The following is a 288358-nucleotide window of genomic DNA, read 5'->3' on the forward strand; positions in this document are numbered from 1 at the left end:
GGTAATCCAAGAAGTCTGGCTTCCCACAGGTATAGTAAGAAAATAATATCAATGGTTATTTAATATTTAGTACATGTCAGGTTCTTAATGCATTTGTACATTACACAAATGATTTCATCTAACCCCAACCATATCCAGGGTATGTTTTTTTGTTGTTGCTATTGTTGTGTTGTTTATTTGTTTTTAATGTGGTAAGAACACTTAATATGGGATCCACTCTCTTAAACTAAGTGTACAATACAGTATTGTATCATCAGAACATACAGCAGATCTCTAGAACCTAATCATTTTGCACAAATAAAACTTTATATTGGGTGAACAGCAACTCCCCCTATACCCTTCCCCCAGTGCCTGGAAACCACCATTTTCCTTTCTGTTTCTTTACTTTTCTTTTTTTTTTTTTTTCTTAAACATTTATTCAGTTTTGAGAAACAGAGACAGACAGAGTGGGAGCGGGGGAGGGGCAGAGAGAGAGGGAGACACAGAATCTGAAGCTGGCTCCAGGCTCCAAGTTGTCAGCCCAGAGCCTGATGCGGGGCTCGAACCCATGAACCATGAGATCATGGCCTAAGCCGAAGTCGGAAGCCTAACTGACTGAGCCACCCAGGTGCCCCTCCTCTCTGTTTCTATAAGTTTGACTCTTTTATGTACCTCGTGTAAGTAAATCATGCAGTATTTGTCCTTCTGTGGCTGGCTTATTTCACTTGACATAATGTGTCCTGATTCATCCATGTTGTCATGTATAAAAGGATCACCTTCTTTCTAAGGCTAAATAATATTCCATTGTATGTATATATCACATTTTCTTTGTTAGTTTACCTATTGGTAAACATTTAGATTGTTTCCACATCTTGGCTGTTGTGTATAGTGCTGCAAGGAATATGGGAGTACAAATATCTCAGGATCTTGATTTTAATTCTTTTGGCTACATACCCAGAAGTGAGATTGCTAGATCATGTGGTATTTCTTTTTTTTTAATTTTTTGAGAAACCTCCACAATGTTTTCCATAGCAGCTGCTCCATTTTATATTTGTACCAATAGTGCACTAGAGTTCCAATTTCTCGATAACTTCACCAACACTTATCTTTTTTTCTTGATAACAGCCATCCCAACAAATATAAGTTGATACCTCACTATAATTTTTTAAATTTTTTTTAATGTTTATTTACTTTTGAGAGACAGAACGCGAGCAGGGGAAGGGCAGAGAGAGGAGACACAGAATCGGAAGCAGGCTCCAGACTCTGAGCTGTCAGCACAGAGCCTGACGATGTGGGGCTCCAGTTCATGAAATGTGAGATCATGACCTGAGCTCAAATCAGCGCTCAACCAACTGAGCCACCCCGGCACCCCAGATACCTCGTTATAATTTTGATTTGCATTAGTTGATCATCAGTGGTTAGTGATATTGAGCACCTTTTCATTTACCTATTGGCTGTTGGCACATCTGTGAAGAAATATCTACACAAGGCCTTTGCCCATTTTTTAAATTGGGTTATTTGTTTTTGTTATTGAGGTGAAGAAGTTCCTTATATATTTTGGATATTAGATATAATATGTGTGTATTGTATCTTTGGATATTAGATACTTGTTTTAGAGATGGAGAAAGGAAATCACAGAGACGTGGGCAGTTTGCCCAAGCTAACTGCTAACTGTAAATGTGGGCCAGGGTTCAAACCCAAGCAGTCTGATGCCAGAGCTCACACTCAGAGCCACTGTGCTGAAACTGACTCTCACAGAGTACTTTTCCAAAGTTTAATACTGGGCCTGTAAAAAAAACTTTATTAAATTAATCTAACATGAGTCTTGCCTAGGCAATAATATTATGCATAAGAATGATGCATAATTTTGAGTATATATATTCTTTTTTGTTTCCCTCTATTCTAGTTTAAAATTCTTCTCACTTCTGGGGCACCTGGGTGGCTCAGTCAGTTAAGCATCCGACTTCAGCTCAGGTCATGATTTCACAGTCTGTGAGTTTGAGCTCCACGTCAGGCTCTGTGCTGACAGCTCAGAGCCTGGAGCCTCTTTCAGATTCTGTGTCTCACTCTCTCTCTGCCCCTACCCTGCTCATGCTCTGTCTCTCTCTGTCCCAAAAATAAATAAAAACATTACAATAAATAAATGAATAAATAAACAAATAAATAAAATTCTTCTCACTTCTTATAAAATAACAAAAGTACTTATACACCATTTTTCAGGTCCTTGAAGCTTTCTAACTAAAATCTCTAGATTTCCTTTTTTTTCTTCTTCTTGTTTCTTCTTCTTGTTTTTCTTTTTAGTTGTTATCAATTTTATTTATTTGTTGTTACTATTATTGTTAGTTTGAAAAATTTATATGTAATCAACTTTTGCTAATCTTGGATTATCTGTATTGACCCAAGACCAACTCTTTGAATCTTTTAGCTTTTAAGATCAGAAAAAGGAAAGAGGACAGAAAGCTAGCATCCCACAAATACTGTTTCCCCCATGGCTGTAGTTTTGTCAATTTTTGTCAATTCCAGAAGTGATTCTGGAAGTGCCACTGGGGGGGGGGGGGGGGGGGGGGGACTGTTGTAGTCACTGTGGCTAGTGCTAGCCCTGGGAATACTAGTGAGAGAAAAGGAGAGGATCTTAGCTGGGAAGGGGTCAGGGCCTCATAGCACTAACACACTGCGATCCAAGATAATCCCATAGGTAGCTGGACGTTCTGACTTGGCGGGAAGAGGACATGCAGGCTAGTATTTCTCACAGAGACATTCCCACTAGCAACATTCCTGGTCTGACAAGTTTCTGCTCCAAAACCACTGAAGAATGGTAGGTTGACCACCTTTTAATTACCTTGTTGATTAGCTCTGGTTAATGGAATATTCTTCATTATTTTTGAGCCAAAATCTGTCAGCGGAGAGAAGAGAGGGGAGAAAAAGCTGCTTTTTCTGAAACCATCATGATAATAACAGTTCGTGTTCACTGAACCTTTAAAATACACCATAATCCAGAGTGTTGCCTGTGAATGTTCTCATATAGTTTTTATAGCATTTACACAACACGTGCATTTACTGTTCCATTTCACAAATGAGGAGCCTAGTAGCCAAGATTCTTTCAACTCTAATGATCTATGATTCCTAAATTCTAATTCCCTAAAATATGAATTCTCCCCTCAAGAAAAATAATTAAAAAAGAGAAAGAAAAGTTAGTGGATTTTAAAACTTTAAAGTTCTTTCTGGAACTCTGCAGCCATCCTAATTGAGAAACACTAAAATTCTGACTGGTGAAATCATAAGACAAATCTCCTGGCCAGTGATCTCCAGGCCCCTTCCCTATGTCCTTGAGCCCTTGAGAGAAATGATTGATAAGGGCTTCAGGCTCTTCTCATTTCTCTACACACTCTCCACCCCTAGCTGCTAACACCTTTCTAAGAAATAGGGCTTTTCTTCATGAGAAAAAATACAAACAGGCATCTTCATATTTTACAAACTCCAGTGCTCATTCAACTGAGATAAACATAAATATCTGGTCAGAAAATTCTCCAAGTACTCAAGTCTTCTGTGGGCCCCTTCCCCACATTGAACATTCTAATTCCAAAGTAGAATTGAATCTGATTTGAGTTCTGTCCCCAAGAGGAGCAGTTTTTATCATTGATTTAGATGAAGACACAAGAGGCAGTTTGTGAACCTACCAGGGGAATACCTAAGAATATAGAATCTGGGTTTCAAATCTGAGTTCTAGCCATGGGCTAACAAGATGAAATGATATAGAGAAAGAGGCAGGGTTCTGCTGTGTTTCTAAAAAACAAGCATGGGATTCAAAGCCACGTTGTAGAAATACTGAGGCATTTTATGCAATAGTTCAAAGAGAGTCAACAGTGTGATGTAATGGTAGGAAGTAACTACCTACCCCCTCCCACCACCCTTGCAAGGAAAAAATAAATAAATGATCATTTGTCCTTGGTTTAAATTTTATTTTATTTTATTTTTTTTAGTTTATTTATTTTGAGAGAGAGAACACATGCGGGCATGAGGAAGGACAGAGAGAGAATCCCAAGCAGTTTCCACACTGCCAGTGAGGAGCCCGACACGGGGCTCAAACTCACAAACAGAGAGATCATGACCTGAGCCAAAATCAAGAGTCAGATGCTCAACTGACCGAGCCACCCAGGCACCCCTAAATTTTAAATTTACAATATATAGTTAAGGTTGGTGATGTCTATCTGTACTCTCAGCTGCTCAGAGAACTGGTAAAATGTTGGGAACCCCAGTCTCTTGTAGTCACAGACATTCCAAAGAGGGTGTCCAGGAGATCAAGGTTATCTGAAAGCAGCTTAGTGGAAACAGAGTTGAAGACTCTGGAGGTATTTGAAAGAAGAGCCTGTGAAACAGGAGACAGAGCAGTCACTCAAAGAGTCCTCCCTGTGAAAGCAGAAATTAAACTTATTCCAGGGGGCTATAACAATAGGACCAGGGTCAGGAGTAGAAGTTAGTTAGAGTTCAAGTTCAGCACCATATAAAGGAGGAGCATTTTTGTTTTTGTTTTTGTTTTTGCCAGAAAGAGCTTGACTGAAGAACAAGCATGGCTGATAGGCAATCACAGGGAGGAGAGCCGTTGGGGGGAAGATGCTGGAGAAGGAATTCAAGTGAGCCAGAATGGCTGACTTGGTTGACATTTCAAGACTCTCACAAACCTAAGACTCCTAAGATTTACTCAGATATGGCACATTCCAGTGATGGACAGCTAAGAACTTCCAGTCCCTGGAATCCGACAGAGCAAGAAGCCAAATGCCTCTCATCCCACTTCTTATAAGGTCTGAAACGTCATTTCTTCAATCCTGGAAAGCTCATCTTAGCCTGAAAAGGACGAAGAAGAAGGTGCTCAAAGCCACATTTATAGGCTTCCAGATGAACTTAAACTATACTTGAGACAGTGCCCAGAGGCAGCCCCGGGGCCAGCACAGAGAAGGGGAGGCTGGAAGGAGCTTGGAACTTGTGTGTCCCTGACTAGTTTAGTTGTGTGTATGCAGTTATCCAAAACATGGACTGACTTTTAAAAATGGATATTGTTTAAATAAATAAAACTCTGCAAATAATATACTGTGAGAATTTACTTTTCTTCCCACCAGTCCTCTAGTTCCTAGCTAGGAGCTCTTGTCCCCCTGGGACGTGTAGATTAAATACCAATATATAGATTTCCTCCTTGTGCTCATTTTTACACAAGTGGTAGCAGTATTAGACTCTACACACTTTTTCTACTTTTCTCAATAACACGTTCAAATTTCAATGAATGAAAGAGTAGAAATATTTAAAACAAATGCTCACAGTTTCCTTTCTAAATCTGGCCCAGCCAGAGGCAATAGACAGCTGTGAGTTCGTCATTTTACTTCTTCAGCCCCTGACTTAATCATGGTGCTGTTATCCTTTCATTCAATAGATCTTAAAATTTGTATTTCCTACAGCCTTGTTTCCCCTCTAATTTAGTGCAACAATCTTTACCCTGGATAAAATAAGAAAGGAGATAACTGTGTTGATTATAAGCAGTTCTTAAGAGTATAACGCTATTGACCAACTCTACTGTTACAAGCGGGATCTCCAAATCATTAATAAGTGATTCAGGAGGTAAGTCTCTCCTCTATGAGAGACTAACTAACTGTTTTAGGAAACCAATTCGAAAACATTTCGCCCTCTTTCAGGGATATCTGATTCCTTAACAGTGTTTGAGAGTCTGTTGCATATCATCAACAGTCAAGAGCTTCTAAACATTAGCCACTGACTGAAACATTCCTTTTCTTTCTTTATTTCTTAAACCTGTCCTTTCTATTTTTGTAGGTGAGTTCTCAGAGGTATAGCCTAAAAGTGGTAAATGAGGCATTAACAAAGTTGCCCTATTTGATTCCAAAAGCTAACTCTCTTGGACAGTTCCCTGTCAAGTAAACCACTTTCCTGCTATGGGGAGATGGGGTCACGATGTGGATCACTACTTTGAAATGACAGAGGGGAGCCGTTAGGGGCTGAATTGTGTCCCCTCCACATAAATAGATAGCTTGGAGCCGTGGTACCTCAGAATGTGACTTTATCTGGATATAGGGTCTTTACAGAGGTGATCAAGTTAAAGTGAGGTCATTAGGTTAGGCCCGGATCCAATATGACAGGTGCCCTTCTCAAAAGGGAAATTTGGACACAGAGACAAGTACACTTAGAAGGAAGGCAATATGAAGAGACAAGGGGAGAAGATAGCCATCTGCAAGCCAAGGAGAGAAGCCTAGAACAGAGCCTTCCCTCCCAGCTGTTGGAGGAATCAACCCTGCCAACATCTTGATTTCAGAATTCTAGCCTCCAGGACTGGGAGACAACAAACTTCTGTTGTTTAAGCCAAAGTTTGTGCTACTTTGTTAGAGAACCATATGATGGTATTAACATCACATTGATTGGGCAAAATTATGGAGTAAAGCAATCCTTGTCAGCTCACCTACTCTGCCTTCTTGCTTCTAAGCATCTGTCCCAAATGAATACCTTTTAAAAACTGTGATATACCTTTCTAGAAGTGCTTCACAAGTAATTAAGAACAAAGACTCTCGGGGGTCCTGGTGGTTCAGTTAGTTGAGTGTCTGACTCTTGTTTTCAACTCAGGTCATGATCTCACAGTCATGTGATCAAGCAGGCTCTGCACTGGATGTAGAGCCTGCTTAAGATTCTCTCTCTCCCTCTCCTTCTGCCCCTCCCCTGCTTGTATGAGCTCTGGAAGGAAGGAAGGAAGGAAGGAAGGAAGGAAGGAAGGAAGGAAGGAAGGAAGGAAGGAAGAAAGAAAGAAAGAAAAAAGAAAGAACTCTTGGATTGAGCTGCTGGAGTCAAAAACCCAGTTCTGCCTTTACTACTGACTTTACTATTGATGAGTACTTAATTTCTCTAAACCCTAGTTTCCTCCTCTATAGACTGGGAATGACAAGAGTAGCTACCTAAGACAGTTATAAGAATTAAATTAGTGAATGCATGCCAAGCTTAGCTCAATAAATGTCAGCTATTGTTATTGTTTATTTTGTTGGAACCTTCTCAAATTATCTAAGGTTCATGGTAGAATTTAGCTGTAGGTCAGCCCCATCTTGGCCCATTATTTGAATGGATTGGCCAGAGACAAGGACAAGAGCAATATTCTGATTTTTGTTCTTCTCAATTCTATAAGTTAAGTGTGATAAGAAGGGATTAAATTCAGAGTGGAGCACTCAAAATGATGAAAGGAAGAACCAGCACCTGTGGAGGAGAAAACAGCCACACAAACAGTCACCATTTTCTCAGCACCCACTGCGTCCTACCTAAGGTACTATGACAAAGACAGAGGACTGGCCTGACAAGGCATCCAGTTACTAGACATGTGTTAGAATTGGAGAAGCAGAGTGGTAAGACCCTTCAGATCTCTGACTCATCTTCTAATTTCAAAAAAAAAAAAAAGGAACAAGAGTCTTGAAAGATAGGAAGACTGCAACAAGATTATCTGTCATTTTCACAACAGAGCAAGGCTCAGATAAGACCTGGGTTTCTTCTTTTGTGAGAAAGATAAGAGACTTCCATGATACAGAAGGAAGACTGACCCCAGAGAGTGACCTATACACATCTAAGACCCCTAACATCATCATTCCTGAAGAGCTGCAGAAATGGGCTGATGATAACAATAATACCACGTATTGAGCAACTACTATGCATGCATGGCACTATGTTAATTATTTTGCATGCATGAATACCTCACTTAACCTTCACACAACAACCTTGCAAGGTGGCTATGAAGAAGAGTAGAGGTCAGGTGGGATACTCGACTTACCCAGCATCTAGAGCTGGGGGGTATCAGTCAGGACAATCAGCTTCTACTCTGGACAGCCTCCTAGAGGCGGCCACCAGCACCAGATGCTGCTAAGGGTCCATCTTGCTCTATAAGTGTATATTTTTAGACTATCTAAGCCTCAGCAATGAGAAGTTTTATTTTTTACGAGTGAAGTAAACTCACTTGATCTTCCATATGGAGTTTCGAACTATGAAAATTATCATCAAATAAGCACCACAATCATCTTGCTGTAAGAACAGGTTCTTATACAAAATCTTTGGTGAATTTAGGTCTGATATTGTTTGTGCTACCATAAATTCACTGACATTATTGCCTTTCTCCCAGGTAATGACACTACAACATTTCCCCCCTGTACTTTCTTAGCACTGTGTAATGAAATGCAGTGGAAACCACAGGAAATATTGTGGTTAGGTTTTGAACTTGAGCCATCACACTCAACCTGAACACTGTGACAAGGGTACTATGAAATTAAAAAAAGTAGGGGGGGGTTCAAAATTGAGAGGTCCAGGTCCTTCCTTAGGTGACAAAGCAGCCTGGGGATGACAACAGAAACATCACTGGGGCACCTGACTTATGGCTTGTTGTTACAAATGTCTCCATTTAAAATCAAAACCAAGAACAAATTAGTGGGACACTCTACTTGGATGCCCCCTCAAGTCCCAGAAGCAGTGTGCTGACAAGAGGCTACATCTGATGATGCCTACAAGTATAAGTACTGGCATATTGCCTAGTAGTTAGCATTGTCCTTGGCTCTAAGTTAGGTGATGAGCATTTCCTTTGTGTCTTTTGTTTTCAGAGCCAAGTCAAGGGCTGGCAAAATGTCCTGTTGCAGGATTGCATAAGACCTCCCTCTACATCTCATCCCTAGATGGTTAAAGCGACAACTCTCTTACATTTCAGCAGGAAGTGAAGTAAGACCACCCGTTCCTTCTGTAAATTGCCAACGAAGCTTGCAAAAGATACATCACAAACCCAAAATAAGCACAAAAAGAAAGTGAATGAATGACAGTAGAAAGACATACCATGTACTGAACACTTTTTATGTGAATGTATGCATTATCTCATGTAATCTCAACAACCTTATAGTAGGTGCTATTATAACGAATCTTTTTACAGCTGAGAAAACCAGAGATTTGAGAGACATTGACTGTCATGCCCAAACACACACACACACACACACACACACACACACACACACACCTGACCTGACTGAGGTGGAACTCAGTCCTAGTTCATTAGATACTTATGGATGTCTCCATTCCTCCTGCCCCTTCCTCTCACACACAAGGCAAGTTTTTCAAAATGACTTATTCATGTGTTCTAATTTATTCCCCTTTGTTCTAGGGAAGACTTAAGACTATGGTAAGAGAAGTTAGTCTGTAAAATATTTTCACATTTACCTATGCTACCTAGGCTACCCATAATCCCTCTTTTCTTCCTCCATTGTAAAAATGGAAAGGAGGAGAGTCTTTTCTAATTAATCCAAATTCTCCTGATTAAAAAAAAAAAAAAAAAAGCTTCCCCAAATAAAGATAAGAGAAAGTTAGAAGCTAAGATTTGTGATTTTCCAGGAAAATATGTTGATATTACATTGCAGTGGATCGCTAGGGAAATATATTCATGACTTTTAATGAAGCCAGAAGCTGCATTTCAGAAGAGTCGTTCCCAGACACTGCACGGCAGCCCATTAGGGGATTACCTCATTCAGCCGGCAGGTGGCGCAGGTTTGAATGCTCAGCATTTTCTTACAATTGCCAAAAGCCAAATGGCCACATCTCACGTGGAAATGATTGCATGAGGTATTTTTTTTTTTTTGGCCGAGTTTAAGGGAGATTTACTTTATTTAATTATCAGTTAGAACAGCAAAAACAAAAACAAAAAAACCCACAAACCCCTATAATATTTTTATAAATGGAAATAGCATATTCATGAAGCCAGCCCGTGTAGCTGTGTGTCAAGCGAATTGGGCCTGGGAAGCGGTTTCAAATTGGGGAGGAGGGACAGGCAAGAGGCAAAGGGGGTCAGGTAGCAGGTGATTCACATATTTGTCTCATTCTCATCCTAACCTTGAAATACACTTGCTCTTGCCACCACCTAGAAGGTGCCACGATCAAAAAGATCAAGCGCTCGGTCCAAGGTCGCACTGTTGGTTAACGGTTAAGTTAGGAGATGAGCTCCAGTGTCTCTAATTCCCAAATCCAGGCTCTTTCCACTGCATGGACCTGTTCTTATGGTGATACTTGGTGAGGAAGCCCTAGCCTCGGTCGGCCCTTTCCCCGAGTGGTCTGGGGGCAAGACACTATGGCTTCCTGAAACTGGTCCCCTTCCTTCCTCTATTCCTCCCCTGCAACACGCCAGGCCCCAGGGAACAAATAGAAATTGCAGTTCCCCTTCCTCTCTCCCTCACCTGTGTTATGTTTTTGTCAGGATTAAAGCATGCAAACCCACTGGTGCCATTTGGACACTAGGGGGCACCTGGTGCTCATAAAACCCCTGGGATTCCAGGAAGGGTCCTGCAGTTTCTGTTTGCTCTTCCTGGAAAGGAACATAATCCGTCCCTCTACCCCTAAGAAGTATCACTTCTAATGGATAGAAATCTAGCATGTTCCGAAACAAACTAATTTCTCTGTTTAATAGCTTATCTTATTGAAGAATTCTTCCTCTCAGGCCATCTAAATCTGACATTCCTCTAGTTCTTTGCTATGAGAACATAGTAAAAGTACAAGTTTCCTGTGTCTGATGGAAAACCATCATGCTCCCTGCCCCACTATTGCTAGCATCTAGGATAACCCAGGTTAACACAGAGCACAAACAATGATAAGTGTAATTTAAAAGAAGAAAAAAAAGCAGGTGACGGGTACCTGGGTGGCTTAGTCAGTTGAGTCCAACTCTTGATTTCGGCTCAGGTCATGACCTCACAGTTCATGAGATGGAGCTCCGCATCAGGCTCTGCACTGACAGCAAGAAGCCTGCTTGGGATTCTCTCTCTCCCTCTCTTTCTGACCCTCCCCTGTTCCTCTCTCATGCTCTCTCTCTCAAAACAAACAAACAAACAAACAAACCAAGCAGGTGATCAAAAACACAGACGTAAAAAGAAAAATACCCCTATCTCCAAATCCTGTGCCTGCAGCTCACTGCACGTGAATACCTTCATGGACAAAGGCACACGGATGGGTGACATCAGCCACTTAGAGAAGCTGTCCTTCATTCCACCAGGGGAAGACCAGAGAGCAGCAGAAAGAAGGGGAACAGCGGGGTATTCTCATTTTGTGATGCCCTCTGCAAAGGCCCAGGTGCCCCCCTACATGCGGAGGCCCTTCCAAGCTGGGCCCTTGGCAACAGTCTCTGAAATAACAGAGTCCTGGCAACACAGGTTTGACATGAATATGCAAATTAGAATATTCAAGTTGCCCACTTCCTGCTTTTGGATCTTTTTAAAAATTCAGCCACTAACCATGACTAACAAAAAATAAAGGAGAAAGAAAAAGTTTGACCTTCACTTGGTTTCTCCCACTGACCTCCCTGCGCTAGAGCCAAAGCACTTTTCAGAGCAGAGAAAAAGATGGCTGGGGTCTCAACGAGGAGCAGGGACCACTGAGCGCTAAAGACATTTTCACCTCCCCTCTCTAACAAAAGCTCGGGAATGGATAAATAGGCTATACTTGGCTCCGTCAATCAACTGCAGTTGCTCTATTTTCATTGCTACTAAGATGTATAAAAAGCTAACGTTTGCTACAAAGCCCCCATCAGTGTATTCAGGGAAATCCTGGGGGGGCTCACTGAGTAATGTCTGTAAACTTGCCAGGCCGCTAATTGTGCGTATCACTTCCTTACAGTCTCTCCATCCTGTCACTCTGGTCCCAATAATCACTTTGGCTTCCATACTTCTTTCTTTGTTCGCCTGCTCCCTGGAGGTGGGCCTGGGGGGAGGCACCTCAAGGGCAGGCATGTCTTTATAACTAGAAGTGACAACGAGTTTGGGGAATTCAAGCTGGCTGAACATAATTATAAAAAGGAATTTTGCATCATTATCCATCGCTTTTCTGAGACAGGAACGTGAGTGGTCCCTCCCACTCTGAAGACTGTGGCAGCCCCACAGTGAGTGTTGACCCACCGACTGACCCACCCCGCCTGGGGCAGGGGGAGGGACAAATTTAAATAAAGCCTCACACCACTGTCAAACCAAACTTAATACAAATAGCTGAATGGTGAAGAAACAAAAAAACGTATTCGGTCTTTAGAAGATGAATTACACCCATGTTCAAAATTCCTGGCACCCATTGAGAGGGATCCATTTGTGGACATATCTTTGCTTGGGATCATCAGTGAGCAGGGAATTTTAGGCTTCTGCCTCAGGGACAGAGTCATGAGCTGTAGCCCAGGAGACAGGGCAGACTATGTTTTATCTGCCAGTGCAGAACCAGGAAGAGGTGGCCCCGAGGCCTTACTGACTCAAGGAACACGACTACGATATACTAACAGGGATTAAAAAAAAGAATGCTCCCAGGTCCCACCTCTGCAGGCTGGTAGATGATCACCACACCCACACGTCCACACCCAACAACGTTCTCTGGCCCTTAACTCTTGACTCCCCTCCAATTTTTGATAAATGTCCTTGCCTTCAGCATGAAACTGATATGCCCCCCCCCCCAACTCCTTCTGTGGAAATCTTCTCTAAGGCTTCAGCACCTTTTAACGTTTCTTGGATTTTATCTCCTTATTGATATGGAAATACGTATTAGGAAGCACAGCCTTAAGGGGCACCTGGGTGGCTCAGTCGGTTAAGCATGGACTTGAGCTCAGGTCACCATCTCATGGTGACATAAGTTCGAGCCCCGCATCGGGCTCTGTGCTGACCTCTCAGAGCCTGGAGCCTGCTTCAGACTCTGTGTCTCCCTCTCTCTCTCTGCCCTTCCCCTGCTCATGCTCTCTCTTTCTCAAAAATAAACATTTTGAAAATTAATTTTTTTTTCAACGTTTTATTTATTTTTGGGACAGAGAGAGACAGAGCATGAATGGGGGAGGGGCAGAGAGAGAGGGAGACACAGAATCGGAAACAGGCTCCAGGCTCTGAGCCATCAGCCCAGAGCCCGACGCGGGGCTCGAACTCACAGACCGCGAGATCGTGACCTGGCTGAAGTCGGACGCTTAACCGACTGCGCCACCCAGGCGCCCCAAACATTTTGAAAATTAAAAAAGAAAGAAAAAGAATCCCAGTTGTTAGGTGGGAAAGATGAGGTGCTGGAACCACAAATGCCCCACCCCCCACCCCAGGCATGCAATATCAGAGCAACACTGGAATATGAAGGTCTCTGTCAGCCCGGTGGGCAACCATGGTCTCCTAATTGAATGGATCTCCCCGTGTATTTCTCACCCTTAGCCTTTGTCCTTTTCCCTCCTGCTGCAGATCAGTTTAGGCACCCTGGGGCCTGAAAGCCTCTACTGAGCAGTGGAAACTGGCTCTTTTCTAGAAACTCTCCTGGATGGGGTGGGGGCAAGGGTGTGGGTGAGGTGGAAACCACTTGTTAAGGTCAGGTTTAGGAATTAGCTTTTAACTTCTCAGATGCAATTTCCCCCCTCCGTCTTCATTATGGAGTATAATTAGGACGTGCCATCATATTTTATAATCTGTGAAAGGAAGTGCAGTGTTCCAGAGAAACACATATCCAGATGGCACCAGAAAAGCTTGGTTGCAATGGATCAACCCCCAATGTCCTATTTCTTTTTCCCAATGCTTTGGCAACAATTCCTAGCATTCTTACTGTGGGCAGGGAGAGGAGAAGGAGGCAGTGGGAAGTGAGCTGGCTGCCCTTTGTGTAAAGTTTTGTCCAATCAGTTTGCTGTAGCTAACAAGGGGTGGCAGGGAACTAACTGGAAACAATTATAACTTATGTAACAGGTTAGGTCCATGAACATTTGCACCCATCTGGCCAGCTCCTCCTATTCCTCCTTTTACCTTCTCATTAGAGGGAAGATGGGAGAAGACGCCAAGCAGAAATCCACAGGGTGAATGCCTACATGTCAAACCTTGTGTATTCCAGAAGCCTCTATAAGAGTAACTCTGGTTCTGAGAGCAGCCGAGGTTATGTTCAGGCGTGGTGGGGTGGGACCCTGGGTGCTTCTGGCAGCCAAGAGGCTGTGGGCACCAACAGTCCTGCCAGCTACTCATGGGCTCCTCTCTCAACACCCCACATCCCTTTGGGTGACAGGCCAGTCCTTGACTGCCGAAGAACGATCTGGTCATCTTCCCCCTTCGCAACCCCGACATGGCCCCAGTCACTGCTCTCTCACCAGCATGATAAACCTTTGAAGAGGTACCTCGAGAAGCACTCCCCTGTCTGTATTTCTGTAACAGTTCTAGTGGGGCACATCTTTCCTTGGCTTTCTCTGCTCATTCAATAAGCTTCTTGCCCCAGGCCCCTTAGGAAACCTGGCTGGGAGAGGGTATGAACACATAGATGACCACTCTCAAGATGTTCCTTGCTGTGCAAACGCAGCCAGCCTCCATCCCAGCTGATGCATCTGCGTTTTCTCTTCAAGTTGGGTTCTAGTATGTTAAGCTGCAGAAGTGCCTTTGGCCTCCAGTTTGATCATTCCAATTTATTCAAGAATTATCTGTCTGGAGCTGATAGCCCCAGAGTCTGCCTTGGCTCTCCCTGGGGGCCTGCAAATTCTTTATTATGCAAACAAAACTCCCCAATGCCCGTCACCAAAATCAAGCTCTGATTTGTCAGGATTCCAGGACAGGGTATAGAATGGGTTTCATTCTGAGACCTACACCATTAATCATCTGTTTGGAATTGGGAATGAATTTCTCATGGAAACAATGTGTCAATGGGTGGTTCAGGTCTCTCTCCAAATAGCAAGAGCCCATGGAATCCAAACTGTGGCTCAGCTGTAGAGCTAACTGTACTAGGCTCAGTTCTGTGATTTGACAAGAGAATTCACACAATCAGGAGGGAGGAGTATACAGAAAAAAGAAAAGAAAAATGTCTTTCTGCTTTTCTGGGTACGGGACTGGTCCTGGGAAAGTTCCTCAAACAAACCAGGCACATTGTGTCTTTGGCTTCCTGCCACTTCCCCCCTTGGACCCCTTCTTCAGCACCTAACAGCCTCTCCTCAAGCATTCCGGGACTCCTGCTGTTTGAAATGCTTCAGCTTGGCACCCTACCCAGGCCTGTCCTAGTCCTCAGCAGGCTGAAGTCACCAGCATTAGACCTGCTGCCCCAGTCCCACAGTCCCGCTGCACAGATCTGCCATCTGGCTGAGTCATAAAAGGAAGCCAGCAAACTCAACTCATGATGAAGTGCGAGGGCCCAGCACCCAGGAGCACCCACAAAAAAGTCCTGGTAGATGAGTGGATCAGGAAGCAGCAGGGTGCAGGATGCATCCCTGGTAAAATAACGGTGGTTGTGATGCTCCATGCATTGGCCATGCTTCAGGCCCTGTGCTAAGTGGTTTGCCTACTTCATTTATCCAGCAAATATCTGAGCACCATAAACAATGGTGTGAGCATGAGGTTTAGGGTTGTAGCACAAATGAAGCAAATGTCTTTGTCCTCATGGAGCTTACATTTTTGTACATTCATAATCCCCAAAGAAGCCTGGAGATTAAATATGCACTGTAAGAATATGCTGGTTAAGTACTGAAACTAGGACTCCGAGTCAGGCTCTCTGTGATGCCCGTGCCCATGTCTTTACTGCTGGGCCCAGCCATCCGGGAGCCAGAGCTCCCCGACTCCTGGTCCCCCACCACAGATAGGGCCAAAACCCTGGGCGTAATGGCCCCAGACTGTTGCTTTTGTCAGCCTCTTCCTTTTCTTGCCTTCTGAACTCGAAGACTCTCAAGAACCCAGACATTTCCCCCAAGCTCAGGGGAGGAGACAGGAGAGGCAGGCCAGGAGCCATGGGTCATATGTGAACCGGGGGTTGATTTTATGACCGCAGTCTCCATGGATCTAATTACAGGTTTTCTCAAGCCTCCTTGAAACCTCAAGAATAGGTAACTGTCAAAGGAGACCATCATTGTATAGATCTTGAAATAAAACATTTGGCGTAATAGATTCATTCAAAAGCTGTTACTTGGAATCTAAAAGATTGGCTTATGTTATCACCGCCACCAACAACAAAAGAATTAGGAAATATAAACTATCTTTGCAATCCAGTGTGAGACACGCATACTCACTAGTCAGTGAGTTAAGGAAGCAAATAAAGACATCTAGAGGGGCCAAGGTTCCCATGAGGTCTGAAAGTAGGTGCATTAAGTCAAGGCCAGCACAATGTTGACCACCCGACCTTTCTAGAATTGAGTACCTGTTTGGTTCTTTAGTATGACTCAGTGTTCTTCAGAAACAAACAAAACAAAACCCTGGGATACACTTCCTCTGCTAACACTTGATCTTAGAAAAATACCCTTCATATCTGTAAGCTCAGAATACCTCTCTCGTGCAATATGCAACTTTTGGTGCCACCCAAGTCAGTTTTAGTCGCATATTCTCAGAAAACTGTCGGCTATCTTCCTCCATTTAGAACAGCTATCACACGTAGTTCTGGTCAGCAAAAGGATTCTTACCCAGAAACAAAGTTCCCACTCCCGTCCCTTCACTCCTACCCGTACCCCCTTTCCCACAAGGAGGCACAGTCCCTGCCCCCGTCTCCAGGGCAAGACCAAAGGACCAATTTCATGCCCACCTCCCAAAGGCTGTCTTTGTCAGATTAGCTGGAGAATAAAACTAACAGAGAAGAGGTAAGGGGGAAGCAAACAGGTGAGAAGAGAGGAGTGTTAGGAACCTTCTTCTAGTGCTTACTCTGGATGGCTGATTTGTCAGGAAATCTGGCAAGTGGAAGGCCAGGCCATCTTTGTTTTTATGTTGATTCATTCTTTGCTATATGCAACACAGTACTGGCTGGGCAAATTGTTCTGTTCTGTTCCATTCTGGTAATCAAGTATGCTAAGATAGGGTGGCAGCACCAGATGGAAGTTGAAGATTTGCCAGGTGATCCTTCAAGATCCTCTTTGAGGCCCGTGTACCATTCCCCCAGCTGCTGAGTTCTTGCCACCATGACCTTTGATGGCCTTGCCCTCAGCAAGAGTCACCTTATGCTGCCTCCCCCAAGGTTATGGGGGTATGATATAGAGTGAATTTTTGTGTCCCCCAAAAATTTACATGTGGAAATCTAGTCCCCCATGTAATGGTACTTAGAGGTATGGTCTTTGGGAGGTAATTTTGTCATAAGTATTGAGCCTTCATGAATGAAATTAATGTCCTTCTAAAAGAGGCCCCAGAGGGAGGAGCCAAGATGGCGGAACAGCATGGAAGTTTTCTGTGTGTTTCACGTCCATGAAATACAGCCAGACCAACACTAAACCATCCTACACACATAGAAAACTGATTGGAGGATTAAAACAACAATCTGCACAACCTGAACCACAAAATTCAGCAGGTACGCGGTGCAGAGAAGTGAATTTGGGGAGCGTGATGCTGCAAAAGGTAGGGAAACGCTTTTGCAGGTGGACAGAGGATGGAGACTGCGGGGAGAGCATACGGGAAAAGCAGCCCTCCCCAAAAGCAGCTGGAGAGAAAGTGGGAAATTGGAAACAGCCGCAGGGACTAAACTAAAAAGGGAGAAAGGAGAGAGTTTAAATTCCATTAAGCCTGTAAACAAGGGGAACACAAAGTCTGCAACTCCACAGCTCGATACCTGGCAGTGCTCTGGTGGGAAGGGCGAATCCCCAGGAACAGAGTGGGGTCCAGGAGGTTCTCGGGCCACATGGGGAAAAGCGGTTCCACTGCTGGAAGGACATTCAGTAGAGACTGTTGAAGCCACCTGGTCCCAGCAGACCCCAGAAAATGGCCACATTCGCTGGTGCTGGAACAGGGTCGTTGGGGGTGGAGCCTGGTGCCAGATGCATTGTGATTTTCCATAATCCCTGAAACGCTGCTTCTACACTGTCTCTCGGAGTTTTTCTGTGGCGGGCTGTCTCTGGGCATCGGCAGCAGCAGGATCCAGCAAGCGTTCCTGGTGCAGCGGGCATTCGGCCATTGCTCATCCGGCCATTGCTTGGTGAGACCCTCCCACAGAAGGCGGAACAGGTCAAAGCCGCAGTCTGTCTGAAGTAAGGGAATGGGGAAAACAGCCGCATCACAGAGAAAACTCAGGGGAGCGGCCTGGTCACGGAGAGTGGAAAAGCAGGGAGTGGATGAGAGCTGAAGACAGAGGACGGGTGCTCGATTGCTGATCCGGGAGCACAAACTGGGTAGGTTGGTGGCACCTTTTCACGCCTCCTGCCCAAGAGCATACGCACCTACAAGCACCGCAACAATCCACCCCAGTAGGCGAGCAGCGCCATGTAGTGGAGAGCGGAGCCGTTACACTGAGCCCCGCCAAACTGGGCCAATTTCGCTCTTCAAGAACAAAAGCCTCACTGCCGGCTTAATTTATGGACTATAAAGAGCTACATAGACTGACTTCTAGGGGAAAACGAAGCAATTCCAGCCCTACTTCAATCTGTTAGCAGGTTCATCTATTCAATTTTCTTTCTTTTTTTTCTCTTTTTTTTCTCTTTTTCCCTTTTACAATTCTTTTCTTTTTATGGAATACAGAAAGAGAAAAAATTCATTTTTATTTTCAATTTTTATTAAAAATATTTTTCTTTAATTTTTATAAGTATATTTTTTTACTTTTGTGTAAATTTTTTCAAATTCTACTTTACTTCCATCATTTTATTTTAGTCTACTTCAGTGTATTCACCTTTTCAAATTTTCAAACAATTTCCTTTTTTCTTTTTTCTTTTTTTCTCTTTTTCATTTCTTTTCTTTTTCTTGAATGCAGAAAGAGAAAAATTTCATTTTTACTTTCAATTTCTACTAAAAATATTTTTATGTAATTTTTATTACTGTATTTTTTGCTTTTATGTAAATTTTTTTCAAATTCTATTTTACTTCCATCGTTTTATTTTAGTCTACCACAGTGTAGTCACCTTTTCAAATTTTCAAATGATTTCTTTTTTCTCTTTTTTGTTTCTTTCCTTTTTTCTTAAATACAGAAAAGAAAAAATTCATATTTATTTTTAATTTTTATTAAAAATATTTTTCTTGGGGCACCTGGGTGGCTCAGTCAGTTAAGCGTCCGACTTCAGCTCAGGTCGTGATCTCACGGTCCGTGAGTTCGAGCTCTGCGTGGGGCTCTATGCTGACAGCTCAGAGCATGGAGCCTGTTTCAGATTCTGTGTCTCCCTCTCTCTGACCGCCCCCCCTTTCATGCTCTGTCTCTCTGTCTCAAAAATAAATAAACGTTAAAAAAATTTTTTTAAATAAATTTTTCTTTAATTTTTTCTACTATATTCTTTACTTTTGTATATATTTTTTCAAATTCTATTTTACCCCCATCATCTCATTTTAGTCTACTTCAGTGTATTCATTTTTTCAAATTCTCAAACAATTTCCTTTTTTTTTCCCTCCCCCCCTTTTTTTTTCTCTAATCTGTCAAACCACTTTCAACACCCAGACCAAAACACACTTAGGATCTAGCATCATCTATTCGATTTTTGTGTATGTGTATGTGTTTTTAATTTTAATATTTTTTAAATTTTAATTTCAATTTTTCTACCTCATTAATTCCTTCTCTCCCTTCAAAATGACAAAACGAAGGAATTCACCCCAAAAGAAAGAGTACAAAGAAACAACAGCCAGGGATTTAACCAACACAGATACAAGCAAGATGTCTGAACCAGAATTTAGAATCACGATAATAAGAATACTAGCTGGAGTAGAAAATAGATTGGAATCCTTTTCTGCAGAGATAAAAGAAGTAAAAAATAGCCAGAATGAAATTAAAAATGCTATAACTGAGCTGCAATCACGTATGGATGCAGCGGCGGCAAGGATGGATGAGGCAGAACAGAGAATCAGCAATATAGAAGACAAACTAATAGAGAATAAAAAAGCAGAAAAAAAGAGATTAAGGCAAAAGAACACGATTTTAGAATTAGAGAAATCAGTGACTCATTAAAAAGGAACATCAGAAACATAGGGGTCCCAGAAGAGGAAGAGAAATAGGGGTAGAAGGGTTATGTGAGCAAATCATAGCAGAAAACTTTCCTAACCTGGGGAAAGACACAGACATCAAAATCCAGGAAACACAGAGGACCCCCATTAGATTCAACAAAAACCGACCATCAACAAGGCATATCATAGTCAAATTCACAAAATACTCAGCCAAGGAGAGACTCATGGAAGCAGAAAAGGAAAAAAAGGCCCTAACATACAAGGGAAGAAAGACCAGGTTTGCAGCAGACCTATCCACAGAAACTTGGCAGGCCAGAAAGGAGTGGTGGGATATGTTCAGTGTGCTGAATCAGAAAAATATGCAGCCAAGAATTCTTTATCCAGCAAGGCTGTCATTCAAAATAGAAGGAGAGATAAAAAGGTTCCCAGACAAACAAAAATTAAAGGAGTGTGGTATATATATATATATATATACCAAAAGCAACAAAGATTAGAAAGGCCCAGAGAACACCACCAGAAACTCCAACTCTACAAGCATCATAATGGCAATAAATTCATATCTTTCAGTACTCACTCTAAACGTCAATGGACTCAATGCTCCAATCAAAAGACATAGGGTAACAGAATGGATAAGAAAACAAGATCCATCTATATGCTGTTTACAAGAGACCCACTTTAGATCTAAAGACACCTTAGATTGAAAATAAGGGGATGGAGAACCATCTATCATGCTAATGGTCAACAAAAGAAAGCCGGAGGAGCCATACTTATATCAAACAATCTAGACTTCAAAACAAAGACTCTATCAAGAGACACAGAAGGACATTATATCACAATCAAGGGGTCTATAGACCAAGAAGACCTAACAATTGTAAACATTTATGTGCCAAATGTGGCAACACCCAAATATATAAATCAATTAATCACAAACATAAAGAAACTCATAGATAGTAATACCATAATAGTAGGAGACTTCAACACCCCACTCACAGCAATGGACAGATCACCTAATCAAAAAATCAACAAGGAAACAATGGCTTTGAATGACACACTGGACCAGATGGACTTAACAGATATATCAGAACATTTCATCCTAAAGCAGCGGAATATACATTCTTCTCCAGTGCGCATGGAGTGTTCTCCAGAATAGACCACATACTGGGACACAAATCAGTACAAAAAGATCGAGATCATACTGTGCATATTTTCAGACCACAACATTACGAAACTCAAAATCAACCACAATAAAAAAATTGGAAAGGTAACAAATACTTGGAAACTGAAGAACATCCTACTAAAGAATAAATGGGCTAACCAAGAAGTTAAACAGGAAATTAAAAAGTTCATGAAAGCCAATGAAAATGATAATACCACAACCTAAAACCTCTGGGACGCAGCAACGGTGGTCATAAGAGGAAAGTATATAGCAATCCAGGCCTTCCTAAAGAAGAAAAAAAGATCTCAGATATACAACCTAAACTTATGCCTTAAAGAACTGGAAAAAGAACAGCAAATAAACCCAAAAGCAGCAGAAGACAGGAAATAATAAAGGTAAGAACAGAAATTAATGCTATTAAAACCAAAAAAACAGTAGAACAGATCAATGAAACCAAAAGCTAGTTCTTTGAAAGAATTACCAAAATTGATAAACCACTAGCCAGTTTGATCAAAAAGAAGAAGGAAAGGACCCAAATAAATAAAATCAAGGATGAAAGAGGAGAGATCACAATCAACACAGCAGAAATAAAAACAATAATAAGAGAATATTATGAGCAAGTACATGACAATAAAATGGGCAATCTGGAAGAAATGGACAAATTCTTAGAAGCATATACACTACCAAAACTGAAACAGGAAGAAATAGAAAATGTGAACAGACCCATAACCAGTAAAGAAATAGAATTAGTAATCAAAAATCTCCCAAAAAAATCAAGAGTCCAGGGGCAGATGGCTTTCCAGGGGAATTCTACCAAACATTTAAGGAAGAGTTAACACCTATTCTCTTGAAGCTGTTCCAAAATAATAGAAATGGAAGGAAAACTTCCCAACTGTTTCCATGAAGCCAGCATTACCTTGATTCCAAAACCAGACAGAGACCCCACTAAAAAGGAGAACTATACACCAACTTCCCTGATGAACATGGTGGCAAAAATCCTCAACAAGATATTAGCCAACAGAATCCAACAATACATTTAAAAAATTATTCACCATGACCAAGTGGGATTTATACCTGGGATGCAGGGCTGGTTCAATATCCTCAAAACAATCAGTGTGATTCATCACATCAATAAAAGAAAGGACAAGAACCATATGATCCTCTCAATAGATGCAGAGAAAGCATTTGACAAAATACAGCATCCTTTCTTGATAAAAACCCTCAAGAAAGTAGGGATAGAAGGAGCATACCTCAACATGAAAAAAGCCATATTTGAACGACCCAACGCTAATATCATCCTCAATGGGTAAAAACTCAGAGCTTTCCCCCTAAGGTCAGGAACAAGACAGGGATGTCCACTCTCACCACTGTTATTCAACATAGTATTGGAAGTCTTAGCCTCTGCAATCAGACGACACAAAGAAATAAAAGGCATCCAAATCGGCCAGGAGGAGATCAAACTTTCACTCTTCGCAGATGACATGATGCTCTATATGGAAAACCCAAAATATTCCACCAAAAAAACTGCTAGAATTGATTCATGAATTCAGCAAAATTGCAGGATATAAAATCAATGCACAGAAATCGGTTGCATTCCTATACACCAACAATGAAGCGACAGAAAGAAAAATCAAGGAATGGATCCCATTTACAGTTGCACCAAAAACCATAAAATACCTAGGAATAAATCTAACCAAAGAGGTGAAAAATCTATACACTGAAAACTACAGAAAGCTTATGAAAGAAATTGAAGAAGACACAAAAAAATGGAGAAAGATTCCATGCTCCTGGATAGGAAGAACAAATATTGTTAAAACGTCAATACTACCCAAAGCAATCTACATATTCAATGCAATCCCATCAAAGTAACACCAGCATTCTTCACAGAGCTAAGACAAATCATCCTAAAATTTGTATGGAACCAGAAAAGACCCCGAATAGCCAAAGCAATCTTGAAAAAGAAAACCAAAGCAGGAGGCATCACAATCCCAGACTTCAAGCTATACTGCAAAGCTGTAATCATCAAGACAGTATGGTTTTGGCACACGAACAGACACTCAGATCAATGGAATAGAATAGAGAACCCAGAAATGCACCCACAAACGTATGGCCAACTAATCTTTGACAAAGCAGGAAGAATATCCAATGGAATAAAGACAGTCTCTTCAGCAAATGGTGCTGGGAAAACTGGACAGCGACATGCAGAAGAATGAACCTGGACCACTTTCTTACATCATACACAAAAATAAACTCAAAATGGATGAAAGACCTGAATGTAAGACAGGAAGCCATCAAAATCCTCCAGGGGAAAGCAGGCAACAATCTCTTTGACTTTGGCTGCAGCAACTTCTTACTTGACATGTCTCTGGAGGAAAGGGAAACAAAAGCAAAAATGAACTACTGGGACCTCATCAAAAAAAAAAAAAAAGCTCTGCACAGTGAAAGAAACAATCAGCAAAACTAAAAGGCAACTGACAGAATGGGAGAAGATATTTTCAAATGACAAATCAGATAACGGGTTAGTATCCAAAATCTATAAAGAACTTATCAAACTCAACACCCAAAAAACAAATAATCCAGTGAAGAAATGGACAAAAGACATGAATAGACACTTCTCCAAGGAGGACATCCAGATGGCCAACCGACACATGAAAAAATGCTCAATATCACTCATCATTAGGGAAATACAAATCAAAACCACAATGAGATACCAACTTACACCTGTCAGAATGGCTAACCTTAACAACTCAGGCAACAACAGATGTTGGCGAGGATGTGGAGAAAGAGGATCTCTTTTGCACTGATGGTGGGAATGCAAGCTGGTGCAGCCACTCTGGAAACAGTATGGAGGTTCCTCAAAAAACTAAAAATAGAACTACCCTATGACCCAGTAATTGCACTACTAAGCATTTATCCACAGGATACAGATGTGCTGATTTGAAGGGACACATGCACCCCCATGTTTATAGCAGCACTATCAACAATAGCTAATATATGGAAAGAGCCCAAATGTCCATCGATGGATGAATGGACAAAGAAGTGTTATATATATACAATGGAGTATTACTCAGCAATCAAAAAGAATGAAATCTTGCCATTTGCAACTACGTGGATGGAACTGGAGGGTAATATTATAAGTGAAATTAGTCGGTCACAGAAAGACAAAAATCATATGACTTCACTCATTTGAGGACTTTAAGAGACAAAACAGATGAACATAAGGGAAGGGAAACAAAAATAATATAAAAATAGGGAGGGGGACAAAACAGAAGAGACTCATAAATATGGAGAACAAACTGAGGGTTACTGGAGGGGTTGTGGGAGGGGGGATGGGCTAAATGGGCAAGGGGAATTAAGGAATCTACTCCTGAAATCATTGTTTCACTATATGCTAACTAATTTGTATGTAAATTTTAAAAAATAAAATATAAATAAATAAATAAATAAATAAAAGAGGCCCCAGAGAACTTCCTTATCCCTTCTGCCACATGAGGACCCAGAGAGAAGACGACCATCTGTCTGTGAAACAGGAAGTGAGTTCTCACCAAACCCTGAGTCTCCAAGCACCTTGATCTTGGACTTCCGAGCCTCTGGACTGTGAGAAATAGATTTCTGTTGTTTAGAAACCACCCTATGGTATGGTATGGTATGGTCTCTGGTATTCTGATCTAGCAGCCTGAACAGATTAGCACAAGGAAATTGGTGGCCAATGCCGGGCTAGTACATGGATCAAAGGTTTGACCCTTGCCTCAGTTAGGGACAACTTAAAAGGACTATATCTAGCTCCAGAGCATCCTATAGGATTGACTGAAGCCTTCATGGAAAATGTATCAGAATTTATCTCTTTGTCCTATCTTGCCTTTGTCCCACCCATCCCTATATCTATATGCATAGCTTTCCAGAACATTCTCAAGATCTCATAATATCAACATTTAGTTTCATAAAGGGATGGATCCAAGCATCTTTCATAGATAAAGAATATTTTCTTCAACTCCTTCAACCTGTACATTAACTGAGTAGAAAGGGTATATATTTGCCATCAACTGGGATCTTTAGAGAAGTCCTGCTACCACAGAAGTCTCTCCACCATGAATGTAGTACACTGTGTTACCTGGCCTTGAGGGTTACCCTGCCTGGAGCAGGTGGTACCTGGTGAATAAGCAGGTGAGTTGCTGGCCCACATAGAAGTTTACATTTTGGAGGGAAAGACAAAACTAGTAAACAGACTTATATAAAAGATGGTGGCCAGGTCTAAGAAACAAAAATAATTGGTGATGTGACCCAGAAAAACAGGGTAGAAACTAGGTCAAGGGGACAGATGGGACTTTGCTGAAACTGATAACTCTGATTTGACTTAATTAGTTAAAAATAGAAAAAGTAACTTCAGTAAATATAATTCTTTTGATGAATGATACTTTTCAAAGCATGGGTCCCATGGAATTATTAAAAGGGGGCCTTCCTTTATGAAAGATTTTTGAACACTGATCTTCAATTCCCCACTTAAGAAATACAAAAGCAGGTAACTTGATCAGATTACTAATTTCTGGCCAACCTGGACCAAGACCTGAGTCTTCTCTCTAGAACAGAGATCTTTCCATTACATCATGTCTCAAATCACAGAGATGACCCAGAAACCAGTGCTGGCCATGGTTAGAGAGGTGCCCTGGATTGAAACCTCCTGGTTCAAAGCCCTGCTCTGCTACTTACTAGTTATGTAGTTTTGAGCAGGCTATTTTAATTCTGTGCCTGTTTCCTCCTTCATAAATTGAGGATGCTTATAATCATACCTCCCTCAGCTTGTTGTACTCTTTAAATGAGATACTATGTACAGAAACCTTAGTACAGAAGAGCATATACTAACTGCTTGGTGGACACCAGCTATGACCTGAGTTCATATCAAGCCTGGTCTCCAAAGACCAGAAACCCAGGGCAGTTTCATAAGTGGTTCTCGACAGCCTATTCTGTATGAGAGCACTGTTAAATTTTAGAGAGTGGGTGACCCAGGAAGGGTAGAGCTTCTCTCCCTACATCAGGTGAACTTATAGTAACAGCTTATTTCCTGTCAGGAATCTGGAAGGGTACAAGGTTAACTTCTCAGATATTGTTTAAACAACACCTGATGGGGGTGTCTAGGTGGTTCAGTCAGTTAAGCAGCCAACTCTTGATTTCAGCTCAGGTCATATTCTCACGATCATTGGATTGAGCCCTGCATCAGGCTCTGTGCTGAGCATGGAGTTTGCTTGTGATTCTATCTCTCTCTCCCTTTCTCTCTGCCTCTCCCCCACTCATGATCGATCTCTCTCTCTCTCTTTCTCTCTCTCTCTCTCTCTCTTTCAAAATAAATAAGTAAGCATTTAAAAAATACATTTAAGGGGCGCCTGGGTGGCGCAGTCGGTTAAGCGTCCGACTTCAGCCAGGTCACGATCTCGCGGTCTGTGAGTTCGAGCCCCGCGTCAGGCTCTGGGCTGATGGCTCAGAGCCTGGAGCCTGTTTCCGATTCTGTGTCTCCCTCTCTCTCTGCCCCTCCCCCGTTCATGCTCTGTCTGTCTCTGTCCCAAAAATAAATAAACGTTGAAAAAAAATTAAAAAAAAATAAAATAAATAAAAAATACATTTAATAAATAAAGAAACATCTGGCCATTCTATTCAATTACAAACCTTTATCAGGAGATTAGGAGAAAAAAGTCAAGATGTAAATTTAAACGGCAACTTATCAAGACCGGAGTGACCTCACATGCATTAACTTCTCTGAACCAGCCTGTGACGTAGGCAGGATAAATGTGCACCTGTGAGATCACTCATCTTTCACTGGGGGCTCAGGATTCGATGGATTTCTTTCTTGCCTTAGCCTGTAACTTTGTTCATTTATTTACTTAGCTAACATTTATTCAACACCTATTAAGTGTTGGGTTCAGTGTTAGGAGCTATGGATACAGCAGTGAAAGCTAGCTCTTGTCCCTGAGACATTCACACAGGGTAGGAGAGACATGCAAAAAAAAAAAAAACACAAAAAAACCCATCCATTGTAATAGATGATTCTGTAGTCTTCCTGAGGCAAGACCAGAATGGAGGCAAGCCGAGAAGGTCCGTGAGAGTGCAGGAGAAGGCCATGCATCCCTCTTGATTAAAGCGAGACCCACCAGGAAATTACAAATAGAGTTTAGTCTAGGGTTAGGTGTCTGAGCTGTTTGGCTCCGCTATCCGCGTTGAGGCAGAGCTCAGGAAAATCACTGCAGCTGCCTTTTTCTTGCATCTTTGTTCCCCGGGAACAGCCACCTTGCATGATAGGATGCAGGAGTCACACCACGAATCTTCAGCCCATCTTTCACAGAAGAAATCAAGGCGTATGTTCATTATCTATTTCAACACAAGTGACTCGAACAAAGAAAAGGTTAATGCTGGTTGGCACAGCTAGTCAGGGCTGGCTTGGCCCTTCATAGGGAGAGAAGCCAGCACCCAGCTTGGGGAGGAGCACCCCGAGAGCCAGTCCCGCACGAGGAATTCCCTGTGACTGCAGTCCTCTCCTCCAACGGCTCGTATTAAATCACATTAGTGCTAACTGACGGCAAGAGAGCAACACACAGAGGCCAGGGGTGATTTATCTGACTTATCTGAGTTAGGGTCCTGGATCCAACAGTAGTTATAATAGGTTGTGTAAGTCATTTAATCCTTTCTGACTTCAATTTCTTCATCTGTAAAATAGGGGTGACAATACTAATCTACGTCATTGGGTGGTTGGGAAGATTAAACGAGTTCACACTTGGAAAATGCTTAGAAGTCTTGGCACACAGAAAACATGCTATAAATACCTGCTGTTATAGCTGTTAGACAGTATAGGTCACAAGAATCCATAGAAATAAAATAGGGGAAGTAAAGGAAAATTTCTCCTGGGTCATGCCGTGCAACCTACAAAGCATCTTCCCATCTGTTATCTCCATTTTCTGATCTGTGAGAGGGTAAAAATAGTAGTTCCTGTATAAAGCTTCCAGGAGAATTAAATGAGCTACTTCACATAAAGTGCTCAGTAAATGTTAGCTGCTAGTATTTGATACTATGCCCTGGAACCTAGTAGATGCTCATTCACTATTTGTCGAATGAATCAGTTTATCCTCATGAGAGTCCTGTGGAGTTTATCATCTCCATTTTCTTTTTTCTTTTTCTTTTCTTTTGTTTTTTAGGTAAGAAACCAAAGTTTTGCAAAGCCCAATAGTAGTGTGGGCAAGTCCAGCCAGCTAGGTAGGAAAAGAGTCATGGCTCCATCTCTACTTTCCGAGATGCCAAAACTGACTCCTAAACCAGAGCTTGGTGGCCGTTTGCTTAAGTTATTAACATTGGTGTCTTTATACTCTAAACACCACAGCGCAACCCATTCTGAGTGGTAACCCACGTGGCCATCGTAGTGACTAGAGCATTCCCTCCTGGGCTGGACCTGCCTGAGCTACGTCTCCTGCCATCCTTTTGTGCCATCCTTTTGCTCTGACACAGAGCAGAAGGAAATATCACACCTCGGTGATTTCCAGACATTATAGACAGCCTTCTAAGACCATTTTGTAAAACAAAAATAAAAACAAAAAGGCTCCAGATAGCAGATGGATGATTACAAATTCAAGTTTAAAATTTTACGTTATGTCAGGGCACCTGGGTGGCTCAGTCGGTTAAGTGTCCGACTTTGGCTCAGGTCATGATCTCACAGTTCGTGGGTTCGAATCCCGCGTCGGGCTCTGTGCTGACAGCTTGGAGCCTGGAGCCTGCTTTGGATTCCGTGTCTCCCTCTCTGTGTGCCCTCCCCCACTCGCTCTCTGTCTCATTCTGTCTCTCAAAAATAAATAAATGTAATTAAAAAAATTAAAAAAATAATTTTGTTATGTGTATTTCACCATAATTAAAAAATAAATTCGAGTTTAACTTTCAAAGAATGGAAGCCCTGTGATTAATTTATTTTATTCCTAGGTTCATCTCTTCTTTAATCCAGAGACCATGCATGGGCCTGGAATCTCATCAGAAGTCAGCAGGATACCATTGGTCCTTCTGGTTAAGGACCCTTCATATGACTTAGGAAGCTCAGTATGGGCCTGGGGTCCCATGAAAGGCCCCTGAAGCCTTGGATGTATAAACAATGTTTGCGGGAGTTTCCTGCAGAAAGGGGCACTTCATGGCAGCTCTCAGCCCTAAAATTGACAGGCAGTCTTTCAAATACTTAAAAAAAAATTTTTTTTTTCTAAAATGCATCTATTTGATAGCTCACCTAGAGAGAGACAGCATTTGAGGATAAAAATTAAGATGCTGTCATTGAATCCGCCTTCTTTGAAATCTCTGTAACAAGCCTAGAACTTACTGGAGCAGCTGCAGTAGGTTTGAAATGAACAGAACTCCACATGAAGGCTCAAATACAGATAAATCATTGAACCATGGCACTTGAAAGCTAGAGGAGAACTTAGAGATAATTGTGTTCAACCCCTTCACTTTCCAGGTGAAGCTACTAATCACCTGGGAGGTGAAAAGACTAACCCAAGGCACGTGGCCAGTTAGAGCTTTGCTCAATGTGACTAAAAGTCCGTGTCAGCCGCATACATGAGGTCAAAGACAGATAAAGTGACACCCCCTTATGTCCCCCCCCTGCCTCCTGAGTTTTTATTGCAAATAAGCCTCCATTGCCCTCCACCAAATGTATTTGGTCACTTTAAGATTTGGAAAATGGCAACAAAGTACTGTGCCAACAACCTGAGGTTGCTCATCTTATAAAACTGAAGTGTCACTCTGAAATGCTTTATTCTTAGAACTTGCCCCAAAATAAAACCATAAAAACTCAACAAATGCACTCTTGTAACTATACAGTTGGACTCTTGGTCATAGACCGTGTCTTACCTGACTGGAGGTAAGTGGTGTTACTGTCAAGAAAGCTCAGGGCTTTTTAAAGTTTTCTATTCCCTGGCTCCTAAGAGAGGCCTCTTGAGGAAATTATAGCCACAATGGGGCTGAGGAAAACTAACAAACAGAACATAATGGAAGAAAAGTCCCTTGGAGCTAAGTCTGGAAACATGGGAAGGGATAAAAGAGTAAATTTCTGGGGCGCCTGGGTGGCTCGGTTAGTGATTGGCCAACTCTTGCTTTCGGCTCAGGTTGTGATCTCACGGTTCATGAGATACTGGGCTGTGTGCTGGACAGCACGGAGGCTGCTTGGGATTCTCTCTCCCATTCTCTGCCCCTCCCCCGCTGTAGCTCTAGAACCTCTCTCTCAAAATAAATAAATATAAAAAAAAAAAAAGTAACTTTCTACATCAGCTTGTTCTTCAATCCAGTGAAGTCCTGGGTGCTAGACACTGGGAATTTTGTGAAAGACCCTACCCCTGCCTTGTCGGGACAAGAAATGTGGCTCTGAACATTGTGACTTAAATATGCACTTTACCTTTCTGGGTCTTGGTTTTCCCATCTTTCATGCCCAGGGGTATTGATTTCCTTCTCATTACACTTATGTAACAATAAAATGAGACCCCAAATTTTATCATCTCCCCTCTGGCCTCATTACAGACAAGATGTGTCCATTCGTCCAGAGTCCCAAATAAAATCTTGACCATCCCCATAACATCCTTTATTAAAAAAAAAAAAAAAATCAAAGATCAGCCTCTTGTAATTAGATCAGTAGTTCTAATGCTGGCTGTATATTAAAATCACCCAAGGAGCTCTTAAAAATATATTTCCCGTTTTCAAAAAAAAACTCTTCCTTCCTCCTCCACTCAATTAATGACAGTAAGCATGGCTACAGTGGACTGAGGGCTTCCTCTGTGCCAGGAAGTGGGCCGAATACATTCTTTACACACATTTCACATCAGACTCCCATGGCCAACCTGTTTTATAGAAGGAGCCTCTGGGGCTTTGATGAACAGCAGGAGGATGGCCTAGCGCCTATGATGAAGGCATTTGTCCTGTGATGATGGCTATCATCAGGGGGCATCAGTTTTCAGAGGAACAGAAAGAGGTGCCCCTCCTCTCTGGCCCGCATAAGCAGAGACAGCACTCAATGACTGGCAATATTGTTATGTAAGTGGGACTCAATGCCCTCTAGTAGTTTCTAGAGACCTGTTCGTTTGGCTTCTTATCATTAATTGCAGAACATCACGGACACAAAGTGAACACGGAGGCTTGATTTTCAAACAAGATGCTCTGGATTCACTTCCAGGAAGGAGTGGCTCAGAATTGGTAAGACCAAAAGAACTGAGCAAAGCTGGTCACTTTAAAGAGCTGACACACCCAAGTGTTGTTGTTTTTGTTTTGGGGTTTTTTGGGGGGGGTTTTGTTGTTGTTGTCGTTGTTTTGTTTTTGGATCCATCCCTTGCAGTGGCTGGGGCGGGGCCCCTGGTGAGGTGAGCCAATCGGTGCAGATCTTCCTTTCCAGGGCATCAGAGACCCTTCATATATGGGCCCATCCAACCTTCTCTAAGCTACATATGCAGCTACATGTCTTCAGGATCTTCACCCAAGCAGTATCTGATGGAACAACACAGCACGGCTTGTGCCATCCCCTGCACCGTGTCCGTCCCCACTTCCCTGTCTTTGCCCATGCTATCTTTTCTGTCTCCCCTCCTCCTTGGACTTCTTTACTGACAAATTCATCTTTGGAGGTCAAATGTGAAGATCTGTGACAAGCGCTGTCCTCCTGTGCTCCCACACATTTTATTGGGATTAGTTTCCTGCACTAGACTGCATCCTCTGAGAGAAGTGGCCACGGCAGCGGGTTGAGACAGCTGGATTGAAATTCCAGCCCTGTCGCTTACTGGCTGTGCGACTTTAGTGTTTAACCAAAGGTGTTTAGCCACTCAGTGCCTCATCTGTACAATGGGGAGAATAGTATCTACCACATAGGACTGTTATGAAGATGAAAGGAGATAAAACACGTAAAGTATTGAGAACCGAACCTGGCGTGTAAACATTCTACTAGCTATTGTGATTTGCTGGTGCCTGTAACACGGGATTCTCTCGTGACAATTCATGATTGTGTGTTACTTAGAGAGGACAGCAAACAAACTGAAGGATGTGAGTTCCTAGCTCATTCAGGAAAATCTGAAACATACACCAGAATAGAGAGAATAGTATAATAACCCCCATGGACCCAAGGCCCAGCGGCAACATTTCTTGCCTTGTGGCCAACCTCTTTGTATCTCTATCCTGTTCCTCACTCTCTCCCCAGCACACACTGGCTTATTTCAAAGCAAATCACAGATGTGAAGAAAGCAACTTTAGCTTTATTCTCTTGAGGGAGCTTTCAGAAAGGAAACACATAGTCACATAGTATCCCCCTTAGGACATACGGCTTGTGACCATGATGAACACAGGGGGAAGGCGGAACAGAGGCTGAGAGATCAAGGGCAGCCAAGGACTCAAGCCTGCAGTCCAGGGCTCTTTCTAGGATGCCTGGGAAAACCTGTGTATCTCCAAGCAGCTTCCTTAGAACCCTCCCTCACCCCAGGGCCTACATAGTTCTCAACTGTCTTTGAGCCAGTCTGAAATATTCCACCTCAAAAATCAAACGTTGGTCTTTTTCCATTTCAGAGAAAAACCAACGTAATGGATGGACTTCTCAATGGAAAATTCTCCTGTCACATATGTTCCTGAAACCCGTGGTCTCTACATCCCTTTGTCTGCAACTGAGTGCTGGTAGAACACAGAGAGAGTGAGTGAGTGGGTGAATCAGTGAGTGAATAAATAGTAGAAAGCTTACTGGGAAACCCTGGAAAAAGGTGACCGGTATGATCTGACAGCTTTGGGTGGACACACCTGCTGTGGTCATGATTTTATATTGCACACAATACTCCATGTCTGCTACTAAAATTGCTCCTGTTTCACGTGCTAAAATGATGAGCAACCTCAACTTCAGTCCTGTAAATAGTGCCCTGTCTCCCCGGTGTTCCTGCACTGGCAGAGTTTCCAAACAGCTGCCCTGGCTGGAAGGAAGGAAGCAGGGGGAGAACCCGGCACTGGGGGGAGCCTACCAGGAGGGGCTACGGGAGGGACAAAGTCCCCTAGAGAGGACAGGAAGGCACCAGCAGGCTCTCTGAGTCCTTTCTGGGATACACCGGGAAATGAAGCTGAGCAGAAAACGAATTCTCATAAAAGAAATTCCTGAGGGGCGCCTGGGTGGCGCAGTCGGTTAGGCGTCCGACGTCAGCCAGGTCACAATCTCGCGGTCCATGAGTTCGAGCCCCGCGTCGGGCTCTGGGCTGATGGCTCGGAGCCTGGGAGCCTGTTTCCGATTCTGTGTCTCCCTCTCTCTCTGCCCCTCCCCCGTTCATGCTCTGTCTCTCTCTGTCCCAAAAATGAATAAACGTTGAAAAAAAAATTAAAAAAAAAAAAAAAAGAAATTCCTGAGAACAATTTCATAGTGAGCTTAATGCCCAAAACAAATACCAAAGTTGGAGATTACAAACATTTCCAAGTGCAGGTTCTCCTGGCTCCCTTTTACCCGTGCATTCACACTTCCTGCTGGCTGATGCAGCCACCCCCATGTTAATGCATCAGAATACACACCCCACAGAAGCTTGAATTCCAATTTGGAACAAAACTCTCTCCAGCTGCAACTGTCCTCACTGCTCTTCTGTCACGCTCAGCATGAGGAGCTCGGAGATCCCTCAGCAGTGGGTCCTTTCACTGAGCTCTGGAACACAATCAGATCCGAAAAGGGGGACTTGGCTCAGGGCCTACAGCGTAAGAAGAGGTGGAAATTGACTTTGAAAGGCAATTAAAGGGGCTGCCTCCCCAGAGTTCAGGTGGGAACCTAAGGAGCTACTCCCCTCTGAGATTACCCCAGCAGGCCTGTCAGGTCTGCATGTGCTGGGAATTCTTCCTCCCCTCCCTGAACTCTGGACACCCATAGCTCTCAGGTTGCCTGGCACTTACAGCCCTGAGCTCTGTGTACAGCGAAATACAACCGATTCATGAGCTGGTCTTAAGAAGCACGCCAAAGAAGTCTGATAAAATACACATTTATTAGAAATTTTTCAGCAGCATCATTTCCGTTTGCTTTTCTAATCAAAGTATATTTCAAAAAAATTACAATAAGCTCTCAAAATACAAGCCACAAATATTTTGAGAACTCGGTAACAAAATAATCAGTAGTACATGTTTCATTCATCCATCCATCCATCCATTCATTGTTTTAAAAATGTGCAATATTAGCACAGAGAGCCAGAAATGCTACTCAGTATGGAACTTGTATATTCCTGCCATGGGTCCTGTTGTGAAGATATGCCCACTATTCAAGAGAAACTCTAGGCTCTACAGTACATTCCGATACAAATGTATAATTTAGCCAAAAGGACCTAAAAAAAAGGCTCAATAAGAACAGTTTCCCTTTCTATTCATGTTCAACTTAGGAAATAAATAGTCATTATAATGATATTTTCAGACAGAAACAAAAACCCAGTTGAGGCTTTGCTTAACTGGTATTCGCTTTGCACCTTACTTGATGAAGACACAGATTTGGTTTGAGTCATTCAGCTGGTGAGCTCCAGTGTCTGGGGTAGGTGACCGCCTGAGATGCCAGGCAAGGACGGAAACTGCCCTATGGTCCATCAGGCAAAAGAGCTCGTTCAACTGGATACAAACTCTTTGCGGGACACTTGTACCTCCTGATGTGGAATTTTCTCACAGACATCACAAATAAAAACGTTGACTTGACAGCTAGTGAGGTAATACATGTGAAAGTGTTCTGGCTAGACAATACAAACATGCAGAAGGGTGAAATTGAATTGGTTTTCTTCTACCTTCTGCATTATTTGAGGCATCTATGGTCAGACCCAGATGTCTAGATAACACACAGTGCCCTGTATCCATATGCCTACTAATCAGCTAATCGAATAATCAGCTTATCTTGAACATTAAGTGCTGAGGTGTAAAAATGGACCCAAGAGTGGGGCCTGGGTTTCTTTGCTTGATAATCCTATAGGGAATAGGAGTGGTACCTCTTCTTTAGACATGGCAAAAGGCCCCAAGTCAATTCCTTTCTTTGTTGGGTCATTTACTGGAATGATCACCAACCAATTCAGCAGATACTTTTCTCAGCAAATTTAATGATGTGATAATCTTTCCAAAATTTACAAATGTACAGTATATTTATAGCATTACCTTCAGATAGCTTCAGTGCAAAGATATCCATATAGTACATTGTGATAATTATTTGTAAAAATATGAGACAGCATAAGTAAAAAAAAAAAAAAGACACACAAGACACGGTTTCCAAAGACACTTCCAACTACAGGCAAATGGGAAAAAATATATTTTTTTAATAAAGTACTGAATGTTAACTTTTTCTTCATCTGTTTGTAAAAAATATATGTGCAAAAGTGTGTTTCTAGTGATCCCTAAACAGATGGCATAGCTATACCTCAGAGTCTTCTCTAACAAGGTTTGCGGTGTCTGTAAAAGTGTCTTCCGTCGCAGTATAGGTTGGCACTGGGTCTCTCCTTGGAGAACTTTTAGCAGGGAGGGAAGGAGAGGGAGTGGGAGCCACAGCAGTGCTGTCCTTGTGTTCATTCTCCATCTAAGACCACAGGGAAAAACGAATCAGCCATTTATTCCCCCAGTGGGACTGGAAACAGTTTTGTGTGAAGAAAACAAATCTTTACCAGTTTGCTCAGAATAATCTGAGTGTATACCCACCTTAGCCAGACAAGTTATTGCTAAGAAAGAATGCTGAACGCCTGTGGGAACAAAAATTGTCAACAATTACCTCCGCATAGATTGGGTTTTCAAAGTTGGTAGTTGGTTTCAATTTTCGTTTGAAGATACTCCATTTTGTTGCCTAAATGAAAAGGGGGACACAGAAAACCTTCAGTAATGGAATTTTTTGCATGGATTTGTTCTTCCATGGAGGTTTTTTTTTTTTTTTTAATTTTACGTTTGTTTGTTTATTAGAAACAGAGCACAAGTGGGGTGGGGCAGAGAAAAAAGGGAGAAAATCTGTGCTAATAGCACAGAGCCCAATGCAGGGCTTGAACTCATGAAACTGAGATCATGACCTGAGCCCAAACCAAGAGTTGAATGCACAAGCGATTGAGCCACACAGGCGCCCAACCTCCATGTAGGTTTTAAAATGTCTTCTGAGTGAAGGAAAAAGCAAACTGGGACCTGGGACCCCATGACCTGACCCATGGGTACATTGTTCAGTTCCTCCTCAGACAGTCCCCAAACTGAAACTGAAAGTCTCTGGGCTCTTTTCATCTAATAAGTTCAAAGACTTCCTTGACTTGACATGTATAGTTGACAGAATCTGTGCCAACAGAATCTAGAAGCTTTGACAGAGACAGGCAAGAGATTTCTTCAGGGGCTGCTTAAAACTTAAGGGGAAAGCCAGATTGTAACTCTCATTTCCTAAAATGATGTCTTGATCCTTGGTCAACTCAAACCTATCCCTTCCCCTTCATCATTTCCTCCTGTAATCAAAATAGCAATGGTGACAACAAAAAATAGCATCTATTGAGAGCTTACTATGTATCAGGGGTTAGTCTAAAAGTTTTACAAGTTTTCCCAATTAATCTTCCTGGCAACTCTGAGGTAGGTGCTCTTATTTTATAGATGAGGAAGGAGTCACAGCAAGCCCATATAACTGAACTGTAGGTGGAAGAGTAGGCAATGATGATAGGACTCAGAGGACCATACACTGAAGAACCCAAAGAGAAATCACCACAGACTACGGCTGGTGGCCCAGGTCTCGCTGAAAAGCTACCCATGGTGCCAGTGCCAGAAACAGCTCTGGCTGTTTCGAGATGGAAGAAGACAAAGGAACAGAAAGCAAGGGCGCGGACAGCCTACTCCAGCAGGAAGCTAAGGTAGCCCATATGTTTTAGGGGCATCTCTTGCTCTGTGAAATTAGGCGGCCAACATGTGAGGATGTAGGGGGCACATGACTACAGGAGAAGACCATTCACTATAACCCACATGTAAGTGAACACCTACTCTGTACATGGCAGCCACCAAGAAAAAGATAAAGACATTTAGATCAAGAGCCTGGCCTCTGGAAGCTTACACTTATGGGATGGGCTCCTTGGAGTTAAGCAATTACTAACAAGAGAAACTGGTGATTTTCACTTTTATCTCCTTGGGAAATCCAGTGCATGTCAACATGACTTGGAAAACAATAGAACTGAGTCATAGGAATTCTTGCTCCTAGCTTTGAGTCTTTTGAGCAGATTTACTGATGAAAGATAAATTTGTGAGCCACTTTGGCACATTAATGTCAACCTAGAGAGAGCCTAACCAAGTGTTGCCTTACTGCTTTAAGCCACATTAGCTGCCATCTCAGTGCCCAGAAGACAACCGATAGAGAGAGATCCCTAGACATAGCACGTAGGACAGACCTTAGAGGGTCTCAGCCTCAACTGATTAAAAACAACAAAACAGAGGAAGAGCCAACACACTGCAAAGGTGAAGATGAGAAAGAAAGAGGCTATAACTGATGAAGATCCACTCTCGTCTGAAAAGTCTTTCAGTGTTCATTGTTTCTGATGATAGATGTGCAGGTCAGAGGCTGCAACATCTCCACCACATTCCCCTTCCTGCTCAGGCTGGGAGAGAGCTCTGTCCAGTGGAGAAGATCACTAGACTTGAAATGGACTGAAAGAAAAGTTGAGAATATAAAATAAATCTGGCACTGCCTTGGGGTTGAGTTAGATTTAGGGAACACTCAAGAGACACAACATTGCGACACTCAAGACTTGTGACATCCAAGTATTTCGGTGTCTGTAGAAAATTAATCTTCAAAATCCATTTTAAAATGTAGCTTAAAAAAAATTCAGTCCCAGGGGCGCCTGGGTGGCGCAGTCGGTTAAGCGTCGGACTTCAGCCAGGTCACGATCTCGCGGTCCGTGAGTTCGAGCCCCGCATCGGGCTCTGGGCTGATGGCTCAGAGCCTGGAGCCTGCTTCCGATTCTGTGTCTCCCTCTCTCTCTGCCCCTCCCCCGTTCATGCTCTGTCTCTCTCTGTCCCAAAAATAAATAAACGTTGAAAAAAAAATTAAAAAAAAAAATTCAGTCCCTTGAAAAAATATAAAACTGAAAATTCCTTTCTAAGACGTTTTTATGTGTCTGGTGTGTGTGTGTGTGTGTATGTGTGTTCGTGCATGTGTGTATCAGAAGAAGGAATTAGTAAATGAAATATGAAAAGGTAGAGACCTTTCTTATAAACTCTTCATTAGCATTAATTTAGTTCAACTTTTATTTTGATCCAAACAAGCAGAATAGAAACCAATTTCTGAGGTGCTGAAAATTCAGCATGACTTCCAAGTTAACTCTGCAGATACCAGTTATGCTTACAGATTATTTCAGAAACAAGGATTGTGTAAATAGTCAGATTTCTCACTACCCTTGGATTTGTTTCTTTATATTACTTTACAGGGGTCATAGAACCTTAAAACTAAGACATTCCAGATCCTATTGCTCCCAATTGGAAATGGAGGTGCTGAGGCAGAGTGGGGCTGATTTCTGGGATCACAAGGCATTGGGGGAGACACTACTGACGCTTAATGGACAGGGGCCAGAAATACTAAAATGTGTTGCAATGCATAGACAAACTTTTGTACCACAAAGAACTATGCCAATAGTGAGCCCAATGAGAAACATAAAGACTCTAAAACCAGAGGGAAAATATTTTGCCAAAATCAGACAGTTAGATCTTAAATAGTTTCATATGTGTCCATTAAAACTAGTGATGGGTTATATATTAACACAAAATTTCATATCAAATTTAATTGAATTTCTCTCTGTAGACCAATCTAAAAATTTCAAAGTGCCTGAAAGCATGATCTTTTTTTCTTTTAATCTCCAGTGTTAAACCCTGTACCTGGCACACCGAGGGCAATAATGTTGGTTGGATGGATAGATGGACAGATGAAGAGAGTATGAATTAGTGCCATCTCGTGGTGAATATAGGTAACAGCAGTAGAGCTAAGAACACAGTACATTATTCAGGGAACAAAGATGTAGACTGTAGAAAAACTGCATTACATGAAAAAGGAAAAGGTCTTCTATATGTGTGATTGACACAGTGAACTCTTTATTCTAAGTCATTCTGTAAAATCAAGTAACTCTAGTCTGAAGAGACTAGATCCTGAAATCTGTTGCCCCTCTTTTTTTTAATTTTTTTTTTTTAACATTTATTTATTATTGAGAGACAGAGAGAGACAGAGCATGAGCATGGGAGGGGCAGAGAGAGGATGAGACACAGAATATGAAGGAGGCTCCAGGCTCTGAGCTGTTAGCACAGAGCGCGGCGCAGGGCTCGGACTCACAAACCCAGCAAGATCATGACTTGAGCCAAAGTCAGACACTCAATGCCCCAGTTGCCCTTCTTTTTTCCATATGGTCTCCCACGTCACAAGGAATATCATTCCATCTCAATCCATGCTAGAAATGTGGTTTTAGTTAGTGGAACAATTTTTAATTTATTATTATTTAAAAATTACCTTTATTAACTGCCTATCTTGGGTCCATGAGCCTATCAGGGTCTCCCTAGTCTCCCCTAGCATTAGTAAACCCAGCAATTCCTAAGCCCTTTGCAAATCCCATACCATTTCAGTAGCCAGACACTATTACCTGAGTTGTATCAGCACTTGGGGAAGCCGGCTTTGTGTCTGGAGCTATTTCAGAAGGGTTTATGGGACTTCCATAGTTCTGGTTATCCACATTTCCAGATACAGTCACCTGCATGCATATTAAAGGATATTATCCAGTTTGAAAGAAGTTTGCTGTGAAGTCTTATCAGCTCTTTGGTTCACTTTACTGCCTTGCTTTCTCACAGACATGGTCAGGCACTATTTGTTTTTTTTTTTTTTAATTTTTTAATGTTTATTTATTTTTGACAGAGAGAGAGAGAGAGAGAGAGAGACAGAGGACAGAGCATGAGGGGGGGAGGGCAGAGAGAGAGAGGGAGACACAGAATCCAAAGCAGGCTCTAGGCTCTGAGCTGTCAGCACAGAGCCCAATGCGGGGCTCAAACTCACAGACTGTGAGATCATGACCTGAGCTGAAGTCAGACGTTCAACCGACTGACCCACCCAGGTGCCCCGCACTATTTGTCTTAATAGGAGAACAATCCCATGCCCTAGGACTAAACACCATTCCCATCTCCCCAAAATCAAAGCACCAACCACTATGTCATCTGTCTCATGCCTTAGTCCTGGGAGGCAAACACCCATCACAGTCATATTCTCACTTAGTAATGACAATTTTATTGTGTTCTCTGTGCTGCCTTATTTCCACTGTTGACCATATTTTCAGACAAACAACTCCAATTGCATACTGCCAGCCAAATCTTAGAGGAACAGCATGAATTATTCCCAAACTCAGTGGAGAACTGAGACTCTTATCTTTGGATATTTAGAATAAAATTACTATTCTGAGATGACTGCTTACAAGAGGTTGAATTTCTGAAACAAGAGACATAATGGAATTAATACCCCTCTAGACATTTTCTGCAACATTCATGTGATTCCAAGGTTCCCTCCTAAGCCCAAATTACCATGAATATATAGTTAACAAATTACAAGGTAAAAATTCACTCTTTTTCCCATATTTTTACAATCACTGTTTCGTTTCTTCTCAAACATGTGTTTGTAAACATGGCCTCATTTTATTTCGAGTGAAAATGCCAAATGAAATGCCACATCTATTGTATCATGTGATCATATTTTTGCTACCTGGATATCAAAAGACCAGGAAAAATGCTTAAGATGCAACTGTTTCTGATCTTAAGAATGCTATCCATAAAATAAACCTTTTTATATTTAAAAGGTACCATATCTTATGATTTCAAATGAAGGTTAGGTATTAACCACGAAACTGCATTTCCCTGATGCTGTAGTTGTTTCAACAAAGGAAGTAGGCTAAATGCTGACAGGCACTAGAAGTGGTGTGGGAGCTACTGTTCCAGGTCCAGGGAAAAGTTCTTTCCCTTCATCTATTCACCTATGTCACCTCCCTGCTCCTCTTAAAGATGAGTGAGTAACAGGGCTGCACCAAAGGAAATTTAGGTATCTGCCTATCAACGTTGGGGACTTTAGTTTTCAGAAAAGTATGTGAAAGGCAAGCATAAGGAGGTCACCTCAAATAACACACCGGTGATACCAATAAGAACCCAGAGAGTATACCCAATCCCCCAAATCTCCACATAATGACCTGACAATCATTCACTTGTTCGTTTCACAAATATTTACAGAGAGTCTGTGTGAGTCAGGCACTGCTTGCCAAGCCCCTGAGTGGACTCGTAATTCTTGCTCTGACCACTCAGCATGACAAGGCTCTTGGTCAGCACAGAATGGTTGCCAAGCCTCAGCGACTCTGCAACACGTTGGTGTCATACCCTTGGGTCAGTCCTATTATCGCATTTAGTGAACCTGAAGGGTGGGAACACTGCTTCCTTCCATTTGAGGGAAAGTAAGGAGAACCCTAGGAGGGCATTATTCAATAGCACAAGATTGAGTAGTAGCAGAACCTGAAAGAAAGGGCTGTGACTTCTTACCTGGGTTGGCTGGTGAACCACTTTGACATCACTGTCCCTGGATGCATACATTGGGTTTTCAAAGATTATGGGCTGCTTCCCCATCTCCATGGCAAAGTGTTCACTCTGATGGAGAAAAGAAGTATCTGGTTTACACAGGAAGGAAGGTGCCCTCCTCACACCTGGAGGTATACTAGTTGCTATGCCAAATTTATCCAAAAAGAACTTAAAGAAAAAGCCAGGAGACACAAGGCCTCCACACGGCAAACATCACATGAAGTAACAAATGCACTAATTCATCAGATCAAGGAAACAGAAACACTCTTTTACACCCACATTCTCTTTGGCTCGTTAATGCAAATATTCACTTGGGGATAGGTCTGCACAGCAGAGAAAAGCGTGGCTGGTGGAAAAAAGAGCAAAGAGGAGAAGAGGGAGAGGGGAAAGAAGAAAGAATAGGTAATATTGTACTTTTATGCGGAGGTTAAACATGAAAGATTTGGGAGAAAGGCAAAATATTGAAAGTTATTTTCCAGTCCTGGTTATAGATCCTGTACTAGTACACTCATAAAGTAGCCATTTGGTCCTCACAAGAGGTATTACTGTATCCATTTTATAGATGGGGACAACGAGGGTCAGAGCGATCAAGCTCCATGCCTATTATTACATTCTTAGAAGGCGTCAGAGCTGTGATTTGAACCAACCGCTGCATCCAAAATCACTATGTATCCCAACTATACACATTGGTGGGAAAATATAGAAGACTAGGAAACACGGATTTCCCTATTCCTTCCCTTAACATACAAAGAGTCATCAAATAAAAACAATACCATGCTCTCTCTCCCCTCTCCCCCAAAAAACATAAGACTCTTTAAGATTCTCATTAAACTTAACACTGTTTAGGATTCAAGTGTGGCTTAGAGCAGGGGTAAAGTGCAATTTTATTACTAATATGTTAGAGACCTTTCTGCAAAAACGTAATGTTTCCTAATTTTGTAAAGACTTTACGTTGAGAAGCATACCGTTTCATTTTTATTCTAGGTGAATTTTATTCTCTATAAAAAGCGTTTCTTTTATAAAACAGTAAACATACAGCCATTTTGCAGCCACACTCACCATCACCACTGATCTGTCAATGGCGGACTCAGGCCCAAAACCAGACACTCCAATATCCATGTTAACATCTGCTCCTGATCTGAAGGTCACCCCATTTCCATTTTCAGAGGATTTAACTAGACTGCTTAAGCTGAAATAAAGTAATTGAAACAGTGTACGATTTTTTAAGCCACCTGTTGCAATAGTACCCTCTCCTCCATATTGCTAAAGCTTACTTAAATGAAACGCTCAATTCTCACTCTGAATTCATACATCAAATATGGTAGGAAGTTGCCTTAGCTACACAGAAGTGTTAAAGCACATTGTTGAATGCTTGACATCTAAGAGAGGGCTAACTTGGCACTCGCAGGAATAAAGCCTGGTCCAACCCACAGACTGTGTTCCAGTCTAACCTGAATCCCCACCAGTGGGCATAACTATTTGGACTATAAAGTGTGATTTGCATTCAGGCTTCAAAAAAGCATTAGATTGTGATTTGAAATGATGGCTTTTAAGTTCAATACTTTTTGTTTCTACAGAATAGGTTAAGCTGCACGTTATGCTATTTTAACTTACAAAAACACCAAACCAAAACAAAACAAAAAACCCTGAATTATTCACATAGTCACATCACCCAAGCTTCTAAAATCAATATTCCACATGATGAAACTGACCTTGGTAGCTTGGGCAGAGAAGGCAAAAGGGAGCCAGTTCTCCTGTAGTGGAAAAATCCTAATGCTGCCAACGCTCCAATTATGATGATCAGGATGCCTGTCAACAGCACAGCCACTGCTGCCACCGAAGAGGGAAGAAAAAGTGACCATATCAGCATGGGGAAAGGGAAAGGAACCAATAGACTTAAGACTGGAAGCTGAGGGCAGAACCAATTCAAACACTGAGTTAAATAGAATATAAACAGCTTTCAACTTAGGAGATGTGAAGCATTTCCAGGTCACTCATATATATTTTTTTAATGTTTAGAGTGCGAGAGAGGTGGGGGACAGAGAGAGAGGGGAACAGAAAATCCCAAGTGGGCTCTGCGCTGACAGCAGGAAGCCCGACGTGGGGCTCGAACTCACAAACCGAGATCATGACCTGAGCCAAAGTCGGACACTCAAACAACTGAGCCACCCAGGCGCCCCCAGGTTGCTCATATTCTTAAAACTTACTTGTTCCTGGAGGGACGCCTTTTGAAAGTCCTATTTCACAATATTTTCCCATGTAGCCACTGGGACACCTGAAAGTGAAAGGAGAATTGCTCACAAGCTGTGGCATTCTTAGGCTTCCATAGCTATTGTACAAGCACATCTTCAGGTAGAGAGAGGTTTGACCGAGCAAATTACACATGGGACAGTCAGTGTATCTTGTACGACTTTGTTTATTCTGCCAAGATATGATGAGCAGCAAAAACAACTGACTTTGATCTGACTATGAAATTCACTTTCAATGCTGTGGCTATGACACCTGCAAGGTCATCAAATAAATGTATTGGTGTCTACTCTATGCAACGTTTCCATTGAGAATGAAAATGGAAACCAAGATTGTATTCTTTCCACTGATATGTTTCCATTAAACGGTTTTTAAAGACCTCCATTTATCTTGTGCCACGTTAGAGCTTTCTCAAGAATTCTTTTTTTTTCCCCCAAATCTTTAGCCCAGTCTCTGCTCATCACAAGTGCTTGGGCTGACTCAGCTCTGCTGACAGCTGGTCTCTCACACTCCAAGTGTAATTAACACCAGGTGAGTAGAGAAATTGGGGCTGTCACTTCTCTAATCCCTGTTACAGTTGGCTCACAATCCTGTGGCATCTCATGGGGGCTTGTTGGAAATGCAGAATCCCTGTGAATGAGATGATACTTATGCACAGTATGGTTTGAGAAGCACTGCCTTAGTTCTCTGCGGACTCTCCCAAGGGAGGGCAAGCTGGTCACGATGTGAAAATTAGTGAACTGGCAAGGCTCCTCTACTTGTTTTTCTGGCTACTTTGTCTTAAATTCCCCCAAGGCCTACAACTCGGACCTCAACATTCAGACTTACTTGCATTTGGGGAGGTCATTCTCATCAAAATAGCAATTTCCTCCGTACATACACCTGCATGGGGGGGGCATGTTGATAGGACTTTCGATGGCTGCAGAAAGGGAAAGCCATGCATGTGTTAGTCAGCCACACTCAGCAGAGCACCCAAACCATGCAAATGTGCTTCAGGCCCAGGGTCAGAGTGGGGAGTGGATGGGGGCAGGGCAGCTAATTAGTTTCCTCATCAAAACGTTACCTTCCACTTAGGAATAAGGTCTTGGAGAGTAATGTACATTTGGTGGAAAGAAAGAGACAATTTATAGCATTTTCCCCCCAGTGGAGAGATGCTACACTCCAGAACATATATTAACATTTAAAAGAAATTTGTGGTAAAGAAATCTCTTAGGACATTCGTGTTCTCATTTGAAGTTTTCAGAATTCTCCTCTGCAAGCCCAGTGAAACACAAGAGTTCAATCTGGGCACACCTCAACACTTCATCTGAAGGCTTCAAAGCATCAGGGACCCATCAATCAAGCAACAATGCAGATACACAGATGCCTGATAGACAGCTGGTTAGAGATGTCCTATTTTTTAAGTCCTCCAACTTGCCCTTGCTCTGGGTCCCTGCTCCAGGTCAGCCCCCACGTACTCCTTGGAGGTGCCTGATGGGGCTGTTAGCGTTTCCATGTCTTATACCTAGAAGATGCTCAGTAAGTATCTGTCACATGTGCACTTATTTAAGGAGCTCAGATATCCTCCTGGCTCAGTCCCTCTATTTGAATCTCTACTCAAAGTTCATTTTATCACAGAGGCCTTCCCAGAACTCTCTACCTAAAGGCCACCCAACTCCCACCTGACCCTCATCCCTCTTACCCTGCTTTCGTTTTCTCCTTTTGCTTTTACTATCTGACATTATACATTTGGGGAGGGGGGCAGTCTCTATTTAGAATCTCTATTAGAATATAAGCTCAACAAAGGCAAGGGATCTGTTTTGTTCACTTTCATTATCTCCAGCACTTAGTACTTAGCACATAGTAGGCTCTCAATAAATACTTATCAAATTAATTAATTAAAATGCCAAACTAAGACCCCATATGGAACAACTACCACCATTATCGTGCTTGCTTTGGTTAAAGTTCTTTTAAACAAGAACCTGACTATAATGCACTTGGCAAACAATGTAAATGAGGAAAGTAGTAGATGAAGTAACATCTTGGACAACACCGCCCATGAGTGCGAAATTGTGATAAATGTCAGAACCATCTGTCTACAGCATACAACAAATGTCAAAAGCTTGAAATTGTTTGGCTCAAAATATTACTAAATACTGTAATCTTGCCAATATTTCCCCCCCAGCCTCGGGATGAGAGTGGGGACAGGGGAAGAGAAGCGGGAGTAGCTGTTTTTTGGTTCCTGCATTCATTCTCTAAACCCGCCAACTTTTCCGGCTGGTTCAGGAGAGCCAAAAGTTGGTGCCTTGTTTAACCACTTGCTCCCCCTGGTGGCCACAGGTGGTTAAGCATAGCGTCATCAGCTAAAACTGAGGGAAGGGAACCATAAAATGGGCCACTAAAAAATAAAAACAAGGATGTGAGCCACAAAATGGGCTGCTAGCAAACTACAGGATGATTTTTTTAATGAGTATTATTAAGAATTGGATACTAGCCAGGGACACTAGTTATTCCCCAGGACTTATATATACTCCCTATTTTAAGAGTCTCTGAAGAAAGGTCCTGCTAGGCACAGATCTTCCACAGCATTTGGGATGAGAAATAAAGCACTGCTTCCTTATTCCAGCCTCCAGCCTCCAACAATGTAAGGTGTCTTTTTTTTTTTTTAATTTTTTTTTTTTAACGTTTATTTATTTCTGAGACAGAGAGAGACAGAGCATGAACAGGGGAGGGGCAGAGTGAGAGGGAGACACAGAATCTGAAACAGGCTCCAGGCTCTGAGCTGTCAGCACAGAGCCCGATGCGGGACTCAAACTCACGGACCGTGAGATCATGACCTGAAGTCGGACGCTTAACCGACCAAGCCACCCAGGCGCCCTGTAAGGTGTCTTTTTAAATGTACCTTTTTCACTTGTCAAAACTTTGAAATGAGCATGTGAGGAAAAGAGTGACCCTCCTCTCGCCCTCCCATCCGCACTGGATAAGGTCCCCCACCTCAGGAACCTGGTTTCCCACTTGAGGAACCCCAATTAAAGCCAGATGGATTCTGGGGCAACAGACATCCAGTATGGAGGTAAAGAAAGGAGGTAGAGACCTTATCGAAAACCCACTCTTCCAAATATCCTTACAAAACAACACAATGGTAGATATGGGGGCACTGGATTTGTACCCTACAGATCCTAGCAAATAATTCTCAGCAATCACTGGAACACCCACTCTGTTTGGCTCCCTAAGTCCCACTCAGCTCTGTTCATATCTCCCCATCTCTCATCCCTCCTTCGAGCCACCCCCGCTCTGTCCTGCAAAGGACCCAGCCACACAAGGATTTTTTCCAGGCTCCTGCAGGAAGAGAAGCACAAGTAGGGAAGCTACTGAAGAAGGCAGAAGAGCATTCCCAGGCCCCCATGGCTGTGCAGACAGCACCCCTACCTGCGTTACAATCAGTGGTGCTCCCTGCTATAAAAGTGGAGCCTTGGGGACAGGCACAGCTGTATCCTCCAGGTCTCAGGAGGCAGAGGTGACTGCAGACATTTTTGCAGCGGTTGGGCACTGGAAAGCACACGAGAACAGTGGTTAGGGTCTGAAGAAGGAATGAGTTCACCAACCAAAGATACACCCATCAACTGAGTTGTGGCCCTGCCAGGTGACATCAGAGCCCAGCACCTCTAGGTCACATGCCACCTGGCTATTCACCTCATTTACATGACCGTCCCCATGGCACCCCATCAGAGTGGCACAGCCACCCTCCTACTTCTCACCATCATACACTCACACTGTCTACTGGCCATCACTTATCTCCTCCCTGTCTCTGGCAGATTTGGAAGGTAGGTGTCCAGTCCACTGCATGACCACAAAAACTAATCAACGCAAAGCAATTTGAGATAGTTCAAAAGACCACAAAGACCCTATTATTATGTCAAGATTTGTCGTTACCTAAATTTGGATAGATCATAATGTGTCCAAATTATATATTACGTATGATTTCCACCCTACCCGCACAGGAGTACTTTCTTCAAGTACTTTCCTTACTTGAAAAACAAGGGAATTTAGACCCGTGATTATCAGAATCACCTGAGAGCTATGCACAACTACTGATGCCCAGTCACAGAAATTCAGATTTAAATTGGTCTAGGATGTTACAAGTGTTACTGTTAAAAGCTCCTCAAGTAATTCTAGAGTCGTCTGAATTCTACCATAGCATGTACTATGATTTCTCCAAGGTATAGATGATCTCTAAACTTCTTCTCAGACTAACATTCTGTGATCCTGATTCTCTGTCATCCAGTCTATAACTACAGACAAGGAAATGGCTATAAAATAATAAGCCATATTCCAAAGTCTCACTCAAAATCTGCCCCATTACCATTTCTTCAGCTCTCTAGAAAAGAGCTTTTCAAACTTGAATGTAATACAAACCACCTGGGGAATTTGATTCAAAAAGGCTGGGTGGGGCCTGAGAGACTTGCATGTCTCACCAGTGCTACTGGTCCACAGCCCATACTTGAGCAGGGCCTGGAGCAGGACTTCTCAAATGTCAGTTGGGAATTTGTTAGAAATGCAAATTTTAGGCCACCTCAGGCATATTAAATCAGAAATCTCTCAGGTAGGGCCCAGCAATCTGTGTTCAACAAGCCCTCTAGATGATTATGATATATGCTAAAATCTGAGAACTACTGGTCCAGAGTAAATGTTAATCTGGCACAGCTTGGTCTAGATTTCTGGCCTACACAGCAATCAGCATTCTCCAAAGGGGGCCCAGCCAACTCCACTGACTCCTAGGTAGCCTTTTCTACAAAGGCCAGAGAGGGGGCTCACCACATGTACCGTCCTCTCCCTTCTTGCCTTTAAAACTGCCCAGCACGAGAGCCCCAGGAGCATGGAGCATGGGCATGGAGCCCCATACGAGCTATTATACTGGTGGGGTTCCCTATATGTGAGATGAAAATAAAATCTAATTATAATTCTGGAGATTAACTAAAGTAACAAATGTCTGGGTTAACACTTGAAGAGAGAATCTGACTTATAGAGCTTAATAAAAGCCTATTTCCTTTCCTCACTTCAAAAATTTCCTTCCCTTTTATCTAGCTTGATTCAGTGGTGAAGGATGAATTAGAACACAGGTAACCTGGTGAAGCAGGACCCACAACTAAGAAAATGGGAGAGAGGGGAGGGGGTAGAAATGCATGACTGACAATTTTAAACTGAAGCTCACGTAGCTCAGGATAACTTGACTAGCCTGATGTTCACGAAACCCATTGTTACCCACCTGACACCTAGCAAGGGTTTGATGCCTACTGGATTCTGTGGCCTAGAAGTACATACTTGTAACTCCAAACAATGAGGGCCGAAAAAAAATTTTTTTCTTAAACAGGCTCCAAGCCCAGTGTGGAGGCCAACACAGGGCTTGAACTCATGACCCTGAGATCAAGACCTGAACTGAGATCAAGAGTTGGACATTTAACCAACTAAGCCACCCAGGCACCCCAGGACTGAAATATGTTTACTTCATATCTGTTGGTGGTGTATATAATTACATTTGACTGCCAATTTTATTTTTCTTTGGTCGAAATGGTTAAAACACACACACACACACACACACACACACACACACACACACACACACACACACACCTTTCATGCACCAAGAGATCAGACTATTATAATCCACTACCATTTTCCAACAATATAGCCATTAATTTGAAATAAGATTTCTAGATAATGAGGAACATCTTACTCCAAGGGATGTTACCTGACCGATCGTATCTATGTTGATGGAAGATTCGAACTTGAGTGAGCCATGGGTTCACCATCAGCATTTTCTCCTTCTCGTCTTGCCCAAATTTATCTTGCTTCCATACTTCTCCCTTATTCTTAGATATCCAGTAAAACTGGCCTTCAAAGATGTCCAGGTTATATGGGTTCATTGCTGCTTACCCACAGAGGAAAACCAAAACAAAGCAAGATAATTGAATAGAAAATTCCCTACCCCTCTTTTATGTCAGATGTCATTATGCTTGAGTTATTCCCTAATTCAATGCCTTGAAAATCCAGGAACATTCAGGCAGACTTTCTGAACATGTGACCACAAAAGTGTGCTACTTTGGGAGATCAAGATGACAGACATTAAACTAGATTAATGTCTACTGGTTCATGCCAATTATAGAGTACTTGCTCGCTTTCAAGTTGCTGATTTGATTTTCTCTTTGGACAATAATTTGGATGTCAGAGATCCTTTTTTTTTTGTTTGTTTGAACGTAAGATACCACTAATCAGGAAAAGCTGGTAGATACTGGATTGTTGCAGTTCTGCAGAAATCTGGATTAGAAAATAAAATGTTTCTCTCCTTCTAGATGTTTCCAGTTGTACATAATAAACAATTGAACACAATAAAAACAAATAGGTCTAGAAATGGTTAGACATGGATTTCCATTGGTACACATGACTGTCACCCCTATCAGGGCAACCTAATGGGAAACTTGGTTATTTCAATATCTGTTGCTAAGAGTGTCTTTTAAAAATTATGTTAAAAGGATAAAAACAAAACAAAACAAAACCTTAATTACTGCTAATGGATTCATTTGCATTTAAATCAGCAGCTGGAAGTTGAGGGGAGCAGTATCTAAGAAAATATATCAATCGGTTCCTAAGATTCAGATTCCTTCTGGAGAAAATGGGCAGAGACCCAAAATATATTTATTATTTAACATGGTAAATTGTAACTCATTTCTAACCTGCATTTGCAACGATTCTTCTATCAGTCCCATCATGTTTTATACTTTCAATATTGTTCTCCTTAAAGTCACTCCAGTAGATCCGGTCATTGTTCAGATAATCAATAGTGAGGCCTGTTGGCCAACCAAGGTCCTCCTGAACCAGGATGTTCCGATGCTGTCCATCCATCCAAGCAGACTCGATTTTAGGTTCTCTGCCCCAGTCAGTCCAGTACATAAGCCTGTAATGGAAAGTTTCCTCTAGTGAGGCTTCTACACTGAAACAGAGCATGAACTTCCAAAAAGGAAATCAACTGTTTTTCATTGAGATCTGGGTGCTAAGTGATGCTATTTTTATACTTTACTTTAGAAGAAAGGGAGAGAAAAGGAGGGGCCAGTGCATCTGTAGTCCTTCATGAAAACTTCCTCAATAGAGATTGCCCAGCCCTGTCCAAGTATATACATAATGTATAATGACAAAGCTGTTCATTCTTCATAAAGTATTTATTGAATGCCTATGTGTGAGCAGCACTGTCCTGTGTTCGACCTGTATCAGAGAACAAAACAAGAATTCCTATTTTAAAATGGAGACCAGGGATTGCACCACCTCAAATACCTGGAAAAGACCAGGCAGGCAAAAAAAAAATGACTGGAGCACAGCAGTCATGAACATCAAGTGATGGTGAGAGCAAAGCCCTGTCTACAAGTTCCAGGCAATACTGCATCAAGAAAGGCATACCTAACTGGTGTTATCAGTTGTTCTGGTTTTTCAAGCCAAACATACAGCGTAAAATTTGTGTGTGTGTGTGTGTGTGTGTGTGTGTGTGTTAGCAATTAAATTTAAAAAACCTTAAAGCTCTGTTTAGTTCAAGTAAAATATATCTGTGAGCCGTATTCAGCCTACCAGCTCCCACTTTGCAGCCTCTAGTCTAAACCAATCACCAGGTATAAACCAATCCTTAAATTCTATTGAGAAATGTGTGGATTTTGGACAACTGGGCTATGGAAAAAATTGTGGCCAGAGGCCTTCCCCTTACACAGTATCAGTCTGAAGCTTGGATGGTCCTAAAGATCTTTAGGGCATCTTAAATTAGTCACAGATGTCAATGCAAAAAGTTCAAAGTCAATTTCAGTACAATTAGGAAAAAATAATTAAAGATATAATTTCTTGAAAATCCAGTGGCAAATATCTAGAAAATGAAAGACTCCTTCAAGTACTGGGGTGCCTGGGTGGCTCAGTTAAGTGTCCAACTTGTTTAAGTTGGACACTTGGTTAAGTGTCCAACTCTTGATTTGGGCTCAGGCAGGTCATGATCTCACAGTGTATTGGGCTCTGCACTGATAGCGTGCAACCTGCTTGGGATTCTCCCCCTCTCTCTGTCCTCTGTCCCTCTCCCGCTGGCATTCTCTGTCTCTCTCATAATAAAATAAATAAACTTTAAAAAAAAAAAAAAAAAGGGCTCCTACAAGTACTTACCCTAGTTTGGGATTCACAACCACTGCAGCTGGTTGATCCAGTTGGGTGGAAATCAGCCACTTTGTGTACCTCCCATCAAGTTTAGCCACCTGGATCCGTTTACTCTTGGCATCTGACCAGTAAATATGCCTGAATTTAAAGGGACAAAGTTAAAAATCCAAAAAATCTAGACTGGTCATTTCTAGGGAAGAGGTTTGAAGATGAAAGCATTCAGTTTGGAAGCTGGGGCCAACAAGACAACCACTTAGATATTCATGATGAGAGCAGAATCTCCCTCCATCAGGAATGCCCCGATCTCTTCAGCCAAGGGAGCATCTTTGGAAAGTTACAAGTGGAAGAGTAAGGGATAGAGGGGACTCCTTCTTGATCAGCCAGGATCAGTGATGATGGTGGACATCACATCTGGCATTACTACGAGACATGTACTTTCCAGGTGGAAGTCACCAGGCATTGTCTAGTTGGCCCTTTAACTGCAACTGCCCTGTGAATCTGTTTCGATTCAACCAAGAGCCCCAGTGGAATTAATAGGAATCTGGCATCAGCTCCAATGAGCGGAAATAGCCTTTCCACAATAATGAACTCAGCAAGGCCACCCTGCCCTATTTTCACTATTAGAGCTGCAGGTCTCAGTCTCTTACAAGCAGAAAGACTTCCGTCAGCTTCTTCACTCGCTCTTTCATTAAGGCTGAGAAAGAAGCAAAACTTCACACATGAAGACAGATTTGCTACTGCCTGTTTGGTTTTCAGAAGGAAGTGCTACGGTCTATATAGTTTCAAGTTACTGACTCTCTGAGGCCTTGTTTCCTGACAAAAAATGCTGAAATGACTGTCCTGATAGCCTGTGGGCACAGCAGGGACCTAATTAACTTCTTCAGAGATGTTCAAGTCTTCCAGGAGCATTAGACAGGTTTGTTAAAAGGTGAAAATTAATTTATGCTGCAAATGACTCTCATTCTCCCAGAGGTCGGCAACAAGCCTGAGACTCCCCTCTCAAACATTTTTTTCATTATTCATTCATTTCCAAGGCCATGGGGGAATCTATGAATGCGTGAGCTCTGATTCCAACATAATCACTTTCCCATAAATGCCACTCCAAAGCAAGGCTCCTCCTCAAAAAAGGAGCTTATGAACTTTTCCACATCAGTTTGCATGTCATGAATCTGCCTGATGATAAACCTACTTAAGGCTATTATTTAGAGATCATACAAAAGCTCTGGTTCTAGTCCCTGGGGCTCCAGGAGACCTAAAAGAGCAGAACAAAGCTGACACTGCTATTAACTCAACCCAAAGACTACATAGGAAAGTCAAATTTCCAATCTGTTCAGACAATACAGTCTGCTCAAAACACAAGATGTGGGTTGTTCCTCCTCAAAATAATTACCAGAGAAAAATGTCTCATCTCAACTGCCTTGCTGGTAGAATTGTGAGACTGTTCCATTTCTTCTAAAATGAATAGTGCTGCCATACTGGAAGTTAATTTTGGAATCCAAAACTCTGTCGGCAAGAAAGCTCTCCTAGATATAATACAAAATCTTGACTTTGGTGCTTTCCCAAACTTTTTCATGGCATACATAGACTATAGGAAATGATACTGTCTATATGACACCTTGGGGTAAGCAGAGGTGGTTGCTGGGGCTAGAGCAAGCCCAGGCATCAGCCAGCTGCACCAGCGCTGAGTGCACCCATATCTGGGTCAGCTTAACTCACGTGGTGTGACAAGCAGGAGGGAGATCTAGCCAGGAAAATAGAATTGACAAGAGGGGAACATGGCTAAATTTACCTTCCAACCCAGTCCACTGCTAATCCGTCTGGCTGCATTATGTATTTCAGGTTCAGGTTAACCTTTGACACAAGATTATTAGTACCGGATTCAAAGTTGGGGATGTAGGCACGTTTAATAGCACCAAATTCAGATCCGTGGCCTAGCACAGTGTAATATATGACACCTGCAAGGCAAGACCAACAGGTGAGTTTCATGTTAAGAACATCAGGTAAGGGAGGAACTGGGGTCTAATCGGGTGGACTACTGTTCCTTCATTGACATCTCTACTTCCTTATTGTTCCTATAAGACTAGTAATTCAATTACATATATCTGATCAAACTCAACACATTATACTTGAGCTACTAGCTACAAATACTTCAACTGATAGCTTATTGATACTGACTTAGCTGTCTCTATTTCAAGATAACTTATTAAAATATATTTCAGTCAAGAGCCTATTTTCTCTCATTAGGATCAAGTTCTAGTTTCAAAAAAAAAAAAAAATTATAGATAAACCAGGGGCAGACTATTCAATAACTGGCAGTAAAGGAGCTATGTAGACGAGAAATCCTATTTAGCATATAGACTACAGGATAGTGGATGGCAGGCATTTAAAAATCAAAGGAAGACTATGGCTTCCTAGGTATTTTCCATGCTTAAAAATTTTATTGTATTGTGTAAGTGTGAAAACACTACCATAAGAAATCTTACATTGCATTGTTATTGATAGTATGCAAAGCATTTTCACATGTTATCTCATTTGATCTTCAAAAGAACTCTCAGAGGTAGTCAGGCAGACAAGAATACTGTTCTTATTTTACAGGTAAGAAATGGAGAACCAGAGAATTGTTACAATTATTTAAGGTGGTTTAGTAAAACCATATATAAAACACTACGGGCTCATGAGTGAGTACTTATGGAACTGTGCCCAGAAAGAACTATAGAAGATGTCAGAGGAGGTGACATTTGAGCTGAATAGAAATGTTGAGTTTGAGTAGAAATTTTGAAAGGTACAGTGATGGGGAAGAACAGTCCCTACCTGAGCAAAGACAAAGAGATATAAGGTGGTCCTGAAAGGATAATCCCCAGAGATGGGAGAAGGTTTGGTTAGAAGTTGACAAAGTTTGGCTGGGACCCACCGTCATGCTAAGGCGTCCAGAACACGCTGGACAGGAGGAGCCCCCTCTTCCACTCATGCAACAAAATTCACTCATTGAAAAATAAATTCCCCAAAGTTCAACACCTTATAATTCAATTAATATCAATGACAGATGCGAAAGTTCATACTCACTGAGACCTATGCCCTCAGGATCCCAGTCATAATCAATAGCCTGAATACGTTCCTCGCCTTCAAGATAATCTGAGAACTTCTCAGATGAGAGATTATACTTTCGAATTCGCACATTTTCAGGCAGTAGCAACAAAGGAGGATTACCTGTAAATAAGACAAGGGCCTCTTTATCTGTTTGAATTCTATCTGAATTCTTTTTTGTATAAAGTAGATATAAAATAGAAAGTATCCTCCCACCTTTAAAAAAAATGTTTTTATTTTATTTTTTTTTTTAATTTTTTTTCAACGTTTATTTATTTTTGGGACAGAGAGAGACAGAGCATGAACGGGGGAGGGGCAGAGAGAGAGGGAGACACAGAATCGGAAACAGGCTCCAGGCTCTGAGCCATCAGCCCAGAGCCTGACGCGGGGCTCGAACTCACGGACCGCGAGATCGTGACCTGGCTGAAGTCGGACGCTTAACCGACTGCGCCACCCAGGCGCCCCCCAAAAAAATAAGTTTTTATAGAAATCTGACTATCTCTGCTAATCAGTAGAGCTAACTACCCAACTGGGTTGCCAGATCTGTGACAGTGGACATTCTTGCCTCCATTTTCAGGTGGAAAGCTAATATTTCTGCTAGGGATGTTATCAGTTCTTTATTCCTATCCCCGGTGGGTGATGGTTTAGACCAGGGCAAGACTGAGACCCCTAGACTGTGTCCTCTTTTCCACTGATTTTTTTTTTCTTTATTCACTGGCAATAAAACACAAGACTGTAGACAATCTCACAGAAGAAATACAATATGTATAGCGTTACTAAAAGTTTACCAGGAAGTCCTCATTCCTTGCTCTTTACTGACAGAATTTATGATTGTTTTAGCAGGTAATCAGCTCCACGATTCAATTTATCTTCCAGCTAATGACAAAAACAGCTCATCCTTGTTCTTACCCAAAGCAGCTATTTCAATGGTTACTCATCTCGAAGTGCACTGTTTGAATTTTAAAATTTAATTTACTTGCAATAATATCAATCAAATCTCATTTAAGTAACTTTTGAAAGTTCACTTTATATATTTCTTCTGTCTTGACATTGTGCTTTATGTGACTACGAGAATTTATTTCAGTCATCTCCTTAGTTAAACGACTTGAACATTTTTTTAATTTGCTGCCTAATTACCAGACCAACTGCTCAAATGCCTTTACTCTAGTTTTCACTCAATGTCAGGAAGGTTTGGGGGGTAAAATATTTAAGTATGCTAATCAAATGTAGGCTTTAAAAGCCCAATTTGTATAAAGAAATTGAACAGCCATTTTACTCTTAAATCTTAAAAATGTGATTTCCTTTTCAAGTTCTTTAAACTCCAGTACAAACTTCAAATTCAAATCTGTAAGACTTGAGAAGACCTATACCCTTCGATGGGGATATGCTGATTTTGGTCAGAACTCTGGAAATTTGGACTATATAATACTTCTGCCACACAGTCTTTCTCTTTTGTCATTTCTATCTAGTACTTATTACTGCTTTCTATCAGGCCTCTCAGATACTGGCATTAACCTAAAATGTAGAACAAATGGTTGAAATTATAAATGAGCCAGACTCTTTCTGTCTATGATCAGCAGTCCATGAACAGTAAAAAAAGAAATTACCAACAGAATGTCCTTGACTTGCCCCAACTGAATGAGACTATTTTTCATGAATTACAGGGTTCCCACACCTTAGTCTTAGAGTGGGAGCTGGAGGGTTTCATTAATTTCCTTCCGTTGACCACCACCCTATAAGCAAGCTTTTCTTGTGTAAATATTCTGGAAGGTGACATCTTGTCCACTTTTTGAAGTTTTTATCAAGGTGGACAAGATGCTAAGCCCAGAATAATAAATAATACCTGACTCTCATTTTAATTCCTACGTATTTGTTGTGGGATTGCAGTTACTGTCTTAATCTGGCAGGAGAGGAGAGAGAAGAGAGTGGATGGGTGTTGGAAGAGAAGTAGCTGGTGAATTAAAAGTAAGACTGAGAGCCTAAAGCTTATTTTCTGGTATATTGTACTCATCAGCATTTATTTCTCTAAAAGTCGATTGATTAGTCCCAGCAGAACCCAGCATACCATCAGCTGCGCATCGTTTTCCATAGTGGTCACTCACAGACCTGAAGCCTTCGGCACAGGAGCACTCATAACTTCCTTTGGTATTTTGGCAGTGCTGGGGACAAACCCCAAATTGCTCACATTCGTTGATGTCTGTAGATACAATAAAAGCAAATATGCACCATCTGCTCCCAACCATTCCTTAGAGACCCTGCTTCTGTTTAAATCCATACTCATAAACAATGCGGACTGAGAAAGCTGCAGACAAAAATAAGCCATGACACCATCATTTGTGGAACACTTACTAAGAGTCAGATGTGGTTTCACATGCCTCTGCTGTTTTTCCCTCATTTAGTCCTCCAGAACGACTCTGCAATATGGACTATTCCTAAACCCAAAGTCCCAAAGCTAGGAAGCAATGAAGATGGGGTTCAACTGCAACAGTGCAGCTCTACAATAGCAGAATAAAATTTTCACTTTTGGAAAGCCGCTGTGTGTTGGCGTTGTTCAGTTCCAGTTCCCTTGCCCTCACTAGCTTCAGGAAAGGGACTCATTCATTTGATTTTTTTTTTTTTTTGATTGAGTTCTTAAGCTTCAGCTTCCAAAAGAACTGTCCCAATCATCTGAGTATGATACATCATGAGTTAGAAACAGAAAATTCAAGTAAGAAAAGACACTTAAAATCATACTCAGTCCTTACCATCTTGATAAGCTAGCTTCTAACCCCATACCTCAGAACTCACTTATGTTTGGCATAGGAAAGTGTGTAACAAATATGTTATTGGACTTTGATGAAGAAAATAAAATTTGTGTTGATTTAAAAAAAAAACTGGTCTCTCACACTGATACAATAAGCAGTCAGCATTACTGAAGTCTTACCAGTTCGGCAGACATTACTAAGGATGAGCTATCTACCTAGCCATCTGCTAGGGATTGGCAAGATAGCATGGAAAAAAAGTAATCAGCATTCCTGAGTGTTGTTTTTTCATGTCCCAAGAAATTAGTGAGCAAAATCTTAACATCATCATTGGTCATACATCATGAGTGTACAGTTTATACTCTCAGAACTGATCGTCACCCTCTAACAGTAAAATTATTGGTGCACTTAAGTATTTTAATGAGCAAGAACCAAGAGTTTGGCCCCATTAAGGGAATTCAACAGGGGTTTAATAAAAGGGAATGAGTGGAAAACCTAAAAAGTAGGAATTGTAGGAAATATACTCTACCATCACAGGAGTTCCTGTCCAAAATACTGGCTTTGAACCCAGGTCTACAGGAGCAGATAAAGCCTCCTTCACTTAACTGCGTACAATTTTGTTCGCATAGATTCTCCGCACATGATCTTTCTTTTCCTGTATCTGGAAAAACAATCTTAGTGTTACAAATGAAAGGTATAAACACTTATCTATAGCCTATTATAGGACATCTCAAGATAACCCCTTTCCATAAGTCTTTGTAAAGGATTGAGGACCCCTGTATTCAAATATCTGGTAACACCCTGAATGCCATTTATACAAATGTATATAATGTTAGATTCTTGAGGCAATTTTTCCATTTTACTCATCACTGCCTGGCTTACCCTCAGGGCATCCAATTCCGGAGTCCAGAACTATGAAGTCAGAGGCTCTTTACAACTGTAACCATCTGTTCTGCTATTATATATATTTAGATATGTAATATCTGATATATTATATATATTAGGATTAAGATATATGATATATGTAATATATATCCTATTATATGTGTAATAAAGGACACTGATACAGGTTAGAGCAAAATAACAAATAGGAGGAAAAACTGAGATATGTATACACATATATATCAAGTGTTGGCCAGTTATAAGTCATACCACTGCTATAAGAACCATAGAGTGGCCTGCATGGAAAGGAATTTTGCAACAACATATATGAACCCAGGACTTTAAAAATATTCAGACCCAATTATCCAGTTTTCCATGTTAATACATTTTCCTTCAAAAAGAAATAAAAATGTGCACTATGATTTATTTAAGGATTATAAATTATTGATAATAAAATTTTGAAAACTTGAACAATTATGGTACACTGCATTTTATCAAATATAAGTAAGCCACCACTGGTGCACTACTTTATGTAATACTAAAAAAGAAAAACTCTGGGACTTACACTATGGCATGTTATCAACTGAAGAATGATCCTTGTTTCAGAGATGTTAAAATGTGAAAATAAACATGCATCTTAGAATCAATGAGTTATGATTATCTACATGATGGATTGTTAGGCAATCATTCAAATTCATGATTTCAAATGATACTTTGACATGGGAAATATCTATAACAAAAATGGAGGGAAAGATTGTAACACTACATAAAGACTATGTATCTTTATTTTTTTTAATATTAATAATTTTTACACATACATGTGCAAAAAAAGACAACAGAAGTACACCAAACTTTAAGATTAGTTGTCTTTTAGTTATAGGATTCAAGTGATTTTTACTTTTGATTGTTAATATTTATTTTCTGGGTTTTATAGCTTTCATAATACAAAAAAAAATTCAACAATAATTCATTTTTATAGGGCTCATATGAATGACTCTTGTTATCCCTACTGTTCTGGGGTCCAGATACTCCAGGGAAGACTTTTAATAACTCATACTCCATCCTCACAGTTCATTGTTCCTCATTGCCCTGAATTCTTGTCTCTGCCAATATCTGTCAAAGCCATCTGGCTTTCATTTTTGTATTATTGTAACTTTGCATCTTTTATCCTGAGTCTCCATCTAACCCTCAAACCCAGGTCTTACAGGGAAGCTGACAAAGATGAACATACCTAGTGAGAGACAATGGGGGGACCAGGGGTGGGAAGGGCGGTGGTTATCTCCATAAAGGATTCAATCTTTGTCTCCCTCTCAAATGAAATTCTCTTGGTCACAGGCTTCTGAATATTTTAGCCAAAGAGACTGTGGTATCTCCTGGCTCAGTCCTTTTATTTTTTATTTTATTTTATTTTATTTTATTTTATTTTATTTTATTTTATTTTTAAATTTTTTTTTCAACGTTTATTTATTGTTGGGACAGAGAGAGACAGAGCATGAACGGGGGAGGCGCAGAGAGAGAGGGAGACACAGAATCGGAAGCAGGCTCCAGGCTCTGAGCCATCAGCCCAGAGCCTGACGCGGGGCTTGAACTCACGGACCGCGAGATCGTGACCTGGCTGAAGTCGGACGCTTAACCGACTGCACCACCCAGGCGCCCTGCTCAGTCCTTTTAAAGCAAAATAGATTTGTATCTATCTGCCTCTTACAGCAGGTAATGAGGGTTCCTTAGGGTACAATGACTATTTAAGCATATGAGGTTTGAAACGACTAAAAACATTGAGTTCAAAAAAGAAAAATAATCACAAAATAAAGTACCATGTTATTTAATGGAATGTTGCCATTGGAGTTCATACTTCAAAGCTATATATATGAACGCCTTATAATAAAGGTCTTGTCTAGCTCTCAAGAATTACACATTGCTAAATAAGTCTATTCAAATTTTTTATTTTTTCTAGAGTCATGTCATTGTTTTGTCTTTCTAAGAATTTGGCCATTTCACCTAAGTAGTCTAATTTGCTGACATCAAGTTCCTCATAGTATTCCCTTTTAAATTTCTCTTAAATTTCTATAAGGTTGGTAGTGATGCCACCACTACAATGTTAATAAGTGTGACCTGTTTTTATTAATTTGGACAGCCCTAAGCTACTCACATAACCTCTCTGGGTCTCATGTGTATAATTAGACTCTGTAATCTTCTGTGACTAAAGGTCCCATGAAGTAAACATTTCTAGACCAATTGCTCCCTTGAGTGAGTTATACTCTTATGAAGCAATAGTCCTTCAAACAAGAGCAGAAACCATATAACATTATAAGATTCTTCCTCAAATGTGAGGAACTTATAACTTCTTTCATCTGAAAACAATCACCATCTTAATCCACAAACAACAGATCTATCCAAAACCAAACATGACACTGTATTTATAATATAGGCACTCTATTTTCTATTTTATGAAGGAATAAGAACCAGTAAGCAGAGAAATAGCAAGTCAATCTACCTTTATGGGGCTAATTATTTTCTTTATACTTCAATGATGCTAGAAAAATACTAATGTCTTTCTCTCTTGATTTTAAAATATTTTTTAAAAAGCAAACATATGCCCTGAACACCTCAGGGATCCTGTTGAAAATTAAAAGGATTGCTTCTTGGCCTTTTGGCTAAGATCAAGTGTAAAATTAAAAAGAGAAGGAGAAAGAAGGGGAGAAAGGGAAAAGAAAAGAAAGGCGAGTAGATTAGTAGCACCTGAGAACTGATATTTTAAATAAGAGTTCTATGTCTTAAATTATTGACCCACAGAAGACTGAATTCGTTATCACATATCCACTTAATACCTAAAAAAAAAAATATGCTGCTTCCAAACCTAAATTAATGTTTATGCTACTTACTCCCTTTCAATAAAGGCTGCTTTTAATCAAATGTCTTTTGAATTAAAAGTACTGTGGTCTATTGTAAGCTTTTTACATGGCAACTAAAATTCTCCAAACTCCTGGAACAGTTCACATGTCAGTCGTGGCACCAAATCTAGACTCAAATCTAACACCTAGTTTTGCAAATCCTGTCATGTTCATACTTTTTAAAATATTTCATCAAGTCACATTGTTATGTCAAAAACTCCAAGCCCCACTAGGAAGTGGGTAAAATAAAAGACAAATCAACTCATTATGACCAGTTATTTACCCTCCTTCGTAACTCACACAGGAGAAAATTTGCCAGGAAATCCTTGGGATGCCTCAGGAAAGAACATTTAAAGCCCAAGAAGTTGAAATCTTGTGGAACTAACTAGGATGATTAAGTCATGGGCTCCTAGAGTTTGAAGAACTTTCTTTCCTATGAAGAAACTGAGGCCTGGAGAGGTCGGTTGATGATCAAAGGGGCATAGCTAGTGGCAGAGCAAACTAGAGGTCTTGTTGGGACTCACAGGACTATTCGAATCCTGCCTCTGCCACTCTGCATGACCTCAAGCAACGTCCTAAAGCTCTCTGAGATTATACAGACACACATAGTAATAGCAACCCAATGGGGTTGACTTGAGTGACAAATTAGATAATGTATGTGCAAGAATTTCATAAGAGCTCTAAAGGACTAAAAAAGTGTAAATTATTAACATGTCATCCCAACATTTCCATCACAATATTGAACTAGAACCACCCGTTGGTTGTGTTCTTCATTCTTTTCCTACACAAATCCTCCCTCAACTTTAACAATAAAAATAAATGTTCCTTCCAAGGCTCCCTGTGACATCCCCATCTTTATCAACTCCCCTTAGAAGCTTTTCCCCTAAGTGCCGAAGGATACTGCATCTAGCTTATGGTCAAAAAGTATGCAGACTCATAAACGAAAAACAGCTTTCAGGTGCTGAAAGGCACCTAGTTAATGGGAGAAGGATGTGCTCTGCAGTTAGGTAGATCAGAATTGAAATTCCTGCTCAACCTCTTAACGGTAAGAAGGCATGGCCAGTTTTTTTAAACCTGTAACCCAGTTTCCTCATTAAAAATAAAAAAAAAAAAATTGAGGGAGAGAATAATACCTAGCTCATAGGATTGTTACAAGGGTGAAATAAGATAATCCATGTACTGTTTAGCACAATGTCTGGTACAGAGTAAATGTCTGGTACCAACGTCTGGTAGAGTGAATGCTCAGTAACAGGTAGCTACGACTGCAGTTCAGAGCACAAATTAAATTAAAAAGAACTATGTGGTTATCATCTACTTTATGTTCTTGCATGCTTTCATTAGGTAAACCTGATTTACTCCAATGAACTCTAGAAATAAATATTTACTTACTGCAACCTGTTTCATCAAAATGGTCACCACAGTCATCGACATCATCGCATACAAGATGTTGTGAAATGCAATGTCCGTTGCTGCACTTAAATTCATCTTCTCTACAAGGTCTAGAGGTCGAAGCTACACCTGTAATTTAAGAACAGAAGTTAAAGTCAAAGTCAAAACTTTCTCTTCTGTGGAACAAGATGCTTCCCTCTGTGGCAAAGATGGTTATTGTTCACAAATAAGCCTGTGCTTCCCCTACATTTCCCAGTCCCCCCTGCAGTTATGTTGGGACCATGTAACTCGTTCTGGTCAATGGGCTATGAGTAGGAAGCGAGATATGTCACTGCTAGACTGAAACAAATAAAGCCCATGTGCCTCTCTGGTTTGACAACCTGGGAAGCCATGTGTTTCAGGTGGCCTAGTTACAAGATGGAGGAGGGTTGGGCAACCTACACAGGCCTTTACCTGGGTGAGAAGTAAGTCTTCATTAGGTTCACTGCTGAGAGTTTGAAATTTGTTGGGTGCAGCAGCTAGTATTAATTACCTTCAATCGTATATATATAAAGCGCTTCCATTATAAACACCTAAATTATTTGGCACTGGCTTCATAGTCAGGAGGCAAGCAATGAGGAAAGTGATATTGGAGGCAGGAAAGATGGAGACCCATATTATGCAATGGCAAAACATCTGGTAAAAGTGTGACTTGGGAAAAATCAGAAGGCAGACCAACTGCTCGATGAGCATGTCAATCTATGGAAAGAGGTTAGAAAACAGAATGTTAGTAGTGTGCATTCCTTGTCATTACCAGTTGGGCCAGATAGTATTAAGACAGAGAAAAGCTCAGGGAAGAACCAGATGATTTATAAGCAGAAATGAAATAAAATAAAGTCTAGAAACTTGATGCATGGGAAGAACTGACTGCATTTAGATCCCAAACAGTGAGATTCTGCTGTTTAGAAGTCACTGAGACAGAAAAGACCCAGGAAAACCTGATTTGGATGAAATGACAGCCCATCTGTTTTTCTGGATGGCCTGAAGATAACTGATGATCATTTGAGACAAAGGTACATGGGGAAAACAAAGCAAAAAAAGAAAGCAGATTCAAAAACTATGTCTCAAAAGTGAGGTTCTTCACTTTTAGAAGTGACTGGAATCAAACAGGTGAAAAGCCGGTCAATTTCCAGGAAATACATGACCAAGCAAGCCAAAATACTCTGACGGGGACTCTAAAACCCGTGGGCCCCCAAACCTACAAGCAGGGAGTGGCTGAAAGCTGTGCAACTCCTAAAAAGGGCTTATTCTCTTGTTCCCTCTTCAACGAAGAGGGGAAAAGACAAGGAAATACTCCCAAAGGGTGGAGACAATGAGGGACAATAGACCCAGCGCTCCTCTCAGAGCAGAGCCTTGGCCTCGTCAGTGAATCTCCTCCACTCCCCACTGTAGTGGCCTTCACAAAGTCTACATAGAGTAACCATATAGTTGAGAGTAAAAGGGCACTGTTAATAACTCCACCAGAGCAACAGACATAAATCAGGACTGCCCTGCGCCAACATGTGTCACCTAGTGTCACCTGCTGTTTCAGAATTGCTATAGAGTGGTGAAGGCAGTAGATCTCTAATTCTTTCTTGCCCAGTGGGAATCTTTATTTCTATTATGCTTCCCCCTGATCCACCACTATCTGTTGGGGGCAAGGGGGACACAAATAAAACTTATTTATGGACCAAGGGGAACCGAATCTGGAATTGACAGCAGGGCTACAGCCTACCCATCCAGGGCTCCTAGATTTCAGTTACTGAATGGGACTATGTCCAGGGCTCCTAGATTTCAGTTACTGAATGGGACTATGAGTCACATCCCTTGGAGTGAGGGTGAGGGAGTTCTATGCATGGGAAGAAATGTGTAAACGGATTGTTACTGACATAAGGGTAAACTGTGGTGGAAATCATTGGTATTCATTAAATATCCATGCACTTCCCTGGGTTTCCCAGTCCCCCTTGCAGTCATATTGGGGCCATGTGACCAGTTTCAACCAAATGACCGCAAGCACAAGCAACATCTATCACTTCCAGGCCCAGAAGATTAAGAACCTGTGTACCTCTTCCATTTCTCTCTTCTCCTGCCTCAGCAACCTCGAAGACTATGTGTTCCAGGTGGCATAATTATAGGACCGAGAACTGCCTGACCTTCATTGAACTTTAAATCAACCTCTCCAATCTTTAGCCATTGAAATTTGCAGTTTATCTGTTGTGATGGCAAGCCATGATTCCTTTAACTAACAATTTACTCCTTGGGAAGAGTAAGTTTACGGACCTTTTATCCACTTTCAGATTTGCCTATGTGCTATAATTGTCTTGATCCATTGAAAAAAATGGCATTAACCGTAAGGGAAATGGAAAGGGGAGGGGGGAGGGGGAAACTTGCCCCAAAATTTTTAAATGTTTTATTTCTGGGTTTTCATCCTTTTGTTCTCTACCTCAAATAAACATAGCAACAATGTTATAATCATAGGTTCGCCTCTGCCAAAAGGCAAAAAATAAAAACATAAAATGAGTACAATTGGAGCACTGCAATAGTGTCAGTGTCCTCCCCAACGTCCCCTCCAGGATGAGAGCTGGCAGGGAGAATTCCAAGGCCACATCAATACAAGGGATGGAAAACAGAAAAATTAGCCATTTATGTCAATTTTCCCAAATAGTATCCTTTAAGGAAAAAATATAATTGGAGTCTGGGGAAATCATTTTCCTCGCTGACTTTTTCCTAATTATCCAAAAAATTAATCAACTCTCCCATCCAATGAATAGATTTTAAAACATTCTCAAAATGGGGAAGCAGATATTTTTTTCAATATCTAAAACATTAAATGCAGCCAGTTTGAAACTTCGATCTTAAAATAATCCCTTATTTTTCTCTTCTGAGAAATGAATTTTCATTTTAAAGATGCATGTAAGACAAGATCTGTTAACACCGGGGCTGCCTTATTTAACATGATCTTTTCAGTTGGACATTGAGAAGTTCACATGCCTAGATTAGCAAGAAGTAACTCTAGGCTAAAAAGTAGCCAAACTTCATTTCTTTAAAACAAATAAACCATTAATTTGTGAAGTGCCAACCAGCAATTAGTGTTTGTTCTCATTTTAAGAGAAAAAAAAAGGGGGGGGGAAGCTTATTGAATATTTAAATGAAGACTGAATAATTAAGGGACTTGCTCAAATCAGACAGGAAAAAGCGGGCAGGGATGCATCTGAGTAACACGCAGGTTTATACGTATGTAAACAACTGTCAACAGAGATCCACTGTCATAGGTCCAACTCGAGCCTCTACATAATGAACTGAAATCCAAGAGGTACATTTTGCAAACTGCAGATAATTTGGGGCCCTTCGTCTTTCCTTCTTCTTTTTCACTTTTGCTTACACTGCTCCTCTTTCTCATCACTCCCATCTCCACAATCATCCACATGGTTGCACAGCTCGTGCTTATAAATGCAGCGATTGTTGTCACATCGGAACCGGTATGGTGAATCACAGGAAACATCCACTGAGAAAGGAAAGATGGCAAAACAAAAGTACACGTTAAGAGTAGAATGGGTCAGTATCTAAAATGCTCCCCGGCCAGCAACAGTCTGGCTTCATTCATCCATTCATTTGTTCATCCAATTAACCAACTGACAAATACATCTTGACTATCTAATACACGCATTGTATCTAGGAACCAGATACAATGCCAAACAAGAAAGACACAGTCCTGGGGTGCCTGGGTGGCTCAGTCAGTTAAGCGTCTCTGACTCTGATTTCAGCTCAGGTCATGATCTGGTAGTTTTTGAGTTTGAGCCCCTCATCGGGCTCTGCACTGGCAGTGTGAAACCTGCTTGGCATTCTCTCTTCCTCCTCTCTCTCTGTCCCTCCCTCAGTTGCTCATTCTCTCTCTCTCTCAGATGAATAAATAAAATTTTAAAAAGAAAGAAAGCCACAATGCTTGTCCTTGTGAGCCACAAACTAGACGTGCTATGATAGCATCTACTGGCGAGACCTAATCCAGTTCTGGGGGAGGAGGGATAAGAAGAGGCTTCACTTGGGAAGGCTCTGAGTCGGGAAAGAGCATGGCAGGTGTTTGGGCCTGAATCAAAATCTTTGTAGCTGGAGCATGGAATGAGGGGGACAATGACAGCCATGAAGCTGGAGAGGCTGGCAGGACCCTACACAAGCTCTTACCCTAATAGCAAGGAGGCCACTGTTTGTCCCTCTGACTGCAGTTGTCATTGACTCTCTAGAGCATGAAGTTTCCCACCATGACAGACTTTCCTTCCTGAATTCCCTCACCTCTCTTACATTAAAGTTGCTATTTCACATTTGAACCCTGTCTCATTTTGTTGAATTAGACTTCTTGCTGATGCTTGTGCACCTGTGAGGAACCCAAAGGTAGAACCCAGGTTCCTTACTTGTTTGGTACAGGGGCATGGTCCTCCATGCATGTACCTGGAATTGGGTAAACTCAACACACATATGTGTTCTTCTTCTACATGGAAGGCTTTGGCTGTTTTATTTTCCTTCTGCTTTTGCACCACACACAGGAGCAAAAGGAGAAACTTGTAATAAGGTTGGTTGGTGGGGGGCGGGGGGGGGGGGAGTCAGATCCAAGAGCTGATTCTTGGAAGTGTTGTTAATATTTATTTTTTCAAGTTCATTTATTTTTGAGAAGGAGAGAGAGAGAGAGAGAGAGAGAGAGAGAGAGAGAGAGAGAGCAGTGCAAGCAGGGGAGGGGAAGAGAGGGAATCCCAATCAGGCTCTGCAATGCCAGCACAGAGCCTGATTTGGGGGGGGGGGGGTTGATCCCACAAACCATGAGATCATGATCTGAGCCAAAATCAACAGTCAGATAGTCAACTGACTGAGCCACCCAGGGGCACTGGAATTATTGTTAATAGAACTGTTGCAGAAATACTTTGCTGTGAATGACAGGTGCAACACTATAAAACAGTGTTGGTTACTTTTTCATGTGGCTATGTCTCTGCCTCTCCAAGGTTTAATTTTACTAGCTGTGGGCACTTGATCTTACAGAGGGAGCAACTTCCTATGGACTTCTTCGAAAGTTACACATACTTAAGATATTTTTCAAGATCCATTAAGATCCATTAAGTTAAAGCAAAACAAAACATGCACAGTTCCTAACAAGAAAAGAGGTAGCAAGAAAAATGTTGAGATGCCACTGTGAAAATATAATGCATCCTAATCAAATTTCTCTGAAGGGAAGGAAATATTCTGACATGGCATTTTTGTCAAATCCTTGGGCTAAAAATGAATAGTGATGAATGTTTCAAACACAGATCTAAGGCAAAAGACCAAGTACAATCACAGTGATGCCACTCATGCATCTAGTATTCAAAAATTGTCCAACTGCTCTCTGGTATCACATGCTCCACATAAGAAACTCTGAGATTTTGCCAGATAACACCACTCCCATACCCGCCCTTTCTCTGCCTCTTACAGCACAGGTGAAGTTCTTCGTCAGAACCATCGCCACAGTCATTATCACCATCACATTTCCAAGATGACCTGATACAAACATGATTTTTACATTCGAACATAGTAGCCAAGCAATATGCACCATTGGGGAAGCGAGTGGCTGTGGGTGGGGAGGAGACAAATTCAAATTATTAGAAAAAGTACTAGTTTTGAAAAGTTAGCTTCTATTTCTCCTTTAGCCCTTTCCATTATAGCCTGCTCTTCCTTATTCATCAAGATGTTCTGTTGCCTGTCTGAAACCATGAGGGAATAATGAGGGAATACTTCTTAAGGACAGTTGTCCAATCCCAGTTTTCAAAGACGTGAGTCATTCTGTGGATAGCACTGGACTTCTTCTTTAGAGGCAAAGGCTACTCTTCAGCTGTGTCAGTACTGGCTTTACCCATCATCCATTTATACAGTTTCTTTGAAACCAGGTTTCAAGATGTGGCAACCACATCAATAATATCCATCACAGACAATCAACAACAATGAATATTCATTCAGTGATTCATAAAAACTAAAATGTGAATAATCACATTGGCTTTCGTTTTAAAGAACTGTTTTATGCCATCATGCACTTTAGAAAAATGTTAGTGCTATAAATTCAGAATGTTCTACTACCCAATCCAAGTTCTTTATATCCATCAATTCATTGCTCAAATATTCTTGTTTACCTGTGTTTTTTTTCCAATTAATGATTTGTATCATAGTTAATAATGTGTAACTATTTTTCTTAGCACAGATATTTACTATATTTTCTATTTAAAATATTGTTAATGAAATGCACTTGAATGACTTATGAACTACTTGGATACAGTGACTCAAATCCCAAGTGAACTGATAATTATCAATGAATGCATAGAAAATCCCTATGGCTTTCTCATCTAAGAAGTGGTGGCTGATGGAGAGGGAGGTTCTACTAGGCCATATGTGTTCATTTCAGATAAACAGCACCACAGGTGCCTAGAACTTACGACAGGTGGCTTCATCAGAGGCATCCAGACAATCAGCGGTTCCGTCACATTTTGATTGTTCAGGCACACAGTGTCCACTCTGACACTGAAAATATCCAGGTTGGCAGGTCTTCAACTCTGAAGAGAAAAGACTGTTATTCCAGAAGGCCTTGTCATTCTCAGTCAGGTCCATGGAATATAGTAAGTACTTCATCACATTACTATCCAAACTTTGTGACTGGCTCACAGCAAATGCACAACTTGTGGTTAGCAAATGAATAAACTCTCAAAAAATACACTTTCCCCACTCAACAACCTATCTCTCCTCTATTAAATAATCTCCAGCTTTCTCTCACAAATCTGAATCCCCAGACCCAACCCTTAATGAGTAAAGAGCTATAAAAAAATCACTTGGGGTTTATGATTCCTATTCTAATCCTCTGGCCTCTATACCAGGGAACTACAGTAATATATCCTTGAGGGCCACTTTCTGGGGAGCAGTAGGAAAAAATGAATGTATTTGTTGTTGTCATTTATAAGGACAATGCAGACTGAAGTCTGCTCCTAGGAAATGTTTAAGTTAAAATGAGATTTTTAAAAATCTCTTGCCATTTCCCCCTTGTATTAATCAAGACTGCTGTAAGTTAAGAATAAAAGCATAGAAAATACAGAACAGAAGGTACTGTGTTATGCTAAGGTTTACATATACACATATTACAAAAAAAAAAAAATTGTTTTACCCTGAAAAAACACATAAAGTCGCATTTGAAGTCCCTACTTCTGTCAACAATGCTGACCCTACTACCACAACCCCTGGTAAGCCTCTCAAAGCGCTCTGACAGTTACCACAGTCTCGTTCATCTGAGTTGTCTCCACAGTCGTTGGTATGGTCACAGACCCAACGAGAGGGGATGCAGCTTTGATCATCACAACGAAATTCACTTTCTGAGCACTCCCGGGGGACTGAAAAGGAAAGCCACACAGCCATCAGTGAGGACCAGGAATCACACACAGAAGACAGACTTGTGAGTTGGCCTGAATACCCTCAGTGTGCAAGGCACTCCTGTGTCCCAAGTCCTAGCAATTTGCTTGGGCTGGCCGACTGTCTGCCCTCCAAAATGAGACCTTCTAACTCAATTTTAAGAATATAAAGAATGGCCTTTATTAAGAGGTTTGTCCAAATATGATTTAATCTCAAGATAATTGTTGATTTCATGATAGTCTAGATAACCTCCAATAGAATTAAACATGAACTTTCTCAAATTTAAAATTCCAGTGGATCACACTTTCATGTAAGAAGTTTTTAGCCAATTGATATTTGCAGGTGCAATCAGCATTCTGATTCTCTCAATTGCCTATGGCAAACGGTGATCACTTCTTATTTCCAAAAGGTGACCAAAGTTACAATATATTCCATATTACAATTCACCTGGCTGGCTCAGTCAGCGGAGCATATAACTCTTGATCTCAGGGTTGTGAGTTCACACTCCAAACTGAGTGTGAGGCTAACTTAAAAAAAAAGAATGCATTCCGTATTAGTCGATCTGAAATTGACATGTATATCATGAATCACTAATAATACGTTCAGGGCAGAGTCTCATTAAAGTTGTTTTCAGAATACATCCAGTTATTCAAGACTGACTATCTAGTTTGATATGATCCAGACCTTTGGATTCCTTTCCCTGACCTCCCTATCCAATTCTTTGTAGTTAGCACCTTCATTGGGAGAGAGGAACTAAAACCTGACCAGTCATTTAACCATTAGCCTTCAAGCCTTTCCTCTGCTATTAAGGCCATTTTGGGGCAAGTGCTTAAGAAGCAAAGTCTTTGGGTTAGCACCTTTCCTTCCTTAACTTCTCTTTATTCTGATTTTTTTTCTTTCTATTCTATTTATCTTGTTATATTTGTCCTTGATTTATTATAAGTCACCTCAAGTTCTTTGTAGAAAAAGTTAGATATAAGTAAATTTAACAAGCAAAAAACATACTTGGGTAAACATCCTTCTCCCCAAAATTTCATTATAAGCATCTTAAAAGGAGATGTTTATGTCTTTATCCAAAGAAAAAGTAGAAATGTAGCAGTCAGCCGAAAGCAAGAGGTCAGGTCATTGTCATCCTACCCATCGAGGAAGAATGGCATAGACAACTGAGTTATGGACAAAAAGAACAAGCATCACAGCTCTAGTGGCACACAAAACCCTGAACACTCACCGCAGTTTTCCTCATCTGAGTTATCTCCACAGTCATTGTGCCCATCACATTTCCAGCGAAGAGGGATGCAGTGGTGGTTATTACAGCGGAATTCTCCCAAAGGTTTGCACGTCCTCTCCTCTACAAAGCACAGTCATTGCCAAGATTTCAGAAGCCAAAGGTCAAGAAATGCCAAGGTAGTGCTGGCTTTCTTGCGAGACAATCTGAGAATTATGCTACCATAGACTCAAAGCTCCCAGAGAGGAACGCCAGCAACATGCACTATCAATATCCCTCTTTCGGCTAACCTGAACCTATCCTACTTAAACTTGAAACTGCTACAAATTAGATTCATTCTCTTTCATAGAAACTGCTCAAAAAATGAACTGGTATCTGGCTTGTAAATTTGCAACAAAGGCCTGGAAAGGAAGATTAAGTGATGCCACGAGCTAATAGAACATTTCCATCTCATTGCCTTTAGTTGATTAAATTCAGTGTTATTAAATTCGGTGTTAAAATAACCTGTTATCTTCCTTACTCTCTTCCAACTAAGCCTGGCATATACACTCACAGACATTCGGGTTTCAAGTGAAAGTATATGGCTAACCTGGACAGATTCTATTAATTCATTGGGCCTTTTGCCCCTAAGTTCTGTCAATGTTGCTGGGGTGACTTCAGCTTTCTAATAGATGGTATGGACAGAGAGACATTCAGAATATGAAAATCTTCAGACAAGAAATACTCTGATGATGAATTATTTTTTTAGAGACAGATACCACATCTTTTCTGTACCATCCTTCCATCAATTTTAATCAATCTATATAATTAGACAATTTAAACTTGTCAAGTGTGAATAAGGATGCCACATTTAGGAGAAGTTATATAAGTTCCTGATATCTTAACATCTTGCCCAATTACAACATCCTTTGGGATGGGATTTCATTTAAGATGATATAAATTAAACTCCCCCCATTATCTGATAAAATGCTACAAAAATGTACCATGTTATCAGAAGGTGCTGTTCCAGAGCTAAACAGACGAACAATAATGACACGGGAAATGCACTCTCATCTCCTAGATGGCACCTGACACTTAGGTTTTCTTGCTTTCCCCCCACAACCCCTGCAGCCCCTCCTACCACAGCCTTGCTCATCACTGTTGTCCCTGCAGTCATCAAAACCATTGCACACAGCCCACTGTGGGACACAGCGGTAGTTCGTCCTACAGCTGAATTCTGTATGGTTGTCACAGCGATGGCTCACTGAAAAGAGAGGAAATAGCAAAGTCAGAACTGAAGTCTCAGTCCTGCATGAAAACAGCACCAAAAGATACCTCCCCATTGCCATATTAAGGAGTAACAATTATCATGTTACCAACTGGATTAATTCTGGCAACATGTGTCTGTTTTAGGTGTGATGTATTTACCAAGAACAGAAAGTGTCTTAAGTTTCCTCACTATCCCAGTATCACTCATTTGTGTTACAGGATAACTATGGGGGCTGGGGTGGGGGAGAACCAGGCTTGAAGCAAAAAGAAACCTGGGTGTCAGGTCTACCACGAAATACAAATGTGATCATCCACTTAATGTGAACCTCAGTTTCCTTATCTGTAAAATGGGAATTGGTAATACATTCCCTACCTCACAGTGTTGCCCTAAGGCTCAAATGAGAAAGCGCTAAACAAACAAAATATTCTGGGTAGTAAGATATTCGGGGTCTCGAGAGGAGGAATCAGACACTTTCAAAACTGGGTCTGGTTCCACCTGCAAGCCATACTTGGCCTTGCAGTGCCAGAGTTAGCAGGGAGAGCCAACGGGAAGTGTGCCATGGGGCCAAAGCAGGGGCCCCTTGGTTTCCTGATCCGGGTCATGCATGTTCCTCCCACTTACTGCATTCTGACACCGGCTCATCCGAGTAGTCTCCACAGTCATTGTCCACATCACACTTCCAGCCTTGAGGGATGCAGTGGTTATTGGCACACTTAAAATAGCCTGGCTGGCAGATCCTGCTGGCACAGTTGTAAACATCTTCATCTGAGTTATCCCCGCAGTCGTTCTCCGAGTCACACCGCCAGGCTTCTGGGATGCAACGTTTGTTGGCACACTGCCATTCGTTGGACTCGCAGCGGTGATGCTCTGCAAGCAGGGGCATTGCGTTGCAAGGTGTTAGGAAAAGAAGCTCCTAATTTACGCTGATGGATCTTGGAGAGCCTGATCACAATTTCTTTTCAGAGGACTCATGTCCTAATGCGCTTATTGTCAACCAGCACAATTACATAGTCAGTTACTCTTTTGACTATGACCGTCTCCCAAATTCATAAATATCTTTCTCTTGCATGCAGAATTAGGGGTTCAAGACTACTCTCTGATGGCATACTAAATTCACCCTCTCCTCTCCCTGTTCTCCTAATGGACAACGTGTTTCAAACTTCATGTTTGTTGTTATTAATGTGTTGTTTTTCATTTGGAGGGTTTCCTTCTTGGCTTTTAAAAATGAAAACACAAATAAATATTACACACGAGAGTCCTTGTTAAAAACGAGAGTGGGAAACCCTCATTTCGCCCTCAATGTTAGCGCCCCAGGAGGATTCTATGCAGAGCACATGGTAAAGAATCACAGGATGCAGATGACATATGACCTACCTCAACTGTTTGCCCTATAAAGACCTTACTTTATAAAAATATAGTATGGACGCGACATTTCTTCTAGGACTGTGGACTAGTTTTTGAGTTACGGCATGCAGAAAATCCCCACAGAATCACAATCGCACACAATCTGCTATAGAAATGGGCAAAGAGGGGCGCCTGGGTGGCTTGGTCGGTTAAGCGTCTGACTTCAGCTCAGGTCATGATCTCACAGTCCATGAGTTCGAGCCCCGCGTCGGGCTCTGTGCTGACAGCTCAGAGCCTGGAGGCTCTTTCAGATTCTGTGTCTCCCTCTCTCTCTGCCCCTCCCCTGTTCAGGCTCTGTCTCTCTGTCTCAAAAATAAATAAACGTTAAAAAAAATTTAAAAAAAAGAAATGGGCAAAGAAGGCATAAAGCAATTCAACACACCACAAAGAATCTGGTCTTCATCAGAGCCATCAGGGCAATCTTGGTGAGCGTTGCACAGGAAGTGCGAGCTGGTACAGTTGCCATCCTTGCACTGGAACTGGCCTAATGGGCAGTAGCGCTGTGGGCAAAGGACTGGTTCATCAGAGCCATCCGAGCAGTCTCTCTGTCCATCACATTTCCACCAGATAGGAATACACCTGACAGACAAAACGCAGCACTTCTCTTAGCAAAACACTTGGTAGGAGAGGCTATCCAGAGAGAAGATGTCAAACCTGAATCCCAGGTGATAATACGCAGGAGTATTTACTGTGGTGTATTTTCAGAGAAAATATAACTAACTAGATAAGATGGAACAGGTTGGTTAAGACTCAAATGCATGCTGGAAAAAATGCTTTGACCTAACGATTAAACTCCTGCCACAGAAGACAGTGGAGTGTGTGTTTGGGGTTGTGATTCTGGTAGCAGGAATTGGTTAGCAATATCTGCTGGGGTGACATAAAAGGCATACAGGTATTGGTTGGAAAGGTAGAGGGCACTTACATTTATTGACAGCCTAGGTCAAGATAGGCATATGCTAGATCCTTAATCTAAGATATTTTACTTAAGCAGACTAATCTGCCGTTGAATCTTACATGCCATGATCTGAATTAACACCTCCCCCTGACTCAGTCATCAGTGGCCTACAGCCATTGTCAGGGAAATAACCTGTGGGCATGTTTTGTAACAGACACCAATGATCAAAAATGGATTTAAATGTATAATCCTGGATCCTCTGGCATAGTTAACTAAGAAGCTAGGCCAGTATATGAGTGGGAAAGAAAGAAATTCTACAACTCTCGAGGACTATCTTTCAGTGTGCACATATACAGTCTTGGGCCTGATACCCAGAACAATTTATTAGAAATAAAAAACACAGCTTGCTTTCTCTCTAAAATATAAATACTTGCATATGTAGGTATGACCTTTTGGTTAATAAATAGCTTCTATTCATGGGAGATATTATCTGAACTTGGAGACAGAGAGTCTTGGTGCATTCTGAACCAACCACATTAATTACCCAAAATCTGAGTTTATTAGGAAATTCCCATCCTTTGGACCCTCGAAGTTCAATGGGTGTCCACAGGGATGGAGAGGCAGTGGGGTGAGGGAAGAGAGAGCCTTACTTTTCATTGTTAGCACACAGGAATTGGGTGCTAGAGCACTTGGGCAGGCAGAAGTTGAGGTCACCCATATGGATGGTTCGGAAGTCATCTGGACACTCACAGGTGAATCCATTTCCTCCTGCTGTGATGAGGCAGAGATGAGAACAGCCACCATTGTTGGCCCCACAGGGATTGTTCACTAGTGAAAGAAGGAAAATATATGTTCATTCATTTAAAATATCAAGCACAGGTGAGCTGACTGCTCACCTAATCAAACTAGTCACCTCTCATATGAAAAATCATTATCCCAGTTACATGCTTTTTCCAAAAATTCGTAAATAGGACAGATGGTAGAACCGTGTAAGCAATGCTATGCTTTGAGAAAACTGATCTATGTGCTACCAGAAGTAAGGCATACCCACTGGTGTTTAGGACTAGAAAATATGTGTTTCTCAAAGTCTTTGGAGATCAGGTGGGGAACTTAGCTTAAGTTCATGTGCCCAGAACCTAACAGTTTTAATTTCTAGCAGATGCTAGAAATTTTTCTTTCATTCTGAGAATATGGGCAATAGAAGTATGGCCAAGAATGAAGCAAACAGGTAAACTGTGCAGTAGCACCTTTACTAATTTTCTGGGTCATCACTTGGAGGTAAAGATTCATTTGAACTTATATTTTATTATTAAGTAAATTCTATCCCCAACATGGGGCTCACACACAAGACTCCAAGAGCAAGAGTCTGTGCTCTACCAACTAAGCCAGCCAGGCGCCCCTAATTTGAACTTCTGTTTAAATAATATCAAAAGTATTCACTTCCGGGGGGTGGGAGGACCTGAATATCCTTATTTTGCCAATTCTCATTTTTCCTTACTTATAAGTTTATCATGTTTTAACAAAACACCACAACAAAGCAGGGCCACAAAATCCATTCTATCCCCAAAGCATATTCCAGACCTTTGCTAGATTATCTTTAAATTATACAATGGTTTTAACTACATGATGAGGAATATTAGTTCAAAAGAAAACATTTTCCCTAACTTATGAGACACTGTGTTGCTCTTAACATTATTACCTTCCAGATGACAAGCATAACATATGTTTAACACATAAAATGTCATACACAGACACTTAATAAATGATGTTTTATAATTATTGTAATTTTCTTTTAAACATTTCCTTTAAATCAATCATTTAATAGATTGGTATTATGGAATGACTATTTATTATGGTTACATAGGAAATGCCTTTATTTTTCAAAGGTGCTTTCTTAAGTATTTAGGGGTGAAATGTCATGATATTTTTAACCCACTTTAAAATACTTCAGTCCTCTCACCAAATACTTCAGCTCAGTAACTACAGCAACATAACAATTGTTAATTCTTATTAAAAACAAAAGCCCAGAATAAACCAGATGTTAAGAAAAAAAAAGTTATATACCACTATCAACAATAGCCAAACTATGGAAAGAGACCAAATGTCCATCAACTGATAAATGGATAAAGAAGAAGCGGTATGTTAATACAATGGAATATTACTCGGCAATGAAAAGAATGAAATCTTGCCATTGCAACAAGGTGGATGGAACTGGAGAGTATTATGCTAAGCAAAATAAGTCAGAGAAACACAGACATCATATGATTTCACTCATGTGCAGAATTTGAGAAACACAACAGATGAACATAGGGAAAGGAAAAGAAAAATAAGATGAAAACAGAGAGGGAAACAAACCATAAGAGACTCTTAAAGACAGAGAAGAAACTGAGGGTTGGAGGGGAGGTGGGTGGGAGAATGGGCTAAATGGGTGATTGGCTTTAAGGAGGACACCCGTCGGGATGAGCACTGGGTGTTATATGTAAGTGATGAAACACTAGGTTCTACTTCTGAAGCCAAGACTATACTGTATGTTAACTAACTTGAATTTAAATTAAAAAAAAAAAAAGTTATAAGCAGCCTTTCCCATATGCTTTGCAGGAAACACTAACAAGTGATGTCATTCTCTTTATAAATTATGTTTATGCTTAAAGAAATAAGAATGGCATGCATAGAAACTAAAGCAACTGGGCCAGGCTTCTCAGTCACGTACTCACCAACTGGCTGCCTGTATGGATGATACACGTGGATGTCAAACGGTTTATGTGTTGTGTTCACCAGGACAGTCCTATCTGATCCGTCATATTTGTTTCCCTTTTCAACTGTCCTTGTATTCCAATCTGTCCAATAAATAATGTCTTCAAAAATGGTAATAGCAAAGGGGTGAGAGAGTGTCCCGTCATACACGGTATGTCGATGGCGGCCCTCCAAATCAGAATACCTAGGGTGGGAGGAAGAGTCACTTAATGAAGCTAACTCCTTTCTTCTAATAGCTTTAGGGATAGATGAACTGAAAAATCAATTAATAAAATTCTACCTTCTAGTGGTAACTGAAGCCCACTCAGATCCTCCCCAAAACTCTTAGACTCTAATTAAACAAAAACCAAACTTAAAACATATTTTAGCTGAACACAATATGTAAAAATTGAAAGAGCCATGCTTAAAAAATAGGAATAGCCACAGGAGTTCAACAATCCCTAAATCCTAACCATGGTTGCTTTGCTACAGATGCAGCTGGTTCAGCTCTTATAGGCTTATAACCTCTTACATTAATGTTCTCCATTCAACATCCTTTTGATATCCTGGGATGGACATAATTTTTGTTTCCTAAGTCACTGGAAGAAATCAGAGGATAGCAATATAAAGCTGGGATTTTGCCTTTTCACGAACATTTCTGAGGAGAAGCTGTTCTTAAGAGACAGCGAGGTTCTCAGTGTCACCTGCAAGGAATATACTAACTGAGTGAAAGTATAGGCCTGAAGGCTTCACTTTGCATACCCTGGCAGCACATTTATTATGAATCATTCCTTGGGCACTATTGATGAGTACTTTTCCAGACAAATAAAATTCCAGAGGAGGCTTTCTGATTTCAAGATATCACAGAGCATCTATGGCCAGATTTCCAAGTCCTTCCAGTTCTATTGCCTTGCTCATTGCTATGAGTCTATGTCAAAATACTGATATCAATTTTAGAGTAGACCCTAAAACTCAAATGGGAAGTGGAACGAGCTAGCAGCTAAGAAATTTGATGTTAGACATACAACATTAAAAATATCTCCAAAACATGATAACTTATGGTAACTTACAGGAAAACTTCAAGACCTTCTTGACCAATGTTATATGTCTCAATTTTAAAAACAAAAAGGTTAGGGGTGCCTGCGTGGCTCGGTCGGTTAAGCGTCTTATTTCAACTCAGGTCACGATCTCACGGTTCGTGAATATGAGCCCCACATCAGGTTCTGCACTGACAGCTCAGAGCCTAGAGCCTGCTTCAGATTCTGTGTCTCCCTCTCTCTCTGCCCCTCCCCAACTCATGCGCACGCGCGTGCACTCTCTCTCTCTCAAAAATAAACATTAAATTAAAAAAAAAAAAAAGGTTAAAAAAGGGATAAGAAAATTAAGACGAGTTGAGCACCAAGCTGTCTATAATAAGGGAGAGTTTACTACCTCCATTTCCTAGATGAAAAAGCAGTAAGAAATGAAAGCACCAGGACCTAATCGATCTGGCTTCAATCTTCACATTCTTTCTACTATACCATAACCACAGAGCTCAGTGAATTGCCTATAGGCAGTTTTGTTTAGAATGACTTCCAAGTGACTTCTAACACACAGGCGGTTAGAAGCTGCCTGGGAATAACACACTGGCAACAGAAGCCCTGGAATAAACAGTTGCCCAGTTTACTTTATCCTTTTTTCTGTACATACTCAATGTAACCCAGGTGGGCATCTGCCCAATAGAGTAGATCGTTGGTGTAGTCAATGGTGATGCCATTGGGCCACTCTATCTTGGTAGAAATAATCACAGACTTATTCACTCCATCCATGCCTACTCTCCCAATGTATGCTCGGTGAGCCCAGTCTGCCCAGTAGACATGCCTGTTGGAGAAAACACAAAGGGTCAGTCCTTGAAGCCGAAAGAAGTCAGTAGCCAAAAGACATAGCTTTTCTCCAAATAGAGACATAGAACTGACATGCTACAGAGTCTCTCAGAAAGGAAAGAGAACTAACAGAAAACAATCTTTAAAAAGGATGATGTATAGGAAATGCTCAAGAATGAACATGATTAACTGGGGATTTCAGTGGGTTTCACATGGACAGTTCAGTAGAGGTGGTGTTTTGGTTTTTTTTTTTAACCTCAATTTTCTCTGCATGCAGCCAAAACAGGTGACTTGAAAAGTGAAATGGTATGTCATAGCAAACAGAACAATTGATGAATATCATTTGAGTATGCCATGCTTCTACCCATTATAACTAAACCATTTACCAGTTAAGAAAAGCAGAAGACAAATCCCAGCAAGATATTGGCCTTGAGATAAGTATGTGAACAGCCTTTTTGGTTACAGAGGCAGAATAAGGGCATGAGAGAAGAGCCCAAGATGACAGGGAGACAATACCCATATTGAGGGTGGAGGGCAATTCCTCTGGGATTTTCAAAGCAGAAGGTATTGTTGACATCCACACAGTGCTCGGCCAACTTGCGGCGGTATCGACCATCAAGGTCAGAGACAGAGAGGCAATTCAGGTAGGCATCCACCCAGTAGAGTTTTCTGAAATGAAAGGCCAGGAGTTACCGATAAAGCCATTTTGCTTGTTAAACGGTTTAGCTACCAAGTTTCCTATCGGTACTATGGTGGAATCACAAAGACCGCTGCTAGAAGGCACTTTCCCCCAAGAAAACAGGGGCAAGGGGAAACAGGAAACTAACCTTCCTGTAATGAGGCAACAGAAGATTCAAGATTATGAACTACAATTCCCACCTTAAAGAGATTGTCACATAGGGAATTCTGGGGCCACACCTTGAATAAGGATTTTGGCTTTACTTTCATAATGCAGCATAGGGCATCCTTCTCAGGCAATGTAAAGGCTTAGAGGAGCAGGGTCACAGAAGGGAAAGCAATTAGTGTCATATGAGAGAGCCGAGGAAGCAGACTTGTCTAAGTGAATTATTGAGACCACGTGAAGGAACTCTGAATTATGACAACCTTAAGATACAGAGAAACCTTACCCCTCCCTGGCCCTGTCAGACTAGGCTGACAAAATGAGTTGCTTATTCTGGGCAATCTTACTTAATCAAACTTAAGAACCTTCAGACACTTATTAGAATCTTTTAGAAACTTCTACCTCAAGGATATTTCAGTTCTAAATATATTGCTATCCATTTATTTTCTATTCTTAATCTGTGGTCCTTAATCTACCATCAGCGTAGGTGAGGCTTTGAGGGATCTATGAACCTTCTAAAACCAATGCAAAGTTGTGCAAGTGTAAATGTTCTAAGTGCTTTTATCCAGCAAGAGGTTCACGACTTTCACCAGTCTTAAAGCAAAGGATTCAATGCCCTCTAGAATTTGAGGGTCATTTAAGATCTGATGGTCAGTTCCAACTGGAAGGAGAATGAGTGTCTCCTTGCAAGAGGGGACCCCTGTTCCAACCAACCTGGATGTTCAGACTATTTAACTATTAGCATGGCAGCATCCTTTTAAGGATGAGAATGAGGAAATGAGTATGCATAAATCTACAAGCATTGCCAGTTAATTCAGTTGGGTAAATCCTGATGAATGAGGTGTCCACAAGCTTGGATTCAATTCTCTACTAAGATAAAAACAGGGGCACCTGGGTGCCTTAGTCATTTAAGCGTCCGACTCTTGGTTTCAGCTCAAGTTATGACTCCTGAGTTCAAGCCCCACATTGGGCTCGGAGCTGACAGTGCGGACCCTGCTTGGGAATCTGTCTCCCTCTCTCCCTCTGCCCCTCCCCTGCTCACTCTGTTTTTCTGTCTCAAATAAATAGACAAACAAATATTTTTACAAAGCTGAAAACATTGCCTATAATATTTCTTAAAAGCCCTTTTAACTTTTAAAAAGCTCCTCCATGTTTTCTTACCTGGTAACCCAGTCTACGGCCAGACTTTCTGCAGCTGGTAGTTTGTGGTTTATGACTATCTCCCTGTTTGTCTTATTCAGAAACATTCTCTCAATGACTTTATTCTCTGCATCAATCCAATACAGTCTCTTTTCTACTCGGTCAAAATCCAATGCCACAGCATTGCCCAGTCCTTGCAAAATGAGGGAGTAAAAATGGCCATCTAGAGTTAGATTTCTCAAATAGTAACGGTTGCTAAAAATGAGATAGGGCTCGATGTTACTGTTCTGCCGACAGCTTTTTCCATCTGGTTCTCGGAGGTAGCCTGGGGCACACTTACAGATGTAAGAACCTATTACATTCTCACACTTCTGGCTACAGACAAAGGGCGTCTCCTTGCATTCATCAATATCATCACAACTCCGATTGTCAAACATAAGCTTGTAACCAGGACGGCAAGAACAATAGAAACTGGTGAGGGTGTCTGTGCAGTCTTGGTCACAGCCACTTAGTAAAGGGTCATTGCATTCGTTAACACCTGTAAGTAAAAGACAGGTATTAGAGAAGCTAAAACGTCCACCAAGGACCCACCATAATGGGTCAAGCTTCCCACTCGACGGCCCAATTCTTAATGAAACACGCTAAAGGAAGACAGACAATAAGGGCTTTCTAAAGGCCATAGATTATTCAAAAGTCACCATTTTTCAACTTCCTCCCCTACTTAATGCTTCACTGGTGGTGAACAACTAATATAACTAGTAAGATTAAGTTTGACTTCTAATCCTATACCTGCTACTCTCCTTGTAACTAATAATTTAAAAAGTAAAATGGCGGGAGAGAGGAGAAAGAAGAGCAAAAGGAAAGAGCCTGGCAGATGTTATGCTGGTAAAACAGCATCTCAGGGAGGGGGGGCGGGTAGGTAGAGGAATGCTATGATTTGTAGCATCTGCCATTTCCATGGTATGACTCTCTCACATGACCAATTCCAGGTTACCAGGGCGACATCACTGAACAGGGAGCTGGGAAGAGATGTAGACATTTGGCTCTCATAAGATAGGATGAGCCGGCCAGCAGCCTCCTAAGTGTACTTGTAGCTGGTCCTGTGACACATAGCCAAGCTCACCCAGAAACTACGCAGGGAAGATAACATGTTCCCATTAATTCTATGTTTTATAAATGCTCAACCGGTTTACCTGGGGAGGTTAGAGTGAGAGGGGGTTTAAAACTCTCCCCTTCGGTCACCTGAGGATGAAAATGAATAGGCAAAGGAATCGTAGCAGAGGGACAGCTCAGGCAACAAGTCATTTCAAGGGTTCAAAGAGAATCAACACTGTTTGCCCTGTTTAATAATGCTGTTTAACTACCAATGGTATGAATTTGTTCATCTTCCATTCTCTATAATAACTGCCCAACTGATGAATTAGCTGAACAATGTTTGTGTACTGACCTTATATACCAAGAAATCCTTGCGTTCTGATAGACAAGCAATAGTAATTTCCTAGTGATATACTATTTAGAGGACAGACTGGGAAGTCCCTGTGAGTCATAAAGGGTTGAGAATCCACATTCAGTCCCCCTGTTTTCCTTTTCCCAAAGCTTCTGCTATACTCACCACATCCTTTCTCATCACTGTTGTCTGAGCAGTCATCTAGGTGGTTGCAGACTTTTACCATATCGATGCAGTTCCCGTTGTTACACTTGAACTGATGAGGGGGGCACGTAGTCTCTGGAGTGTGGCACAAGTGCTCCTCCTCATCAGATCCATCTATACAGTCATTTTCCCCATCACAGACTTCCTGCTTATAAATGCACAGCCCATTCTGACAGGTAAACTCGCTCTCACTGCAAGTGGGGTACAAGCAGTCCCTCTCATCACTGTAGTCACCACAGTCATCGCGCCGGTCACACCTGTGTAATGAGACCCAGTACCACACTTTGAAAGGTTGACAAGTCTCAACTATCACCTACTTGGGACTTTGCTTTCTTCTTCTACCTGAACATCAGGTGAACCATTTCAGTAACAAGACCACCCATGTCCTTAGTTCCCTCTCCCCCAGAGAGGGAACCCCACCAATCTCCAGCTCAAGAAGAATCTAATATTTAGCATTCCATATAATTTCCCCAGGTGCTGGTTGCTACCATTAGACATGTGGATCTAGAGATATTAAAAATAATCATATTCATTTTTAAGCAGTTGACTAATTAAACACAACTGTTATAGTTTTGGTGTTCATAATATCTATTCATCAGATAATGATGACAACTTATGGGCACGGGAAATATCCTGCATAGCCATGTGATAGAAGTGGCCATACCCAAGTGAAAATATATTATAAATGATGAGATTATTATGTGTCCCCTAACATATCTTCCAATTGCAGTAATGTTTTCATTGTCCTGTTCCTTCCATCTTTATTTATGATACCCTGCTACCTGTCATGAGATGTGAGTGGTCATGGTGACGGGAAGGAGGAAAAACTAAAAGTTAAGTATGGGCTGAGGGCAAAGGAACAAGGCATTTCCTATTATAGTCCGTGGACCTAGCATTCCCAGGCATCACGAGGACAACATAGTTCCCTGAAATTCTGTGAGCCAGACTGGTCTCTCCTCTCTATATTACTTCAAAATCCCATGAAAGTTATGATTACTGATGAGGGTCTCGTTGACAGTAACAAAACATAAGTATAAAGGAATCATGAAATTCATAATAAAGGAATTCATAAGTATAAAGGAATCTTGAACAAGGATTGGTAAAGCTAATGTTTGACAGTTCATAAAAGGATTTACCATGGAGGGCATAGGAGCTAGAGGCACAGTATTAAAAGATGTTAAGGTACGAAAGCTGAATGTGGTCAATTTTACAACTGATCTATGGTCAGGTCGCTAATCAGCAATGCCACCCACAAACCTAGGGCACTGACAAAGTGATTCATAACAAAATGAGTGCATGTAACGGTAAAAAAAAAAAAAAAAAGCTGTGATCAGAGGAAGCTGGTTTAACACCATTTGGTGTCCTGGGACCTATTTAACTCATTTCCAAATGATCTGAAACACTGATGGTGTCTATCCTATAGTTTAGATCCAACTCTGAACTTAGAAAAGCAAATCACCAGGTTTTTGGACATCACAGCACATCAATATTCCAGAAAGCTGCTCACAACTCAGCCTCATCCAGGTTCTTCAGCAACATCATAATGAGCCAAGAAAAAAAAAAATCAATAGGAAAACTGATCTCCTATATCACCATACAAAATGGGGGAACACACACTCTGCCAAGCAAGCAAAAGGATGCACATTAAGAGGGCTCTTAGTAGCAACTACTGGCAAAAAGAAGAGAACCCAGGGTTATGTTAGACTCTATCGCTCTTGTGTCCAGATAAGAAGTATTTGTCGTTGTTTGTTGTTGTTGCTCTGCCATAGCTCTTGGCTAAGCAATTCAGAAAGCTGAGGCAAAAACAAAAACAAAAACAAAAAACAACCACTTGGGAGGGAGAGAGGGAGAGAGAGGGAGGAAGAATGGGAGGAAGTAAGGAACAAAGAAAGGAAAAGATGCAATCAATAAAAGTTTGGTAGGACAAGGAAGTCAGCTGAAAGATCACAGTAGTAATGTAATGAGACAGAACTCAGAAAGTTCAGAAAGGAAGTAGAGAAATCTAGAATCTGACATAAAAAATTACGATCTGATACAATTCTCTTCTGTAGCTCCTAAGGCTAGGTTTTCAGAATATATCTCAAACTGATGATACTAAATATTTACTGAATTCAGAAGAACAAATAGCAGAAGAGCATAAAAGAACTCTTGAGCAAATAAGGAGAAAATATATTATTCACTTTCATTTACGAAAATTTAAAATCCACAGAACACATCCATATCCATTAAATATAGACAAAGCATACTGAAACGCAATCTCACTACTAAAACAGACAGCTCTGTCTCCTGAATGTCTTCAGGGTATCAATACGACCAACTCTCAGCTGTGTCTACTTGGGCTTCATCACTACCATTTTTTCGTCATCATGCCAAGTCCCTGCTCCTTTTGCAGCATTCACAGAATGCAACTTGACCTTCTCTGGCTTCCTCAGGACTACCATCATGAACACACAGTTCCGTACCACACTGGATTCCAGAAGTACTTACGGGTACTGTTGAGGGCCTGCTTGCCCCAAAGCACATGGTTCCAGAAGCTCGGCTGCTCTAATCTTGCACCAGCATGGTGTATCTTTTCCATCTCCTTCCTTAGCAAACTGTAAGCTGACAGTTCCTGTTGCTATCAGTATGCATGTATGTCTTTTAACAGACCTTGGCACATGCAACATCTTTTCTTAGCTCCAGTTCTATGTGTCCAAATGCCTGATACACATTTTCACCTCAGGAAGTCCCACGACATCAGACTTGCTGTCTACATAGAGCCAACTCCCTCCTGGACCCCCTCCTTTTGTTAATGTTCTTACTATTCCCCTAGTCCATCAGGATTGAAATCTACACATGATTTTTCTGCTCTACTTCCCTGTATATCCAAAAATTGGCCATGTGGGGATAGTGAGAAGGCGGGGCACCAAAAAAGTATAAACCTTTGGAATGGCCCATTTGGAGAAAGTGACAAGAAATCAAGCAACAGAATATTACAGGAGAGGTTTCCGATGCTGGCAGGCTGGGCACTGAATCTATTTGACCTGTAGTGCTCTTAGGATTTTAAATTTTGTTTCCAGCACTTAAAATCAGACTATTCCATATGAAAATCCATATTTCCAATTTCCCTAAAAACAGATCAACACTCCCACACAATGTTGAACAGCATTTGTATCTCTTAGCTAGAAGGTGTGTTCTCAGTTTACCTCACCTTCCTCTCCCCTCTGTTTCAAGCCCACTTCATTAATCTCCCTGGCCCTCTATGCAAGGTCCACATTGTAACTTTCATGAGCCATAAACCCTTTTACCATCATGGGCCCCTTTCTCCATGAAAATATTAAAAATTGTACTTAATGATCACATTGGCACAAAGGCAAATATATTAATATTATATGTTAAAATACTTTATTTGATCTAAACTCTCATTTTTTCCCTTTGATTTTGAAAGAAATCCAAAAATTATTATAGGCCACTAAAATTTCTATGGACCCTAGGCATTGTGGTCACTATGCCTAATGGATAAGCTACCCCTGCCCCTTTGGACATTTGAGGTTACTGAGAAATTTGTTAATCCCCAATTCACCTGTATGAGTGTGGGACACACCGTCCATTACTACAGGTGAAATCATTTCCAGAGCAAGATCTCCTTGTGCAATTTTGATGCTCATCAGAGCCATCATTACAATCCGAATCACCATCACAGACCCAGGATTGGGGAATGCACTTCCTGGATGGAGGCACGTTATTTGCACAGAGAAACTCAGAACTTGAGCAGCTGTGACTGTCTGAAACCAAAGCACACAAGAATCAGAAACCACATGACAACTCATTCTAGCAGTTGAATTCATTCTGAGCCATTATTTCTCTTGCTTTATGTTATTTAATAGCCTGAGGGATGAAAGCAAATGAGGGTAAAAACACATTGACAAATAGACAAATCACTATCATAATAAAATTATAATAAAAAATACCTTCTAAATTCCATTTTAATTGCTTTGGACCTTGGATTTTTTTTTTTTTCAGAAGTAGGAAATAAATACCTCGCTTAGTTTTCCATATAATTGATCTAAAATCATGTATTTCCCTTGGAGCTTCAGAAAACTACTCCCATTTTGTTATCTTTACACCAAAAATGCCCTATACTTGATAACAATTTTTGGCTAACAAACTGTAATTACAAAAACACAACATGAGGGGCGCCTGGGTGATTCAGTTGAGCATTGAGCTCTTGAATTCATAGTTCATGAAATCGAGCCCCGCTTCGGGCTCAGCACTGACAGTGCAGAACCTGCTTGGTATTTGCTCTCTCCCTATCTCCCTCTCTCTGCCCCTCCCCCACACTCTGTCTCTCAAAATAAATACTTAAAAAAAAACACACACACAATGCGGGATAGGTATTTTTATGCCAATTCTTCAGATAAAAATTAAAGTTCAAAGTGGTTAACCAGATGGGTCCAAGTCACAGACCTTTCTAAAGACCTAGGGATTCAAACCTAGGTCTTTTTTTTTTTTTTTTTTCCTCAAAATTTAGGGCTTTTTCAACTACATTACAGCTACCACCTAAGTAGAATTAGGGTATATAGGAGGGAAATATGTCAACAAGAGTTTTCAGCAACAATGACAACTGTTAGGAAAAAGATGAGATGCTAAAATATAATCATTAATGCCTGCAGAATAAAAGAACTGGTATTTTATCCAATTTCATTGTGGATGAATGGGAGACAAAAGGAGGGGCTGTCTTGCTGAGTGGAGCTGGGAGGAAAGTACATGCCACAGTCTATGTTTGTGTAGCTGCCAACTCCCCATTTTAATGCACTGAGTACATGTGGAGCTAGAGACAACCACCAAAGTCAATGACATAAGATGTTACAATGAAATGAAATGCAAACATCAGCAAGCCATTGTTTTTATCGTTTTACCATGGAAAGATGCTCTTCTAAGACATCTTAGCTAAGAGTTCCATGCTCTGTTGGTAATGGAAAACGGTGCTCCATGGTCTGTTCCACAAACCACTCAAAAGGAATGACCCTCCCTCTACCCACTCCTCCAAATAACAAGGTAATACATGAAACTGGAGGCACAGTTAATTACTACACTGTTTAAAGCTGTTTAAAGATGGAGTTCTCTTATGAAATCCTGCCATTGGCAACCACGTGGATGGAACCAGAGGGCTAAGCAAAATTTCAGTCAGAGAGAGACAAATATTCTATGACTTCACTCATATGTGGAATTTAAGATACAAAACAGATGGACATAAGGGAAGGGAAGCAAAAATAATATAAAAGCAGGGAGGGGGACAAAATATAAAAGACTCTTAAATGTAGAAAACAAACTGAGGGCTGCTGGAGGGGTTGTGGGTGGAGGGATGGGCTAAATGGGCAAGGGGCATTAAGGAAAACCCTTGTTGGGATGAACACTGGATGTTACATGTAGAGGATGAATCACTGGAATCTACTCCTGAAATAATTATTGCACTGTATGCTAACTTACTTGGATGTAACTTAAAAAATAAAAAAAATTAAATTTAAAAAAATTTTTAAAAAAAGATTGAGTTCTCTTTATCTGCTTCAGAAATGTAGGACATTATTTCTGCTAGCTAAATGCAAGAGAAAGACAAAAAATATTAAAATAATTTTTATCAAATTGAAGCATTGAAGTGGATGCTATCAAACAATTTCAGAGTGGAAAAAGATGGTAACATTTTACCAGTACACAACCAAAGAGGAATCTGCTGACAATCATACTCTCCAAAGACACAAAAACTAATCTCCCAACCTTCCATGGAATGTGACTCTGCGAATGAATGGTTTCACTTACCGCAGTGGTGCCTTTCATCCTCGTCACTCATGTCCCCACAGTCATTATCACCGTCACAGATCCATTCTCTTCGTATGCACCTCCCACTGTCACACTTGAACTCATTACTTAAACATGTTGCTTCATGGTATTCTGAGAAAAGATATAAAACACTCTCAGGGGAAAAGTGGTCTGTAGTCCAAAAATCTTAACAGAAGCCTGCTATCCCACAGACTGTCTAAACACCTGAAACAGAGCATTACCCAGCTGTGTACAGCTATGCTGGGTCTTCCAAGGAGTGTTGTACCAGTGACCAATGTTCTGAGATTGAAGTACTTGACTGACAGTGCAAAGCTCTCATTATCTTTTGTTACCAGGATGAGACTCGATATTCCCTTTCAGGCATGATAGAGGAATAACAGTCTTTTCCCAAGAGGGTATAAATAACTATTTCATTCATTTCATTCTTAAATCTACTTTTCATTCAAAAACATTTTTTTGGCACAAACCATCCCCCAGAATGACTGATCCCTGTCTTCCGCTCTTTTTTGCTTTTCTCCATAGCACTTATCACCTTTCAACATGCTATACCATTCACTTACTTGTTTTGTTGCCTGTCCCCCCTCACTAGAATATAAGCCCCATGTGGACAGGGATCTTCGAATTCTTTGCTGACATAGCACTTCCAAGTGCTTAGAACCTAAGTGCTCAAGAAATATTTGTTGAATTAAACTGATAAGACACCCTTATGCTTTAAATTAGCCATCACTGATTCAAATTCTTCCATCATAACCCCACATGTACCTATCAACTATTTGTCACAGGTCCACACACCCAGGGGCCTCTCAAAATTAACCTAGGGCAAAGTACATTAAATTTTAACTATGAAAAAGGCAGCCCAATGATAAGAGTAAGGATAACAGGACCTTTCATAAGCTGCTAAGGAAGGAGTACACATGATTACAGCCTACAAAGAGACACGGTCCCTTTGGCACACACACACACACACACACACACACACAGCACACTTCTAGAAATCCAGCCTTTAAGAATCTTCCCACATATGCACCAAGAGGTTTCTAAAAGGATGTTCATTCCAGTATTATTTTTCATAGTGAAAAAATGGAAATATCCTCACCATCCATCAGTTAAGAAAAGGAAACAACACACGGGCCGTCCATCCTTGAGATGGCAGGGCAAAGGAATAAGTAGCTCTGTGTTTGCTAAAGTGCTGACAAGATGTTGTTAAGCTGAAATGGGCAACGCTACAGACAGATATGCATAGTGAGCTCTCCATTTGTGTTTTTGAAACTATATATTAGGATATACAGAAAAAGGTAAGGAGAATTCACACTCACCCTTAGCAGTGATTATCTCTGGGGAGTGAGATTAGAGAAGTCTAAGAAAATGAAAATTTTGTTTTGTATACATCTTACTATTTCTTTAAAATGATACTCCCGGGGTGCCTGGGTGGCTCGGTTAGTTAAGCAACTGACTCTTGATTTTGCCTCAGGTCATGATCAGACGGTTTTTGGGTTCGAGCCCCACGTCAGGCTCCTCACTAGCAGCATGGAGTCTGCTTGGGATTCTTTTTCTCTCTCCTCTCTCTGCCCCTCCCCCAAGTGTTCCACCACGCCCCTCCATCTGTCTCAAAATAGATAAACTTTTAAAAAATAAAAATAAAGTAAAACTCCTTCATATTGTGAGAATGTATTCCTATATAGATTCTGCGTTTATCTTTATTTCATTGTGACAGGCAGTTGGTACCAACTGCAGTTATGGACTTTGGTTCCCATGGAGAAGTCTGGAAACTATACTTACTCTTCATATATTTGAACCAATCATTCATATATCTAAACCAATCTCTAACACTATTCTACTCACCTAACAGTTATTTATTTCCTTTATAGATCCTCACAACTCTACATGCCCTTTGCTTTCTACAAAACTTTCAATGTTGGGAAAAAAGAACTTGGCAAAGAGCATCAAATACCACTCTCTAACTATTAGCCACAGTATTTGAACCTGAGAGAAAACGGGAATAGAAAACATTCTGGATTCAGCTGTAAAATTATGAAAATGGTACTAAGAAAATACCCCCCAAATAAAAAGCTTTGTATATAATGATTTTACTGCAGCTGTATTTATAGTAAGGGAAAAGATAAAAGCAATCGAAGTGCTTAAAATAGAGGCAGTTAACTCAAAGATAATATAACCACTCAATGGAATATCATACTGCCATTAAAAAGGAATGTGAAGACTGTGCAACCAGACAGCATATGTCTCTCTTAACCAGATAGCATATATTTTAGGCTTACAGGACATATGTTCTCTGTCACACCCACTTGACACTGCCATTGTAGCACAAAAGCAGCCATAGACGAAACGTGGCTGCATTCTAATAAAACATTATAAAGACAGGCAGCCGGCAATGGTCATAGTTTGTAGACTGATTTATTGCCAGATAAAAAAGCAATGACAGTTATATTAAAAAAATGTGCACGGATATAGATTAGAACTTTTAAGGTTAATAGCACCCCCCAAATAAATAGGCACAACTGTCTCCAGGAATACAACCAGAGGGTCTCTGAAACTTCTTGGGAAACTCAGATGACCCTGGGACCTTACCTTTCATAAGTCGGCACATAAACTGGAGGAGGACATGTGCCCATAATATGCCCCTTCCCCATATATATGATAATTCCAATCACTCTTGGATCCTCCCACAGCCTTATGGGCCAGAACTCAAACAAATTCAGAAATTCCAATTCACAGTCAATTAAAATCAATGGAGTTTAAAAGCCAGGCACAGTATTAGGGTATCACCAACATAATCTCATTTCATGATTATTAGGCAGCAACCTCCACACCCTGATCAGCTCCCCACACAGTACCCTACACAAATGGGTTTTTAATGAATGTCTGCTGAGTGGTTTCATCATCTTAACTGAGAGTAAGAGCAGAGTACAAACATTAGGCAGCCATGAGCCAACTCTGTGTGTGGAAGTAGCTGGAAGAGGTTCTCTAGCTGCATCATAAGGCTTGTCATGCTTGCTTATTATTCTCTTACCACAAGTGTCAGGTTCATCAGAGCCATCAGGACAATCTGCTTCCTCATCACAGTACCAGTGTCTGGGGATACAACGTCCAGACGTGCAGTGAAACTCCTCATTGTTGCATGTGTGAGTAGCTGGAGGATGAAAAGAAGGTAAAACCCAGGAGTAAAACACAAGCTTGTTCTCATCATTCTTAACCATCTGCCTATATCTCTGAACTAAGTAACAGGTGCCAGGAAGGGAAGACTGAGGCCTGGGAAAAGGGTTTTTTATAAACTTTCCACAGGAAGGGAGATGTAGGTGAGAAAGAGAAGACAGGCAATACTGCTTCAGTTTTCCAGAATTTTTCTTTCTAGATTCTAGAAACCCAAAAGTAAATTTTATTTGTTAAAATATCTGTTTGACACACGAAACCACAAATAATGTATAAGAAGACATAGTTCTATGTTTTCTCCTGTAACCTAAAATGAAATAAATTCTACTGAAATAATATTAAAAGCAAAAACAACATAAGACCCTATCTGAGCTCACTACACACACATCCTTTGGCTGTGTTGAGACCATGGTTCTAAAAAGTTAGCACATCTGTGTTCTTATTCATCCTTGTTATACGGGACCTTTGAGTAAATGACACTGCCTATGTTTGAATATTGATTCTTGTCTTGTGTAAACGTAGGTAACTCTAGTTCAGATGGATTTTCTAAATTGTTATGTGGGTACGAACTAGAATCAAGTCTTAGAAATCTTCTGGTCTACGAGGCTCCCTTGCTTTGATCCATAATATCTGATGATTTTCCAGGGGTAAAATTGATGAGGAAGCAGAGGTCCCTGAAAGGTCAGCCCTGTCTCCAATCTATGTGTCCCTGTCTGATGGCTAAATCCTGAATTCTGCTTCCTCCTGCTGCTATTATACTACAACTGACACTCGCTTTCAGACTGTACCCTGGCCTGGCGAGAATTATTAAATTCTTAAATTATGCATCTATTTATAGTAATAGTTATCAAGCTTAAGAAAGGCCTTTTAAATCAGTCTACAAACCCAGGAAAAATATTTGAACCAAATTGCTAAATATGGAATAAAGATTTCTGAAACTCAAGCATATTAAAAAGACAGAAAAGGTATTTCATTTACTAATGGTGATTATAATCATATTAGGAGTAAATATAAGGACTTGACATACAAATTCTGTCTGGGGTTCCTGAAGACAAAAGGCCCTCGTCTCTGGGACAAATAGCTCTGCAACTGTAAAAGGTCAGGTGTCAGAGCAGTTCTCTGGAAGAAATATGTAGGGCAACCAGCCAGAAAACAGAGAGTGGGACTGCCCCTCTCATCACATCCTAAAAGAACTGCCCACTGCATCTACCATTGAGGTCAATTTCCAGTGACAAAAAGCGCAAACACCCAGACCATATATCTATGTATTAGCGGAAGACATGCGTCACGGGAACCACAGAAAGAGAAACAAGTTTATCTTACCACAGAAAACAGAGCTTTCATCACTCATGTCTCCACAGTCATTGTCTTCGTCACACAAGTAAAAATGAGGAATGCAAATATTCGTAGTCTGACATTTTACATATCCAGGCAGGCAGGCACGTTCAGCTTAGAAAAGACAGCCAGGTAAATATTGGAACGTATCTACCACATATATATATATAGCATTAACAACATCCACACAAATAGAGCTATTGGACTCAAAATAGCTGGGAAGACCGAAAGGGGGGCATTTTTAAAGCTATCACGGAGGCAATAACCATGACAGTTGTTTCACCATAGATTCTAGAATAAAAAGCGGTATCTCTAGCTGGTAAGGGCAGGGGAGAAGGGAGCACGCTTACTTTGTAGCAAACCATCTATTTTAATTATTCATTTATGTAATTTTAATTATTTAATTAACTCATCAACAAGAGTCTCAACTCTTGGCTAAATAAACTGTGGCATATCCACACAATGAGGTAATATGTAGCTGTAAAAAGGAATGAAGAAGAGCTCTATATATTGACAAGTAATGATGGTATGATCTCCAGCATATATGTTAACAGTAAGAAAGCAAGATTCAAAACAGCAGGAAAAACAATATGTGTAAGAAAAACAATGTGAGTGTGTGTGTGTGTGTGTGTGTGTGTGTAATAAGAGAGAGAGACGCTTATAATAAAAAACAATAATCAGTCCCTCCTCGAGGCATCCAAGATGCTGAAAGGAAAGATGGCTAAGGGGAAGAAGGTGGTCCAGCCCCTGCTGTTGTGAAGAATAAGGCCAAGAAGGTGGTTAATCCCTCATTTCAGAAAAGTCCCAAGAATTTTGGCATCGGACAGGACATCCAGACCAAAAGGGACCTCAGTCAATTTGCCAAATGGCCTAGCTATATACGGCTGCAGCAGCAAAGGGCTATTCTCTATAAACATCAAAAAGTGCCTCCCATGATTAACCAGTTTACCCAGGCTTTGGACAGCTACTCAACTGCTTAAGCTGGTCCATGAATACAGACCAGAAACAAGGCAAGAGAAGAAGCAGAGATTATTGGACCAGGCTGAGAAGAAAGCTGCCAACAAAGGGGATGTGCCCACTAAGAGGCTGCCTGTCCTTGGAGCTGGGGTTAATACTGTCACCACCTTGGTGGATAATAAGAAGCCTCAGCCAGTAGGGATTACACATGATGTGGATGCCATTGAATTGGTTGTCTTCCTGCCTACCCTGTGTCATAAGATGGGTTCCCTACTGCATTATCACGGGGAAGGCCAGGCTGGGATGTCTGGTCCACACGACAACCTGCACCACTGTCAACATCACACAGGTTAATTCAGAAGACAAAGGACCTCTGGCTAAGCTGGTGGAAGACATCAGGACCAATTATAATGACAGATATGATGAGATCCACCATCACTGGGAAGGCAACATCCTGGGACCAAAGTCGATGGCTCAAGCTGGAAAAGGCAAAGGGGAAGGAACTGGCCATCAAACTGGCCTAAGTGGATGCTGTTGAATTTTCTGCATTATAAAAGTAATAGAAAGTTCTCTTTCAGCCAGTGTCAAATAATAATAATAATATTATTATTATTATTAATAAAATAATGTTAAATTGAGAATACTTCAGAGTGAGTGGGGTGGAGAGGACAAGGAGGAAAGACTACTGTGAATGTACCTCATCATACAATTTTGACCATGAACCATGTACATTAGTTTGTATAAATAAAAACTAAGAAATAAAAACAAGAAGGAAAGCAATTCCTAAAATTTGGAAACAATAACATAAGCAAACACTGCATCAAGTTAATAGCATAACAATTCAGAGGAAAAAAATTCAAAGGACTTTAAAAACCAGTATTTGGGCTACATATCCCTAGCAGGACATAATCTAAGAACAAGAGGGGTCTAAAATCTTAGATTATGATTAGATTTACTGGTAGTAGTATTATGTGTGTGGTTATTTTGAAATTATAGGCATTTTGAAATTATTGTAGAATAAAGCAATAAAGTAACTATGTTAATGTAATCAGAAACCAATTTTAAGCACAAGAGAGATAGGATTTATAAAATATAAGCTAAAAAATGTAATCTTAAATTAAAATATAATTTCTCCCTTAAAAATTGTATTTCCTAGCTCTAGTACACTGAAAAGCCCAGGAAGCAATGAAAGCCAAGGAAAGGGCAACTCAACACTGTGGTAATTTCTAAATCTACAAAAGGAATGAGGTCTCTTGGGATAAGTGGCTAATTCCAGGTCTGAGATAGGTTATGGAGTGAATGGGCCATGTTAAAATAACAGAGGAACCAACTTAGCAGAGCTCCCACGGTAAGTACTTGGTGAACTTACCGCAATTTTTCTCATCTGATGTGTCATTATCATGGCAGTTGTTTATGCCATTGCAGACAAACTGAAGAGGAATACACCTTCTATTATTGCAAGTAAACTCCGAAGTGGCATTACAGTCCCTGAACAGGCACCCTGCCTCGTCACTGTTGTCACCGCAGTCATTGTAGTGATCACAGCGGTAATGATATTGGACGCATCGCCCATTGTCGCAGGTGAAGGCTGTCGGAGGGCAGGTGTGAAACGCTAAGAGGAAGAAAAGACATTGACTTCTTGATTAAAGCATTCAACAAATTAGAGGGGTGCCTGGGTGGCTCAGTCAATTAAGCATCCGACTTCGGCTCAGGTCATGATCTCACGGTCCGTGAGTTCAAGCCCCGCATCGGGCTCTATGCTGACAGCTCAGAGCCTGGAGCCTGCCTCAGATTCTGTGTCTCCCTCTCTCTCTGACCCTCCCCCATTCATGCTCTGTCTCTCTCTGTCTCAAAAATAAATAAATGTTTAAAAAAAACAAATTAGGAATCCTAATTTCTAGAAAAATACACTCAAATAAAATGGGTACTTTGAGTTTACCTTCTAAAGCAAAATAGGCTGCAAAATGGACTGTGTGCAAAATGAGGTAAACTTTAAATTAGATTAATCAAAACATATTGTGTATGTTTTTAAAGTAAATTAGTTATCTTAAGCAAACGTTATTCTCTGTCGTCTCAATTTAAAAATTTACCTCAATCACAGAAAAGCATGCAAATACAATCTCTTTAGGGAAAATAAAACTCTCAGCCCCTACAGTCTATTGGGAAAAGGTAGCTAACTTCCAGTGTTTTACTCACCCCATTCAGATGGAAGCTGAATACTGAATGATTTCAATAAATCATTAATGACCCTTCTGCTATGAAAATTAATAAAATGATAACAATCACCTAGTAGAGTTCTTAGTTCCATGCTAAGTCATGCTTCACATGCACCAAACCCCATGCTGTGTTTTTTATATATTGTCGCTCTCCTCACAAAAATCCTCCAGTTTCCAGAGGAGGTGTGTGAAGCTCAGAAGGGCTGGGTAACTTCTCCATGGCTTCACAGACTGTAAATGGCAGAGCTAGGATTTTATTCCAGCACCTTTGCTCTCAACCACGGAGGAAGTGCTTCCTACTGAAACATCATACATTACTCCCTGGCGGATATACCAGCTTCTATGTGATGTAATAGTCTGCGTTCTCAGTTTTCAGTTCTAACAGGACACACTGGCACAAAATTGAAACCTACGCACACACAGAAGGATTCTGCACCAAATACACGGCATAAAGACAAGTTTGCTTCCTAACGAAAGCTCTGAGAGTCCAACTCACCACAGACGATTTCCAGCTCATCACTGCCATCACCACAGTCATTATCGTTGTCACACTTCCATTGCTCTGAGATGCAGTGCCCATTGAGGCAGGTGAACTTGGAGCTATCACACCGTGTCCCATTGTCCACAATGCAGTACTTTTTGTTGTTGGCCAGATACCAGCGGCCCTCATGAGGACACTGGCACTCGGCACCATTTGGACCTGAAAAAAAGTTGCCGAAAAAGCAAAGGATTTGCTTATTTTCCCCTCCAGAATAGCAATGGCAATATTTCTATATTAAATGCGCTACAAGACAAGCCATAGAAACTCTTCCCATTGACCTCTCAACTATATTCTGAGTCCTTTTTCCATGAAGAACAACCACCAATTCTAATAAATACAGCTAATTCACCTTAATCTTTAAACAATTAGCTCTTGCCTGCACTGACACAATAGAAACCATTCTCCCTTCTCAGCAAAATCTATAAAGCAGTAGTGCCAAAAGATGCATCTTTCTATGAACCTGTTGCTATCTATAAAACACACTATGAAACACATAATATCACACTATAAAATATCAAACTATAATAGTACCTCCTACGTGGAAGAAGTAAATCCTTTCATAAAGGAGGTAAGCTCAGTAATATAATTTCTTTTTTTTTTATAAAAGTTTGTTAAGTTTAGTTATTCATTTTGAGAGAGAGAGAGAGAGAGAGAGAGCACAAGTGGGGAAGGGAAAGAGAGAGAGGAACCCAAGCAGACTCTGCACTGTAAGCACAGAGCCCTATGTAGGCTTGGAACTCACGAACAGTGAGATCATGACCTGAGCCGAAGTAAGACAGGTGCCCCTCATTCATGGAATTTCTATTTAATTCATGAAGTTTGGCGGCCACAGACTCCATGTTTCTACTTCCATCAACCTTGAGTTAAAATTGCCTTTTTAAGAGGCCTCCATATCAAATAGAACCTATCAAAGTCTTCCTCTAAACATACAAACCCCTAAATCTATTTTATGAATTACCCTGAAATTAAGGAGAATTTTGATTTTCACGTCTTAGAGTTGAGTATCACTCAGCCTTCCCTACCAGTCATCAGCACTATTACACTACATGATTCGATCTTCATGGGCAATACCTTACCTGGTGCACAAATATGGCTGCAGCCTCCATTAAACTCACTGCAAGGATTGCTACACTGCTGTTGGTTCTTCACAATAACGCGAATACCATTAGGCCGGAAGGGAAAACTCATGGTCATTGCCATCTGACCTGACCCATCATATTTGTTAGCTCGGTAAATTTTTTTTGTGTTCCAGTCAGTCCAATAAATGTACTGGCCATAGACAGTCAAGCTAAAAGGATGAAAGGCTCTGTTGACAACGACCTCACGCTGTGTGCCCGTCAGAGTACTGCGCTCAATCTTCTGCCTAAAATAAAGCAAGAAACATGTTGCAATCCAGAAATAAGAAGTTCCTCAAATGGCAACCCAATGCTAACCATTCCTTTACACAAGCCCCCAACTTTCTTTTCAAGGGTAGCATAAAGCAGGAAAAAAAGTTTCATCCAATGATGGAAGGTCTTGGTTTGCTTATGAAACAATGGCCTGTATAAATCACTGATCTCCAAACATTAATATAGCCTATAAGTAAGCCTACACAGGGAACCAGGCTGAAATTAGGAACAGGAGAATATTATGAAATAATACATGCAAAGCACGGAATTCAATGTTTAGTATATATTTAGTACATATGCTTAGACATATTAGTCACTCAATGAAATGTGAATTACTTATTCCTTCCTACTCCCTTAATGACCATTTCAATTTGACATGTACCTAGTCCTTTGAGGTATTTACCTAAAATGATCCAAACTTAGACACTTAAACATCACTGCTTGCTTCAAATGAGAAGATAAAGAAAAGATGAGATTGTTAGGTGCTTAGTGTCACAAGACCAAAATCTTAAGAAAATAAGCAAAATAAGTTAAGATTTCTGACATGGAAACACCAGCAATAATAAATGAAATCATCTCATTTTTTTCAGCTGTACCATTAAGATGACTGGAATGTAATTTCAGGGCTACTTAAATAAGTTACATACAAAATTAGAATTGACCAAGGTTTATAAGAAAACATTGCAAAATTGGCTGAGAAAAACCTATCTGAGAAGATGACCAATAGTCAAAGACTAAAGGAAAATGTTTTTAACAAGATATGTAAGACTAAAGCCCAGAGGAAACTTAATATCAACGTACATTTAAAAGTCATTCATATTTTATAATAGTTACATGGGGCCTGGAGATTATAAATTGAGTGATTATATTTGTAATTATAATTGAAATTAACTTATCTAATAATGTGTCTTTAGATGCTTTCTAGTTCATAATTATTCAATCTCATGATAGACCAATTTTCACAGGTACATTTATCAAGCTGAGACATAGTTCATAAAACTGTGATTCTACATTTTGGCCATGTCTATTTGGCATATTATATTTTCATCATATTATGCAAATCCCTCCTTTAGAAGTACAAACAAGAACTCTTATCAACACCCACAAGAATAATGAAAGACACATACAGACTGGCATCTGCCCAGTAGAGAAGGTCATTCTCGTAGTCCAGAGTGAGCCCATTGGGCCAGACCAGGCTGCTGTTCACAATAGGTACCCGGAAATTTCCTCCCAGTGTGGCTCTCTCAATTTTGGCATTGGTACCCCAGTCAGTCCAGTACATGTACCTAGTCATCCAAAAGGAGTCATAATTAATTCACCACAAGGAAGCTCACAATAATTAAAAAGGTTGAAAGAATGGCGGTCTTCTTTACCTGAAAATTTGACATTAATACGGCAAATGAAACCCACTCCATTCTCACCCACACAACTTGCCTAAAAGGGATTTACTGAGTCAGAACATTGATTCCAGCATCAACAGGAGTTACCTCCTAGTCAAAATCATTCATGCTCTTTCACACTTGAATATACAGCTATAGAGTTTCAAGCCAATAAAATGTTGGCTGTCTAGGAACATAATATAATTTCAGGCCCCACTCCCTCCAGAAATAAACATACAGAAATATGATAAACGAGACCATAGCATACCCTCGACAAGGATCTAAAACAATTGCTCTTGGCTTTGAAACGTGGGCTATCACAGTGCGCTTAGACCCATCCTCGGCCATTGAGTTAATTGTCTCATTGGTGTAGTTACTGTAATATATTCTTCTATTGATCCAGTCAAAGGCAATGCCATCAGGATTCCCTTTACCTGGACATATACCAATAAACACACACAAAGGTATTAGAATCTCAAAAAGCATTTTAGAACCTCTAGGTTATCCACATGTGTTGATTACACTGTGTCAATTTCCAATATAAGCTGCTCCTGAAGTGCTCTTACCTGAAATAATAGCAGTGGAAGACCTGGTCCCTGAATTTAGATTGACATACGAAATCTGACCGTTTCCAGATCCTAAAGATTGTGTGAAGTAGATTCTGTTACTTATGTCATCATAGGCCAGGTCTACAGCAACTCTTTCCACACTTATTGGTTGGAAAGGTGGGCTATGATCCTCAGGGTCCAAGTGTAAGCTTCTCAAGGTATTTTCCAAGGCAAAGATGAGGAAATTTTCTCTTGGAATGGCACAGCTCTTGCCATCACCTTCTAGGGTTCCAAAGGCACAGCCACATTTAGGGGTGTCCAATCCAGGGAGAGCAAAGCAGAAATGGGTGCATCCACCATTATTTTCCAAGCAAGGGTTGTGGTTGACCTCAGCTGGTGACCGGGGCTGAACACTCTGGTCAAAAATGGTTACATCTCTTAGCCAATTGATATTGTCCCTTATCACTGTTGGTGATTCATTGCTGTTTGGTTCCTTGCTAGCTTGGAAGATTTTTTTTAAATTTCTGTCTACCCATATGATAGAATTTCCAAAAACAGTGATGGCATAAGGAGTTGGATAACGACTGCCATAACGAATCACTTCAGACATCTCTCCCTCCATACCAATCCTTGCAATTATATCTAAAGAATCATCAACCCAATAAACATAGCGATTGCTATGGTCTACTGCCAACCCCCGTGGTGTGACAATGCCTTCTGATACAAGCACAGTTCGATTAGTGCAATCAAGAAAAGAACGTTCAATCTTTGGGCTTTGCCCGTAGTCAGCCCAGAAGAGATATCTGTTCTTGGGGTCTACAACAATATCCCTGGGTCTATCCACTGTGGCTTTAAGGAGAATACGGCGGTAGGTGGTATTGATCCGCAGAACTTCTATCAGTGTTTCAGACACGAAAGCATTGGTGAAATAAAGATTTCCTGCAGGAAAATGAAAGAGCATGCTGGTAAGTGCAAAACCAAGAAGGAAAAAGAGGGTAGCTTTCAAATTCAGAACAAAATATATAAGGTTGAGGTTTGGATCAGTAAATGTTATCTTTTCCAAGATAGTAACTATTTATTAAAGAAATTGTTTCTTCAAATTTAAAGACACAGTGCCTACCTTCAGCTTCTAAAGCAGATTGGAATTTATAGCAAACGTGATAACCCACTTTCTACTGAAAAATATATTTTTCAGAACGTGCAACTGAATGTTTAACACCTAAATCTCCAAAGACTCTAATACATATTATCATGACATATCTTCTACTCCCAACATGAGGAAAGGAGTAAAGAGGGAAAGCCAGCAGTTTCTGACATTATCAATGTCATCAAGAGCTCTTTGTGCTTAGAATTAACGTGAGTTAATAGTATACTCTAACCAGTGTAGCAGTTTTCATCACATGGACCTTCTACAGCCATCAAAACAAAAACCCATTTGTCTTTTGACATTAAAAACAATGTAAATGCTAGAAAGAAACAATGCTGTGGGGGGGGGGGGGCGCCTGGGTGGCTCAATCAGTTGGGGGATCTGACTTCGGCTCAGGTCATGATCTCACGGTTCATGGTTCAAGCCCCACGTCGGGCTCTCTGTTGACAGCTCAGAGCCTGGAGCTTGCTTCAGACTCTGTCTCCCTCTCTCTCTGCCCCTCCCCTGCTCATGCTCTATCTCTCTCTGTCTCTGTTTCTGTCTCTCAAAAATAAAAATTGAAATATAAATTAAAGAAAAAAAACCCACAATGGTGTGAAGGCAGTATGAGTAGATAGTGATCCCATATTGATTCCATGTAGTCAAAAGCCTATTGTTGAACTGTCAATTCTGCTACCAAGGAACATCTGTTTTGTTCCTAGGTCTGAATCAAAATTGCTCGGGAGAAATCAGGCCAATATGCAATATGTTACTGATCTACTCTTTGTATATTTAAATCCTTCAATCCAGGCTTGGCAAATTTTTTCCAAAAAGGGCCAGATAGTAAATATTTAAGGCATTATAGAGCACATGGTTTCTTTCACAAGTACTCAGGTCTGCCACTGTAAACACAAAAAGCAGCCATAGACAATGCATTAGCAAATAGGCACAGTTGTGTCTCAGTAAAACTTTACTTACAAAAACAGGCATAATCAAAAGGTACAAATTTCCAGTTGTAAAAAAATAAGTACTAAGGATGTACAACATAATAACTATAGTCAACACTGCTGTATAGTATATATTAAAGTATTTAAGAGTAAATCCTAAGAGTTCTCATTACAAGAAGAAATTTTTTTTCTTCTTTCCTTTTTACTGTATCTATATGAGATGATGGATGTTAGCTGCACCTATTGTGAATTATTGTGCACAATATGTGAAAATCAAACTATCACTGCTGATACAGTGATGAATATCAATTATTTCTGAATAAAACTGTGGAACTAAAAACAGCCAGTGGGCTGCATTTGGCCCATCGGCCATAGACTGTTGACGCTATACTCTCAAAAGTAATATAGGAATTTGTAATCAGAAATGGGATTTAGGAACTCAATTAAACCCTTATCTAACCATACTATGATATTTACTATTTACAATAAACTCTTATTAGAGTACTTAGATTTTCATAATATATTTTAATATTTTTAAGTGCTGTCTACTTACCCAACTTGATTAACACACAATGATACCAATTTTTTATAGAATAGGATCATATTCTAAAAATTATAATACATTTAATACATTTGTTTCTCAGTATATCATTAAACAAAAATTAATTTAAAATTTAATTTAAAAGTAAGTACATGATGCCTGAAACTAATATTACACTGTGTGTTAACTAACTGGAATTTAAATAAAAACTTTAAAAAATAATAAAATAAAAAACAGCAGGTGATTTTGCTATATGCAAGAGTGGGAAAATGTCAAGTCACATGTGAGGAAAGTTACCAACCAATTCAATGTCAGCATATCAAAGGAGAAACAAGGGTTATGATCAGGCAGGGGTTGAAGAGAGCTTCAACAATGGCTAACGAGGGAATAAGTCAGTGATGAGAGGTCCTGTTACCACCTGGAGATCATATTTACATTCTTAGAGTTGTTTAGAATATTAATAAGTGTATGTTATGTATTTCATTATAAAAAATAAAATAAATTTCAATAAAATTAAAACAGAGAAAGTGCCTAATAATCAAAGGGTTTTAACACATTAATAAGAGGAAGCGATTAAGAATTTGTCAGTTAAAATTGCTGAGCTTTGGGGCGCATGGGTGGCTAAGTCAGTTAAGCATCCGACTTCAGCTCAGGTCATGATCTCGAGGTTTGTGGGTTCGAGCTCAGAGCCTGGAGCCTGCTTTGGATTCTGTGTCTCCCTCTCTCTCTGCCCCTCTCCCACTCGTGCTCCCTCTCTCTCTCAAAAATAAATAAACATTAAAAAAATTTCTTTAATAAAATTGTTCAGCTTTGAAATAAATGATTGTCATTTTATGGTTCACACAGTTTAATATCCTTATTTAATATCCTAAATTTTCATTTAGATATTTCTAATTTAGAAATTAGGTGCTAATCTAAGTGTGAAAAAAAAACAAATCAACATAATTTTTCTAATCATTTTGTCTACAGTTCTGATTATGTTGATAATAGAAGAAAATGTATTAGCTGTTATGAATTTGTCCACGGAAGTACCTTATAATTAACTTAATAAAAGTATAGCTTAGTCTAAAAGCATAATTCAATTTATCTTAAATAATACTAATAATTCTCTAGAAAAATATTTTTGTAGTGCATATGGTGTTAGATTAAACTTTCTGGCATAAAACAAGATGATAGAGATGCAAACACAAAAAGAGACTTCTCAATAAAATCACTATATGGCTTACCTACCTGCTACCCAATCCACTGCAATACCCCGAACTCCATTTTCTCCTATTCCTTGTGTAACAATGTTTGTAAAAGAAGACCCATCAGGTCTGATTCTACGGATTGCATTATAAGATGTCACAGAACTGCTAAAATCACACCAATAAATAAAGCCAGAGAATACATCAACATCCACATGCAGTGCATTTCGTCCTGAAACATTTAAGAAAAGATCATTAAACAGTACTCTGGATCAAACTAGAACTTCAAAATGCTTGCTCTCCCTCTCACACCATCATTTCCAACCCCCTTCTCTGACTGTGCCCCCCACTGCAAAATAAAACTGTTTCCCAGTTGCAATGAGCACACCTACCACCCAGATCGTGGTTTCTAAAAACCATCTCCCACGATAAGAAACACTGGCTTCCGGGAGAAACAGCTGATTATAAGTTTGGGAATGGAAGGTATAAGATAAGCCTAGAACACCTTCTTATACACAGAAGCAAGGAAGCACTCAAACACTAATGAGATCATAACATCATACAGGTAGCCATTTTAAGAGGTTTTTACCTGGCCACAATGAATTCAACAGAGCATCAAGAGTAATTGTGGTAAACATTTATAATACATTGAATTGAAAAAAAAATAAAGTAAAAACTTGAGTCCATGATTATATTGTACACCTGAAACTAGTAACACTAAATGTATGTGCAGGTGTACACACACACACAGAGAGTTCAAATGTGCTGAAATATTAACAATTTTTGTATCCAGGTGAAGGGTATAAGGATGTTCACTGTACCTTTCTTTCAACTTTCCTGTGTTTGAAAATTTTCAAAATAAAAGTTATGAAAAAAATTAATTGATTTTTATACTATCTTTAGAAGATGGTAACTTAGATCCATAACTTTTTAGATATGAGTAAACAGTGCTCGCTTCGGCAGCACATATACTAGATATGAGTAAACAAAGATGAGTCATAAGTACCTGTGAATGTAAGTATCAAGCAGGAGCACACTTGGCACCAGAAGCTCCCTGACTTCTTACACTATATACCCTGCCACCTCTTCCGACCATCCACCCCTCCATTCCCTTCACTCTTTTTCTTCCCTTTCTATCTTTTATTTCTATCATTATCCTGTGGCACACTCCTTATGATGCAAGTAAACATTTAGTTCCCCCTGTGGTAATACACACCTAGAAATCTCTTGGTTAATCTAGAAAGCAAGTGATTATTTTCTATGTTCACTGTATATAAGCATAAAGTACTGCAAAAATACAGTTACGAAGGAGATACTAATGCTGTCAACTTATTTCAACTCCTCAAACAGATATTAACAAATCAGATTATGGACTACTTCATTACTATTCTAAGTAGCATAATCTTGACCCTAAATCTCCATTAACTGTTCTTCTAAACACCAACTCTGATTACTTCTTGCAATCTCATGCTACATTCTATCTTTCTCTAGTTCTGTCATTCTCAGTGTGGTCCATGGACCAGTGACATCAGATGACCTGGGAACTTGTTAGGAATGTAGATTCTCTGGCCCTACCCCAACTTACCAAATGCGAAAGTCTGGAGATGGGGTCCAGACCTGGTTTTAACAAGCTCTCCAATTCTGATGCACACTAATGTCTGAGAACTATTCAAGGCAGAGCCAGTTTATTTCAAGAGAGAACCTCATTACATGCTGAATCCAAACGTGAAGAAATGCTTTATGGCACCAAGAATTCAACATGGCACAAGAGAGAGTGAAATCTTACTTATATTGGAGTTGGCATACCTTGGCCTGCCACTGGCACCATGGCTTCTGAATGATCCGACAATTGCAAGCTAAAGCCTCTGATTGTCGACAGCATTGAAACAACAAGGAAAGAACTATATGGAGAGCAGGTCCGATTATCAGGATTGAGTTTCAATCCACTGGCACAGGCACATGAGAACAATCCTCCTGGTATAGGCAGGCAAATCTGCTGACAGGCATTCACATTGTTGCTACAGCCATTGAAGGATGTGCCTAAATGAAATCAAAATTAGTTTGTAACTTTTGACCTCACATATTTGCCACTCCATCTCAAATACTTTATACTGGGTCATCAAATAATTAATAATAAATAATTAATCAATAACACAATACCTGGGTTAACAACATAAAAACAGCATTGAATCAACTACAGCTTATACAACTAACACATAAAGGTACCACAACCATTATTTAATAGAGATTGGAGGATCAATGGTTTTTCTTCCACAAATCATATAGGAATTAGAAGAATTAGAGAGGTCAGTATGAAAATTCTAATTTTCTTCACCCTTTCGACCTATGTACTGGCATTTAAAATTACATCCGTTTAATTATATGATCAACAATGTGATGGGCATTTGATTTAGAATATATTAAATAACAACATTTAAAGGTTTTTTCCCATGCAATAAAAACAAATGCCAAGTAGCAAACCTAGGTTATAGACAGCAAACAAACTGTTTAATAAACTTTAGTTGTAGACTAAAAGCTGTAAAATATGTCAAAACGTTAAAAAAATCACCTCTAGATCATAATGCTAATCTAAGGGGCAAATCAAAAATTACATTATCTATGAAAAAAATGTTGAAATCAGAAAGTATTCCTTTTAAGATTAAAAATTCTATCCTGTTAACATTTTCCTAGCAGGTATCCAACAAATGTTTACTGACCACCTTCAATGTGCCAGGAACTTGTCTAGTTACTGTATATAGAGCAAGAAACAGGATGGACAAAATGCCTGTCCTTAGGGAGGTTACATTCTTTTACATTTTTTTTTAATGTGTATTTATTTTTGAGAGAGGGAGACAGAATGTGAGGGGGCGAGGGGCAAAGAGAGAAGGAGACACAGAATTGGAAGCAGGCTCCAGGCTCTGAGCTGTCAGCACACAGCCGGATGCAGGGCTCAAACTTGTGAGATCATGACCTCAGCCCAAGTCAATGCCCACCGACTGAGCCACCCAGAAGCCCTGGGAGGTTATATTCTAATGAGAAACAGAGACAACAAACTGATAGATAATATGTCAGGGACTGCTATGAAGCAAAAGCAAAGTAAGGAGTGATGAAGAAGGAATGGGAATAAGCTTATTCTGAAATCAACCTGGCTTTCCAAATGCCAGATTAGTCTTCGACATTTAGCCAAGTTTATGAGAGGGTTATCATTTTTTAAATATTTGAGGTAATTGCAACCTACATGCATGTGTATGTATACAGGTCTCTGTGTGGGCACGTATTTTTATATGTAAGTGTGTAGATGTGTGGAATATGCATTATACATTTGTGAATATGTAGGTTTCAGTGACAAATACTTACCGTGTCTGTGATAAACTCGGAGACCCCTCAAATTTGGAATATTCTCTCTCAAGACTACTTTGTTGTCCCCAGTGGCCTTGTCAACTCTTTCAATGACCTCATAGTGTTCATCAGTGTAATAAAGGTAAGAATCATAGACAGCAATTCCCCAGGGGTGGGAAAGATGGTTTACCAGGATCATTCGATTTGTACCATCCACGTTTCCTCTTTCAATCTAAAAAGATAAGAATTGTTGTCATTGACTGATTCATGGTGAAATGAGAGAAAAAACTAACATTCTCGTAATAATAATACCTCACATTGATATAGCACTCTATCCTTTACAGAGATTTTTCCTATTTGTTTTCTCATGTGATATTCACAATTACATGGAGCAATAGATCAAGCAAATGTCATTATGCCTATTTCACTGATGATGAAGTTGGAGCTCAAGTAAGTCCAACAACTTTGTCAAACGGCACGGTGAAGGAAAGGGAAATAAACCTCTTTAGGCCCTGCATGTGATATTCCGGATAAGGATACACATTCAATATCTAACCATAGACCATTACCCAGGAGTTGACTGACCCTGCATTTCACATTTTCACCAAAAATTTCTGCAATGGGAACAGAAAATATGCTCCACTCAATGACAAGGTAACGAGACTTGAATGGGGCAAAGGGTAATGCTGTTATATTAGAAGAGCTAACTAGTCTTAGTGAAAATGACTCTGGAAAACTGGAAAAGAGCTCACAAAAATGAAGTTCCTAATGAGAAATGACAAGTTGTCTGCTTTTGGAAGAAAAATAAAATGTGGACATAACTGGTTTGATTTCATTCCAGAAACTTGTCTCAAGTGCCTCTTCTGTGCCAGGATTTGAGCTGAGTTCTGGCAAGAGAGACAAATGAGGTTTGGCTCACTGCCTTGCTTGACAGGGAACCCAGCAGTTACAAGAACAGGTTATGCCCTAGAAACTGACAGAAGTTTCAGAAAGCTGGAGCACAGGGAAGATAAGCTTAGAGGGGAGCTTTGAAGGGGTGACCAGGACCAGATTAGCTGACCATGCTCAGCTGAAGTGTTTGGAGCTACTCCTATAGACTGAGCAGTGATCAAACCTATTTTGTGGTTTTATGAAGGTAACAGGCCTCCATCACGAAAGCAAGGTTTATTAATGACAGCTGTCATCCACTCAAGGCTAGAGAGAAGAGGCTCAGTATGGTAGAAGTGGCAGAAAAGGGCAGAACATGAGAAAAGAGGCAGAGGACAATTTGTCAGGATTTTGTAATGGCTAAATAAGGACACAGTTATTCGAGTGAGGGGAAACATGAAGGTTCTGACCTGGGAGAAAAGATGGAGAGTCACACAAATAACAAGCTCACACAGGAGTGCAGAGCAGATGAAAAAGGGAGAAAGGTGGTGGGCACTGTCTGGAACAGGCTAAGTTGTTCCAGAAATCATGCCATGGGACAAGAGCTCCCTCATCATTGCACATAGGCATCAAAGTCTGTTAAGTGCTTTTAAAGCATCACTGCTTCTTTTTAATCCTCAACGTTTATCACCATGATAAATACATACTAGGAATGAAATTAGCACTTGTTGAACTGATAATGAACTGAAAACCAAACCTACTGCACAATATTATGGTAAACACCAACATCAAAACCAGATCTGAAGTCACTACTATTTAGAAGGCAAGGAAGAGACTTAGCACACATTCGATTCCATATCCATAGCAATATTTTAACTGATCAAGTTATTATTGAGCACCTTCTATGTGCCTTGTCCCAGCTCAATTGCATAAGCACAACAGTGATGATCAAATACTATGTCTGTGAATGAATGAAATTATATAGTTTCTGCTTCTTATTGCAGAATATAAAATTACCTCTATAGGGGAGTTTTCATATATGTGCCAACCATATCAAAACATTAGAAAATGACATGTAGCTAAGAGGGGATGCTGTGCACAGGAACTTGGTATGTACATTTTTTTCCCCTTCAGTCTCTACAATTGGAGAGCCTAGAGAACTTTCAAAGAAAAGCATTGAAATCACTAAAACATGAAAGAAATGGCTCTTACAAGTCAAGTAAGAAATGTGAAATGGAAATATTTGATCTTGAAAAAAAACAAAGGATGATGAAAATGGCAATGAACATTATTCTATAAAGAACTATGCACATACTAGAAAATATTGGACTAGAAAATATTCAACTACGGCAATATCTGCTCTAGGGAAAAAAGTTATTGGGAGAAAGGATAATACAACACTGGTCCACGTGGCCAAGTGAGATTGTTTAGGAAACACAGCCACACAAGGAACAATCATTATCAGCTATACATGCTCAGCAATAAAGACCAGTAGGGTGTGCATACCACTCCCGTGCTGGTGACAGCCCAGTAGAGTTTCTGCTCCTCAATATCAAGGGTGATAAACTCCAGGTGTTCAAGGTTCCCAGTGAAGAGAACTTTTGGAAATGTGCCATCCATGTTAGCACTTGCAATCTTGGCAGGAACACCACTGTCCGTTCCTTGGTCCGACCAGTACAGTTTCCTACAACCATGAAAGAACACCAGCATTTAATAAAACAATTTCATTGAATATTTAAAAGAATTGCCCTCGAGATGTGCTCAAGTCAATGGAGGAAGTCTAAATCATTAATATCTGGTGACATACAATGTGGAAGAGTACATAACCAGTGTTCTATCAATGTCTGTATTTTTCCTAGTTATTATTGGGGTAGGATGCTAGCACCCTGCATTGGGAATATTTTACCATGGTCAGACAATTTGGAAGCTTATGACTGACTAAGAAATTGCCTACATCAATGGTCAATCCCTTTCAAAGAATCACGCACTGTGCAGTGCCCTGGGAAGGACAAAGCTGATATAAAAATTGGCAAGTACCTCCCTGCTCACCTCTCAGGCCTATTATTTAATTCTTCTCTAAATCATCATCTAGCACAAGACCAGCTACTTTCTTTTCTGATTTCTGTGATGGAAAATGTAATATTACACACAAACCCTAATTGCCACACAGAATTGCCAAACCCATGATATATAAAATTTCATTAAAATATATAGGGTTGCTTTCTATTTCCACTGAGGACACACTGTCTAGATTTGAATCTCAGTTTCCACTCCTTTCTATCTCAGCTGCTGCCATAGCCTCATGAGACAATCCTCTTACACTCTTTCCCCACAAGTCTTCAAACCCCTTCATTCTGATCTTTATTTGCATACTTCTTGCATGCCCGTCCCAAGCACCTCATCTTCAAGTCTAAACTTCCCTACTTGTAAGTTCTCAAACTCTGACATTCTCTGCCTCAACCAAACTCCAATCTCTTCCCTTCCCCCATTTTATTTCTTCTAATGAGCCTGTTCTTCAACCTTAAAACTTGCCTGAGCTTCCAAGCCTTCCGTCGCTCTCTGCCTGGACCTCATGCATAACCATTTTAGCAACATCGTTATTTATTCTCATCATGTCCCATTGTGCCTACCTCACTAACAACTAGCCCTGCATTCGTGTCGTAATTTTCTTTCTTTTCTTAAATTCCAGGCTATCAAAAGTTTGCTGGACAAAGTCATAAACTCTTGTGAATTCTGAGTTCCTTAAAAATTGAAGCTACCTTATCTTATCTGAGAACTCTACTCCCTAGCTGAACACTTTCTCCTAATTGGTCTCCCTGCCCCTGGCCTCTTCCACTCTGATCCTGACCCATCCTTCAGAAATACAAATCTGATTTTATCATTTCCTTCCTCCAAATTCCCAACTGACTCAAAAGAAAGAAGTGAGATTCCTTAGCAAGATGACATTAAATCCTTCCTTTGGCTTCCATCTTGTCAACTGTCACTAATCTATAAGACTCTGGCTTCAGCCCTTTACACAATCATGCTAAATACTGTGATGCTTCTGCGCTTTCCTTGTTTGGCCTCAAGTACCACTCCCCAGTTCCCAACCCATTCTCCACCCATGGGAAGCCTTCTCCTCCAAGTTCTATTTCAAATGTTATCTAGCTCCTTAAAGCTTTCCACATTCACTCAAAGTCAGAATGCATTGTTAATTGCTATAATTCCATTTTTAAATGTCTAAAATTCTTTCCTGGAATTAATTTTAAGTCCAGTGTTGCTAATTTAAAGAACATAGAACAAAACACATATTTACATCTTTCATGTTAGATGTAACTCAGAGGTATTCCTCTTTCTCACTGAGATCTGTATTTTTCAAAATGTTGGCATATGAAATCAAAAAAGGTCCTAAGTCTGAAATCTTCCATTTCATCAGGTCACAACATTAACAAGAATGGTGCTGCATAGAGCAGATTGTGTCATTTATGAACACTCACCCATTAGCAGGATCAACAGTTATGCCAACTGGAATACCAACTCCAAGAACTGTCCCATCGTTGGTAATCAGTGTTTTTCTGTATCTGACATCTCCCCGGAGTTTCAAAACCTATATCATAAAGTCACTTATTAGAACTGAGTATCAAAACGGGAAACAAAGAAGGCTGAGATGAAGGAGAACTTACACACACAACAAATTGAGATGAATGGGAGGGTTTGTGTGAGATTCCAATAATCCCTAATTGCATTTCAGGGCTATGAGGAAATCCCCTCAATAGAAAATGAGTAAGAAAAGCAAAATCACCTCTCAAATTCCTATTTCAATTCACCTAATGTTTCAGGAGAGGACATTTATATGGATCAAAGAAGGATTCAAATGGGTGAACATACAAAATCACTGCCTACGAGAAGCTACAAAAACGTCTTCAGAAAAAGATACAGGAAAACTCTGGAAGACAAATGAAAACCCCACAGCTCTCCTGCATCCCAGTGATGTGGCCAAGGCACCTGGTGGTCCTTCACTGAAAACACAGCTGACCAGACAGTTCAAATTTACTCAGAGTTAAAGTGAATTCTGAGTTAAAACAGAAGAGTTCAAATCCCTGCCCATCTAGATCTGACTGGGACAAGTAAATTCACCTGTCTGAACTTAGTTTCTTTATGAATAAGGTGCAGATGATAATGGCACATTTCGCATAGAGCTGTGAGATAATACATGTATAGCATTTAACACAGAGCTCAGTACAAGTGTGTTTCCTATTTTGTTTATTGATCCATTTATTGAACACTTATTATGTAGCAGGCATTATACCAAACAGTATTGGACTGAATCCTCACGACCGTTCTGTGAGATAGATACCCATATTACAGATGATGAAAGAGGCCTATGGACATTTAGTGGCTTTCTCAAAGTTACCCATTTTTAATTATTATTGCTCTAATTGCTAATGTTAACAGAACTCTGAAACATCACAGAAAAATATGGATTACCAGACTAGAAGCAGTTTCTTATAGGAACAAGGCTATTCTAATATGTACTTAAGACAGTCTGAGAAGAGAAACAGCTAGTAAGAAATTAGAAAATGTATATTGATTATTTGCACAAAGGTTTTTCTATAAAGTTGCTTTTTAATGCAAATAGATTGTGTATCAGTGTTTATGTTGTTTTTGAGAGAGAGAGAGAGCGAGAGCACATGAGCAGGGGAGGGTCACGGGGAGAAAGAGAATCTTAAGCAGGCTCCACACCCAGGCTCAGTATCATGATCTGAGCTGAAATCAAGAGTCACTTAACTGACTGAGCCACCCACGGACCCCACAGTCTTTATGTTTTTATCTTTGCCCTCTCTCTGTCTCTCTCTATATTTTTTTCCTCCCTCCCTCTCTTCCTACCTCACACACACACACACACACACACACACACACACACACACACCCCTCCCTTTAATCCCTCACTCTCCTCTCTAAATTTTTCTCTTTCCTGTCTAGTGTCTTTTTTAAATTTGCCCCTTTCTGCCAAAATTTCACTTCTTTTCTTAAGGCTAAGGATCTCTTTGGTTCAAAGGAAAGTTCTTTTCCTTTTTGGGGGATGCATCAAGTTCTCTCTCACACAACCATTCTGTAGACTTCTTTTCAGCTACAAAATTACATTTAGTGAACAGGCACACAGCTACCCCTAGTGGAAAGCATTTATTCAGTACTTCTCTTATTTTCAAATTTGAATTAAATAGGAGTAACTCTTATCCTGGAAGGATATTATTCAAGTAAATGGTAAGTGAACAGTATTTCTGTGCCCTTAAGCAATCTAACATTCACCTGAGTCACCACTGACTGATATCACGAAAGGAGAAAAACAATTAAAAAAAACAACAACGCTAAAAGGACAATTTACCTTTAGATCATTATTCTCATGGGCCCTCTGTGGATATTCAAATATATTGATGATTTGAGGGAAAAAGGACTCTGTATTCACAGGATATCTTAGTTTCAAGACGTACTTTTAGTTACTGAGATATAACCCCATTTTGCAGATATGGAAGCAGAAACTCAGAGAAGTTAAGCAATTTGTGCAATATCAAATACCCTTTGAGCAGAGTAAATACAGTGCGTTTTCAAGTCTCAGTCTTTATCAAGTGCTTTTCTCTGCCTGGGGTGCTTTTTCCCTACTTCTTCATTTGGCAGCAATAAATATTGGCCCTCTTTCAAGAAAGACACAGCTCACAAGTCACTGATTCTCCTGCCATTCTCCCTCTCCACACTTTTACTTTGCCCCTAGCCACAGAACAGTTTGTAGTCACTGCTCATATCACACTTAGCACACTGGAACAAAGCTATTTGTTTATATGTCTAGCTCTCAGAGCACGAACTACTTAAAAGCAGGAAAAAATATGTTATTCATCTTTGAATATCCAGGACTAACAATGGGACGGATTCATTTACTAGTATTTGTTCAATGAGTGAGTCAGACTCAAAGCAGGTCTTTTGATTCCAAAGCAAATTATCTTTCCTCTGTGCCTCACTGCATTGGGGCACAATTACTAAGTTTAGGTTTATATGATTAGGGTGAACTTACCAAGATACACATTTGCACACACACACTCACTCACACAGTTATCCATCAGCGGGTGCCTTGTCATTGTACCTGATATTGATGGAGGAAACATGTCCCCTGCTTTTGGAAAACTATCAGTTTAAAAGGGAAGACCCCCGTTTACAAAACAAGAGACCAAAAGACAGAGTCTGAACATATTCATTGCCATTCAGAATGAAGACAGCTTTGTGTTAAGCAGACACTAGAGATGTGTTTGGAATTAAGGGTTTTAGGCAGTCAATTGTGCCAATGTTTTGATGGGAGAGTGATATTTTTAGTTGAGATTATGAAAAACTACCTTTTGTCACTGTCAAAGGGGGTTAAAGCAGACTGGATTGCTGGAGTTATCATTATAATAAGGCAAAGTCAGAACAGATCACTGCCTGGGAAGCAGGGCGGTGAAGCTGACTGCTTAAGCCAGTTTCTTAAATTATGTAAAATTCAGGAGCTTATCTAAATAACAAAGGGTTTGAACCAGATGAGCCTCCAAGGTTCCCCTCGTGTTAAGAGCTGATGATTCTACCTGGCTTGAGATAACTCAGAGGTTAGCATTTGTGCAACTTGCAAACTCCCCTCTAATTGTGTTGCTTGCCTTTGGGAATGTTGAGAGGACTAAAAGAGATCCTGTTTGTAGAAGACTTTGTAGACTGTAACCACTGTTCTGACCAATCTGCTCTAATTTCACCACTTGGCTGCTATGTGCCTTTCTCACCTTCAGCATTTCCCTTTCTGAATACCCCATAGAGAACCAGCTTACTTACTGGCTGGCGCCTCACCCTGAGCAGTGAACGGATCACTCTACACAGTCCTGCAGACTGCCCTTCTCAAAAAACCCTCCCTTTGCTTTAGAAATTTTCACTTTCAAAATTATTATGAATTAATAACCTTGTCCCAGAATGGAACAAACCAATACTAGTTGAATTACCTCTGATTTACTCCATGCGATTGCATACCTGTGCCCCATCTAGAATTTCTTCTGGGAATTAGAGTAAAAAGAACACTTATCACACCGAGGAAAAGTATCAAAGGAATTAGAATCAAGTTTCTACTTTCTGTTGCACTGTTAGAAAAACTGCATTGGAGCCATAGAAAGATTTCCATCTTAGAACAGAGGTAACCTATAAATTTGGTTTGGGACTGAAACAGCATTACAGACTTGATGAGGAAAGATAGGGAGGAAAATCTCTTGCCTACTATATTCCTTCCATACCTAATGCTGAATTCCTTTTTTAAACTATTTTTATATATTTTTATAAATTATCTAAAATCCTTTTATATGAACAAGTTAGTATTGATGCTTAGGAAGAAAACAAAATAGGGCAGTAGAAAGTTCCAATAATTTATTTCTAAAGTGGTTTTACTCCATCGCTTCTAATACTTTGATAGTTAATACCGATAGCTCCTCTCTTTTGCTTCTGCTTAAAAATAATTTCAAAATCAATGAAAGCATTTCCTGAGAATAGATTTTATATGCATCAAAAACCAGTGTTTGTGTAACTGGTATTATGGAATCATTACCTCAATTGACATTGTTCCAGGATTGGTGTAATATAAGTTTCTTGATATCCAATCTAAGGCCAGGCTCATGGAAGAACCCAACCTAGACAGAGAAACTAATACTGTCCTGTTGGTGCCATCTGTCTTCACTCTGTGAATTTCACCCTGGAAGGAAGGACAAGAAGAGGTGAGCTGGTTCAAAGGCCACAGCTTCCACATGGAAGCACAGCCACTGCTGGCTGCTATGTTTCTTGAACACTCCTCACACTTGGAGGAAAGGCAAAGGTTCAGCGCCATTGGGTGGGCTCGCTGCGTATAATACTATAACACCAGCAACACTTCAAAAATAATGATTTTTTCAGTGTGTCAGAGGACTCTGCAAGGCTTATCATTTGGGTTGCTTCTGATATTGGCTACAGAGATTTATTTCTTAACTACCACAGGCCATAGTCATAAAAATAACCCATCAAAGGTGAAAATCAGGTGGCCAGAAGCATATTTTACATAGAGGTGACAAGCCTCAAACAGAAAGATCTCCCTCTCTTCTTTATTTGTAATCTCTTTGCCCTTTCCCCCTCCTCACAGCTTTCTCCTCTAAAGGGTGAGCTCCAATAGAAAGGGAACTGAAGGAGGGCTCTTTTTATCCTGGAGGCAAAGATGCTGAGAAGATCCCAGCAGCCACATCAAATGCTCTCCTGGAATTCTTTCAGAGAACTACTGCTTTTTGTTTTGATTCATAATCATTTTAATATTCATCTAGTATCTTCTATTAGCTTAAAGCTCCTTAGGAGTAATCTTTGTTACTGATTCTTGGTGTGTATTCTACAGTTGGGAGTGGCTAGTTTGGCGCAGAGCAAAAGTAGACACTTAATAATTGCTTGCTGAATGAATAAATAACATCCAATAGGTTAAATGTGACTATTATCTGCTCTTTGCTCCAGGTCAGCCTCCTATTTACATCCTTCATTGATTCAAAAAAACTTAGCAGTAAATTAATTTATTTCTGGACCATTTCCCTTTTATCCACCCAGCAAAAGTTGGCTTATAAAAAGGCATTAGTGTAGGTAAGCTCTTTGAAACAAGTTATATACTTTGAATGTTATTCAAAACTTACTGGATTCTCAACCCAATAGATGAACTGCTCTGAGTCATCAAATTCAACATCATAACCGTTCATTATCCCTGCTATGGGAACCATAGCATCATTGCTCTTCACCTCAGGATTGAGGGAGATTCCAAAAATTATACTGTATCTCACAGTTATTAAGAAAGGTTGATCATCTGTGAAAATAGCAGATATCAGTCAAAATTATATCCTACTATTCCCAGACATTTAGAGTAATGGAAAGCAGTGGATTGTTACCATCTCATAGGATAAAACGCCATTGAAGCTTTGTAGCAAAAAATACCATACATGGTAGATATTTCATCAGACAATCCAGGGCCTTTGATTGGGTTTCAGTGGGTTGCTAGGTCACCAAACCTCCAACCATACATGCAACACTTCTGGACTTTCCCAACGTAGATCAGTATTTACCTTGCTCTTCATGAATTCATTACTTACATGGATAAAGCATCCATGTGTGTTGAGCATCACATTCTACACATAGAGAAACCTCACTAATACTGAATTTAAAAAGTGAAAGAAAACATACAGACTATTCAATTTATTAGTCTTAAGTGTGCTCAAAAAATAAAAACACTATCACGTGTGGCTTGGTGTTTATTAGAGATTTTAATTACTAAATAAAATCCAATTTATAACCTCCCCAATTGCTGTTGCCCAATGGCTGTCTTTCACACTAGATTCTAACTCCCAAAAGGTAGTGACTATGTCTGATTTACTATTATGTCCCCAGAACCTCACATGTAATCGTTGCCAAATAAATATTTGCTAACTAAATGAATGACCACATAAATGAATAAATGGATGGATGCATAAGTGGAAGTGTAAATAGTGTCTTCTAAAGTTCTCAAAAGTATCTGTATTTTGCAACTTTAAACATCCTCAAAATATCAAACTAGCAATTCACTTAACCTCCTTAATAGATAAAAGGTCCTTTTTCTTTTCTTTTTCATGCTTTTTTTTTTTCTAAGCAGGTTCCAAGGTTTATTTCAAGACAAAACCAACCACTGTGTAAACAGAATGCTTGCAGTAGAAACACCACACATCTTCAGCCCATAGGAAAGCACAAAGTCATACTAGAAGTTGTTTGGTGAGCCTCAAATATGGACTCTGGCCACTCAGGTTTGATAGACTGATGTCTTCTCTCAGATTGGAAACTTGCTGGCTAGGGACCAGAACTGATGACCAAGATTCCTCATCCCTTCCCAGTGCCAAAGACATGGATACACCCTGGCCATCTGTCTCTTCTTCTCTGGTCTAAAGGTCCTTTTTCAAAGATAATCTTTATCCTAGCTGTAGATGCTTTATCAAAAAAAAAAAAAAAATCCAAAATGATGAAAGTCAAGAGTGACGTATTTATAATTCTCTCAGAAAAGGAAAACTGGGGGCACCTGGGTGGCTCAGTCGGTTAGGCGTCTGGCTTTGGCTCAGGTCATGATCTCATGGTTTGTGAGTTCGAGCCCCGCATCGGGCTCTGTGCTGACAGCTCAGAGTCTGGAGCCTGCTTCAGATTCTGTGTCTCCCTCTCTCTCTGCCCCTCCCCCGCTCACGCTGTCTTTCTCTCTCTCTCTCTCTCTCTCTCTCTCTCTCTCAAAAATAAATAAACATTTAAAAAAAATTTTTTTAAATAAAAGGAAAACTGGAGTGTGAGTTTCATGTTATGAAGACATGTATATGACATATACCACATATTAAGCAAAATATAAAATGATTAATCATTGCATAATTTTCATCTGCTAAAAATGATGCTTTCATTATTTTGATAATCTGGAAAATTTTCCATCTTCAATGTGATTTTAAGTTTATTCTGAGAGAGAGACAGAGCAAGAGTGGGGGAGGGCAGAGAGAGAGGGAGAGAGAGGATCCCAAGCAGGCTCCTTGCTGTCAGCACTGAGGGCTCAGTCTCACGAACCGGGAGATCATGACCTGAGAAAAAACTCAGTCAGATGCCCAACCAACTGAGCCACCCAGGTGCCCCTGGCTCTTAACTTATTTTAACATCTCATTAGCTTTTCCTTTTTCCTGGCATTTCAGTTACTAAAAATTACTTAGCATTTATAAACCTGGAATAAATTTAAAGTAAATACTGCAACTATTAATGTTTATATTTTACAAAGTCCTACAATATATAGCATTTTGTCTTTCCATTAAACCTGTGAAGTTGTTTTCAGCTGAGGCCAATGAAACTTGCAGGGGCTAGTGAGAGTGTAGGTTCACAAGCCCATTCTCTCTTAACTGCTCCATGTTGCCTCTCTTCTGAACAAATGAAAGAGCCATAATAATCGCCCCTATTTATTGAGAATATGGGCCACATAGTATGCATCAGATATTATTTCACTTAATTTATCTCCCTGAAGCCTCCAAACCCTGTTTGTTAGAGTGTTACCCACACCACCCACCCCCAACTTTCAAATGAGCACAAAGAAATTAAACAATTGTCAGGTCTTCAGACTCCAAAACTTATGTTCTTAATCACAAAAAGTGCAGACTGGGTACTAGTTATTGAATATCAAATTACCACTCAATTCATTTAATTTAACACGCAGTAATAAAATGTGTAAGCTATATTGGGGGTTTATATGTACCTTGAAATTATATTGAGATATTTAATTATTTATTGATTATATGTTGTAAGTGTTCATTGGTTCAGTAAAAACAAGAAGTATTCCCCAATTTCACAGTAGAGATTATAAATTTTACTTACTCAAAACTGAATACTGCTCTTTTTAATGTGTAATTTTCATTTTGCTTAATTGGAGGAATTCTCAACCAAAGCACCTAAAGAACTGCATTTCTCATCCATCGAACATGGGCTTTCTTGATTCTTCCCAGAAGCACTCCTCTCAAGCCCTACCCAGCTCTACTCCTTTGGCCACTATTCCTTTGTCAGGCTAAGTCTCAGGCTCTTGATCTGATCGCTGCTGGCATATTTCAGAAAATATATATACCACTTACCACTAGTGAACATTTATGGGCAATGAACCAGAGGGTGGGAGTCATTTAGTGCTGCACTGGCAGAAAGTGTGAGAGCCAAGGCGAAGGATGATACCAGAGAGAGTGCATGAAAAGTGTTCTGTGGGAAAGATAAAACGAGTGATTTGATGACACAATACAGCCATAAGGGAATAAATAGGCGGAAAACACAGGAATGAAGAAGGAGCAAGAAAGAATATCGGAGGGCTTTGTCATTCACTGAACATTTACTGAGTGCTACTGCGTGCAACGAGCAAATATCAATGAATCAGGTGGAGGCTTAATCATCAAGGAACTTGATTCTACAGAACTAGGCAAAGTATATGGATTCTGGATCATAATGGCCATGAAGGAATATGCACAAAAGTACCTGGGGTGGGATGGGAAGGAGTTCAGAAGGAGGTGATATTTAAGCCATCCTACCACAGTATGTCTTTTGAAATTAAAAATCATTACTTCATTTTTATTCTTTATGTCATGATCCCATTAACATTAGTACTAGCAGGGCAAGAAGTAAAGAGGAAGCAGTTGGTAATGGGAAATTTATGTTGTAATTGAACAGCAATGTTTACTACTTCCTAGCTAGGTTCCCCTTAACTCAGACGTTGCACTAAATGATCAGCGCCTCAACCTTTCTAACAGTGTGTGCAAGGAGTGTTTTCTTCTTATGTTGCACATAATCACTGAGACAGTTGTCTTGTGTCTCGCTCACACTGAGTCGGAAACTCATTTTGGATTGGAGGTTGTTTATTGTAGAGGACGCTGGGCAATGTTTCGGTTTGCTTTTGTTGTTGTTGTTTATTTGGTTTTGGCATTGTGGAGAACATATTTTTGAAAGAATAAAAAGCTATTTTATGCAGAGAAAGTTCTTGGCTTAAAATTTTATGTCACCTCATTAGGAAAAAATAGAAATATCTCATAATTCCCTTACCCAACTGTAACCACTATTGGTGCTTATATGTGTTGTCTCCCAGATCTTTTTAATGCATATTTTTACATGGCCAGTGGTGAACAGCCTGCCTTTTCACTTAACCTCACCGTATGCACTTCCAGACATTTAGTAAACAATATTTTTAAAGCTATTTAGCCTGTAAATCAAGTCAAATGTTTTCATCTATAAATGTTAACAAGTCTTCTAAGCTTCTGATTGAAAAAAATGTGCCCCTCTTTTTCTTAGTTAACATATATTGGCATTCAGTTACCCAAGTGGTACTCAAAAATCAATTGAGCAATACTAAAAAAGTTCCACCTCAGTAAAGTCAGCCAATGGAAAACCCACTAGTGGAATTATTTGTGAAACAACAAAAGCTACTACTTAGATATCAATCACCATCAGATCGTTACATTGATTACACCAATCCCCAATGCACAGTTCAACAACCTTTGCATGGTGAAAGAATGCTTTGTATCCAAAATGTCTATAGCCTAGTTTAATCTCCTGCTGAAAGACTCTGAGGACACACTAAATTAAACAGTGTCAACAAGGATTAGGTGCATAATAAGTCTCTGAAGAAAAATGGCAAATGCCAATCCCTTTGTAAGCATTACCAATAATTAAAATCTGTCATCATGAAAGTATCATTGCAAAATATTATAACTTGATGGAATTCAATTTTCAGTAGGCCTACATTTGCAAAATCTGTAAACACCATTAATTTCCTGGATTCAGCAAAAATTTTCCACTTGAAAAATAACTTTCCCTCTAGATTAAGATTCTGTTTTCTTTTAGCTTAAGGATTTTTTATCATTAAATATTTAATTTTAACTTGTCTGCAACCATTTTTGTCAGGACCAAAACACATTCAAAAACTAAAGTCAAAGACCTTGAGTTTAGAATAACTCTCTAGATTTTTAAGCAAAGGTAAATGATTTTTAAAAATACTTTATTATTGGGGCAACTGTGTGGCTCAGTCAGTTCAATGTCCAACTCTTGATTTAGGCTCAGGTCATGATCTCGCAGTTTGTGGGTCCCAGCCCCTCATCAGGCTCTGCACTGACAGCACAAAGCCTGCTTGGGGTTCTCTCTCCCACTCTCCACCCACTCCCTGCTCACACTCTATCAAAAATAAGCAAACATTAAAAAGACTTTATTTTGTATCATGTACATACTCCAGCAGAAATCTCTTTTTTGGATTGATTGTATCTTTCCCTTTTGTTCTCACTCCCTAATAATACTAATAATAAGAAGAAGAATATCTCCATCAACCCAGTAAAGTATCTTGGATGAGACAAAGATTAAATTGCTCAAATAATCACTTAACAATCTTTCATACAAAGAAAACTTTCATTTTTAAAATACCAGATATTAAAGTTATTGCAGTTGGAGTCAGAAGGCCTATGCTAGAACACTCATCACTGACTATTAGTGACAACAATAAAAATGAGATAAGGAACCTGAGAGAAGGAAGCCATACACAAGTGTTAAGAATCCTTACTTCCTAAGTGCAGAATTTGGAGCTTCCCATTATCACTGCTTGTCTAGCTGTAACCAGGTAAAAGAAAACGTGAGCTTAAGGATTGTTGAGTCATATCCACACATAATATGAGCTTTATATACAGAAACTATTACAACTGAGGTGCTCAATTAAATCACCCCACATGGCATGCGTACTCCAAGGGAACACAGCACACGTCCCACATGGCATGCGTACTCCAAAGACTTGCTGAATCAAAGGGAACACAGCACACGTTCTGTTAGCAAGTGGCTTAGAGCTCACACTGCTCTGCTAAACTAAGGCAGCCTCCACACTTAAAGGGCATACGGTACCTCTCAAGCAAGTCACAGAATCGTAAGAAAGACTCCATCCTGAAGGACAAGCACAAGAATAAAGGTGCGGCGTCTGTGAGGAAAGCAAGCATAGATGGCTGCAGGAGGAAGAAGCACATGAATTTTCACCTGTAATGGAAAAAGAAGAGAAGAAAACATTGGCGAATGGAAAACCTCCCACATTAAAGTGCACAAAGTGAATTAATAAAGAAAATGTAGTAAAATGTAGTGCACACACACACACACACACACACACACACACACATATGCCATATCATTCAGCCGTAAAAAAGAAAATCTTGCCATTTGCAATCAGCATAAACTAAGTGAAATAAATCAAAGAGAGAAAGACAATATACTTGTCTATACTATAGTATACTATATGATATACAATATGATATAACTTATGCTATAAGTTATATAACTTATAAATACTATGTGCTATAACTTATACGTGACATCTAAGAAAAACCAAATTCATATGGAGAACAGATTGGCAGTTGCCAGATGCATGGAGTAGGTAGTGCACAAAATGGGTGAAAGTGGTCAAAAGGTATAAACTTCCAATTACAAGATAAATAAGTCCTGGGATGTTATGTGCAGCATTATGACTACCATTAACAGTATTGTATTATACATTTGAAAGTAGCTGACAGAGTAGATATTAAAAGTTCTCATCACACACACACACACACATTATAATTATGTATAATGGTGGATATTCACTAATCTTATTGTCATTATCATTTCATAATATATACATTTATCAAATCATTGTGTTGTGCACCTAAAAATATAATATTATATGTCAAATTTATCTCAATGTAAGTAAATAAATAAATTTTTAAGTATGCACATAGTCATGCTGTTATTGTCCCCCTGGAGGCCCCCAGCAGAGACTCAAATAGATTAAGTTACCTATGTTGGTTTGGTTTTTTCCTAAATTACTTTACCCTTCCCCGGCATCATGCTTTCAACACAAAACTCATAAGAGAAATAAGAGAGAGAAATGACTTGCCCAAGGTCACAGGTCAATCCTATCTATAACCAGCTTATGAACAAATAGCTACTGAGTAACCCAAAGCTGAGTAATAGACATACGATGCCAAATAACATGTGTCTCCTTGCCTAAGCTAAAAGATCTTTTTACATTAAATGAAATCAATGTGCATTTTCCCTTTGTCACCTTGAAATTTATCCACTATTGTCCAAATTTTGGTTAGATAGTAATCTTTTATCTTTCTATTGATTGTATCTTTGTGCATCTCTGCTTTTTTAAAATGAGGGAACCTATGTGCACCCCAGGCTCACAGGATGTCCTCTAGATCTTATACATTCTTATTATATATATTGCATTAGATTCATTAATCTATTCATTCACTCAAAAAACATTCACTGTGCTCTAAGCACTATTCTAAGCACTGAGAATACTATAAACACGGGAGCAGATATTCTAAAAAAGGGAGATAGAACTAAACTACCAATGCCAAATTTTTAAATCATCTAGCCACACACACATCTAGGATGTGTGGCGTATATCACATCTACATCTAGGATGACTTGGGATAGCTACACCTACAGGGCACTGGCGCCATAATAAACGAGTCCTAAGAATAAGCTCCTTTAGATCACAGAAGGGTAGCAATAAAAGGATCTAAGGGACTATCTGGTCTATGCAGTATTTGTCAGCCAAGGAAACAGGGATTTAGAAATTGTCACAGAGACAGTAGCCAATTGGGGAATAAAATGACACAGTTTAGGTCTGTTGTTGTTACATACAAGTTTTTAGTTTACCACGATAAATAAAAGTAATGAAAATGTTAGGACTGCGGTGGTTAGTAAAGAAGGGAGTATATTGCCCAAACAAATAGGTCTACAACATTGTACACTTAGCATTCTCAGAATAAGTGCTTTCCAAGCTATTCCCAGGCAAGTGTCTCTATATCACTTACTATTAGGTTGTTTCACAGGATGAACTGCAACAACCCCCAGGGGCTGCTGAATATTACGAATTATGACTGACTGGTTTCCACCATGCCACTTATTGGCTTGCAAAACCTGATAAGTAGAGCGGTCAGTCCAGTACACAGAGTCTTCAAAGATAGTTAGGGCATAGGGATGTCGCAGAATCTGTGAAGTGAAGAGAAAAGATGAGACCTTGGAAACCAATTTGTCAATAAATTTCATAAAAAAAAAATAAAAAATAAAAAAAAAATAAAAAAAAATTAAAAAAAAGAAAAGATGAGACTTTGCCAACAAGTACAAACCAAGGCAAAAAATGTAGAAAAGGATATCGTTTAGCATTTAATCATTTAAGACATAGGGAAGTCATTGTTCAGGAGACAGACAAAAAATACACTGCTTGACCTATAATTATCCCACTATAGCACTCAAGGTACTTTCACATTTTTGTCGCTTTCACGTTGAGAAAGCACTGTCACATTGTGTCGCTCAGTCTTCATTTTTTCTCTGGTCATTACACTGGGCATCCATTTTACAAATGAAAGCAACACTGAAGGGCAGAAAGTAAGGTGACTTATCTGTATCCCCTACTCCCAAGCCTTAGCCCCCTCCCCTGTTATCACCACTCGTTATCCAGTGCTATTTCTGCCACTACAGATTCACATAAATCTGACCGAGCCTACTTGCATGCTTCCTGAAGGGAGGGAGGCCCTGTCAGGGCCCCTTAAAGCCACAGAACTATCACCAATGGCAATTTTAAATAATGGCTCTTTGCTAAAATATATATTTCCTATATCTTCCCATTCAAATTGTGAAAATAAATTCACCATAATTTTCTGAATAAAAGTTGATTAATGTACAGAATTGTTGAATCAGTATGTTGTACACCCAAAACTAATATAGCATTGTATATCAATTATACTGAAATTAAAAAATACAAAATATACAACAGGCTATGATTTAACTGAGAAAGCTAAATATAAATTATTAATTTTTGCTTAACGCACTTTTTTAAAGTGTAGAAGCAACAGATTAGCCTCTACAGATCAACTTAATCACACAAATCGTTCCCACACATGGCACAATCTGACCATGAACTAGAATAAAAATATTTATTTTCTGTTAGCAAGGAAAGATGGATTGGCCCTCACTCCTGTTGATATTTCCTGGATTGACCTTGTAATGTCTAAGATACAAAAATTAATCTCTTAGTTCTCTTGTTAACTCTATTTGCTTTCTACTAAGCCGCTATTGTGGGTTCAGCGTGGTCTTCCTCAAAACCAACTTACCAAATCACTGGCTATCACCTGCCTCCGATGCTGTCCATTATAATCACAAAAGTCTATGTAGTCAAGATAGGAATCTATGAAATAGAGCAGTCTGTTGGGGTAGTCAATAGTTATGCCACTGGGCCAGAAAATCTTGTCCTGAACAATGACAGTGCGCAGACTGCCATCCATGCTAGCTCGTTCAATACGAGGGTGATGGCCCCAGTCAGACCAGAACATCAAATGGTCACTGTGGAAAGAAATCAGTTACCAGTCAGAAAGGATATATTTCAATAGGGAAAGTAACTGCCATTTTAAGTAATACAACATCATCTTTATGTTCTGCTTAAAGTAAATCATCTCTAATTCAGAACATCTATGTAGAGTTTATCATTTCCTCTGAGTGTCACAAAGTAAAACTGTAATCATAATACAATCATAAGCCATCTGGGTGTTTCTAAAATGTTCATAAAACATGCAGTACATAATGACAATGAAAGTCTCAATGCCTATTCATGTTTCTGTACAATCCACAAATAGTTGATCTAGAAAAATCCATCTGGCCTTGTTTATCTACCCTGTCATTTTTTAAGATAAGAGTCAATTTATTCATCATCAGAGATTCATCATAAATTTCACTGGTGTGTATTACTTTATAATATCTAGGAAATCTATATTGCATCAAACATAATTTGTCTAACTCACGATCTTACAGAGAAGAACTGAAGTTAGAGAATTTTAAGTAAATTCGAGGAAAGAAGCCATCAAAGGTTTCTAAGCACATGGGAGAATTTCTTCTTCCCGTTACAACCAGCGGGCAAAACTTTTCTTCCTTCCATGACATAAAACGGAGTTCTAATAAACATGAAATTGAAGCAGGAAAATCTTGCCTTTTTGGTTGTATAACCATGTTACAGCAAACTGGCCCGTCTATGGAATACCACTGAATGCATTCATTAGAGACCTAATTATATAATTCTATGACAATGAATTCAATAATTGTGTTACCAAGCTAATAAATCAATGTGTTCTTTAATTGAACAACCAATGGCTCTTATGTACTTTATGAAGAAGAGTATACAGATAAAGGAAGGGTACCAATAACTACTTGGATGGTTACCATATCTATAGAAATGTTTAAACAAGGTTTCATTTAAAATCTTAAGATACACGTATAGGCCATATCATGCTATTATTGTTTTTCCCTTATAACCATTTCAAGGCGATATCATTAAAAAAAAAAAAAATCTTACCTAATTCTGGGATCTAATGCTAGTCCCCTTGGATTTGATACATTTTGACTAATCAGCACAGTCCTGTGAGTCCCATCCAGTTTAGATACTTCAATTGTTTCCAGAGCATAGTCTGTCCAGTAAAGATTGCGACCTACCCAATCTACCACCATACTTTCAGTCATGGTGACACCACTGTTAAGTAGCTAAAGAAAAAAGGTGAATTAAGAGTGAATTCTACGGAGAATGAATAAATTGAAATTATGTAAATAATTATATGAATAGATTGCAGTTCTATGAAAATCTAGAATAAGGCAACTAAATTTGTCCTAAGATTGCTTGTAAGGATTAGAAAATGTTGTCTTCCATGTAGCTAACCACCAAATCAACAGTACGGCATTCCACGAAAAATATACTACATTTTGTAGAATTGAATACTCTGGGATAACTCTACCGTTGGGTGAGTGTGTACTTTCATTTGGTTTCAAAGCTTTTGCATTTAAACAAAAGCTCTATCCATTCGCTAAATTGGCAACACTATGAAACTTTATAACGTTCACATGCCAAAATAATATCTTTATTGATTAAATGCCAACAATTACAAAATAAAGTCCTAAGGGGCAGAGGAAACATAACCATCAAGGGTCGAGAAACTGAAACTGTGGGAGATGGATTGAAAAATATAACTAAATTAAAGCTAAAGAAAAGCAACCCCTTAACTACCCTGCATTTTCCTCTGCTCTCATCCACTAGGGAAAAAAAAAATTACAAAAGCTATGTCAGAGAGTTTCTGAAGTCTCTGCGTCATGTGACCTGGAATTTAGAATCATGGATCCACCTTCAGACGTCACATTCTTTTCTAAAACACGCATATACTGGGAGTTATGAATGCCCAGGCCCCTTGGGTGCAATGTGGCCCAAAAGGAAAAATGAGAGCTACCCAGGATGAGGTAGGACCTGTTCTCACTGATGAGTAAGAGTAATAATCCCAAGACAGGGGGACTAGTGAGGCCATAGATCAGTAGAAATGTACTTACTACTCTTCTATCTGTTCCGTTTAGAAATGCACTCCAGATTGTACCCTGACCTCCATCAGACCAAAAGACACGGCTACTGATTGAATCAAAATCAATAGCTACAATGTGAGAACCATTCCGGACAACTGAATAGATATTGTGAACCTGGGAGGTGATATTGTCAGCAACAATTTGGTTCCGACTTGCCACAAGTAGCAACAGACTTTCGGATGCTATCCAAGAAGAAAATGCAAAAATGTCAATGAATCAGGGAGAAACCACAATTAAATTAAAACATCTCTTAAATATTTGATGCAATACTTTTGATAACAGAAGGAAGATATAATTCCAAACTATCGTAATAGGGAAAGCAAATTCCTAAAAAAAATAATTTAATCACTTCATTCTTTATCTTGATAGCTCATTTTCATGAGTATTTAAAACCAGCTTTTTCCAAAATATCTTTTTTCCTTGAGTTATACCCCAGTGTTTGCCTAAATATCAATCTGGAGCAAACTACACTTGCATTGTTCCAGTTACTATTTGTTACTTTTGCAGTTACTTTTGAATTTTATCTTCTTTCCTAGAATGTGGGCTTCCTGATAATTCTTCCTGATAAGAATTGTGTCTTAAATATTTTTGTTTTGCCTCAGGCACTGAGCTGTGGCAGAGACTTTTAATTATCTCTCAATATCTCTTCACTTCCTTTTTAGTAATAAATCATACCAAGTTTTAGCATGGTGCACAGCCTTCCCCCGCCCCTGGACTGTCTACCATTCAGCCTCCTACTTGAAAAAGAAACTATTATGATAACCTTCTTTATTTGGTCATTTTTTTAGGTGAACCATCCAAATCAATATCCTAATAGCTAGTATAATCACTTTCACATAGTAGAAACTGAATTAATATTGGTTGAATTGAATCAACTAAGCATTATATATAAAATGCTTAAATATGATATAGAAATAATTTTTAATATAAAAGCCACTGATACTTTAAATAACATAAAAATCATCTACCTATTTATATTTTGCTCTCTATTTTCCAAAATACCCCAAGATCTTTATAATTCTTAACTTATTTAATCCGCACAATAAACTGTGGGTTAAGGAGTTACATAACCCATCCAGGATTCAACTCCAACACTATCAAATGCCTGCATGCAACATTTGATCTTAAACTCTGGAGTGTGCTGTTATTCTGGCTGGAGGTAGTTCACTTTCAAGTTCAGTTATTACCTGTAACTTTGCAAGTCCTTCCGTTAGTGTCTAACGTGTATTCTTGATCACACCAGCACCGGAAGGAACCTCTCATATTGTAACAATGCTGGCTACAAAAGCCTGGGACATCACATTCATAGATGTCTTCACAGGTCTTAGAGTCATTGGCAAGCAGGTAACCTGATGGGCACACGCATTGAGCTCCATAGGGCCCCTGAACACATTGGTGAGTGCAACCACCATTGGAATCTGAGCAGCTGTCCTGATCTAGAATAAAGAAAGAGAAATCACAAAGGAAAAAAGTCAGGAATCTTTGCTTTTTTTTTTGTCCCACCCTGTTGTAATATTTATCATACGGTCTCATGCCACCTTCATTGTAATACCTGGGTAAGAACTAAGAGCAGCTATTCACTTGGATGAGCTCCACAGGCTAGTCAGTGTCTGCTCTAATTTCCTTAAGGATTTACTCTCCTCCACAATCACTGTACTTAAACCACTTTTTTTCACTACCACTTCTATTATAATTCCATTTAGTGCAATGAGAGAAACTTAGGGAAATACTGTCGACATCAAAAAACACAACTGTCATTGAGAAAGCATGAAAAGAGACCTAAATTACTTCCTGCTTGCTTTCTGACATTCTTCTACCTATACAGAAATGAAAGATGAGACATTCAAAAGCAAGGCTGGAAGGTCTATGAAAGGGAATAAATGGAAAGGGAAAGGAAATAAGAACATTAGAGGGCACAGATCCACCAACATGCCATCACTCCTTCCTTTCAGGGCCACAGCAGGAATGCCTGAAGCCACCCAAAGTTGGTTCACATGGCTGGTATGCAAATGCCTCTACTTCCATGTGTACTCTAACTTATTTTTAAGAGACGTGACAGGAAACATGCTCCAGAGAGGGAAGTAAGTCAAAATTACTAGAATATTTTCAGCACAAACACAATCCATATAATATCATAAGAATCTAAAATATTTTGCAATCATACCTGGCTGGGGTTCATCTGAGAGTGAGCATTGATTAAAGAGGAAAGAAAGAAAGGACAGCAATTAGGATTACATGCCAGTCACAGGATTTTAATCACAGCAAACACAAATCCCCGGACTTCATTTGCTTTGTGGCAAGTTCTGATTGAAATTAGAAAATATTAAAGTTAGAAAAACTTAGGACCACAATCCAAAACAAAAATTAATTTGACAATCTAATGGCCTCATTTAGTCCCATTTTTCTAAAAAAGAAGTAAAAACACAGAACCAAGTGCAAAGGATTTAATGAGAAATATCATCCAGTGGTGATTTATTTGAAGTCCATGATGCTTATCCCTACACAGATTTGAATTCATAGAGGAACTGAAATCCCTTCCTTAAAGCTGCATGGGGACTCTGACAATGGTGATGCACAGAAGGCCACTGCTCAGAATGAATTTATGGCCATTAAACTGTGGTCAGGAAACTTACTGCAAAGTGGGGATTCATCTGTCCCATTGGGGCAGTCAGAGATGCCATCACACACTGCACTCAGATTCACACAGATGCTATGGCCAGGGCACTGCCATTGCCAACTGGGACAGTGAAAGGCCTGAGTAGGGCAGTCCTTCTCATCACTCATATCCCTGCAGTCATTGTCCCCATCACAGAGCCAATCTCTGTAGATGCAGTTTCCATTATCACACAGGAAGTGAGTTGAAGGGCAGGTCTTGGGGGCACAGCCGTGATGCTCATCAGATCCAAAGATGCAGTCTGGGTGCCCATCACACTCCCAGCTCTTCGGGATGCAGACACCATCTGCTTGGCACTGAAATTCATCTGGGTGGCACATCCCAGGAGGCCTAGTTGCTAAGATAAATGCATGGGAGAGATGAGCTTATGAAGGTAATTCATAATCCTTTTTATATAATTCCTAGATTAAGAAGAAATGATTTTGGATCAATGGTAGGTTTCTGATAATGACTATAACAAATTTAATATTAAAATCTAGAACGATATAGGGTTCTCAGACATTGCAGTGCACAAAAATTTTTCTACAAGTCCGATTTGTCCCTGAATCAAAAGAAAATCGTTTCATGTGTTTTTGACGTTCGTTCAATTACAGGTTAATAATAAAATTCATCTTCTTCTTTATTAAATAATCACCAGTTCACTTCAATAGAATTCAAATTGCCATTAATTTGTTACTTTGAATTGATCAGTTTAATATCAAGTATTTGGATGTTGTTAATTTTCCCTCAAATGAACTACATCCAATGAAACCAGCACACAATAAGTAAACAAAGGGTGACAGTAAGTCCTTAATTCTTTGCTAAGTTTCCACTATGCCAAGTTTCCTCCCAGGGACCTTGTAAGGCAACCACAAGTCAGTGGCAATTGGTAGTTTAACCACAAATCATCACAGAAGAATTCCATGTTTTCAACAGATAACAGGAACACCAGTGACTACGAATTTCTGGGTGTTGTATACATCTATAAAGTATTAAGCATTTTATTTAACTTTTATTTTTATACATAGGTTTAAAAACTTATTTTCTGAATGGGGAGGAAAATTGATAAACACCTGCTTTTCATGGTCGAAAACACCATTGTTCTAACAAGTGATCAACTTAAATCCATTTGACACAATTAGTGAGCAATAAAAAATCATGTCCACTATAGGTCTCTAGCCCATGGAGATTATAGATCTGTCAGATTTATATTTTATGAAGTTCTCCTTGAATCCTATGACTAGAAGGAATTTCTTTTCCGTGAACCCAATTGAATTTTATCTGTATCATTTCTAAGGCCTTCATTAATATGTACCTTGCTTCAATTATTTCTTATGTTATATAATTTCTTACCCTACTCTAACACATAACATCTTAGCAGATATTCAGCAAAAAATAGCTACAAAAGAATTCGAGTCAATATCAAATACCACTCCACACCCTATCTATACCATGATTTGACCGCTCTACTGAAATTTAAAAGAAACAATTAAGATATCATTATATATAGCAAGCCTCAAAAATTTGAAACCCATGAATTTGGGATGTCCTAGGAAATATTCATAGTGAGAACAAAAATATCTAAGAAACATGGAACCTACTTAAGAGACTGGAAAGTGCCCATTTGTAAAACCACTTGATTCACAAATTTAAGTTATTATTTGGAAATACCTAGTCAACTCTACTGTATATTCAATACTGTATGTTCAATACTCTTTGATAATGGTTTGTAATTTAAGCTGTCTTCTCTCCAGTGTATGCGAATTAGAAAAAACCTGTGGTAATATGAAATGATTCCTTGGCCTGAAACATGTAGGAATATGGTACTTACAACAGTCTACCTCATCAGAGTGGTCATTGCAGTCAAAAACACCATCACAACGATATATGTTGCTAATACATCGACCCTCACTGGCACATTTGAATTGGGAAGCAGTGCAATTAATTACTAAGAATGAAAAAAAAAAAAGCATTCGAAATTAGCTCAAGGAAAAAATGACTACACATTTTTAAATGTCATGAATACAAATAAAGCAATCCACTTACCACAACCATTTTCATCAGATCCATCAACACAGTCCTTGTCCCCATCACAGACAAAAGATAGGTCAATACATCGATGATCAGGACAACGAAACTGACTAGGTAGGCATGTCTCTGTAAATTCTAACGTCATTCAAAAACAAAACCAAGTAACAGTTTATTTCTTGTTCAGTGTGTACCGCACCGAAGCTGCAAAATGCTAACGAGATACACAGGTTATCTCATTTGTACATGTGTTCAAAATTCCTTCACATCAGCCATATAGCCAAAGTTAGCCCAGAAGAGTACTCAAAGCCAGGACAGTTTGAGGGAAGAGGAATAAGAAGATTATAGGTCAGAGTCAGATTCTGTGATTAAACCTTGAAAAATACATTACACTTACCAAAGTGAGCATCATGGGCTTGGACTGGACTATACCTCATGAATACAATTGGGTCTGTGACTTTCCACCAAAGCTAAGCAACGGAGCCCAACTGGGCACCATGGTCAGCCTGACCCAAATGCCGCAACAGTATATAGACAGATCATGACTGGATTTAGTCCAAAGTCTAAGCAGAACGTTTCTAGAAGCCAGGGTCCTACCTTGCTAAAGAGACATACCCTTAGAGTCAGATGTGCTGGCTGTCCCATCCACAATATGAAGCTATATTAAATATAGACGCACAGAATGTGAAAGCTAGAAGAGATCTGAAAACCCATCTGCTACAGAGGGAAGTGACTTGCCTAGTCATGTAACCAAGACTAGACCTTGGTCCAGGGAACTCCATCCACCTTCAACTACTATTGTAGACACAAAAACAAACAACAACCTAAATGAAATCAGAACTAGCAAGATGAAAAGCAGGCAGACAGCACCAATGAAATTTAAATTTTCTGTGCTTCTGTGCTTTATTCCCTTTTTGCCTGTATGAAACAAAAAGAAAAACCAATAGCCAAATGTCTTATACGATTTAGAATAAAACAAATTTGTGATATATAGATAGATATAGATATCTATATCTATCTATATATATATATCTATATATCACAAATTTGTTTTATATAGATATAGATATGTATACCTATCTATATATACATACATACATATAGTGGATATATAGTGGAGGAATTGTTTCCCACTCGTGTCTGGATGTTAGACAGACACAGTCCTTTTTCTGCATCCATAAAACTCAGTGATCAGAGGACTCTAAGCATCTTTACTCTTTACTCTGATAGCCTATTGATACAGGGATTGACAGATGGAACAATGATTACAATCCAACAAAAACTGTGTGAGCCTCAGAGGAAAATGTGCAAGGCCTATTAATTGTTCAAATCTATTCATTAGGCTGACCAACCAAGAGAAGTCTGCGCAAAACTTACCGCAATTCTTCTCATCAGATCCATCTGCACAATCATTATCTGTGTCACAGAGCCAGCTCTTTGGGATACACAGATTATTATCACAGGTGAATAAGGATGCAGGGCAGGAAGTGGGTGCCTGGGACGGACAGTTCTGCTCATCACTGCCATCCACACAGTCATTCTGCTTGTCACACTTCCAGTGTGCAGGGATGCACTCTCCGTGGCTACAGGTGAACGCTGAAGATGCACAGGAATTATCTACAACGGAAACAAACTGGTCACAAAGACATTTGCTTTTACAGCCCTATTAAGTGAGTTCTTACCTTGTAAAGGCCCAGTTCTTCAACGGGAGCAAATATACAAAATAAAGAGAGACGTGCACGTCATTCTTATCATCACCATTGGCTGACATTTATGTAGCAATTAATTGTCATAAGCCAGGCATTTTTCTAAGTGTTTTATACATACTTTTTCTCTCTTAATCTTCACAAGTATACTGTGTGGTATGTATAATTATCTGCATTTTACAGATGAGGAAACTGAGGCTTTGAGAGATTTAGGAATCTCCCTAAGATTCAATCTCTAGTTGGTGTGACCTGAGACCCATCCCGTACTTCTCAGCTACACTTCGTCTAATCTCAGTTTCACACTTAGTATAAAGAAACCTTGAAAAGGTGTCATTGGAAAAACGCAAATTGATAAAATATTCAGGTAAAAATTTGTACATTTAAAACAAGAAGAAAATTTTAGAAATTTCAGACAAGTGGGCACTTTTATTTTCAAATCTGACACTCTTCTTTCTCTCCAAAAAGACAGGTTATCATTATTATTGATCTCACCTTAGATTTCAATGATTCTTTTTTTTTTATTTTAATGGAATGCTTTTGTTTTCTACAATAGCATTCATTAGGCCCCCGACTTTATACACCAGATTACCATGGAAAGAAGAATGTAAACATTAAGACCATCAGTTCACCCCTATTTTACTCCAAAGTGGGGGAAAGGAAATATACCACTTGAAATTTTCAAACGCAATGATTACAAGTACCGATTATGAAATATATTCTTTCAGATACTAAAGGTTATAATCTATTTATTCTGACTTGACTTTTGGAGGAGCTTGTAATGACTGCATTGGTCCAAACATCCAATGTCAGATAAAAACAAAATGTTGCTGAAGATAGCCCAAATCAATGGTAGAAATCAACTGTAGCATGATCTATGAATGATATTTACTATCTAGCTTCCTAAAGCCTTGGGGGTACATATTAAAAAATCCAAACTTCTAGAAGATTTTTCCCCCACAGAGATAACCCAACCATAAAAAAGAAAAAAAAAAGAAAAAAAAAAAGGCCCGCCTCTCTGTTCTATTCGTCACTGAGCATCTCCTATGTATAAGCTACTTACTAAATTTGCCACATAGGTGCTCATCGCTGTTATCATGACAGTCATCTACTCCATCACAGCGGTAGTGACTGGGCACACATCTGCCGTTGCTACATGGAAAGGAAAGGGCACCACACTGCTCCAGGGGTGGTTCATGGGATGGGTCTTCCTGGCATGTCAAGTGATTAGAAGTCAAATTCATTCCATACGGACAACCACACACCCGCTGGAAATTTGGCACTGGGAAGCAGAAGTGGCTGCAGTCACCGTTTGGATGTGTGGGTCGGTTACAGTAGTTAGAACCTGCAAAAGCAATGAGGGAGACAGTGAGTTATGTACATTTCCACTGGGTTGATCACAGGGTTAGTGGTGAAGGAAAACAAATGGGAAAGAACAGTATTCACACCCAACACTAAAAAGTAGCTGCTTCTTAGAAATCAACATGCCAAATGGAACATTCAGTTTAAACACAGAAAACGTCCTAAAATGTGTTTTTCCTGACAATATCTTTAGGATTAACAAAGTTGAACAGAGATTGTTAAGTCTTACACTATTTAACTATCTGGGTAGCAGGAATATATAACAATCAGGAGCTATATTAAATCATACACACTAAAAAGTAAAGGAGCCACCATATTAAACAAAATACAACCATGTAAAAGAACTTGGCAACCTCACCAGTCTGAGTGTTGGCATCATATGATTTCACATGCATTATATTAGTGATGCCGCTTCGGATAACTCTCATGTCTCCACCATCCATTTTCCTCACTCGAACGATGGCACCCAGTCTCCAGTCGGTAAAAAACACATAGTCTAAGAAGAAATACCAGTGATTAGTATTATCATCACAGCTCACTTTAGAAAATGCAATAGACTTGTAACGCTTCTTGCAAATGTGAGAAGATTCTCCCACAAATATCTGTAATATATTTCTGTGATCATTTTCTGTGACTTATTACTCTCTAGAAATGGCTCCTTAGAAGGCTACATATTTTTTTTTAATTTTTTTTTCAACGTTTATTTATTTTTTGGGACAGAGAGACAGAGCATGAACGGGGGAGGGGCAGAGAGAGAGGGAGACACAGAATCGGAAACATGCTCCAGGCTCTGAGCCATCAGCCCAGAGCCCGACGCGGGGCTCGAACTCACGGACCGTGAGATCGTGACCTGGCTGAAGTCGGACGCTTAACCGACTGCGCCACCCAGGCGCCCCAGAAGGCTACATATTTAATGATACCAGAGTTCTGGTTCAGGCAGGCATGTATGGAGTATTGTGATGGTATTTAATAGCAATTAGGTTTGGACTTCCATAGGTAAAAATAAAAAATTGGATTATTCAATAGAGCATTAGATGTGTCTCATATGAACGAGTTCTTATCCCACCTAAAGCACTAAACTTCTCAGTGCTTATAGGCAAGTACTTAACTGGATGAGGGTTCTTTTTTTAGTAAAATTAAGGAAATAACTAAATCTCTAAGCTCCCTTCCAGATCAACCCTTCTATATATCCCATGTCTTAATTGAGGACACTAATTTTGTAGCTCTGGGGATCAATCAAATTATCCACAGAAGTGTGCCTACCTCTCCAACTGTAGTAATATTCCATGAAGTTCAAAATAGTTAGTCATGTTCCCTTTATGCTACCAGAGCAAGAAAGTAAACACACACATTTTGAATAGAATCAGTGGATTTTTCTTTTTAACAATACTTTAAAATTCCCAGCTAACCAAAAAATGCCAAAAATGCCACAAATTTTATCATTAGACCAATTTCCCTTATCTGTGGCCTAATCAATGACTAATCAGTCACTGGACTTACTAAACCTTATCTAGACTGACTGACAATCTCAATCCCACCACTCATGAAGGTATCTTACTATACTTAAATAGATAAGAAGTTCAATAAACCTTTCACTCCTGTGTGGTGCACAGATAGCCAAGCATATCTAGCCTTTCCATAAAAAGAAGGATAATTTCTATGGTGTTGTGCAATCAAAGAATTTTCCAGGGGCCCGTGCGTGGCTCAGTCAACTCTTGGTTTCAGCTCAGGTCATGATTTCCCAGTTTGTGGGTTTGAGTCCCACATCAGGCTCTGTACTGACATGCAGAGCCTGCTTGGGATTCTCTCTCTCTTCCCCCTCTCTCTCAAAATAAACTTAAAAAAAAAATAATTTTCTATAAGAAATTCACAATGAAGGGCAGTGTTGGGAGAAACCTACTACTATTATTATTATTATCATCATTATTATTACTATTATTATTATTATTTGGGGAACATGGTGTTGCTTTTGTGAGTATGCACTAAAATTTTTTTCATACTGATGAAACCAAAAGGTATTGAAAGTGCCTTTTTATTCAATCCCAAAACATTCCCTCAAGGAGCAGGAAAAATTTAACATTCTTACAATGTTCCTATGTGACATCAAATGGCTGTCTGACATCATTAGTGAAAAGGGAGTAAGTGGAAAGGCATAAATAGAAAGGGGTGAGTATGTAGAATTGACTCATCTCATCACAAAAACTTACTCTCTCAAGAGCATTTTTAAAATATTTTTAAATACCATGCACTCCTCCACAGATAAACAGCAGGATGGAACATGCAATATATTTACTACCTATTCATTCCACACTATATGCATGGGAGAAAGTCTTTGATTTACAGTCAGTATCTAGCCTGTTAAAGCACCTTGCTAATTATCCAGAGTAGGATGTTCCATCCAAGTACACAAGTAGCATATGGTCCAGGGCCGTTTGTGGATCACAAAACGGCACTAACTGGACTTATTACGGTTTGTCAAATAGAACCAGGTTAGATTTGAGTCTCTCTTCATCCTCTTGGCCTGGCAATTTTGTATAATGCGCAAGCTATACAATCATTTGCAGAAACCTTGTGTTCAAGACTAAATAAACCACCTGTTTCACAATGCCAAGCTACACTCAACTCAGTACCACCACTCCACTCAAGAGGGGAGCCAGGACAAGGAAAACTGAAACATTGTGATCATTGCTGCTGTGTTTCCCAGAATTTCACACCCCCAAGCAATCTTTACTAGCAGCATTAAATTATCGGAAAGGTTCATGAAAAAGCAACTACGTCTTGCTATTTTTCACAAGACATACACTAATTTCTATATAACAACAATGATATCAGTTACCCAATATGTGTCTAAAAAGTTTCAGAGTCATTCAGTGCCTATGCAGTTGATAAATATGTGTAGTAGCTTTCCCACATGAATTCTAAGAAGGTTTTTACAAAGAATAACAAAACACAAGACACCACAAACACTCCTAGTGTTTTATTCTTAAAAGTGATAGAATCAGTAGTTTATTTCTTTGGGGGATATTTATATCATAGAGTACTTGGGGAGTTTATAATACATGTAATCTACAAAATGCTATACCTATATAAATTGTCAATTATTATCTAAAAGCGTCTAAAACAAAAAATTCACAAAGTGAAAAAAACCAAATGTTTTGTCTACACATAATAGCACCATTCTCATTTTTTGTATTCTAAAGTAACCAACTTTTCTGGAGTTGTGAGATTGCCAAATGAGGATGAGTCTACTGTTAACAATTTGCAAAGTATAAAAAAAACACACACTTTTATTGCTTCAAAGCATACCTCCAAAGACAGTAAGTCCAAATGGATGTGTCATCTGCTGTATATGGCCCAGGTTTCTTCTGTCTAAGCCATCAAAGGTGCTGTGCTCAATTTTATCAAAAAAGGCATCTACCCAGTACAACCGTAAAGCACTAAAAATGATAAAATACTTAGTTATCTGTTATCCAGAAACTAGTAATGCACCCTTTCCACGGAGGACAATCATAAATGGTATGTTCAGTTGAAACATTTATTAAACAAAGTTTTAAAGATTAGATTATACTCATTAAAAATGTGATAGTTTTTGAAAATGGCATGATTTCATTCTTTTTCATCACCTTACTTATGCCCCCCACCAATGATACAATACGTTCTAACGAAGCAATTTTTAATTGTCTTAAAAATTTTTTAATGTTATCTTCCAGTTAGGTATTTTATTTTTCTCCTGGTTAAGTCCATAAGTTAACAAAATATTGGTAGTAATCTATGTTTAAAAGGCTACATATATTTCTTCCTTTTGTCTCTTCTATAGACTACTTTGGCATTCCTCTCTGTAAGCTTTTTTACCCCGTTATCTTTTCCTATGTTCCTAGATCATCAATTTCCTGAGAACTCTATCCTATACTTCAAAATTCTCCCAGAGTATATGTATGCAAATACACATTTGTTAATTAATTGACACTAAAGATTTCCTACCCACAAGATGCTCCCTATGAAAATTACACATCACCTGAACTTCATCAAATCCCCTATCCTACTTCTAATGTGATTTCCATCTTGCCTCCTCTGTATGGACCTCCCACAAGGTCCTATCATTCTGCTCCCTCTATCAATATCCTCAGAATGTTCATGAGTGCATTAGTTTTCATCCCAGCAGAAGCTGGCTAACTATGTGTTCTTTGTGTCCTTGTATCATACTATGTCCTTCTCCCAGTGCCAATGATGTAAAAATATCTGAGTGCAAGTAGTACCAGTTTCCTCATTCCATCATACTGCTTAATGTGGTCCACACTAAGAGGGAACTTAATAATTCACAATGATTCCTACTTACCCCCAGTCAATGGCCAACCCATTGGGCCATCCAAGAGTAGTGTTTACTATAGGCAAAAGGTTAGATCCATCACTCCATGCTCTCATAATTTTAGCAGGACGGAACCAATCAGTGAAGAATATATACCTAGAAAAGAGGTAATAAATCAAAAATGTTAACACTGGAACAAACTACATGACTCAGATTTTCCAGAGACATGTTACAATTTCATTTTCTGTATATGTTCTTGAGCTTATGCAGAAAAAATAAAATCTGTTTAATAGGCAAGTTTAGTGTACTATCGATCTCTTAATTAAAAATTCAGTTAGCAATATATAACTAAAGTCATAAATACAATGGCATTAAAATGGGCATCCAGAGCAGAGAACCAATGTGCTAGACTTGGGACATGAAACTATTGTCACCAAGTAGATTCTTTAAAAAGACATAATTCAGGTTACATTTTAAGATTTTATTTTTTTTTTATTTTTTTTTCAACATTTATTTATTTTTGGGATAGAGAGAGACAGAGCATGAACGGGGGAGGGGCAGAGAGAGAGGGAGACACAGAATCGGAAACAGGCTCCAGGCTCTGAGCCATCAGCCCAGAGCCCGACGCGGGGCTCGAACTCCCAGACCGCGAGATCGTGACCTGGCTGAAGTCCGACGCTTAACCGACTGCGCCACCCAGGCGCCCCTAAGATTTTATTTTTTAAGTAATCTCTAAACCCAACATGGAGCTTGAAACTACAACCCCTAGATCAAGAGTCACACGCTCCACTGACTGAGCCAGCCAGGCACCCCTGGGTTACTTTAAATACTCCCAAGTTGTTGAAATGAAATAATATACTATGAGCAAGAATACAGATTTTAATCTCTCTTTCCTCTCTGGATTAAACATCTAGGTCACACTAGATAGCTCTTTAGTCATCTTCCACAAGGAAAGCATTTCATCTCGGTTGAAGAATGCACCCAAACCAACTCTCACTCTCTATCCAAGGTAAACTTTTATTCTGAGGAGTGACAAAAAGAAAAATCTAGGGGTAAAAAAAACAAACAAACAAACAAAACTTTTCTCTCTCATATGACCCTTAAAATTAGTCTTTCCAAAACATAATTTTCTGAAATGTGACTTCATATTATTTAAATGAAGGAGTCAGTAGGAAAGGAATTTAACAGCTCTTCAAAACCAAATGGCTAAGATTTAGTTTAAGATAAGTTCATTAGGAAATCAACTCTTTACAGGGCAATAAAATGTATTATTAATAATATCACCAGTTTTTAAATGTTTCTTACATTATTTCACAGGAAGAAATTTAAATACAAAATAAACACTCTAGAGGCATCATACAGAGTTCTTTAGACACAAAGGCTTTGTAGTCAGATAGGTCTGAAATTTGAGTACTAACTGTTGTTTATCAGGTATTATATCTTCCTGGCTCACAAACCAGCTTTTGAATTAGACAAGATTATGTAAAGTGCTTACTCTGTGTCCTCCAGAAATCAGGTTTTAGTGATTTACCACTCACTTTTTTTCTTTTTAAACTCCACTCAAATACAGCTACCAAGCTCAGACTTGTTCCAAACAAACATATTCGCTATTAACCAGATTTAAATAAGAAAGGTAAGAACCTAAAAGGAATAGTATAAACTGTTCTGTCTTTTCTTGTCTGACACCACCAATCACGGAATGGTTAAACATGAAACTTAGTCTGTGGTCTGAAAGACTTTTTATTCTGAAAACTACTGAATGATTAAGCAAGTTTTGCCACGCTTTGTATCAATACATTAAAGCAGGGAAAGAATTTGATCCTTTCCTGATAATTCCACTGCACATTCAATCCTTTTCTACTGAATCTGTATCACATTGTTGGTCCTCTTCAATTGTGGAAAAAAAAACACACTTCAGTGAAGACTGGGAAAGCTGAAACTAAGGAGAAAGTGATTTCAAGGAGATGAAATGATTCCTTAAACTTATGCTACACGGATAAAATTTAAGGTGATTTCAATTTATGTAGTTCAATCTTGTATTTGCTGAGCTTGCCAAATAAATGTGGCATCACTTTTCAATAACTTTAAAAGACATACAGTTTCAAGCTTTTCAGGAAACATGAACACACTTACCCAGCAATAGGATGAACTACAATTGATCGTGGGTTATTTAAATTCTGGATTATTGCACGTCTCGATTTATCAGCTAACCTCATGACACTGATACTCCTGTAAGAAGCATCTGTCCAATAAAGATTCTTTGAAATCCAATCAAAAGTCAAACTTTCAACACTTTCCACCCTGTTGGCGGTGAGAATTTCTCTTCCTGTAAGTTGAAATATGAACAAGGTTTAAGCTAAATATATTTTATGCCATACATTTTCCAACTACTGCATATTTAAATTGTGTCAAAGTTATAACATATTTCAGTAACCCACGTGGAATTCTTAAAAAACAAAACAAAAACAAAAAAAAACACTGCTGAGCAACGAGCAAGCACAGAGATAAAACTAGAATCTATCCATTCCCCAAAGTTTGGATCTCAAAAAACAGATATGATTCTGATAAATTGAACCAGAAGTGGTATGCCCTACATTTACTCCCTTGTTCAACCTTCCAGAAAAAAATTTCTCATTGCAGAACATCTGAAAGAAGAGAAGATACCTGAGTTCACATATTCACAAGCACCACCCACAGAGAGCTCTGATAAGCCACCAGGTACCACTGGCAGGAGATCTCTGAGGTGTGACCGCCCAACCTTCTCAACAGCCTTTCAAACTGCAAAGTTGCCCTATTTTGAAAAGACCAGCAAAGATTCCAAATGGAAATCAGAGGTACAGGAGGAAAAAAAAAGGCCACTTTTCTCTTGGTGAAATTTTTATGTCTTTTCCCCTTTTTCTTATTTTCATTAAGGAAATCTGAATCACAGTCAATAACACTTTTTTTGAAGTAGGGAAAACCATCGTAGTGCTTTTTCCATTCATTTACTTAGCAAATTATAAAAGAAAGTCTTCTATGTGCCAGACACCATACTAGATACTTAGGAAACATAATATTGCTAATAGTATTTTTAATAATAGCTTATATTGAGCACTTACTACAAGCCAGGAACTGGCCCAAAGATTTTACATGGAATCATCCATCGTCACAACAGTTCAAGGAAGGCAGTATTATTAGCAACCTTATTTTGTAGCTGAGGAAACTGAGTCATAGAAAAGTGAAGCATCTTGAAAGAAGTGTGGACACTGCCTTTGAAGGATTTATAATGAAGTGGAGGCAATTAAACTAAGAGGTAGAAATCAAAAAGTAATGGGTATTTTGACAGATGTGCATGGAATGGTATGAAACACAGACTCCAAATGAAGCACAAGGCGAGGTGGAGGTGTGGACAGTTTTCCCAAAGGAAGGGGTGAATTAGGTGCTGTAGGAAAGGAAAGACTTGGAAGTGAGAAAGAGAGAGATTGAGAACTCCACGTGTTTTGGAGGTTAATCAGTTAATGACAGAGGTTAAGAGAAAGGGAGAAATTTAGGTAACCACCAGACCCTGGGAGGAATGGGGGTGGGGAGGGGTGATAAGAGGGAAAGGGACAGTGGTCATGCTCTACATGCTCTAAGGCAGGAAGTCTTACATGGAGTAAAGATGTCTACTTACATCTGTTGGTTTTGAGGTAGTTGTGGGATATATGGTGAGATACACAAAAGGCAGTTGGCATTATGGGTGTGAATCTCAGAGAGCTTGGAGGGAGATTTATGGAGGGATATTTATATCGCCTGAAAAAAGTCTTCCCTGATCTTTCCCTCATTTGCCAGGTTAGGAGGAAAATCATTCAGTAAATGCCTTACCATAAGTCTCCCCATTCTAATTTATAATGGCTACATAAATGGTAATCCAAGACGCTGAAGGCGCAAAATTATGCAGAAAATAGAGGAGAAGAGACCCACATGTTGAACATAGAGAACACGCCTATATAGGAAACAGGCAAAGAAGGAACGACCTCTGAAGAACACCAGAAAGATAAGGAAACGACATTGGAGGTGACCAAGATGAGAAGAGTGTGAAGTGACATAGTTGGCAGATTGAGATGGAGTGAGGAATAAGTGGAAAGTATAAATGTGGAAGTGAGAACAGGAACATGTAGGCCAATGTTCCAAGAAGTCCAACCATGAAATGAAAGAGAGAGAGAGCTGTAACTAGAGAGACACTTGGACTGGGATGTGGGTTGCACTTTTAGGATGGGAAAGATTTGATCATATTGGAGTCCCTTGAGAGCTTCACTCAGCTGATCTTGACTTTAACCTGATTTCTGACAACTCATTCTCTACATACGTACTCAATGACACTTATTCGTGGAAAACAGCAGTGTAAAACCTCTCTCACCAAAGCATACTATAGAGTGTTTTAAAAGGTAACTTGCTCATTATGTAGACTTGAAACTGACAAAAAGCGTGATGAGAATTCCAGTTTGACAAAGCAGAAGGAAGCTGATCTGTAGGAGACTGAGCCTACATGTGGCAAAAAACCTAACTCTGCTTTTTGGTGAAAGCTAACATTGACCGGAGTTCTCCAAGCTCAGTGGACCTAACTCTAGTCTTCAGATAGATGCAGTCTGGTTGAAAGTAGAAGACTGACCACACATGTTTTCTCCTCTTCCTTCCAAACTCTACTAACATGACAACAAAGGGACAGCAGATAAGAGATTTTGACACTTTGGAAGAGAAAGGGACTGCAGGTAATAACTCACTGGGGGGGGGGGGGTGGAGGAAGATCCAAACTAAGTCCAGCAGGGGGAAGACACACACACACACACACACACACACACACACACACACACACACAGACACTTCAACATATTCGGGGTCAGAGATACCGGGCTCTGCAACACACAAGGGTGAAGAACTAAAGTGCTTAGTTACAAGTTGGTATTAGAAGCAGTGAGACCACCAGGTCCTTCCCGGATCCTGAGCAATTCTGCCACTTCTGTCCATCTACCTCTTCTAACAGACCAGCAATCTTGTTCTCTGGAGGAAATGATGCAGAGACGCTGTGGGCTCAAAGACACCACAATGCACAACGGCACTGCATCTGCTGGGTGGAACAAAACTGAATACAGGCAGATTGTGTGACTAGTGAACTGAAGGGTCCTTGGCCCCCTGTCCTCTGTACTTCTCCTATAACACAGACGGCAAGCTATCTTCACCTCCTCTTAATCCCCATACCAAGGAGAATGGAGACATCTAATAAGGACAAAGGACTATCCCTAGAAAAAGATTTACTAATATTGATGTTGGAAGCTCCCCAACAGAAAGTCTGCCTCAATATCTGAAGTTATCCAGCTGATGAGGCCCATACAGACAGAAAGACCTTCTGGTAGCTTAAACAAAAATCACAGAAATTTGAAGAAAGCTTCCATCATGGGGGAAAAAATGTGTAGTTAACGGTGTTATATTTGTTTCACATGTACAATATAGTGATTCCACAATTTTGTATATTACTCAGTACTCATCTAGGTAAGTGTAATCTTAATCCCCTTCACCTATTTATGCCCCCCCCCACCTCCTCTCTGGTAACTATCAGTTTATTCTCTATAGTTAAGAGTCTATTCTTTACTTTGTCTTTTTCTTTTTTCCCTTGTTCATTTGTTTCTTAAATTCCACATATGAGCATACCATACAGTATTTCTCTTTCTCTAACTGCCTTATTTCACTTAACATTATACTCTCTATACTCATATACTCTATACTCATTATACTCTCATGTGTTGAAAATCACAAGATTTACTTTTTTACGACTGAATATCATTCCATTGTATATATACCGCATTTCTTTATCCATTCATCTATTAATGGACATGTGGGCAGTTTCCATAATTTGGCTATTGGAAAATAAGGCTGCAACAATTAGGGGTGCAGATATCTTTTCAAATTAGTGTTTTCATTTTCTTTAGGTAAATACCAGTAGTGGAATTACTGGGTCATCTGTTAGTTCTCTTTCAATTTCTTGAGGAATCTCCATACTGTTTTGCACAGTGGCTGCACCAATTTACCTTCCCTGCAATGGTGCATCAGGATTCCCTTTTCCTCCACATCCTTGCCAATTTCTTGTCTTTTTGATATTAGCCATTCTGACTGGTAGCAGGTGATGTCTCATCATACTTTTGATTTTCAATTCCCTTTCATGTGTCTGTGGACCATTTTGGACCATTTTGATGCCCTATTTAAGACAATGTCTATTTGGTTCTGCTGTCCATTTTTTAATTGGATTTGACTGCTGTTGTTGTCGTCATCATTACTGAGTTAGACTGAGTTCTTTATGTATTTTGGATATTAACCCCCTTCACCAATATATAGTTTGAAAATATCTTCCTCCCTTTCTGTAAGTGGTCTTTTCATTTTGTTGTTTAGTTTGCTGTGCAGAAGCTTGAGTTTGATGTAGTCCCATTCATTCATTTTTGTTGTTGTGTTTGTGCACAAAAACTTACTGCCAAAACCAATACTAATGAACTTCTTCCCTATGTTTTCTTCTGGGAGTTTTATGGTATCAGAAATCATTTTTTAAGTCTTTGATCTACTTTGGTTAATTTTGTGACTTGTGTGAAGTAAGGATCCAATTCCACTGTATTAAATGTGTTTCTCCAGTTTTCTCAACACCATTTGTTGAAGAGACTATCCTTTTCCCATTGGTTATTCTTGAAACCTGTCTCAAATATTAGTTGGCTATATATGCTAGAGTTCAGTTCTGCGCTCTCTATTTTGTCCTAATGTTCCATAATGTGTCTATTTTGTGTCCATATCATACTGTTGTTACTGCATTGGCTTTGTAGTACAGTTTGAAATCTGGAAGTGTGATACCTCCAGGCTTGTTCTGTGTCCTCAGGATTGGTTTGGTTATTCAGGGTCTTTTGTGGTTCCCTACAATTTTAGGATTGTTTCTTCTATTTCTATGAGGAATGCTTTTGGTCATTTGATAAGGATTGCACTGAATCTGTAGATGACTTTGGGTATTATGACCATTTAATAATATCAATTCTTCCAGTCCATGAACTTGGGATGTTTTTCCATTTGTATGTGTCTTCTTCAATGTCTTTCATCTAAGTTTTGTAGTTTTCATTTTACAGATCTTCTACTTCATTGGTTACATTGATTCCTAAGTATTCTATTGTTTTTGATGCTATTGTGCATGGAATGTTTTGTTTTTACGTCTTTTTTGGATGCTTCATCATTAGTGTAAAGGAAAGCAACTGATTTATGTATGTTGATTTTCTGCTCTGCCATTTTATTGAAATTATTAATTAAATTGCAACAGTTTTTGACTGATTCTTTGGGATTTTTTGTATATATAGGGTCAGCAGCAAATAACTGCCTTTTTGCTTCTTTCTTTCTAATTTGGATGGCTTTTACTTCTTTGTCTTACCTAATAGCTCTAGCGGGGACTTCCAGCACTATATTGAATAGGAGTGGTAACAGAGGGCATCCTTGCCTTGTTCTTAATCTTAGGGGGAATGCCTTCAATTTCTCTCCATTCAGTATAATGTTAGCTGAGTGTTTGTTGTACATGGCCTTTATTATAGTGAGATACGTTACTTCTATCTCACGCTGTTAAGAGTTTTTTATCATAAGTATGTTTTCTTTTGTCAAAATGCTTTTTCTGCATCTATTGATATGATTGTGTGATTTTTGTCTTTCATTTTGTTTATGTGATGTATTACATTTATTGATTTGTGAATATTGTACCATCCTTGCATACCTGGAATGAATCCCACTTGGTCATAATATATAACCCTTTTAATGCGTTCCTGAATTCCGTCTGCAATATGTTTTATTTTGTTGAGAAGCCTTGCATCAATATTTACCAGAAGTAATGGCCTACAGTTTTCTTTCTTATGGTATCCTTATCTGGTTGTGGTATTTGATAGAAATTCTCCAGTGGGTTATAAAATCCAAATATAAGATGATGTCATCATCCAATAAAGTACACAACAGTAAAGTGTGGCCTGATTATAATGTGTCTATCTGTGATGATTATGATATATTACAGAACCCAAATCATTGAAAATTTATAGTAATCGACACTCACATATTAATTCATGTTTTTGTTTGGGGGGGTTGTTTTTTTTTTTTTTTTACTATTATTTCAAGCCCAGCATCCGTCCCAGAGAGATCCTCTGGCTGCTTGAATATGAAGGAATAGCTTCTAATCAATTAAACCCATTACTGACTCTCCTTTTATGGAATGTCAGCTTCCGTTTATTAACATTTCTCATCATTAAAAATATACCCTTAAGAAAAAGTTTTTGTTTTAACTTAAGTCACAAAAAGTAATGGCTCTCTTTCCTTATTTAAAAATATTTAGCAAGCCAAGTAAGTTCTAGTTAGAAAATTATTATTATTATTATTGTTGGTTGTTGTTATTATTAAAAAATAGACAAAGCATGCAAAAAAATTTAATGTATTCTCACCTGTGCCATTGATATTTTGTTTAAAAATCATGTCTTTTGATGTATCTGAAAAAAAGATAGTGTTCTCTTGGGCATCAAAATCAACCCCAACAAAGAAAGAAGGATTTCCTGTCACTGGAACTATGACATCTTCTTGGGTAGACAGGTTGAACGGGATGCCACGAACAGCCACCTCAGATGAAAAGATCAGGAACTGCTTAACAACTGTAGGAAGAAGAAACACATCGCCATGAGCCACAGGCTGGTTCTTGAATTCCAGAGAAATTACTTATACATCCACAATGCACATTTTATAATTCAGAAATGTACTTTTGAAATACACATAAAAAATAAATCTGTGGAAAACATAGTTGGAAACAATGGGAAGAGAGGAAAAAAAGATAAGCAGCTATGACGGCAATATTAAACTATTACAATCTTTCTTCTTCTTGAGAAATTTATCCTTAAGATTATATAAAACATGGTCCATAGGCTGAATTTCTAAGGCAGTATTAACTGGCCTGCATAGTAATTCCATCAAAATCCTTGCTTTTGATTAACTTTGAATAGACATCTATACCAAGAATCCTACTGCAGTTTTTAAGGTATTAAGACCGGTGAAGGAAGAATTAACAGTAACCAGGTAAGTTATTTAGAAATAAACAAAGAAGGAAAAGATGGGAGGGGAGAGGAAAAATAGAGAAAATAGGGGAAAAGGAGTGATTTTAAAATCAAACAAGGAGATAGTAATAGTATGTCAGGAAATCAAAAGAGGTATACCCAAAAGGTATACCCAAAAAATTAAAATTGCAGGAGTTTAAGTGCAAAATTATTACACAATGTAGTGTCAATGTAACAGTCAGAAATACATGGCTTTTTAAATGAGGGTGATTTTTATCTGAGTCTGGGATTACCTACAAAGTCAACAAATTTGGGGTGCCTGGGTGATTCAGTTGGTTAAGCAGCCAACTTGGCTCAGGTTGTGATCTCGCAGTCTGTGAGTTCAAGCCCCACATTGGGCTCTGTACTGACATCTCAGAGCCTGGAGCCTGCTTTGGAGTCTGTGTCTCCCTCTCTCCCCCCTCTTAAAATAATAAACATTTTTTTTTTTAAAGTTAACAAATTTGTCCCCGGTAGAATTAGAGAATTTACATTCCAAGCCCAAAGCAGCACCATCTGGGGAGCAAGAATTTGTCAAGGCATTAAAAAGGAGAGTTTTCAAGGGTGAAGACAAGAGAAACAAAAGTTGTAAGAGTGTGCATTTCATCAGCTGAAGCTGAGGCAAGAGCCTAATCATGAGAAGATGTGTAGGCAACAAAAGAAGAAAAAGGGGCGCCTGGGTGGCTCAGTCGGTTAAGCATCCGACTTCGGCTCAGGTCATGATCTCACAGTTTGTGGGTTCAAGCCCTGCTTCAGGCTCTGTGCTGACAGCTCAGAGCCTGTTTTGGATTCTGTGTCTCCCTCCCACTTGCTGCCCCTCCCCCCTTCTGCTCTGTCTCTCTCTCTGTCTCTCTATCTCTCTCTCTCTCAAAATAAATGTACAAAAAAAAAAAAAAAAAAGTAAAAAAAAAAAAAAAGAAGAAAGAAAAAGAAGAAAGAACTAAATTGCATCCCAGAACATAGAGGCAGATATAATAAAATCTGAACTGAAAAAATGAAAAACTAGATGAGTAAATGAGCTGCCCCAACACTTAGTTTGCTGTGGAATGCAACAATAAGGCAAGGCTTTATTCCCAATAAAGTTAAGGCTACCAGCTAAAGTGGAAAAAGTAACACAATAGAGAAAAGAACTCAAAATTAAATGTTATGGAATTTTAAGAGAATAGTTTAGGGGCACCTGGGTGGCCAGTTGGTTGAGCGTCTGATTCTGGCTCAGGTCATGATCTCACGATCCGTGAGTTCAAGCCCCACATCGGGCTCTGTGCTGAGAGCTCAGAGCCTGGAGCCTGTTTCAGATTCTGTGTCTCCTCTCTCTCTCTCTGCCCCTACCCTGCTCATACCTCGGTCTGTCTGTCTCTCTCTCTCTCAAAATAAATAAACATTAAAAAGAGAGAGAGAGAATAGTTTTAAAAGGAGACAAAGATTTCAGGAAGGAGACAAAGGGGAAAGGAAGTCCAAGGAAACCCTCAATGTGCAATTAAAGGAAAGACCCATGGGACAGCTCTGTGTATGAAGGGAGTAGTGCCTACTGAGGAAGATGCTCTGTCAGCTACCAAAGGCTTATTCACCATTAAGAGTATGACAGCTGGTCCAGTCCTGTCCAAAAGCAGCATATACCCTTATGCTGCCTGCCAAAAAGAGAGCCCAAAAGTGATTTCTTACCAACACAGTGGCGGTTATCCACATCCAGGCTGAAACCGAATGTGCACCTGCAGCGGTAACCCAAACCATCATTATCTGTTCTGTGGCTGAGGACACAGACCTGTTCACAGCCCCCATTGTTATCTCCACATGGGTTGTTAACTAGAGGAAAAAATATACAGGGTTAAATCTCAGTTAGAAATGTATGATTGCCAAAGACATGTGAAACCACTTTGAGCCCTGTAGGTGAAACAGAATAATGGGTTTGAAACTCAGAAACACCACCGCTGGTTGTTGCTGTGTACATCCACATTTACCTGCTCTGACTCTCCCACCTACTCTCAAACTGCAACACACAGGGTTCCCACAGCTAGATAACTTTGGGAATTCTTCTCCCCAAGACAATTATGTCAGACCCTGTCTGCTAGCCTCAGTGGTTAGAAAGTAACTGCCTCCCCCAAAAAACTTTAGGGTTATTTTTACCATTCATAAGATATAATAAGTAACTATTATTCACTGGATGTTCGCTTTGTAAGTAAGCCAATTTACAATCAATGACTCTAAGAGCTAAATATTATTATCTCAGTTTTATTACTGCCCAAGATTATTCAGCAACTAAACTGGAAGTCAAAACCAGATCTGATTCCAAAACCTTACATGCCTGCAATACAAACCAGTTTATACTTCCAAAACCCATTCTCAAAGGAATGACTGAAAAAGCTCACTGTACACAAAGCTTTTGTCATGGCCAAAAATGTCACGTCTGCTTTGAAAATTACCTTCTTAACCTTTGACTTACTCTTTAAAATTATCTCTTTACCTTCTCAGGTGGATTGATTTAGGGAAACTACAAAGAAAAATAATTTGGATGATAAAATTGGGTAATATTTTTGGTCAAGGACAAATAGGAATTTAGTAGCTGATAAACTGATTATTGCAAATAAATATTTCGAAAATGTTTTCAGGGGCAGCATGCATTTTCAGCTAACGTATGTTTTCCCAGGATGAATACACTGAAGGATATTCACCTGAATGTATCAGTTCTAGTGGCTGGTTTTTTGTTTAAAGAAAATAAATAAACCTAATTATAGTCTTTCTCCACTGTAAAGTCAAACCCGCCACTTAACAAGGGAGTTTTAAAGTAAAATCTGCCTTTCCCTGAATTAATGTTCATTGATTGTAAACTTTCTATCAACACAGAAAAGAGCCATATACAGTCATAGTCATGCCAATTTAAAACAAGACTTACTATAAATAACAGACGTCTATACAATGTCTGAATCAAATAATTTTTTTTTGATGTGACCAGCCTATGACACCAAACACAGTCAGCCTATGACAGACCCAATGCAAACCAAAGAACAAGTGTCATACATATACAACAGAGAAGAGAGAAATTGGTTCTGACGTCACCTCAACTTGGGCATGTTATTTTCTTCTTCTGGGCTTCGATTTCCCTCAAATTTAATATTAAAGGATTGAATACAGATTTCTCCTAGTAGAATAAGAATACATATTTTGGTTTGCTTTGTTTGCTGTCTGTCCCCAGCATTTAGACAGGACTTGGGCACAATTGCTGGTGCCAAATAATATCTGTAAAAGACATCTCTAAGTTCCCTGTAGATTTGGCATTTTAACTCTGAAATACGTCAATTTCTACAGAAGGCCCCAGGATCTACAGAGCCAATTTCAGAGAGTTTAACTCTCTAGATAACCCTGCATATATTTGAAAATGCCACCTAAATCTCATGATATCGCTCATCACTAACTTCCATGGCTGTGAAAAAAAATCTTTCTACCAAGGCTAGTACTGAGCAGGATTTCCATTGTTCTGGGGCAAACATACCATAAGGCTGCCTGAGGGAATGATAAACAGTCACTCCAAAGGGCCTCAGGGAGGTCTGGAGGTACACTTGTGGACTGGTCTCCGTGAACTTGTTTGCCTTCATTACAGCCATCTGTGTCCAATCAGTAAAGTATACATAACCTTCAAACAAGCTTATTCCAAAGGGATGAGGAATGAGTGAGCCTCCGTGGACGACCGTCTTCCTGTTGCAAAAGATGTACATCACACAATTTTTTTTACCTTCATTTTTGTTAAATTTTGTTTTAAGTTTTATTTATTTTGAGACAGGCAGAGACAGAGTATGAGCAGGGAGGGGCAGAGAAAGGGGGAGACACAGAATCTGAAGCAGGCTCCAGGCTCTGAGCTGTCAGCACACAGCCCGACTTGGGGCTCAAACTCACAAAATGCAAGATCATGACCTGAGCCAAAGTTGGTGTTTAACCGACGGAGCCACCCAGGTGCCCCATACCTTCATTTTGATTAAAGGTGGAATTAGTTGAAGTAAATGCTTAAAAAGCTAAGTAATCTCTTGATCCAAATGTAGAATATATAGAAAATATTTTAAGTTGTAGGTATATCTCCACCTACATTTGATAGAAAGATTTTCATGTGTCTCTTGGGAAAGACCCTTGAAATAAAATTCTAGCACCAGTCCTAGTTTATTCTAGACTTTTTGAAAAATTACTGTTTTCTCACATGCTTCTTTAAGGTTATCACACAAAAAAGGGGAAGAGGGTTAAGATGTGAGATACCATTTTGAAATCCATAGGTGAAAGAGTAATAACAAGGGAATGGAAATGTAGTAGCAGATACCTTCAACTTACTTCACGCTGCAGCATTAACCATTTCTTAGCAATTAGGGAGCTGGATAGTAAGTAGAACAATTCCAGAACAACCATACAGACCTATTCCTGATGTCATTCTGGAAAAACCAAGAAATAGCACGACTACTGTCATGCCTCAGGATAAACCTGTTTGCTCACCACACTTGTAGTGGAGGCACATAGTGGCCAGAGCTGCTTTACGTAGAAGAAAATACAAGTAAAGGTGCCAAGCAAGGATAATGTCTGCCATAAGTTCTTCTACATCAGTGATAATTCACTCAGGCCACATAAAGAAAGTGAAGTAGAAGATGGTTCTGAGAAAAAAAACTTATTTTTTGCTCGTGGCAAAATAGAAAGACCTTCAAGAAAATCTTAAGAGCCCTGAAAGCAAAAATCATATAGAACTCTAAGAACTGAAGATGCTAAGGTTTCACACCAAAATGTAAAAAAAAAAAAAAAAACAAAACCAAAAAGCAAAAACAAAAACAAAGAAACCTAAGGGGGCAAGTAAGCACACACTTTAAAACACTCAATAATGACATGGCACATTAAGATTAGAGAATGGTTTTTCTTTTTCATTTAGCAAATTCCAGAACCCTGAAGCCACCTGCTGGCACAGCAAAAGGCAGTGACTTTATGATTTCAGCTGTACTCATGAGCTTTAATATAGCTCTTTGATGTTGCTTCACAGCCAGCAAAGCACTCAAATATTTCTGAAACTACATTGGTTTTTTTAGGTTTTATGTTTTACTTGAACCTTAGCATAAAAATAGTTAGGCTATCTAATATAATGTCAAAACACCTGTGAAAGAGAAAAAAAATTTAGGCAATTTCTCAATTGTTTTTGTATGACTTACTGGGTTGATTGATATTTACGTTAAAGTGATTCATATTCTCATTATGGGAACCAGTTTCAGTGATAGAAGTCACAGTCTTAATATCCAATCACTTCATTTCATCAAGTAGAGATTGTTTTAAGAATCTGAAATCTAGTGGTAAACTGTGATACCACCCTTAAAATATAAAGAAGAAAAAATATAATATTCCTTCCATTAAGAAAAAAATAAAATCAAATCATTTGGAAAATTAAATTGGGCAGTTTATTTGCTGAATCCACAGAGTAGTTTTTGCTAGTCAAATTTAAAGACTGTGGTTTAACCAATTTTTGAAAATATGAAAAAGAGAGAAACTAAACAGTTAACAATTTAACTAATACAGTTAACTGTAATCAGACTAAAAAGATGAAATAAAAACTTTGTCATATTTTGGAGAACAGAGGGTTACTACTGGAGAGGTTGTGTAAGGGGCATTAAGGAATCTATTCCTGAAATAATTGTTCCACTATATGCTAACTAATTTGGATGTAAATTTAAAAAAAAATAAAATCTAAAAATAATAAAATAACATTTAAAAATGCAAAAAAAGTATGCTATAGTTTATGCTCAAATATTCTTAAGTATCTTTGAAGTACATCAGGTGAAAAGCAAGTCAGAATTTCTCTTTGAAATTTGAAATACATAAGGGCAGAGTAAAATCCAATTAATTCCCACCAGATTATGCTAAATAAATAATAAAACGCACTTATTCACTGGGGAAAAGTTAGAAAGCTAAACGATAAAGTGTTCTTTGGAAACAAACCATAAGGGACCCAGAGAAATAAATGGACTCAGGAGTTAATGAAAATAATGTGTTCCATCTGAGAGTGGGGGAAAGGTTGGAGAGGAGAAATCAAAGAACAAATGCTCTACGCAATAATGAGTATTAACATGGAACACAAGAAAAGTTAACAACAATCCAAAACAAAACCTTGTCGCTTCATGCAAATGTCAACACAAAAGTTATTCAAGATATTGAACCCACAAAGTCCGTATTTTTTTGAGAGAGGGGAGCACAAGTGAGCAAGGGGCAGAGAGAGAGAGGGAGGGAGAGAAGCGGGGCTCACCCAAAGCAGAGCTCAAGCTCACCCCATGGGGGACTTGAACTCACCAACCATGAGATCATGACCTAAGCCAAAGTCAGATGCTGCACCAACTGAGCCACCCAGTAATTTAATTTTAATTAAAGTATTTTAATCCTGGTCCTGCTGTACCCCTCTCCATAAATTTATATATATACTATTTATAAATATTTATATTTATATGTATATACTTTTTTCCCAAACTTATGAAGCTATAAAAAATACTTCTTACCTTTGAATTCCATCATAAGTTACAGTCTCAATGTAATCAAACCGGCAGTCTACCCAGTAAACACGCTTTGATACTATATCCAGGGTTATCCCAGCAGGCCATCCCAGTTTTGTTTTTACCAGGTCTTTCCGGTTGGTGCCATCCATGAAAGCCCTTTCCACCTTAGGTTCCCCAGAAAGGCTCTCCCAATCTGAGAAAAATAATAACTACAAAAGAAAAACAAAAGATGACAGTTATTTTACAAGTTTCTCTGGAAAATATGTTTTTAGGTTGTTTGGATCAATGGAAATTTTCTCCAGCTGATTAGAGAATCATGGGAGTATAAAACAACAAAAGAAAAAAATCAGAGACTATGAGGGACAATTAGGAGAGTCAACAACTCCAAATAGCAACTATTAAAATGCACTAATAGGGCAGCCTAAAAATTCATGTCATGAAGTACAAATGAATATCATCATTCAGCAACCTTTCAGTAGCCCAAAGTTCAGACAAGCCTTCTATTTTTTTTTTTTAATGTTTATTTTTGAGAAAAAGGGAGAGACAGAGTGTGAGCAGGCTCCAGGCTCCAAGCTCCAAGCTGTCAGCACAGAGCGCGACGCAGGGCTCGAACTCACGAACTTCAAGATCATGACCTGAGCCGAAATCACACACTTAACCGACTGAGCCACCCAGGCACCCCCAAGTGTGCTAAGATCCAACTTTGAGAATTTGGGAGAAAGCTAAGTCTCCTATAACTGTTTTCAAATGTGGACACAAGGAAAATTCGAATTTACACCTGCAGACAAGTAAGCATTACCAATCTTGATGGCATGTCGCACATCAAACAACTTGTAATTAGGTATTACCATTGTCATCTCAATCCCAGTTTGTAACAATTGCCAAAAGAATAGCTCTGATCTTCTTTCCTCTCTTTAAAAAACTACAGCTAATTCATGTTACAATGATCATCTTGATCATGGTGAATCAAAAGCAACATCTAGTTGTAACAACATTATTAGATTGAGTCAGAACAGAGTCTATTCTCTCAGCAGGCAAATGTGGCGAACACTAAAAATAAAATTCATATCCCTAAAAAATCATATATTCTTAGTACACCAGTAGAGGTACTCCTTTAAAGCTTCTATGAGTGGAGACATAAAATAAGCATGGGTTTTGGAGCCTACAAGAAATCAGAATTAACCTTTAATTAATCCAATGGATGTTTTATGTATAAGAGGAGAGATAAAGCTCCAAAAATACTAAAATCAGTATGTTTCCACATCTCTTACCCAACAGTTGGGTCCACAGCAATTCCTCTAGGATGCCCCAAGTTTTCAGTTATGAGGGTGATCCGGTGGCTTCCGTCTATATTTACCATATCTATGCGGTTGACCTTGGTCTCTACTAAATAAAGTTTATTATTAATCCAGTCTACGGCCAGATTCTCTGGATCATCAAGAGAAACAACTTCTTGGATATTTAAGCCATTAATGTCAACTGAAAAAACCTAAAAGAAAGAAAAAACAAAATTACATGTCTTAAGCTGTGGGCACTGTTTTTCCTATATTCATTCAGTATATTTATCATCTATGCTGTACCAATCAGTCAGCTGGACTTAAAAAAAATTCACTGAGACTTGCTAAAATATTTATATAATGGGTTCCTAGGGAGAAAAAGATTATTTCAAAGTATATGTAAGGCAAATATAAAAGTTGGATTTTTTTAAATCCTCCATTTCTAATTCTTGGTAACTATCAAAAGTTTCATTAAAGAATGTGGCTTTTTTTGTGGAGGAGGTGGTGATGGTTTGTTTTAATTTTTAGCTGTAAGCAAATCAGTATTGTTAATAATCCAAATTCTCATTTTTTAGAATTTTTATGAAAAGTCATCACATAATTGAATTAAAATTTTACTAATAGTACAGAAAATGTGACAGGAAGAAATAAAATTCCATAACCTTTAGAAGCCTCTAAAGTTGTTTTAAAATCTCTATTGCATCACTCATTGTTGAAATTAAATCTGTCACACTTTCCAAATAAGACAGCATAATGAAATTTTGGCTGTTAAACAAAATGTTGTCACTATTTGTTACCGAATCTTCCATTACAGTTCCATTTAGAAGATGCAGGTAAAATCTGATTTTTATCATCCAAAGCAGCAGAGTAGTTTTTACATTTTAAATGATCAAGTTTCAAAAATTACTACCAAATATCTGTCCAGTTTTGAAAGAATGTCTACTATTTCTTTTAATTAGGCTTTTGGACTCCATTTCGAATAAAATTAAAAGTTGCTCAAGGCTAATCCATATAATAGACTGCTTTGTTTAATAGGTCACATGTAATAGTATAGCATGGAAAAGGTGCTGATTAACATAAAATATCTCAAGGGCCTTTTTGTTAGAAAACAAAGAACTTTCCCCTTCACTCCCCCAAAAATGAAAGCTATCAACACTTTGTGCTTGGGGTTCTATCAACTCCCAAGCTACACTCCTGAAATTTCTATTTACCTTATCTTGCACAGTGTCAGTCCAAAAGACTCTGTGTAGGTGATAGTGAAAATCCACACCCACAGCCACTCCATGATTTTGAGACTCTACCAGCATGGAAAAGTTCCTTCCATGAATATCACCAATTAGCAAATCCCGACCATTGGAGAAAATAACGGAGGGCGGCTCAGCTAAATGTGAAGAAGGAAGGTATTATCACACCTTTAAGTGAACAAACATATGCATATCACTCTCTCAGAAGAACTTACAACTGATAGGCTTCCTGCCTTTCCAAATACTTCTTCTATGTCATCTTATTTGATGTTAAAATACACTTCTGAGGCAGGCATATGGGTGTCATTCTACCCCAGTTTACAGATAAGCAAATGGAGGCAAAAGATGTTTGATGAAGTGTTCAAAATCAAAGTAAGTTAGGAACAGAGTCTACCAAGAATTCAAGTGTCCTGACTGCTAGTCCTATGTGCTTTCAAGGACACTGAGGGGAATACATCAGGTATTTTCAAGAATCCTCTGTGATATGGGCACCTTACCCCATGTGCAACTTCAGATTATGTAAAGCACAGAACATATTTTAAGGATTACTGGGAAATCACTGTTAAAAATATGGCAATGATGATCCAAATCTGCTTTACCTACAAACTCACAGGCTTGCAAAAATGACATATGAGTATCAAGATTTTCCTCACAGTCTTGTCTGCAATGGCTAAAGGATCAAAAACGCAAAGGATAAAAAATGATATAAAAGTCCATTAGTAGGGAAATAGCTAATAAATAATATACATCAAAAAAATGGTCTATTATGCTAACATAAAAAAGTGAAGAAAAGTTCTCTGTGTTGATACATATCAATGCACAACCGTGTGTATAGAAAAATAGAATTAAATACTTATACTTGTACAGTCTTATTTATGTATTTAACAATCACTAGAATTGAAATAACAATGATATCCATGGGATAAGGGAAGGGGAAACTGGGCAGAGAGAAACAGAGATGGAGAAAGAATTTTTATAGATTACAGTTTTTGAACATATGAATTTATTATCCATTTAAAAATAACTACATTTAATTGTTAAAAATTCAGCCTTGTACCAAAAAGCTTTACACAGCAAGTCAGATTTTGTACAGGAAAATAACTTGGAAGGGCAATTGATCAATTATGTGAGCAGATAATGTCAGGCCAAAGGAACTTCAAAATAATATGTGAAAAAAAACACAAGTCAAGATCTTCTATCCCAGAAATGCATGATTCAATGACAAAATGTCATGATAAAGGGAGAGGGGGATACCTTTTCTTTTTTTTTAACAGATTTTCCCCATAAATTTTCTATACTACAGTACTCTTAGATTGATTCCACCAACATCCAGAATGAGGCATTCCCCAAAATTCCAACCCAAGTTTCATAGGTCCATTTGGAACCACCTCTAAATGTTTCATAAACAATACCAAAATTATTTCTATAGATACTAGTCACCCACATTTGCGGTAGGTAAATTAAAATTTAAATGTACAAGTAACATACCACAACTAAATGTTGTGGATGACACAAAGCTCAGACTCAAAGTGGACAAGCAACCAATTAAAAAACTATATGAATAATGGTCATAATTAATCCACAAATTGGTCCCCTAAGAAACAAGTATAAAATTTACGTGGACCCGTTCTTCTGGCAGCAGTGCCCACTCCTAATTTGTGATGAAAAAACCCTGCTATCCACATAAATGCTGATATTTCTTTTGTCATCTGCTATGGAAGGAGGATATTTCCTGTTTCCGGTTCCAAGATATGGCAAGCGTACTTAATTTACTCACAGGAAGTATTAGCTTTGCAATGGTTGCTGATGCTCCAAGACATACCCTTCTGCGCAGTGGCACTGGTGATGGCCAGTCGGTCTTCACACATCTGGTCACAATTCCCCATATCTGGCAATCATCAAAATCTGCCACATGGGAAATAAATATTTATAACCATGTTTACCAGCATTTTTGAGCACACTCTGACAAAAGTCTTGGACGGGCCATATAGGAATGTGGTGATGCCCATATCTAAATAAGTCCCCTCTGGAGGTAGCCCAGATTCTAGGCATACAATAAAAAATAGGAATTCAGAACAGGCATCTTCATATTATGGAAATCTAAGATGATTTAAACAGTTTTTTTTTAATCTGCACAAAGGATAATTTTACAGAGGATGCACAGCACTGCTAGATTCATAGCCTTGTGATATTGCATTTCATTTTTTAATGTTGATTTACAAAATATCTGAATTTCTTCCCTTCAAAACTGTGTTTTCCCATATAGCAGCCACTAGCCCACCGTGGCTTCCTAAATTTATATTTCGATTAATTAAAATGAAAATTGGGTCGCCTGGATGGCTCAACTGGTTAAGCATGTGACTTTGATTTTGGCTCAGGTCATGATCTCATGGCTTGCACCTTGCCAGCACAGAGCCTGCTTGGGATTCTCTCTCTGCCCCTCCCTCTCTGCTCTCTCTCTTTCTCTCTCAAAATGAATAACATTTTAAAATAAATAAATAAAATGAAATAAAATTAATAATTATTTTCTTAGTCTTACTTGCCACATTTCAAGTGATCAACAGCTACATATGATCAAGGGTACCTTATGTGAAAGTAGATATAGCACATTTCCACCATTGCAGAAAGTTCTATTGGACAGTGCTACATCAGAATAAAATAAGACCTGCCCTATATCTATCCCATCAAGAAGTTACAAAACTGTAACTGCAATAAAGTATTTGGAAAGATTCATTTGCCCAGCTGCCTTTCCTCTGACATCAAAAATTATAACAGGGCGCCTGGGCAGTCAGTTAAGCGTCCGACTTCAGCCAAGTCACAATCTCGCGGTCCGTGAGTTCAAGCCCCGCGTCAGGCTCTGGGCTGATGGCTCGGAGCCTGCAGCCTGTTTCGGATTCTGTGTCTCCCTCTCTCTCTGCCCCTCCCCCGTTCATGCTCTGTCTCTCTCTGTCCCAAAAAAAAAAAAAAAAAAAAAAAAAAAAAAAAAAAAAAAACAAAGTTGGAAAAAAAATTATAACAAAAATTAAATTTAAATCATTTTTAAGACATTTTTAAAATATCTTCTCTTCTACTTATTCATTAACTTCTTATTCATTCATTCATTTAATAAGTGTTCATTGGAAGTCCATTACATGACTGAGTAGGGTTTACTGTCACCATTGTCCTAGTTCTACTTTCTAAAACTGACATATAAACAATACAGTATGGGGGGGGGGGGAGAAGCAGATGGAACAACATAAAATATAACGAGTCTTTCTCAAAGATTGTACAGCTTAAGGGCTACAGAAATTGTAGCCTATCCTTAGTAGATTGTTGCCAAATATTTCATTTGACCCTCCAAGTTCACATCCACTCTTCAGTCTCTTTCACCCTGCTCTCTTCACCTGGAGAAAGACTATCACATCCTATACCAACAGGTTCTCAGTAAATTATAATTTCTGAAAGCATTGTACCCTAGGGTCTAGAATTCTCCACATTTCTAGGACCCGATTACATTTGCAACAAATGTCACAGTTGTGAATTAGGTTCTACTATACTTGCTGCGTGGCCCTCTATCTCACAACTCCCCAACTACAAAGCTCAAGAAAGCGCTGGGATCAAGCCGAAGTTTCCAGTTTTCCCTCAAGATCAACTACAACAACATGGGCCTACATGGCCCTTTCCAAGGACTGTGACTAACCAAAGGAAAACATTAATCCAATTTGGACATGACAAGGTAAAAGGCATGTATGTATAAATAAAGGCCTTTCATGACTTATCTCTTGTGTGCCCTCACCTCAGCCCTGAGAAAGCACCACCTGAGGCTTCACCTCAGTAGAAATGAAAGTACAGGATATTCGCCCTCAAATTCCCAGAATGTCATGACCTCATTTTGAATGCAAGACCGATGAGAATATGTCTTAAGGGGCCTGCAGTCACCCCGGGAACAGGAGTTCTGATGTCAAACAGAAGAAAACCAAAGGTGAAGAAGTCATAACTAAGAATTCTCGGGTGCAAATGCCCTTCCTATCACCTGGGCTACGAGTACTTTAAAGGTTGAATGAGTGTATAAAATCACTGTCACTTTTAATGAATGAATAAGATTACAGTCTACATTATGGAGAAAAATGAAGGATAATTACTACACGTCATCAGCCAAAGTGAAAATAAGAAAATTAAGTAGACTTGAGGCTTTTCATGAGAATAGAAAAGTAGTGCAAACTGTCCTAAAAACCCTAACACACTGCTTTATAATGCCACCTCCCACGCCATTACCTTTACCTATTTTTCTTTCCTTTTATTCTTTGTCACCTCATACCAACAGATACTGCTTTGAAAATAATTCAAAAACCCCTTTTTAGCTTAGACCCCCTTGGACACCCTCTGATCCATCAGGTTGTCCTGAAATCCCACCATGCTGAATGACCTCCCTGCCCTAACTCCATACCATGATGTCATTCCGTCAACAAACAGCATGTCCTGTCAATCAGAAACAATAACCCTGGTAAACTGCTTCAGCACGCCCTCGGAGGCTCCACAGCCAGGTCAAGACTACCAGGGGCAGATGAATGGGTAGAAGTCCACAAGGATTACTTGTCAGGATTATTCAATTTTATCCTTGATTACCACTGAGGCATTCACTGGGGAGCCATTTCTAAGATGATAAGATATTGCACAGGTTTCCAACACCTGAAGCCTCTGTAATGAGCCAGCCATGCAGGGTCACAGTCATACAGAGAGTGTTTATTGAGTTGAAATGCTTGAAAGAGCAAAACCAAAAGACTTTTCCTAAAGCCCTGCTGAAACAAGTGTAACTGGTTTCGTAATGTCACGTATCAAAACTATGTGTTCTCTTTACAAAGAGAGCAAAACACAGTCTGTGAAATAAATGTTAACCCAGCTTCAAAGAACACATCTTTGAAAAACAGAGATCAAGAAAAGGTCTCTACAGGTGGCACGGGACCTAACAATCACAAAGGCCCCCAACTGCAGACTTTTGAGTTTATCTCCAAATGAAGTCATCTGTACTAAAGTCCCAGGCACACACTGCAGGGATTAAAAAAAAGATGTTCATCATGTAAGTTGAAACTAGTGCCGTAGTATTAGATCAACGACTTCCAGTGTGCTAGGAACTAGGTGAGTTTTAGAAACCCTGAAATTATCTTATGCCACAGCAGAACATTAGCATTTTCTGTATTACATTCACTAATAGGTTAAATGTATTTTTAAAAAACTCATTATGACAGTTTTCATTTATTTCAGACTCCAAAACAAAGTGGCCCAGACCTCTGACAAGTAGCCCTAGACACTTGAAAATAGAACCCAAAGCTCATCATAGACTTAGATACTGGGGGGAAAAGTGTTGGAAATGTGCTATCTAGACTCTAGGATGCAAAAAAAACAATGTCTGTGCTCGCTTCGGCAGCACATATACAAAAAAAACAATGTCTAAGAACGGTTGTAGGGCGTCACAAAACTAAGCCAAGGATTCTGAAAGAGCAATCACTTTTACTGAATAGACTTCACGGCCTATCAAGTTCCAAATGCAACGCAGCTCAGCAGCCGCCTCAGTCCCCTCTTCGGGGAGTGAGAGAAAAAAAAGAGAGAAGCTGATGGAATACTGAGAATGTGGCTTCTGGTATTTCTATTGGAATTCCTTTCTCTACTAAGAGAAAGGAGAAATGCCTAGAGAACTAAAAAGACTAGAAATCGAATTGGCAGGTGGGTGGCAATAAGTGGCGGGTGGGGCGGGGGTAGGGGGGTAGACCCTGACATTTGCCAAAGACAAAAGGAGCAGCCTCGCACCCACAGATGAACAGCACTCTGAGGAAAAGGGGACGCTGCCTTCACAATGAAGCCAGCAGCACAAGCAGGGGCTCAGAAAACCACCTAACAGTTGAGAACACTCAAGTGACCGGTATTTTTTAATTACTTGACTGCATCCCCAATCTGATGATGGTGGTGGTGATGATGATGATTGTAATAATAAAACACAAAAAGTGTCCTGATTTCATTTAATGCCCGTTGCAGATCATCATCTTTTTTATAGAATATTTTCAATGATTAGAAATTTAGGGGCTTCCTTGGGGCGCCTGGGTGGTGCAGTCGGTTAAGCATCCGACTTCAGCCAGGTCACGATCTCGCGGTCCGTGAGTTCGAGCCCCGCGTCAGGCTCTGGGCTGATGCTCAGAGCCTGGAGCCTGTTTCCGATTCTGTGTCTCCCTCTCTCTCTGCCCCTCCCCCGTTTATGCTCTGTCTCTCTCTGTCCCAAAAATAAATAAACGTTGAAAAAAAAAATTTAAAAAAAAAAGAAATTTAGGGGCTTCCTTAAATAATTTTGAGTTGTCTCTGAGTCTTCAGAATCTCTTGAAGTGATTTGTGTAAGCACGTCTATCTTATACGCATGTCTTGTCTTGTGACTGTCTTATATTCAACCAAGTAACTATACTGTTACTTCAGGGGAACAATCAATCATGGGCAAACTTTGGGGCATGGTCCCAACATTAAGAACCTAAAATTGCCTCCTTTGAACACCACAAGGACCACCTTAATTGGATTGCTTAGCGGATATAAAAATCTTATTTTCTTTGGCATATGACATATAAGTGAGTCCATTATGGTTCTCAATAACACTGAAGAATAGACTTTCTCAAAAGTTTCAAGTTAAATTGTAAACCGAGTTAATTTGTGGCATTAATTTTTTCTGGCTGTGAACAGTTATTAAGATCAACCATATTTGATATAGTATAACCAAATTGGAAGCCATGAGCTGAGACTAAAGACTGAATACACTTCATTACTTTACCCAAATTCAGTATTTTTGGCCAAATTATTTAATATTTTGGAAATTATTTCAGGAGAAGCACTTTGTAAAGTATGTCTTACATATGCCATGTCTGTTTTTATTCAGAAAACCCTGAAGAACCCCCCTATTTGGAAGGAATATCAAAAGAACAACAAATATCCTAGGAAAAATCTGAATTATCTATCTTTTGGAGATCCATAGATGACTGCCAAACTTATTTTAATGAATCATTACAGTTACCTTCCAGATGCCCTTTTGCCAACAACAGTAAAAACAAAGTTAAAAAAAAAAAAAAAAACCTGGGGGCATCTGGGTGGTTCAGTCAGTTAAGCATCTGACTTTGGCTCAGGTCATGATCTCACTGTTCATGGGGTCAAGCCCCACATCGAGCTCTGTACTAAAAGCTCAGAGCCTGGAGCCTGCTTCAGATTCTGCGTCTCCCTCTCTCCCTGTCCCCTGCTTGCACCCTGTCTCTCTCTCTCTCCAAAAATAAACAATAAACATTAAAAATAAATAAATAAAAAACCCCTATGGACACTTTCTGCTAATACGTTGTTGTTTGTGTATCAAAAATCAGAAAGAAGGAAAGAAATCAGAGCATTAAAAATCACTGTTTAAATCCTACAAAAACTAAATTGATGTTACTTGGCCATAGTAATTTTCCTATCATCAGACCCCATCCTAATCTCAGAAGGATGCAAAGCTGGCTCACATCACACTCAAAAATTTCCTAAGTGGGAAAAATCACTGCTACAATTCAGATAAGAGAGATGTGAGAAGTATCTGGTGCACCAGCATCTACTTCAATGCCAGCCAAATGAAGCAAAATGACCGTGTCTACTCTTGAACCAAGTTTCAGAATCTTCAAATACAGGTGAAATCAATAGGATTAACAACAAGCATGGCATGGGTACTGACTGGTCACCGTGGCCAGTGGAGCAGAGAGCTGATGATCTGTGTTACGTGACCACTCTTTAGTTGCTGGGTCCTGAAGAGGTATGAGCATCCTGGAGAAGAGGCCAGGGGTGAGAAGAAGCCATGTGGTAATACATCCACATGCATGTAATACCATATTAACAACCAGTGTGGCCACACCAACCCTGCTTCCAAATACTAAAAAACACGAAAAGATTTCTTCCTTCATTATGTTGTGGAACAAGTATCCATGTAGCTAGTCAACCCACTCAAAAGAACCACTCTTTTGCCTTGTGCATTTCACAAGTTTCTCAGACTTAAAACTTCCTATTGTCCAGGTTTTCTATGGGGACTGTGTTGGTCTTTGTTATAAAGATAGTCACTCCTATCCACAAGCATAAACACCTTGATGTCAGAGATCACATAACACATCAGTGTCGCAGCGTTGCACTTGTGATGAAACACAAGGCACTCCCACCTGTCACTTACCAACACAGGTGCGGGAGTTATTTTGGTCAACGATAAAACCTAGGGGACAATGACATATCCCTCCATTTGGTGACGGGTGGCATCGGTACTCACAGCTCAATATAAAACACAAAGTCACATCTAAACAGAGAAAAACACTTTGTTAAATAAATAGTGAACTCTGGACAAGACTGATTTACCTATAAAGTAAAAGCTTCCTTTATCAACCTAAAAGTTAATTAAGCATGTAGTAGAGACACAGAAATTATTACCATTCAAGCCTTCCTGCAATTTTATGCAATAAAAGCTCAATCCTATTTTTAAAAAATAAATCCTTTATTTTTTTAAGAGCTAAGATAGTGTATACAAAGGATTTTGTACACTAAAAATAAATCCTTTTAAAGTTATAACTACATGCAAGTCAAGTCATCTTAAAGGCGGTTTATGGAAAAATCAACTCATAAGCCTATCTTTTTGTTTACATAGTAGAAAAAGTCAAGAATTCCCAAGTGACTGGATTGGCAACATGAAACATGTTAACCATGGCTACTTCTAAACAACTACTAGATAATTTATAGACTACAGGTCATAAATTGTATTCCCATATAGGACACTCAATTGTCCATACAGTTGATGGATTGACGGTGGGGGGATATTCTACAACCATTTAGAAAAAAAAGAAAAAACTGGGGTGCCTGGGTGGCTCAATCAGTTAAGAGTCTGACTCAGGTTAAGCATTTTGGCTAAGGTCATGATCTCATGGTTCATGGGTTTGAGCCCCGCATCAGGCTCTGAGCTGTCAGCCTGCTTCGAATTTTGTGTGTATCCTCTCCCTCTCTCTCTTTCTCTCTGTCTCTCCCTCCTCCACTCACTCAGTAGATAGATAGATAGATAGATAGATAGATAGATAGATAGATACATAGATACATAGATACATAGATAGATAGGAAAAAAGAAAAACTAAAGTAAGGTATATATCCCAGAAACCAGAAGGTTCTTTTTTTTTTTTCCAATATAGCCAGATAAGACTTCTCCATAAGTATAAGCCAGAGAATAAAATCTCCAGAACACCTTAGAATCATCAAATTGCCATTAAAACCATTCTGCTTGGGTGAAAGAAAAAACACCACAAATATTTTGAAGCTCCTCCCATTAAGAGATGGAGTTTGTTTCATCAATCCATTGAATCTAAGCTTGGCCAGATGACCTGCTTTGGCCAATAACAAATTTAGCAAACATGACCTAAAAAGAGGTTTAAAAGAGCTCATTTGCTAGGGTTTGCCTTTTCTATCACCATGTGGAAAAAGACTAGACTGGGTTTTCATTTTAACATCTTTGATGTGTCAATGAGCCGGTCTAGGCCACAAAACTTCCTAGCCAACCCAAAGGACCACGAGAAATAAATATTACTTGGTTTAATCCAGTAAGTTTTAGGATAGTTATGCAAACACCAATACTCTCTGTATTTGGCAATCTATTATAGAAAAACAGAAACCTCTTTATCTGAGGGGTGCCTGGGTGGCTCAGTGGGTTAAGCTTCCTACTTTGGCTCAGGTCATGATCTCGTGGTTCGTGAGTTCAAGCCCCACATCGGACTCTCTGCTGTTAGCACAGACCCTACTTTGGATCCTCTGTCATCCTCTCCCTCCCCGACTCATGTGTGCTCTCTCTCAAAAACAGTCTTTATCTGAAAACTACCCAGATAAATTTCCATACTCACCACAAATCGTCCTTTGGTAATATTGGTTTCATCTTCTCCTCCTGGACAATCTAAAGTCCCATCACAAACCTTTAAAACTGGGATGCATTTTCCAGACTCTGGACAAGCCCATTCGTCTGGGTAACATTCACGAATACGATGAGTACTGCTTTCTGCAAGGGGTGGAATAAAAGAGACACAGGCCACATGGAGAGGGAGCCAACTCTTTTTATCAATATAGAGAATATAGACCAGGTGGACAAGAGAAGTCCACAAGTATTCTTAGTAAACTAGTATTTCTAACTGTACTACTGGGCGTTTACTGAGATGAGAAGTGGCAAATGGAATTATTCAAGTTCTGTTCTAAGGTGGGCAGCCAGATTATAAGAGTAAGAAGACACATGGACCTGAATTATCAACAAACTAGATTAATAACCCCTAGAAGAAAATGCAGTTAATTTAAAATCCTGAATTATAGAACTAGGGTTATCAAGGTAATAGCAAGTTTCCTGAGTTTTTATTTTGTTTTTGTCTGTCCTTTTTTTGGTTGTTCTTTTTCATTAGTGAAATGTCATCAATGTAAGAAAAACTACAACTAAACTGCAGGAAGACTGCTGCCTGGAACACTGAAACCAATGGATCTTCCCCAAGCATCACTCTTAACTATATCAGGGGCTGGAACAGTACAGGACTTGCTTTATGCTGTGGGCGTTAGTAACTTCTGAACTGTTGGAGGTACTGCTGGTGAAGGCGGTGAATATCATTGTCAATTTCCTTCTCAAAGAATCTTGAAACAATTCCCTGGGTAGCAGAGTCTCCTGCAACTACCAATCCCTAACTCTTTCTCTCACACGTTGCCTATCTTCTACCACTGGATGTCAGTGACTTATGTGGTTGAAAATCCGAATTTGAAAACAGAAAAAAGTCAGCATATATTAAAGAAGAGGGACAGACTGTCCCACCTATTCTGCTTTAATGATGACAGGGAAGAAATCATAATTTATTCTATAATTGGGGCCAGGGTCTTTTTAAGAAAAGCCAGGGGAGTCACCTCCTTCTTCCCCACCCACTAAATTACTTAAAATGCAGGCAATCCTGAGACTTGCTTATCACAGATAATTTCTAACAAGGAGAGTAGGAATACAAGTTCTGGAAAACACTTTAAGAAAATGCTTTCCAATAAGAATCTCTTCTCCTTACCACATCCATTTTCATCTCCATTATCTCTGCAGTCATCCTCTCCATCACAAACCATATTTTGACTAATGCAGTAGCCATTGGGGCAAGTGAACTGGTTGCCTCTGCAGGTCTCGTAGGCTGGAAGAAAACAGCAGTTGCACTCCAAAGACACAAATCACTTGGGAAAAATCAAGAAGTTCAACTCACTGCCTAAACTGAAACGAAACTGACTATGTCAATTTAGTCTCTAAAGTATCTCAAAACAAAACAAAACAAAACAAAACAAAACAAAACAAAACAAAAACAACCAGGAAAGAACAGGGGGAAGAGTGGAAAAAAGAAGGGGAGAAAACATAACAGCATCTTTGGGTCAAGGATGTGAACTCAGATGCCAGTCTGTCTCTCAAAATTACAAGGCAGTATGCTATAGGTTGACACAGAACAAAGAATGCAGATTGATAAAAGTGCTACAGACAGGTCAACGTCCAGCATGCCCTTACTTTATCACAAGCACCGAAATTGCTATCTAAGACCAAATGATTCTGAGTCACCCATTCTGTGTTGTCACATTCCCTTTAATACAGTCACTGAAATAAGCCCAGGGGCCAGAAAGGAAGTCAGGCATGGCTCATAAAAAGTTAGGGTGATGGGGCGCCTGGTGGCTCAGTTGGTTAACCGTCCGACTTCGGCTCAGGTCATGATCTCACAGTTTGTGGGTTCGAGCCCCACGTCTGGCTCTGTGCTGAACAGCTTGGAGCCTAGAGCCTGCTTCGGATTCTGTGTCTCCTTCTCTCCCTGCCCCTCCTCCACTCATGCTCTCTGTGTCTCAAAAATGAATAAACATCAAAAAAAAATGTTTAAAGTTAGGATGATACTGAAAATAATTTAGCAAGGCATAGGTGCCAATCAATCAAAATGAGTGTGGTTACAAAAATCACAACATTCTAGTACATAAATGACCACAAAAAGGTGCCACCTCATTTTGTGAAATCAGTAAAACTCTCTCACAGAGACTTCAAACTACATATTCCAATAAAATGAGTCCAGAGTGAGAGTGCCTGGGTGGTTCAGTCAGTTAGTGTCCAACTTCGGCTCAGGTCATGATCTCACAATCCATGAGTTCGAGTCCTGCATCAGGCTCTGTGCTGACAGCTCAAATCTTGGAGCCTGCTTCAGATTCTGTGTCTCCTTCTCTCTCTTCCCCTTCCCTGCTCGCACTCTCTCTCTCTCTCTCTCTCTCTCCTCTCTCTCTCTCTCTCTCTCTCTCTCTCAAAAATAAATAAATGTTAAAAAAATTACATAAAAAAAATTAGTCCACAGTTGGCAACCATGAGAGGTGATGTGCCTCATAGGCAATTAAAAGGAAAATAAAAAGTAGGGACAGAGTTAAAAAGTGGAGGCAACAAAAGCCACCTGCACCACACTGAAACTTTCCTGTCCCTTCAATATCAATGTGGTAAGAATTTCAAAGTAAAGAGGAGAGCTAGGACCACTGCTATAAGGGAACTTCCTCTCCCTTCGAAGTGTTCAACTATCAAGGTTATCAGACCCATTACTGAGGTATGGGTAATTTGAGAGCCTAGTGATACAATACACCTTGTACCCTTGTAGCCTAAGGGGGAAAAATGCACACTGTCCATCAGCAATCCTTCAACTCTACACAGATCCTTAGAAGATAAAAGAGTCCAGGTCTAACTACACTGCTGAAACTCATGCCATGAGGCCTAAGTGATCTTCTGGCTCCATCTGCCATCAGACATAGTGACCCTTTTGTTTGAAAAGAGTGGTACATTCGTCAGAAAATAACTACAGCAACACTCCTAGCAACCTGACCCAGCATAAGGAAATCACCGTACCACAAGAACGTTCATCACCGCCGTCTTCGCAATCAGGGTAATGGTCACAGACATAGATACGAGGGATGCACACCCCAATGTCACACTGGAACTCGTGTTGTGAACATTCCTGAGCTGTGACACAAAGTTAACGAGGGCAAGAAGAAAGAGAAGTTCAATTCCACTGTAGCCATTTAATTTCACAGGAAGATTCTGTCTCAAGTTTAAAAAGAGATTTTTATTATGCAGCAGCATGCTGGTAAATGTTTAACAACCAATTCTCCAGGAACAAAAAGGTCCTGACTCGTAGTGTTTGCCAATTTCCATGGTGCAAATACTCCCACTTCCAAATACTGACTTCAGGCTACCAACATGAATTCACCGAACACAAATTCGGGAAGAGACTGTGGAATTGGCCAGCATAAATGACTGTGCACACCATTGCACATCTTGCATACATTACTCACTGCAATTGCTTTCATCAGAAGAGTCTCGGCAGTCAATTCTCCCATCACATTTCTGACTGCTGTTATAGCAGGCTCCACTGGCACAGGTAAGCTGTTCGCATGTTGGGTATTCTAAAAAAAGGAAAATAACACACAAATCTTAAATTAAGACATTCCTTCTGCATACACTTCTTCAGTGACTACTACATGTTAGATACTAAATGCTGAGCATATACTGGAAAACAAAAGAGACCTGGTTCCTTTTACAAATTACAAACTGGGCTGTGTGCTAATTTGGGAAGTGCAGGGTTCTATGAGAATGCATAGCAGGGGGAGTCCAGAGCCCAGGGAAGTCTCCCCTGAAGAAGTGACCTATGAGCTCAGAGCTAAAGAATGAGAAGGAATTTAACTTATTCCAAAATGGAACCTTCTTTTACATAATACAGATAACATCCCAGATAGCTAGTGTACTACCAAACAGGCTTTGAGAAGTGAAGGGCTGTTTCTTTTGCCAGAGGGTTGTTTCCTTTCTGAAAACAGGCTTCTAAGTTAGGAGGGATGGGACCACTCAGTAGCCATTTACTCTTACTCAAGCTGCTTATCGTCTCTGTTACCACTTCTTTATCCATACATTTACATAATTTAGTTCACAGGGTAGAGGGACCTCAAAACACAATGTCTACAATCACATTCTGAAAAGCATAATGTGTTCTACAAGCACAAGTAACTGTTACCACATTATACACATATGCTATTAACCAGATGCTTAACTCTGGTTTTCTAGCTCAAGATGGAAAAATCAGGATGTCCCTTGCAGGAATAACATGCTGATAGTCCCTCTCCTGTGTGTCCCCATACTTGAAACACATACCTCTCATGATTCCGAATGAAGGCTTCATTCTAGTGGTTGTTTATCTGTTTCCCCCACAACATAATGACACCCTCTTAAGTTCTAGGATCCTGTCTTACCCATCTAAATTTTTTTTTAATGTTTTTATTTATTTTGAGACAGAGAGAGACAAAGCATGAGCAGGGGAGGGGCAGAGAGAGAGGGAGACACAGAATCTGAAGCAGGTTCTGAGCTGTCAGCACAGAGCCTGATACGGGGCTCGAACTGACAGACTAAGATCATGACCTGAGCCGAAATCAGATGCTTAACCGACCGAGCCACCCAGGTGCCCCTTGTCTTACCCATTTGAGAATCCCCAACACTTAGTGCAGGAACTGGATCATTACTCAAGGTGTTCAAGATATGTTAGATATTGCTACTGACTTATCACAGATGAACTTTTTAGGTAAAAAGCTTTCAAAACCATTTTGAACTTCTGCCTTTTATGGTCTTCAATATCCTCCTTCTCAAACTGATATTTTTCTTGGTCTTTTTTTTTTTTTTCCATTAAAGATTGTTCTCATAATGATTCTCATATTATCTTCAAATTTCTCTTTAAGCAAAAGGTATGCCTTAGATAAGGGCTCAAAGACTAGACAATAGAGTCCCACTTTGTGGCTCAATTTTCATTTAAGAACCTGCTTTGAGGTTTCATAGATGTGGACAGATAATTCCTTAAACAGTCCCAAAGTCTCCTTCAAGCAGGAGCAGTGCACAAAATCCTGTGCTGAAATTTTATTAAGCTTATCCTGAGTTAACAACGTGCACTTTAATGAAAGATGAACTCTCAAATGATACTTTTCCATTTTTGTACAGTGAAAGAACCCCAAATATTCTCATCTCCAAAACTTTAAAACTGGACTACTAAGTGTCTTAATACTTAGGTGTACTTAAATAGCCAAAGTTCCATTTAGTTAATCATATAATAAAATGGAAGGCATTTTAAAATAGCTGATTAAAATTTTTAATTTCTTCTGAATTTTAATTTATTTTTTAGTAGTCTAAGAATCAGCTTAGGGTTACTGCTGTCTTTTCATCATTGAGAAGGTATGCGTTACAAATGTGCCTTCAAAGGGTCATACAGCTCTGTTTATTAATTCTCACTTCAAGAGATGCAAGAGGCCAGTTGAGTCTGGCCAGCAATTCCCCTCCCTGTGTGCCAGACAGCTCCTAGAGTATGCTGTGTAGCCTTTTAAGCAGGAGAAAGATCTTAGAAAACCCTGTCTTTGTAATAGATAAGATATCTGTTTGGAGGAAAATTTATTTGGGGTTGGAGGGTGACTACCTCACTTAAGGTGATTATGGCAGATATGAAGGATCTGGGACAAATATACTGAGAGGATCACTTGTTCTCGCCGTCCTGCCTTTTGAGAGCCAGTGCCATAAAACCGGAAAGGGAAGAACTACAACAGTATCCACTGACAAGACTAAAAGTTTTCTGACACGCCTCATTCCCCCCAACAAACAACAAGGCCAGCTTGAGGGCGTCAGGGAGAGTATTGTGATGGTCAGAGGTCAGCAGTTAAACACCAGGAATGAGGAACAGCTTTCTTGTCTCCATCCACAATGATAATGAATCTCTTCTCAATAAGCCAAGAACCTGCCTCAACTCCTACAAGCCTTCTGGTCTATTCTGTGCATAGTTAACTGCGGTATATGCCCATAGGGAAGACTGCATGGAACTACCTGACTCAGCTAAATACTGAAAATATTTGGAGACCCACACAGAGGGAATGGTTCCAAACTATTCACCCCGAACAAAATAAGAAATGAACAGATTCTACTTCCCTTAAAGATTTCTATTACCAACCCCAGGAAATAGGAAGTCACAATACTTTGGGACTGGCAGATACCTAAAATCTTATTTTTTGGTTTATTTCCTAACCAGGTCAAGAGTCTAACCTCATAAACTTTTTCCCATGGAGCAAACCCATCATGTATCTTAAATGTCCTGCAAGATTTTAAGTAGAGAGAAAATTTAAGAGAAGAGATAATGCACAAGAAACCAGAGAAACCCAACCTTCTAAGTTTTGTCTTAATGGAAAGATTGACAACGATCAAGTAGCCCAAGACCTCTAAAGCTTATCTGACACAAAAATTCACAAAAAGAACACACTTGCTCACACCACCTCTTCCCTCTCCCTTCCTTACTTTCTCCACATGCCAAATGTATGTGTTTGTTCCCCTACAAATGGGAGCTTCCCCCAAATATCCATACAAGATTGGTGTGGTGCTTGAAGATTTTTAAAATTTTTCTATGCTAATGATTTTATTTGAGCAAGAAAGTACCATGTTTAGATAATCAAATAATTAAAGGGTCTGAAGTGGCTTGAAGACCTCATGGAACTCCCAGAATGGAAATCATTCACAGCAGAGCAAGATATAAATATTAACACTACTCTTTATTATCTTGACAAGAGGGCTGTGAGTACATTCTAGTCTCAGAATTTGGCAAAATGGTCAAAAAGCACATAGAAAAGAAGACAAACTTATTACAAAGAAAGGGGAGACATCTTAAAGGTAGATTATGAAACTTAAGGTAAGATTTAAAGGAAAATAAGAAATTACTGATAAAAGTCTTGCCCAAGATACCTGAGACCTTTCAAGGTCTTAGCCTCATCCTTGTAAGTTAGTTACTCTGGCTAATCCAGTCAAAGTAATGATTTGCCAGAAAAAGTTTGCTAGTTTGGCCACCAGCACTTAGTTGCAAGTACTACCCACAGTTAAATAAGCAATGACAATAAAAGCCATCAATAACATAGACTGAAAAGTAGGTGCCAGAAAGTACTCAGTATGTATGAACTCATTTCATCCTTATCACAACCCTATGAGGTACACACTATTACTCCCATTTATAGATTTCTATTCTATTGATGCTATATATGTACCTTTCTGAGGTTAAGTAATTTAAAAAAGGTCATACAACCAGTAAACTGGAGAGCCAGATTTCAAATTCAGGCAATGTGGCTCCACAATGCACATCCCTAGCATCACAATAGATGTAGCTACTGCTTAGAAGCTTCAGAGCAAGCAGTAGGAAGAAGCAAAAAATTACAGAAACAAAATGAAATTGAATGAAAGAAATAGAAACTCCTAGAAAGATAGTTTTAATAGGAAAATAAATAACTCTAGAGAAAAAGCAAAGTTTTGTTTCTTCCATTCAGTTTCCTATCCCACATTGGGAGTCTGGAGTGGTGAGGCCAACTCTAGATTTCAGCAAGTAATGGCATATTCTATTAAGGACTTCAATCTGGTATGATCCAGGAATTCCAGGAAACTCTATGCTAGGAAACAAAGCTTTCCAGGAGTACCAGAACAAACAAGAGAGTCGGCACCAAAAAAATAGACCACAATATAGCAGGGAACTCACTCTACCCCCTCCCCAGTTAAATTCAAATCCCCAAAGTGACTGCCATCATGAACTAGCACCAAGGAAATAAAGCAACATACAACAAAACAAGAGGAAATTATTTCCTGCCACTCTTCAAAAGCAATTAACAATGGCTTTCAATAAAAAGCATATACATAATAAGTTTTATAAAATGGAAATAGCAATTCAGCACCCTAGAAAGAGAAAGCAGGGATGCCTGGATGGCTTAGCCCATTAAGCGTCCGACTTCGGCTCAGGTCAGGATCTCGCATTTGTGAGTTCGAGCCCTGCGTTGGGCTCCGTGCAAGCAGCTCAGGGCCTGGAGCCTGTTTCAGATTCTGTGACTCCCTCACTCTCTGCCCCTCCCCTGCTCTCTCTCTCAAAATAAATCAATAAACATTAAAAAGAAAGAGAGAGAGAGAGAAAGCAAACACAGTAATCCCAAGGGCTAGTACCATGGGACTAAAATCAAGTTTAATCCAAGTAGCTGTCAGGAAGCAGAAGCCAAAAAGAGAAAACACATTATCTATTCCTATCTGTTCCTTACAGTGATCCTCTGTGACTCATCTGGGCAGAACAAACACACAAATTTTAAATGAAGAGACAGGAAGAGTACCCACACCACTAGAATTATGAGAGTGGCCACTTGCAAACCATAGCTAGAAATGGCGTGGCTCAGTCTTCCTATCGAGAAACTGTTCCAGATAATTGAAGATTCATCAGCAAATGACTGCTGCATGAACGTCATTATGCTGAAAGCTAGTTATTCTACAGAGTGCTATGTTCCTTTTCATTAGAATTTCATTCTATCCAACATACATTTATTGAAATCCACCTCCCTGGATACTTTGCTAAGAACTGGATAAAGAGATAAACAAAATTACAAGTGAGGTAGAAATTCCCACAATGTTGGGAGGCACCTGGGTGGTTCAGTTGGTTAAGTGTCCAACTCTTGATTTTGGCTCAGGTCATGATCTCACAAACTGGGAGGTCAAGCCCCGCTTCAGGGTCCTCACTGACAGTGAGGAGACTGCTTAAGATTCTCTCTCTCTCCCCCTCTCTCTGTCCCTCCCCTGCTCACACACCCTCTCTCTCTCTCTCTCTTTCTCTCTCTCTCAAAACAAATAAATAAACTTAAAAAAAAAGAAATTCCCACAATGTTTTAAAAAAATATTTTATTCAATCAGGGCACCTGCGTGGCTCAGTTAAGCGTCCAACTTATGGCTCAGGTCATGATCTCTCAACCCATGAGTTTGAGCCCCGCAGTTCAGAGGCTGGAACCTGCTTCAGATTCTGCGTCTCCTTCTCTCTCAGCCCCTCCCCCACTCATACTCTGTCTCCCTCTCTCTTTCTCTCTCTCTCTCTCTCAAAAATAAATGAGTGACAGTGAGGAGCAGCTCTCTGATAAGGTGACAGTTGAACAGGAGCCATTAGGCTTAGTAAAACAAGGTCACTGGTGGCATTGACAAGAATGCTTTCAGGAGATTGGTGGAAACTGCTGTTTTCAGGGAGTTCAAGAAAGAAAGAGGAGAGGAAGTGGAGGCACTCTATGTAACTTTGTTATAAAAGGGAGCAAAGAAATTGGACAACAGCTGAGAGGGGTCTTGGGAGCTTTTATTTATTTATTTTTTAACTTTTTTTTATTTTTGAGACAGAGAGAGACAGAGCATGAATGGGGGAGGACCAGAGAGAGGGAGACACAGAATCTGAAACAGGCTCCAGGCTCTGAGCTGTCAGCACAGAGCCCGACGCGGGGCTCAAACTCACGGACCACAAGATCATGACCTGAGCTGAAGTCAGCTGCTTAACTGACTGAGCCACCCAGGCAGCCCTTGGGAGCTTTTAATAAATATTTATAATGTGCTTGTATGATGATTTATTTTCTTTTAAGTTTATTTATTTTGAGAGAGAGCATGTGTGCAAGCAGGAGAGAGGCAGAGAGAGGGAGAGAAAGAGAATCCCAAGCAGGCTCTGTGCTGACAGCGTGGGGTGGACCCCATGAACCCCGAGATCATGACTTGAGCCGAAAACAAGAGTCTGACACTTAACTGATTGAGCCACCCAGGTGCCCCTGATGGAGATTTAAATAAGAAATTTTTATTTCCCCAAGGTTTCAGGGCTCTGAATTCTATCTCGACTGTAAGAACACCAAAACAGGTATGTCTGTGATGTGATAGGTAAGGGTGTCAGTCTCTCTGCTTCTGCTTTCTCACCTGGAGTAGTAGAAAGAGAACAGTAAGAGCAAGGCTGAAGGGGCAGCTTAACCGTGGAACTGAGTTTGAAGAAAAGCATGTTCTTTACGAGCCATCATAGTCTACAGAATGACTTGAATCATCCTCTTTATTCCTGTTTCCCATTTGGAGTTTCAGCAATTAGATATATAAAGGAAAATGTTTGAATTCTAAAGAACAGAAAGTCAATAGAAATAAAACTTCACGGACAAAGCGGCCCCAGTTGCAGGCAGACCAAATACTGCTGATTACCAGCAAGAAAGCCTTCATTGTAATAGGGATTTTACCCTTTCTTTGGCATTCCTAAGTATCAAAAGAGAAGTACTGCAAACCAGTGATAATTAGCAATAGTTTACTCACACCAACATCACTCTAATATGGCACTCGATAAAAACAAAATAATCTGTTCTCTTAACTGGGAAAAACTGTACTAGTTTTGAGCAACTTAAAGTCACTGTAATATATTAACTGAATGACCCATAATTGCTGCATTGTTCTGATGTTTATCTTAGACTCTGCATGAGTGGTTTTTCCTTGATGCTAATCCCATTAGAAGTAAAATGGACTGCAGTTTTGAATCTCCTGTTCCTTGGGGGGAAAAATTAATTGACAGCTATTTAATAGTAGGTGCCATTTTATAGATAGCCAGACTGAAGAATAAATAACTTGGAGAAGAAAATGAACTTTTACCTGTTTCACAGCTTTTTATAGTAGACATAACCAGAAATCGTTCTCACATAATAGAATAATCAAAAAATACCTTATGCATATTGGAACACAGCAGACAAAAAGACCAAACAATATGAAAAGCTTTCATACAACACAAATTTGTCTCAAGGATAATCTTTTTAGTGGAATCTTACTATGTTTGCCTTCCTCATCATCAGGCCCATTCTCTTCCCTCCCCTCTCCCTGCCTCCCTGAGAGAACTCTTATACACTTTTCTTTGTTCTGTACAAGGAATGTCTGGAATAGACACAAGGTGCTCTACGTTGGAGCGCAGTGTCTTGATCTTAGAAAGCTTGAAAGGGTAAAGACTATAACCTAGGGGTCTGATCCGACAGTCAGGACTATGAACTACAGGGTCGAGCTTCCTGATCCTTTGAAATATTGGGGAAAAGAATTAGATCCTTCCTTGGAGCTTTTCCAACATCATTACTATATTTAAATGATTTCTAGGGGCATAACGTATTTAGACCCCTTCGTGTAGACAATCTTACTTCTGAGAAATAGAAAAATGAAAGTCACACTCATAGGCTGATCCTGCATTTGTCCACAGGTAATGATTCCCATGTACCATGACTGCAGAAACAATAGAATAAAGTGTCATGTCTCATGAAAATGATTTCTGGGCAAGCCTTGTTTAATCCTTCATCATATTGTAATGTTCCAATTTAAAACAACTAATAAACAGCTGTTACATATCTGAAGTGAAGTAACTATGACTAAATGGATGTTAGCAACAATCAATGGCTGATAGTTAGACATTATATGCCTCCTAGTGGAAATATGCACCTGTATTTTCAAAGTATTGTGCCCCTACACACACAGACACAGGCACACACACAGACACACTCACACACACACACACACACACACATGTGCGCGCGCAGAAGTCTTTGTATCTGTTCAAGCCTCTAGACTAATGTTATTCCCAACTAGACTAGTGGAGGGAGATTTTGCTCCCACAGAACATTTAGCATTGTCTGGAGACATTTTTGGTTGTGACAAATGGGAGGTACTGCTGGCTTCTAGTAGGCAGAGGTCAGGGATACTGTTAGACATTCTACAATGCATAATGTTCCGTGCAAAAAGGATCTACCTGGCCCTTGATGTCATTTGTACAAAGGTTGAGGAACCTTGCTGTAAATATAGCTGCCAAAAACTACAGGACAGAAGAGCACGTTAAAGGACGTGCTCTGGGGATGCAATAAGCAAGATCCAGACTGTGGGAAACTCGGGACAAGTAATTTGGTTTTTTCAACAAATATATTGCAAGAGGTAAACAACAGAAATGGAAGGTAAACCTACAAATCAAAAGACAGCAACTAATTCCAATGCATAGATTTTATTTGGACTTTGCTTTAAATGGCACCACAAAAAATAATAAAAAACCAATTGGGGAATTTTAAGAACTGATTATTTTAATGGTTGTTAACTCATAGGTGTGGGTTGTGATATTGTTATGCTATGTTTCAGTCCTTATATTTTAGAGTTAAATATTAAATTATTTAAAGATAAGATTATGGGCGCCTGGGTGGCTCAATCATTAAGCATCTGACTTCAGCTCAGGTCATGATCTCGCTGTTCATGGGTTCAAGTCCCACAGTGGGTGAGTTGAAGCCCCACTTTGGGAAAAACAGGATCCCCACTTCCGGTGAACCCGCTTCTCTCTCTCTCTCTCTCTCTCTCTCTCTCTCTCTCTGCCCCTCCTGGGATTCTCTCTCTCTCTCTGCCACTCACTCACTTGCACCCTCTCTCTCTCTCTCAAAAAGAAAATATGAGCATCTGAGTGGCTCAGTTGGTTAAGCGTCTGAATTCAGCTCAGGTCATGATCTCGCAGTCCATGAGTTCTAGTCCCATATTGGGCTCTGTGCTGACAGCTCAGAGCCTATTTCGGATTCTGTGTCTCCCTCTCTCTCTGTACCCTCCCCCCACCTCAAGTAGATAGATAGATAGATAGATAGATAGATAGATAGATAGATAAATGAAATAAAGATAAGATTATACGATGTGTGAAAACTGCTTCAAAATAAGAATAAAGACATATAGGTAAGACAAAATTAGCTATGAGTTGGTAATTGATATAACTGGGTGATGAGTACAAAGGAGTTCATTATCAATTCATTCTGCTTTTGATTATATTTAAAACCTGCATGGGCATACAGTTTAGACCTAGGTTAAAAGCCTGAGGAGATGGTCAGGTCATCACATCTACCTTGTGTCATTAAGGTAAAAATTGCATAAAATAGTGATTGGAGCCCAGCATATGGCAGCTCTCTTCCCTACTTCCTGCAAGGGTTCCAAACAAAGGGAAAACAAAATGAGGCCAATTTGTCTCCCTATATTAGCACTTTCTAAAGACTTTGATCCAGGCCATTATTCTCTTTCTTGTACAAATCTGGCTGTGGCCAGGAGATCAAAGCACAAAGAAGCATGAAGGTTCTTTTCTTAACTTCCTGATTTGTTAGATTTTTTTTTATACTTCTCCATAAATAACACGTAGTAATAAATAAATAAGGCAAAGAGAAATAGGAAAGAATGCTTCATTACAAACCCCTTTTGCATGTGTCAGATTCATCTTAGAGCCATGAACCCTGAAGGATTCATGACTTGTATGATTCCAGGAGCAATTAACTATCATATAAATCTGGCTCTCTTAAGAAATCCTTATTGCACCTATTACTTGCACTTAAAAAAATAAACAAAAACTTGATTAAAAATTCCTGCTCAGATATTTTATAAAGCTCACTCACTTCCTTTCCATAACCCCTTTCTATAACAGCAGCCTGCATACTTGTACCCAGCCAGCTTTATTCCGGAAGGTCTATTGGCAAAGTTGTGAGGCAGTTGTACTGATGACTTTAGACTTGGCTGCAGGGTGTTCACATGGAATAAATCCAAACAGTCTGTTTCAGTTGCCTTTTATTTTCCCTAGAGTAGCATTTCCTTCAGTTCCATTGCATTTCCAATAAAGCACTCATTTTTATCCACTTGTAAATTAGGGATAAAGACACAGACTGTTGGCTGGTGGCACAGCCTCTGGTTCTCTCTTAAACTTGCACAAGGTAGAACTTTCTCCTTCTGTAAATAAAGTCTTTCATGAAGAGCAATCACCAGACTTGGAACCAGAAGATGGATTTAGCCCTAGCTCTGCCACATATTTTCAACCTTGAACAAGCCAGTCTACTCTTTGCAATTTTAGTTTCTTTATTTGTGAGAGAATAATAACACCTGCTCATTGAGGAACCGAATTAAGAATAACAACCAACATTTATATAACACTTACAGTTTACAAAATACTATAAAATATATGATTCATCACTATTATTTAGTCAAAAACATTTTCTTCACTTGCCACAATGAAGGACCTATTGTTTGCTTTACAAAGTACTGAGAGTATTTGACTCATGGACTTGTTATTTGGTGACATCCAGACATACAATATCTTTAAAATTGCCGGTAATTGTGTAAAATTTCCAAAATGAAAAGAGATCCAAATTAGAGACAACATAATCTCTTTCCAAGAGAACATTTAAGTTGGAAATTATACCACAACACAACTATAACAGCAATCCTGCTAGGAAATGGAGATACAAAAACAAATCACAGTATTTTTCTCAAAGAAAAATAAGACCCAAGGAAAGAAAGCATCCAACTCTTGATTTCGGCTCAGGTCATGATCTCGCGGTCCGAGAGTTCAAGTCAAGCCAGCGTGACTGCTTGGGATTCTATCTCTCTGCCTCTCTCTCTCTTCCCCTCTGCCATTCATGCTCTCTCTCTCAAAATAAAAATAATAATAAATAAACATTAAAATGCACCATGTGATGATGGTATGGATGCAACATGAATCTGGACCTATTTGGAGACAGATCTTTCCCTTTCATAATATTTCTTCCATGAAAAGTACAGTTTGAACAGTACGGTGAAATAGGAATGATTTGCTCATAAGCAGTTTATGTTAGCTCCCTCCCAAGGCACTGCACCATATTGGGGAATGTACCAAAAAAAAGAACCAGAAGATGGTTCTCTCCTCATGAAGCATGAAATATACCAATTGGACCAAAGAAAGAAGTTTAGGAACAGTCCAGAAAATTAAAATTAAATCAAAATGATCAAACAATAGAGGTGTCCCATGAGAGTAGACTAAAACTTAAATCTCCGTTGGAGACATAACTAAGTTTACGATCAAGGCACTCAAAATCTATCCACTGAGTATTGGAATACTGAAATATTAAAACAATTCCCTAAACTCCGAAATATAAATTTAAGAGCAAAAGAAAGAAACTAACTGTACTTAGCTCACAGTAAACTTACAAGACGCAGCCTATCAAAAGAAATTCAGGAAAAAATGTCTAAAACCTCAAGGACATTCTGATTCATAAATGATACCATAGATGATAAACGCATAAATAATAGACTTATAAGAACTTTTAAACAAAACTGAATATGTCTGAGACTAAAGATAGAGTTAGACAGACCACAGAACTTACATAGTAGAATAATTCCAATATTCTCATATTCTAACAATTCCACATAAACCTCAAGAGAGGCAGATTACTGATTTGTAAGAAGTACATGATGCACTATGATTATACACTCTCTTATTTTGGTTATGGTAATGTCTGAACATTACACATAGAATAGTGTGATTTCTATGCCTTATCTTGTGATCAGTTACAAACTAATATGTCATCATTGGAGAAAGCCATTTTCAGAATGTAACACTTTTCCAAAGGTAACCCGGAAAATACTGAGTCCATAAGAGCAGAAAACTAATGAGACATTTGGTTTAACATCATAATTCAATAAAACCCAACATTGACCAAACTGGATTTTGTATTCAATGTATTCAATAACTTTTCAGGATTCTATGTTAATGTTAAAAGTCTCTTCCAAAAATACAGAAACTTGACATGCTAAGGCAGGACACACTTAGAATGTCTTGCTAAAAATAGTCTCCTATCAGAATATCACCTCTAATCCACAAAAGAATCTGCCAAGAAATTTCAATAACAAGAGGCATATTGTAGGCATTTCTGTCTATCAACAAATCTAACAAATTGATTAAAATGCCAAAGGGACAAAGGTGAAAGCAAACACAGTGCAAAGACTGAAAGGGACTCACGGCAATCTTTCTCATCGGTTCCATCTGGGCAGTCTCTGACATGGTCGCACCTGTATTCTTTTGGGATACATTCACCATTGGAGCATGTAATCTGATGGATTGAGCATGTTCTCCCAGCTGTGGAGGGGAAAAGATACTACTTTATAATTACTGCCAAATACAGACCAATCCGTTGCCATTTACCAAAGATGAGTGAGGAAAATTTAAAAGCAAAGGCAAGAGAGTATACCGAACATAAAGTTTATAGGCTTAGAAAGCAGGGTACCCACCTACCCCAATGTAGACAGTGTGAGCTGTCTACAATGCAAAAGCAAAGGTATTAGTATCACGATACTATATCTAAATGCTCACAGAATCACATCAACACTCAAGCATGTGAGTGTAGACAATTATAGGATCAACATGTGTTGAGAATACAATATACATTGACAACCAAAATGGTAAAACAAAAGTTTTGCAGATATAAGTAGTAGCCGAGTATCGGTTGAGGTACCTGTCATCGTAATACTTGTTTAAACAAGAAGGAAATATGCCAAAGGGTTATAACAGTGGTTATTTCTGAGTAATAAAACTGTAGGTGATTTTTTTTCTATGGGTGAGTTTTTCCCCATTATATCAGCTTTCTACATCGAAAGTGTCAATTGTATATATAAACAATTTAAACTAGCTTGTTTTTAGCCTATGTTGATTAGGGTAGGTAAAATCAGGACATCAGTAGCTTATCAAATTTGCCTCTGGATAAAACAGATAAAAATCAAAGGAGTTGATGCTGCAAGCACCATGTGAATGCTATTTGGGAAGCCTGAGGCAGGAATTATCATGGGATTTTTCAACTGTCCACATAAAAAGAGAAGCATTTGGGGGAAATGTGACCCACTGAAAAAAATTATAGTCCTCAAATTGAAGAAAAAAAGTTTCCCCTGCATTTTTATAGTTTCCTATACTTCCATATGGTAAAGATGCTTAGGTTTGGCAAAATTTGTTTTTCTGATGAAATTACGTATCTGTTAAGGGGTGTGCCATCATCTAAACTTTCTAAAAAAACCTTTCAAAAAGACAAGTGGATAATCAATCACAGTTTTAGAGCTGACACTTGAGATTCAAACATATACAGGTTATTATATGATAAGACATTCCGTGTTTAATTGACTATATCTTGTCATCCTGTTCTTTCTAAGAAAATTCTTTCATTATGTATGTGTTATGTAATTCTTGAATAGCAAACAAGATTTTTCCAGGCAGCCTATTTCTGACACTTCAACAGTATGATTTCATATTTTCTCCTGGTACCTTGTATTAATAAAGTTAGAATAGATCAACTTTTCTAGAAGTCACTTAAACGTCTGAATTCAGCCAAAGCAGACACAATTTTATCTGAATAAGTCTAAAAAGATTAATATTTCCTCATTAAATTCCCATATAATTTACTTAAGTATGTATTGACAATTTCCACATAAAATTAAAGAACTTTTTTAAATTTATTTTTTAAGTTTATTTATTTATTTTGAGAGAGAGAGAGAGAGAGAAGGAGAAGCAGAAAGAGAGGTAGAGGGAGCATCCCACGCAGGCTCCACACTGTCGGTGCGGGGCTCAAACTCCCAAACCATGAGATCATGACCTGAGCCGAAATCAAGAGTTGGAGGCTCAACTGACTGAGACACTTAAGCACCCCTAAAGAACTTTTTTTATTCACAAAACGGCAAGTCATGAGTAGCAGTACTAACAAAATATGTAGAAAAACTAAATCAAGTGCCAATATTATTTTAAGTATCTTGGCTTTCTTCTTAAACTGACGCCCAAAGCAAGTGTATATTTTGTGCTTAACCTTTCAAAGGGGTTTATGAGGGGGTAATTAAAAGCTCATTCAAGGGGCGCCTGGGTGGCTCAGTCGGTTAAGGGGCTGACTTCGGCTCAGGTCACGATTTCACGGTCCGTGAGTTCGAGCCCCGCGTCGGGCTCTGGGCTGATGGCTCAGAGCCTGGAGCCTGCTTCCGATTCTGTGTCTCCCTCTCTCTCTGCCCCTCCCCTGTTCATGCTCTGTCTCTCTCTGTCTCAAAAATAAATAAAAAACATTTAAAAAACTTAAAAAAAAAAAGCTCATTCAAAAGCTCTGCACTGCAAAGGAAACAATCAACAAAACTAAAAGACAACCATGGTGGAATGGGAAAAAGATATTTGCAAATGACATATCAGACAAAGGGCTAGTATCCAAAATCTATAAAGAAGTCACCAAACTCCACACCCAAAAAACAAATAATCCGGTGAAGAAATGGGCAGAAGACATGAATAGATACTTCTCTAAAGAAGACATCCAGATGGCCAACAGGCACATGAAAAGATGCTCAACGTTGCTCCTTATCAGAGAAATACAAATCAAAACCACACTCAGATATCACCTCACACTAGTCAGAGTGGCCAAAATGAACAAATCAGGAGACTATAGATGCTGGAAAGGATGTGGAGAAACGGGAACCCTCTTGCACTGTTGGTGAGAATGCAAACTGGTGCAGCCGCTCTGGAAAACAGTGTGGAGGTTCCTCAAAAAATTAAAAATAGATCTACCCTATGACCTAGCAACAGCACTGCTAGGAATTTACCCAAGGGATACGGGAGTGCTGATGCATAGGAGTACTTGTACCCCAATGTCTATAGCAGCACTCTCAACAATAGCCAAATTATGGAAAGAGCCTAAATGTCCATCAATTGATGAATGGATAAAGAAATTATGGTTTATATACACAATGGAATACTACTTGGCAATGAAAAGAATGAAATATGGCCTTTTGTAGCAACGTGGATGGAACTGGAGAGTGTTATGCTAAGTGAAATAAGTCATACAGAGAAAGACAGATACCATATGTTTCCACTCTTATGTGGATCTTGAGAAACTTGACAGAAGACCATGGGGGAGGGGAAGGAAAAAAAAAAAGTTAGAGAGGGAGAGAGCCAAACCATAGGAGACTCTTAAAAACTGAGAACAAACTGAGGGTTGATGGGGGGTGGGAGGGATGGGAAAGTGGGTGATGGGCATTGAGGAGGGCACCTTTTGGGATGAGCACTGAGTGTTGTATGGAAACCAATTTGGCAATAAATTTCATATTTAAATAAATAAATAAATGCTCGTTCAAACACAGAAAAACGACAAATTAAAATCATACGGTTCCATGAACCAGTCTGATGCTAGAATTTACTTATTCATTACATAAACCTCTACTGGGGGCCTATTATATACCACAAAGTACACCAATAATGGGAATATAATGATGAATGAGGGACACTCCCTACTCTCAAGGAGCTCATGGCTTTCTAGGGGACACTTTAAGAATTTATTAGAGGGGTGCCTGGATGGCTGTGTTGGTTAAGCGTCCAGCTCTTGGTTTCAGCTCAGGTCATGATCTCAAACTTTGTGAGCTCAAGCCCTGCGTCAGGATCTGTGTTGACAACTCAGAGCCTGTTTGAGATTCTCTCTCTCTCCCTCTCTCTATGCCTCTCCCCCACTCGTGTGCTTGCTCTAGCTCTCTCTCTCAAAATAAATAAACACTTTTTTAAAAAAATTAAAAACAATGATGAAAGTGAATTATAGGCATACAAGGAATTATAGAAGGATCAGGGAGGTGTGCCTAATTCACTCTGAGATGAGAGTGTGAACAGGGACAGCTTCCTTTAGGAGGTAACACCTTACCTGGGTCTTAAGGAGAAGCAGTGAGGTTAGCTAGGTCATAAGGAAAGGACTGTCTAGCAACAAGCATTCAGGCAGCATGCACAGTTGTGAAAGAGGGACACAGCACCATATGCCCAAGGGAACTAGAAGCACTGCTGTGACCCCACATGGAAATTTCTGGGCATGAATAGCAAGTGATAGACATGGAAAAATAAGTGCTGGTAGTGTCTTAGAAGCCACTGTAAACCATGAAACCATGTTAAGGAGCTGGAGCTTTCTTCTTGGGGTGGATAGAGAGATACCCAAGGGTTTTAGTTAAATCTTTGTAGTATCAGTGTCAGGGAGAACCTGAGGAGGCACAGGACTAGAGGCAGGGAGGCCAATCCAGAGGCTGCTGCAGTCACCCAGATAGATGCTGGAAATGATGCTATAAATGGGAAAGAGATGAACTTCAGAGGTATTAGGCCAGAGCTGGCTGACTAAGTGTGGGCAGAAGAATCAAGAATAATTCCAAATTTCAAGAATCAAGAATAATTCCAAATTTCCAGCTTGGGTGCCTAAGGGATTGTGCTATCCTTTCCATGCTAATTGATTACATTTTTAATGTCACTAACAGCCATCTTTATTTTTCCTCTAACACTTTCATTATGAAATATGTTTCAGGGGCGCCTGGGTGGCTCAGTCGGTTAAGCGGCCGACTTCGGCTCAGGTCACGATCTCGCGGTCCATGAGTTCGAGCCCCGCGTCGGGCTCTGGGCTGACGGCTCAGAGCCTGGAGCCTGTTTCCGATTCTGTGTCTCCCTCTCTCTGACCCTCCCCTGTTCATGCTCTGTCTCTCCTTGTCTCAAAAATAAATAAAACGTTAAAAAAATTAAAAAAAAAAAAGAAATATGTTTCATAGGGGCGCCTAGGTGGCTCAGTCGGTTAAGAGTCCTACTTCAGCTCAGGTCACAATCTCACCACTGTGAGTTTGAGCCCCACATCGGGCTCTGTGCTGACAGCTCAGAGCCTGGAGCCTGCTTCAGATTCTGTGTCTCCCTCTCTCTCTACACCTCCCCCACTCGCACTCTCTGTCTCTCTCTCTCTCTGTCTCTCTGTCTCTCTCTCTCAAAAATAAACATTAAAAATTTAGAAAAAATGAAATGTGTTTCATAAAATGCTACATTAACGAGGAAAAAGACTCACTCTGCCTATTTCTAGTAGTTAAGACTGATGTTGTATTTTCTGCTAGTACTTTATAGTGAGTTAATTTTATTTCTATAAAAAGATAGGGGTTCCTCAATGAGCTACCACCTCACACCTGTCAGAATGGCTAACATTAACAGTTCAGCAAACATGTTGGTGAGGATGTAGAGAAAGAGGATCTGTTTTGCACTGCTGGTGGGAATGCAAACTGGTGCAGCCACTCTGGAAAACGGTATGGAAGTTCCTCAAAATTTAAAAATAGAACTACCCTATGACCCAGCAATTGCCCTACTAGGTATTTATCCAAGGGATACATGTATGCTGTTTTGAAAGGACACATGCACCCCAATGTTTATAGCAGCACTATCAACAATAGCCAAAGTATGGAAAGAGCCCAAATGTCCATCGATGGATGAATGGATAAAGAAGATGTGGTATATATATATACAATGGAGTATTACTCAGCAATCAAAAAGAATGAAACCTTGCCATTTGCAACTATGTGGATGGAACTAGGGGGTATTATGCTAAGCAAAATTAGTCAGTCAGAGAAAGACAAATATCATGACTTCACTCATGTGAGGACTTTAAGACACAGAACAGAAGAACACAAAGGAAGGGAAGCAAAAATAACATAAAACAGGGAGAGGGACAAAACATAAGAGACTCAAATATGGAGAACAGAGGCTTACTGAAGTGCTTGTGGGAGGGGGGATGGGCTAAATGGGTAAGGGGCATTAAGGAATCTACTCCTGAAATCATTGTTGCACTATATACTAACTTGGATGTAAATTAAAAAAATAAATTAAATTAAAAAAAAAGAAGATAGCGGTGCCTGGATGGCTCAGTCAGTGGCACACAACTTCAGCTCAGGTCATGATCTCACAGCTCATGGGTTCAAGCCCCGTGTCGGGTTCTGTTCTGACAGCTCAGAGCCTAGAGGCTGCTTCAGGTTCTGTGTCTCCCTCTCTCTCTGCCCCTCCCCTGCTCATGCTCTCTCTCTCTCTCTCAAAAACAAAGAGACATTAAAAAAATTTTTTTTAAGATAATTCACGTAGATCAACAAAAAACAAAAACAGTTCATGGGAGAAGATTATTAATCCCACTTGGGACACCTTGAATTTGAGGCATCCTGGGGATCTCCAACAGGCAGTTGAACATGCAAGACTGATGTGCAGGCAAGAAATCTGGGTCATAAGCATAAATTTGGGTGTCACCAGGCCATCCAGATTCATCTCAATCATAAGGTTGGTTGAAATTATCCTGGAAAAGCATTGAGTAAGTGCAGGGCTCTAAGCAACAGCCATACTTACGGCTGGGTAGAAAAGGAGTACAAAATAGAATGATCAAAGCAGTTCAGAAAAGAACCAGGACAATGAGGCGTCATGGCAGCCAAGATAGTAGTGTCCAGAAGGAGGGCGTGATCGCCAAAGTTGTGCAATAGGGAAGTCCATCCGACATTGAGGAGTTCCCTGGTGACCTTAGTGAATATAGTGGTGGCATATCCTGTCTGCAGCTAAGGATGCCCAATAAAGAATTTTATGACATTAAAAATGCAAGAATTATATTGTGAAATCCACACTCATTTAAAATAGCATGTAACATTGCTTATAAATTACTGCTATGGGAACACCTGGGTGGCTCAGTTAGTTAACCGTCTTGATTTCAGCTCAGGTCATGATCTCACAGTTTGGTGCATGGGATTGAGACCCACATGGGGCTCTGCACTAACAGCTAAGATCCTGCTTGGGATTCTCTCTCTCTCCCTCTCTCTCTCTCTCTCTCTCTCTCTCTCTCCCTCTCTCTCTCTCTCTCTCTCTGCCCCTCCCTCCCACTCATACTCTCTCTCAAAAAATAAACATTTTTGAAAATTAAATAAATAAATTGCTGCTATAACATTTTCTCCAGTCTCTTTTCCCAAGTGGTTGTCCTTAGGAGCTTGCATACCCTCTGTAAATATTATTATTGGCAAGGGGTCATCCATTACATTGTATCACAATCTACAGCTCAGCTTTCTTCCTACTTTGTGTGGGGAGCAAGAGAAAATGGAACAAAAATGGTCTATCTAGTCAAAAGAGAAATAACTCATCACTCATTAATTCATTCAGTACCCGCTTATCAAGAACATACTATCTGCTAGTAGGGATGCGAGCTGCATAAAGCATATTCACTGCTCTCCAGAGATTCACAATCTAGCCCCATCCTGTTCTCACTGAGCACTCACTATCTGCAGTCATCTCTTCTTTCCCCTAGGACCTTTGAGGGATTGGCCAGAAAATAGTATTGGCCCAGACAGATTTCCTACAAACAAGGATTTCTTCCTGTGCCCTACTATGCCTGGCACTTTTAATTCCTCCCTTCACTACTTCTGAACTATCATCCCCCATCTCCCTTTTTCAGATCTGTTCTTCCCCTTTTGCTGTTCCTGAAACATGTTCACATCCTGAAACATAACTGGACCTCATCTGGACATCCCATGCTCCCATTTGGCCTTGATTAGCTCCTGTCCATGCCTTCCTCAAGATCGTCACTTGTCACCACCACCACCCTCCACAGCCCTACACAGTTTGCTGGTTTCTTCTTCATCACTTTGTCCAAATATCACCATCTCTTTGTTGCTGGAAGTCCCCATGACCAACACTTACAAGCCCTAACAGGCTGTTTAATTATACAGTCTTCATTTTAGGAGTAAACTGAAGTCAAACTCAAGGGTATTTTGAGAATTCCTATTCTCTTCCTCAAAAGACCCTTGGCCCGACTGAAAAGAGTTCACAGTCAATGCTGGACTCAAAAGTACTAGGCTAAATTCCAAGCTCTTATAAATGAATCCAGGACCAACGAAAGGCCATGGAATCTCCATTACTAGTCATATAATGACTAAACAAGTTCTCACATGAAGTAGCCATCAAAAACATCTGTTTCTTCTTTGATCTTTGTGGACAATGACTGTAAAAATGCCAACAGGATCTTGGCTGACATCTTAAAATCAAAAACAAAGTGATGATAGATGCCCATGATTTGTGGGATGTATTTAATGAAACAGAATGTGGGGGAGGCTTAAAGGTGAATGCCACACAGTGATCAGAGCTAGACTCTTCCACAGGACAATTGGGGTCAAGAGCCTGAAGCAGTTCCTTACAGTCAGATATCTGCTCTCCAATTTCCATCTCAGTCTAACCTGGACTTCTAAAAGATCTTTGGTTTTTCACTTTGGGGGCTTTGGGTGGGGTTGTCTTATAAACACACACACACACACACACATGGATGGATATTATGTTCTCCCTTCTAGAAGCTGAAATTATAAGGATGTGAATTCCAGGCCTTCTACAGCTTTCATACAATCACAAAAAGCCAACAGGCTAAAGATGGGAGTGCAGAAAAGTGGGAGAAAATTGGCTGATAATTTACTGAGTTGGGAATTCATCAACCCTGGAACAACAATACACTTAGGCTTCTTATAGTGTGAGATGATAAATTCCCCCCTTTGCTTAACTTTTCTGAGACGTGTGTTTCATTCTTTGCAGCCAAAAACATCCTCATTGATACAGGAATAATTTGAAATTATACAAATATCCTTAATAGAGAAAGCAAAGGAATGCTACACATGGCATATTTCTCATATGCTGCCATCTAATATTTACCCAAGATTACTCTCTCGCTCAAATTATTTTCAAGCCCACTTCAAACTCTTTTACAGTTTGATCCCAACGAAATTAGAATGGGAGCGTTTCTTCCAGTTTACTGTCCTGAACTCCCTCAGTGTCCAGGAATGCAGCAGCTGCCAAGGTCTTCCTCAGGGCTACCATTTCCCTCCTTCCTGCAGTTCATCCAACGCAAGCTATACCAGCAGTCACTGAAGCAACAAGCAACAATGCTTCCAACAGACCTCGCTACACTGCCACTTAATCAAAAAGAAGGCAGTTTAACACCGAGGCAGAAGGGGTGGAAGGTTATTATGCAGTGTGCACTGCAGGACCCAAAGGACCCATCCAACTGCAAACCACACAAATGAAGACTGCCCGCCCCCCACAGATACCAATAAATGTTCTGTTTCTTTACTGAGTGTGACATATTCTTAATACTGAGAACCTATCCTATTTCCAAATCGCTGGGGTATATTTATAATTCTTCAGCACGTTCACACTTTCAATATCTTCTCACCCTGGGTGAGATTGCCCGCATAGGTGCCCCCTGTGATTTGAGTTCCAATTCAGCATTTATAAAGAATCATCCCGGGGCGCCTGGGTGGCGCAGTCGGTTAAGCGTCCGACTTCAGCCAGGTCACGATCTCGTGCTCCGTGGGTTCGAGCCCCGCGTCAGGCTCTGGGCTGATGGCTCAGAGCCTGGAGCCTGCTTCCGATTCTGTGTCTCCCTCTCTCTCTGCCCCTCCCCCCTTCATGCTCTGTCTCTCTCTGTCCCAAAAATAAATAAACGTTGAAAAAAAAAATTTTTTGAAAAAAAAAGAATCATCCCATTATTATTTTTAAATTTTAGGTGTCCAGGGGGCCAAAACAAAATTCCTCTACAATCACTTACGGCAATGCTGATGTTCATCGGAGCCATCCTCACAGTCCTCATCATTGTCACACTCCCAGAAGTTAGGGATGCATAGACCTTCACCCTGACACAGGAATTGGTTCGAATTGCAAGAAGGGGGAGCTAAAACAAACCAGGAAAGGACTCAACTCATTGTGTGAAACATCCACCCTATTACACCAACAAGCAATGCTTATTTCAAAACAATCTGTGTCAACTCCTGCTCAACACATTGATGGCAAATAGTAAACAATCCTATAAAACAGCCTATGGACTCTAATCAGCATTCAATGCCAAATAATTGCGGCAAAGGCATCACAACAAACTGATGATGCAAAGAATAAATACAAGAATAAAACAAACAACCAAAACACAAAGGCATGACAAAAAAATATCAAATTAAGAATGTAACTTAAATACAAACTAACCATGAGTTATTGCTAAACTATTTGAAATGCTTTGTAATAACTAATAGTAAAGCATCATGATGAGCTGAAAAAACATGCTATTTGGAAAAGAAGACCCAGAATTGAATAATTATTATTTCTATAATTTTCTTGACTTAAGATCTTTGGCAGGTTCTCTGAGCCTCAATGTGTGCACCATAAAATGGGGACTATATCTCATAGTTTGCTATAAAAAAATAAGTTAAATAATTTATGTGCAAGTGAAGTATAATGTTAGCTGCTGTCACTATTGTTGTTGGTACTGTTGTTATTATCGTTGTTATGGAACATTGCTATTACATTAACAATCTCTAAAGAGTTGTTGGTACAACTGTATTTATTCCTCTATCCCAGAATACACAGTTCTTGCTTTTCTGTTCCTGGTGTTTAATCTAAAAATGAACTCAGTAATCCCACAGGAGGCAAACAGATAGCACATGATCATGTCTCTGCAGATAGAACTACTCCCTTGCTCAAAATATGATTCACAAACTAGCACCATGAGCATCACATGGGAGCTGGTAGAAATGCAGAATCTCAGGTCCACTCCAAACATATGGATGTGAAACCAGCACATCAACAAGCTCCCCGATGCTCCATTTGTGCACAGAAGTTTGAGAAGCACTGAATAGGACCTATTCCCCACCCTCCTCTGATTGTCAAATGCATCACGATCCAAACAATACACCAAAGTTTGTTCTGTTGTGCCACAGGATGGCCAACAATTGCAAACAAAATTAATTTTTCCCTGATTTCTTGGTTTTGGATGATAACCCTTGTCTGTTCACAAATCAGAATGAATGAAACTGCAGTGGTGTGATTGATCACCTACGGCAAGCTGGGAAAGCAAAAGATGTTAAGGGCTGGGATTTGTGCAGGAAGGAGGCTTTTAATGAATGATTCAACTTCACTATGCCTGTTTCCTAATTTGAAACCTATCTCAGAATATTGACAGAATTAAATGAAGAAATATATGTGAATATACGTGAAAGTGATTGTGTTATTAAATTTGGAGTTACAATATATCATGTTTTAACTATCATTTTTTTAAACATTTAAGACCACACTAACCTCTTCTGTGATCTCTTTGTGTAATTTGCATAAGCTACGCAAGACTCCTCCTTGAATTACAAATCACAGTTGGTGGACAAAATTTCCAGAGTGAATAATCTGAAATACTTTATTATAGGCTTTAGGAAACTACTCACAAATTTGTTTCCATATCAAGGTCATGGGATAAGGGTAAGATAGAAATGGATGTGAATTGAAGCCCTTCCTCCAAGAACTAAAAGAATCATTAATGCCATCAGTTCTCTATTCAACAACAGACATCTCAAAAGACTTGAGCCCAGTCGTGAATCTATCACTAAAGGTACAACTGTATCTTTGGTACAGCTGAATTCACCAGGAAGCACTTATATTACTCGAACAGAGTTTGGCCCGGCCCCTCCTCACTTACGGCAGCCAACTTCATCCGTGTCATCCAAGCAGTCTCTGGTCCCATCACACCTCCAGGTTGCAGGGATACAATGCCCATCTTCACAGCGAAAATGCTCACTGTCACATTCTTATAATGCCACATGCAAAAAAAAAAAAAAAAAAAAAAAAGTAAAAAACTTACCCACATAGATATTTCAAAGAAATACAAATGTTTTATAAAAATAAAAGTTTTTTCAATGAATTAGTAATCAAAGGAATGTAAATTATTTATAAAATGAAGAAAACATTCTTATAATGGTTATTTTATTATCTGTTTCAGGGTCTGCAGGAAGATGGCCATTTTTGTGCACAGCTCACTACAGTATACCTTGACGTAACCAATCTGGAAAGCAATTTGACAACATATATCTTGCTTTTTAAAAGTGATTTTTCTTAGTTCTTTTATTTTTAGGTATTTTCCCCCCTAAGGAACTAATCGGAGAATTAGACAAAGATTTATGTATGCAGATTTTAATCACAACATTACTTATAATAAATTGCAAGCTTCCTAGATATTCAATAATTTCAAAAAAAGGATAAAATTCTTATCTTTATATTAACATATGAAGAACTCATTAAAATAGTTATGTAGAACTTCTAAATGATTTGGATAAAAACTTATATCATAACAAAGACAAGGATGTATAATTTTACCTTTAACAGAGTGTAGAGAAAGACCAGAATGTTATTGGTGCTTATCTCTGAATGATAACATCATGAGTAACTTCTTATTTGCTTGACTGTGCCTTTTTTCAGTTCTTCGCCCTTATTTTTTAAGTGCCTTTTTATTACTAAATCATATATAGCAATTTATGGTCCTACATTCTTAGATTCAGACCAATATTTTGGCTTTTTTGTTGAACGCATTTGTAGGATGCCAGATCTGTAGCTCATCTCTGCTTGTTTTAAGCCAAAAAAACAAACAAAAGAAAAATCTCTGTACCCCACCAGAGGGCACAAATTTGCCCCCCAAAGTTACTACATTCCCAAGTGGCAGTGATATCCCCTAGTGATACTAGAAAGAGAATATAACTTAAACAAGTTTATTTCATACAACCAATATAACCAGCAATTATCCTAGGTCTCCCCAGGGGACTAATTAGGCAGTTGGAAATCCTTTGAGTCCCCAAATATGTGACCAGTGACTTCCCCAGGTATCATGTGCCAAGTAGGAAATTTTTTTAAAGAAAGCAGCCAACATCAGCCCAACTTGGAGAAGATACAAAATTATTCTTTCACAAGCCCAACGTGGTAGGAGTAATTTGGGGGGTTAAAAGAATACAATTATTCTCCCCAGGTATTTCAGTGATCATGCTAAATTACCTATTTCAGTTATTGGTTAATTAAGCAAAAATTAGGTAAATATACAGATCAATTATCTACTCCTAAGAGAAATAAACAATGTGCTATCCTGACTTGTGTAAATGCTGGCATATCAACAGCATGACATAAACATAGTTAAGTGATCTATTCCTAGGGGATATAGGCTACTTTGTTCATGGAATGTTCAAATCTGATTGTCTGGTAGTGACATCCTGATTTATAATGTATGCTGCAAATGGTCAGAAACTTCCCTTGGCTAAATGGTGGTACCGAGTGGTACAGGAATACGTACACCCAAATACCTTCTATAGACTAATGCACGATGGTGGTTGGTGGTGCAGGTCTGGGGTTGGTGGTGCAGGTCTCTTATCAACTACCTTTAAAACACAACAACCTCCCTTGCAAAAATGCCCCTAAGGAATGTACAAATTCACTCTGGAATCCCAGAACTTCTCATTGGATTTTGTTCTACAAAGCAATATTTCCATGGGAGATTAGGGGCTTTGGAGGTTTAGCTATTAACACAACATATATTAAATCACTTTATCAATTAGGTCTATTGTTAGGAATCCAACATAATACATTTGTAGGTTCAGTACATTTGTCTCCCTTAGTATCTAATAATTTCTGGTTGAAAAATGGTAACAATCTAAAGGTCAGTCTACTTACAAAGAGTTTCATATTGCTATGAAAAAATGAGAAGCATAAACTTAGAAACTGAGCTTACAGAAGAAAATTCTCAAAAAACAATTTATTGCCTGTTTTAAAATATATATAATCCTTAAGCAACTTTTATTACAAGTCAGATTTTAAGGTTATTTTTCATTTTTCTTAAAATATGAAGTTATACACATCATAAAAAGAAATAGATACCCAAAAGTCACTTTTTAAAGCACTTCAAAGCCAAGTGCATAAAACACATGCAAACCAAAACTGGTAGGAGGAATTTTGCAATTAATCCTTTCTAGTTAGAGTTTTTTCATAATTGATCTCCCAGATACTCAGTTATCTAAAGAAATATAGCAAACTCCATTTACTCACTTTATCAACAGATCCATGATAATTCATCCATCAAGTTCACCTTTTCAGTATTACCTTCTATGCCTGTTGTAACTCCCAAATGACTATTGTTTGGAAATACCTCTCCAGGAAAAACAAACCCATACTATATCATTGCTGGGTGGCCTCCCAGCAATCAAACAAAGTGCTCCACTGGTGTCAAAAGCCTGTCATTCACTCTATTATAAAGAGAATATGTGCTGTTTAGAAGCAAACTACTAGTGGAAAGGTCTGGGTCAGGTCTGATAACAATGGCAGGTGCCCCCGATTTCAATTCATCTGTAAGCACTTTATTTCAGATTTCGGTTTGTTTTACATAAGTCAACCCGCCACAGGTATCTACACCTTATTGTTTAATAATTTGAAGTCCAATAAGCCTGGAGAGGGATTTCATACACTGGAGCCAAACAGTTTATGAAGAAAAGAAAATCTAAATAGAGCAAAAGGAAAAAAAAATGTTTTCAACAAACGGTCTCTAAACATTCATATCCAGTCAATCCAGTTTTAACCAAGAGGTACTTTTGCAATAACGAGGAAAACATCGTAACCCACACTGAAATAAAATCTTTTGTTAGGAACCAGGCAGCCATTGACAAAAAACCACTGGGACCAAGAAAACACACTATTTCCCCAGCACAAGCCCTGGCCTTTTCCAAGAATCAAAATAAATGAAAAGAAAATACTTGCATGGTGCTTAAATGGCATGCACCACTCTAAGCACTTTGCCAACTCAAGTCATTAATTTCCATAAAAACCCTATGAGATAGACGTCATTTTTATGAACACTTCACAAATAAGAACTTGAGGCACAGAGCAGTTCAGTCACTTGCCCGAGATCAAATAGCAAACATGTGCAATGCAAGAATTCGGACCTGACAGTTATAGTTCAGGTCCAAAGGCATCTGTGCCGCATTGACCACTGCTCTGTGTTCCCTTACACCAAAGAAAGAAAAGAGAAAAAGCAAAAAAGAAAAGAAACAGAAATGATTCCACCAAGCTCGAGAATGAATGTAAAAATGTGACTTTTTTTCCAAAGTTGCTGTCAACATTAACTGAGTTCGTGAACTGGGCTTGTGTGGAATCCCGACCACATCATATGTGGTATGATTCAGTTGGAGAAGAGTGGTATACCTGGCAACAAACATTGCATATAAAATCATTGGGCCTAGGGAAATTGGCCAATCAAAAGCAACAGTTTCAATCTCTTCAAGAAAAATTATATTAGACATGAGAATAACTTGTTTTCCAACCTTATAAAGCCCCAAGCTGGAGAAAAACAAGAATAATCCTTTCTTATAAATAGCCATATCCCAAGCTTCCTGGTCTAAGTGTTGGACCAAGAATGTGTTAGAGAAACAGATAATGCCTAGAGGGAGGAGGAAGTCACTTGTTTTCCCAGTGCAGGAAATAGTACTGAATTAAGAACACCACTTCTGTACTCTTTCTAACCTCTAACACAGTGCTAGGCCCACATGGAATAATCAACACGTATCCATCAGGTAATGAAATTCCTCTTCATAAGATTCAGCCTCTTGGTATCATATATGTAAAACCATTAGACATATAAAACCATAAAGGCAAGCAGTAACACTCTAAGAGTTTGTTTGCTATCTTAAATCCAAAGAAAGGAAAATGAGATCTGGAAAAATTTGAAATTACTTGAAAGAAGAATGTCCAGAAGTTTAAAAAAGAAAAAGGAAAAAATTGAGTCATATTGAAAGGTTTGATTCTCCTACCATTTCCTGTAAAAGTTTCTTTTTTCCTCTCATAAATTCTTTTCTCAAAAGAGAAAGGCAAGTTGTAGTCAATGGAACATTGTCCAAAGTGAACAGAGTAAGGTAATTTCTACAGCAAATCCTATTTTCCTGTTAGATCCTCTTAAACATGTGCTGGTTCTTCCAGATTCTTGGTCTACCTGAGGAAGAGGAGGTGCATGTACTCTTTTTAAAGATATGATGGGGCACCTGGGTGGCTCAGTTGATTTAGCATCTAACTTCAGCTCAGGTCATGATCTCATGGCGTGAGTTCGAGCCCCACATCGGGGTCTGTGCTGACAGCTCAGAGTCTGCAGCCTGCTTCAAATTCTGTGTTTCCCTCTCTCTCTGCCCCTCCCCCACCCATGCTCACTCATTCTCTCTGTCTCTCTCAAAATAAACATTAAAAAAATTAAAAAATAATAAGATACGTCATGTAAAAGTACATGACATGTTAATAGTGTTACCTTCGCTGTGCTCAAACAAATGTAAGAGGCAATTCCTTAATTCATCCATAATTCTTTCTTCACTTTTTCTGTACTTTATTTTATTCCCTTGACATACATTCAGTGTTTGTAAGTTGGGTGATGGTTCGCTACAATTCTCACACCCTATCCCCACCAACAAAGCCAGTCGCCTTCAAAGATTTAGAGTCACTTGCTTATTTCCAAAACTTGACCACTGCAGCCATGACAGGCAAGGGTAACAAACTGTGGGGAAGACCTGCTCTGCCTAACATCAACTGGTGGAATTGTCAAGGACTCGATTGATGGAACTGAAACCAGACATGCCCAGCAAACCAACCTACTACTCTTTTTCTGTGCAACATTCTGGTTTTCATAACAGATTGTCAAATAGGTGGCCAGAATTCTTGTGGGCTTTTTTTTTAATGTAGTTTACAAACCACTAAGTTGACTGTTTTTTCCAAAATAGTGTTTCAGAGCCCTGATACCTGATTCATTTCAAGAAGACATTCATTTCAAGACATTTCAAGAAGTCAAGGACTTTGAGGCAGAACTCACAAAGCCACTCAATGAGTGATCATGTATACACATCATGTAAGTGTAGTTTAAAAAAAAAAGAGACCCAAAAGAATATGTCAGATTCACTAAAGCCACCAAAAAAAAAAAAAAATTCATACCTACTACATGCAAAACATTGTTCTAGAGCTTGTGGAAGAAACAAAGAAAGTTAAGATATGGTTGGTTTTTTTTTTAATAGAGTTAATAAATTCTGGGGGGACAAAAGTAACATATAATATAAATTAGCCATGTGTTAAGTATTTTCCATAGATTATCCCACTTATCTATCACAACTCTGTGAGATTGTATTAAAAGCCCCATTTCATAGATGAGGAGATTGAGGCTTGACAAAATCTCACAACTAGTAGGTAGTGAGGTGGGGATTCAGACCTAGTAGACTGATTCCAAAGCTGTGCCGTATGACTGTAGAGGATTTGGTTCCAAATAAGCAACATAGACAATAAAAATCAACTGGTCTCAAGGAGAAAAAAATTAATGCCACATGCTGGAGTGATTAGAGAAGGCTTCATGAAGGAGAATAAGACTTCACTGGGCCTTTGTGGATGAGCAGTATTTGGGTAAGTGAAGAGGAAGGACCAGTCCTTTGTGTAGCGACCAAACAACTTGCGAGAAGCCTATCATGGGTAAAGGCCTAATGCGCAGGCCTCCACGGCATAAGGAACTACTTGTAAGTGGAGGACACCAAGGCTGGGAAGATGGACAATAAAGGGCCGAAAATGTCGAGCAAGAGAGTGACGTGATCAAACGGGTCAACTTTAAGAAAGCTTAGAGATCACTAGTGCCAGTAACTGTTTAAAACTAACAGTGGTTCTGGGTAGATGTAAGCCTGGAGAAGGATACAGACTTTGACCATGAGAAGGGCTTGGGGCTCTATTTCTTTCCCCAGAAACCGACCCAGAGCATAAATGAGCTCAGAGAGCAAGCTGGTCAGTGGTTCACTGAGAGGCTGCTAGCAGAGATGAGTCTCATCTTGAAGCCCCTCAGTTGCCCCAGGCCTGGTCCACTTGCATGCTAAATGATCAGCAAGTTCTACAGGTACACCAAAAGTATCCTACTGTCCTTTCCCCACCATCCTCTCACAGCTGAATGTATCTGAGCATCCAGCCTACGGAATTCAGTCATCCCTCAAGAAAGTCAGCTGATCACTAGGAATTTATCCGAAGGATGCAAAAATGCTGATTCGAAGGGGCAGATGCACCCCGATGTTTATAATGGCATTATCAACAATAGCCAAAGTATGGAAAGAGTCCAAAAGTCCATCAACTGATGAATGGATAAAGATGTGTGTGCGCGCTCTCTCTCTCTCTCTCTCTCTCTCTCTCTCTCTATATATATATATATATATATATATACAATGGAATATTACTCTGCAGTAAAAAAGTGAAATCTTGCCATTTCCAACAATGTGGGTGGAATTGGAGGGTATTAGGCTAAGTGAAATAAGTCAGTCAGAGAAAGACAGATATCACATGATTTCACTTGTATGTGGAACTTGAGAAACTTAACAGATGATCATAGGAGAAGGGAAGGAAAAATAAGATAAAAACAGAGAGGGAGGCAAACCAGAAATGAACCCTTAAATACAGAAAACAAACGGAGGGTTGTAAATGGATGATGGGCAATAAGGAGGGCACTTTTTGGGATGAGCACTGGGTGTCATACATAAGAGATGAATCACTGGATTCTACTCCTGAAGCCAAGACTACACTGTATGTTAACTAACTTAAGAATTAAAAAAAAAAAAAAAAAGATAGTTGATCTCAGTCATTGCTTAAATATTCGCTTAGTGATTTTTTAAGTGCCTTTCCAATAACCAAAAGCCAGCAGAATAACGTGAGGCCCTATCAGAGCAGCCTCTCAATCTGGAAATTGTTTCCACCTGTACTTACTGAGCTATTTCCCATTTTCATTTAAACACAAGCTACCTGCCTTCCTCCCCTTCCCCCTAGTCTCTCACATCCCACTTATTTTTCATTGAGCACCTCCTACCCCAACAACCAGACTTTCAGGCAGTACTCCTGAGCATTATGAATAAAACCACACTTCTCAGGGGTTCTCAAGAGAACACAGTTGGCATTTAAGGTGGGACAATTATTTAATTGCCCCAGGCAAAGCAGAATGTATAGCACCTCTGGCCCCCATATGTGGAATGCCAATAGTGCCCTTCCCCGGGGTCACCGTGACAACAATAACACCCCATACATGTCCAAACATCACTCGAGAGTGGCGGTACCACCCCCAGTTGAGAACAACTTAGAACCTCTAAGCAGCTTGGACATTCAGAGCTCAAAACATCTTAATCCACATGAAAGAGATCATCTACCAAAACCCCTATAATAAATTCTTCCCTTCTGAAGATAATAAAATTTCTTAAACAGCAATCCCACTCCCTCCCACCCAGCAATAAGAGGGCCTGGGATTGGGCAATATGCTGCAGCTCCTAGTACCAGCAGCTTGAAATCAACTCCCCTGGGAGTGTGATAAAGAATCTAAGTTCCAGGGAGGCCTACTTCACCCTGGAATGTTCCACAGTGCATCCACAGGCTTACCCATTCAAGGGTGGGGGAGTCACACAGAGGAAAAAAAAAAAGGGCTGAAAATCTGAAATCCTCAGGCAGTTCTTCATTAATGTAAAAGGATCATTGTTATGAAAAACAAAATCACAGACACATCTGCTTTATGGGGCAAACTTTTTCCACCTGTATAATTATCGTAACAAAAAATTTCTTCAAATGTCCTTACCCGATCTCTGCTACACTTAAAAATTTTGAAATAAAATATAAATTGGCAATCACATGAGTGCTTAAAACATTCAAAGGACTCTCCAAGATTTTACCCAGAACACTCCACAATGAAAACTTCCTGGCAGCCACTACCAAAACACTGACACTATATTTGTATTAGTCTTTTCTGTACTTCCAAGTAATTCATGTAGTATTTTCTGTATCAGCTCAGTCACTGTGTTTCCTGTGGATGGACTCCTCCTCCACATGGAAGAAATCTAAGTCCAAGACCTTCAACCCCACTCCCTCTAAGGGACTACCTGGTTTTCTACCTCTCTAATGGCCAAAGAGCTATACTTACAGGATGCCATAAAGAACACTATCCAAACAGAAGAAAATTTGAAACAGTCGCCTGCTCAGGTAAGTAAGGAACCATTGAATCACGCTATACATAAGAAAAGTCTAAAATACCCTTCAGCACATAATAATTTAACAGGCCTTGTACAAAAACTATAAATCACCCTGATTTAAGTGCTGACTTCCAACCCCAATTGCCCCAAGTATTCTTATATGGCTTAGTGACTAGCAAATATGAATTACTGGAAAATGGTTGAATGGAATCAAACACTAAAAAAGAAACTAGGCACTTGTGAGAAATAAGGGACTACAGACATCTCCAGGCAGGCAGCTTTCCTGCCTATGGCTTATAAATGGTGCAAAAGACCCACTCTCAACCCAAAGTTTACAGACAGCAACAAACTAAGGTTTTCTTGATGCATTAGCCCCAAGTGTTGAACCATAAATCAAATTGAAACAGATATGTTAAAGTTGCAAATATCACTGCTAATTTGGTCACCTTAACAAGCAGATTAGATCACCAGGTTATCAAATGGACAATGGCTTGATACTGGAAATTACAATAGCAGCAGAAGGAGAAATTGATTCCCAACTGGTGGATTTGGTGATTCTCTACAGCCACAGACTAAATCAGTTGTAAATGCTAAATAGACCTTCTTGGCTGAATCTTACAAACACCTCACTGTACTCTTTCTCCTCTATTCCATGTTACTTCATTCTTAACTATTACAATAGTTACACCAACAAGCTCTGACGGCATGAAAAGAGCAAGAAGAGGCAAAAATAGAAGGAAGAGGAAAAGGAAGAGGGAGGAAAGGAGAAGTGTTATGGTCAATAATCAGTGTCCAGACACTGAATTTAATAAGAGCTAGCATCTTGAACCCTAACCTCAATTTGGTTAACTCATTCTTATTTAGTTTTGTCCCAAATCCAGACTGGACCAGGACGTAATTGCTAAGTGGGTTTATTGGTCACAAATTTCATGCTAGGAACTAAACAACCCTCTGATTCTAATGTGTACATTTTCAAAAAGTAGAGATCAGATATACTACATATAAAATACATACATAAATACACATATATACATATATTATACATATATATATAATTTACTCTGAAGCAAACAATGTTTCCATGTCAATAAGCAAGTGTGATGACAACTCTGATCAGGAATTTTGACACTTATTGTGGGGCTCATTACATTGTTATTGACACAAACACTGACTTTTATCATAGTTCATTTGTTAGGAGACTAATGGGGGTACACACATGTATGACTCAACCTTAATGATTTAGCTATGGGCATGTAGGGTTTCTGCCAACAAAGAACTTTCTTAAACTCTTAAATATTATGCAGCAAGAATGTGAAAATAATTCCACCAGTAAGTTTAAAAACCTGTTCTTGGGAATAAGTACTGATAATTAATCATCTGATAAACTGACATCATTATTTTTAATAAAAATGTATGGTGTCATTATCTTTCTTAAAAAATTAACCAATTTTTGTTGTTTTACACATTTTTTTTGTATTTTTTCCCTTCTAGTGACAAGTTATAGTTCAGAAAGAATTTTATACACAGAAGCTCAAAATTCTCCCACCGTGACCTGATATATGAAAAGTAAAGAACAGAGGAAGTAGATGAGATCGAGTGACCAAAGGAAGAGCAAATGGTAAGGTGGCAGGATTCAATTACGATTCTACCACGAACAAAGCATAATTCTAAACTGCGAGCTCCTAAGGGCGGGACTAAATACTTCTGTAATCCTAGTGCCTAGTACAGTACCTGCTAGTACCCAGATGACATTCAATAAATAAACAATATATAATTCATTAGAATATATGGATGAGGGGCACCTGGGTGGCTCAGTTGGTTAAGCATCTGATTTTGGGCTCAGGTCATGATTTCATGGTTCGTAGGTTGGAGCCCCACATCGGGCTCTGTGCTGACAGTGCAGAGCCTGCTTGGGATTCTCTCTCTCATCCTCTCTCCCTGCCCCTCCCCCACTCTCACTCTCATTCTCTCAAAATAAATAATAAATAAACTTAAAAAGAAAAGTCTAAAAAAATTTGTGTGTGTGTGTGTGTGTGTGTGTGTATGGCCAAGATGATTTCCAAAAGATGATAAAGGCTTGAAATCTTGGTGATTTCTGAACTTTGATAATGGATGCCACTGTTTAGAGGCACTGTTTCTTCTGATCTAATTAACATTTCAACAATCATCTTCCATACTGACCTGGCATGAGACACCAGACAGACTGGAAGAAGTCAACCTCAAATCCTTGGGAGCCTATTTATATGTTCAGATTATTCTCTGCTTATTCACTAAAGGATGGGATCCCGTGTTTATATCCATCACTACTCTAGAGTGGAAAAAGTACTCTGCACCCCCCCCCAAAAGGCTATAAGAACATCTGATTCCACAAATCAAAAGCTATAATTTTTTATTATAAGCAATTTGCTAACATAATCATGATTTTGGTTTCCTTATACAGAGTCAAAGGTAGGGCTGCCTTTGTTAACTTGGGAATTTATAAAATAGGATCTGTTATATTTGCAAAGACTTTCACGTTTGAATGAATTTCTTGTCTTCTCTGCTGTACTGATCTTAACAGATTGAGCAAAAATAACTTTAGGACATGCCTCGCCAGCTGGTTATCTGTTATAGTAAGAGTCCCTTGGCCCGGGTTTGTTATGCCTGTGCTGAAGAGCATTTATAGGTCTCCAAATCACTTCCAGTCTCTATAAATGTCATCACTTTGTGTTATAATGTGATTACCATGACTCGAAACAACTCAATAGCTTATTGACACAGAATCAACAATACTATATTGTCTCCAACTGATACTTGTGTGTGATAAAATGGGGTGTGGGTTTCTGATTACATATGGTGAATTTTTAGTGTCCTAATATTAAGAACAGCTTAAATAAAATTATAAGTTTATCTGTGGTGATTGTCAGAAGCAGGAAAAACAATGTGGAGTGCATTTCCTAAGATTTTACCTAATCTGTACTATAAACACAATAAATAATGATAGTAAAAAACCTGTCATTATAAATTTAAACTTTTAACCATGCATTAAAATAAAACCTTAGAATTTCAATGCTGGAAAAAAGTAATGATTCCAGTAATAAACTATACTAGAAAGTACACACAATAAAACCTTTGTTGACACAAATAATTAAAACCATCTCTTACTGGAATATTGTGTATATTGCACTTTTTAAAAAGGCAACCAAAAAATAAACTGACATGAAGGATTTGGTCAAAAACAAGAATTTTTAGTTGGCTGTCTCAATTCTGGAAATTGGATATCTATGGTTACAGTTGTAAATTAGATATTGAATGAATGTGCTGATACTCAGAATGAGTCCTTAGGTATTGCAATAATTGAAGAAATTTTTAATTAAATTTAGTAACAAATTCAGATTTTACAAAAAAGAGCTAAAACAAGATACTAATAGAGAAAATACTAGATTATGAGCCAAGAGACATAACACATGGGTTTCAACCCTTGCAATAGCACTGACTGTCCCTACATCATTCTAAGTTCCATGAGGGTAGGAACTATTTGCCTTACTAACAATTGACTCTCCACTCAATAAATATTTGTTGCTTAACTGACTTAGCTTGGGGGACCTGGATTTAAACTCTAATACATGGGGCACCAGCGTGGCTCAACTGATTAAGCATCCAACTCTTGGTTTCAGCTCAGGTCATGATCTCTCCGGTTTGTGTGTTCGAGCCCCTCATTGGGCTTTGTGATGACAGTTGCAGAGCCTGCTTAGGATTCTCTCTCTCCCTCTTTCTGCCCCTCCCCTGCTCACTCTCTCAAAATAAACGTTTTTTAAAAAAAAATTTAATGAACTCTGATACGCAGTTTCCTTAACCTGCAAATTTTCTGACCTACAACATCAGGTTCAAGTGAGGACTGAAGAGAACTGTAAAACACCAGCACAATGCTAGAAATACAGTCCTTCCAGGAAGGCTTGTTCCCTCCTGGGTACTCCCACCTGTCATCCAATTCTAACATTGTAACAGTCTAGGTAATAAAATACTCCAGGATCAATACCTCCACCAGATAAGAGCTGTTTGTTCTAATTGAGAGAAAACCTCCCAACCCTGCACCACCTTGCTTCCAGGAAGCTCACTCAGCACTGAGAGCAAGGTGGTTGCTTTGCCTCCAGCCCAAGAACAAAGTATCCAATAGCCAAGTCTGGAGTCAAGGGCAAGACTGAAAATCAAGATTTATTCTAGGAAACAAAGGTCAAGCTAGACCCAAAACCAAGGCTGCCACCAGTTTCCCTTTTCTTCATGCATCTTTCTGTTTTCCCACAATGACCATTTTTTATTATTTCATCTATTTTAAAAACCACTCTCTTTAGGCGATCCTCTGGAGTTTATATGTGGAATACTGTTAAGTGTATAATTTCAACACACACACACACACACACACACACACACACACACACACTTGATGATACATATAAAGGCTTTCCCAGAATGAGCCTTGAGTCATTATTATACTATACAACGAACTCCCAAGTTTTCCTATTGACCTCAGTGTATGCCTCTATATGGACATAAAGAAATGAAGGTCATAAATAAATTCAGGATTTTAAAAGTTATTTATTTTTTGAGAGAGAGGGTAAGAGGGAGGGGCAGAGAGAAGGGGAGAGAGAATCCCAAGCAGGCCCCATGCTGTCAGAGCAGAACCCAATGCGGGGTTCAAACCCACAAACTGTGAGACCATGATTTGAGCAGAAATCAAGAGTCGGACACTCAACCAACTGAGCCACCCAGGCATCCCAAGAAATTCAGGATTTTAATCAAGTGAAACTAAGCTAAAAATCGTTCCATTTAGAAAGTTCAGAAATGCTCCAGGTCCTAGGTTCAAAAGAATGGTATTTCAAATTCTTCCTACAAGTATTAAGATATTCATTATCCTAGTTCTCTAAACTTTCTCCTATATTATAGAAAAATGCTACAAAATGCAAGCATTTTTTGACTAAAATCGTGTGTGATCATGCCTTTACAATATATTCAAAGGAAAACTCGAGATGACAAAGTTGTTCGCTTCTAGCTGAATGAGAAAGGCTTTATGAAACTCGGACATCCAATCCCTCCAAAAAGAAGAGTAAAATATCCCAGCGACATGACCCCAGACTTAGGCTTCCCTGAGGCCTTACCGCCTTCCTAAGTATTCTCCACCCTCACAGAGCAGAGGCTCCAAATTCCAACAAACATGGACTGAAGCTCCGGCAGACCGTTCATCTGAGTGTTCTTAAGAAGGGAGAACAACAACTGGCAGGACACCTTTGTGAAGAGAACAAGGCCACAGTTTGGCTCTCCTTAAGCAAACCAGTATAACCACCCCCAAGTCCTGCCAGAAACTTAAGTGAAGCCAGTTCTTCCCCGAGCAGGGCTATGCTCACCGTTTACTAAGAGCACTCAACACTTCACTAAGTTTGGTGGGTAAAGTTACGAAGAAGGGAAAAGCAACTTAAACTTAAAAGGCTCTTCTGATAGTCCAGGAATGAGGCAATTAGGGCCTTATCTAGTTAAATGGTCCCACCTCCGCTTCATTTCCCCACACCCCTGTCTGAAAATCCTTTTCTTCTCTGTCCCTTGGATCCCCATAATGTGGCTACAGCTTTCATGGCTCTCACCCCTGACCCCCAAAATCTGTTCCCAGTGACTTATTAACAGCAAAGTTTAAGTGGTTTTTAAAGCCCTTCCTTGGGTATTTGCATTTACAGCAGAAAATAGGGAGTCCTTCTGCAAAGGAATGAATTTTCTGATGGTGGCATTTAGGTATTCTCTAATGCACAAATACCTTCTTCACCAGCTTGGCGGGGCAGATTTTAGGGGGATAGAGTATCTTATCAGGACTCCACATAGGTGGTGGTACCTGTACAAGGCCATCTTTGCTGGTGCCAAAACCTCATCAGCAGTGAGACAGCACTTTTCCATAAAAGCACAGCCCAATTAAAACACACTCAAAGGGCTTCCCGGGAGAATTTGGTGTCATCTCTGCATCAGTGAACGTGTCTTAGATTACTCTGGGCTGAAGAGAAAGGCACTAAAGAAATATTGCAAAAGCAATGACTCCAAAGGCCTAGAGAGACCCAAATAACAAATAAAGATGATTTACTGAAATACTATTGTTTGGGTTCTTTTGTAAACTGAAACCCCTTACTTTATTTGTAACTCAAAGAACTCCTTCCACTAGAAGTGCAAGATTTACCAATTCCACCCAATATGGAATCTACACGTACATACGCCTGTATACACATACAGGTACACACAAGGAGGCCCACCCAGTGTTAGAAAGCTTGCTGATCAAGGAATGCTGATCAAAGCTTGCTGATCAAAGAGCAACTTTAGGAATGCATAGCAAATGTAATAGTCTGTATTTCCCTTCTTCCAATCAGCCCAGTATGTCTAAAAGCCAACAGCTTTTCTGTTGAAGATTAAAACACAAAGTCTGAATAACCAGCCAGCAATATGCTTGATATACTACGCTAAAAAAGGAGGGAGGAAGGGAAGACTGACTGTTCAAAAGCCAAGTAATTTTCCAGAAGCCAGCCCCTGGAGTCCTACAGGCTAGATAGATTCAGACCCCAGCTCTTGCTCTAATTAACACTATGGCGGGTATGTTATTTAATTTCTACGCCTCAGTTTCCTCATCTTTTTAGATGGGATAATAAGAGCTCTTACTTATGAGGTTAATATGAAGATAGAAAAAGGAGTATAAGCCTGGCACATTACTAAGTGTTCAACAAATGTTAGTTATTATTAATATTTTAGACAAGTGTTTTCTGGTCCTTTATATATTGTCTCCCTTTGAATTTTAGTTTGTTTCATACACATTTGCTCATACTCTAGCATTTCCATATTCATAATTGCAACATAGTTTGAAAATCTTTTTAAATTAACTTAATTATGATAGCTTCTTTCCCCAAAAAAAGTTGATTTAATACTGAAATTTGAATAATACCTTATTACTAAATTATCAGTTTCATCTTAAATTATATTCTCTCTCAGGGCACCTGGGTAGCACAGTTGGTTAAGCATCGAACTTCGGCTCAGGTCATGATCTTGCAGAGCCTGCGTCGGGCTCTGTGCTGATAGCTCAGAACCTGGAGCCTGCTTCAGATTCTGTGTCTCCCTCTCTGTCTGCCCCTCCCCCACTTGCACTCTGTCTCTCTCTCTCTCTCTCTCTCTCTCAAAATAAACATTAAAAGAAAAAAATTTTTAATTATATTCTCTCTTTAACTGTTTCTTATATCTGAAGTTTAGAAGAGAAAAATATATCTGCATTCAAAATAAAACTGAACTAGAAGAGTAGAACTTAATTCACAAAGATAGGCAAGTTTTCAGGCATGTGTCTACTCTATGCACTTTCAAAAATACATTACTACTTAGTGAAATAAACTCTCTGAAAGCTTATTTTTTTGTTGATAATAGCTGTTTTTAAGACATTTAAACAATTACATTTTAGGGGTATTTAAATTGTTTAGTACATAGATATCTCAGTCCAAAGTTGAGAGTGACAGTATTTATTGAATTACTGAGTTAAAAAATATGAAGTTACTAAACCTTCATATTAAGTGTTTACAACCTAAGAATTCTCACTACACCCTAAGTGTGGAAATTGTTTCTTACTCCACGACATTTTGAAGAAAGCCAAGCATGAAGGAAACCGAGGCCACATCTGGCAAGAGGAAAATTCCTGTGCTTTGCAAAATGTGAACTGCTGACTGTATCAACACTAAAACAACCATTAAGAAAAGATTCGGGGCACCTGGGTGGCTCAGTCGGTTGGGCATCCAACTTCAGCTCAGGTCATGATCTCGCAGTTGGTGGGTTCGAGACCCACATCGAGCTCTGTGTTGACAGCTCAGAGCCTGAAGCCTGCTTCAGATTCTGTGCCTCCCTCTCTCTCTGACCCTCCCCTGCTTGTGCTCTTTCTCTCTCTCTCTCTCAAAAATGAATAAACATTAAAAAAACTTTAAAAAAAAAAGAAAGAAAGAAAGGGGGATTCTAGGAGGAGCAGCTGAGTGGCTTAGTTGGTTTAAGCTTCCAACTCTTGATTTCGGCTCAGGTCACGATTTTGCAGTTTGTGAGCCTGAGCCCTAAGTCAGGCTCTGTGCTGACAGCACAGAGCTTCCTTGGGATTCTCTCTCTCTCCCTCTCTCTCTCTCTCTCTCTCCCTCCCTACCTCCCCTGCTTGAGCTCTCTCTCTTTTTCTCTCTCTCTCTCTCTAAAAAATATTTTTTAAGGGGGGGGGGTTGATTTTGATGTAAAGAAGCCAGGGAACAAGCAGTATTTCTAACCTTAAAATCAGAGACTCACAGACATATATACAGTAATATAGTTCTACTACATAAGGTCAAAGGTTAAAAGAGACCTTAAAGTAGAATTCCAACATTCCATTGGTGCATGCTATGCACCAACAATTTCCTTCCTATCCCTCAGAACCATTTAAAATAGGCTTATCCTTCTTCCACATTATGGTCCTTCAAATATCTGGGAAAGCCAGCCATTTGTTCCCTCTTATCTCCCCAAGAAGCTCTAGTTTTTCCAGCCTTTTTCCCATAACATAGCCTCCAGTTCTCTCACCATCCTTGTTTCTCTCCTCCAAATTCATTTCAAATGGTCTTTGTCTCTCCCAAAATGTGATCCTCAACACTGAACAAATGCCCAGTGTTACCTGGCCATCTATGGCCAAGACCAAAGTAGCCTACCCCAATATTCATTCCCCCTTCCTATTCAGAAAGAGAATCTCAATTTTATTCAGGTGAACAGGTCTTCAACTGAAAGGCTACATTTCCCAGACTTCAGCTAAGTGTGGTCATGGGATTAAGTCATAATCAAGGAGATGAAATGCAAGCAGAAGTGTTGTACAGGACTTCTGGGAAGTCTTTTTAAAGACAGAAGGCACACTCTTCCTTTTCCTCCTCCATTTCCACTACCTGGCATGGAGCAGTGATGGCTGTGGCTACAGCAGCTATTTCGGACAATGAGGTGACCTTAGGGATGGATGCCACCACCAGAGTATGGTGGAGCAGGAAGACAGGAGTCACAGGAGTACCAAGCCAGGCTTCTACTGCTGGCTATAAAAACAAATGTTTATCCTGGTCAAGCCAAACAAAATCCTCTCTGCAACAACAGTCCTATCACCTCTCCTGGTGATGGAGTTGCTTTACTACACTCATGTGGTTCTTTTAAATATCTACCAAAACAAATATTTCTCAAGCTCCTGCTTCCACATGGCTTTGTTCCAGACACAGGATACCAGGGGAGGCAGGCATAACTCAGCATTAGTGGTCCTATTCTAGAGGAGATAAAATACATACATAAATAATTATAATTCATGGTATGATGATAAGTGCTGTAAGAGAGGTTTAGATAACATTGAGTGGAAATCGAGAAAGGCCCTGTGGAGAAAGGAGCGCATAAGCCCCAATACGCAGATCTGAGGGATGGGTATTTCTGGCAGAGGAAACAAACTGGAACTGGCAGAGGCCAGAAAGTGTAAGGCATGTCCAAGAAAGAGACACATTTTTCATCCTGTATCACTGACACATGCCTTCAAATTACAAAGACCTTGAGTGCTTGAGGCGGATTCCCTTTTACATGAAGTAAAAACCAAATTTTCAAGATCATGGCACCCTCTAAAACCACTTAGTGCCTCCATAGAGTCAATTCAATTCACAAGACATCTATAGACCACCAACTGTTTTGCCATCAAGTAAGAGTTTCTCCTAATCAATAAATGTGATCATTTTCCATATTTTAAAAATACTTGGAGGTGATACTTTGCTAATATTCTACTAAACTGGATGAAATGTTTCCAAGAGATGTATTTTGAGATATTTAATAAAGTGTAAGCACACCATGCAAATGTATTTCTCATTGTCCTCTTGTAATTGATCTATTGTATTAAACTGAGTATGTATTCAATAAAAGTTAAAGAATTGGGCGCTTGGATGGTTCAGTCGGTATTAGAGTTAATTAAGCATGCAAGACCCAGAGCCAGTCCTCCTACTGTCTCAGTGTGCTCATTTATAAAATGGGGATAGAACCTCCCCAAACTGACACAAGGATTGAACACTATGACTATGGTGACTATATCACAGGCATATAATAAGTTTCAGTAAAATGTCAGTTCTTATTAGTAGTATTATTCCTTCCTTCACTCCCTGTCAACCAAGATGGACCCTCAACAGAAATACTATTGGCATTTGGGACTAGACAGCTCCTTGTAGTATAGAACTGTCCTGTTCTATATTGCAGCTAGTGTAGCATCCCTCCTCTCAACACCTAGCAGTGACTCTCAGGCATTATGACAACGCCCCCCCCCCCCAAAAAAAGCCTACACATTTCTAGATGCCTCTTAAGTGAGCTGTACCAACTAGGAGTCAGTGAGCTAAACCACAGAAGACATCACACACCATGCCTAGATGGTCAATGAGGTAGAAGTGTTTAAAACAAAGGATTCAAGAAAATACTATCAAGTAGTTATAAATGTATATAACACGGATGTACACTGAAAAGATATGTCTAATACTCCCATAAATAAGTATATCAACTTATAAAACAAATAACATGAATTATCCCCAAAAAGCCACAAATAAAAGCTTTCTCTCTATCCCATGGTGACTCTCTACATTTCTTATCACCTGCAGATCCACAGGTTTGGTTCCACCCTCATCATCTGTGGCTCCTCTAACTTAACTGGTTGATCTGCTTTCCCTCATTGCAGCAAGCATTATCTTTACAAAACAAAAGTCTGATTGTTGCACTTCCCTCCTTACATTTCTTCAAAGGCACCAAACTTCTTGACAAAGTCCTCCACAGTGTCACCAGACTCCACTCTTCCAACTCCATCTCCTGCTGGCACACCCTCCTGAAGACTCAGTTCAAACAGCCATCTTTATGGTCTTCTTGGCTCTTGGCCCCCTCAGGTCTTACTTGACTTCAATCCTTTCCTGTGTTCCCAAACCTCTGCTATAGCACCTCTCACAAGTGTTTATTTACGCATCTTATCCCTCCGTGTCTCCACTTCTAGGCACAATAGGATCTCAGTAAATGTTTGTGGAATAAATACATTAATGATAATATTCACTGATTATTAACCAAAACTAGATTCGCTGATAGCTTTCTCACCCCCTTGCACTGACCTTGAACACCCCTCACTGACCTTGCTGTAGTCTCATGCAACAAAAAGACACTACCACAAAAGAAAAAACACATCATTGTGATTCTTACACATTCTGCCTAAAACCTCTCACAAAGCCAAGCATTCATCTTCAAATATACTCTTCCCCCTAGAAATCCTTCCTCTTGACCAGGGGACACACCCAACTCTACTTAGCCCCAAGGTTCTTCACTGGGCTAAGTAGAGAGTATCATTGTTATTCTCAGTTACAAAGACCTCATCAGTAAACTCTGCATGGGATCAAGTTTCTAGGAAACATATACAGAACACATGAGATGGAAAAAATACTGGATCCATTCAGAAGTTTGAAACCTTCTGTAACATTACATTTTGGGATCTGTGCTTTCAAGACCTGAAAAGTGAAGAACCAAAAATTCTTGGAGTAGAAAGGCAGATTATAAGGCCTGTCTTCTAATATTTCTTCTTTGTCTGATAGTTTCACCTCCTTAAAAAAAAAAAAAAAAAGGCGGGGGGGGGGGGGCGCCTGGGTGGCGCAGTCGGTTAAGCGTCCGACTTCAGCCAGGTCACGATCTCGCGGTCTGTGAGTTCGAGCCCCGCGTCAGGCTCTGGGCTGATGGCTCAGAGCCTGGAGCCTGTTTCCGATTCTGTGTCTCCCTCTCTCTCTGCCCTTCCCCCGTTCATGCTCTGTCTCTCTCTGTCCCAAAAAAAATAAATAAAAACGTTGAAAAAAAAAAAAGATATATTTTTCCCCAACAAGTTCTATGGATAGAGAATTTGACAAGTGGTTCCTTTATTTCAAAAGACCACAGCATGGTGGCTGTTCTGCTGCACTGACCTAACCAAGAGCTGGTCAACTATGAATGATTTAACACCAGGTTCCCTGTAGGGCCAAATGTTTACTGAATGCTCACCAAGTGCCAAGAACTTACATGTTCACAGTGTCCTTTAAATATTCCCAGGAGCCTGCAGGGTAGAAATTACTAACACCCATTGTATAGGTCAAGGAAACTGAAGCTCAGAGAGATCTAGTGGCCCAGGGGCACATATCTGGAAAGTAAGCAAGCTAAGTCTCCAAACTCCAACACCAGGCAGTGTCCCAGCACCAGAAAGGATTTGGCCACAGGTTAACCATGTCCAGGGTAGACCCTTGAGATTGAGGATCCTTGGGCAGGTGGAGAAGGGGCAGCGGGAAGAGCCCAAAGTTTTACTTAGCAGCCAGAGATTTAAATTTATATCACTGGCTTCAGTGCATTCCCACAATTTAGGCTACTTTCTGTACATTCAAGGAAACTTTAAGAATTTTCTCTTTATAAAATGTGGTTTATTTTAGCATAGAATTTTTGCAAATACATACTAATTCCTCAAAAGTTATTCAAGATGCCAAATATTCCTTCTTGAAGCAATCCTAAACAACCTTAAAACATCTGGTATACAGGGCAAATCCCTGGAATATTTCATGTCTTCTAGGAAATGCAATGGCGTATTTGAGGGTATGGGAGATCATTTTTTTTTTAATTTTTTTTTTTCTTTTCCAACGTTTTATTTATTCTTGGGACAGAGAGAGACAGAGCATGAATGGGGGAGGGGCAGAGAAAGAGGGAGACACAGAATCGGAAACAGGCTCCAGGCTCTGAGCCATCAGCCCAGAGCCTGACGCGGGGCTCGAACTCACAGACCGCGAGATCGTGACCTGGCTGAAGTCGGACGCTTAACCGACTGCGCCACCCAGGCGCCCCTGGGAGATCATTTTTTAATGTTCCACCTCATATGTTTCATTGGAGATGAAGACATAATAAAATCTTATAGGCGGGGAAGTGAATTTTCAATTATAGAGATTCTTTTTTGAATGTTTATTTACTCATTTTGAGAGAGAGAGAGAGAGTGCATCAGTAGGGGAGGGACAGAGAGAGAGGGAGAGAGACAGTCCCAAGTAGTCTCTGTATTGTCAGCGCAGCGCCCTACTTGGGGCTGGATCCCACATGGGAGATCATGACCTGAACTGAAACCAAGTCAGGTGCTTAACTGAGCCACCCAGGCACCCTTCAATTAAAAAATTCTAAAAACAACATTTTTTTGTATATTTATATGATACTTTTAAAACGCAGTTAAGCTTTACAGACTAATACAATCAATAAATCCAATTATTTTTATAAGTTCCCTTTAAATAGAGCACCTAAGATATCCATCAAAGGTTATTTCTTTTTTTAATTTTTTTTTCAACGTTTATTTATTTTTGGGACAGAGAGAGACAGAGCATGAACGGGGGAGGGGCAGAGAGAGAGAGAGACACAGAATCGGAAACAGGCTCCAGGCTCTGAGCAGTCAGCACAGAGCCCGACGCGGGGCTCGAACTTACAGACCGCGAGATCGTGACCTGGCTGAAGTCGGACGCTTAACCGACTGCGCCACCCAGGCGCCCCAAAGGTTATTTCTAGCTAAAAGCCAAATTCTGTTTCATTTTATTATAGCCATCATTCAGTTTTAACTTAGAAAAAGGAAGGAAAATAAAATTTTTTAAAACTTAATAGTAAGGGCTTATCCTGCAGTCAGTTTATTTGCTACTCACATTCTCCCTTAATATTATTATGTACACACTTACTCATTAAGTTTCATTTCCCTAAGTGATTCTTTCAACATCTGCTAAGATAGAGCAAAGGTGTCCTTCAGCCTGACTTTTCTTTAAAGTCATATATTAAAACTTAACCTGGTGTGTTCTTTCAAACTATAGCTACCTTGAGAGTTCTCATTTGTAACAGTAAGGTTGGCAGGGAGGAAATGAGATGAGAAGGAGAAAATCTCTAATTTGTCATCAATAAAATAAATCAGGAAATACCCTTTAATCTCAAGAGGACAATTTACTGATTTAGTCATTTATTTACAAAATTGATGGAAATTGTTAACAAGGAGTTAATTGATTTAAGTCACCTGATTACTACAGTTAATTAACCACACTGACTTAATCTTCTTTGAAAACATCAACTAATCATTTCCCAGGTGTCAAGGGGTAAATCGTTAAATAAAAAATAAACCTCTGTCCCCCTCTTCAAGGGAGATTTCTTGAGCATGTTTTCTTTGCAGATTCCAATCTAGCAACAAGCCAAGTTTGGGGTGTGTGTGTGTGTGTGTGTGTGTGCGCGCGCATGTGTGCGTGTGTGTGTTTTTCCCTATACAGCTATACTGAAAGAGCTGCCATCTTTCCAGAGTTTTTCCTCTTTTATAATAAGGGAGGAGCAGCCTTGCAACCCTACCATCCATGTCCTTTTGAATTACTTTAAAAAATGAGCTAGGAACACTTTTCAAGTAAAAATGAGCAAATGAAAGGCAATGGAGACTTTCACATGAGAAAGTGAGTTTTCAAAAAAATAACTTGAGAACTTATTTGGAGGGTGTGACTACAAAGAAATCGTGTGAGGGAATGGGGGTGAGGGGCACATTATTACTGAGCTGTTCTAATCTTTTAATTTTTTTTGGTTTAATTAAGTTGTCTTTTTTTGTTTGTTTTTTGAGAGGGAGAGCGAGCAGGGGAGGGGCAAAGAGAGAGGGAGAATGAGAATCCCAAGCAGACTCCACACCATCAGCACAGAGCCCGATTCGGGGCTCAAACCCATGAACCAGAGTTCATGACCCAAGCAGAAACCAAAAGCCATCCAGGCACCCCTGAGCTGTTCTAATCTTGACTGTGGTAGTGGTTACACAAATATATACACATATTAAAACTGATCAAGCTGTACACTAAAGTCTATTTTAGTCTGTGTTAATTTTTTAAATAAAACAAAGCACTTCATAATGCCAATATTCATAAAAACTATGAAACCTTATTCCCTTTTTTAAAGATAGAAAAATTAAGACAAATCACCTGCCCCCCCACCTCAATGAAAGGGGGTGGGGAGGCATAAGAAAACCAATCAGAAGGAATATAACCCATGTCTCTCATGGCTAGCCAGTTCTCAATTAGTAGACCCACTGCTTCTCTGAAAAAAAATAAAATAAAGCCAATTGTCTTTGATCTACCAAAGCACCCACAGTACAAGAGGGCTCTGGAGGGAACCAAAGTCCCAGGTCACTGTGACAAATCACGCTTACACTTGCTAAAGGGAAAGAGCGCAAGGGTCTTGATAAAACCTGATTCCCCTCCCGCCCTTTTCTCATTCCTTCCATCACAGCAAAGTGTTTGAAAAATAAATCTGGATTACGGTGGGATTTTGTTGCACATATTCACAATCGGCAACAACTATTAAAGACCTCTAGGATTTCCCTTACAGAGAAGTGAAAGCCTTCAATACAAGATGTATCCCTCTGAGCTCAAGTCCCACGTTTTCTCTTGTCTTCACTGCTGGGTTTAATTATTTACAGTGAGAATCATCTAACTTTCACTGCCTTCTAGTTAGTATGTTCAATTTTTAAACCATGCATTTTGTTTTTCACCAGAATCTCGGCTTTCAATGATTACTTTGCAAATTCTTTCAACACCTCACTGCACCAAATATTAGGGAAGAGGTAAATTTTTGTGGCAGAAGTGAACTGGAAAAAAAATTCAGAGTTTTGGTACACAAAAATTAACCATTTATTGGGGGCGCTTGGGTGGCTCAGTTTATTAAGCATCAGACTTCATGTGAGGTCATGATCTCATGGCTCAGTCTGTGAGTTCAAGCCCTGTGTGGGGCTCTCTGCTGTCAGCACAGAGCCCCACTCTGAATCCTCTGCCTCCCTCTCTCTCTGACCCTCTCCCACTTGCAGTTTCTTTCTCTCTCTCTCTCAAAAATAAAAAAAAATTTTAAAAAACATTTAAAAAATCAACCATTTAACAATTGACTTAAGAAATATGTGCATTTTACTTTATTCATTTGCAAATTCTTTTATGTACTACATGCTAAAAACAAAACCAGAAGTACCTATCAATAGTCATCATTATGGTCTAGAAAAATCATAACTGCAACGTACATTAAATCCACAAGCCTCCTCTCCCTCTTACTTGGCACTGGTGAATCCCTAAGGAATGACTGATAGAGCCTTACAACTTTGTTGCTTTTAAGGTCAACCTCTCCTGTGGTTTTAACAATCCTACTTCAAATACAGCCAACTTGAGGAAGCAGAGCCATAGTAGAAGGTAAGAAGTTCTATCTTTGAAGTCCACTTGACAGATTCACAGTAGAAATTCCCCGTAAAATCATCCTAAGACCTTTTTCTCCTAGAAATGCTGATTTAGGGGCGCCTCGGTGGCGCAGTCGGTTAAGCGTCCGACTTCAGCCAGGTCACGATCTCGCGGTCCGTGAGTTCGAGCCCCGCGTCGGGCTCTGGGCGGATGGCTCGGAGCCTGGAGCCTGTTTCCGATTCTGTGTCTCCCTCTCTCTGCCCCTCCCCCGTTCATGCTCTGTCTCTCTCTGTCCCAAAAATAAATAAACGTTGAAAAAAAATTAAAAAAAAAAAAAAAGAAATGCTGATTTAGGCAACCCAGTTGAGATGAAGTTGACTCCCTTTCAAGACTACCTGTCACCTCTGGCAGCTTCCTCCCTACTTTCATCCCCCATCAAACCATACCAGTTTTGGATCTCATTCTCAGTGAACCTTGCTCTAGCAAACTTTTACCTGCATGGCTATCTCACCAAACTCCTCTGCTCTAGAGGGGTAAACATTTCTACCCTTTTAAACAGAGTTTCAGGAGGAAACAATGTCTTACTCCTAAGAACTGGTTCTAACGGTGACAAAGCAGACATCTTTGGCCAAGATGAGAGACGTCTGGGGGCCAAGAGACCTTTTAGCACCTCCAGCCCATAGGCAAATGCCTTCCACATCTCTACAAGAGCAGTCTCCTCAAGGGGCACCTGGGTGGCTCAGCCAGTTGAGTGTCCAACTTCAGCTCAGGTCATGATCTCACGGTTCATGAGTTCAAGCCCCATGTCAGGTTTTGTGCTGACAGTTCAGAGCCCGGAGGCTGCCTCAGATTTTGTGTCTTCCTCTCTCTGTGCCCCTCCCCAGCTCATGCTTTCTCTCCCTCTCAAAATAAACAAACATTAAAAAAAAATTTTTTTTAATGTGTCTGATGGGGCACCTGGGTGGCTCAGTCAGTTGAGCGTCCGACTCTGGCTCAGGTCATGATCTCGCAGTTCATGAGTTCAAGTCCCATGCCGAGCCCCGTGTCGGGCTCTGTGCTCACAGCTCAGAACCTGGAACCTGCTTCAGATTCTGTGTCTCTCTCTCTCTCTGCCCCTTCCCCGCTCATGCTCTGTCTCTCTCTGTCTCTCAAAAATGAATAAACGTTAAAAAAAATTTTTTTTAAAAAGTGTCTGACTTTGGCTCAGGTCATGATCTTGCAGTTCACAAGTTTGAGCCCCACATCAGGCTCTGTGCTGACAGCTCAGAGGCTCCCTGACAGCTCAGAGCCTGGAGCCTGATGTGGATTCTGTGTCTCTCTGTCTCTGCCCATCCCCTGCTCATTCTCTTTCTCTCTCTCTCTCTCTCTCTCAAAAATAAATAAAACATTAAAAAAATTTTTAATAAAAAAAAAGAGCAGCCTCCTCAGATATAGAGACTCCACTCTCACTTGTTCATTACTATCTTCTAGGATATTGAATAAGAGAGCTTATTAAGAATTTTTCCATCAATATTAAACAACAACAACCTTTTTAAAATCTGTCATCCCTAAGAGGAAGTTAGAGTAGAACTCTCCACTTGGGTGTCATCTTTTGAATGAAAAGACATGTAATTAAAGAGAAGAGAATAGTGCCAGATAAGGATGGTAGTACAGGAGGAAGCCAGCAAGCAAGAATCAATGGATACCCAAGGAGTATAGAGGAAAAAGTAGGTTAAAATAGAAGTGTACTCTTCTGGGGGCGCCTGGGTGGCGCAGTCGGTTAAGCGTCCGACTTCAGCCAGGTCACGATCTCGCGGTCCGTGAGTTCGAGCCCCGCGTCGGGCTCTGGGCTGATGGCTCAGAGCCTGGGGCCTGTTTCCGATTCTGTGTCTCCCTCTCTCTCTGCCCCTCCCCATTCATGCTCTGTCTCTCTCTGTCCCAAAAATAAGTAAACGTTGAAAGAAGTGTACTCTTCTGAATAGTAAGGTATTTTGACAGGCGTATGTCACAGGAATCTCTCTATCCTTTGATATAACTAGTTACATCACGCCGGGAGCATAAGGTCTTGATCAACATGTATTACATGAATGATTGCCAAAGTCACACAAAAATATCTGACATTTGGGTTGCAAAGCTAACAATCTCTGAAATGAGGTCACCGTAACATAACATGAACCATTAAATAAGGCTTTGTTTGACTGTGTAGACAGGCACTATCTTCTACCTGCTCCTACTTATCCACAGTGACAATATGTAAGAATAAGGGCTTTGGGTTCCAATCTTGGTTTCATCACTTAGTAATTGGATGGCTTTGGGCACCTGTCTTTGCCTTGGTCTTTTATCCATAAATTCAGATTGTTAATGAAGTGGGTAAATTAATACCTGTAAAACACTTAGGATAGTGTCAGACATGTAGCAAGCACTCCAAAAAATTTATCCATAATTATTTTAGCTCATTCTTGCAACTTCACTACCCATTCATGCATGTAACTGAGCCATTCCTCTGCCTTTAACCTATTTGGTCATGGTTGTACATAGAGTCCTCAAAAGAATGGGACCTGGAATGAGAAAGGTTGTGCCCACAGGACAAGCAGTCATGGGCATTTTTCAGCAGTCTGGTCCTTCTTTGGTTGAGCCCATTTTTCCTTCATTCATCAGGAACAAGACTGATGAATGTCACGGCTTGACATGTGATGTTCTTTCCACCATAGTCCATGCCGCCTCCCTGAGTTGGGAAACCACTCCCCTCTTCAAAGAGGCCCTTTTGTGTGATCAAGGCTGTTTTTCACCGTGCTGTGGCCTCAGACAGCTTTCTTCTGTGTTGTTTAAACGGAGAATGGCAGTCCACTAACATAATGTCAAAACTTTGCCTTATCTTTTTGTAAAAGCTACTGTATCAAATCTGTCCTAAAAATAGCAGGATGACACATTCTGTATATACAGGGGATTCTCACAGGGTAACCAAGTGTCTAAGTTAACGTTAGAAAGGTTAAAGAGACTGATGCAGGATCAGCTACTCTCAAATGCATTGGGAATCATCAGTGTTGGGGGTCAGCAAGGCGAGGAAAGGGAAGAGTCAAATGGAGAGAAACAGCATTGCTAAGCCACTTGTTTTAATAGAGATAGCAATTTTTTATTCCCTCCATGGGGTTTTTTGATGGAGCCTGGGGGAATTAAAGGCTGGCAATACCAGGGACATGGTGATGAGCTGAATGCCCCTTCTTAGCTTTAGAGTCCATGGGGCATTTATCCATTTGTTCAATTTATATTTATTTATTTAGCCCTATTCTAGATACTAGGTATAAAGCAATAAACAAGGGAGACAAAAATTCCTACCCTCATGAAATTGACATCTTAAAGAAAGGAAGACAAAAGTAAATAAATAAATAAGTTATATACATTGTGTCAGATGGTTATAAGTGCAATGAAGAGAGTTAATCAAGAAAAATCTGAAGACCACACTGATAAGGTGACCTATGAGCAAAGACCTATAGGAAGCAAGGAGTGTGAGTCATGCACAATTTGAGGGAAGAGCACTCAGAGAGAAAGCAAATTTAAAAGCCTTAAGGTACACACTATGTTGGGGGGATGGGGGGAGGAAGCAAGGATTATCACCATGCCTAGAGCATTGTGAGAGGGGGAGAGGAGAAAGGGTTTTCTACATTCACTCAGCTCCTTTGGGGTCCACTTCAGTTATAGAAAGGCACCTTGCCCAAGGTCATGCCCTTATGAGGGCAGGCCACATCTAGTAACTAAAAAGGTCATTGCAGCCTGCCATAGAACACTCTCACAGTCAAGTCTTGCTCCAGAGCTCCCCACTAGGTTGGCTGAGGCCTTCTCAGAGTGTTTAACTTCTGCCATTCCTGCTTCCTCGTTTCTCTTCAAGGGCAATGATCTTAATAAACATCTTTTACCCCAAACTCCATCTTAGTGTCTGTTTCTAGACAACTCAACTTGTGTGTGACAGAAGCCATTGGAGCTTTTGAGCAGTAGTAACATGATCTGACTGATATTCTAAACAGGTGTCAAGAGTAGACAGAAGAGGGACAAAAGGGAAGCAGAATGATCAGTAAGGAAACTATTGCAATAATCTCGGTAAGAGCTGACTATGATGTGGATCAGTGTGGTAGCAATTAACATGGTAAAAAGTGATTGGATTCTAGATACATTTTGAAGATTAAAACAATGGGATTTTCTGATGGATTGAATGTAAGATATAAAAGAAAAAGGAATCTGAGCAAGGATGGTCCAGCCATTTACTAAGATGGAAAAGCCTATGTGGAAAGCAGGTTTAGGGCATTAGAGAAGATCAGAGTTATGGTATTGGTCTAGATTTGGATCAGATTCACAAATTTGGAAGTTGTCAACATACAGATGGTAAAGCCATGAGACAGGATGAGTTTCCAAAGACGTAGCATAGACAGAGATGAAAAGTAGTCAGTCAGGTAGATGGGTGGGAATAAATAGCAAGGAAGAAGGAAACCAGGAGAATTTGGTTTCTTGGAAGCCAGATGAGGTGTTTCATGGAGGAAGGCAGGATACACAGTGTCAGATGCCTCTGATAGTTAAATAAAACAAGAGCTGAGAGTGGATTATGGATTTAATAGCATGGAGGTCATTAGTGACCTTGGCAAAAGAAATATCTACCAAGGGTGGGAGCAAAAACTTGAAAGGCATGGATTTGAGAAAAATTGGAGGAGAAAAATTACAGTGGGTATAGACAAATCTGGGAAGGAATTTTTGCCATAAAGGGGAACAGAGAAAATAGGAACAGAAATGTGGGGAAAGAGAGTAGACAATTAATTAGTGAGAGGTTAAGACAGAATTCAATGTAGAACATGAATGAACTGTTTGAACTTAAGAGCATGGAAAGTTCATCCAGTGTAACCAGAGGGAAGACAGAATATACAGACAGGATGTATGCAGGTGATGATGGCTGAGTTATTGGGAGCTTGTTGAGTTCTCTTCTGATTGCTTCTTTTCACATTTATAAGAAGCAATGTCATCTGAGCAGGTGGTGTCAGAAGTCTGAGGAAAAAGGAGATATAAGGAAGTAGGAAAGTGAATGGCCTCACCAGACAGCAGGTCTGAGGTTGAGATTCGTTTCACAATTTATAATGAGATCAGTCAACCTAGTTTTGTGTTTTCTCTTGCCACATATAGCTACAGCAATGCAGATGTGGAGCATTAGATTTAACCAGGACTGAGCTTTGGCAGAGCACAAGAGAGCAAGACAACGGGACAGGGGGGCCCGACTGCTGGCGGTATAGGCAAGGAAGTAATGTTAATGAAGAGTCATAACAATATAAGATGAGGAAGTAAATAAACAAGGGATTTGAGGGACAGTGTACAGGTGGTAGGATCACGGACTCTAAGTCCCAGTGGGGTCTACAAAGAATTGAGCCTAGGCTATAAAAGAAATGAGCTACAAGGTTTTCCAATACTCCCATTCCAACCATGGAATAGATGGCTGCTTTAGATGCCAGTGGGCTCTGTCGGGATGCTCTGACATAAATTGGAGGAGAGAGATTACAGTGGTTATAGAGAAATCTGCCTAAATTGGGTAAGAAAGGATTAGAGGATCCATCCAAAAGTTGCTCAGCTTAAAGAATCAAAGGTTCTGAGAGGGGGAGGAAGGACTTCAATTGTGTCCAGAGACAGAGCAAAGAATACAATTAAGACACAAACAGTAGCTCTAGGGAGGGAGGGTCATGTTAGGCAAGATAGGAGATGGCCAGAAATGGGGGCAGCACTAGATATAAAAGAGTAGTTTTCCTTCTTACTGTAGCTACCTTGTAACATCCCCATTCAAAAGAAAGTATGGATTTAACAGAGTGTATTTAACTGCCTGCTAGAAGGAATTTGCAGTGGCATGTTAGTATACCTTTAGTTACAAAACTAAAAATGAGAGATTACCTAGATCAGCTGTTTCCCAAATTGTCTGACCCTCAGAATCAACTGGAAACTCTTTAAAAACAGATGCCCATACTCCTGATTTAGTAAGATTGGGTTTTTCCCCTAAGAATCTATACACTTTTAAAGCTCCCCAGGTGACTTTGATGATAATGCCAAGTTAGGGGAACTGGCTGACTTCTATCTAGGGTTCCTAAAAATTATAGCATTCTATAAGTTGTGGTGAAATAGTGCTTTTGAGAACATAAGCAAACTCTCAATGTTGAATTCACCCTAGATATGATCAAGAAACATGCAGCCCCATTTGCTCTGGCAGCTATAATATAACAATAGGGGAAGCTGGACTGAAAACAAAGCTGAAACCTAGAAGAGAGTAGAGTCAAGGAAAAACACAAAGAAAGAGAACTGGAGCCCTGACTGCACCTCACCTGAACCCCACTCGGCCTCAGAATTTTCTACACAAGCCATAAATACCCTTTATTGTTTAAGCCGGTTTGAGGTGGGTTTCAGTTCTCTTGTTTCTCGCAACAAAAAGTATCCTCCACACCCTTCCTTCCCCATATCAAAATTAAGCCAGTGTGGAAGCACATGCTAGCATTTTCTCCTCTCCTTTAGTGAGATTTATAATGTGCATAGGATTGATATATTTCATATTTTAAAAAACCCTTCCATTCTTCAGTTCAACTTTGAGGATTTCCCTAATGAAATAAATTATTTTGCTTTTTCAGCCTTTACACAAAAAAGCTTCTCCTTGCTAATGAAATAGAAACCAAAAATTGGGCCCAAAGAGACAAGCAAATCTCTGACACTATAGGACAGGATGTTTTTATATAAGAATCCAAGAAAGTCTAGCATAAACGAAACTGTGGCTATTGTCTTCTTCCCCTTGTTCACATTTAACACCTATAGGAACGTCAAAAGTAGATAGGTTTTCATTTAATGTCATCAGTAGATTAGTGAGTAAAGGCTTCTGTTCAAAGTTACTAAGAAAGAATCTTCATGTGTTATTGACTGATAGTACATAAACTTAAAGGAGACCTCTGGTATTGCTTACAAACTTGGATCTCAAGATCTGGACAATAAACAAGCCATTGTATCCATGGTAACAGTGGCTTAACTTTTCAATGCACAGAATGGTAATTACATTTCCTCCTTTCATTCATTTCTCCATGTTCCCAATAACCTTGGGGGTCAGGCATGACCTGAGGGCTAATGACTAAAAGCATAGAGCTTTCATCATGAACTTCACATTGTGTAACCCGTCACCTTTCTTACAGAGACTTCTTATTTCCTTGCATTGGGTTTTGGCACTGTACTAAGTCAGAAGTACCCTTATATAAAGTTAACCATCTTAATTTTGGAATGATAATGTTTCTAGTTTCTCAGCACATGCTTTAGAAATAAGACTTAAAGACCAGCAAAATAACCATTGGCATAGGGCGCATATATATTTGACATTCCGAATCAATCCAGGGAGGTGTGAAAGACACCTGCTCTACCATTATTGAAGAAGTTCTTAGGTTAAATGCTAAGGACTCTTGGATTTGCCCCAGTATGTATTGTCTCCATAGAAGCTTTTTTTTTTCTAATTAGATGTTTTATTTATTTATTTATTGGGGGGGGGGAGGGGAGGGAGGGACAGAGAGAAAAGGGAGAGAGAGAATCCCAAGCAGGATCAGCACAGAGCCCAACACAAACCATAAGATCATGACCTGAGCCGAAAACAAGAGTCTGACGCTCAACCGAATAAGCCACCCAGGCACCCCTCCACAGAAGCATTTTAATGTCTCCAAACCTCCTCTCTTCTTTCTTTCCACCCCATTCTCATAGGCCAAGGCCTACTGCCTGGAAAAGCAGCAAAGTCTTAGAATATAAGCAAGAAAGCAGAGTTAGCTGGGAAGGAGAAAGGACGTAGAATTCACTGAAAAATGAAATCATATAATGGACTCAAGAGCTCCTGTACTCTGCTCGCCCTCAGCTCACTTTTCAGAACTTTCCTATCCATCACAAAGATCTGCTCCATATAAGAAGCCTGTAGGCTACAAGTAAATCTTCTAGAAGTCCTTCTTTCTCCTGTTCTCCTAAACTTAAAATTGCAACATGATCACATGAACATAAAACTTCATCCCTTTTGCTTTAATACTTCCAGTACGTTTCCCCCCTTCAATTCATTGAGTTTTTCCAGCACTGACTGCTTCTGAGAAGTTTCTTCAGCCTTTTAAGTCTGTCTTCATGGATAAAACAAAAATAGCATCAGCTGGTTTTCCCTGATAAAGTGTCCTAGACAGATTTGGTTTTTGCAGCCCAGCCTCTGTTCACCTGGGAGCCCTATCCAAATTTCCCTCTATGGTCGACCTTAGTCCATGACTGCAGGAACCAAGCATATGACCCAAAGCCTAAGCCATGGGCACATTTCATGCCAGGTACAATGACTGGTTCTGCAATGAGTCTGTGACCTAAGCAGAGCCCAAGAGGCAACTTACACTTTTAAGACAAGACAAAACTCTTGCTTTTTCCCAGAAAGAACGTGGCTCCAAGAGCCACTGACAGCCATCCTAAGACACTAAAGAACATGATTGAGAACAGTCTTCTCAGAGTCAGAAGATAGAGAAACCAGATCAGCTTGACATAGGCTGAGCCTCCACTTTATATTGGGTTGAGCAAAATATAAAATTTTATATTAGGTTGAGTCTTTCTTAGAAAAACAGCAATCCCGGGGCGCCTGGGTGGCGCAGTCGGTTAAGCGTCCGACTTCAGCCAGGTCACGATCTCGCGGTCCGCGAGTTCGAGCTCCGCGTCGGGCTCTGGGCTGATGGCTCAGAGCCTGGAGCCTGTTTCCAATTCTATGTCTCCCTCTCTCTCTGCCCCCCTGTTCATGCTCTGTCTCTCTCTGTCACAAAAATATATAAACGTTGAAAAAAAAATTTTAGAAAAATAGCAATCCCATATGGTTCAACCTAATAGTTATATCTTTACAATTATGTATTGAAATAAATTTCCTTTTTTGGCTCCAGGAAGTTTAATTTAGATTTCTGTCATTTACAAATATGAACCTAGACTAACATTTAAAGTTGTAGCCACTAAGGGTGCCTGGGTGGCTCAGTTGGTTTGTGGAGCCCTGCATAGGGCTCTGTGCTGACACTGAGGAGCCTGCTTGGGATTCTCTCTCCCTCTCTCTCTGCCCTCCCCTGCTCACCTTCCTCTCCCTCTCCCTCCCTCTCGCAAAAATAAACTTTAAAAAAAATGACCTAACAATTACCTTCAACTAAGAATAAATACCTATTCTGTACTATGAAATCCATAAACCTTAGTAACACGTTTCGATGGCCCAAGATTTTGAAAAATGGATCCAGAGATATGGTCTTTGAAAGGTGGGGCACTAACATGGCATAAGTTCTGAACCAAGCTGGACATGACACATGGTTGTATTAACCTATCCTCTTAGACTTGAGATTCCTCTTAGACCCGGGATATGTGACCCACCCTATATCTAAAAATGATCAATTAGGGGCGCCTGGGTGGCTCAGTCAGTTGGACATCTGACTTTGGCTCAGGTCATGACCTCATGGTTCTTGGGTTCAAGCCCCAAGTTGGGCTCTGTGCTGACAGCTCGGAGCCTGGAGCCTGGAGCCTGCTTCGGATTCTGTGTGTCTCTCTCTCTGTCCCTCCCCTGCTCACACTCTGTCTCTCCCTCTGTCTCAAAAATAAATAAATATTTAAAAAAATTAAAAATGATCAATTAGGAAGACACAAAGAGGAGAGCTGGTTCTATCCTGGGCCACAGGCCCTTAGGCTAAGGGCTTAACCCCCTCCCTTTCCCTCCTGTCAGTCCCCCTTTCTTCCCTCAGGTTTAGTTACTTATCTATAAAATAATGCAAGTAGACCAGCTGATAGCTAAGGTTTCCCCCATCTATAAAAGTCTAACTTTCTATTAGAACAGGACAGGCACAAGACTGAAGGGAGTTTGAGCAGAAGCCCTATACTATAAAAACTGGCTGGGAAGAACTTCAAGCAGACAAAAAGAAGCCAACTGCTGTGAAATTAAAGCAGCAGCAGTATCAGAGATGTGACAGAACCAAAATATTGCCTGTTTGTTACTGGGCCCATAATCCTTTTAAATACATAAACTTCACCTGAAAGTGTAATTGTCATAAAGCTGATACTAACTATAACAGGCATAACCCGGCTTCTATTGAATGAAAGAATATAACTTGAAGACCAATACCATTTTCTCAAAAAAACTTTCAGTCATGTACTGGGATCTGGGAATTCCTCAAAGAAATGTTACTTGAAAATGCCTAAGGCTTCCTTATGTGCACTTGGAAATTAGAAATACGAATAGAAAACAAAAAAAATGTTACTTTTAGTGTTGGTCAATATAATAATAGCTGTAGTTACGATCTTTGTCTATATGCCTTACATATTCAGCACTTTTATCTCTTTATGTTAATGAATGTCATGGAGTAGATTCTCTTATCATATCAATTTTGCAGATAAGCAATCTGAGCCATGAAAGTTTAGTGACTTCCCCAATGTCACACAGCTAGAAAGTGGTAAAGCCATTGCTAGAACCCAGACAGCCTGACTCCAGAGTTCAGGCTCTCCCAATATTTCTTAACAGCATTCTACAAAATATGAAGAAAATACAAATAATTTTAGCTACAGATGTGTTATAATTTTTTTTAAAGACTAACCATAAAATACTCAGAGGTCTTTTCCAATTTCTAATGATGCAAACTTTGCAGGAAGATCTTACCTAAAGTGTGTGCTCAAATAAGGATCTTTACAATGTCATACTTTACTTCACCTGATAAGTCAATAGGACAGGAATCTAGAAATCTCCTTAACCTTACAGGAAGGTTACCTAGAGGTCAGGTGATAGAAACCTGAAAAGAATTTCTGAAAAAATATCCAGAGTTATGGTGCGTAAGTGGCAAAGACTTGTAAAATACCACTCAGATTCTTTAGTAACCTCATACATGGGTAGTGACTTAGGGAGCATGACATTTTTAGTACAAAATAAAAGAGACAGGGAAATAGAGGAGAGAGCCACACACTATAGCAGTTAAATTATAGCCTCTGGACTCAGAATCTCTTGGACTGGCCTCACAGCTCTGCCATTTTCTAGCAGTATGACCTTGAGCAAGTTAACTTCAATGACCCATGCCTCCATTTCCCATCAGTAAAACAGATATAGAAAGAGTACTTACATCAAAGGGGTATTATAAAGATTAAATGTCAACATTATAGTATTTAGTATTATAAAAATTAAATGTCAATTAGTGTAAAGCACTTAGAACAGGGTCTGCCACATGTATAAGTGTACGATATGCTATTATTACTGTACATATTATTGTATATTATCAGAGAAGATGGATGGATTTAAACCACCAAAAAGAGTAAGTACAGGGGCGCCTGGGTGGCTTGGTTAAACGTCCAACTTCTGCTCAGGTCATGATCTCATAGTTCCTGAGTTCGGCGCGTTTGGGCTCTGTGCAGGCTCTGTGCTAACAGTTCAGAGCCTGGAGCCTGCTTTGGATTCTGTGTCTCCAACTCTCTCTCTCTCTCTCTCTCTCTCTCTCTCTCTCTGCCCTCTTCCATTCGCTCTCGCTCTCTCTCTCTCTCTCTCTCAAAAATAAACATTAAAAATTAAAAAAAAAAAGAGTTAAGTACACCTTCTTGGTGACTAAACCATCAATCCAGGGGAAAACACCTGTTTGGGTCGTATGGGAACAATCCAGATGTATCCCAGATGAATCCGGACAAGATTTCCTTTTGCCAGGCACTGACAGGAACATACAGTAAATCCTATGGCTATATTTAGGACATACGATGTATATCACCCTAAGAGCTGCGGCAAACCCTCCACGATAATAATAAATCCTCTTTCCGTGTTACCAACCCTGAGAAAAAGGTGTGCAAAGCAAGAATTATTAACAGTCTCTCCCCCCTCCCCTCCCTCTCCAAAGATTTTTACAAACCAGTGAGGTTTGTTGGCGTTTCCAAACTTCTCAGGAAGTCTGAAATGGGTACTGCTAGGAGTTGCTGTATAATTATTTAGTTGATTCCCTCTAAGGAGCTTACGCTAAGAATTGAGGAAAGAAAGCAGATTAACCATTTGAATACATGCCACGGCCCATCCACAAGCTTTTCCCTCTCTCTGCCATAAATGGGGACTTCTACAGTCCCCACCCGTCAACCCCAATATGTGATCCAGGGAAATCAATTTATTGCTTTGGCTAATCCTACAACAATAGGGGTTTCATTTTCATTGTAGGGCAATTAAGTTGTCCGACGGGAAGGAAGGAGCAGGAGGGGAGAGAAGTGGGGGGAGAACTCTCCCATCCCCACAGACAGATTAGTCCCTGTGGAGGCAGCAGCGTCCGTTCTGTCTGTCTGGTGGTCGGTCACACGCAGCTCTGGGCTGCTACCTAGCAACGCAAAGCCTGGAGAGAGCTCGCGGGTTCCCCGGCCTCCTCCTCGCCCTTCCCATTCATCCCTGGTCTCTCTCTTTCTCTCTTTCTCTTTCTCTCTCTCTTTCTCTCTCTCCCCCACCCACCCCCCACTCCGTTCGCTGCTCTGTCTTCAAAGTTTGCTCCTCTCCCTTCTCCCTTTTTCTCCCTACTTGTCTTCCCTGTTTTTCACCCTTACTGTTTTTATTCTCTCCACTGCTTCCTCCCTTTCTTTCTCTGCCTCTGTTTCTATAAAAACGTAAATTCTGACAACTTGAGAGAATTTTAAAGCGCTTCATACCAGAAACTTTTGCTTTCGAGCCCTCAAAACTCTGGCCGCGCAGACGGGGCCCCATTCATCAACACAAAAGCCCCCACCTCCCCGTTGAAAAGGAAAACCCTTCAAGAAAATGCTCCAGTATATCAGCCGCTCTCTCCGCCAATCCCGCCTCTTTGCCTTATCTCGGCTCGTAAATGATCTGCATCGAGATGCAGTCTCTTGAGGGTCACAGCGGGACCAAGTTTCGCCGAGGAAAAGAAGGGGGGGGTGCTCTAGCCCTCGAAGGGATCTCCCCGGCTGCGCGCTGCAGGTGGAAAGCTGCGCACTGAGCAGCTCCGAGGACCGCTCAGCACCCCCAGGGAATAAATAAGTGGGGGGAACAGACTGCGCACAGGCTGAGCGAACCTCATTCTCCGGGTTCCAACTGCAGAGTGCTTTCCAGAGGATTGGGAGAAAGTCCCGTGGGAACAAAGACGGGTTCCCCGTGGGGTGCGCTGTCACCGAAACCGGCGGAGCCGCTTTCTCAAGTTTGTGGCTGCTCGGTTGCCGGGCGGGCGAAGGAGGGGTGCTCGCGCTCGCCCCTCGCTGAGCAACCTGAGCGCCCCGGCGGGAGCCGCTCCAACGCCGCCGCCCGGCCCTGGCCCCCTCCCTGCCGCGGTCCCCTCTGTGCGCTCACGGACTCGACCCCTGCCACTGCCGGGTAAGTCCGGAGCTCGGCGCGGAATTCCGGCCAGCGGGCGCTTACCTTGGCCACTGGCCGGCGCCAGGCAGGCGGCAAAAGCCAGCAGCAGCGTGCACGCCACCGCCGCCCCCGCCCCGCGCTCATCCCCGCGACCGTCCGGGGCCCCGGCCTCGCTGTTCCTTCCCCGGGAGGTGGGCGCGCGTAGCCCGCAGCACCGGCGGCACCTCTGCTCGCGAGCGCTCCTGTAGGCCTGCACCCCGGCGGAGTCCTAGTGGCAGAAAGCCGGCCCCAGCGCCCGAGGCATCCCGTTTTCTACCCGCGCAAGTCCCCACCCTCCAGACAGTGCATAAAGCCCTTGAGACCCGACCGCCCCGGAACTAGCATGCGGGAATCCAGCGGGGCAGGCCCCTGCCGCCAGGCCCGCCCCCTGCACTTCGCAGCGTAGGGAGGAGTAGGGACTCGAACACACGTGCGCTCTCACATGCACACCCCACGCGCGCGCGCGCACACTCACACACGACTTCATAGGGTCGCGCGCACACCGTAGCCCACACTCCTCACTGTCACACAAACTGACAGTCTCACGCGCTCACTCGCGCGCCGGCACACACATTCCTAAGTCGCACACGCGTGCGGTACTCCACAGTCACACAAACACCGACACGTGCACGCACACTTCACAGGCATTCACACGTTTACTCACTCCTGGAAGTCTCACACCTGTGCGAACACCCCCCTGACACACACACACACACACACACACACACCCACACACACGGGCACGTTCTGCCCTAGCCTCTGCGCGGGTTTGCCTGCGCAACAGAAGTCGGCTACGCAGTCCGCGCGGAAACCTACCACCGACAGTCTTAAAAAAGGAAGAAAAAGAAGAGAAAACGGAAGGAATAAGCCCGCTGGGAGCGATTTGTGACCATTCTCTAGTCTGAAATCTCTAGGCTTCTCGGACACCCCGGTTTCACCCACAGAGTTGAGATGCTGAGATGGGTGCTGTTTTGTTTTTGTTTTTTTTTTTCCAAGAGAAAGGGGGCAGATCAATGTTGGGGGGAGAGTTGGATCCTTGTTCAGCTTTTCTTAAGCAGCACATACACAGGTGTCACCGCCAGATCGCGTTTCTTACAAATCTGTTCCATTTGAAGCAACATTGGAAAAGAATGAATGTCCTCTGGATTGACTGGTGCGCCTTTATATGAGGGAGAGGCGTAAGGGGTTCAGGGAGCCCTGAAGCCCCCTCCTGCAAGGCAGCGTTAGACAGGCTGCCGGGGACTCCGGCCCCCAAGAGCCCTGCGGAGGGACCTTACAGCCACCCTCAGAGCATCTTCCTCAGGCGGTTCGTGACTCTAGAGCCGGCAGAAAAAAAGGAGGGGTGGCGCGACTTATTTCCTGGACCTGGGATCCCTGTCTTATGAGAAGGGGCCGTTCTCGGGCGGGGGGTCGCCCCAGAATCTCCTGTCCCGGGCTCTGGATTAATTCCGCAGCAGGGCCCCGGGAGCCAGGTCCCGGTCCAAGGAGTCAGGAGCCCTTTTCCCCCAGCCAGAAGGGCCAGAACAGTGGAGGCGGCAGCCCTGTGCGCACTTAGTCCCGGACAGGGTCCCGCCGCCTCGCCCTTCCCAGGAGCGAGAACCTGCCAGTTATTGTCACCCCTTCTCGCCGGGGCACCGACCGACCGTCTGGGGCCCTGCTGACCCCCGACAGTTCGGACCCCTACCTTCCGTGGGCTTTGGTGATTGGTGACGCTTTGCGGGGAGGACCAAGGGGAACTATTTTAGAAACACAAAAAGAAACAGACACAGGGAAAACCTAGACTTAAAAAAAGAGGAGGGCTGTGAGAAGGGACAGCAGTCACTTCGTGGCTTCTTTCCGAGATTTCTGGATTTGGAAAATGCAGCGCTCTCTGCTCTGACCCAAGTCACTGGAACGTGGTTGGCCTCCCTGCACGGCACTGGCGCTGTCCGGCGGCAGCGCCGAGGAGGAGGCAGCATTGGGGACCGGAGGGGCAGAGGGGTCTGGGAAGTAAAGAGGCTGAGGCCGGTGGGAGGAGGGAAGCGGCGAGGGGGCGAGAAGCTGCACTTCAGTCTCGGCTGGTGATTTATGCCGGTTCCGGGCGGCCGAGGCGATGGTACGAGACCGCGCCGGGGTCAGGCGGCTCTGACGCCCGCCCAGGCCGCGCTGCATAGTCAATGAGCGTCCCCGCACCGCGGAGTACAAAGAGCTGCGGCGGCCGCTGGGGAGGCGTGCGCGGGAGGGGCTGGGTGGCTCCCAGTGCGGGTGTGGGCGCGTGGGGGTGTGGGAGGGTGAGCGCGGGCGCGGGCGCGAGTGTGGGTGTGTGTGTGTGTGTGTGTGTGTGTGTGTGTCCTTTCACTGTAGCAGCCAGGGCTCCAAACATTCCTTCTGCACTGAAGGGTTTTCCTCATTGTTGTTGTCTTTGTGCTCCTGTGTTGCCAACTTACTGGAATTCCTGACGTGGTTGCACAGCGGGGCTCAGGCTGACGGTACGAGCCAGCTGCGTTTGTGTACGGGGCCGACCCCGCCGTTAATCCCAGAATAACGCAGTGAAGGGGGGGAGAATGGAGGAGAGCGGGAGGGAGGGGAGCAGATAAAGGGTGGGATGGGGAATGAGTGACCACTAACGGAGCACGGTCCATCACTCCCAACGCTGTGGGTGTAAATTCACACATCCACAGTTTTTCCACTAGAAGATCTCATTTTCTCAGTGCAACTCCAAACTGGTGCCGCTTGAAAACAAGCATCTTTTGCAGCCTGTTTATCTCCGGTATCTATACCTGAGAAAATCTAGATTTGGAGGACTAATCTGAGGACCAGCATCCGGGAAAGCCCGAGTTAGCACAGTGGTGATTTAAGCCGACATTGTTTCTATATGATGTAAAGAGCAATTTCTTTTGTTTTCCACATTTCTCTCTATGTATATGCATGTAAGACTTTACAGTTAGCCGGAGACAGAGAGGAACAGTGCAGAAAAGTGATATTCTAGTAAATTTATGTTAATTGACTTCCTTGAAACATTTTCGACTTGTACATATTATTTTACTTATGCATCTCAATAACAAATCATTAAAACTATTTTCAGAGAATTTGTTCCTATCTTAAACAACTTCTGTTTCCTGCAGTGGGCATAAAGTTGTAAAATCTCCTTGAGTAAAATTCAACTTCAATTTGCTATAATCCAACCCAGACTTGCTTCTTAAATGCTATTGAGCCAACTGCCCACTGGAACAGCTCCAGTCTAATGTCCTTGATACCTTAAACTCAACATGGTGGAGCCTGGACCGTAAACCTTCATTGTTCCTTATCTCAGAAGGGGCACCACCATCCAGCCCAGAGGCCAAGGCCTAAATTGTCATTCTTGACCCCTCCCTATTCCCCACCCCTATATGCAATCAATCATGAAGTGCTGTTAAGTTAAATTCTTCAATCTACTTTCTTTACTCCCCAACCCACCCACTTCTCTCAACTTCATGGCCAGTAGCCACCTAGACTCTCTCACCTGAATGATGGCAAGAGCCTTGTATACAAGTTCCTTGTTGTCAGTTTTGCCCCCCCCCCACCATCTATCCATCTATTTTCCATTCTGCAATCAGATGATCCAAAGTGATATTGCAATTAGGCTAGTGCTTTCAAACAAAGATCATTACTAATTAGAGGGTAAGAAATCAATTCAGAGTTCAGACAAGAATTATTTTCAAATTAAATAAACAGAATAGAAACTAAAATAACTTTCATGTGGAAAGCATACATATTGTTTCACAAAATGGTTCATTCATATGTATATATAGGTATATATGGTCACCTTATTATAGATCACAATCAAAAAATTTGAGGTATCTCTCACAAATTACACATAGTAGGAGAAGTGGAGAAACCTGGCAGATATCTTAGTAGGTTTTATTATTATTTAGGTATAGTATGGTCAATAGATCAGGAGATGACTGCCATTGGAAAGGTAGTGTATTATACGCGTCCAGCTGCCAAGAGAGGGAAGACGTGTCACACCACTGGGGGGCCACACAGGGAAGTACCAAGGTGAGCATTCCCAGAGGGATAGGAGGGAAAATGTGGGCAAGCAGCTTTTCTGTGGTTTCTGAAGGAAGGAATACGCAGATAGGGTAACACGCTCAGGGTTGGCCAGTTTGTATTTGAAAAAACACTCCTTTGGAGAACTCTCAGAGGAGGGAGGCACTGAGGGAGGCAGGAGGTCAAGGCAAGGTGACTAGGGCATACCATCAGGTTGTCCATTGCAAGGTGTGTCCACCATATGCCTGCAGGGCAGATGTTAAAGCATCTTAAAGATTACAGAAGCTAGAAACTTGGTAAATATAGCAGATGCCTCATGGTATCCTGACAAAAATGCATAATATAGCCATGAGAAAGCAGCAGACAAACCCAAACTGAGGGACATTCTATAAAATACCAACGTGTATTCTTCAAAATGGCAAGGTCATGAAAGACAAAGACTAAGGAACCTTTTAGAGATATGGTAATTAAATGCAACACACAGGCTTGGGTTGGACTTGGACTAGGGAAAAATATAGGAAAAACTGAGACATTTCAATGTCGACTATCTATTGGATAATAGCATCTTGTAATGTTGAATTGTCTGACATTGCTTAGGAAGAGAAGGTCCTTGTTCTTAGGAAATACATCCTAGAGGATTTAGGGGTACAGAAACATGACTTTGCAACTTATTCTCCAATAATTCAGAAAGCAAAATTTGTGTGTATGCGTGTGTGTTAGGAAGAGAGAGAGAGCAAATGGGCAAAGAGTATGTGAGGGTTTCTTTGCACTATTCTTGCAACTTTTCTGTGAGTTTGAAATTATATTGAAATCAAATTATTTTTTCAAGTTTGAGAAACTTGGAAATCATAAATCCACATGAACAGTTCCCCTCCTATGTCCCAGTGTTCACTCCTATTATTGCCTGTGTCCATTCTTTCCCTCCCAACACCTTTCTTCATCTGGTTAACTCCGATTAAACTTTCCAATCTCATCTAAAATACCTCTTCTTCCAGGAATACCTCCCAAGCCCCCATAGTGACTTAGGAGTCCCTTCTAATGTGTCCTCACAGCTCTATTTCCCTCAGTCCAGCTGTCATCACACTGTATTCCCGTAACTTCCTCAAAGTTTCTCCCTCTGAAACCAGGATAATATTTTGCAGTCATGCAGACTACATAGATCACTTGGTTTAACACTTCGGTAGTTTTCACAGTATTGTGAAATAAAAATCAAAATTTTTAGCATAATCTACAAGTCTTTGCAGGATCTGGCCCCTGGCAATCTCTTGAATCTCATATGACAGTCTAGACACACTGGTCTCCTCTTGGTTTCTCAAATATACTATCTGCTTTCCCAGCACTGATGGTGAGATTCAGAGACATAGGGGGAGAGATAGGCAGAGGTTCTTGGAGCTGCCTAAACTCCCTGACTCCACTCCAGGTCTAGCTCCTAACCTACTATATCCTTAAAATAATCCTTCTTTTGCTGGAGCAACTTGAGTGGATCTCTGCCACATGCAAACAGAGCAAGACTGAAACCATCAAAAAGTACCAAAAAGACATCTTAAGGTATCTCACCTACCAGGCAGCCCCAGTATGCTTCTGATGTAATAACAACTGCAATCCAAAAAGGAAGAACACTGCATTTATGACTCTCCCACCGCCTACCTTTTTAAATAACTTGTAACCAGGTTCTGAGCCATAAGTCAGCTGCCGGTTTCACGGTAGGTAGCCAGGGCCAAGAAAGCCACAGCAACACCTAAAGGGACAACCAGTGCAGCAGCCACATTTTCCAAACCAAAATAGAGACACCAGATATAGTACCACAGGAGAATCTTCCTGATTTGCAAATATAGTCATATGAAAAGTCTTGGCAGAATTTTAAAGAAACAACAGGGAATCTAGTAAGTCTCATGGATTGAAAAAAAAAAGTTGAATAAAATTAGGACTCTGCTAAAAATGTTCGGACTTAATGACCCAATCACAGGAAGCCCTGGGAGTCAGGTGAGCCTAAGGCATGCACAGATGTTCTGATCAAGCCAGAACTCACCAGAGGTCAGGAAGCACCAGACCCCTCTGCCCCTCCAGTCCCAATCCCACCTTCTCCTCCGCTTCACAGTGCAGGGAGGCCAACCACATTCCAGTGATTTGGTCAGAGCAGAGAGCTCTGCATTTCCAAATCCAGAAATCTCAAAAAGGAAAGCCACGAAGTGACTGCTACCTTTTCTCACAGCCCTCCTCTTTTTAATTCTAGGTTTATTCCTCTCTGTGTCTGTTTCTGCCTCTCTTTTGTGTTTCTAAAATAATCCCCCTTCCTCCTCCCCTCAGAGTGTCACCAATCACCAAGCCCACGGAAGGTACGCAAGGTAGAAGGTACAGTCTGGACTATTGGGGGTCAGCAGAGTCCCAGACGGTCAGTTGGTGCTCCAGCGAGAAGGGGTGGCAATAACTGGCAGGTTCTAGCCCCTGGGAAGGGCAAGGAGGCAGGACCCTGTCCGGGACTGAGTGCGCTATATCAATGTCACTGCTGTGATATCTGGCACTTAGATCTCCCAGAACCCTCCTAAGGAGAATTTAGATCGAGTCTCAGAAATTATTCCCCTGGATCAACAGGAGAACTCTTTCTCTTTCAGCTCCCATCCCCTATTGGTTAAGAGTGATCATGGGGGGCATTACCTTCCCTGTCACCTGGGGTATGCATGTGTGTTCACCCTAGACACTAGAGCCTGCAGCAATGGAGAAGCTCCTGGGCACAAAATGAAAGAAATGCCACAGACACCTGAAGCATAATGATTGCAGTCAAGGTGAGGTGAAACCCGTGTAAGGAGTCAAGTGACTAGGCAGTTGTCATACCTTAATGTTCTGTGGTACTTTTACTGTGTCCCCTGGTGAAATCATTCTTTCTAAGGATCAGGATCTCTGATCCAGCAGAACCTAAACTGCATTCTTGTCATTTAACAAATTCTTACCGTGATGATGAGAGGCACCAGCATATACCTGCCACATGCTAGATCATAGAAGACAATATCCCAATCCCACAGCTTTGTCCTTGAGCAAATTACAAAGCTTTGTCCTTGTAATTTAGATACAAATTGAACAAGTCATTCTATTGTACTATTAGGGAAGCTCCTTCTGGGTTATGAGGTATACATACCTTCTTCAACTTACTATGGGGTTACGTCCTCCTGATAAACCTATCAGAAGTTGAAAGTATCGTAAGTCAAAAATGTATTTAATACACCTAACCTACCGAACATCATAGCCTAGCCTAGCCTAGCCTAGCCTACCTTAAACGTGCTCAGAACGCTTATATTAGCTTACAGTTGGGCAAAATCATATAACACAAAGTCCATTTTACAATAAAGTATCAAAAAACTCCTGTAATTCATTGAGCAGAGTACTGAAAGTGAAAAACAGAATGGTTGTGTGGGTACAGAAGGGTTGTAAGTGTTATCAGTTGTGTACCCTCATCACCGCCTGGCTGAAGGGATGAAGGGAGCTGAAGCTGCCACTGCCCAGCATCACAACACAGCACTATACCACACACTGCCACCTCAGGGGAAAAAATCAAAATGCAAAACTTGAAATACTGTTTTTGTTGAATACATATCTATTTTCTACCATTGTAAAATCAAAAAATCGTAAGTCAAATCATAAATCGAGGACAAGCTGTATAATAAAACTAAAGCATTCTAAGGTCAAATACCCAGTATTAAACCTCCTTCACTTGTAAATGAGTTGCTTGTTCTGAGGCATCACTATTCAAGATCCCATGTTAGTAAATCAGGCATTTTTATGGTGCTGGCAGAGGCACTGTGAAAAGGAAAGAAAAAACCACCTTCAAAGTACCAGTATATTCTGGAAAGAATAAATCACCTCTTCCTCCATATATAAAGGGTCCAATGTAATCAATGTGCCACCAAGGGACTGATTTTTCTATTTTTTCTTATGTCAATGTTGGCAATTTTGCTTTTCTAGGAATTTTTCCATTTCATTCACATTTTCAAATATATTGGCATAAATTTGTTCATTATTTCCTCTTATCTTTTTGGAATCTGCGTGATTTGCAGTACTGCCCTTCTTTTCATTACTATATTGATTGATTATTTCCTCCTTTTTTTTTCTTTTCTAGTATTACCAATTTTGTTGGTCTTTTCGAAGAACCAACTTTGGATTTGTTTTTACATCAATTATTTTTATTTTTGTTTTGCATTTCATTAATATCTTTGCTTTTATTATTTCCATCTTTCTACTAACTTTAGGTTTTATATACTGTCAAAGTCATTTATTACATTTTTTATTTCCATCATTATATTTTCAGTTCCAGAATTTCCATTCAAATCCTTTTTTAAAGAGCCCAGTTCTCACATGAAATTGTCCATTTCATCATCTCCAACATATGAATTGTATCTTTTGAAACTGTCAATTGTTTATCTTTCTTTTTTTTTTTCCATTCATTTCATTCTAGCTTCTGGTATGCTTGACAAATTTTAATTGAATACTTTAAATGAGTATAACATATTATGTAAGCTATAGATGATGCTATCTCCTCCAAAGAGAATTTCTTTTCCTTCAAGTAGGCAGTTAAAATAGGGGTAAATCTTTGATCCAACCAGAATGAAGTGTCTCAAGACTAGATTTCAGTCTTTTTTTAATGTTTATTTATTTTTGAGAGACAGAGAGACAGAGAGACAGAATGTGAGCAGAGGAGGGGCAAAGAGAGAGGGAGACACAGAATCCGAAGTAGGCTTCAGGCTCTGAGCTGTCAGCACAGAGCCCAACATGGGGCTTGAACTCACAAACTGTGAGATCATGATCTGAGCCAAAATCAGATGCTTAACCAACTGAGCCTCCCAGGCACCCCTGGATTTCAATCTTTTTGAGGGCTGAACTAGTTCTGGTTTGTCCTTTAAATACCTCAGTAGAAAATGTGCAGCATTTTCCAGGAACTTTTCTTCCTTAGTGGCTCTGAGTTCCAGTCTTTATCTCAGCAGCACCATGATACTACCAAAAGCTCTGATTAAACTCTTAATGCGTAAACATTTATTTATGTTAGACTTCTCATATCAATGCAGCTTACAAATTGGAAATGCTTTGAGAAGAAAAGTAGCAGAGAATTTCCAGCTTTCCTAAGTGTTTTCCCTTTCTTTCTTGGCTCATGGTCTCTCAAATGCTGAGTGTGCTGTAGTTCTCCAATGCCTTTACTGTTATTTCATATTTTTAACTTTAAAATATATTTTTCATATAATTGTGACTATTCCCTCATACTACACCAAAACTCAACAAGTTGTTCCTAAGAGTTAATTACAATAAGGAATTTGAAACCACATCAAGGAACTTTTCATCCACAATTACATTAAAATCCATTGGTCTTTAACTTTGAATGGATTTTGTATCATTATATACTAGTCATTTTGAAAATATTAATTCACTCTTATGCAGCTCTTCTAAATGTTGATGTATTTCATTATAGAATATTTTTTTAAATTACATTGGCTAATATTACCACAAAACTCATTGTAAAAAAAAGAAAAAAGTCTTTCAGTATACTTAAGCTATCCAGTTCCCAATGGCAGATACAGTTTTCCAAAATTCCAATTTTTCAATTCAAAGCATAATATGTTCTGCCTAATATTTTCAGTACACCCTGTTGTAATAGGAACCTGTTTAGTAACAAATATGGCACAAAATAAAAACTCACTAAATTTGAATATATTGCAAAACAACATTTGGATGAGATATCATCCAAATTTGTACATTCTGTCATCATGAAAGTAATAACTTTAAAATAATATTTAAGTCGGGGCGCCTGGGTGGCTCAGTTGGTTAAACACAGGACTTCGGCTCAGGTAATGATCTCACAGTTCGTGGGTTCAAGCCCCACATAGGGCTCTGTGCTGACAGCTCAGAGCCTGCAGCCTGCTTCAGATTCTGTGTCTCCCTTTCTCTCTCCACCCCTCCCCTGCTTGCACTCTTTGTCTATCTCTCTCAAAAATAAACACTTAAAAAATTTAATAAAAATAAATAAATAAATAAAATAATATTTAAGTCTAGAAATACCTCAAACTGAAAGAAAAATTAAGCTAAGAAAAGTTTTTAAAATTATAGTAAAAATATAGCAATTATATATGGTCTTTTTGAATTCTCTTTGAAAGGCCATTTACTTCTCCCCATATCCATTATAAACTATACTGTCATTGGTTATATTTGGACACAGTCCACTTGAATTTTGTGACACAGAAGCAGATGCTGATGGGAGAAACAAGTTGGAAAATAACACATTACAATAAATCTACGTTTACCCATCCCCAGAATCAGCTGAGGTTCCCTAAACTGAAAAAAAATTATAATAAAAATAAAACCTACCATTAATAATGTTTGGGAGGGTGAGTAGCACAGAGACATTGACTCTGCTACCATCTGATTACACTGATCTTGGTAATTGTGGGTAAACGGACAGAAGACTTTTTGGCCAAATAGCTCTAAAAATTATTCTTTAAAATTGATTAACTACTTATATGACTCTTTATAATCAAAATCCTTACTATTTCTCAAACTGAAAAATTCGAGGTGCTTCCTAATGCAGGTTTTAGAAGAGAGAACTGCAAATTCTTTTCTTCCAACACAGCCCTTTCCAGTGGGCAGATAAAGATAAGGATATTTTCCATACCTGAGTGCCTTTGCCTCTGCTCCTTCAGAGTTGGCCGGTTTTCATCTAGACTCCTGTCTTCACTCACCAGTCAAAGGAAGACTTCTCTCTGCTGTACCTTCCTGTTCATACAGTTATTTCAACCAACAGTTAGATAATTGCCTCAGTCAGAACAGAAGCGAAAGGGTATTATAAATGTGACCTTACAAATTAAAGTTAATAAAACAACTTTATTTGCTTTTCATAAACCCCTTACTTGTAAATTAACTCTAATTTAATTGCCATGTCACTTTGGTTACTAGAAATTTAAAGCATTAGCTTATGATAAAAATTAAGTATTATTTTTTGTTTATGTTTGAGAGAGAGACAGACAGAGCACAAGGGGGGGAGGGGCAGAGAGAGAGGAAGACACAGAATCTGAAGCAGGCTCCAGGCTCTGAGGTGTCAGCACAGAGCCCAACATGGGGCTTGAACTCACAAAACTGTAAGATCTTGACATGAGCCAAAGCCGGACGCTTAACTAACTAAGCCACCCAGGTGCCCTTAAATATTAAATATTATTTTTATCTTCATAAAAATGTTTAGGAAATCAGTTTGCAAAGTAACGTGCATTCTACATGCTATTCTGTTAGGTTGCATAGGCTTGTACGTGTCTGTGTGTGTGTGTGTGTGTGTGTGTGTGTGTGTGTGTAGAGACAGAAAGAGAGAGAGATGCATGAGGTCAAGATCAAGATTGAACTCCACTCTAAAAGAATGATCACTGAACCAGTACAAGTCTTTAGCTCCAAATGGTGGGACTTGAGGTGATCTTTTTTAACTTTTCTATGTTATTTAAATTATCTATAATGAATATATGCCATCTTTATGAAAAGAGAAAAAACAATTTCTATGGACACACACAGGAGGGCACACCTCTCTCTCCTTTGAAAGGGAAAAATCAAGGTTGGGGAATAAAATGATCTATAAGCTGAATATTGAAAGATAAGTAATTCATATGGCTGAAATGAGGAAGAAGGAATATAATAAAATCCTTTAATTGATGTATTATAGTGCCCAACAACCTTATGTGATAAGTATTTTTATCCACCCAAGATCTCCTTTCCATTATTTATATCCAGGTTCTTTTTTTTTTTTTTTTTTTTTTGTAATATGCCACAACTTTTATTGTGATGTGGCCATTTTTGTGAGGGTAGGGAGTTTGATCTCAAAAACAATGTTCCATTTAAGGCTCTTTTATACAGAAATTGCCATCATGACTGATATTCAAAATATTTTTAGTGGTGCAAAACTTACATGGTAAACATAAACTCCTACACTTATTCAGTAGTGTACACTCAATGGAAAACAAAAAAGGCATTAACAGCTGTTTCTTTTAAGATATGCAGGCGGGGCGCCTGAGTGGCGCAGTCGGTTAAGCATCCGACTTCAGCCAGGTCACGATCTCGCGGTCTGTGAGTTCGAGCCCCGCGTCAGGCTCTGGGCTGATGGCTCGGAGCCTGGAGCCTGTTTCTGATTCTGTGTCTCCCTCTCTCTCTGCCCCTCCCCCGTTCATGCTCTGTCTCTCTCTGTCCCAAAAATAAATAAACGTTGAAAAAAAAAAATAAGATATGCAGGTAACAGGAAGGAATACTGAGGTACTAGGATAAGTTGATGACACTGTTAACAAACCTTAATTGGCATTCCTTTTGGGGGAGGGAGAGTGAGTTAAACTCATTACAAAAAAAGTGCTTTCAATGCATAGTGTTATATCTGTGCTGCCATGTCACAAAAATAGGCTTGCCAAGGCAGGTGAGGTGTATGAATGCTCGAGTTGCAATCAAGTGCAACTATAAATAATACTGAATAAAGTTTACCATCTGACCAGTGGATAATACTTTCAAGGCATTCAATCAGCTTACCCTTTGCAATATGCTAAGCTATTCACATTGACAATCACTTTCATTGTAGTGCTTGCTGCAAGGGAGGCATATAACCAGTTGTTTTGGCTAAAATATGACGGGAAGGCATTCCTTGGGTTCTACATAAAAGTAACAGTATTAAACAGTCTAATGGCAATCACTGATAGGCTGCTTACATGAATGGTATTTCCTTCATTCACTGTATTGGAAGGACCCAGTGGGAAGAGAAAAAAAAAACAAAAACAGAAACAAAAAACACCTAACACTATTTCAATTGATTGAGGTGGAGAAATGGAAGCTCCTTAAGATCCAGATGGCACTTGCACTTTATAAGGGTTTTCCTTCAAGTGAAACTAGTTGCCTCCCAATTTCTCTCCAAGTGTTGAACGGTCCTTTATATCATCCAAGCCATTTACTTGCCATTCATGTTTAATACCTGTAAATTTCTTTTTAACGGCATCTTTAGAGCTAGCATAAATCATCTTGCTTTTTAAAGGTGCACTCTCAGGACCCCAGAATATAAATACTAGGTCTTCTTTCTTAGACTCTTTTGTTTCGTAGGGTGGCATCGTACAAAGCATATCGGCAATCATTCAGAGGTAGCAACTTCACAAAAGATGTGTAGGGGTCCTCTACAGTATCACCAATGTCACCCACCAAGATCTGCTTTGCTTCCTCTACAATTATTTGTCTTTTGTCATCGCTTAAACAGAAGAGAACGGCTTTCTTTCTTTTTTTGATCTCCTCTTGTGTAGAAGATTTTCTTACTTTCATATCATTAAAAACTTTGATGACTTCATCATTCACTGTAACTCCAGAAGCCATAGTGTCCGTGGCTGTGGCTGCGGCGGCGGCTCCAGCTCCGGGTCTGTGGCACTGGTAGGAGGAGAGGGAGGGGCAGGCGGGCAGCGGCGAGTGCAGGAGCTGCAGCCCTATATCCAGGTTCTTATATTAGGTATGTTTTTGAAGAGTAAAATTATGAATTCCCTCATTAAAAGTCTTTCATTGATAAAAGTACTTACTTAACATAAAAGCTAGGTGTCTTAGAAATTGGGATGCTCAGAAAAAGGGCAATCTAGAAACACTAAGTATTTATGCACTAAGCATATTACTCAGGCAAAAACCTATTTATCTATTCATTAGATATTAAAACATTATCTGAAAACTTTAAGACTCCTAAAATAAAAATTTTATATATCATAATCATTTTAGCTTCTCGCTAAATTTGGGAGATTTCCCTGGACTTAGAAAAAACAAAATGCAATGAATATAATGGACAAATTTGAAAGGTACATAAACTACCAAAACTGACTCAAGAAGAAAGAGAAAATCTGAATAGACCTAAAACAAGTAAGGAAATTGAATTAGTTATCAAAACCTCCAAACAAAGAAAAGCCCAGAACCAGATGACTTCACTTGTGAATTCTACCCAACACTTAAAGCAAAATTAACACCACTCATTTTCAAACTCTTCCAAGAATACTGAATAGGAGGAAACATTTCCTAACTAATTCTATGAGGCTAGAATTACCTTGATACCAAAACCAGACAAAGATACTATAAAGAAAAGAAAATTATAGGGGCGCCTGGGTGGCTCAGTCAGTTAAGCGTCTGACTTTGGCTCAGGTCATGATCTCACAGTTTGTGGGTTCAAGCCCCACATCGGGCTCTGTGCTGACAGCTCAGAGCCCAGAGCCTGCTTCGGATTCTGCATCTCCCTCTCTCTCTGCCTCTCCCCTCCTTGTGCTGTGCCTCTCTCTCTCAAAATAAACATTACCAAAAAAGAAAGGAAAGAAAGAAAGAAAGAAAGAAAGAAAGAAAGAAAGAAAGAAAGAAAGAAAATTATAGACCATACAAATCAAAACCACAATGAGATACCACCTCGCACCTGACAGAATGGCTAAAATCAACAACTCAGGAAACAACAGATGTTGGTGAGGCTGTGGAGAAAGGGGAACCCTTTTACACTGTTGGTAGGAATGCAAACTGGTGCAGTCACTCTGGAAAACAGTATGGAGATTCCTCAAAAAGTTAAAAATATAAGTACCCTATGGCCCAGCAATTGTACTATGAGGTATTTTACCCAAAGGATATAAAAATATGGATTCAAAGGGGCACATGCACCCCAATGTTTATAGCAGCATTATCAACAATAGCCAAATTATGGAAAAAAGGACCCAAATGTCCATTGACTGATGAATGGGTAAAGAAGATGATGTGGTATATACATACTATGGAATAATACTCAGCCATCAAAAAGAATGAAATCTTGCCATTTGCAATGATGTGGATGGAGCTAGAGTGTATTATGCTGAGCAAAATAAGTCAGAGAAAGACAAATATCATATGATTTCACTCAAATGTGTAACTTAAGAAATAAAACATATGAACACATGGGAAGGGGGAGAAAAGAGAGAGGGAAGCAAATCATAAGAGACTCTTAACTATAGAGAATGAACTGAGGATTGATGGAGGGAGATGGGGGGGGGGATGGGCTATAAATGGATGAGGGTGTTAAGGAGGGCACTTGTTATGATGAGCAATGCATGTTATACGTAAGTGGTGAATCACTAAATTCTACTCCTGAAACCAATATTACATTATATGTTAACTAATTAGAATTTAAATAAAATTTTGAAAAAAAAATCATAGACTAATATCCATTATAAATATAGATGTAAAAATCCTCAACAAAATACCAGCAAACTGAATTCAGTAATACAATAAGAGAATTATACACCATGACCAAGTGGGATTTATCCTTGTAATGTGAGGGTGGTTTAATAAATAAAAATCAATTAATGTAATATATCATATTAACAAAATGAATGATAAAAACCACATGATCACTGCCGTTGGTACAGAAAAAGTGTTTGGCAAAACTCACTTTTCATGATAAACAAAAGTACTCAATAAACTAGGAGTAGGAGGAAACTTCCTCAATATGATAAAGAACTTATATGAAAGACCCACAGCTAATATAATAGTCAATGGTGAACAAAGTGAAAGCTTTTCCCTTAAGATCAGGAACAAACAAGAAAACCCATTTTCACCACTGTATTTAACATAGGGCTGAAGGTTCTAACTAAAACAATTAGGCAAGAAAAAGAAATAAGAAGCATCCAAATTGGAAAGGAAGAAGTAAAATTATCTTTGTTCAAAGATGACATGATATCATATGTAGAAAACCCTAAAGAACACACACACACACACACACACACACACACACACACACACACTGTTAGAGCTAATAAATGAGTTCAGAAAAGTTGCAGGCTACAAAATCGGCACATAAAAATCACTTGTATTTCTATACACTAGCAATGAACAATCCAAAATAAATTAAGAAAAAAATCTACTTATAATAGCATAAAAAGAATAAAATACATAAGAATAAACTTAACCAAGGGAGACAAAAGATTTATAGATTGAAAACATTGCTGAAACAAATTAAAGAAAGCAAGAATAAAGGAAAAGACAGCCTGTGTTCATGGATTGGAAGACTTAATATTGTTGAAATGGCAATACTCTCCAAAATAATCCTCAGATTCCATGTAATCCTGCCAAAATCCCAATGGCATTTTTTGCAGTAATGGAAAAGCCAACCTTAAAACTTATATGGAATTGCAAGGGACCCCAAAGATCATAAGCGGAGATATACATCCATAGAAAATAATTGACGTCCAGAAATAAACCCGTACATCTGTGGTCAATTGGTTGGGGTGCCACCCGTAACCATTCAATGGGGAAAGAATAGTCTTTTCAACAAATGGTGTTGGGACCACAGTATATCTATAGACAAAAAATGAAGTTGGATCCCTACCTTGTACCATAAATAAAAATTAACTCTAAATGGATCAAAGACTTAAGTTAAAACTATAAAACTCAGGGGCGCCTGGGTGGCTCTAGTCGGTTAAGCGTCCGACTTCAGCTCAGGTCACGATCTCACGGTCCGTGAGTTCGAGCCCTGCGTCGGGCTCTGGGCTGATGGCTCAGAGCCTGGAGCCTGCTTCCGATTCTGTGTCTCCCTCTCTCTCTGCCCCTCTCCTGTTCATGCTCTGTCTCTCTCTGTCTCAAAAATAAATAAACGTTAAAAAAAAATAAAAAAAAAAAAGTACAGGTGGGAATGCCATGCAACACGATGCTCTGGGTCTAAAGGGTGTAGCAATATAAGCTTGTCAGGCAGTTAGCAAATTAAGGTATATACAAGAGTAGGAAAATGCTTCTGTGCTCCATTTAGTAGATAAGTCTACAAGCAGGAAGTTGTTGTGTATGCCAATCCAGTGGTTCCTGGGAGGACCCCTGCAAAGTTATAATAAACAGGATCCAGAATGCAGGGATAAATCAGGCAGGATCAAGGCAGGGAATCAGGATGTGAAATATTTTATGAAGCACACATGATTTGGAGCCAGACTGAAGTGGTTATCCAAGCATTTTCCCTTCTTAGCTGTGTGACTTTTGCAAGTTCCTTAACCTTTCTGAGTCTCAATTTCTGTAACTGTAAAGTGAAATAATAATCACCACTTCACAGATTGTTATAAGGATTGGAAATGCTGTATGTAAAATGCCCAGCACAGTAGTAGACCCACAATATGACATCCATTCTTAATTGGTTAAGACATCAGTCCTTGTAAAGGCTGAGAGCTCCAAACAGTTGAGCCAAGGCAGCTCAATTTTATATGGTTGAAAAAAATCAAAAGGAAAACAGTATCTCATGACATGTGAAAATTATGTGGAATTCAAATATCAGTTTCCAAAAATCCAGTTTATTTGAGTACTAGTTCATTTGTATACTGACTATGCTGTTTTCATTCTACATATGCCAGAGTTGAATAGCTCTGACAGAGACCACATAGCCCACACAGACTAAAATATTTACTGTCTGGCCATTTATAGAGTTTGCCAACCCCTACACCCAATCTAGAAGGTGACATGAAATGCATATGGAAATAACAGCAAATTCAGACAGGCTGGAGTAAACACCATGTGACACCCAGCAGGTTCTGAGTGCTGGGAGCCTACAAAGGATAGCAGGGTGATCAAAGAAGACATCAGGGCAGAAGCAGCTTTCAAACTGGTCCTTGAAGGATAGTAAGGGTTTCCATAAGTGATAATTCAGGAAAGAAAATTCTAAACAAAGGAAGAGTATGAACAGAGAAAGGATAAGGAAAAATATAAGCTTTGGGGATAGGACACCCCAACTCTATAATCAAAAGGAATTACTAGTGGGGCATCTGGGTGGCTCAGTCAGTTAAGTGATCTCACGGTCACGATCTCACAGTTCGGCTCGTGGGGTCACGCTCCCCATCAGTGGCAGGTGGGGGGGTGGGGTGAGGCAGAGCCTGCTTGGGATTCTCTCTCCCTTTCTCTGCCTCTTCCCCACTCATACTGTCTCTCTCTTTCTCTCAAAATAAATACATAAACTTAAAAAAAAAAAGGAATTACTGGGAATGAAAAATGCGAATAGCCTACTGGTTGCTCTCTCTTTATCACATGCTACAAATCATTAATGATCACAAACATCAAATTTTAAATATAATTTAATTCTTATTCTATACTCTTCTCTGGAATTTAGTGTATTGCAAGAACTATTACAGCAAAGTATGCTAGAAAATTGTATAGTACAAAAAATAGGATCCACTTGGATTGGATTAGTCAATAGCCACACTATTGGTGATCTGAATAGACATGAATTTGTATGATTTCATTCTTCAGATTTGTCACTCTACCCCCCAAAAAATGTCCCAAAATTTTATAACTGTTTTTTTAAATATGTGAAGTCTACAATTGTGTCTGGTGGCTAAAGAGACAGTTAATAAAAATGTGCTAGTCCCTAGAAATCCTATATGACTGCCAAAGTAGATGAACTGTGTCAATAATCCAAAGGTCCTGAGCCCCCTGGATTGATGGTCGCTAAGTAGTCAATTTTTTACCCCTTTGCCAAGGTGTTTGCTTCTTGGCAAGTTAAGAATCTTCTCGGAAAATCATCTCTTAGGAAAAAGCAAAGTTCCAACCTTTGGAACTTGAGATGATTAAGGTAACTGTTTTACTTGATAAACCATGGGGTTGGTTAGAGAAGGAAATGTTTAGCTCTTGCTGCTGCTTTTGTGCACAACGTGTAAAGGACTTCATGGGCAAGATTTGCTGGGCAATATACTGCCAGCATCAGGGCTGGCAGCTCTTCACAGGGAAGCTTTGCTGGCAACATAGAAAGACATTATTTTCATCAAGCTCCCCCAAATCCTCCCAGTAATAAAGCTGCTGAGCCTATCAGGCAACCATCACAATTAAGAGCTACATTGCCTAGGTTCAAATCCCAACTCTACTCAGTTATTATGAATGACTGTAATATTTGAGTTCTCACAAAGTCAGTATAGTCACTCTTCTCTTCCTGTCAAAGAATCCTCAGTCTTCCCCAGGATTCATTCTATTAATGGTCCTACGGTTTTCACCATATAGTATAAACATCCAATTCTGTACACTTTCTTTTCTTATCACCATTCATCAGACCCTACTGAGGTCATTTATGGGATGTTAACACAGCAGCCTCAGAAAAGGCCTTCCCTTTTAACTTGCAAGAAGGATGAGCAGGCTAGAATTCTGTTTATGAGAGGTCTCTATCTATTATGGCATAGTCAAGCTAATGACCATCTGAATTATATTATATTTGTAGTTGAGGTCTTATAGCTGAAAGTGGGGCCAAAAATACCCTTTGATCCCTTAGATCTTCCAAGGGTCCCCAAGGATTTGTAAGCCTTTGTTGACTAAAGATAGTTCTCTGGCTCAAACTTAGATATGTGACTATTAGAATAAGAACCAATGGAGCACCTGGATGGCTCAGTTGGTTAAGCTTCCGACTTTGGCTCAGGTCATGATCTTGCAGTAAAATAGTTCGAGCACCCCAAGTCAGGCTCTGTGCTGACAGCCCAGAGCCTGGAGCCTACTTCTGATTCTGTGTCTCCTTCTCGCTCTGTCCCTCCCCACTCATGCTCTCTCTCTCTCTCAAAAAAAAAAAAATAAAATAAATAAAACATTAAAAAAAAAAGAATAAGAATCAATGACAAAGGCCACTATTAGTACTCAAAAAGTCTCATAAAAACAAAGCTAAAAGGGGAGGGGCATGGGGGATGGTGTTGTAGAAGAATTATCTGTGAAAAGTCAACTGTTTCAAAAAAGCCTCATTAAAGACTGAAGGAGTTTGAGGCACCTGGGTGGCTCAGTCAGTTGAGCTTGCGACCTCAACGCAGGTCATGATCCCATGGTTCACGAGTTTAAGCCCTGCATTGGGCTTGCTGCTGTCAGCACAGAACCTGCTTTGGGTCCTCTGTACCCCTCTCTCTCTGCCCCTTCCCTGCTTGTGCACTCTCTCTAAAAAATAAATAAATCTTTTTAAAAAATTGAGGTAGTTTGTTTTATCAAAGACCTAATATAGCATCTAATTTCAAATATCAGCTTTCAAATATCTTCACCAAAGATGACTTGCCCTTTTTTTTTTTTTTTTACTCATGAAGTATAAAGACCCATTAGGTTTAATGAATTAATCACTCAGAAAGCAGTCTCACTTGCTTTGGAAAGTTTCTAATACTGCACCAGTGTGAATTGGTTTGTGAGCATAATTCATTCGGGAAACATGCCTGTAATCCAAAGCACTCATATATCAAAGTGAATTTCAAGAACCATTGGCTCTGTTGTGATCATGTGACACTCAGCATCACCTACTACTCATATTGTAAGATATCACTCATTTATCAAGTTAAAATTTATTAGAGGGGCACCTGGGTGGTTCGGTTGGTTAAGCTTCTGCCTTCAGCTCAGGTCATGATCTCACGGTTTGTGGGTTTGAGCCTCAAGTTGGGCTCTGTGTTGACAGCTCAGAGCCCGTGGCCTGCTTCAGATTCTGCGTCTCGCTCTCTCTGCCCTCCCCTGCTCGTGCTCTGTCTCTGTCTCTCTCTCAAAACTAAACATGAAAAAAATTAAAAAATAAATGAACACTAAAAAAAAATTGTTTTAAGTACAAAACAATTTATTACAAATGTCTGTTCATCTTGCAGAACAAGTTACAATCCAAGGATTTACTATAATTAATTTGTGTCGTTTGGGCTGTTATGAATTCATCAACAAAAAGAAAAAAATGCTATTTTTCCTTTTTCTATTCAAGAAATACAGCCAAGTCTTTGTGTTTGAGTTTTAGGTTCCTTTGCCCCAGGAGGAATAACAGTGTTTTGTGTGTTTCCTAAGCTTTCTTTTTGGGAAGTCTTGACCCATGCAAGGAAATGGTATTAAGGCTTCTATGTTTCCTAGGAAATGAGAGTGCTGGCTTGGACTCCCAAATATTTGATTCTTGCAAGACCGGGAGAGGAATGGGGCTCTATGAGGAAAGGAAACCTCCACTAGCTTCTCCACAGTGCTCTAGATGTTGAAGGAAGTGGATGGGTACAGGGATATCTATGGAAGACAAGAGACTTGGGAATAGCCATGGGGATCTCCATGGCCAAGCTGCAGAAATTAGAGAGGATCTCAGGGAAGGATTGCTCTGTGGTCTACCTGGAGCCAAACAGTAAAGGGCCAGGTTGTGACAGAGGCATCATATAGCAGAAAAAGTGGATTAACAATGGTGACCACTATGGTCCAAAGACCCATCATGTCCGTAAGGCCAGAGTTCTTGTGCAGGCCCATGGCAGGTATGTGATTTATATTGAATTGTTTACTGACCTCGGCAAATAGGAATTCAGAAATAGACTCAATGTTAATTTAGATATCAAAACACTGCAACAAGTTGTTATGGAAAAACTCGTATCTATTTTGGGTTCCTTTACTAACCCATAGACTGGAAATAATAATAACATCCATCTCAGAGATAATTGGTGTGACCAAATGAGATATACTGTGTCAAGTATGAAATGCATTTCAAATGTTTTATACTGTTTTATACTGTTGTGGATACCGTTTTCTTCCCTTGCTGGAGTGTTCACTAACCACTTGCCCCAACGTCATCTCTCTCGTCACTTAAATAAGTGAAGACTCAGTTCATTGCAGCCAGCGAGAGTAGCTCTATGAACGTTAGGAATGATAAGTTTCTTTTGGAAAGGCTTTTTTTCTAGGTCAGTCTATTTTACCAGTGTAGGGAAATTGATTTAACCCTTTTCTGTGCAAACACACACAAAAAGGATTCTTAATCCTTCCCTGAGGGCTTTTTTGTTTGTTTTAACATTTCTCTTATTTTCTATTCTAGAATGACCTTTGAAGTTACAGTGACTTTTAACCATGGCTACTGTGAATGCAGAAATCTAGCCAAACAATGTAGGAAACTTTATTCAGCCTAAAAACCATCACTATGACTTTCTTGAAAGAATTATATTACAGGGGAAATGGTTTAAAATTCTAACTTGGGAGTTCTACTCCTGAAACCAATACTACACTCTATGTTAACTAACTTGAATTTAGATAAATAAATTTTAAAAATAAAATTCTAACTTGGAGGGGCACCTGGCTGGCTCAGGGCATATGACTCTTGATCTCGGGGTTGTAAGTTCGAGCTCCATGTTGGGTGTAGAGATTACTTAAAATAAAATCTTTCAAAAAATAAAATAAATAAAATAAAATTCTAACTTGGAGAGTAAGAGGGATAATCAGATAACAGATAATATTTAGATGACCGTCTAAAATACGCAAATGTATCACCCTTCTCAGAATTTTAGTAAATGGTCTGTAAACAATTTCTTAAAATTAGCTAGAGGATTTCTTCATTCGCAAAACTTTTTGTACTGGAAACAATCACTCTCTACTACTCCTCCCAACAACCTTAGGAGAGAGATGTTATTAGCTTCACTTACACAAGAGGAAGCAGCTTAGGAATATTTAAGGAATTTGCCCCAAGTTCTAAGATGTAGGGAATGTCAGGGCAGGGACCAGGGGCGCGTATATGTCTGAACCAAAGTCTAGACTCCACCGTGAAGCTCTAGGGTCATTCCCGCTTTCTGAACAACAGCAGCAAAAATCCTTTGCTACCTTTAAACTCTTATCTAACCCAGACCAATTCCTGACTCAAAGAAGAGTCTCAAACTCAAAGGCCTACAGGGCCTAGGCTGGTAACACAAATAAGTTAATATAGGTCATATTTAAGAAAAAACTCACATTGTTCCACAGTGTATAACTTGGCTACTGTTCAGCTTCAGTCAATTATTGTCCTGAGAGAAGTTAGACCTATTATTACCAGCCCCTAATTTTGTAACAGAAGCCAGAAATCTGGATTTTTGGGAAAAACACCCCAATTTTCAGATGTTGGCAATAAGGGTACTTGTTTTTAAAGAACAATACTTGAAAAAAATTCTGTATTTTTAAATAAAAAATAAAGCAATGCTACATGGGACAATATGTACAGGCTAAACTTTGTGAGACACAGTCTAGGGAGAAAAGGAAAACTTGTTCGATATTCTTACCTTTTGATTACTGACAGACTTTAGTCGATTTAAGTAAAAATAAATGACTTTCCAGACAGTACAATAAGAGAAAGGAGTCATGCCACAAGTACATGGTAGGAGAAAAACAGCTCATTAATTAATTGCAGTCTCATTTGTGTATATATATATATATATATATATATATACACCATGAAAATAATTTTTAGTGATCTTCCATCAGATTTTATTCCTTGACAACGAGGGTAAACATATAAAAATGTTGTGTACCAATTACTGGAAATACAGAAATTATATTAAATCTATGCATATCTCCTTTGACGACCAATTCACTGGAGCAATTTAAAGCTAAATCAAAATCAACTCATTCCTTTATGGCAAAAGCAATCTTATCTGCAGCCAGCCAAGAGAGCATTATCAGGTTTGGTGGTAGGTTTTTGTCCACACCCCCCCCCCACCCCCATGACAACTTAAATGAAAAGCCCTCAGGTTGAATTACAGCAAAAAAGGAAAAAAAAAATCCTATTTTCTAAAATCTTTCTCTAACTCTGACTCTCAGATCTCTGCACTAGAGATACGGCTGGAATGTGGATGTAGATGGGAGTAGTAGTGCCAGAATCTTTTCAATGGATGTGCTTCTAAGCACAAAATTTTTTAAAGAAGTTTCCCAATATCCCTCAATGGAAAAAAAAAAATTAATCTCTGGGCCTCAAAAAAAGTACTGTCTCCATTTCATTTTCATCAGCCATTCGCATTAGTAACTATAATATTTTCATTTGTCTCTTTGTTTTCCCCTCTCAGTTACATATACTTTTTAAAATAGTGGCTGTGTTTGAAGCTTTGTAATTAAATTATTGTGGATCCATCCTTGCATTTGTGAAGGCACGGTTTTCAAATAATATGTATTGAAAGACTGGAAGATCAAAACAGTAAAAGTGCAGAACAAAATTAGTCTCAGGGACCCATTTTCTCTTTGGGTTTCTTGTTTTTTTGTTTTTTTTTTTTTTCAACGTTTATTTATTTTTGGGACAGAGAGAGACAGAGCATGAACGGGGGAGGGGCAGAGAGAGAGGGAGACACAGAATCGGAAACAGGCTCCAGGCTCTGAGCCATCAGCCCAGAGCCCGACGCGGGGCTCGAACTCGCGGACCGCGAGATCGTGACCTGGCTGAAGTCGGACGCTTAACCGACTGCGCCACCCAGGCGCCCCTCTTTGGGTTTCTATCTATTACAATGATTTCGATCCTTAAGGCAAGGAAGAATCACATTCCTTCTACACAAAAGCAACTCTGAAAGTCATTATTTTGTATAATGCCTAACATGGAGCTTGATACAGAGTGAGTAGACTATAAGTGGAACTATAGTTGCTGAACTATATTGCAAACATTTTGTAAAATCTGAATTTTAAACAGCATTAGGTCAAAATGTTTACTCTTTGAACTTCTGTCTTTTTATTTACTCATAGGTCCTTTGGTCTGGCTTGAGATGCACAGAGCTAAGACCTAGGAGATTTAGCACACCTTAAATAGGGAGTCAAATAGTATGCTAAGTGAAATAAGCCAGACAGAGAAACACAAACACTGCATGGAATCACTTACATGTGGAATCCAAAAAAAAAGTTGAATTCATTGAAACAGCAGAGAAGTGGGTGCCAGGGGCTGGGGAAAATAGGGAGAGGTTGGTAAAAGAATACAAACTTTCAGTTGTGAGATGAATAAGGTTTGAGAATCTAATGATCCAATGTATAACATGATCACTTTATTGCTAACAACTGTATTGTAGAACTGAAATTTGCTGGGTAAAATTTAAATGTTCTCAAATACAACAAAAAAGGCTAATATGTGAGGTGATGGATGTGTTAATTAACTCCATGGAGGGAATTCTTACAAAATGTACATGTATATCAAATCATTACATTGTACAGTTTAAATATCTTATAATTTTACTCATCAGTTATACCTTAATAAAGCTGGGGGGGGGGGTGGGAAAGGGAGCCAAAGGCAGTGAACGGTTATATAAACCAAGTTAAAATGTTGACAAGGGTCTTGCCATTTCTGAATGTTTCCAACTATGTAAGGAGAACATTTTTCATTGCTAAAATGGGCATGTATAATTTTTTAAATTAATGTTTTTCTTATTTCAACCAGAAAAGGAAGAGTGAAATCAAAGGAATTTACACTTCCAAAGAATTTTTTAGGAACTTTGGATGCAAAGAAAAAGAGCAGCTTCATATGGTGAGTTGTCATGTTGAGAAAAAAAAAAAAGGAGCTAATGAATGGGAATATAGAACCTTGAGACAACTATCACTGTATTTGTAGAAAACTGTTAGCTATTTTAAGTCTAAAGTGGCCCAGGTTTTCTAGAATTAATTTCAATTTTAAAAATCTATAAAACTGCAAGCCCTGTACTTGTTCCGGTTGGGCCTATAAGAATGTCCTATTTCCATGGCAAAGCTTTAAGTAAAATTTTTAAAGGTGAAAATCATGGCAAAAGATCAAAGGATGAGAAATAGGTGGCAGGCTGTATAGTCGGTTCTACATCAATAGCATTCAGCCGCCTCCTCCTCCTATTTCTTGATAAAAACCCATTAATTCCCACTCCCTTCTGTGCTAACATTCAAGAAAAATATGCTTGGACCTGCCTCGCACACTGTGAGAAGCACAAGAGTAGAATCATGCTAAACATCTGAAATAGCTCTATTCAACTCGTGGCTGTGCGACCAGCACTCTCGTCCCTCCGCATACATTGTCCTTGCAAAGCCTGAAGGAAAAATGATCATCTCCTTTATTGCCTGGGGTAGAAAGATCAGATTAAGGGACATAAAAAGGTTATGCAGTAACCAAACAGGAGACAAGCATTTCTAACCCTGGGCTCATGGCAATAATTTTTCCATACAATTTGGGCAATACCCATAGGGTAGATGTTTATCTGTGACATTTCTTTTTTTTTTTTTTTTTTCAACGTTTATTTATTTTTGGGACAGAGAGAGACAGAGCATGAACGGGGGAGGGGCAGAGAGAGAGGGAGACACAGAATTGGAAACAGGCTCCAGGCTCTGAGCCATCAGCCCAGAGCCCGACGCGGGGCTCGAACTCACGGACCGCGAGATCGTGACCTGGCTGAAGTCGGACGCTTAACCGACTGCGCCACCCAGGCGCCCCTATCTGTGACATTTCTTAAATAAATTTGCTTATTTTGGAGAAAGCAGGAGAGAATAAAAGGACAAAGGTGGAGGATTACATTTGACCATTCTAAAATGTGAACCTCTGACCTCCAACTATTACTTTCATGTGGGTAAAACATAGCACTTCAAGGTTTTACATACAGATGGCACCTAGCCAATCTACATCCTTCTCAGTAAACTTTTTAAAGAGTAAAATATATACACAAATCATTAAGTATACAGTTAGATGGATTTTTCATAAATTAATCCATGTAGCCAGCACCAAATCAAGAGTCAGAACATTATCCACATCCCAGAAGCTCCCCTCATGACCCTTTTGGTCACTCTCTTCCCCCAAAGGACACCACTATTCTCACTTCTAACCACATAGGTTCATTTTAATAAGTATTTATTTTAATGCACTTAAATTTATGTCTTTTTGAGTACTTGGCTCCAGATAAAATCTGTATATATATATATTGAGCCAACCTAGCTGTCTTAGGCATTCATTGACTACTCAGCTACACTGAGTATTACACAGTAAGTACCATTTTGGAACAAAAAACCCCAGGTTTTGTCCCTGTGGCTCTGCCCCAAATTAGTTGTGAGATCTAGATGGAGTAACTTTTCCATTTGGGCCCTTAAATACCTGTTTGTAAAGTAAGTATATTTAAGTAGAAAAGGTTCAAGGTCTCTTCTGAAAGAATATACTTAGCATGAAAATATCATGAATATATACTTTCAACTACATATACCTTTCAAATACATACATATATTCAAATATAATACTTATATATTCAATTGAACATATATTCAATTACATATAATTATATATAAATAACATAACTTTATACAGAGATTTATAAAATATTGTGCCTATTTACTTTACTTCAAAGACAAATATTTATTATGGCACTGTGGCCAATATACATGGGTAATAAGAGTATATATGGGGTCCCTGCTCTCATGCTGTTTCCAGTTTTACTCTAACTTAAGCAAAAAAGTTAATTAGTGATTAATGATGAAGCAGGGCATATGGGTGGCTCAGTTAAGTGTCTGACTTTGGCTCAGGTCATGATCTCACAGTTCGTGGATTCGAGCCCCGTGTCGGGCTCTGTGCTGACAGCTCAGAGCCTGGAGCCTGCTTCGGATTATGTGTCTCCCTCTCTCTCTGCCCCTCCCCCACTTGTGTTCTGTATCTCTCTCAAAAATAAATAAGCATTAAAATTTTTTTCTTTAAATAAAGGGAAGGTACCATGGGCCTAAGTGCCTATGGATCATTTCCTCCCAAAGGGACACAGAATTCAAGGAAATAAGGGAGCTCTATCTAGAACTCCAAAGTAGAAAAAAATTACAGTGTCTGAGCCTTGAGAATCTTTTCTTTTTTTCTACTCAGTGAAAACTTCTCTTCTCCAAAGTGTCAGTGCCCTTATCTCTCCCTATTAAAACCTATTGTTAAGATTAGTTTATTCTCATTAATGTGTAAATGGTTGCCAAACCTGAATATTTTCTCTCACAAAAGTGTTTATACTGACCAAGACATTTTGATTTTGAGGAATGAATTTCTGGTTACAGAATTTCAAATATCAGAGAGTCAGAAGGGCAGGACCTCTTTTAGACAAGGAACAACTAAAATCACCCTCTTCAGGGAGCCTTAAAGCAAACTTCTCTCCCAATGTTAGTGGCCACGATTTATTAAGCACTTACATTGGCCAACATTGTGCCAACCTCTTTATATACATCATCTCATTTATTTCCACAGACACTATTATGATTTTTTTGACATTATTATCATTTTTATTTCACAGATGAAAAAGCTGTTAGTTCCTAGCCCAAGGGCACACAGGGAATGGCACTAAATCCCACCTTTGCCTTTCTGAAATGCCAGTCTGATCCTGGGTTTGGCAGCAGTTACCAGCCAAAGGCAAAAGGAGAGGCCAAAGTTCCCCAGGGCAGTCCCAGGAAGGGAACACACTCTTCTGGAACATTGGTAGTGAAGGCCTGAGAGGAAAGGAAACACAACCACTGTTATTTCTGCTTCTGGCAGCTCTGGGCTTCCTCCTTCAGACTAGACACTTACAGAAGCTGCATTAATGCTATCAAGGCCCTGATAACTTAAAGAGTGGCAAGATTCTAAGGGTGCATTGAAATACTGCTCCCAAAGGCCTACAGATCAACCTGCTGGGCAGCCCTGACTTAAAGTCATTCCCAGCCAACGTGTTATAGAAGCTTCTGAGGCTAATAGGGACTTCAGCTATAAATCAAGAGTGGCCTCTGAACATCCTGACAGGGCATAAAACATCCAAAACTCCCCTCTGAACACAAGCACTGACCATGTCTCCTAATTCTTATAAGGAAATGCTGCAGTCACTCCAAAGGGCTTGTTGTATACTGTAGGTAGAATTGTAAAGCCCTGAGGCTTTTCAAAGGGCCTTTACTAAACAGGGGTTCTAAGTACTATGCTGAGAAAGAGAACACAGCTTCGTAACAGGTATCCCCAGCACTTAAAGGGAGTATCTCTAATGATTCCCACATATGTGATGCAACATTCTAAAAGTACTCAAAACCAAAAATTAATTCAAAACCTAGGTACAATCTCCCACCATGCTTGGGATGAGAAGGGATGTCAAAACCCTGCAATAGAACACAGCTACTCCAGAAAGCAAGGGATCATTGACTACTCATTGAAGCTAGATCTCAACAAGTGATGATTGCATTTGTTTCAAGAAGATTACTGGAATTTTGTCCAGAATGGTTTCAGCGCCAGTCCAACACAATGGAAAGGTAAGTTTGGGACTATGGCAACCCACAATAATTATAGAGACTCATTTGGGGCAGTTCCGTTTATAGGAAGACAGATTGAAGTCTCAAACTACTAAATTCAAACAAATGAAAATATGCTCAATCCAAGTCAATTGCTCATAAAGAAATGAAATTAAGCTGCATTGTTTTAATCCAAATGAGTTTTTCAAAATGTTATTCGCAAATATCCAGCTTTATCTAATTTTATGATATATTTTATTCTAGGCCCTAACATTGCTACAGTTTGTTTTAGGGGCCAAGATATGGCTGTGACTTGGCTTAAGTGAACCACCAGCTTCTAAGGAGACTTATCAGGGAGTGTAAGATAAACAGAAGTCAGTGGTATGTTCAGGGTTGTTGGACGGGTTTTGAAGGAGGAGGAGAAGGGGCATCAAAGACTTGCACACCATCAGAGGTGAGGACGCCCAACTTCTCCGCGTTCCATTTCCTCTAATCTGGATTGGCATGTCTGACCAAATTCTTGCCTCTGGTGCCACTTTTAAAATCCTAAGAGATGAGAACATCAGAGTACTATTTATTATACTTTTAAAAGGATGGTCTCAATTCAAAATGAGGTAGATCTATATTGACTGACGTGCAGCAACTGCAAAGATACATTATTAAACATTTAAAAAAAGAAAGTTCCAGAGTGTCATCTATACTGTGCTATTTGTGTATTTTTTTTAAAAGGGGGGGGGGAGGAGAAAGGTATACATAAATGCTTTTTTGTGCATATCTAGATTCTAGAAGGATACCTTAGAAAGAGGTAAAGATAAAGGGATCAGATAAGGGGATCTTGGGACTGAGATATCCACCTACACTATACGCCTTTCAGAGTTATACCATTTTTCTGAGTTGAGAAGGTAATCGTGAAATAAAGTGCAACATTTAATTGAGAGTTATATTTTCCAGACCAATATTTGACTTTGAAATTTAACACAAAGTACTGTGCGGAAATAAAGTCACCCAATGATGTCTTAAACAGCTAGTCAAGCCCAGGAGGATTTTTAAAGTGCAAATGTCAGTCCATTTTCAATAAACCTGCTTCTTTTGCTGCTGTTTTTAGTCTTTTTTTTTTTTGGCCCTCAGATTTTCTGAAGATTGAAATCTTCATGGTTGTGAAAGAGAAATCACAAAGACTAAAAGAGAAAATGTGTTGTTGTGTTAGTTATTAAATAAAAGTGATTCCCCTACTCTCTGGAGACAGAATTACAAAGAAAAGCTGAAGTCATCTAAGATTTATTTCTCAGTCCCTAACTGCTTGTGAATATGGATCAAGATTGACACCCAGTGGCCAAATTTAATCCTTTCTTTTTTTCCACTGAAATTCCCTTTCTGGGTAATTAGCCATTTTCTAAAATGTCCCTTTATTTGTTTTCAATTGTAAATATTATTAAAATCTATGTCTTGTTTATTTAAAGTGTATCATATCTTATAAAGCCAGATTCAACTAGTAAGTCTTATTTCACACATAATTAATAGATTTATGTCTGTATCCTCTTTTTTTATGCATTTTCTTACCTAACAGTAAAAAGCAATTTGTGGCGGGGGGGGGGGGAGCAGAGGGATGGGCAAAATGGGTGAAGGTGAGTGAGAGAGTCAGGCTTCCAGTTATGGAATGAATATGTGACAGGGATGATAGGCACAGATAGGGAATATAATCAATGGTATTATGATAGCATTGTATGGTGACAGATGGTAGCTACACTTGTGAGCATAGTATGACATACAGACTTGTCCAATCACTATGTTGTACACCTGAAACTAATGTAACATTGTGTGTCAACTATACTTCAATTAAAAAAAAAGACTATTTGCCCTCACTTGACAAAAAAATGTATTCAATTTCTAGTAGAAGCTAATGGAATAAATTAGAATTATATAGCAAACCTAATTGGACAACAAGATAATTTACATCCTTAACTTTTCCTAAAGCAAATAGCAAAATTAACTGTTCTGATTGGTAAGTTACTTATAGATAATTAAACATTAATGATTTTAATTTTGAAATCTTGAGGGTGATATAATTGCACATAAAATATGCTAATTAGGAAATTCTATCAGAGTTGAAGTTTGCTTCTATTTAAAGAGGAGAGGGGCACCTGAAAGACTTAGTTGGTTAAGCGTCCAACTCCTGACTCCTCGACTCAGGTTGTGATCTCAGTGTTTATGAGGTTGAGCCCCTGCTTCAGGCTGGCACTGACAGCGTGGAGCATGCTTGGGATTCTCTCTCTGCCCCTCCCCTGCTCTCTCTCTCCCTCTCTCAAAAATAAACAAATTAATAATAATAATAATAATAATTTAAAAAATAAAGATAAGGAGAAAAATGCATACCATGTATAATTTTGTAAATCAGTCTCTTATATGAACACTGGAAATTTTGTGGTAAGATTTGTATTGTGGCATCTATTTTAATGGTTCTAAAGAATAGAAAGAAAAAATCCTTAATTTTTATGATATTAATATTTTAGCAAATACATATGACATGTGTAACACAGATTACCAAACAAGCTGTGAATTTAAGAATCAAAAAGATCAAAGTCCAAATTCTAACTGGGCAATCTTGGACAAGTCTCAGCATTTTACTAAACTTGAAATCCCTTTCCTATAAAATGGAGCTATTAATCCTTCCTTGCAGGGCTGTCGTGAGGATTAAATGAGATATAATTTTAAATGCTTATCACGGTACCAGGCACATAAATATATAAGAGTATTTATTATTACCTGAATACCAGAAACAGCAAGGTTACTAAAGTCAAACCCCCATGAACCAGACTTCTCTTCTTGAATCAAGTTTCCAATAGCTGCTTTGATACAGGTGAACAGGGGTCCCAGATAATCTGAAAGTATAAATAATCCAAAAAATCAAATAATCCAAATAAAATCGCTTACAAGTGGGTTTCTATTATACAATACTTTTATGGCCTACTTACTTTCACAATCATTTTTTAAATCAAAAATTAAAATTAGATTGAAAATCAGGGCTCTCCAAACTTTTTTCCTTTCAGGAAAAAAAAAATCCAATAAACCTATAAACCTCCATGTATGATATATGTAAATTACTTATATTTGGTATAGACACACTATTGACCTCTTATGCATATTATAAAATATGCCCAAAATAAAAATGTTTGAAGTATGAACTAAATATAAATCGAAGTGGAGACATTCTTTTCTATCTCAAAATGGAATATCTTGCACATGCTTGGGGAGGGTACCTCCCATTCTGGAGGTGTTACACTAACAGTTCTCTGACTTCTCACCAGTGAAGGGCAGAGAAACTAACTGATTGGTGATCTGGCACACTGGAACAAGCAAGGGCTTTAAGGACCCCAGTCTTTTCTTGCATTGGAAACCGCTCTTCCATTTATGACTGGTGCAGTCTTCACAGATCTCTTCATCTCTTTAAGCCTCAGGGTTCTCTTCTATCAAAGGAAGGTGATTATACCCACATATGATACTATCCATAAAGCACAGTTGTGGGAGCACAGTATCGTTATTACTTAGAGGTGAAAGAAGCTTTCAAAGGTCACTTAGGACGCTGAAGCTAGAATGACACAGTCCACCAGATTTTCAAGTCTGGGAGACTTGCCAAAAGCCACAGAGCTAGCTAGCTACAGACAAATCCAGAACCATCCTGTTGTCCTTACTGAGCTGTTAACTACCTCAAAAAGGGTGCTGCCAGGCAAGTTTTCTCTGGAATTGGGAATTTTAATTCTGCCATGAAATTTCCCATAAATTTTGTCCCATCTGTAATCTACACAGAGGTACAGTTAAGGATACAATTACCAATATACTCTTATGATATGGTTTTAAAAAATCCCACAAGTCACAAAGTAAAGTATGTCCTATTACCAGCACCAAAAATCTCTTCAAAATATTTTATTTTTAAATCTACAGAAGAGGAAAAGCTCTGGTCTAGAAGAAATGAAACTTAGATTCTGGTTCCAATTGTGATGTGAACAAATCACTTGCTCACTCTATACTTTATTTTCCTCAGCTAGGTATTAAAGGGAAATGATAATTTACTTATTGCAAGGACAGCATAAGCATACAATAAACAATAATATAGGTTAGTGAAAGGATTCTATGAATAACAATCATTGCTAATGACGCGCACGCACACACACACATACACTTGAGGACTCTTCCCAGACCAAAAGAAAGATCTGGTCCCTTTAGAGACAAGACCATAGACTACTCCACCAGGCCATGGGTTTCACCAACAAAAATCACTGTCATTTCTGCCTTCTCCAATCCCCCCTCTTGTCCTCTGACTACTACAGGGGCTGGCCTCTGTCCTAGACCTATTCTGAGCCATTCCTTATCAGCAGCCCCAGGCCCTCCAGCCTGTAGACAAGGTATATGGTTTGCTAAGAATGAGCCTTGGAATCCCACATAGCCAGGTCACAACATTTCCCACCTGACTTCTCCCTGACCAAGTCATCTCAGTCCTTAAGACTGAGCAGCTGCCTTGGCTCAACTGTTTGGAGCTCTCAGCCTTTACAAGGACTGATGTCTTAACCAATTAAGAATGGATGTCATATTGTGGGTCTACTACTGTGCTGGGCATTTTACATACAGCATTTCCAATCCTTATAACAATCTGTGAAGTGGTGATTATTATTTCACTTTACAGTTACAGAAATTGAGACTCAGAAAGGTTAAGGAACTTGCAAAAGTCACACAGCTAAGAAGGGAAAATGCTTGGATAACCACTTCAGTCTGGCTCCAAATCATGTGTGCTTCATAAAATATTTCACATCCTGATTCCCTGCCTTGATCCTGCCTGATTTATCCCTGCATTCTGGATCCTGTTTATTATAACTTTGCAGGGGTCCTCCCAGGAACCACTGGATTGGCATACACAACAACTTCCTGCTTGTAGACTTATCTACTAAATGGAGCACATATTGGAGCCCACAGAAGCATTTTCCTACTCTTGTATATACCTTAATTTGCTAACTGCCTGCCTGACAAGCTTATATTGCTACACCCTTTAGACCTAGAGCATCGTGTTGCATGGCATTCCCACCTGTACTTTCATTTCTCTCTCATCTCAAGCCCAGCTTCCTTCTTTTCATGCCAGCCCACGTTCCTGAGGTTCCAGCATGCTTTTACATCGGAGCCTGCCTTAGCAGCAACACACACAACACCTTATTATCTCCCTAAAATAATGTCTTAAGGAACTAACAAATTATTCACTACCTTGGAAAATATTATATTTCATTTGGATGGGTAATTGTGCATATGCTTTTTTTTTTTAAAGTAATCTCTATGTCCAATGTGCAGTTTGAACTCACAACTCTGAGATCAAGAGTCACATGCTCTAACTAATGAGCCAACAAGGCACCCCTTGGATGGATAATTGTGATTCACCATTAAGAAAAAAAACCAGCAGATATTTAGGCTGTCTTTTAAATGACAGAACAGTCATTTGAATTGAAAACATCTGAGTATCAAGAAACCCAAAATCTTTTTAATCTTTATAGATACACAGGGAACAGAATGGGATGGTACCCCCCCACGCCCACCCCCCACACCTGCTTTTTAAAATTCAGGGACAGTGATATAAAGCCTCAATAGAGGGCAATAAGCCACATGAAATTTTTAATTTTTTTATGTCTTTATTTTTTTTATTTTGATTCAAAGAGACAGACTGTGAGCCAGGAGGGGCAGAGAGAGAGGGGGAACAGAATCTGAAGCAGGCTCCAGGCTCTGAGCTGTCAGCACAGAGCATGACATGAGGCTCGAACTCATGGAGTGTGAGATCATGACCTGAGCTGAAGTCGGACGCTTAACTGACTGAGCCACCCAAGTGCCCCAATACACATGAAATTTTAATGAGCTCACACTAATTCTCCAAGTTCAGGGAAATGCAAAAAAGCACTATAATCACATTTTATAGGCATTTTAAAAAGAAACATAGAAAACATAAATTAAAATTAACTATGATATTGTAAGACTGAACCTTGCAGATTTTACAGAATGGGAATCATGCCACACACTTGTGACAGGTCACTTTACTAGACCTTAAAAGTCCTGATTTACAAGAAATATCCTGCACTTTTCATGCTCTAGTGAACAAAGCTATCTCCAAAGTTGAAGCCTTAGCTATGATCCCAATTATATAAATTTAGGAAACAGTTTACTGAAATTCAGACCTATAGCAGAAAGTAAATGCAAGGCTCTTGCAAAGTGGCTTCCACTCCTAACTTCAAATGTGAATGTCTTTTATCTGAGGCAACTGTGCAACAATTATCTAAACAGCTATTATCAAGGTTAGATGGGAATAACTCTGTTCCCATCACCAAAAAGTGCCCAGAGAAACGTACCAGACTCATATGACACCTTTGCTCTAATTAGACTTTAAGGTCTAATTAGATAATGTACACTTTCTCCCTTCCTGTCTGGGGAATGACCAAATATCAAGTATCAAAAGTGGACTTGGGCAGAGTGATTCGGTAAGACCAGCTGGATAGGAAATACATACTCCCTTAGACTATGCTTTTACTTCAATAAGTGATAGTGTTTCACTTTCGTTGGCATTGTTTTCTTTTGTGTCAGAAACTGTAAAGCCAAGTACTTCACCCTATTTGTGAGGACCAGTAAAACATGTCCCTCGCAACTCTTATACAGCAGCCAAATTGCTAAGAGAATCTTAAAGGATAGAGATCAGAACTAATCAGCATCAGGGCCTTAGCAAAGCAGCTAGAGTCTACTCAAAACTTCAGACTTCAAAGAAGACAAAAGTTGGTTTCCACACAAGTTCCCATCAATGTTGACAAGGTCATGGATGTCAACCTGTATCAGGCCTTTTTCATGACTTGCTGCTATAATAATCGTGTGTATTGAGAGAAGATTTTCATGCCAAGAAACCACTCTGATTCTTTTTAATTTGCCATCAAAAAACATCACAAGTCTTCTAGTTAAATGTAGAAACTGGTCTTTACATTTCCCTAAGCCTCTAGGAGATGATCTCTATTGATATTACCAGAAGGGAACTCATTCTGGATGTCCCGGAGCACAGGGAGGTACAGGTAGCCTTTGCCTGTTGCAATTTGATGTTGATATTTTGGTTCTTTTGTGCTCCTGTTGTCCCCTGGTTCAGTAATGGGACAGTGAGCAGAGGAAGTGGCTGAGGGATCCTATAATAATTTTTTTTCATGTTTACTTATTTATTTTGAGAGGGAGAGAGAGAGACCATGAGGAGGGGAGGGGCAAAAAGAGGGAAAGAGAATCTCAAGTAGTCTCAGTGTTGTTAGCCCAGAGCCTGACGCAGGCTCAATCCCAGGAACCATGAGATCATGATCTGAGCCAAAATCAAGAGTTAAACACTCAACCATCTGAGCCACCCAGGTGCCCCTATCCCATAGTAGTTTTGCAGTCATAGGAATTCTCTTGCCCCTGACCTGCACATTCTTTGCCCTGTTGCCCATAAATAACAGGCTGCACAACATAATCACCAAAGCCACTGATTTTCCAAGACAAATGACCAATAAATTTTGATTAAAAACTTATAGTTCTGTATCAAACCTCTGCTACAGTAATCACAGAGTCATGGCATTGGTTAGCAACACATGGATTACAAGATAATATTTTGACAATTCGTGGTTTAATATAATTTTCAAAAAAAAGATAAAATCATAACTTTCATAGATACAAAGATGAATGTGTATTAAAGATTTTATTTAATTTAATGAGGAAACTGAGGAGGATTTACAACCAATCAAAGCAGAAGTCAAAAAAGCACAAATTTACATGGAGTAAGGAAATGGGAAATGATTGCGCAAATGAAGGCAAAACTAGCTTCTTCCACAGTGGAGGATAGTCAATTGAACCTCTACTACACAGGACAGAATTTGCATGTCTATAGACAAGAATTTTTTTTTACATGACTATCAGTTATCTACAATTTACAGAACTGTAAAGCCCCCATAGAATCAGAATCAGATAACATAGAAGGGTGTCCCCTAGATAGTGCATAGTTTTTCACTGAAGCACAAAATTGTTCCTACAACATCTATGTTTATACCAACTTGAGATTAAAGAAGTAATGGATAGGTAACTGTTGTCCAAGTAAACAGTCTGAAAGAATGGTACAAATTATCAAAGATCTTTCAAGGAGCATGACCAATAAGACTTTCCCAGTTTTGTACCATTAAAATGTCACTCCATGTTCAACAATAGTATTAAATACTATTATGTGTGTAATTGTACATACAGTTAGTTCCAGAATGCTGGTTGAACCATTTTGTTCCATGTTCCTTGAGGAGCCACAGCCCCAAACTGTTGAGACACTGTTCTATCTGCACCTAAACTTCACTTATCTCTTTTCTCTCTCTCTCTTTCTTTCTTTCTTTCTTTCTTTCTTTCTCTCTCTCTCTTTCTTTTACCACAAGAGTAGGATCTGAATAAAAAAGAGCTCCTGGCTCCTGGAACCATAACTGAGATAATGACGACTCTTACATGCAGTGTTCCAAGTTCAGATGCCATATTGATTGACAATAAATGTCTTCCTCCAGCATCTCCTCTAGTATCATTTGGCTTTGATTTTACTTACTTTTATTTTATTTTATTTTATTTTATTTTATTCTATTCTATTCTATTCTGCTCCACCAACCAAGGTCTCACAACTCCATAAAGTCAGGGAAGCATTAATTCCTCCCTAGTCACTACAATTGCTGAAATGGAGTCAGCTGATATTTCCACAGTTGTTTGTACAGCTCAGAGACAACTTTATGAATGTCATACCCTTCCTTGACATTATAAGCCAAATGGAGACAAGTGGAAATATATGCTATAGGCCTGCCTAATAATTGGCACGTGTCAGGATCATATTTTTAAAATATTAAACTGATGCAGTTTTGGTCTCATAACCTTTAGTAATTCCTGGTTTCCCTGAAGCTCCCTACATATAGCCTAGAAGAAAGAGGCCAACTGAGTCTATTCATCAGTTCACAGAAGACACAACTGTTTCAAAGCAAAAGCAAAGCGACTAAGGGAAGCAGCTTCCGGGGTACCCGGGTGTAGGCAACCACAGCTACCCTCCTCTTGTGATGGTAGGGGACTGTGTGCCACACGCTGCCTGTGGTTTGGGCCGGGTCTAGGCCCTACAGGAGCAGCCAATCTCCACCACAGGGCAGCAGCTTCCTGGAGTAGAAGGAAAGAGGGGTGATTTGGGTCTCAGTACCCTGGCAGCTATTCTGGCTCCTACTCCAAGTCACCCTCGGGGTTGCAATTCGGATACTCCCCAGGGCAGCAGAAAACCCACCCCAAGGGTTCTTCAAGGACATCTACACCCTTTGGATCAGGGTGTGGTGGAGAAAAAAGAATGTCTAATGAGTTGGAAAGTTACTTCAAGCCTTCAATGCTTGAAGACCCTTGGGCTGGCCTTGAACCCGTATCTGTAGTGGATTTTAACCAACAATACAACAGTATTCAAACATTCAGAGGCAGAAAAGGAAGATACTTTTGTTAACATTTCTGAAATTCATCTAGAAGCTTTCCATGTCAGGAACATCTTGGACAAAACTTTCACTTGTGTAATTACATTGAACTTAAGATGGTGACTTTGAATATTTAGTTGGGTCTTCTTGATATTTTTCATCATATCAAGTGTTGTTGATATTAGAGAAGACATACAGTAGAATAATTTGCAGTATTTAGCTCTTTAGAAGTGCCTACCACATTTTAGAGAATTTACAGTTTCCAAATATTTCACGTTCACAGTTATATAATGGACATTTGTCTTTCAATGTTTTCCAATGTTTTAAAATAAAACATTTTGTCTTTTTGGAAAAAAAAAAAAGCAAAGGGACTAAGTTGCAAGTGTTTGATAAGGTACAGTAATGGTTTTGGTTTGAATTGCAACAAGATTTGACTGGCAAGATATTAGCCAAAGCCCAAAAGACTTTTTTTTTTTTTCTTTTAGAGTTTTATAACAACAGTGCCATTTAGAAAGTAAGGAAGGGCAGAATTTTAGCCCCACAAGAAGGATTAAAGACCTTTCTAGGTTGGGGGAAGAGGAGAGTTCATATACATAGTCTGCTCCTTGGTTCCTTCCTTTTACCCTGGAGGAAATTCAGGCAGTCCCAGAATTTTTCTGGTCATTCTTACATAACAAAAAGCCCAAATGGTTACATCAAGTTGCAAACAAAATATCAATTCAGGAAAAAAAAAAAGTAATCAGGTAATAAAAGCAATCTCAAGTAATTATCAATTTAATTTGATTTAACAATTCAACTTTCCCCTCTTTCAACTGGGGTCTTTATAGGTAGCCCCAAAGAATGGAACATGATGCTATTTCCCCAACATAGGCTTCTACCCCTATCTTGCTACCTTGCTAGCTGTGTTTTCTGACTCATCAAAGGTCAAAGCAGGAGGAGGAGAAAAGGGAAAGAGGAGCAGGGAAGGAGAACAGGAAAGTTAGTACTTGATCAAGACTATCCATGGTCCTTGCCCTCTGGTCTGACAGATGTCCAAAGCTGGCTCTAACTTATAGTACCTTTTGTGAGCCCCTTCAGAAATCCTCACTGGGAATATTCAACTTCATTTCTAGTCCTGGTGAATGCATTTTCCTTTGCCTAGCTGCTCCACCTCAGCATTCCACCATCCGTTCTCTCCCTTGGGTTCCTATCACTCAGTCCAGGCTTAGACAAGATTTAAAAGAGCCCCAGGTCTGTTCTTTCTCCCAATGACTGTATCTGATGGAGTAAACACACACGCATCCTTTGCTCCCACCTTGGATCAGCTGGGTAGTCCACATTCCTGCCTTTTACATTTTTCAGTCAGAAGTCAGACACCAGTCCACACTGCCACCCTCCTCCCCCCCAAACTGCATGAATCATGTACCAAGATTTCTGAGAAACTCTTCTCTCCAGGTTTGAGATGAGGGAAAACGAGGTACAGAAAGCTTACAACAGAGCTCTGTTCAAAAACATCCTCTGTCAATCCCTTCTTCCCATTTCCAATGCTATCCTTTAGAACTTCAATATGAGAAAGGTTTAGAAACTTCCTTCAAATTTTACAAATTCTATTCTGTGATCTCACAATCCACTCTGCCATCTGGCATTTGTCATTTTAGGATCCCAGCTTAAACTTCCATTTATAGATCCTATTACAAGTGTTTTCTACTATTAGAGGAAACAAGGACTCATGAACAACATAGGTTAAGTATAGGGGCGCCTAGGTGGCGCAGTCGGTTAAGCGTCCGACTTCAGCCAGGTCACGATCTCGCGGTCCGTGAGTTCGAGCCCCGCGTCAGGCTCTGGGCTGATGGCTCAGAGCCTGGAGCCTGTTTCCGATTCTGTGTCTCCCTCTCTCTCTGCCCCTCCCCCGTTCATGCTCTGTCTCTCTCTGTCCCAAAAATAAATAAACGTTGAAAAAAAAATTAAAAAAAAAAAAACATAGGTTAAGTATAGAGGGGGAAAAAAAGAAAGTTAAATGTTAACACATCTAAGTTATGACTAAATATTATCCCACCTCAATTCTTATTTGCCCTCAGTACAATATATGCATGTAATAAGAGAGTCCTGGAAAACAGGGGTTGGAAAACAGGGGTCCACAAAAAAAACAAACAAAAAAAAAAAACCCAAAAACAATGGAAACAGAAAGCACCTCTCTGGAGAAAAAGCAATAAAAGAAAAGGATAAACAAGTTGGCAACCGTCTGCAAAAAGATCAGGTGTCCTCTCCTCCATCAACATCAAAATAGTTTGTGTACCCATAGCTCGGCAACCCCAGAAAGATGTATGGAGAAGAATTTAGTGAGTTGATGCCTACTGCTCCATCTGTATCTTCAATGGAAGTAAGAGGTAAAAATGTTCACAGCCAAAAAGCAAACAAACAAACAAAAACAAAAACAGCAGAGTCAGGAGCAACAGTAAAGGGAAATGATGGTTCTAAGGGAGTGAACTTGGGGCGCCTGGATGGCCCAGTAAGAAAAGCACATGACTCTTGACCTTGAGGTTGTGAGTTCAAATTCCCAGATTGGGTATAGAGATTACTTAAATTAAAAAAAAAACAAATGGAGTGAACTTGAAAGAACATTCTGAATTACAAGATTTGCTGCTTGCTGGGCATCTCAGGAAATGCTGGGTGACAGCCCAGACTGAGTGTGCCCATGAGCTTAACTACCCACCTATAAGAGTTAAGTGACATTATTTGTAAATTAGATAAATGAGTTATACAGTGTGGAGTCCTACATGTGTGAACTTAACTTCCTAATGTTTGATATGATTCCATTTACTAATGTTCTTAATATACTTTCATTGTCAGTATTAAAAACACTGTTTCAGATGTAACCAACAGCTCTAAGAAAGGGGAACTACACCACCCAGCAACATTCCATTAAAGCTGGAGCAACTCACGAAAGACTGGACAGAAAAAGAGAACATTAGTATTTTAACTCTTGTATAATTCTTGTGGTTGCTGTTAAAGTAATATGCATGAAGGAGAGTTCCCAGGGTGGTATCAGCAGAATTAAGGACCACCACATGAAGCCTTGCTCATGGCTTATCCGTGTGTTTAGAAATTTGCTTCTACTAGGGGTGCCTGGGTGGCTCAGTCAGATGAGCATCAGACTTTGATCATCAGGTCATAATCTCATGGTTCGTGAGTTCGAGCCCCACATCAGGCTCTGTGCTGACAGCTCAGAGCCTGGAGCCTGCTTCAGATTCTGTGTCTCCCTCTCTCTCTGCCCCTCCCCTGCTCATGCTCTGTGTGTGTGTGTGTGTGTGTGTGTGTGTGTGTGTGTGTGTGTGTCTCAAAAATAAATAAACTTAAAAAAATAATAATAATAATTAATTAAAAAGAAAGAAATTTTGCTTCCACTCAATAGTCATCTCTTAACCTAGTTTTCTTCCCATGGAATCTAATGAATCTACTCCCTTTGATCCCTTCTATTTTATTCACTATTGCCATGTAGCAAATTACTCCATAAGTTAGCACCTTAAAAGAACCATTTTATTATGCTCATGAATTCTGTGAGTCAGGAATTACAACAGGGCACAGTGAATAAGACTTGCCTCTGCTTCCATGGTATTTCATGTCTTAGATAGGAAGATTCAACAGCTAGGACTGACTTTCTGGCATGGGAGGGAAAGAAGTGCTAGTTACCTAGAGGTATAATCACTCACATGTCTGGCTGGTGATGCTGCCTGTCAGATCTTAGCTGGTGCTGAGCATCTACACATGGCATCTCGTGTGACCTAGATTTTCTCCCATCATGGCAGCATGGGAACTTACATGGTGGTTCAGGACTCCAAAACCTGGATCTACATTACTTCTCTGGCCTAGCTTCAGAAGTGACACAGCATCACTTCTGCTGCATCTATTGGTTAAGTGAGTCACAAGCCAGCTGAGATTCAAAGGAAGGGGAAATGTACTCTCTCAATAGTAGGGGTGTCAAAGAAATTGCAGCCAATTTTTAAAAACTGCCACACTTTCTTTTTTAACGTTTATTTATTTTTGAGACAGAGAGAGACAGAGCATGAACGGGGGAGGGGCAGAGAGAGAGGGAGACACAGAATCTGAAACAGGCTCCAGGCTCTGAGCCATCAGCACAGAGCCCGACGCGGGGCTCGAACTCACGGACCGCGAGATCGTGACCTGAGCCGAAGTCGGCCACTTAACCGACTGAGCCACCCAGGCGCCCCAAAAACTGCCACACTTTCTTGACCATCACTTGAACACATGCAAGATTATCCTAAATGCACATCTACTTTTATTTTTGTCATTATTTCCCCATTTTGAGTTATCAAAGTAAGGTAAGGCTTCTCTGAGATAAAGCACTGTTTTCCTCTCCATTTATCACCTCAACCTTGCCAAGTATACACACAGGCACATAAACATACATACTCACACACTACAGTTTTCAGAGAATTAATTAAGCAATGAACTTTAAGATTCAAGAAAATGGTCAGAGTCAATTTTTTTTCCACTGCAAAGGGAAGCAAATCTTGAACTGTTCACCATCAACAAAATTTACCTTTTCCTCTTTCAGAAAATCTTAGCAAGCTTTCTTTTCTTTTTCTTTTTTTTTTAATATACATCCAAGTTAGTTAGCATATAGTGCAATAATGGTTTCAGGACTAGATTCCAGTGATTCATCCCCTACATATAACACCCAGTGCTCATTCAACAAGTGTCCTCCTTAATGCCCCTTGCCCATTTAGCCATCCCTCCATCCTCTTAGCAAGCTTTCTATCAACTATTACATCAATTGATCCAATTTTTTTAAAAACATAATTAATTTTCCCACCAACCATTGTTTCATGATATATAATTATATAAACAATATTTCAAGGTAAATATTCTTTCTAGTCCTTAACAGAGAAGTTCAGTATTTAATCTATTAGTACTAAAATCATTCTTATCTTCTTTAAAATATGTACTTTATATATTTTCTTAATAACCAAGTGAACAATGACTATTGCTAAAGAAGTTGAGAAAAACATATTCACTTTGAAACATTTTTTCTTTAATCAAAACTGTTGCTGGAAAGCACTATATTGCTTAGAAGCTCTTCATTATCCTTCAAGAACAGGGGTACCTGGGTATCTTAGTAGGTGAAGCATCCCACTCTTTTTTTTTTTAATTTTTTTTAACGTTTATTCATTTTTGAGAGACAGAGTATGAGCGGGGAAGGGGCAGAAAGAGAGGGAGACACAGAGTGTGAAGCAGTCTCCAGGCTCTGAGCTGTCAGCACAGAGCACAGAGCCTGATGTGGGGCTCGAACTCGCGAATTGCGAGATCAGGACCTGAGCTGAAGTAGGACGCTCAACCGACTGACCCACCCAGGTGCCCCCCATCATCCTTCAAAGAAACACTTTTTCTGATTGTATTTTTGTCTTGAGTTGAGAGGCATATATTATACAGTCCAATTTGATACAATGTTTGCATAAGAATCACTCTAGTTCTTAGCAATCCTTCTTTTGTGGCTTCTTGGGAGTGTCATTTGCTGCTCCTTGATTATGGCAAAGCCAAGGACTTAGAGGATAACTGCCCTGCCCACAGATCAATGAAAATGCAAAAAGAAAATACCTGTAACTTTTATTTAGTAAATTTACCAAACTATTCTATACTTGTTTTTACCAGATTATGCAAGGATAATGCAGGAATTCCAACCATGTCCCTGAATGGACAGTGATAAGCAGCACTGACAGTGAAATGGAAGAAACACAAAATGCTCCAGGGTTATCCAGCCTCGGTTGAAGTCATTATCCCAGGGGAATGAATCCATATCTCACAGGAGAGTTTACATTTACAAGGCTAGTTTAGAGGAAACTGATGTAAAGCAGAATATGAATGCCATAGGAAAGACTCAAAATGCTTTGGGGATTAAAGGGGTAAAAAAATCACATACGTTAGAGGAATTATGAAAGACCTCATAGAAGAAGTGGCTACACACAGACAGCCAACCAACAGTTTAGGGCTCCACCCTTAAATATAATGAATGCCTAAGATTCATCAGATGTTTCTGGAAAACAGCAACATGTTTTAGAAAGACCCAAACAAGCAAATAATATGAAAAGAAAGGGAGAAAGAAAATTTAAAATTTTTGAGGAGTGGGAGGGAAAAGGAGGACACAATACAAAGAAGAGATAAAAACTTATAAAGAATAGCTTCAGAGAAATAAGAGAAGATGTAGCCTGAAAAAAAGAACAGGTACAAAGAAAACAGATAATCCAAGAACAGGAAAGACCTCTTGGAAATTAAACATTTGTATACTAGGGGCATCTGGGTAGCTCAGTTGGTTGAGTGTCTCACTTTTGATTTCAGCTCAGGTCATGATCCCAGGGTTGTAGGACTGAGCCCCGCATCAGGCTTCACACTGAGCATGGAGCCTGCTTAAGATTCTCTCTCTGTCCCCTCCCCCACTCACACACACACTTTCTCTCTCTCTCTCTCTCTCTCTCTCTCTCTCTCTCTCTCTTAAAAAAAAAATCTATACACTAAAAACTTTCTAATTAAATAGAAGGATTAGAGGGGTGCCTGGGTGGCTCAGTCGGTTAAGCGTCCAACTTCAGCTCAGGTCGTGATCTCGCAGTCCGTGAGTTCGAGCCCGCGTGGGGCTCTGTGCTGATAGTTCAGAGCCTGGAGCCTGTTTCAGATTCTGTGTCTCCCTCTCTCTCTGACCCTCCCCTGTTCATGCTCTGTCTCTCTCTGTCTCAAAAATAAATAAACGTTAAAAAAAAAATTTAAATAGAAGGGTCAGAAAATAAAGTCTTTCCAGAAAGTACAGAAGAAGAAAGCAGGGGAATAGGAGAAAGTTACAAAAGATAAGAAAATTGAATAATCAGTCCTGATTATGGAACATCTGATAGTTATAAGTACCAGGAAGAGGAAAAAAGACCAAATGAAAGAGTGATAATCTAACAAGTAATTCAAGACAACTAGTGGTGCTGAGGACAGAAGTCTGTAGCCTAAAAGGACTTGGCTAAGTGACCAACACCATTAATTTCAAAAGCCCCATTCTGGGGCGCCTGGGTGGCTCAGTCGTTAAGCGTCCGACTTCGGCTCAGGTCACGATCTCGCGGTATGTGAGTTTGGGCCCCGCGTCGGGCTCTGTGCTGACTGCTCAGAGCCTGGAGCCTGTTTCAGATTCTGTGTCTCCCTCTCTTTCTGACCCTCCCCCGTTCATGCTCTGTCTCTCTCTGTCTCAAAAATAAATAAACGTTTAAAAAAAAAAAAAAGCCCCATTCCAAGGACAGCATCACATAAGTAGTGACTACTGGGGATAACATGAAAATCCTTTAAATCTTCAGAAGAGAGAATAAAAGATCACATACAAATGTTCAGAAATGAGAATGGTGTTGATTTTCTCAATAATGACCTTAGATGACAGAAGACAAAAGATCAGAAGTCTTAAAGTTTTTGAAAGATAATGACTTGCAACTTATAATCAACTTAGAATTTCCACCTGGCTAGGCTTTAGAGTGGACTAAAAAGCATTTACAGACATACAAAGGGTAACAAGTTTACTTCCTTTCTTAGAAAATTAAAATGTGTCGAGCAAAATAAGTAAATAAATCAAGAAACAGAAAAATCATGGTTTCCAAAAACCAGGGTATCTACTTTAGGAATGAGCCAAAGAATAGTTGCAGGATGACAGCCAACACAGAGAACCAGTCAAGAGGACTCTGGGAGGAAATTCCAAAAAAAAACAAAGTTAATAAACTATGTGACTTGCCTAGCTTTGGAGAAATTATTGAGAGGAGTTTGACAAATCTCATGGAAAAAATTAAGGATAAGTACTGAAAGGTGCACAAGCATAAAGCAAATGTTACAATCATCAACTCCAGGAAGAACAAGCACAAGAACTCTAAACGCAAAGAAATTAAATCATAATACATTATTTGGCTCAGGAGTAAACAATATTTACATAGTATGATGCTATCCAATTATTGAACCAAAAATTATAATTCTATTATGATGGTGGAGTGCTGCTGTCTACCCGGTATTCCTTCCCTGTCCCATCTTCTTCCACTTAGGTTTTGTGGTTGTTGTTGTTGTTATGTTTGTTTATTTATTTTGAGAGAGACAGAGACAGCGAGTGGGGGAAGGGCAAAGAGAGAGGGGAGAGAGTGGGGGAGAGAGTTGCAAGTAGGCTCCCTGCTGTCGGCACAGAGTCTGACTGGGGCTCAAACTCACAAACCATGAGATCATGACCTGAGCTGAAACCAAGAGTTAAATGTTTAACCGACAGCCACCCAGGTGCCCCTTCTACCTAGGTTTTGTTCAGGTATCTACAATTTTCTTTCTGCCAACATTCTTTAGGAGAGGTTGATCCCAATACCACACCCAAAAGGTAAATCTAGTTAGTCCCAATCATGATAATCCCATCCATCCCTTCAGTTGTGATAGTTTTAGGAAGAGACTTAGATCCAAGTCAGTTAGTTGAAGGGCTTCTTAAACAGAAGTGCAAGGAAGAGTCAGTCTCCTCTTCTTTCTGTGGATATATGTTAAAGACAACTAAATTTGCTACCACCATTCAGCAATCATGAGGGCAACTTAAAGACAAAATCAACACCCCAACAATAGGAAAACAAAGCTCAGAAGTACTCATGTTTTGATGATGCACTGAATTATGCAGCTTTGAGAGACACTGTGTTTAGATTTCTGTTAAATAGAAATAATAAAGGTCTTTTTTAAGCCAGTAGAGTCAGGGTTTTCTGTAATCCTCACTTGAAAGCATTCTAATTGTTTTGGGGTTTTTTATGGTGGGGGTATGCAGAGGAAGGAGGGTGCAGCCTGACTCTGAGTACTAAACTGTTAAATCCACATCTACCATAACAGGACATATATAATATACCATCTAAAATTATTAAATCAAGATAAAGCAGTATAAATTCCACATTTAGAAACACAGAGGCAAATACTTGGAAAAACAGTTAAAATACTAAATAGTGGGTAGTTTTAGGAAGTTAGGAATAAGAGTTGCAGAAAAGTGAGGTAATACTATTTATTTTTAATTATGTGGATGATTACTTTGATAAAAATAAAAAATAATTACAATAAACAAATCAGCAAACAAAAATACAGATGTGATTTTCCAAGGTAACTGTAAAGAAAGGTTGAGCACCCCATGTAGCTATCAAAGTAGCTATTAACATCCCACAAAAGCCAAACCAACTAGTCTTCAAGAAGTTAATATACTAGTCATAACCACATGGATCTTACAGTACCAATGGTTCAGATTGGGGAGCAACCCAAATCTTTTTAACTACACAATGCAATCCTCAGATGGTGTCAGACAGAATTAGAACATGATTATATGATTACAAGGTGACATGATGAGGGCTAGGTTAAGGTCACATGACTTCTCAGAATTCTTTCCCCAAGTTATTTGCTAACTGTCAATTTCATTCTTTTTTTTTAATTAAAAAATGTCTTCCTGCTCTCATTTCTCTATAATGCAAATATGAAATTTTGCACTCAAGATCTCAGTATTTTTTTCTTTTTTCAAATTTTTTATTTAAATTCTAGTTAGTTAATATACAGTGCAATATTGGTTTTAGGAGTAGAATTCAGTGGTTCATCACTTCATAAAACACCCAGTGCTCATCATAACAAGTACCCTCCTTAACACCCATCACCCACCTCCCTCCATCAACCCTCAGTTTGTTTCTTAAAGTTAAAAATCTCTTATGGTTTCCCTTCCTCTCCCTTTTTCCCCCTCCCATATGTTTATCTCTTTGGTTTGTTAAATTCCACATGAGTGAAATCATATGGTATTTGTCTCTCTCTGACCAACTTATTTCACTTAGCATAATACACCCTAGCTCCATCCACGTCGTTGCAAATGGCAAGATTTCATTCTTTTTGATGGCTGAGTAATATTCCATTATATATATATATATATATATATATATATATATATATATATACACACACACACACACACACCACATCTTCTTTATCCATTCATCTGTCAATGGACATTTGGGTTCTTTCCATAGTTTGGCAACTGTTTATAATGCTGCTATAAACAACAGGGTGTATGCATGCCTTCAAATCTCTATTTTTGTACCCTTTGGGTAAATACCTAGTAGTGCAATTGCTGGGTCATAGGGTAGTTTTATTTTTAACTATTGAGGAACCTCCATATTGATTTTCAGAGTGTCTGTACCAGTTTGCATTCCCACCAACAGTGTAAGAGTGTCCTCCTTTCTCCACATCCTCACCAACATCTGTTGTTTCTTGTGTTAATTTTAGCCATTCTAACAAGTGTGAGGTGGTATCTCATCATAGTTTTGATTTGTATTTCCCTGATGATGAGTGATGTGGAGCTCTTTTCATGTGTCTGTTAGCCATCTAGATGTCTTCTTTGGAAAAATGTCTATTCATGTCTTCTACCCATTTCTTAACTGGGTTATTTGTTTTGTGGGTGTTGAGTTTGGTAAGTTCTTTATAGATTTTGGATACTAACCCTTTATAAGATATGCCATATGCAAATACCTTCTCCCATTCCATAGGCTGCCTTTTAGTTTTATTGCTTTTTTCCTTTGCTGTGCAGAAGATTTTTATCTTGATGAAGTCCCAGTAGTTCATTTTTGCTATGTTTCCCTTGTCTCTGATGATATGTCTAGTAAGAAGTTGCTCCTGCCAAGGTGAAAGAGATTACTGCCTGTGTTCTCCTGTAGGATTTTGATGGTTTCCTGTCCCTTACATTTAGGTCTTTCATCCATTTTGAATTTATTTTTGTGTACAGTGTAAGAAAGTGGTCCAGTTTCATTCTTCTGCATGTTGCTGCCCAGTTTTCCCACCACCATTTGGTTTTTTTTTTTTAATTTTTTTTAACGTTTATTTATTTTTGAGACAGAGACAGAGCATGAATGGCGGAGGGCCAGAAAGAAGGAGACACAGAATCTGAAACAGGCTCCAGGCTCTGAACGGTCAGCACAGAGCCCGATGCGGGACTTGAACTCACAGACGGTGAGATCATGACCTGAACCAAAGTCGGACGCTTAACCGACTGAGCCACCCAGGTGCCCCTACCCACCACCATTTGTTGAAGAGACTGTCTTTTTTCTGTTGGATATTCTTTCCCGTTTTGTTGAAGATTAGTTGACCAAGGTCTCAATATTTTAAAGGGCTATAACTGAAAAAAGATATTTTCATCAAACTTCCATGATTTTGTAACTGTCGTAAAACATTAAGGTCAGGTGAAAGCATCTGATTTTTGATAGTCAAAGGAAAAAGAATGTAAGATTTGGAGGGAAGAAAAACTTGTCATTTTATCAAATAGTCCGGATGAACTCAATTTATTTATCTCTTGATCTTTGGCAAATTAACAAACAGGATATTAAAATTAACATATTTTAAAACAAAATCTCATCACTGATTTCAGCAGTAACATTGCTGAACATTTCAGCAGTAACATTGACCACCAAATGTTTTACCAGATCAAATAATGAAAATGACTGAATCAGATTTGCATTCCCATCTTGTTCTCTGATCAGCTCTTGGTGAGGTGGCCCTGAGTCTGCTATAGGAAGGAGGTACAGTCATTCTCTAGGATCTGGGAGAGGTAGGAAAGAGGGACCAAGACATTGGGATGTTGCTATTAGCATCCTATTAACTCCAGTACTTCTTCCGGTCTCAGTTTATTTCTCCAGGAAGTCCTCCTAACCTCCTAGACTAGGATAGGCCCTCTGTTATACACTCTTATGACACCCTACCCTTAGCACAATGGTAATCAAATAATTGTTTCTGCATTGAATTGTTTCATGTCTACCTCCCTACTAGAGAGTAAGTTACATGAATCACAGATTGGATGTATTTGGTTCATTTTTACATTACCTGGCACAATGCATGGCATATTATTGTACATGGCCAATAAATATTTGATGAATAATTGAAAAGGGGGAAACAAATGGTTTTAATACACGTTAAAATATTTTCAGCCTAGGGGCATCTGAGTGGTTCAGCCGGTTAAGTGTCCAGCTTCAGCTCAGGTCATGATCTCACGGTTCGTGAGTTTGAGCCCCACGTCAGGCTCTGTGCTGACAGCTCAGAGCCTGGAAGCTGCTTCAGATTCTGTGTCACCCTCTCTCTCTCTACACCTCCCCCGCTCACACTCTGTCTGTCTCTCTCAAAAATAAATAAACATTTTTTTAAAAAGCTTTAAAATATATTCAGCCTTACGGTAAAGAAATAGAAGTGAAAACATCAATGAAATACTATCTTCTACTTTATCAAATTGAAAAGTTCAAAAAAACTGAAAATATACTGTGCTGTTGGCAAGAGTGAAGTATGACAGGTGGCCCCTGTTGGGTCTGCTATATGTTAAGCAACACATAAGAAACTTAGCAAAATAATTAATATAATTCAAAACTTAAATGCATATACCCTTTCACCCAACAATTTCACATCTAACATTTTATTCCACCACTGTGCTCTCATTTCTATTCAAAGACCCTTGTACAAGGAAGTTCATGATGATTTTGCTTGAATAGAAAAAGAATCCTAAAATCATATAATAAAGAGAGTTAAATATCCCATGTCTTTAAGGTAGAGCCGGCCTCCTTACAGGCAGCAGTGGTGAGGGAAAGTGAGGATTTCAACTTTGCCACTGGCCTGAGAGGTTTTTTTGGCATGAAGGGTTGCAATGTCAGAGAAAAAGCAGCTGGTGGACTTAGGTCTCTGGGAGGAGGACAACGAGTTCAGGGAGTTCCCCAAGGAAGACTGGGCTGGTTTAGATGAAAATGAAGAAGCAGATGTCTAGGAAAATAACTGGGATTTTGACAATGTAGAGGGTAACTTCTCCAATCTGATATGAGGTAAATCAGAGACACATGGTTATAAGATGGAGACCTCATAGCATCTGGAAGTGTTGAAGCAACCTAAGCTTGAACTTGTTACTAAATTCTAGGACAGAGAATCTAGGATGGGACACCTAAAATATGTTTATTTCATTACCTGCTTGGATTTTTTATTTTTGTTTTTGTAACACAAAACATAAATGTTTTGATCTAAAAAAAAAAAGAGTTAAATAAATTATGGTACAGCTATGTAATAAAATACTACACAGCAGTAAAAGATATATTTATATACTGATTAAAATAATAACCAAGACATATAAGTGGAGACAATAAAATGCAAAAATATAAAACAATGTTTATATTATATTCCCCTTTATTGTTGTGGTTTTTAAAGGAGATATATGTGCATATAAGATATATCTGGGAACCCACATGAGAAAATGGTAACAGAAAGTTGCTTCTGGTGCAAGAAGACTGGGAAACTGGACACTGGGACAGAAGAAAAATTTTCTTTTCACTCTATACTTTTTATTTATTTTTTTTTAATTTTTTTTTAACGTTTATTTATTTTTGAGACAGAGAGAGACAGAGCATGAACGGGGGAGGGTCAGAGAGAGAGGGAGACACAGAATCCGAAACAGGCTCCAGGCTCTGAGCCGTCAGCACGGAGCCCAATGTGGGGCTCGAACTCACGGACCGCGAGATCGTGACCTGAGCCGAAGTCGGACGCTTAACCGACTGAGCCACCCAGGCGCCCCTCACTCTATACTTTTTAAACTGTTCACATTTTTTAGCATGTATATTAATACATTTTTAACATAACAGCTTGTTTAAAAATCTAATTCTTGAAGGAATATTTTTCTAGACCACATGAATGGTCTTTCCACGTAGAGCTTTTTCAACGTTTTTTTTGTTTTGTTTTGTTTTTTTTATTTTTTTTTATTTTTGGGACAGAGAGAGACAGAGCATGAACGGGGGAGGGGCAGAGAGAGAGGGAAACACAGAATTGGAAACAGGCTCCAGGCTCTGAGCCATCAGCCCAGAGCCCGACGCGGGGCTCGAACTCACGGACCGCGAGATCGTGACCTGGCTGAAGTCGGACGCTTAACCGACTGCACCACCCAGGCGCCCCTTACGTAGAGCTTTTAATCACTCTGCAATTATATATACATAAGATGACTGGATTTTGATTTAGATTATCTTGAAGATGTTATCCTTAATGTACACTTATTATTTGTCTCTGTTTTTTTAAATTTTTTTAACATTTATTCATTTTTGAGAGACAGAGAGAAACAGTGTGTGAGTGGGGGAGGGGAAGAAAAAGAGGGGGACACAGAATCTGAAGCAGGCTCCAGGTTCTGAGCTGTCAGCACAGAGCCTGATGTGGGGCTCACGCTCACAGACGGCAAGATCATGACCTGAGCCAAAGTAGGACCCCCAACCAACTGAGCCACCCAGGGGCCCTATTTGTCTCTGTTTAAAATAAATGTCTTTCTTCAGGTCACTAGTAATTTTTGTAAACAGAGACATGTAATAAATGTCTGCTAAGGAGAGACTCTCAAGTAGCTACAGGTTAATCATCTTCATTTAACATAGAAGGTACATTTCTCTTTTGAAGCAGGAGTCATATTCATTCATTCATAATAATAAATCTAATTTAATCTCTATGGCCATGCATTTTATAGTTATACATTTTATGAAATAAATTAGAATTTGTCTTAAATGTCTTTAAAATGTTAATTAAGAGAGTAAATTAAATGTTATTAAGAAATATTATTTGGGGCGCCTGGGTGGTGCAGTCGGTTAAGTGTCCGACTTCAGCCAGGTCACGATCTCGCGGTCCGTGAGTTCAAGCCCGCGTCAGGCTCTGGGCTGATGGCTCGGAGCCTGGAGCCTGTTTCCGATTCTGTGTCTCCCTCTCTCTCTGCCCCTTCCCCGTTCATGCTCTGTCTCTCTCTGTCCCAAAATTAAATAAACGTTGAAAAAAAAATTAAAAAAAAATATTATTTATTAACATTAAATGTTATTAAGAAAAATAAAACTTATATGGGACAGTTACAACTGTTGGCTAATTGATGCACAATCATAGTTGAAGATATAATTTTATCAGACTATAAGTCAAAATGTACACAGCATGAGAGAGAATATCTCATATGCCTGGAATCCTAGTGAGAAAACTGTCAAACATCATATGCATTCAGCTAAACTCCTGCCACATTAAATGAGGCTTTCAGAATATAAGTACAACTGAGTCACAGAACTGTCCTAAAGAATATGGAAACTTGTTACCAAAATAACACATCAAGAATTTGCTATTGATGGGGCGCCTGGGTGGCGCAGTCGGTTAAGCGTCCGACTTCAGCCAGGTCACGATCTCGCGGTCCGTGAGTTCGAGCCCCGCGTCGGGCTCTGGGCTGATGGCTCAGAGCCTGGAGCCTGTTTCCGATTCTGTGTCTCCCTCGCTCTCTGCCCCTCCCCTGTTCATGCTCTGTCTCTCTCTGTCCCAAAAATAAATAAACGTTGAAAAAAAAAATTAAAAAAAAAAAAAAGAATTTGCTATTAAGAAATTGTCAACTCATTAAGACATTTCTAGCTATCTCCACTTCAAGTCATTAATTTTCTAATAGAAGTTAAAAGGTGAGCGGTATCTTAATAAGATCACTAATTTTGCAGGAAGAATGCTTCTGTGTATCTTGATTAATGTATAAAGTACTTAGCAACTTATTTTTTATTTTCAATATATCATTTAAATAATATTAATGTTATAATTTCTATATAATGGACTATTGCCCTAATTGAAAACTTTATATTGACATTAGTTGTAAAAAATACTTCTTAACTTTTTTTAATGTTGAGAAATTAAGAAAGTTTTTGACCAGGATGAAAAGGCACAGAGCAAAGGTTGATTCTACCATAACATCAGTCTACTCAATAATGAGGAACTACTCCCTTAACTTAAAATGTCCTTAGGGAGTGGGGGAGATAAGATCAATGTTGTTTTAAGGGTACAAATTTGCAATGAGTAGTAAATAAGATGTAGAGATCCAATGCACAGTATAATGAATACAGACAACAATATTGCAATACGTCAGCAAACTTGCTAAGAGACTAAAACATCATTACCCTATCCACTAAAAAGAAAGCACAATTATGTATTGTGACAAAGATTTTAAATATCACTGAATGGCAATCACATTGCAGTATATAAGTGCATCAAATTAACACATTGTATGCCTTAAATACACATATAAGTCAAATATACTCAATAAAAAAGTTTTTTTATAATTCAGAACATAAAAAAAATAAATAAAATGTCAGATCATTTCACAATATATACATAAACATTTATAAGTCTTATTAAGTCTAAAGTTGACCATTTTACACAGACAACAGATTTTTTTAAGTGGAACTGAAACAATGATATTCAAGTAAGTAAAATGGATAAATATTAAAATTCTAAGAAATTCAATTATGACTTTAAGCAATTAGGTTTAAAAAAATCTACTTCCTTAAAAAATCCAG

At 39.7% G+C, this 288358-nt stretch overlaps 3 protein-coding genes and 1 pseudogene across 3 annotated transcripts; 2 read left to right on the forward strand and 2 right to left on the reverse strand.

The window, feature by feature from the left end:
• Nucleotides 1-34547: 34547 nt before the first annotated feature.
• Nucleotides 34548-173002, reverse strand: LRP2 (LDL receptor related protein 2). Its single transcript, XM_030323741.1, has 66 exons — nt 172996-173002; nt 172146-172256; nt 171700-171813; nt 169865-169981; nt 168686-168837; nt 157635-157766; nt 156281-156486; nt 153268-153470; nt 151443-151583; nt 149142-149345; nt 136738-136875; nt 136081-136362; nt 134692-134931; nt 131267-131644; nt 129821-130069; nt 128706-128815; nt 127588-127772; nt 126356-126584; nt 125057-125234; nt 117353-117519; nt 116260-116403; nt 112154-112263; nt 110184-110361; nt 107829-108042; nt 104515-104703; nt 100689-101609; nt 100391-100556; nt 99871-100029; nt 98432-98718; nt 97311-97514; nt 95968-96210; nt 92167-92286; nt 89118-89249; nt 86884-87027; nt 85809-85938; nt 83283-83578; nt 81692-82208; nt 80206-80358; nt 79517-79687; nt 77809-78032; nt 75745-75922; nt 74582-74778; nt 73417-73662; nt 72667-72789; nt 71550-71669; nt 70186-70302; nt 69361-69477; nt 68367-68504; nt 66297-66419; nt 62897-63025; nt 57059-57190; nt 54973-55116; nt 53699-53864; nt 51919-52047; nt 50463-50719; nt 49481-49657; nt 47161-47280; nt 44581-44671; nt 43713-43780; nt 43218-43335; nt 42565-42694; nt 41470-41574; nt 39546-39653; nt 35687-35758; nt 35342-35497; nt 34548-34670 (listed from the first exon to the last, which is right to left on the reverse strand). Exons 1-66 carry the CDS (start codon nt 173000-173002, stop codon nt 34548-34550), a joined length of 11829 nt encoding a protein of 3942 aa, XP_030179601.1.
• A 73496-nt stretch (nt 173003-246498) lies between these two features.
• Nucleotides 246499-247077, reverse strand: LOC115520831 (cofilin-2-like). The gene is given in 3 exon segments (XM_032594155.1): nt 246499-246542; nt 246545-246746; nt 246748-247077. Coding segments are annotated over 3 exon segments (495 nt in total). The 5' UTR covers nt 247012-247077; the 3' UTR covers nt 246499-246513.
• Nucleotides 247078-271747: 24670 nt separating this feature from the next.
• LOC115519869 (M-phase-specific PLK1-interacting protein-like) lies at nt 271748-272050 on the forward strand (the record flags this gene model as incomplete). Its single annotated transcript, XM_032594113.1, has 1 exon — nt 271748-272050. A coding segment is annotated over one exon (303 nt), but the record flags the coding sequence as incomplete, so codon positions are not given.
• A 12632-nt stretch (nt 272051-284682) lies between these two features.
• Nucleotides 284683-284895, forward strand: LOC115520832 (annotated as a pseudogene).
• Nucleotides 284896-288358: the final 3463 nt, after the last annotated feature.

The sequence above is a fragment of the Lynx canadensis genome, chromosome C1, assembly GCF_007474595.2.
Source record: "Lynx canadensis isolate LIC74 chromosome C1, mLynCan4.pri.v2, whole genome shotgun sequence".
In the NCBI taxonomy this organism is placed as follows: Eukaryota; Metazoa; Chordata; class Mammalia; order Carnivora; family Felidae; genus Lynx; species Lynx canadensis.

Bases quoted from the DNA above. Each gene is read 5' to 3' on its own strand.
- LRP2 (XM_030323741.1), bottom strand. The intron at 136,876-149,141 runs GTGAGAATACAT...ATTTCTTCTTAG, and splicing joins ACAAAATATCAATGGCACAG to ACTATGTGTTTTTTACCGAC. The intron at 35,498-35,686 runs GTAATTGTTGAC...CTGTGGTCTTAG, and splicing joins AAAACCCAATCTATGCGGAG to ATGGAGAATGAACACAAGGA.